We start from the raw sequence: 257,763 nt of genomic DNA, 5'->3' as shown, positions 1-257,763 counted from the left end.
GTAGATCCTTGAGACAGACAGGCGACGGCATATCTTTGATAGCCCTGACTTTATCTGGGTCGGGGGACACTCCATTTTTGAAAATATATGTCCTAAATATTTGACTTGTGTATGACCAAATTTACACTTACTTTTATTAAACTTTAGGTTGACTTCTTGAGCTTTTTTAAACACTCTTTGTAGATTTTCATCATGTTCTTGACGATCCTTGCCATAGACTAAAATATCATCAGCATACACCATGACTCCAGGTAGTACACCAAATGTTTCTGTCATAATTCTATGAAATATTTCAGGGGCACAGTTGATACCAAAAGGTAATCTCTAAACCTGTACCGGCCAAATGGGGTGTTGAATGTACACAACATTGAACTTTCTAAATCAAGACAGATAACCCAAAATCCACTGCTAGCATCCAGCGTAGAAAAATATGATGCTCCATGTAGCTTGGATCGCACAATATCAATAGTAGGTATTGGATAATGTGATCTACATATCGCTTCGTTCAAATTTCTTGGGTCAAGACAGACTCTAAGTGACCATTTTTCTTTTCGACTAAAATAAGTGAACTCACCCATGACGTTGGCTCGGTAACCTTGGTGATGACATCCAGACTTTCCATATGGTCCAATTCCTTCTTCAGTCTATCATGTAATGAGAATGGAACTTTCCGTGGTGGATCAATTTTGGGACGGACATCTTTATTGACAGTAATGTGACACTCACCAGGTAGACAGCCCAATCCATCGAATACAGATTTATACTTAGACAAAAGACTCTGTAAATCATTATTATTATTAATATAATATGACTGTAAATGTGACTGAACATGACAATTATTTTATAATGTGACTGTGACTGACAATTATTATTGTTAACTTGACAATTATGAGACTCGGACAGAGTTTGACTATCACTTGTGACTGGATTTGACTCATAGTTCTGACATACACTTGACAATGACTTGTGACTGGGTTTGACTCATAATTCTGACATACACTTTGACAATCATCTGACTTGGCTATATTAAAGACTCTTTTAATAAGACCTAACTCTGTACATGTACTTTTACCAATGACAGTTGGAGACGACACATTTGCTATAATAAAATTAATTGTTTTTGACTGAGATTGACTATTTATATGATAGGTACATTCAAGCTTTTGTTGACCTAATATTGGAATACTATTTCCACAATAAGACGTTACTTTGGCATGACAAGGTGACAAATTCTCAATGACATTTAATGACTGAAACAAATTATATGACATGACATTAGCATCACTTCCTGTATCTAAAATACACTGTACATTTATGTTATTAATTAAAAAATTAACACTCCAATCTGCATTTGTAGATAGACTTGAATTTAAATGCCCGACAAATAAACAGTTTGACTCATTACCTTCATATGTATCATTATCCTCTTGTTGTACATATTTCACTTGTTTAGACTTACAAAATGCTGCATAATGACCTAAAAATGAACACTTTTTGCACCTTGGATTGCGGCTGGTACCATTAAATCGATTGAACTTTGCCACACCGAGTACATATATTCCGATTTTTGAGACTGTGATCTAATGTCTTTGACTGAGCCAGTGATTCTGTGACTGCGACCGGGTTGCTCTTGACTGTGAACTAGACTGACTGAGTGACTGACGTTGGAAGAACACATTAGTAGATTCCTTGAATTCGGCTGCATGAGACTTTGCGACACTATAGTTTTTGACAGATTCCTTGCCCGTTCTAGGGTCAAATCCTTTCGAGGTAAAAGTTTTTCTCCCGAACATGTTTGATAATTTTCATGCATGTTAGTGATATAAATATCCTTTATCATTCTTCTTGTAACTCTCGAATTCGTCAGGACTTACTTTGTTTATTAAACGTGTTAAGGAAGTCTTCCAGACTTTCACCTACATTTTGTGTTTGTTGTAAAAAACTTGTAGCATTCATAGGTTCTGTTTCTTTTCGGCACAAAATATTCTTCAAATTTCTTTATTAGTTGACTGTACGTAATTTCTTCTATGTCTAGACTGAAAGTGTTGAATATTTCCAGGCATTTTCACTGCCTATTAAAATGTAAAAACTACTGCGACTTTTCTTGCATCACGATTCCTCGGAAAGGCCACTTCTGGCCTTCTAAAAATATGCCAAATGCTTGTTGCCACTTCTTCCAATTAACTGCCAATTGCCCTCCAGGAGCTCATAGGCTTAACGTGTTCACGACTATATTGAGCCTTTTTGATGTGACTTCGGTGACATTGTTTGTCCTTCCGTGCTGTCTCTCAACTTTTGTGTCCGGCATGTTTGTTTCCCACGGACACTTCTGACACCATGTATAATTTATAATGCTTTATTATAAATAATGTAACAATAAAATAGCCTGCATCAAGTGTATAGAAAATATATTATAATTTAATAATCACAAATCACAAGATGACTTTTTCTAACTAAGACTAATGACTAATGACACCGACCTCTTGTATCAAGATTGACACAGACTATGTATACTCATAACAATGACTTGCATAGCCATAAATAAGGAGTTGATTTTTCAATCGCCGAATAAACTCCGGTGTTTAATAGTCAAATCAGTTCTACCTTATTGCTGAGGGTCGTGACTCCTTTCCATTAATCTCTATGTATAAAAAATAATCGCTAAATGTGTTTCTGATCGCAAATCTCGAGAACAGCTGAACCGATTGCGCTAATTCTTTTTATATAATATTCCTTGAGTAGGAGGATGGTTCTTACGGAGAGAAAAATTAAAAAAAAATGCCTGAAAAAGAATCGACTGTTAGGCGGTACGAAGTTCGCCGGGACAGCTAGCATACCTAATTATAATACTATAATTCATCACTTTCGGCCGCATACCGTACGAACATTTACGAACGCGTTACATCATGACACGGTAATGTTATCTATACAGTATTGTAACTCGGCCGTATCTTTAAATAAATACCTACCGCCGCGCGGTACGTAAACATGCGATAGGGCTGCCCGCCTCCGGCATTTTAATTACATTTGCCTACTTTGTGTTTAAATATGTACTTGTCATTTGCCTACTTTGTGTTTAAATATGTACTTGTCATATTAAATATGTAGGTACTTGAACTTATTTTTAGTGAAAATATCGCGCGGTTATTATAAAAACAAAACACCGTCCGTTCGTCACTGCGGCACAGTCGCGACTGGCTGCACCGCGAGCGCACCGCAAGATCGAGGCGCGTAGGTATCGTTCGCGTTTCGCCCGTTTGTATGAAGTTGGAATACTGTATAGATAACATTACCGTGATCATGATGTGTGTCAATAAGTTATGCGCGGTCAAGTAACCTTTCCTTACCACCTCTACATAGAAAACAACAGCTTTCTTTGGAAAGTACAATGCGAAACAAAAGTGCATTACATAAATATTAATTAACCTTTGTAGGATTCCGTATGTAGGTACAGAGAAAAAACCGGTAAAATGCGATTCAGACTCGCGCACCGAGGTACTACAGTTCTATTTTTTCAAAATTTTGCACGATAAATCAAAAACTATTGGGCATAAAAATAAATAAAAATTGTTTTAGAATGTAAAGCATTGCTTTCTTTATCGCCCGCTGAGTGACTATGGGCTTACTTATGGGGCCTATAGTTAGCAACCATCGCAAAACCGATTGACGTTGGGGTCGCAAGGCGCTAGAACGGTGACCTTGTGCAAGTGTAGCGTTTGAAGACCCCCTCACTAGGTGGATTGAATACGCGAGTCATAGAAAGCCGCTAGATTCAGGTGACGCAAAACTGCGAGCGGCGAGTGGATGTACCTTTTTTTCCGCTGGTAAAAATGCTATTAGGCTTGCCGCACAAGGGCGGGTATGTGGGACTAACTCGCTGTTTTTTAACCGCCATCAGCATACCCACTAAAAAACCCAGCGGTGCCGTCCGCGTCAAGTATAAGACGTCTCAGGATCCCGGATATCGGATGCGACTGAGACGTCCTGGCGTTGGACCGGCACAAGTTTACTCCCAATGCCTGGGCAGGAGAAGGTGAGCATACTGCCTCCTTCTCCTCCCCTGTCCACTGCGGAGCGGGTGGGCGTCGGCGTCCAGCTCTCGTTCCCGCTCCGCGGCCTCCTTCAGTGTACACTACAAGAAACTTATGTCAGTCTATCAGTTGATGAATATTGGACAGTAAGATACTACCTATTCGTAAAAGCCGTACGAGAAACACGAATCTATTCGTGGACTTTAACAATATTAAATATAACAAGTGTTTATTTAAACTCGTATGTACTTGACTGTACGGATTTGCGAGATGCGCTCGCGCATAATATTAAAGTGTTTTTGTACAGTCGGCAAAACAAATCGATTGTCATTACCATCGTTTCTCTGAACCGCGGACATAGACTTGTCACGATGATATTATCATAACTTTTGAAGTAGGTATAGTACGCGAGATATAGTAGGCGAGATGGCAATCGGGGTATAAGGCGGGGGGAGGGGGAGGGGGGGGGGTCACATTGCATCGTAGGTCGGGCGCGACTATTTACCTGCTGGGAACTGTAGATATAGAAAGTTCAATCCACGAAGACGCACCCCACTATTTTTGGTGCGGGGAAACCAAGGTTGCGGGGAGGGATTTCTAGATAATTTATCTTCTTGTGCGTATGCCCACATCGTTATGACTTACGATAAAACTCACAGTCTCAGCACATAGCATATTTTGCATTGTAACTGATTGGGACAAAAACTGGGGCGCGTCATCGTGGATTGAACTATCTATCTATACACCTGCAGGGTTAGCATGGGCGGGGATATAATTTTCTCCCCGGGGAAAGGGTAAAATCTTTATCCCCTCCGACAGCTTTATCCACTCTCCGAGCATGGGCTCACGGGTGGATATAATTATCCACAGTGAATAAAACGGGGGACTTTTCGGTTTTTGGATCTTTTCCTTTACCTTTATTGGGTTAATGGTAATTGGTATTTGGGACCTATGTTGGGTTAACCTAACCCAACCATATTCCAAACATAACCCAAACACAACCCAAACATAACACAAACATAACCCAAACATAACCCAAACACAACCCAAACATAACCTAAACCCAACAGGTACCGCGAGACATGTTTTGATTTTTTAAGTTCTATGAGAATTGAGAATAAACTTAAACCCACGTCTAATGTCGAGGATAAAATTGTCCCCGAATTAGGGATAAACTTCTCCTCTCCCCTGTTGCCGTGCTTTGAGAGGTGGACAAGTAAATTTTATCCCTCGTCAGTGGATATAATTGGGGGATAAAATTTTTGTCTCCTGCCCATGCTAGGGGGGCTGCATTGATTTACATCGTGGACGTGGACGCTCCCGCCTCCCGCGTTCATGACGCGCAGGTGTGGCCGTAGCTTTAGTCCGGCCTATAAGTGTTCAGTTTTCGCAAGGTACATATTTACAAGGAAATGACGTTCTTCTTTACAGTTTCTGTTTTCCGTCACACTTTCTAAAGTTTCTACAGTTTAAATAATAATTACTTTTACCTGAGTAAGCTGTGGTAGCCTAGTGGTTAGAACGTCCGCCTTCCAATCGGAGGTCGGGGATTCGATCCCGGGTACGCACCTCTAACTTTTCGGAGTGATGTGCCTTTAATATCACTTGCTTTAACGGTGAAGGAAAACTTCGTGAGGAAACGTGCATGCCTGAGAGTTCTCCATAATGTTCTCAAAGGTGTGTGAAGTCTACCAATCCGCACATGGCCGGCGTGGTAGACTATGGCTATCTCACTCTGAGAGGAGATCCGTGCTCTGTAGTGAGCCGGTGCGGCGATGGGTTGATCATGATGATGACTTACTTAAATAGCACATAACTCCGAAAAGATAGAAGTTTTGAACCCCCGACCACCGAATAGAAGGATAGAGGTGCATGCCCGGGATTGAACCCCCGACCTCCGAATAGTAGACGGACGTCTTAACCTATCACAGGTTTCTATAGGTATAGAAAGATAGAAAGATAGATAGAAATACTTTATTGCACACAAAAAATATTACATAACTATTACAGAAACAGCAGAAAGCTGTGATAGGTAATTCAAATAGGTACCTATAGAAAGTACATGAGTAATAATAACCATTACATACAAAATAGTAAACACTTAGATTATATACAAGATATACAACATAATGTGACTTGATCAACGGTTAACGAGAGAAAACGGCTCAAGTCAATGCCTTCGAATTTCTATAGAGAAATCATCTGCCATAATCACTTAGTCACCATCTACAGCGGACTATAAGTCCCTCGGAGGCCTGGGGCGATATTCACTTTAATGAGGCCCCCGTTCAATACGGTATTTGATTATGATCAACCCATCGCCGGCTCACTACAGAGGACGGGTTTCCTCTGACACAATATGACAGTTTGTTCCGGCGCTTCTTTTGCTTGTTCTCAGGTGGAAGAAGCGCCGGAATAACCAGCTCTTAGCTTTAAATTGTCATGTGTGGCACAATTGCATAAATAAACGTCTTTTCTTTCTTTCTTTCTTTTCCTCTACTCATATAAGTAGAGCTGCTCTTAGTAATCATTTAGGTATCGAATAAGTTCTTGTAGACTGTAGGATCTCTAGAAAAAGCATTAAGGAACCAACGCAGGTAATCATCATCATCATCACCATCATGATCCATCGCCGGCTCACTACAGAGCACGGGTCTCCTCTCTTAGTGAGAAACGTTTTGGCCATAGTCTACCACGCTGGCCATGTGCGGATTGGTAGACTTCACACACCTTTGAGAACATTATGGAGAACTCTCAGGCATGCAGATTTCCTTACGATGTTTTCCTCTACCGTCAAAGCAAGTGATAATTTTTTATAAAGAATTTGTAATTATGACTAATATTCCCCTTTCCCCTCCAATTAAGCGTAAAGCAGAAAGCTTGTGCTAGGAGTGGGTACGACAATAGTGCAACGGGTGGGGTTTGAACCGCCGACCTTTCGGAATTCAGTCCGCTCCTTGACCGTTAAGCTATTGAGGCTGAGGCTCTGAATATTTCATTTCTTAAAACGCTCATAACTCCGAAAAGTTAGAGCTGCGTCACGGCTGCGTGCCCGGGATCGAACCCCCGACCTCTCGAATAGGAGGCGGACGTCTTAAGCCACTAGGCTATCACTAGGTATAAGTCCCGCAAATTTCTAATCGACGTCAGCACTAGACTGAAGTTTCGAGCTGGATGGTATATTTTTATTTCGGCTGACGTCAAATTCAATTCGATGTTAATGAGATATGGTTCCAGCGCAATAGCTATTTGCGGGACTTACATCTTATTTGCTTTTCATAGCTATTCGAAATCTTCTCGTCTTGAAGGCGGGCTAACAGTTACAACTTACAAACTTACAAGTTACAACTGCCAGTTTGTTGTGAAACGTTATTGTATACGGTCGTGAATCGTGACTCGTGACTCGTGTGGAATAATAAAGAATTACTTAGCTGGAATAATAAATAATTACTTAGCTAGTTTTTTTTATAATTATTTAAAACACGTGGTCTTCATTAAAGGTAAGTTATTTTTTTTTATTCAATTAAACTTTTACAAGTACTTTTGGATCGTCAAATGCATCTACCACTGGTTCGGAATGCCTTTCCTACCGAGAAGAACCAGCAAGAACCACTCGTCGGTGGCTCTTGTCAAAGATTTGATGTACAATTATGATTTAATTTCATATCATAGGAATACCTACCTACCTATTTAGATTCTAGACAGGTCATAGACTAGCACTAAACCTACCTATGCATAGAGATCCTATGCGTTTATTTATACGTTCTGTCTGTCCGTCTGTCTGTCTGTCAACAAACCTACAGGGTACTTCCCGTTGACCTAGAATCATTAATTTTGGCAGGTAGGTAGCTCTTATAGCTGACATTCGGGGAAAAATCTGAAAACCGTGAATTTGTGGTTACATCACACAAAAAAATTAAATTGTGTTCATTCATGAACTATAATAATTAGTATTTTCAATTATAAAAGTAAGATAATCACATTATATCAAGTGGGGTATCATATGAAAGGGCTTCACTTGTGGATTCTAAAACAGATTTTTATTTATTTTTATGAATCATAGTTTTTGATTTATCATGCAAAATGTCGAAAAAATACGACAACGGCGGCGGCCAAGTCCGAGTCAGGCTCGCGTAACGAGGGTTCCGTACATCAGTCCTTTCATATGATACCCCATTTGATATAGTTATCTTACTTCGAAAATTGAAAATACTAATTAATCTGATGTAACCACAAATTCACGGATTTCAGATTTTTCCCCGAATGTCTGCTATAAGACCTACCTACCTGCCAAATTTCATGATTCTAGGTCAACGGGAAGTACCCTGTAGGTTTCTTGACAGACCGACAGACAGACAACCAAGTGATGTAAAGGTTCCGTTTTTCCATTTGAGGTACGGAACCGTAAAAAAAGAGAGTGCTCTCTCGAGCATTACGATACGACTACGATTCAACTTTTAAAATGTAGGTACGTCATTAGTTTTGATGTTTCGACAATAAGCGCTGACTTTCTTTGACTAGGTATTAGATAACATAAACAACTTTTCATTTACACCTAAGTAAGCACAGTCGCTAGTCACTTTCTTTCGTTCCTAATCGAGACAACAATAAAAGATGAATTCAGTTATAAGTCCCGCAAATTGCTAATGTGCGTGGCCGCCATTTTATTGACGTCAGCACTAGACTGAAGTTTCGAGCTGATGGTATATTTTTATTTCGGTTGACGTCAAAATGACGTCATTTCGTTGTTAATTAGATATGGTCCCAGCGCAATAGCAATTTGCGGGACGTATACGTATAGTGTAATAAGCTGTGATAGCCTAGTGGTTAGGACGTCCGCCTTCTAATCGCAGGTCGGGGATTCGAACCCGTGGCCCTACCGCGGTTGTTTGACAGCTACAATGTCACGATCGCAATCATCTCTGATTGGTTAATGCTCGCGCACTATTGGCTACAATGCATTGTTGCAACAAGAATCGCACAAATTCAGCCAATCAGAACAATTGAGATTGTAATAATGATTGATGCAGGTTTTAGACAATCGCCCTACCGGGCACGCACCTCTAACTTTTCACAGTTATGTGCGTTTTATTTATTTTATTTTTATTTTATTTTTATTTATTTTATATCTTATTAGAACGGCAGTGCCACTTACACTAACTAGATGATTAATAATAAATTTAAATACAAATAAAGGTACAAGAAAAAAGACATAAAATGCAAAACGATAAATGATCAAAGATATTTATGTTAAGTACCCTTATCAGCAGTACACTTATTATGAATGCGAAAGTGTGTTTATTTGTTGGTTTGTTGATTGGTCCTTCAATCACGTCGCAACGATAAAACGGATTGACGTGATTTTTTGCATGGGTATAGATAAAGACCTGGAGAGTGACATAGGCAACTTTTTATCCTGGGAAATCTAAAAGTTCCCACGGGATTTTAAAAACCGAATTCCACGCGAACGAAGTCGCGAGCATCATCTAGTTAGGTACTAGATTCTAGTAATATATATTTTTTCGCGTGTACTATTATACTAAGTTCGAAACACAAAGGAAAACATATTTTTCCAAGAAAACGGTATCTTCTTTACCTACACAGTAATTAGTTTGTAAAAGACGAACTACGAAGATACTAGTGATGTTAGGAATGTTATAGATTGGGGATTCGCGCATGCGAATGCGAATAATCAGTTTTTGTTTAAATTTGGCGCCATTTGTCTACGGCTTGGTGACCTTGGCGGCAGTCCCGTTACCAAATAATAATTTTTTATTTTTTTTTATTCAGATACAAGTTAGCCCTTGACTGCAATCTCACCTGGTGGTAAGTGATGATGCAGTCTAAGATGATAGCGGGCTAACCTGGAAGGGGTATGGCAGTTTTTTTTATTAAACCCATACCCCTTTGGTTTCTACACGGCATCGTACCGGAACGCTAAATCGCTTGGCGGCACGGCTTTGCCGGTAGGGTGGTAACTAGCCACGGCCGAAGTCTCCCACCAGACCAGACCAGAAATTTAGAAATTATAAAATTCCAAACCCCTGCCAGGAATCGAACCCGGGACCTCCCACTATTAAGACCACAGCGCTCACCACTGCGCCAGGGAGGTCGTCATATAGTCGATATCGTCATAAGAAGACTGATAATGTGATTACGAGGTTAAGTTACTTGTATTACATTAAAAAACATAAGAAATTAATGGATTTGGTTTTATTAACCAACTAGAGGATGCCCGCGACTTCGTCCGCGTGGATTTAGGTATTTAAAAATCCCGTGGGAACTCTTTGATTTTCCGGGATAAAAAGTAGCCTATGTCCTTCCCCGGGATGCAAGCTATCGCTGTATAAAGTTTCGTCAAAATCGGTTGAACGGATGGGCTGTGAAAGGCTAGCAGACAGACAGACAGACAAACTTTCGCATTTATAATATTAGTATGGATTATTACTTACATCAAAAAAAAAATATGTTCACAAAACATTCGCAGTAATTTCGCGGAATGCGAATGCGAATATGCAAAAATATGCGAATATCCGCGAATGTGAATGCGAATATTCGTTACATCACTATTACGTACTCAAGTCTCATCTCACAGAGTCATCGTCTCTTATAGCAAAGAAACAAGCTGAATTCTTAAACATGAGGATGTTTACGTGACGACAATTTAAATCATAATATCCGTGTAGTAGGTAGGTAGAGGCTGGGAGGCCCTAGATTTCATTTAAAGATTAAAAGTTCTGTGTACAAAGTTAGGTAGTATCATCATCATCATCATCAACCGATAGACGTCTCCTGCTGGACATAGGTCTCTTGTAGGGACTTCCACACGCCACGGTCTTGCGCCCCCGCAATCCAGAGGCTCCCTGCGACTCGTCTGATGTCGTCCGTCTACCTAGTGGGGGGTCTTTCAGTGCGAGGTCGCTGGCTGGCTGGCTGGCTGGCTGACTGACTGACTGACTGACTGGCTGGCTGGCTGGCTTTTCCCAGCGATAAAAAACAAAGGTAGTTACTATCGAATACTGTGCTATAACTCTGCTCTATCAGGACTAGCTGATGCCCGCGACTTCGTCCGCGTGGAATTAGGTTTATAAAAATCCCGTGGGAACACTTTGATTTTCGGGATAAAAAGTAGCCTATGTCACTCCAGGTCTTTATCTATACCCATGCAAGAAATCACGTACATCCATTGCACCGTTGCGACGTGATTGAAGGACAAACCAACAAACCAACAAACAAACACTTTCGCATTTATAATAAGGGTACTGAAGTAACCAGAATGCTGTATGCTACCAGAATGCTATCAAACCCAGGACCTTGAGGGACTCCGCACAGTAAAAGAGGTCATCATCAATGCCTAACAATGTCACAAATAACAATACCACACAATAGGTATACCTACTAACTAGTACTACCGAATGCTCAAAGTTGCTTAACTTGATAATAACAATGGATCGAATTTCTATAAAAATAGGACGTTATATATTCAGTTACCTAATGTATCGAGTTACAATTTTATTAACACAAAAAAGTAAAAACTTTTGTTTTGGAATGCGATATTGTGGCTAACTCCGTTGTACCACAATTCGCTAATCAAAATTAAAATGACAAGTCTAAATCTATTGCTATCCCTTTCAAAATGTTGCTTGCGGAAAAGCATAGTACTAGATTTCAATTACAATCTCAATTGTTGTGATTGGCTGAATTTGTGCTATTCTTGTTGCAACAATGCATTGTAGCCAATAGTGAGTGATCGTCAACCAATCAGAGGTGATTGCGATCGTGACATTGTAGCTGTCATTCTTCCGCAATCGCACAGCTATTTAGTTAAAAATAGTTTAGAGTTGTGTACAAATATTGACCTAGCGAGTAAGCCGTGATAGCCTAGTGGTTAAGACGTCCGCCTTCTTTTCGGGAAGTCGGAGGTTCGATCCCGGGCATGCACCACTAACTTTTCGGGGTTATGTGCGCTTTTAAAACAATTAAATATCACTTGCTGTAACGGCGGATGCCTACGTCATAATAGCTATCTGGCATGCCAAATTTCAGCCCGATCTGTCCAGTAGTTTGAGCTGTGTGTTGATAGATCAGTCAGTCAGTCAGTCAAACAGTCAGTCACCTTTTCCTTTTCAGGCTTCCGTACATCAAAAGGAAAAACGGAACCCTTATAGGATCACTTTGTTGTCTGTCTGTCTGTCTGTCGGTCTGTCAAGAAACCTACAGGGTACTTCCCGTTGACCTTAGAATCATGAAATTTGGCAGGTAGGCAGGTAGGTCTTATAGCAGACATTCGAGGAAAAATCTGAAAACCCTGAATTTGTGATTACATAAAAAAAAAATTCTTTTCAATTTTGGAATTATCGTGCAAAATGTCGAAAAAATACGACTGTAGTACGGAACCCTCGTTGCGGGAGTCTGACTCGCACTTGGCCGGGTTTTTATAATATTTAGATTTAAGATTTAAGACTACGAATATTGGTGCTAATAGGTTTGTAAGCGAAACTTACGTAATTTCGTCACATGAGTGTTATTTCGTCCTTCTCATAATGGTCCCTGCGGAAAAGGATAGCATTAATGTAAATCCATTTAATTTAGATTTTAGGTTAATTTGTTGTGTCATTTGTATCAGCATCTTATTATAAAGTTGATAGCATATTACACCACGCACCGCATGTTTTTATCCGACAACTGCAAAGCGGTAGGGCGATTGTCTAAAACCTGCATCAATCATTATTACAAATCTCAATTGTTCTGATTGGCTGAATTTGTGCGATTTTTGTTGCAACAGTGCATTGTGGCCAATAGTGAGCGAGCATTAACCAATCAGAGATGATTGCGATCGTGACATTGTAGCTGTCAAACAACCGCGGTAGAGCCACAGGGTTATGATTTTAGCAGTCTAGGTATGTAGTTCCTTACGCCATTTTTACTGTACAAATCTTATGCCTACACACTCGAAACTATATAAAATATTTATTTTTTCCAACCTACTCCTATCCATATACATTGGCCCGGGACCGAAAGAGACAAAACTGCAATCATAGAAAAACTCATTAGGAAGAAGTTTAGTCGAACCTTGACTTACGCCGCCGCTAATCGCTCGCATTAAATAAATTAATTACTTATGGTGGAACGAGTGTTAAAATCAGCGACCAGTGAAGTGTACCTATCGAAGGAATAATTGATATAACACCCAGGTGAGTCCCGTTGGGCCCTCCTTTTCACTCAAAGATTTCCACCATATTTTTGGTCCTTCTCCCTCGAATACTAACCCTTTATTCCCGCTTTTCCCGCTATATAAGTAGGTACAATATTATCCCGCTATCCATTTTGATCCATAATTTCATAAATTACTATGTATGTATGTATTACTATGTATGTTTGTATTTGTGTATGTTCCATCGTAGTGCCTAAACTACTAAGCCGATTTGATGAATGGGGTTTTTCAATCGATTCGTTACTATAGTCCGAATGACATATATGTATGTCACGCTATGTGCTTGTGTGAAAAACAGAGTTACCACCTGTTTTACGGCAAATTACCCTAAACACATCGAATAATAAATCCCTGCTTTAATAAGCCTTATAGACCTTTAGAAAGAGTTTCGTAGAGCGCTGTCTCTGTCGTTGAGACCGACAAAACGTCACATACCTACCTACCCACGTATGTTTTCATAAATAGTGCCAGGAGCCGTAGTCTTAGAGCTCTGTAGCACAGAGTAGTCTGTAGTCTCAGAACAAGGACTATTAGAAGTAGCCCTATTGTGACACTTACTGTCAGAGCGAGATAGCTAAATGCATTTAAGCTTTTATTAGAACGTGACAAAATGATTAAGTTTTGTCCTTATCACCGTGGCCACTTTTTTTTGTTTGCCAAAATGTATTTGTACGTGAGATTTTGGCAAACAACGTAAAGTGAGGTTATGTTGACTCAAGCATTGTAAATAAATAATTGATTCGTTTTGTTGTTTTTTGTTTTTGAAGTTATTGTGCAATGGTGGGTTGCAGTATACTAGGCAACAATAGCCGAAGCGAACGTAAAATAGACGGAATAACATTTCACAAGTAAATACCTCTGCTTGAGCGAGAGGGACTGAGGGGGCCACGCTAGTTGCATATCTGGACATATCTGTGTCCATTCTGTGTCTGTAGTCTTTACTCTAGTCTATACCAGCCGACAGAGTAATAAAGACTTTATTACTCTGTCTGTGCTCTGTCTACAATACGACCTCTATACTCTACTAAGATGTAAAAGTTTTCAACGTGCTATGCTAGATGACGCCACTTTAATTTTGTGGCGCGCTAAAGCTTAGATCTATTCAGCATGTAAAGCAACCGTAGCATCGTAACACGCTAGGATTTTTCGCAACAAAAACAGCTCAAACTGTCTAGAAACTGAAATTTTGCAATTTTTTTGTAGATCGCATTCTCTTATCGAGAATAAGTCGGTCTTAGACCAGTTATCATAGTAAAGATATGTATTATGTAAGATATTTGGGTTTGGCACATGCGAGACGCGAGTAGATATTACAAATTACAATATAATTATAATTACACTAGCTGATCCGCCCGGGCTTCATCATCATCATCATGATCAACCCATCACCGGCTCACTACAGAGCGCGGGTCTCCTCTCAGAGTGAGAAGGGTTTTGACCATAGTCTACCACGCTGGCCATGTGCGGATTGGTAGACTTCACACACCTTTGAGAACATTATGGAGAACTCTCAGGCATGCAGGTTTCCTCACGATGTTTTCCTTCACCGTTAAAGCAAGTGATATTTAATTAATTAAAACGCACATAACTCCGAAAAGTTAGAGGTGCGTGCCCGGGATCGAACCCCCGACCTCCGATTAGAAGGCGGACGTCCTAACCACTAGGCTATCACTGCTTATCACTGCGCCCGGGCTTCACTCGGGTGGAATTTATAAAATCAGCGTGGGGGTGGAATATCCAAAAATCCTGAAACACGTATTTCTTCATTTGCAACCGGCAACCCATTTGGGTTTCCCCAATTTTCATTAAACTAACCAACTTGCTAGGTAGGTGGCGCTAGATTTTGTCAAAAATAAATACCTACCTATTTTTATTTTCACACGACATAGGTGTTGGGTGTAAACTGTAAAGCGCAACGCGAAAAGAGTTCGGACTGTTCGGTACCTAGAGTTCATGAATTTATATTATACTAGCTTATGCTCGCGACTTCGTCCGCGTGGACTACACAAATTTCAAACCCCTATTTCACCCCTTCAGGGGTTGAATTTTCGAAAATCCTTTCTTCGCGGATGCCTACGTCATAATAGCTATCTGCATGCCAAATTTCAGCCTGATCCGTCCAGTAGTTTGACCTCTGCGTTGATAGATCAGTCAGTCAGTCAGTCACCTTTTCCTTTTATATATTTAGATTATACTCGTTCCATTCGTACTCTAGCTATGCTAAACGCATGGACCGATATCTTACGAGTGCTACTTAATAAAGATATTAAAATCGGGTATTTGACTACATCAAAAATTAATTATTACTCAGTGATTATTAAATAGAGGGTCTTCCAAAATACGTAAAATCCACTTCCTTTGTTGGTTTTAAGTGAAATAACCATTTTAAATTATCGATTAAACTAAAAAAGCACGTCAAATGATTGTGACGTCACACACCGGTATTTCATAGAATCTCGCATACTAAGCGCGCGTTTTGACGTTTGATAAAAAGTTACTGATTTGACTAGTTGTCAAATACCGTATTATAAGTCACTCTAAATCCGTGGCCGTGACCACCGTTGAAATGCGTGCGGCGCATGTTGTAATATGCGATTAGCTTAACAATAAAATAAAACCGCTGCGGTTATTTGTTCTAGACATGATTGTAGCTGAGGCTTGGAAGTCGAACTACCTTTACTGGCTACTCCCCGCCGTGTTACTCATCGGTCTACTCGCCATACTTGGTCTACTCCTGCTATTCTTTCTACTCCGCCTCTACGCCAAGCTAACCTGTGGAAGGTACAGGGAAGAGACCAGGATGGATGGGAAGACGGTGATTGTGACGGGCTGTACCAGTGGGATAGGGAAGGAAACTGCTAAGGAGTTGGCCAAGCGAGGCGCCAAGGTCATCATGGCTTGCCGGAGCTTGGATAAAGCGGAGAAAGTCAAAGGTAAGGTCTCATTTTTTTAAATACTTTATTGCACACAACAACAACACAAATAAACATAGTTAAAACATACAAGGATCTTAATCTAATAGCCGTAGCATGCAAAGGCGGCCTTATCGCTAAAGCGATGTCTTCCAGGCAACCTTTGACGAAAGGAATCACGAAAGCACGGGTTGGTGCGGCAGCCGAAAATGGCCCATTATCATCATCAAAATAGGTCTTTTCTAGGTACTTCCACACGCCACGGTCTTGCGCCGCTGCCAACCAGTGTGGTTCCTTTGATGTCGGCTGCCCACCTAGCGGGGGGTCTTCCAACGCTGCGTTTTCCGGTGCGAGGTCGCCCTTCTAGCACCTTATGGGACCCCAAACATAACAGGGGCTTGGAAGTCGAACTACCTTTACTGGCTATTCCTCGCCGTTCTGCTCATCCTACTGTTACTTATTAACATACCTACCTAACCTACCTATAGTCACAGAATATATAACCTACGCGACATGGTGACAGGTCGAGAATCGAGATGACAATCGGGATGGGAACGCCCTGCACACCCGCACAGCCGTCCGCACAGGTGTGCGGGGCGTCCCCCCGCCTCTTACCCCGCCTGCCATCTTTATCTGTCGCGTACTATAGGTAAACGGCAAAAAAATTGGCTAACTTAGGAGCTAATAAGATTATTATGGCCTCGAGTTTGGATAAGGTTGAGAAAGTCAAAGGCATGTCAAAGGTGAGCTATTGTTCAGTTGTTGTGACAGCTGACAGGTATATGGTATATGCGTCACGAATTACGGCCGTTACGCACTCATTTTGCACGATAAATAAAAAATAGTTATGCATAAAAATAAATAAAAATCTGTTTTAGACTGTACAGGTAAAACCCTCTCATGTGATACCCAACATGGTATAGTAATCTTACATTGAAAGTTGAAAATACTAATTATTATTTGTTCATGAACACATTTTAATTATTTTTTGTGATGGAACCACCACACATTCACGGTTTTCGTATTTATTCCTTTACTTGTGCTATAAGACCTATCTACCTACCAATGATTCTCGGTCAACGGGAAGTACCGTATAGGTTTTCATGACAGACACGACGGACACGGACAGACAGACAACGAAGTGATCCCATAAAGGTTCCTTTTTTCTTTTTGAGGTACTTACTTACGGAAAAAAATCTATTCATATTATTTTAACAAACTCTTTCTCATTCTTAGAAGAGATCTGTGATCATAGCGATGTATTGATGATAATTGATCTAACTAATGACAATTAATTTCCTTCCAGACGAAATCATCGAAGCGACAAAAAACAGCAATATCCTCATCAAAAAACTGGACCTAAGTTCTTTCGCGTCCATACGATCCTTCGCTCAAGACATCAACAAAACCGAAAAATCCCTAGACGTATTAATTCACAACGCTGGGTACGCAGAATCCTTCAAGAAGGCCAAATCGGAAGACGGCATAGAGTTAACTATGGTCACGAATCATTATGGACCATTTCTATTAACCCATCTCCTTATAGATTTGTTGAAAAAGAATGCCCCGTCAAGAATAGTTGTCGTTGCATCCTCCTTGTATCGACTGGCATCCGTAAATTTGGACAATCCGAATCCTTTAACAGTAAATCCCGCGTATTTGTACTACGTGTCAAAGGAGGCAAACATTTTGTTCACCCGGGAATTGGCGAGGAGATTGGAAGGTACGGGAGTGACAGCTAATTGTCTGCACCCTGGTTTAATAGACAGTGGGATTTGGAGGAACGTCCCAGCACCGTTGAGTTGGGGATTGTCTTTGATTAAGTATTGTTTCTTCAAAACCCCAGTCGAAGGTTGTCAGACGTCTGTCATGTTGACGGTAGATGAAAATCTAACAAAGGTTAGTGGCAAGTACTTTTCGGATTGCCACGAGAGTTCGCTGTCCAGTTCGGCAAGTGATATGGGCAGAGCTCGGAAGCTATGGGAAATTTCTGAGAAGATGGTCAAATTAGAAGAGGGTGAGCCTAAGTTATAAAGCGCAACGCACACTGGAAGAGTGGAGTATGACTGTATGTTTGTGTTGGATGCAATGGCCAGTATTTTTATGTTTATAAAATAATTCGTTCAATGCCATCAATTTCTAAAATTAATAACTAAGTTTAATTATTTGACACAATTAACTACTTTAATCCATTGAAGGTTCACAACGAAAAACTATTTTAATATCACTCAAAGAAGCAGCAATGTAGGTAACGCATCCTTAACTACCTGTCATGCAACTAAACTTTATTTAATTTAAAATACTATCGATCCTACCTACCTACATGAAAATTATGTTGTTTAAGTATGAATAAGTTAATTAAAACTGTATTTTAGCACAAGTACTCACCTATATCAAATATTATTACCAGCTTACTTGTAATTGTTTAATTTAACAATAATAATATATTGCCGTGCTTAGAAAGATACTAATTGATTTAATGATTTTTGTATTATTGATCTTTTGCTTTTTAGTTAATAAAATAATAATAAATTGAAATTACTTTTATTTAAATACCTACTACTACACTACTACTACATCATACGCGACTACATCCACGTTTTTTTTTTTTATTCAGATACAAGTTAGCCCTTGACTGCAATCTCACCTGATGGTAAGTGATGATGCAGTCTAAGATGATAGCGGGCTAACGTGGATTTAGGTTTACATCCCGTGGCGCGGGCATCACCTAGTAGTATAAAGAGCAACCGCCGAGTTTCTTGCTGGTTCTTCTCGGTAGGAAAGGCATTCCGAACCAGGGGTAGATGCATCCGACTATTCGTAAGTACTTGTAAAAGTTTATAGTTTATACGAATAAAAAAGATTTTTTTTTTAGTATAGACTATAGTGTGTTATCTAATATCTATGGTACCTGATAACGCCTTCAGCTACGCAAGTTGCGTACAAGGCGTTCTGAAAAATTAATGGTAATATAACCCTACCACTAGGTGAAGGAAAACTTAATCGTGATAAACAAATACTCAAACCTCTTGGCTTATGTGATTTCTAGGTTAACAAATAAACGCGCGACCAAATGAACTCTAAGCGCCATCTAGTTCCATGAGCAAACACTTATTATAGACTGAGCCAGGGTCCTATCCAGCCTATGCATCCAGCTATAGACCGGCGCGGGCGGTGCCACAGTTGACAGTAAGAACTTCTAACAAAACGTAGAGGCTTCACCTACCCTGGCAGGCATTAAATGCGACGCTATGAAACGACGCATTGATGTAGGAAGTAATAATCCGGTATTTGACGACTAATCAAATCAGCATCTTTTTATCAAACGTCAAAACACGCGCTTAGTATGCGTGCTGCTATGAAATACTGGCATGTGACGTCACAATCATTTGACGTACTTATTAGTTTAATCGATAATTTAAAATGGTTATTACTATTAACACTAACAAAGCACGTGGATTTTACGTATTTTGGAAGACTCTATTTAAGAATCACTGATTTATTTTTGACATAGGCAAATACAAATCATTTCTTAGAAATTACTAAATAGAGGGTCTTCCGAAAATCGTAAAATCCAAGACCGCCCTTAATTTTAAGTTTGTTAACCATTTAAAATTATCGATTTAACTACTAAAAAAGTACATCAAATTACGTCAAATGTGTATGACGTCACAACTGTGAATTTCATACAAGCTCCCATACTAAGCAATCGTTTTGACGTTTGATAAAAAGTCGCTCATTTGACTAGTAGTCATCAACACCATCTATACTTATAATAAAACTGTAACAGGACGATTTCTGCACATTACATTGCAGGGTACTTACTTTTGATCCCAGAAAATCAGTTTCCACAGGATTTTTAAAAACCCAAATCCACGCGGACGAAGTCGCGGGTATCAGCTTGTATTAGAAATAAGTTAGTTTAGAAATATGTAAAATCTTGTAGTTTCATTTGTAATCTTGTACAGTACACGGCAGAAAGTAATGTACATCGGCTATTAGAATGACATTTCGGCTTTGTAGAGCGTTCTCTGTCATCCATACCTAGATGACGTTTTGTCGGTCTCAACGACAGAGTCAACGCTCTACAAATTTGCTATCTCCTTCTAAAGTTCGATGTACATTACTTTGAGCCGCGTACTGAACCTCCTATTAGCGACTAACATCTTATTGTAAAAATGAAACGTCTGAATAAATGCATATTTATTTTATTTTTATTATATTATTATTTGTACATGCATGTTTGTTATAAAATCAGAAGTTTTTTAATAATAAATACTTTAATAATACTTATAGAGGGAGAGCCAGCGCGTGCCAGACCTTCGTTATTTAATAAAAGCTAAAAGTTTATCTATGTATTGTTCCCAACACTGGGAGGAACGGAGGAACGTTTGTTTGGATCATGGTGGCTTTGGGTGTAACAGGTAATAAAGGTGTAAAAATCTTAGGCCAAAGTATTGGGCCGGGACAAATTTTAAAAGCATATAAATTCACTAGTGGCAGAAAATTGATTTTCACTAAACGACCACTTGTGGCTTGCATTAGTCACTCAGATCAAATTGGTCTAAAAAGGTATGGTCTACGCCCATCATAGTCCCCAAACTGACCCTAGGTCCCCTATCAATTACTTCATCTGTATCCGAACCCCATACGTCCACATTGTTACCACTGTTGGACCTCCTATCTGAACTGTAACTCGGACTCAAAAGGTCCGGTAGTAAATTTCTATTTATTAAATTGTTTGTATGAAAATTTTCATTTTCTTCTCTAACAGGTATGACCTTAGCTCGTACTTGCTTAAAACGATTGATAATTTTCTCTAAAGAACTAGTCTTTTTTATAAGGGCTTCATTTGGTTTTGGCGTGTGAGTTTCTTGTATTGGTGACGTAGAGACTCTTGGTGTAACAGTTTTCGACGAATGACTTTCTTGCAAATTTCTCACAGTCATGGTTTTAAACGAGTGAGCTTCTTGCTCATTCAACGGTGACAAGAAAATTCCTGGCAATTCCATTGTAGTGGTTATTTTAGATAAATGAGATTCTTGTAAGTCTCTTGTTGTGTCAGTTCTCAATGAATGATGACTTTCTTGCAAATCACTCACTGTCAAGGATTTGAATGAGTGAGCTTCTTGCTCATTTAACGGTGACAGAAAAATTACTGGCAATTCCATTGTAGTGGTTATTTTAGATAAATAAGATTCTTGTAACTCTTTTGTTGTCAATGAATGATGACTTTCTTGCGAATCCCTCACAGTCATGATTTTGATTGAGCGAGCTTCTTGCTCAGTTAACGGATTAGACGTCTTTTTAGATAAATGAGATTCTTGTAATTCTCTTGCTGTATCGGATTTAGAAAAGGGCATTGTTACAGTAGTTAAGTCTCTTGTATGAGTTTTAGCAAAATTCATTTTTTTGTCCACTTGTGGTGCAGTACAAGCAATCTGTGGTATTTTTAAGTCTCTTACTGTATCAGTTTTAGCAAAGTTCAGTTTTTGTTCCTCTGATGGAGCAGTAGTAATAATCCTTGGTATCTTGCTTGCAGTTACCATTTTAGCGTGACTTTCTCGCTCTAAAATCGGGGAGACCATATTTTCTAATTCTCTTTGAACATTATCCATTTGTTCCTTGGCTTCATCGTTTATTTTTGGAAAACTTATCATATTTCCAGAACTTTCTGCATTGGGTGTACCAAAGTTGTTATCTAAGCGAGCAACACCAGACACATTGAACGAAGGTGGACTATCTTCTTCCATAATAGATAATTTCCTCCCTCTAATATTCAATAAAGGTCTTTTATCGTTGTTGCCAAGCAAGTTCGGTGAGGAAAAGCTCCTGAATAACCCCTGATTTGAAGCCACCGATTCGTTGAATAAAGCCCCTTTTATGAATTTAACATTATCGTGACTTTCCGTTGCTTTCTTATGCTTTTTAATGCTGCTTTTCTTCGTCGATAGTAATCTCGCTACTTGCTCTTTCGTGAACCCGGTTGAACATCCTGCTATTGTTTCGTTAACTTTCATGTTTGATTTAACGGATGTATTCCTGCTTTGGTTTATATTTTCACGATCAAAGACTCGGCTTGATAGTAAAGTTTTTAGGAAATCATCTTTCGGAGCATGATACGTTGGTGGTACTGGTCTGGGCGGAGGCTTAGAGAACACCTCTCCTCTTCTACACAGGTTAAACTGGTGTTTGGAGTGATTTAGTGGTGTGAAAGTATCAAAATTGAAGTTGTATTGGTTTTGCTTCATCTTGAGGCCAGAGAGGTCTGGTAGAGGAGGTATTTGCCAGTGATCTTCTATGGTTATTGATTGAATGTCGATTTCAGGCATCGCCTGGAAACAAACAAAATATACCTATTTTAATCCGTACTTCCAAAATAAAATTACAAATCAATTTCGAAATTGCTGAAAGGGCTGAAAGGGAAACGCCCATTCTTTTTTTTTCTCATTTATTAGGATCACCAACAGCTAATCATCTACATTAAACACAAAATTAAAAATACAAAAGTTCTTAGATAAAATGACGAGCTAATTAAAGGTAATCACCGCATGCGAATAAAGTGTCAGGTAATTTTACTACTAAAATAAGTTACTTAATTAAATTACATAAATAAACTCTAAACTAATAAACAAATGTAGGTAAGCAGCATTCTTGGCCAAAATTCATCCATTAATGTTATGAATACTAAAAAAACTTATTTAATGACTGAAATATTGCTCGTAACAGTTTGTGCGTAACACTCCAGCGTAATTAAAACACGCTCAACTAATTCCGCTCGTAATGACAATCTAGGCAATGTAGGTTTTGCAATACTTCTTACCGAGAAAACAAATAACAAAAAGGTTTATAAAAGTTCCTCCGAGTTATATGTCCAAAATAGTGCCTTTAATTAATATCATTGATGGACGCACTTTGGCCAAAAATTCTTTGACGAATGGGGGTTTCCCTTTGGCATATAGATAGCTATTATGATGTAGACAATTGCTAAGAATTTTTAAAAATTCAACCCTAAGGGGGGTAAAGTAAGGGGGATGAAATTTGTGTAGTACACGCGGATTAAGTCACAAGTCTAGGGTACTATAAGATACTAGCTGATGCCCGCGACTTCGTACGCGTGGATTTAGGTTTTAAAAAATCCTGTGGGAACTCTAATTTTCCAGGATAAAAAGTACCCTATGTCCTTCCCCGGGTTGCAAACTACCTCTGTACCAAATTTCGTCAAAATCGGTTGAACGGTTGAGCCGTGAAAAGCTAGCAGACAGACACACTTTCGCATTTATAATATTACTATGGATTATTATGCAAGAAGGTTCGCTTCTGTAAGACATCCAACATTAAACTCCATGGCTTTTTAACTTTTTACCTGTTTAATTTATTTACCTGTAATCTCTTCTCGTTTCTCTCCACTCTCTCTAATAAAGCTTGAAAAGCATGACGAACTCCACCTAACTCCTCCCGGTAAGCCCTCACACGTTCATTGATGTATACCACATTCTCAAAGTTGTTGTCTTTCAAAATGTAAGACATACTTATAAGAAATGCTTGTATAAGGTTGGGGAAATTCAGTCTTCCGTTCTGTTCTATGTTCTGCAATATATACTTCTGACTGCTGTTGACCTGTTGGCAATGAAAGATACTAAATAACGTCCACTGCTGGACATAGGTCTCTTGTAGGGACTTCCACATGCCACAGCCTTGCGCCGCCTGAATCCAGCAGCTCCCTGCGACTCGTCTGATGTCGTCCGTCCACCTTGTGAGGTACGGAACCCTAAAAACAGAACCCTTATTATAGGATCACTTTGTTGTCTGTCTGTCGGTCTGTCAAGAAACCTACAGGGTACTTCCCATTGACCTAGAATCATGAAATTTGGCAGGTAGGTAGGTCTTATAGCTGACATTTGGGGGAAAATCTGAACACCGTGGATTGGTGGTTACATCACACAAAAAAAAGTAAATTGTGGTCATGAACTAATAATTAGTATTTTTAATTTCGAAGTAAGATAACTATACCAAGTGGGGGTATCATATGAAAGGTCTTCATCCGTACATTCCAAAACAGATTTTTATTTATTTTTATGCATCATAGTTTTTGAATTATCGTGGAAAATATCGAAAAAATACGACTGTAGTATGGAACCCTCGTTGCGCGAGCCTGACTCGCACTTGGCCGGTTTTTTTACTTTTGAAGTATGGAACCCTAAAAACAATAAATAATAAGAGTTTTTTTTCTCTTTACCTCACTTTGCAATTCATCTGTACAAATCGCATCAGCTTGGATCATACTGTTAACATGTAACAACTCTTATCTATTTGACCTGTCTCTCTTTTAACCAGCTCTTCTGACGAATTACGCATGTGCCGACAATTATTTAAAAGTGGCAACACTTTGGCGTCCCAGGTGCCTTCCATATTATCCACTTCTCTATCTAGTTCCTTCAACCATTCCTCAAAAATTGGAGCTGGTTTCTTGATATTTTTAATTTTCAATATTTCATCTTTTAATGATTCATCCACTAACTCATAATTAAAACCATCTACTAAATTATTAATGTATGTCTGGGCGTTTAAAGTAGCCAATTTCTGTTTGTTTTCTGTTATTTTTGTGCGCAACTTATCAGCTATTTGTTCATAATATTGTTTTTTTTCTAAAAACCTATCCAACATATTCAAAACTTTACCTTCATAGTTTAAACTCTTCATATATTCACAAAAACTTTTATCATCTTCCCTTTTGTTGAATTTTTCTGTTACCTCATCAAATAACTTCTGTTTTTCCGTTCCCTTAATTCTTGTGGTAAGCAACTGCTTTACAGCTAGGGTGGAAAGTTGGTACATCAGTAGTGTAACTTTTTGGCAACTAGGATGGACTAAATATGATGACCTTACATCGGTTAATAGTCCTTTAGCGGCATAATTACTTATAAATCCAGATAATTCGCTTCTAAATGCCCTTTCTAGTCTTGTATCATAAAGAGGGCATGTCATAGAAGAGTGGAATTTAGGATCGATTAAACCCAATAAGTAATAAACTAAGTTGTTGAACAAGCTCTGTGTTGGCTTCTCTAAACCTTTCTTTTCAAACACTGCTTGCGCTATATTAGAGGGCATAGGCTGAATCATGTGTAGCACATTCAAATTTGCCTTTAATTGTTTCCTGGAATTACTGTGAGACATCTTGGTGTTTTACTTCTATTTCCTTATTAGCACGAGATCGAAATGAGTGATTCGTGCTATGCTTTATCTCTTAACGGCAGCCGGCACTCACCTAGCAGAAAAGATTGAAAACAAACGAATAAAAGAAGCAAGATATAAATTAAACAGAAATTAAATCACAATAATATGATGCGCCAAAGGCTAACGGTCACCATATTTAAAATTCAGTGTTGCCAGGTACTTTGACTTGAGTCAAAACTAGGCGAAACCTCGAAAGTTGTACAGTGCAACCGCTTAGAGTCGTAATTAAATATTTAGGAACTAAAATGTTTTAACTATACAGAGCAAGTTTTAAATTAACTAGTTAATATCAGTGCCGTCAATTTTTTTTGTGGATTTAGGTGAGTTTTAACAATTTCCTAGTTTACTTGTACGAAAAGTACCAAATAACAGCCACATTACCAAAAAGACGATTCTCAAAAGTGCTCATGAAGTGAATTTACCAAGTTATAATACGCTTTTTAGCCAAATATCAAGCCCACGCGTTAGTTAACGGTAATGACATTATATAAGTATTTTTAAATGTAGCCGTAGTAGGTATCACTCCAAAAATTAATGAATAGTGCATTTTAATCATAACTATTTCACTATCCGTAATAGGTATTTCATTTCAATATATTGTAATACTGCGATCAGTGCAATTGATACTTTTTTTTGCTGAAAAATCTTAGTATCTACCTAGAAAGTGTCATTTAAAATGAAAAATGTTACAATAGCCATGCAATTCACCAGTGCATATCAGTGTAATGTTATGGAATAGGAGTTTTAAGCAATTTGATAGTTTACTCGAGGTGTATTATAAATTTATTATTATTACGATATAGGTTCTCCAGTGTTTTAATCATTTAATAAATACCAAAATATATCCGTATGGTGTTACCACAACGATGATAGTGGCGCCCTCATTTAATTGAACTCTTTTCGGTCGATCTCTAAGTTAATCACGTTGATATATAGGAGTAGAAATTGAACACATTTGATGTGATTTTTACACATTGTAACCCTGATAAAATGTCAGATCTGCTGAAGAGTCTGTGCATGTGGTGCATAGTAATGTGTTTCAGTTTCACGCAAGATTTACATGATTTATAATTTATCTAAAACTTAGTAGATACATATTTTTTCTTCTGCGTGTTGAGTTTAATGGAGAAAACTTTTCCTTTGACAAGGTGGTAAAACGAAAAAACAAAATAATTTTGCGACGGTTTTTAAAAGCACAGTCCATAAAATAATTCGATGTTATAATTAACATGACAATTACAAGAAAAATGTGAATTGGAACGTCATAACCTCAATTTTAAAACTGAAAACAACGCTTGACGATCGGGTACAATCGCGTATCGCGTTTTATCAGTGTCCAAAATAAACACGTGTTTATGAAACATATAAAGAAAATTTTGAATTTAACAATGAAAATGAGATAGAAACACCAAAAATGGTAAGTTGCACAGTTGTGTAAGCGGTGGAGGTGCCGGGATAATCTAACTTTGTGTAAAACCAGTGATGTAAATGTTTTTCTTTCTATATTTTTTTTAGAGTAAACTATTCGTTCTCTACGAGCACAGCGCAGGCTTCGCCCTGTTCCGTGTGACGGAGTTTGAGGAGCTGGCAGCGTTCCTGCCACAAGTAGAAGAGTCGGTGACAGACTTGCAGCGATTCAACTCTGTCGTCACTTTGATCGCGTTCCAGCCTTTCAAGTCTGCCATACTCGCTTTGGAGAACATCAATGCTATTTCAGAAGGTAATAATAGGAGAAGAAGTTTAAACAACTGACTGCTAACCTACAGTAATGGAGAAGCACTTGAAGAAGAAGAAGAATATAATCTCCTTCATTGTCCTTGCCTTAGTTTAAGATTTAACATTTCCCAACGTTGATAGAAGATACAACGTTGATAGCATAGATATATTTTTAGGGTGGTGTACCTGAAAAGGAAAAGAAACCCTTATAAGATATGATACCCTTATAGAGATGTTCATGGGCGGCGGTAATCACTTAACATCAGGTGACCCGCCTGCTCGTTTGCTCGCTATATCTATTAAAAAAAAAAAAAAAAAAAAAAAAAAAAAAAATAAGATCACTTTGTTGTCTGTCTGTCCATAGTGTCTGTCAAGAATACCTATAGGGTACTCTTCCTGTTCACCTAGAATCATGAAATTTGGTAGAAACCGTGAATTTGTGATTACATCACAAAAAAAATTTGTTCATGAACAAATAATTAGTATTTTTAATTCTCAAAGTAGATAACTATACTAAGTGGAATATCATATGACGACTTTACCTGTAAATTCTAAAACAGATTTTTATTTATTATTTATGTATAATCGTTTTTGATTTATCGCACAAAATGTCGAAAAAATACGACTAGTATACAGAACCCTCAGTATGCGAGTCTGACACGCACTTGGCCGGATTTTTTAATGTCAGGCCAGTCATTCCCAAGTTATGGAGTAACCAAGGGAAATAGGGATTCATTTTTATAAATAAGACTTTCAAACCCCTGTTTAAGTTAGGTGTATGTTGATAGATCGATCAGTCAGTCAGTCAGCTTTTCCTTTTATATATATAGATTTAGCGTCAAAGTCAGAAGAGCCTTGGCCATATATTATTTAAAAAAACTTTTTTATTCCTCAGGTATCCTACCAGAAGATCTGAACCTCTTTCTAGAAGGAGCCCTGCCAAAACGCAAGAAACGTAGCAAGTGTACCCTGGGAGTATCCGACCCTAAACTGGGAGCAGCCATCAGTGAAGCCCTGGAGATACCATGCTCACATACTGGCGCAGTTCCAGAGGTGCTCAGAGGTAAGAATTATGCATGTTAAGCATCAATAGCTCAACGGTTGGAGAGAGGATTAAATTCCGAAAGGTTGGAGGGGAAAGGGGAATATTACTACATATAAATATAATCCATACTAAAATTATAATTGCGAAAGTTTGTCTGTCTGTTCGTCTGTCTGTCTGTCTGTTTGCTAGCCTGCTAGCCTTTCACGGCCCATCCGTTCAACCGATTTTAAGTAAATTTGGTACAGCAAATAGCAATAGCTTGTATTTCGGGGAAGATCATAGGGTTATTTTTATCCCGGAAAATTAAAGAGTTCCCACGGGATTTTTAAAAACCTGATTCCACGCGGACGAAGTCGCGGACATCAGCTAGTATAATAATAAATATAAATCTTTATTGATAAAAATTTACAAGGTAAACATATCTGCGCACATCGCTGGAATGCGCTTCCCCGCAGATCGCCCATTTCCGCCTTCCAGTACCGTTGGCGAAGCAAGCGCGTTGCATGACGTCATTAAGGCAGGTTCGCAGATATTTCCGACGGGTTGTATGCAACAAAATGTTGTAAAATAAAGTGTTGTATACAAATTGGTCTTTTGACTTTACTACTCAAGTATTAGAGGCGCCGGGATAACCTATTCAGGTCTAACTGGTAATGTGTGGTACAGCTTTAAAAAATAAACGTTTTTCTTTCTTTCTTTTCTTTCAATATGTTATGCACAAATTGATCTATTGCAAGTTTTATGTAGCTTGTGGTAATAAAATTGTGCTATATAAAGAGCAATAGTTTACACCAGACTATCAATTAATGATATGTTTAGGATTTGCTGATGCAACATTTACATTTAAATAACTGCAGGCATACAGGATGTAACCAGACGCTATAGTCGACGCATTTTAAACTGAGCCATTGAGTTATCTGTCTGTTTCGGTCGCACTTACCTACGACCTGTATGTGCGAGCGACAGATAACTCGACAACTCAGTTTAAAATGCGTCAACTATAACAAAAACTTAACGTTAACGTTATTGTTATACTACCTAAACACAATCCAATACCAATAACCATTTGCCTCATTTTGTAGTTTTAGTAATTTAGTATTTTTCAAACCTGCAATGTATAGCATGCAAAACTCGGGTCAATGCCCTGCCTACGACGCGGCATTGACTTCGAGTGGCCTAGTTCGTTGACCTCTAGAGTAAGTCAGATGTTTTATTTGCAATACATCGTGAACTTTTACAAAATGTAGCATTTTTTAATATATTTTTTCGCGTTCTTTTTTGTGATCATATCAGTAATCATCAGTACTATCACCTGTTTTCGTTTTTGCTACCGTTCTGGTTACACCCTGTATAGTCTGTGAGCTATATACAGGGATATAGGTCCCGCAAATTGCTATTGCGCTGGAACCGTGTCTCATTAACATCGAAATGACGTCATTTTGACGTCAGCCGAAATAAAAATTTACCATTAGCTCGAAACTTCAGTCTAGTGCTGACATCACTAAAATGGCGGCCACGCGCATTAGCAATTTGCGGGACTTATACACGATTTTTTTTTAATTTGCCATCAGGTATAAGACACCATTTCCATGCCCTGATCAAAGGCCTGACCCTCAAAGCCTGCAGTGTGGCTCAACTTGGCCTAGGCCACTCCTACTCGCGGGCCAGAGTCAAGTTCAATGTCCATCGCGTTGACAACATGATCATACAGTCCATCGCGCTGCTGGACCAACTTGACAAGGATATCAACACGTTCTCTATGAGAATCAGGTGAGTGGTAACATTTGACTGTTGACACTAAGGTTAGGTTAGGTTAGTTGGATTCTAAAATCCTGAACTCTTTGATTTTCCAGGATATAAACTAGCCTATGTCACTCTCCAAGTCTAACAACAAAAAACCCATGCAAAAAATCACGTCAATCGGTTGCTCCGTTGCGACGTGATTGAAGGACAAACCAATAAACCAACTCTTACGCATTTATAATATGGATACTCTTTCGCATTTATAATATGGATACTCATTGTAACTATAATATGATGTATACTTAAAGATTTACCTAAAATTCCATATGTTACAGGGAATGGTACTCCTACCACTTCCCAGAGCTCGTGAGCATCGTCCCGGACAACCATCTCTACGCCAAGTGTGCGGAACACATCAAAGACCGCAAGTCCCTCTCTGAAGAGTCTCTCGAGCCCTTGACAGAGCTCCTCGGTGATTCAGAGAAGGCACAGGCAATATTGGACGCGGCCAAGATGTCCATGGGGATGGACATATCGCCCGTTGACTTGATCAATATACAGATGTTCGCTGTTAGAGTCGTTGCGCTCGTTAACTACAGGTTAGTGGGAATATTAGATTTGTTTTCTTCTTTTTGTTCACGTTTTTTTCTATATATTTCTCGAAATTTTCCCACTATTATCACATTTTTCCCACGCTTATCATATATTTACCACTTTTAACACATTTTTCCCACGTTTGAGTAATTTTTCAAACGTCACCACAATTTTTTTCACGCTTATATTTCCCATATTTCTGTAGCTCGCGAAGAATATCCAAAAAACTTTCTTAACAGACGTCTACATCAGCGGAGCTACCTGTATACATACTGCGTAATTATAGCGCAATAGAATAGGTTTTTTTAAATTATCAACATAGAGAATGTTTATCAAGTCCGCTTTAGACACAGCAAAAAAAACCACGTAGGTTCACGTAGGTAAGCTAAGTTAGGGACTTATTTCTAGTAAGTTCCTTTTAAAAGTTACTGAAGCTCTGAGATCCTCGTTGTTAGTGATGTTGCAGTCATTAACCACGTGTAGTGGGTATTTTTATGCATTTTTTCCTCGTTTATCACATGCTTCCTGCTTTAATCACATTTTCCCATGTTTATCAAAGTTTTCCCACTTTAGTCACATTTTTCCCACACTAGTTTTTTTTTACAGGAAGCAAATATCGGAGTACTTGCACACTAAGATGAACTCCGTCGCGCCAAACCTGACCACTCTAGTGGGTGACCAAGTGGGTGCCCGGCTGATCTCCAAGGCCGGCTCCCTGACCAGCCTGGCCAAGTATCCCGCCTCCACGGTACAGATTCTTGGTAAGGAAAAAGAAGACAGCTGCCGATCGTCTCGCGACAGTTCTTGCTGATCTTCACTACAGCCGAGTTACATTATCATTGTTGTATCATGTTTACAGGTGCTGAAAAAGCCCTGTTCCGTGCTTTAAAGACGCGTTCCAAGACACCCAAGTATGGTCTCCTCTACCACTCCACCTTCATCGGGCGTGCGGGAGTGAAGAACAAGGGCAGGATCAGCCGCTACTTGGCCAACAAGTGCAGCATTGCTTCCAGGATTGACTGCTTCTCTGGTAAGTTTGTGGCGGTTGGCCACAGTTAAAACTAGATGGCGCTATTCAATCGATAACATTTCATGACGTAGTCCCGAACAAATGTACCGCCGACAATACTCGCACTTACGGAGTTTTCTGCAATCTGGACTATGTTAAGAAGTTTCTGCTGCAAATTTCATGGGCGACGGTAATTACTTAACATCAGGTGACCTGCTCGTTTGCTCGCTATCTCTATTTTTTTTTAAATACTTCAACAGAAACCCAAACGACAATATACGGCGAGAAACTCCGTCAGCAAGTCGAAGACCGACTGAAGTTCTACGAGACGGGAGACATTCCCGCCAAGAACATCGACGTGATGAAGCAGGCCATGCAGGAAGTGGCGCTGATGCAGGACGAGACCCCAGCTGCCGAGGAGCCCAAGAAGAAGAAGAAAAAGAAGAAGGACAAACAGAACAAGCAAGAAGTTGAGGCCATGGAAGAGTAGACTAGAGAGTGAACTGTTGACCTTGTTTCGTATATTCACTTTTTTTTTGAACAATTACATATTATTATTGTACTTTGATTTATGTCTAATAATAATTAAAAATATTTTCTAACTAAACCGAGGTGTTTTCATTTTTACTATCTTTATTTTCTAAATATATAAAAGGAAAAGGTGACTGACTGACTGATCTGTCAACGAGTTTCTTGCTGGTTCTTCTCGGTAGGAACGGCATTTCGAACCAGTGGTAAATTAAAACTACCTGACTATTCATAAGCACTTGTAAAAAGTTTACATGAATAAAACATATTCTATTCTAACGCACAGCTCAAACTACTGTCATGCGTATAGCTGACGTAGGCATCCGCTAAGAAAGGATTTTTGAAAATACACTGCCTAAGGGGTGAAATAGGGGTTTGAAGTTTGTGTAGTCCACGCGGACGAAGTCGCGAGCATAAGCTAGTTAAAGAATAAAAACGTAGTTACTATGAGAATTTCGAATAAAATACACCTGTTCGGTGTATTTTATTTAACGAAATCTAAGTTTCGACATCAATATAATATTGTTTAATTAAATTCGACATCAATATAATATTGTTTAATTAAATTCGACATCAATATAATATTGTTTAATTAAAGATGCTCAATAATTACATGTTTGCACTCGACTACGAATTACTATCTCACATACAACCTGACGGAAATATCTGCCCACCTCACTGGAATGCGCTTCCCCTCGCGCATTCCCGCAGCTCGCCTGTTTTCGCATATCCAGAACCCAAAGAGTATATAAACACTATGTTCTATTCTACCAGTATTTTTGCCAACGCAAACACGTTGCATAACGTCATTAAGCTAGGTTCGTAGACATTTCCGACGGGTTGTACGTCATCATCATCAACCAATAGACTCCACTGGTGGACATAGGTTCGTAGATATTTCCGACGGGTTGTACGTCATCATCATCATCATCATCATCAACAACCAATAGACGTCCACTGCTGGACATAGGTCTCTTGTAGGGACTTCCACACGCCACGGTCTTGCGCCGCCTGGATCCAGCGGTTCCCTGCGACTCGTCTGATGTCGTCCGTCCACCTAGTGGGGGGTCTTCCAACGCTGCGTCTTCCGGTGCGGGTTGTACTTATTATCACATATAAATGTGTGTCTGTCACATAATATTAGAGGACCACACGCAAGCAGGTCGCCGTCTCCAGTCCGCTGTTATAGGCCCAAGAGTGCCGCAGTGTACGCAAATTATTACTCAAGAGGAAAAATTTGCGCAGATTTATTGCGTTGAAAATAAGCATGTTACTATCATGTGCCTCGTCGTCGGTGTCAAGTTATGTGTACCTGAATGACCTCGTAATACAGTTTTTGACCCATTTACGGTCTAAGATAAATTATCATCTAAATCTTATGAAGTCAGCCCTGGTAAGCCAGCGCAAGCGAAGCGAGCGAACATGTTTTTGTAAATTAAACAACATTCTTAGTTAATATTTATTTATCATAATATTCTTAGTTACATAATATATAAATTCACTTTAACAACTGTTGATTTACAAATTGCTGGTGCAGTTTATCTTCACATTGATGTTGACGGACGCGAGCTCCGTGACGAATATGTATGATGAGTGCCGCACTTTGCGCAGATTATTACTCGGGAAAATGCGCAGATTATTGCTTTGATAACAACTATATGTTACTATCATGTGCCTCGTCAGGCCGTTGTACCTGAATGACCTTGTTGCGATAGTTTATTCAACCGTTTCCAGTCTAAGATAAAATAACCCTTATAATCAACAAAAATTTAATATGAAGGCAGCCAGCGGAAGCGAAGCGAGCGAACATTATTTTGTAAATTAAACACGTAAGTTTAATATTCTTAGTCAATATTTATTTATTATAATATTCTTAGTTACATAATATACAAATTCACATTAACAACTGTTGATTGACAAATTTGTGGTGCAGTTGATCTTCACATTGATGTTGACGGACGCGAGCTCTGTGACGAAGAACTTGAAGATGTAGGGGATGACCACACGCTGCAGGTCGCCGACGCCGCACAGTCTGCACGTGGCCTCATTGTCCGTGTCCATGCTGCCTGTGATCGGTCCGAGCAGCGTGCCGCATTTTGCGCAGATTATTGCCTGAAAGAAAAAGCGCAGATTATTGTCTGAAAGGAAAAGCGCAGAATATTGCCTGAAAGAAAATTTGAAAAAATAGTGCATATAACCTTTATCTTTACGCGCGGTTAAAATAAAACAACACGCACAGATTTTTTTAGAAAATTAGTCAACTAAAGGTTGTTTGTCATTTTTTATTTATTTATTTTATTTATTTTATATCTAATTAGAACGGCAGTGCCACTTACACTAACTAGATGATTAATAATAAATTTAAATACAAATAAAGGTACAAGAAAAAAGACGTAAAATACAAAACGATAAAAGATAAAAGAATTTTGAATTATGTCATAATATCATATAACAAAATAAGTTTATCTTAGGACCATTTAGTTGTCTGTCTGTCTGTCAAGACCCGTCAAGGGAACCGTCAAACCTTATAGCGTACTTCCCGTTGACCTAGAATAATGAAATTTGGCAGGTTATAGCACAAGTAAAGAAATAATCCGAAAATCGTGAATTTGTGGTTACATCACAAAAAAATTAAATGTTTCTTGATATACCTACATTATGTTTACTAAATCATATCAAGATGGCGCTGTCCGTCCTTTACTTGCAAATTTTTACCATACCTACTGATTTGACATTTCTTGTACGATGGTACGGAACCCTTCGCGTGCAAATCCGATTCGCTCTTGGCCGGTTTTTTTTTATTACCTCGCTCTTATCAGAACAGTGGAACAATCTATCCCGCTCCATCTCCTAGTCTCACTATTCCGCGACATCTCTCTCACTCACCTCGCTCTTATCAGAACAGTGAAACAATCTATCCTGCAGCAGGAAGGCGGTGCCGTGCGATATCAGGGCGTCTCGCTCCATCTCTCCCAGTCTCACACCTCCTCCGCGACGTCTCCCTTTCACAGGCTGACGGGTGAGCGCGTCCACTGCGCCAGTTGTACGCACCTGGAACGTTATTGTGATTATTAATAACGTTATCGAAGTGGTATCGGCACGGAACGATATTAACGGTAACGATAACGGTATTTTTTAAAATGACTGCGTGAAACCTTTAGGCGCGGTTTAAAGTAAAATATCTTTGATGTTGTGACAGATATTACGATTAAATCCATACTTATATTATAAATGCGAATATATAGCTTGATTCCGGAGAGAACATAGTCTATTTTTATCCCCGAAAATCAAAGAGTTCCCACGAGATTTTCCAAAAAACGTAACCCACGCGAACCCCTGTGTTTGCGCAGTATGTAATTCTGTTGGTCGTGTGTCTGATCTCTCCGGTCGTGTTTGATTGCCGTCCCATCGGATGGACAGCGTGAGTGAATAGAGTGTTCCTTTGTATGCACTATTATATCTCCTGCGTAGTTGGCTAGTCGCCGTTGATTGGTCGCCGTGGCCGAAATTCGGCCAGCAGAACTTAACCTCACCTGCCACTTGTCGGACACCATGTGCCGCAGCCTCTGGTAATGGACGAGCCCAAAGAAGATGTCGGCCGTCATCTCCCGGCCGTCCACGCCGCTGTACATCCTCTCCGTGCCGTAGTAGTTGTAGCCGCCCGCTTCTAGAAGACGCCCGAAGTAGTTAATGGCAGTGTCTTTTTCGTTGAACCGGAAGGGGGTTGCGTCGTGGACCTATGACAAAGATTACAAGGTAAGTATTAGATATCGTTTCGGCAAGCTGAGGTTAGGACCGATATTATAAATAAAAATAAATCTTCTAAATATATAAAAGGAAAAGGTGACTGACTGACTGACTGACTGATCTATCAACGCACAGCTCAAACTACTGGACGGATCGGGCTGAAATTTGGCATGCAGATAGCTATTATGACGTAGGCGTCCGCTAAGAAAGGATTTTTGAAAATTCAACTCCTAAGGGGGTGAAATAGGGGTTTGAAATTTGTGTAGTCCACGCGGACGAAGTCGCGAGCATAAGCTAGTAAAAAATAAAAAAGCCTTTTATTCCTTACATTTTTACAATAGTTTAAATTATCTATGTTTTGTTAGTTGGTTAGTTGAACTTATAATTTAGTTGTTAGTATTGTTAGGATTATTATTACTATTCATGTAAGGACCCGAGGTTGGGTAAAGGCCTCCTCCAAAGATGTCCATTTATCTCGGTCCTGCGCTATACGATCTCATTTCGGGCCAGCTGTTCTTAAGATTTCATCTTCCCATCTTGTCAGTGGTCTCCCCCTGCTCCTTTTGCCACGAGGGCCTCTCCACAGAGTTACTTTTGTTGTCCACCTCTGGTCTTTAAGGACCGATATTATACCGATATTAAATACCGGTAAAATGTTCGTAACGTTTACCGGTACTGGTTTACTGGTGGAATAGACTGCACGGACACGTGAGTATACTCACGTCTCCGTGCTGGCCCGCAGCCTTGCTCGCCATGAGATTGATCAGGAGTAAGGACAGCATCAGAAGTGGGATTATTTTATAAAATGTCCGGTATCAGGTCTTCGTCCGTGAATTTGGTAATGTTATCAAGCCATGGTGTTGGGGTACCTATAGTCCGCGACAGGTCGAGATGGCAATCGGGGTATTCGGCGGGGGGACGCCCCGCACACCCACACGTCACTCACGCTGGCCCGCACCGAGTTTTTTTTTTTTTTTTTTTTGTATGTTTCGCTGGCAATCCTCCGACATGGTTATCGGAGACTTTGTATAGCTTAACACGGCATTTTTTTTTTTAACCTTTTTCTTTTATATTGTCATGAAACAGGTTCTTTTTTTTTGTACTGTGATCATGATTTTTAAGCTAATAATAGCCTTACGTTTTTTAACTTATTCTATTCAGACTTATATTTATATGCATATGTAACATATTATTCCAATAATATATTATATACATCATTTCTTACATTTTCTATTTATATATCTTATTTTAAATTAACTTTAATTATGGCTTCAAATATTAATTAGCTACTATCTTGATTTATTTCTATCTAATGTTTTATTTACTACACATGTACAAAATTTTAAAAACCTTTTTCTTATTTCACTCCCGCACCGAGTTAGCGCGGGGGATGTGCGGGTGTGCGGGTCGTTTCCTCCCTGATTGCCCGACCTGCCTATATACTTACATGTCCGTGCAGGCACGCGGCTTTGCCTGCCATGATCTCTATCATCATGGCGATGGTCATACGCGAGGGGAAGCCGTGCGGGTTGAACAGGATGTCCGGGATCAGGCCCGACTCCGTGAACGGCAGGTCCTCAGCTGGCCACTTTTGTGAGCAGATGCCCTTCTGTCCAGCTCGGGAAGCGAACTTGTCGCCCACTGTTGGGTTACGCTGTGAAAATTATTTATTTATTTTTATTATTCTTTTTGTACATGTCGGAGAACAAGGGGATGGCCGACATCAGAAGGTAGTAATTTCAATTACAATCATTGTAATACTCACTTATCACACGTGAAAACCACTAGCGTAACGGAACGTAGGTAAACCGAACCCTACCTAGCGACCGGCTCCACCATGTCCCCATACCGGTCCCAGACCAACCAGCTAACCTAGCACACCACAATTAGTTCAATTAACATCAACTACAACAATCACGTTTGTCTAATACAAATTGGAACGATACAAAAGGACTGACCCGATAAACAACCTGTCTAGATCGCCAAAACACACTCACAGCAACCTTTCACAACCTAGTAGTATAACCTCAAACAACTGAAACCACATTAGGTCACAACGACAATGATAATAATAAAACCTACAGTACGACACACATAGTATCCACTGAGAAGCGACTCTGGCCAAAGCCAAACGAATAATGTGTCGAGACACACTGCGCATCTCATTTTATAATCTCACAATGACGGTGGGGACGATGACGCGATGTTCAATGAGCAAAGTGTTTACAATTAAATGGCGGCGAGCCTACATACATAATACTAGTTCAACATCATTTTTAACCGACTTCTTTATTTATTTATTCAGATATAAGTTAGCCCTTGACTGCAATCCTACCTGGTGGTAAGTGATGATGCAATCTAAGATGGAAGCGGGTTAACCTAAAAGGAGTATGGCAGGTTTTATTGAACTCATACCCCCTTTGGTTTTCACACAGCATCAATCTGGAAAGCCAAATCGCTTGGTGGCACGGCTTTGGCGGTAGGGTGGTAACTAGCCACGGCCAAAGCCTCCCATCAGACCAGAAATTAAGAAATTATAAAATTCCAAACGTCTGCCGGGAATCGAACCCAGGACCTCCCACCAATAAGACAGCGCTTACCACTGCACCAGGGAGGTCGTCAAAATGATCATCAAAGTCAAAAGTCAAAGTCAAAGTCAAATGATTTATTCAAAATAGGTAATAAATTACTCTTATTGATGGTCTGGTATGGTGTTAGATTTGTAAGATATAGTGGTGATAATTATAACGCAAACTTAAAACTAAAGCTACATCATGGTCATTCATTCCGGCTCACTACTGAGCATGGGTCTTCAGAATGAGAAGGGTTTGGTTAATAGCTACCACGCTGGCTCAGTGCGGATTGGCAGAATTCATACACCTTTGAAAACATTACTTGAAACGTTTAAAGCAAGTGACATTTAATTTGCTTAAAACGCATATAACTCCATCATTATGATGATGATGATGATGATGACGACTAACCTGTATCCGCACCATGACGCACGCTTTCCGCAACGCTTTGGGCGAGAAGTCCCCGCACAGCCGCACGCTGTCTACAAACACTTCTTCTTTGCCGTGGTATTTCTGCACTACGAAATCACTCTTTTCTCCGTCGTAGAAGCTGTCGAACGAAAAAATAAAATAAATCCTCCATACTAATATTATAAATGCGAAAGTGTGTCTGTCTGTCTGCTAGCTTTTCACGGCCCAACGGTCTTCTTCTTCTTCTTCTTCTTCTTCATTCTGGGCTGGTTTCCGCACTTAAACGTTTCCGTCTGTTGTGCGTGCATCGCCCCTCCCCGCCGAAGTACGGCCCAACGGTTTAACCGATTTTGATGAAATTTGGTACAGAGTTAGCTTACATCCCGGGGAAGGACATAGGCTTTTTATCCCGGAAAATTACAGAGTTCCCACAGGATTTTTAAAAGCCTAAATCCACGCGGACGAAGTCGCGGGCATCCTCTAGTATTTAATAAATACAAGAAACCAAAAGCTTAATCAGTACCCTTAATATAAATGCGAAAGTGTGTTTGTTTGTTGGTTTGTCCTTCAATCACGTCGCAACGGTGCAACGGATTGACGTGATTTTTTGCAAGGGCATAGATAAAGACCTAGAGAGTGACATAGGCATACTGTTTATCGCGGAAAATCAAAGAGTTCCCCGGGATTTTTAAAAACCCTAATTCCACGCGGACGAAGTCGCGAGCATCGGCTAGTTTGCTATATTCCGCTGAAAGGGCCAAGCTAAGGTTTGTTTTGGTGACGGCAGAAGTACTTCGACTTGTTCATAGAATTATTTTAACGTCAGTTCAAGACACACGGCTAGTGAAGCGAGCCAAGTTCTATTAAAGGGGTTTCTAGAAGGGATCCTTACCAACGGCCGGTAGTCCATCCTCATCAATATTCGGCGCCAGCTTCGGCTTGTTGGGGTCGCGGCGGAAGTACCTACGAGGACGCGTGGTTGAGCTCCTCGTTTAGGTCGTCAATTTAGGGTGCCAGTTTAGGTTGTTATTTAATGTCAGTTCAAGACACACGGCTAGTGAAGCGAGCCAAGTTCTATTAAAGGGGTTTCTAGAAGGGATCCTTACCAACGGCCGGTAGTCCATCCTCATCAATATTCGGCGCCAGCTTCGGCTTGTTGGGGTCGCGGCGGAAGTACCTACGAGGACGCGTGGTTGAGCTCCTCGTTTAGGTCGTCAATTTAGGGTGCCAGTTTAGGTTGTTATTTAATGTCAGTTCAAGACACACGGCTAGTGTGTCGTCTAGTTTGTTATATTCCGCTGAAAGTGCCAAGCTAAGGTTTGTTTGGTGACGGCAGAAGTACTTCGACTTGTTCATGGAATTATTTTAACGTCAGTTCAAGACACACGGCTAGTGAAGCGAGCAAAGTTCTATTAAAGGGGTTTCTAGAAGGGATCCTTACCAACGACCGGTAGTCTATACTCGTCAATATGCGGCGCCAGCTACGGCTTGTTGGGGTCGAGGTCGCGGCAGAAGTACTTCGACTTGTTCATGGAATTATTTTAACGTCAGTTCAAGACACACGGCTAGTGTCGAGCCAAGTTCTGATACAGGGTTTTCTAGAAGGGATCCTTACCAGTAGAAGGGATCCTCGGGCTGCACCCTGGCTCCAACGGCCGGTAGTCCATCCTCATCAATGTGCGGCGCCAGCTCCGGCTTGTTGGGGTCGCGGCAGAAGTACGAGGACGCGTGCTTGAGCTCCACAAAGTTGGACTTGTACACGATGCCGGCCGCGAAGCCGCGCTCGTAGGCAGATTTGTTGATTATCATGGCGTCTTCCATGTCGTAGCCCTACGGATAAAGATGACATCATTTATGTATTGGCATACAATAGTCCGCCATTATACATTTATGTACATGGTACATACTAGCTGATGGCCGCGACTTCGTCCGCGTGGAATTAGATTTTTTTAAAAATCCTGTCGGAACTCTTTGATTTTCGTGGATAAAAAGTAGCCTATGTCACTCTCCAAATCTTTATCTATAGGTACCCATGCAAAAATCACTTCAATCCTTTGCACCGTTGCGACGTGATTGAAGGGACAAACCAACAAACAAACACACTTTCGCATTTATAATAAGGGTACTGATTGGCATACAAACCGTTATACATTTATGTATTGGCATACAATAATCCGCCATTATACAATTATGTATTCGCATACATTAGTCCGCCATTATACATTTATGTATTGGCATACAACAGTCCGCCATTATACTTTTTATCCAAAATAGCGGCCACACATTTTTTTTTTTTTTAATTTATTTATTCATAATAATTTTACAAAGTTTCCTACATATCTATCTCGCCAAACTGGTGGGCCAGTTTGTTGGCGAGGTGGCGCTCTTAATACTAAGTACATAACTTACTACTATATTTCCTTAACGCTATTCATACACCTATATCTATTCTTATAATAAAAACTGTACTACATACTAATTGAAACCTACCTACTTCACTAAAAGATAAACTAACACAATTGAGTATACTAACAACTTACTAATAAATAACCAAAGAAAACACAAAAACACAAATAAATAATTAAGAAGCATGATAGACATAAAACCTATATTAATCAATAGCTGGCATCAGTACAACCTAGGGTCTAGCAAAATTTGTTCCAGCCTGGAGTCACCATTACAGCACCGTAGGACCCTATCGTGTATCACTTACCGTATACGAAATAACAGCCAGTATAGCATTCGTGCCGGCGGGGTAGTCGTCCAGCCACAAGTTGTCATACTGCAGCGGTCTGAACAACGGAGTTGCTCCGGTCACCAGCCGGTACAACTTGGTCTCTGCATTCGTTATCCATGTATGGATCGGTGTACCCATCGTTTGTTTACCCATCTGACATTGGTACATGTTACTGGAAAGATCGAAAGACAAGTCCCAATTAGAAAATTAAAAAACTTAGACCGCCCTGCCAAAAAACAAATTGAAAAGTTAAAAAAATCCCATTTGAAAATGGCACCATACAGCCGCCACATTGAATTTTTTTTTTTTCAAAATATTTACCACTTAATATAAAGCATTTTAAAAGGAAAATATTAATAAAATTAATAGGTATAAAAATCAAAAATAAGTAATAAATTTTACTATTGTTGCTAGGTTTATAAATTACTAGCTTATGCTCGCGACTTCGTCCGCGTGGACTACACACATTTCAAACCCCTATTTCACCCCCTTAGGGGTTGAATTTTCAAAAATCCTTTCTTAGCGGATGCCTACGTCATAATAGGTATCTGCATGCCAAATTTCAGCCCGATTCGTCCAGTAGTTTCAGCTGTGCGTTGATAGACCAGTCAGTCAGTCAGTCAGTCAGTCACCTTTCCTTTTATATATATAGAAGATTATAATTATTCTAAAAGAATTCTTTTTGCCGACGGTACATTTTTATTTTGGCTGACGTCACGCCGATATTAATGTGACATGGTTCCAGCGCAATAGCAATTTGCGGGACTTATAGCCAGTGTCACTCATACATCGGCATTTAGGATTTAAACCACTTTAACTGTCTACCACGCAATTACATTTTTTTACTATTCTAGACTGCATCATCACTTACCACCAGGTGAGATTGCAGTTAGGGGCTTACTTGTAAAGGAATTTTAAAAAATCACTTACCGCGGAGACTGGTTACAGTCAGGCATAGGAACAAGCTGCGCCAGGTTGCTCATAAATGCCGATTTGGAAAGTTCCAAATGTGTTGTTTTACCTGGAAGAAACAATAATCATTTTTTATGTAAACTAGCTGCCCCGACGAACTTCGTACCGCCTAACAGTCGACTTTTGTTCAGGCAATTTTTTAATTTTTCTCTCCGTAACAAGTATATTTTATTTTGTTTTTAACTACGACATGGAAATCCTTATTTTATTTTATCTGATTGAGTAATGTTTAAATTTTTGATTTCGTAAATGTAATGAACTAGAATCATTTTAATGTAATTGTAATATTATTTTATTTTGTTTTTAACTACGACATGGAAATCCTTATTTTATTTTATCTGATTGAGTAATGTTTAAATTTTTGATTTCGTAAATGTAATGAACTAGAATAATTTTAATGTAATTGTAATATTCTTTAACCATTTGCACACCAGGATCTGGTAGAATGTGTCAGGCAACTCAACTGATGTTACACCTACAACCTACATGTACCCACATTCCAGCGAATAAACGTTTATTTATTTATTTATTATTTATTTACCATTCTCGTACTTCAAGGAATATTATAAAAAAAGAATTAGCGAAATTGGTTCAGCTGTTCTCGAGATTTGCGATCAGCAACACATTTAGCGATTCATTTTTATACATAGACTAGCTTATGCCCGCGACTTCGTCCGCGTGGACTACACAAATTTCAAACCCCTATTTCAACCCCTTAGGGATTGAATATTCAAAAATCCTTTCTTAGCGGATGCCTACGTCATAATAGCTATCTGCATGCCAAATTTCAGCCCGATCCGTCCAGTAGTTTGGGCTGTGCGTTGATAGATCAGTCAGTCAGTCAGTCAGTCAGTCAGTCAGTCAGTCAGTCAGTCAGTCAGTCAGTCACCTTTTCATTTTATATATTTAGATTATTTATTATTTATTTACCATTCTCGTACTTCAAGGAATATTATAAGAAAAGAATTAGCGAAATTGGTCCAGCAGTTCTCGAGATTTGCGATCAGCAACACATTTAGCGATTCATTTTTATACATAGATTGATTAAGTAAAAACCCAGTCAAGTGCGAGTCAGACTCGCACACCGAGGGTACCGTACTATAGAAGATGCAAAACGGTAAGAATCCCTTTTGCTAACGAACCGCAAAACTAACTTTGTTTGTAGAGGTTTATTGTTATAACACAAAAACTGAAAACACTCGTTTGTGATTCTACAACAATATACTACGTTGCATAATTTCAGTTCTCTATAATTGTACCTTGTATAATTGCACCTTGTATAATTTAAGTTCTCTATAATTGTACCTTGTATAATTGCACCTTGTATAATTTCAGTTCTCTATAATTGTACCTTGTATAATTTCAGTTCTCTATAATTGTACCTTGTATAATTGCACTTTGTATAAGTACCTTGTATAATTTCAGTGTTAGTGACCGCAACGTCCAGGTACATCTGCTCCATAGTGCCGATCAGTTCCAGCTGGCCGGTCGCTAGGTTGATGACGGGTCGCATCATACGAGCTTCTGACGTGAAGAGAAACATGCCCGCATACTGCGCACATATCTGTTGACAGTGAATAATACTAATGTAAGCAGTGGCGTGCACAGGTTTGAAGCCAGGGTAGGCACTAGTTAGCTAGGAACCTGTTTATTGGCAGGTCAAAATGAAAAATATGCATTGAGCTATTACAACTGGGGTAAGCAGTGCATTTAAGCCTCTATGACCTGCACGCCCCTGAATGTAAGTTATTGCTATATACAGTACGCGGCAGAAAGTAATGTACATCGACCTTTAGAAGAGATGACAGATTTGTAGAGCATTGTCTCTGTCAGACCGACAAAACATATAGGTACGACAGACACAACGTTCTACAAAGCGGAAATGTCATTCTAAAGACCGATGTACATTACTTTCTGCCGCGTACTGTAGTTTAGTGTGATACATACAGGGTGTAACCAGAACGCTGGCAAAAACGAAAAAACGAGATAGTACTGATGATTACTAATATGATACCACAAAAAAACGCGAAAAAATCCTATAACGTAAAAGTTTACGATATATTGCAAATAAAACATCTAATTGACGTCAGAGACATTTAGGTTATTAGCTTTAAATAATAAAAATCTGTATAGGTCAATTTGGGAAATTCCTCCCTTAAGGGTGGTAAAATAGAGGGGAAAAGTTTTATAGAAAAGTTTTAACTGTTGTTATTTTTACTTGAAATTTGAAATGCAGGTTCTTTCTAGGGTGTAGGTTAAAGGTATCAGATAAGAAAGGATCTAACTAAATTCTCCCCCTAAGGTGGTGAAATGGGGGTTGAAAAGTTATATGAAAATCCTATGTTTTTGAAGTTAGAGATATGAAAATTGGCATTTAGGTATTCAGGGTTCCGTGCCTTAAGGTGAGACTGAGTGAGTAGGTAAGTGAGGCCTTTTGCAGCGGGAAAATTTCAGATCGCATGAGAAACAAGAAATTTTACGCGGACGAAGTCGCGGGCAACTGCTAGTCCTATATAAAGCGAGCACATGAATTTTTTGACACAAAGACACTTAACTAACCTGTTTCTTGGGTATGAGGACGATCTCGGTGGATATGGGGATGTCCTCACCCTTGACCTTTAGTGTCCTCAGGTAGGCGGTGGACTTGACCGCCGTGTCCTCGGACAGGTAGCCCACGAGCCGCCCGTCGATAAACACCGGGTACTTGTACACGTCGAGACTAAAATGAGTGTCTCTACGCGAAGCAATCGGATATGAGGAGATCCGTAGAGTTGGACTGACATAGCTCTACGAGTCGCGTAGCTGAAGTGACTTGGTCGAGCACTTAGTTCAAAAAACCGATACATGTTGGGGTCCTAAGATGATGGAATACCAACCCTGATAATAAGCGCAGCGTCAGCAAACCCTCCGCTAGACGGCATCAAAGAAATCGCAGCGAGACTCTAAATATTGGAGGCTCTAGACTGTGTGCGTGAGTGCGTGTGAGTGGGTGCGTGTATGTGGGTGCGTGTATGTGGGTGCGTGTATGTGGGTGCGTGTATGTGGGTGCGTGTATGTGGGTGCGTGTATGTGGGTGCGTGTATGTGGGTGCGTGAAAATCCCTACAAGAGTTATACGTCGTTCAAGTGCAAAATTTTGCGTTATACATAGCAAGTACATACAATTTTTTTAATCGACATTTAACTAACCTGTTTCTTGGGTATGAGGACGATCTCGGTGGATATGGGGATGTCCTCACCCTTGACCTTTAGTGTCCTCAGGTAGGCGGTGGACTTGACCGCCGTGTCCTCGGACAGGTAGCCCACGAGCCGCCCGTCGACGAACACGGGGTACTTGTATACGTCGCGGGACAGCGGGGTCTCCGATACTGAGCTTATGGGCTCCATACCTGGGTTTATTTAAATAAAAGTAAATAAAAGTAAATCTGATTGGTCTACTAGTCTAGTCACATCCCCCCCCCCCCCCCACCCCACCCCATCTTCGCTTAGCTGATACCGAGCCTAAGTTTGAACTTTGAGTTGTCATAAAATAATTATTAGTTCATGACCACATAAATTATTATTTTTTGTGTGATGTAACAACAAATTTACGGTTTTCAGATTTTTCCCCTAATGTCTGCTATAAGACCTACCTCCCTGTCAAATTTCATGATTCTAGCTCAACAGGAAGTACCCTATAGGTTTTGATTTAACGGGTCTTGACAGTTAGACAATGTTCCTATAAGTAGGTTTCTTGACAGACCGACAGACAACAAAGTGATCGTATAAGGGTTCCGTTTTTCCTTTTGAGGTACGGAACCCTAAAAAAAACGCTGCGTCGCGTCGGCTCCATTTCATTCTGCAGGTTAGACTTCATCATCACGATCATCATGATCGAACCCATCACCGGCTCACTACAGAGCACGGGTATCCTCTCAGAGTGAGAAGGGTTTTGGCCATAGTCTACCACGCTGGCCATGTGCGGATTGGTAGACAGGTTTAGACTTCTCGAAGAATTGGACAGTTATTCAATGACACTTACCACATTTCTCGAGGACGAACGGTAGTGACGCCACTTGCTTTGCATCGGCTGGTTGAGTGACCTACATGACAAATAATGTTGGTTCATTTTGATAAAGTCACAGTTAAGGTCCTAACGCTGCAAATGCGTTCAGACCTTTAGGTATATGTGCCTACGACAGCGCATTTCAGTCACTGAAAAGGACCTATACAAGTACGCTGGAAGAAGTTTGCCATATGAAATGACCGTTATTTTTGTGTCAATTTGAAGCGCCCCACCGAGCGTACTGGGAATTAAAATTGACGCGTTGTATCTAATGATCTTCGTGGTAACACTATGTTGACAGATAACATTTAGTTCAAATTACGCTCACATGACGCTCGCTACTGCTATCAGCGCCAAAATGGTCAAAGTCAAGTTGCTTCAAAAACATATCGACAATCGCAAGGCCAGCGTACTTGTAATAGAACGAGCTCAGTGGGCTTATATGAATTGGGTATTTGACTCCAATTTTTTTATTACTTTATTATAAACTAGGATAAAAATAATGACGTTAACTGAAAAAACTAATTAAATCGATCAAATAATAAAAAAGTTATAAGCATTTAAATATTTCTGATTAAACAGAGATAGCGATATAGAATTATGACGTCATTTTGACTAATGCCACAGTAGCTTTGTGCGGTTTCATACAAATTTTGCGAGAAAGGGATAGAAGACATCCCCACTCCAAAATTAAAATACCTGTAACTTTGTAAATCTTTGTTGGATTTTAATATTTTTTCAGCGCACGTCATTATTTTTATCCTAGATTATAATAAAGTAATAATATTTATCAAATTCAAAAGTAGGAAAATACCCAATTCTGCGCATTCAAGGTCTTGTCTTTCCTTTCTTGCTAATTCCTATAACTGCCTAGCTTCTGAAGTTAAACTGTAAGATACCTGTGCAGATGCGGTGAGATGGTTGAGCAGGCCGCACGGGGCGCCGTCCGGAGTGTGCACGGGGCACACGAAGCCCCACGCATCAGGTAATAGCTGCCTGGCCTCTGTCGTACGCATTTCCATGAAGAACGAACCTCTGTGGATTGCCCTGAAAATGAGGATAGACTATACAATATATAAAACCACAAATTCACGGTTTTCGGATTTCTCCCTTTACTTGTGCTATAAGACCTACCTACCTGCCAAATTTCATGATTCTAGCTCAACGGGAAGTACCCTATAGGTTTTCTTGACAGACACGATAGATGGCAGACGGCCAGACAGATAGACAACAAAATTTTGTTCTTTTTTTTTTTAAATTCAGATACAAGTTAGCCCTTGACTGCAATCTCACCTGATGGTAAGTGATGATGCAGTCTAAGATGATAGCGGGCTAACCTGGAAGGGGTATGGCAGTTTTTATTAAACCCATACCCCTTGGTTTTCTACACGGCATCGTACCGGAACGCTAAATCGCTTGGCGGCACGGCTTTGCCGGTAGGGTGGTAACTAGCCACGGCCGAAGCCTCCCACCAGACCAGACCAGAAATTTAGAAATTATAAAATTCCAAACCCCTGCCTGGAATCGAACCCGGGACCTCCCACTATTTAGACCACAGCGCTCACCACTGCGCCAGGGAGGTCGTCGACCTTGTGCTATAAGACCTACCTACCTTCCAAATTTCATGATTCTAGCTCAACGGGAAGCACCCTATAGGTTTTGTTAACAGACACGATAGATGGACAGACGGACAGACAGATAGACAACAAAATTTTGTTCCTTTTTTTCCTTTTGAGGTACGGAACCCTAATAGTTTGTTTGACCCTTAAAATAAGGACTAAAATCGTACTTTTGACATGACAATTGACACATTGAGCAAATATAGCAAGTCCTTTCTCAAAATGTATGCACTGTAAGGTCAGTTTTGCTGTAACGCTGAAATGTATCAACAGGAGCATACCTGATTACTCCCAAAAACAAACTGACACACTTTACCTCTTTATACATTAGTAGATAAAGTCTATTTTGCTGTAAAGCTGAAATGTATCGACAGTAGCATACCTGACTCCCCCAAAAAACAAACTTACATACTTTACCTCTTTAAAAAAAAAAAAAAAACATTAGCAGATAAGGTCTATTTTGCTGTAACGCTGAAATGTATCGAGGGTAGAATGTCTTCAACGTCGGTGAGATGTCGCTATAGTTCTTGCAGTTCACGAAGGCGAGTGGACTTTACTTGTGGTTACGTGATACGTCGGAAACACGGGCATCGCGTATGTGTGCGTGCATGTCGGACCAATCAGTCTCGAGCAAGCGCTCGCAAACGCACACATTCAGTGTACCTTAATTATCTAATCTAATCTAAATCTAATCTAAATCAGCCTGTGCTGTCCCACGTCTGGGCAAAGGCCTCCCTCCGATCCTTCCACAATTTTCTATTTCGTGCCTCTTCAGGCCACGTAACTGTAAATTTATCTAATTCATCACGCCAACGTCGCGCTCGGCCGACCACGCTGGCGTTGATGATTCTGGGGCGTCCAAAAAGAAGCAGATTTTGCCCATAACTCATCTGGCACACGGCACACATGACCTGCCCAGTCCCATTTGAGTACCTTAATTATACCGAAACGATTTTAGACGACCTCCCTGGCGCAGTGGTGAGCGCTGTGGTCTTAATAGTGGGAGGTCCCGGGTTCGATTCCTGGCAGGGGTTTGGAATTTTATCATTTCTAAATTTCTGGTCTGGCCTGGTGGGAGGCTTCGGCCGTGGCTAGTTACCACCCTACCGGCAAAGCCGTGCCGCCAAGCGATTTAGCGTTCCGGTACGATGCCGTGTAGAAACCAAAGGGGTATGGGTTTAATAAAAACTACCATATCCCTTCCAGGTTAGCCCGCTATCATCTTAGACTGCATCATCACTTACCACCAGGTGAGATTGCAGTCAAGGGCAATATTGTATCTGAATTTAAAAAAAAAAAAAATTAAACACAAGCATGAGCCAGTCGCCTTCGTGAATTGCAAGAACCCACTGAAGGTACTCACTTGAAGTGCGACATATACCGCATCCTGTTGATGTTTTCCGCCACTATGGTCAGACCCTTGTATTGGGTCAGGTTCACGTTGCTGGAGGGCGCGTTCCCGGTGGACAGGAACGTCTCCATCTTCTGCTCGAGGCTGCCCGCCGCGCGAATGATTTGTTGTATGTCTCTCTGTTTTTCAAAAATCCATTTTTAGGGTTCCATACTTTAAAAGGAAAAATGGAACCCTCGCTGTGACATATTTGCTGACAAATGGGCTGACCTCATGGGTCAGATCTTGCACTTTTGTGAAAATTTATAATTTTGCTTTTTAAAATTTATAATTTTAACAATTTTTGTAAGTATGTTTATGTTAGTTTGTACTCGTAGTTTAATTAGTGTAATTGGCTTTATGGCCGTTCTAATTAAATAATAAATAAATAATAATAATAATAGGATCACTTTGTTGTCTGTCTGTCTGTCCGTCTGTCAAGAAACCTACAGGGTACTTCCCGTTGACCTAGAATCATGAAATTTGCCCGGTAGGTAGGTCTTATAGCAGATATTCGAGGAAAACTCTGAAAACCGTGAATTTGTGCTTATAACACAAAAAAAAATTAAATTGTGGTCATGAACTAATAATTAGTATTTTCAATTTTCGAAGTAAGATAATTATAATATCAAGTGGGGTATCATATGAAACAGCTTTACATGTGCATTCTAAAACAGATTTTTATTTATTTTTATGCATCATAGTTTTTGAATTATCGTGCAAAATATCGAAAAAATACGACTGTAGTACGGAACTCTCGTTGCGCGAGCCTGACTCGCACTTGGCCGGTTTTTATTATCTAGTGCTTTGGTCTAAAAGTGTTTTGTAAAATGTTCACTTTTCATTAAGTCGAAAAAAAAACCTGAAACCGACATTATTATGAACTAGCTTATCCCCGCGACTTTGTCTGCGTGGACTGCACAAATTTCAAACTCCTATTTCACCCCCTTAGGGGTTGAATTTTCAAAAATCCTTTTTTAGCGGATGCCTACATCATAATATCTATCTGCATGCCAATTTTCAACCCGATCCGTCCAGTAGTTTGAGCTGTGCGTTGATAGATCAGTCAGTCAGTCAGTCAGTCAGTCAGTCAGTCACCTTTTCCTTTTATATATTTAGAAGATGAATAGATGAATGAATGAAGCAATGCTTACCGAATTAACAGGGCACGCTTTGTTCAGCTTAGACCTCTTGATCAGCGTCGCTTTGATGATGGAGAGTATGGTCTGTAGACGCTCCTTCAGCACCTGCAGGTACAGGTGACCTCCCACTTGCAACTCCTGCGCCATCACAGCGTCTGCGCCTTCCACCTACAGAATAAAAAAAATAAAAATAAAAAAAAAACATAAGAATGCTTTCTTCGGCAGCACCAGGGTGCACGTGAGGGCATGCTATTTCATAATTGGTACCATTATAGACCAAAGTCATAGACCAGCACGTCTTAGTGAAAAAAGTCACATGGCGCAACATTTTAACTTTTAGCCTTGACACTATCAATAACAAAAAAAATATTAAAAAAACCGACTTCCAAAACCACTACAAAGTAAAAAATAACTTTTGTTTCTACACCTGTATGTATGTTGAAGTCGAGCGAGAGGTTTTTAGTTTCTTTTACTATGCGAATCGGTCCAGAAACCTCGAAAAAATCGGTGTACATAAAAGAAAAAGAAAAAGGGCCTTGTTGAGAACCACCTCCTTTTTGGAAGTAGTCGGTTAAAAATCGGTCAAGTCGGACTCGCATTCGCACGATTTTTCTTAATTTACTCGTACTACTCACCTTACACTTGTTCTGCGCCACGTCATACAGCTTCTGCGCCATGTACACCAGAGTGTGGAACTTGTCCGTGTAGTTGTGCAGGTGTATCATGACGCAGCGCTGCAGCAGGAAGTCTGCAGCCTCCAGGTCGGTGGCCCAGGGCGGAAGTTCGTACAGTTTAGGGCGGAACATGCGGCCGAGGTAGGCGCGACACTCGTCTGACGTGTGGAGGCCCTCTTCGTGTAACTCGCGTAGCATGTTTTGGATGCAACTGCGTACAAAAATGTGCATTCTCAGTACAGTTCCCGGCAGTCAAATTGTCACGATACGAGTGCGAGCTCGCGCAGGTATTGTTTCCACGCGCTCGTGTACTGTGTACGGATGTAACACTCACACTAATGCAGATGGTGAACACAATAAAGTACCAGGAGAGCATAGTAACACAGGAGGAGGCCAAGAAGATGTTTGGTGTTTAGTATGACCAGTTTTACTCAATAAGCTATACTCACTTGACATAATACAGATCATTCTTCTTCCCATGCAACAGCAGTCTGTATATGTAGTGGTCCTGATAGTCTACTAGACACTTCATGATGAGAATCAATGGTGCGTAGTACATCACTTTACGGTGCGAGAACATCAGCTTACATGTGCCGTTCTGGAGGAAGTGTAGAACGTTGTTCTGAAAAAATAGAAGCAGTAGAAAAATTGTAGAAATCGCGATCGTGTTGTTATGACGTCATGATCCACGGTGTTACCTAAAAGTATTGTGCATCCAATGTACTATATTGATCCAATATCCTGATGCCTGGAGCCTGATGTATCAACTCATAGCTCAAACTTCTGGACGGGCTGTAACGTATGACATAGACAACCGCTAAAAAGGATTTTTGAAAATTCAGCTAATCTATAAAAAATCCTGTGGGGGCTCTTTGATTTTCCAGGATAAAAAGCAGCCTATGTCACTCTCCAGGTCTTTCACTATACCCATCCAAAAAAATCACGTTGATCCGTTGCGACGTGAGTGAAGGACAAACAAACAACCCAACTCACTTTCGCATTTATAGGGTAGATTTATTAAAAAATTAGTTCATGTTTAGCTTAAAAATGAATACTTACAGTACTAGTCTGATCGACTTTGACGCACCGTACCAGGACACCATACTCTGAGAACAGGTTGCCTCGCATCCTCCAGCTGGAACGTTTGATCGACACGGGATAGTTGCGTCGAGTCACTAGCAGCATGCGCGCTAAGCGTTCGTGGCCCTGTGGAAAAAACCGGCCAAGTGCGAGTAAGGCTCGCGCAACGGGGGTTCCGTACCACAGTCGTATTTTTCGACATTGTGCACGATAATTCAAAAACTATGATGCATAAAAATAAATAAAAATCTGTTTTAGAATACACAGGTGAAGACCTTTCATATGATACACTTGACAATGCTAATTATTAGTTTATGACCACAATTTAAATTTTTTTGTGCGATGTAACCACAAATTCACAGTTTTCAGATTTTTCCCCTAATGCCAGCTATAAGACCCACCTATTTGCCAAATTTCATGATTCTAGGTCAACGGAAATTACCCCATAGGTTTCTTCACAGACATGACAGACAGACAGATTGATTAAAGATCTTTCTAAAAATTACCTTAACAATAAAGTAGCCACCCCACTCATCAGAATGTTCATTGTTCTTCACAAGTTCTTCTGGTGACAGGTCCGCCAAGTGACACATTTTTGACTGAAAACAGAACCACAAGTCAAAATCTAAGAATCTATGATCTTCTTCTTATACTTTGAGGCTATGCAAGTTCCTGAATGCCTGTATCACTACGACCGTCTCCAATCTATTGTGTTTGCCTCCACTTCACACTTCCTTGTCAAATCCTATCGCCGGCAGATACAGCAGCACTTTTTTGACTGGAATTAACATCCTCAGGGTAGAAGCTATGATAGCTTAGTAGTTAGGACGTCCGCCTCTAAATCTGAGGTTTGGGGTTCAATCCCCAGCATGCACCTATAATTTATTGCGTTTTAATCAATTAAATATCACTTGCTTTATGTGAGAAAATCTGCACACCTGATAGTTTCTCCATAATGTTCTCAAAGGTGTATGAAGTCTGCCAATTTGCACTGAGCCAGCGTGGCAGACTATGGCCTAAGCCCTTCTCAATGTGAGAGGAGACCCATGCTCAGTAGTGAGCAGGCGATGGGTTGACCATGATCTAAATATATAAAACGAAAAGGTGACTGACTGACTGATCTATCAACGCACAGCTCAAACTACTGGATGGATTGGGCTGAAATTTGGCATGCAGATAGCTATTATGACATAGACATCCGCTTAGAAAGGATTTTTGAAAATTCAACTCCTAAAGAGTGTAAAGTCGCAGCATAAGCTAGTAATAAAATATTATAAATAGTGCTGTTAAATTTGGCTACACAATAGTACTTAATTAAAAAATTGTAAAAAATTAATATGTCTGACCTTCAGCATAATGGGCAAATATCCTAAAGATCTATCAATACAAGTAACTTTCCCATCAACATTGAAAGACAGTCGTATTCTAAACTCCCCTTTGTATGTGGACGCCCTTTGTCTGCACTCGGTTGGCAAAACTTTGTGGTTTTTCACCCCAACCGTCTCTATAGGGACGCCTGGTTTGAGAAACATTCCTTCCAATATAGTAATTTTGATCTTTTCACCGCTGGGCATTTCAAATTCTGCGGGTATTAAATCTGCTATGGCTGCCTTTAGACCGTCTTGTAGCATGTAGTTGAATGAATCGATGTGCGGTGTACCTAAGCATTGTAGATGCTAAAAAATAGATAAATATTACAGTTACTTACTTATTCTCAGTATTTATCACTATGAAATGTAAACTGAGTTTATTTATATTAAGACAGGGTTTAAACTATTTCTCACCACTAAAAACCTTTACAAATAAGACTTAATATGCTTAGTAAAAGTAAGAACATGACCATAAAACTCAAGTTATAGTAAAAAAAAACCAACCTTAAAAACATAGGGATATTGAAATGAAAAAAGTTGTATTTTTATGTTTTAAACATAAGAGTTTTGAGTAAAAAATGTATCTATATAGTAGGTTTAATTAAATGTGTTTCGTCAATTGGGAGCTATAAAATACAGCTGTTATACGTAAAAAATTAAAAATATAAGATGATAAACAACGCTTACCGGGTTAGGAGTCTTCGGAGGTTTACTGTAGTTTGGATTACTTGTATACGCCAAAGATGGCTCTTGCAATATTTTTTTGCGATTCATAATGTTATTTAGTCTGAATAACGCAACATAACCGAAACAAAATTACAAATAAAACTATTTTTTAACAATTTTAAAACACGACACACGTGCCGGGCCAAAACGTCAAACATGCGTCAAACTCAAAATATAATGACATTGACAGTTGACACTGACATTTAACAGCCTAATATCAGCCGTTAACGTTCCGTTCAGTATTTATCATTCACAAGTCTTTAACTAAATACTTAATTTTTTCGTTTAGAATCAACTTTACAAACTTCCATTCAATGCGAAAAATCATTTTCAATCAATCAATCCGCAATCCGTGTTCCTACCTAGTACCTTCCCTACAGGCTCTGCTAGTTGCTGGCATCAGCATAATTTTCAATGTATTAATTTTGTTTGTGTCAGTACGATCACTTTACATAATTTTGGGTTTTTTTCCCAATTACCTACCTAATAAATAACTATTAAAAGTGGGTGTAGGTTAGGTATGTACTATGTAGGCACCTAAAGTAGGTAGGTCTTTTTCATTGTACCTACACAGTTCTACCTACATTTGTAAAATCCTCAGAGAATTCTTCATTCAATAATAATTATTCTTTTGTTTTAATCATAATGATGAGTCGAATAGGGGTCGATTTACATTTCATAACATTGACAAGGATAGTTTTACAAGGTTTAAAGTAGGTCTGAGGCTAAAACACGTGCATACCTACTTCCATACAAATATGTAAAAGACAGATGCTGTCTGTTACCTTTTCCAGGGCCCATCCGTTATGCATCAGTTTAACTGATTTGACGAGATAAGCATCCTTTTTGCATCCCGGAGACGGACCCTAGTAGGTAGGTACCTACTCGGAAAACCAACGAGATTCTACGGGGTTTTGCGGACGAAGTCGTGACTCGCGGCTCAGAAATCAAAATCCTACACTCTACAGTCGTGGGCTATATTTTTTCCTATGGCCCAGCGAGTCAGACTCATCAAGAGGATTCCGTACTTAGTCAATGCCTTGAAAGGAAAAGTTTAAAGTCCGTTATAAAAGTGCCTAGATTTTTTATGATTTATGATTTTACCCGTGTGTATTACTTACGTGATGTGTAAACAGAAAGAATAATTATGGGTGTGTCAATAAGGTAAAGGGTGTAATAAATATTCGAGGAACTAAGTACCTACCTATGTTTAACATTTAATGACGTAGATAATACTAGATGGTGCCCGCAACTTCGTCCGCGTGGATTTAAATTTTTAAATTAATATCGTGATAATTTTTCGTGACAAAAGTAACCAACGTTAGGATGGAAGCTCAAGCAAAACCAAATTTCATCTAAGTCGGTTAGTGGATTGCTGTGAATCACAAACAGACGGACAGATGGATTGGAGGGATCAATAAAATAAGTTCTTAAAGAACCCGAAAAAAGGAAACTCGGTGCGCAAGAGTGTATCGCGATTTGCGTAGTTTTAATCATAGAGTAAAGTAATACACTGGTTTTAATGTAAAAATACCTTAGACAAAAAGGAGAAATCCCCTTCAACCATAGAACAAATACAGCTTCGAGGACACCACGACAGCTTCAGCGAGAAAGAAGCATTCTCCCGCAGTTCGATTTCGTAAAACCTGCATCAATCATTATTACAATCTCAATTGTTGTGATTGGCTGAATTTGTGCTATTCTTGTTGCAACAATGCATTGTAGCCAATAGTGAGCGAGCGTCAACCAATCGGAGGCGATTGCGATCGTGACATTGTAGCTGTCATTCTACCGCAATCGAGGCCTCGAAGTATCAGCAACCACTCCCTGTACCAAATTTTTCAGTAGGTAGTTTTCGTGTGATGCTTACAGACAGGCAAAATTTTAATAAAATGTTTTGGGTTTTAATGTTTTCTCCAATTAAAATTTTCAAAATATATTAAATAATGTACAAAAAACGTCCATTTACAGTTTTATTATAAGTATAGATTATGTACAATCATGCTACGGTCATATACCCACATAAAGGGTTTTTACCTGCTTGTAGGTATTTCCATGTGGCAGAGATGTTTCATACAAATCTGCGCGATTGCGGTAGCGTGACAGCTACAATGTCACGATCGCAATCACCTCCGATTGGTTGACGCTCGCGGCTCGCTCACTATTGGCTACAATGCATTGTTGTAACAAGAATAGTACAAATTCAGTTAATGACAGCAATTGAGATTGTTTTAATGATTGATGCAGGTTTTACGAAATCGCCCTACCGTAGAAAAAGCAGCTGCGCGATTGCGGTAGAATGACAGCTAATGTCACGATCGCAATCACGTCCGATTGGTTGACGCTCGCGGCTTGCTCACTATTGGCTACAATGCCTTGTTGCAACAAGAATTGCACAAATTCAGCCACTCACAAGTCACAACAATTGAGATTGTAATAATGATTGATGCAGGTTTTACGAAATCGCCCTACCGCAGAAGAACCACTGCGCGATTGCGATAGAATGACAGCTACAATGTCCCGCAGGGCGATTGTCTAAAACCTGCATCAATCATTATTACAATCTCAATTGTTCTGATTGGCTGAATTTGTGCGATTCTTGTTGCAACAATGCATTGTGGCCAATAGTGAGCGAGCATTAACCAATCAGAGATGATTGCGATCGTGACATTGTAGCTGTCAAACAACCGCGGTAGGGCCACCGATCGCAATCACCTCCGATTGGTTGACGCTCGCTCACTATTGGCTACAATGCATTGTTGCAACAAGAATAGTACAAATTCAGCCACTCACAACAATTGAGATTGTAATAATGACTGAATGCAGGTTTTACGAAATCGCCCTACCGCAGAAGAACCACTGCGCGATTGCGATAGAATGACAGCTACAATGTCCCGATCGCGAAATAGCACTGCAGAGTAACAGACATAGTTGAACGGGCTACGAAGCTAAAGTGGCAATGAGCGGGGCACACAATTTGAAGAACTGACGTTGGATTCGCTGGTTGCTGGAATGGCGACCTCGCACTGGAAAACGCAGCGTTGGCAAACCTCCCACTAGGCTATGTGGATAACATCAAACGAGTCAATGTTTTCATGGAAATAACTTGAAAAAATCTTTTGAAAAACTTGAAATAATTTGAAGGTCATAGTCCATCACATATGAAGTCGCGGGCATTAAAGTACATAATATGTCGTCTAAAAATGACTATTTCACGGCCAAGTCCACGATCCACATGCAGTCTATTTTTGTTTACTTTAACGCAACCCTAATGTTATTGTTATGCGCTAACATTTTACAGAAATAAATATTTCTCTCCACAGCTCGAACGTTAGCCAAGTTCGCGACTGACAAAATAAACTTTGGAACTGGATTTTGGAGATTAATAAATCAGTTTAAATGAAGCAAAATCCGAGAAAATTATTTAAGTGGACCAAGTGAACCGACTGCCCTTTTGATGAAGTTGGTATAAATCAATGAATAAGTAATGTAGGATCAATTTTATTATTAATACGATTATATACCTACAGAATGACGATGTTGACTGATCTTTGACCTTTAAAGGCCTTTGCCAGAACACAGCAAATTAAAAAAAAACAAATTTTTAAAGAAAAGAAAAATTTGAATTATATGATGTGCGCTTAAAAAGGTAACTTGTTTAGTAAATATTTTCTATCTCTATATATAAAAATAAATCGCTGAATGTGTTGCCGATCGCAAATCTTGAGAACACTGAAATCTGAACCGATTTCGCTAATTCTTTTTTTATAATATTCCTTGAAGTACCTACGAGAATGGTTCTTACCTGTGGTCACTGTGGTTCTTACGGAGAGACAAATTTAAAAAAAAATTAAAGAGTCGACTGTAGGCGGTACGAAGTTCGCCGGGTCAGCTAGAAAATTTAAAAATCGAATGCAGCCAATGACGCCGGCCGTTCCATGGTTCAGGCGTGTTTGAAATTATTTGGCCAGTGTTCCCAAAACCGGCGCGTACGTCCACCGCGTCCACTATACTCCCACGCTGCGGTTGTTCGTATTACGTAATTTGAAGAAAAAAAACAGTTAAATGACTTTTCAATTTATTTAAACTGTGTATTTAAAAGGCGACGTGCATTTATTTAATTTATTTATTGCTAACATACTGCAATATTTTTTTTGGTAAGTGAATTTTTGTTTTTTTTTACCGTTTATATTTTAGATTTAAATAATTGATTATTAAGTAGTATTCAAATGTGATTTATCGTTATCGAGTAAGTAAATTGTTAGTATTACGTCTTTAAATATTATAATAATAGTTATAAGATCATATCTATACAAATCGAAGATCTACAGATATTTCGCGTGATAATTATCACGGACCTACCCTCATTTTATTACATAATTAATTTTGCGTATTTTAATCACTGAATTTAAAATATAATCTCGATCATTACAATCTTAATCGATATTTTTGTAATTTTAATTACCAGATGCGGTAGATTGTAGTAAATAGATTGCTAAAGATAAGATAAAATGTATCTTAAGCTAACAAGCTTTTTGGAAAACACATGGTGAGGTATAGATTGTTTAAAAATTGGATTTCATAGAAAACTAGCTTATGCTCGCGACTTCGTCCGCTGGAACTACAGAAATTTCAAACCCCTATTTCACCCCATTAGGGGTTGAATTTTTCAAAAATCCTTTCTTAGCAGATGCCTACGTCATAATAGCTATCGGAATGTCAAATTTCAGCCCGATCCGTCCAGTAGTTTGACCTGTGCGTTGATAGATCAGCAGTCAGTCAGTCAGTCAGTCAGTCACCTTTTCCTTTTATATATTCAGACTCTGTAGATGTCTGCATACCTGGGAAGTGATTATGAAGCCCTACGTTATATATTATAATACATACCTACATCCAAAGTTATAATTTTTAATGACTAGGATGACTAGGTTTGGTATGTGGTTTGGGACTAAGTATGCGGAGGGAACTGGGAAACTACCTACTGAACCCAAGAAAACTCTAATCATTATAATGATAAACGGAAAGGAGTCACGACTCTCAGCAATGAGGAATACGATATGGAGATTAAACAAATTAAAAAAAAAAAAGAGGTTTAACCTAGACCCTAGAGTATGATTGCAGTGTCACGACGACCTCTCTGGCGCAGTAGTAAGCGCTGTGGTCTAATTAGTGGGAGGTGGGAGGTCCCGGGTTAAATTCCCGGTAGGGGTTTGGAATTTTATAATTTCTAAATTTCTGGTCTGGTCTGGTGGGAGGCTTCGGCCGTGGCTAGTTACCACCCTATCGGAAAAGCTGTGCCGGCAAGCGATCTAGCGTTCCCGTATGATGCCGTGTAGAAATCAAATGTGTATGGGTTAAGTAAATAAAAACTGCCATACCCTTCCAGGTTAGCCCGCTTCTATCTTAGACTGCATCGTCACTACCACCAGGTGAGATTGCAGTCAAGAGTTAACTTGTATCGAAAAAAACCTGATCGGAAGATTTTTTTATTCAAAACTAGCTGCCCCGGCGAACTTCGTACCTACCGCCTAACAGTCGATTCTTTTTCAGGATTTTTTTTAAATTTTTCTCTCCGTAAGAACCATCCTCGTAGTGCAAGGAATGTTATCGGTCTGTCAAGAAACCTACAGGGTACTTCCCGTTACCCTAGAATCATGAAATTTGGAAACCGTGAATTTGTGGTTACATCACACAAAAAAAATTAAATTGTGGTTTATGACCAATTATCGAAGTAAGATAACTAAATCAAGTGGGGTATCATATGAAAGGTCTTCACCTGTACATTCTAAAACAGATTATTATTTATTTTTATGCATCATAGTTTTTGAATTATCGTGCAAAATGTCGAAAAAATACGACTGTATTCCGGAACCCTCGCTGCGCGAGCCTGACTCGCACTTGGCAGGTTTATATATATATATAGAAGAAGATAACTTTTAAAAGTGCTTTTGAATCGTCAAAAGGATCTACCACTAGTTGGGAATGCCCTTCCTACCGGGAATAACCAGATAGAAACTTGGTATTTGAAATTGATGATAAGTGACTGTGCCAGTCTAAGATATTTTTTTTAAAGAATATTAGCCATGTTAAATGACTAATATTCCCCTTTCCTCTCCAACTAAGCGTCAGGCTTGTGCTAGGAGTAGGTACGACAATAGTGCAACGGGCGGGGTTTGAACCGTCGACCTTTCGGTTTTCAGTCCACTCCTATACCGGTTGAGCTATTGAGGCTTAAGATGGAATCGTGTTAACTTGGAAAGGTTACGGTATTTCATTAGACACCTACTTCTAATTGGTTTGTATACGACATCGCACTAGAGTGCTAAACACTTGGCGAATGGCGATATGGCTATACCAGTACCTATCTTACCTAAGTCCATATTCACTTCTTGGAAAATTAATCATACCCCTATTATAAATACGAAAGTGTGTTTGTTTGTTGGTTTGTCCTTCAATCACGTCGCAACAGTGCAACGGATTAACGTGATTTTTTGCATGGGCATAGATAAAGAACCTGGAGAGTGGCATAGGCTATATTTTTATCGGACCCGGAAAATCTAAGAGTTCCTACAGAATTTTTAAAAACCTAATTCCACGCGGACGAAGTCGCGGGCATCAGCTAGTTTACAATAAAGAGAAAAAGAGAGTACAATTGGAGTGGAATTTAGGTAGAAATTAAGCTATTAGTATATTACATATTAATTGCAATCATCATCATCATCATCATAATCAACCCATCGCCGGCTCACTACAGAGCACGGGTCTCCTCTGCTCTCTTCAGAATGAGAAGGGTTTTGGCCATAGTCTACCACGCTGGCCATGTGCGGATTGGTAGACTTCACACACCTTTGAAAACATTATGGAGAACTCTCAGGCATGCAGGTTTCCTCACGATGTTTTCCTTCACCGTTAAAGCAAGTGATATTTAATTAAGTAATTAAAACGCACATAACTCCGAAAAGTCAAATGTGCGTGCCCGGGATTGAACCGCCGACCTCCGATTAGAAGGCGGACGTCCTAACCACTAGGCTATCACAGCTTCAATAATTGCAATCATAAAATAATAATTATCACTTTCGTAGAACCAACTTATTAACTTAACATAAACAAAAGATATCCCAGATGTCGACGACTTTGAACTTTGCATTTAAAGACAGATAATCTTGTAGTTATGAGCGTATACTTACAAATATTATATTAAGTACTAGCCCGCGACTTCGTCCGCGTGGATTTAGGTTTTTAGAAATCCCGTGAAAACTCTTTGGTTTTCCGGGATAAAAGTAGCCTATGTCCAGTGGGGTGATTCGTTTTGTAATCCGTTGAAGGTTTTCTACGAAAAATATTTTAATATCACCCAGTGAAGCAGCAATGTAAAACCAACCAACGTATGTGGCTATCATTTTACACACTGAGTTAGCGAATCACCTAGCAGGTCTTAAACTATACCCATGCAAAAAATCACGTCAATCCGTTGTACTGTTGCGACGTGATTGAAGGACAAGCCAACAAACAAACACACTTTCACATTTATAATAGAGGGTAGTGATAAGAAAATTTACTTTGTTACCAACTTGTTTACTAGAATAGAATTGATAATTATTTATTTTAAAAATTTAATAAAAATCATGAATTTTAAATTATTCCCTTTAATAATGAATTCTAGCCCCATAAATAGAGGATTCGATCCCGGTCGATTTTTCTAATCCCGGGATTTCGGGATTATCTACAGTTAATCTCGGGATCCCGGGATAGTCCCGGGATTGTAATGGTAATGGAAAGTGGTAAAAAAAGACAGTAAAACATACTAAAATCAATTTTTTATTTATCTTTTAGTTTTGTGAGGACATATACTTCTTAAACCTAAACAAAAATGCAAAAAAACATTTAGGTCTATGTACGACATTAATATAACCTCTTAAAGCTACAGAAAATAACACTTGTTGTTTTTCATCTATATATTTTACTCAGACACATTAATGCATTGTTGCTTTTAATAATTTCATTGATTATCACAAATAAACAAAAAAAAATATCAATACTACACGATGTGAAGCGAGAATTTTTACACACTTTTACACAATATAATGTCGTTAGCAAAAACAAATCAAATCAGCTGTGTAAACAAGATGGCTGTCAAAATGTCAAATCAAGGTAAGTACGTTTCGTTTCACGCAAATGTTTATTAACTTATTTAAAAAATGCATCAATCCCGAAAAACCCGGGATTCATTAAATTTGATCCCGAAAACTTCGGGACTAAAATATGACCGGCATCCCGGGATCCCGGGATCGAATCCTCTACCCATAAACTACCGCTATACAAAAATCATTTTATTACTACAATCCAAGACCCCATTCAAGATGAAGTCGCGGTCATCAGGTAGTAATAATTAATAATTAATCAATATTAATAAAGAAAACTAAATTGTTTTAAATCAAGGTTAAACAATATTGCACTATAAGCTATAAATACTTAGTATGCTAATATTATCTACTCTGGTCTTGTGAATGTATTAGAATTTATTAAATATCTAGGTCTAGACGTAAATGTTATTCGTAGGAATTGGGTATTTGACTCCAATTTTTTTATTACTTTATAACAAACTAGAATAAAAATAATGACGTAAACTGAAAAAAACTAATTAAATCGATCAAATAACAAAAAAGTTATAAGTATTTAAATATTTCTGATTAGACAGAGATAGCGATACAGCAGTTTGACGTCACACATACTAATGCCATAGTAGCTTCGTGCGGTTTCATACAAATTTTCGTTTTGCGAGAAAGGGATAGAAGACCCTCCCACTCCAAAATTAAAATGCCTGTAACTTTGTAAATCTTTGTTGGATTTTAATATTTTTTTCAGCGTACGTCATTATTTTTATTCTAGTTTAAATAATAAATTAATAATATTTATCAAATTCAAAAGTAGGCAAATACCCAATTATCCTATTTTTATCGATCGTGAGCTTCTATAGGTACCTACCTATATCGAATTCACTTAAATATCGGTAAAAATAAAGCCATAGTTTCCCAACCTGTTGATTTAATTAACCCCACACAAGGTCAAGATGTACAACCTGTCAAAAAAATGTAAGTAGGAACATGTAAATGAAAGACATATTTCTACGCTATTTTATTCAGCTATAAATTCATTTATTAAGAAAAAATAAATAAAGAAAAACCATGTATTATATTATTATATATTATGAAAAAATATACAATTATTAACATATTTTCATCTAATAATTGTAAAAATTATTTATTTGCAAAACAATACACGTTATCGATTTTTGGGGATATTGACCCTTAGTTCAAACAAACTAGATAAACTAGATACTTAGTTACTGTAAGTAAATAGTAATCATCATTTTTGGGATTTTTTATTTACCGTGACTCATTTGGCACTACCTATTATAAGCCAAAGAGCAAAATTAGTTCAAGAATAATTGCCTTGCACAGGGGATAATTTATGCGATGTCTTTCTAATTAAAGTTTTTTACACTTTTGCACAGTTTATCAAATTACCTATTACCTACTAAACCGCAAGAGTCAAGACTGTAAGCTGTGTATCAAATACGTATTACATTCTATATCTATCCTGCCAACCACAAAATATTGATTTCCAACTGGAATTCTAGATCCTTAGTAAAGTACTAAATTATTTTATTTCATGGTGAGCGCAATTGTAATGTCCTCGCCAACACTTGAGGCCGCTAGGTACCTACTTTCTTAACTGGAATTAGAGTACCTCCTAAGGGAAATACGGAGTTATATATTATGTGTGTCCCTAGATGGATGCCACACTTAATACATGCGTGCAAAAATATGTTGGATATGATTGCTCGTAATATATGACGACATGATCAGGTGATCACATACCAGTAAAATTCATAGGCCCCCTTAATCAAATCAGCCAAATATCAATTATGTGGACTTCGTCAACATGTCGTAACAAGCTACGAAGGTTAGATGCTGAGTATATTATATAAGACACACTAAGATTAGACGAGAAATAGTCTAATTCTATGAACACAATTTCTAAATAAAATTGGCTGGTTTATTCTAAATATATAAAAAGAAAAGGTGACTGACACTGGTCACATGGCCTGCCCATTGTACTGCCACTGCAGCTTGCCAATCCGTTGGGTTATGTTAAAAAATTGGGTTATGTCCGTCACTTTGGCTCTGCTACAGGTTTTGTCATTCAATGAGACATCCAACATAGGCAGTTTCATAGCCCGTTGAGTGACTTTGAATTTATGGACGAGCACAACTGTCAATGTGCACGTTTCAGCTACATACAACACAGATAGCTTTTCGTCTTTAGGCTTTGATATATCAATGAATTGAAGACTAATTGACGAATTCAAATACATCTATACCTATTCGAAATTCTGTACACACATACCTATCAGCCAAATTCAAGGTCCCATTAATCAAATCAACCAAATATCAATTCAATGGTTTTTTTCAGCATACCGTAACGAGCTACGAAGGTTACGAAGTAAATAGCCACTAAAAGGTATGAGTTAGAATAATGAAGATGATCTAATTCATTTAAATTTTTATTATTCTGTTTTTATCCTATTGAATGAATTATCTCTGTATTGAAAAGCAGGAAAGCTGTGATTGTTACATTGTGATAATTGCAACGATGAATGGAATGGCGAGCTCGCACTGGAAAGCGTAGTGTTGGCAGACCCCTTACTAGGTAGACAGACGAAATCGATAGAGTCGCTAGGAGCCTCTGGATCCAGGGGGCACATGAATGCGGCGTGTAGCAGTTCCTGCAGGAGATTTATATCCAGCAGTGGATGTCTATCGGTTAATCACAACGACGACGACAACGACGTTGTTATTGACTGGATTTAGAATGCTATAAATAGTATTCTTGCTGCAATTGTTTTTCTAGTGAATAATATGAGAGTGTCAGTTGTAGTTTCACTGTAGCCGTAACTTGTGTTATTCCTAAACTTAACACAGGAAATATGCGTAAAATTCATAAATGATAGACACAATATAATTAAGTAGGTGCCTACCTACAATTCAGCGGAATTATCAATACCTAGCAATCATCACTGCGAGCAATCCTTTCCAGGCAACCAATAAATAGTTATTTTTCCAATTTCCTCTCCAAATTTTTTTGATTTGTGTATAAACAAACTATTGTACGGAGTATACACAATTTGTGACGTAAAGCTCTGGCATCGCTCCAGTAAACAGGAAACTTAATTAATATAACAAATATTGTATCAACGTTATCGGCCAATGGATATATTTAGATTAACACATTATACTTTTTATAGGGCTTACTAGTAGCTCATAGGCTCACGTGCTTTCATAATAACAATTCGGTTCATAAAAATTTCGGTTCATCTATTGATACTTGAAGTTTATATTTTCAACTTTGAGATCTACTTAAGTATATAAAATTCAAACAGCCCGAATGTGCTAAAACCTATTTAATTTATGCCAAACTAATAATAAATCATGCAAGTGCAAATTAAATTACTTAAATAATAAGTACTTAGCATTATTGACATTTACTTACATAAATAGTTTGTCATCCCAACTGGTTTGACTAATAATATTATGATGTGTCTCAGCACACGTCTTTAGTGAACAAAATAGGGAAAACCATCGTACTAGGATAACCCCTAACTACTTATATTGTTAGCAAAAATACGCCTTTGCAATGGTTTTACCGGAATGGGAATCGATTTAGAAACTTTTAAATGCTTACAACTTACATTTTCGTCACTTTGTATTTTGTGGCGCGTCATTCGCATTCATTAAAACCTTCTTCTTCTTTCTTACCTTATCCCACGCTACTTGGGGTCGGCACAACATGTATTTTTTTTCAACTCATTTCTGTCATCCACCCCTTTTACACGCATATCCTCTTTCACGCAATCGATCCACTTTTTCTTTAGTCGTCCTCTCCTCTTTTTTTCCTTCCACATGCATATTTAACATTCTTCTAGTGACATGTTTTTAATTTTAATTCATTACAATCATAAAACTATTTTTTTCGCCATTATCATACAAAAACCACATATAGTGTTTCCAGTCAAAATTCTACACTTACAGGGTTACTGTCTGAGACAGGGTGCAAAGTTTAAATCACTTAAAGTTAAAAGTCACATTTTTAACTTAATTCTTTATAATCATTTAAATTAATAAAATGAACTTTTTAATATTTATACGCTTTTAAAATAATAAGTCACCTTAAAATAAAAATGTAGATAAATTGACCAACCCCAATCGCAAGGTTGAGAAGCTATGGCCAAAAATCGTTTATTTTTAACCCGTCTACGGCATTCTACGGGAAAGCCAAAAAGAGGGTTATGTGTTTGACCTGTATGTATAGATGTACCTATATATGTATGTAACATGTAGGTGTATGTATGTCCGTTCCTATGTCCGCTCGTAACTACTAAAAGGGTCAAGCGATTTTGATAAATGATACGTCATTAGATTCGTTTTGACTCTTGATGGCGCGAGTGACACTGGGTACAAATAATTTACGCGCTTTAATAGATGACTATGGGGCCTCTTTTTAATTTTGTTTTTAAAGAATATTAGCTATGGCCCTTGACTAACATTCAACATTCAGGAGTAGGTACGACAATAGTGCAACGGGTGGGGTTTGAACTGGTGACCTTTCGGATTTCAGTCCGCACCTTTAACCGTCGAGCTATTGAGGCTCTCAAAGTAACCTTTACCTAAGTACTGGTATATTCATAGCGATAAAATATAATTTTTAGAGTTTTGTGCTAAAAATTATCAACCGACAGACGTCCACAAATTGAAATTGAAATCTCTGGAACATATTTTATTGAAATATATTTTATTTTCAAAAAAATTAGAGACCCTACGAAAATTGAAATAAGCTACCCGTGCGAACCCGGGGCGGGCCGCTAGTAGATGTAATATTAAAAAAAAAAAACAAAGTTTCATGTCTGACTTGAGTGGACTCTTTGGTTCTTGAGATTAATAAAATGCCTACTTACTTTATCTAATCTCAGGAAATCTCCGCGCTTGTTTAAACTTTAAATCCAAATTGACTTATTTTGGTATAGATTAGATTAGTCTTCTTATTACGATCAGATAGATAAATCACCTATAAACTGAACACTTTAGCAGGTGTTGATAAAACAGATTTTATTAGATAGGTATTTACCTAACTACTTACCTAACTTCGTCGCAAACTTTTTTTGGTTTTTCTAAACCAGTCAGTCTGTCTGTCTGCCCGTTTGTCCGTCGTGTCTGTCCGTCTGTCCGTCGTGTCTGTCAAGAAAACATATAGAGTACTTTCCTGTTGACCTAGAATCATGAAATTGGGTAGTTAGGTAGGTCTTATAGCACAAGTAGGTATTAAATGAATGAATCCGAAAATCGTGAATTTGTAATTACATCACAAAAAAATTAAAATGTGTTCATGAAAAAATAATTAGTTTTTCAATTTTCACAGTAAGATAACTATACCAAGTGGGGTATCATACGAAAGTGCTTTACCTGAAAATTCTAAAACAGATTTTTATTTATTTTTATGCACAATAGTTTTCGATTTATCGTGCAAAATGTCGAAAAAATACGACTGTAGCACGGAACCCTCGGTGCGCGAGCCGGAGTCGCACTTGGCCGGGTTTTTTTTTGCGAAAACTCAATAGGTACATATTTAGTTAGAAATAGGACAGTAGTTATAGTGAAAATAATCATGCGATGGAGGGTCACAATTAAACAAAACCGTGTTATCTCTTGTATTGTGTTATGTGTATTTGATAAGGTTGGTCCAGCATTATTCTACTAGTACTTACTCAGTACTGTACCCGTAGTACAAGATTTTACGTCTCACCACACCAAACCAAATTCGAGAGTCGATATACTTCCGCGTTACAGTAAACTGGATCTTAAACGCCTTGTTTTAAAGCTCAAGTTTGTCTACACTTCTACAGCCAGCGCTCCAAGCGGAAACATTGCGAAATTAAAATCAGTGGCATTGAATATTTGACTTCAATTCAATGCTGTGTAGGTCCATTTTACTGTAACGCGGAAGTATTTCGACTCTCGAATTTAGTTTGGTTTGGTGAGACGTAAAATCTTGTACTACGGGTACAGATACCTATAGTATAAGTAATATATAACCGCCAGTGATACCTACTATACTATACTATACTTAACTAGCGACCCGCCCCGGTTTCGCATGGGTGCAATGTAGACACTAATGTGGTGTCAGTGAGGAGTGGTTAATAATCCATACTTCTAATACTAATATTATAAATGCGACCACCGCCGCTTCCGTCTCGTTTTGTTACGAGTAATAAGTACATTTGTTAATTTTCGATAGAATAGTTTGATTTTATATATATCGTCATATTTCAACAAATTAACAAAAACCAATATTAAACTATACCTATAAACCTTCCTCTTGAATCACTCTATCTATTGGTGAAAACTGCATTAAAATCCCTTGCGTAGTTTAAAAGATCTACGCGTTCATCATGCATACAATATAAAGACAGCGGGAAGCGACTTTATTTTACCTATACTAGGTATGTAGAGATGTTGAAAAAATCCTTCTTTCCTTAGGGTTATTAAACTTTCTTCGGGGCGAAGGTTGTTGTGGTGAATGGGCAATGCGTTACCTACTTTCTATGGGGCAGTGGCGATAGCCGATTAATCGGTTTCGGCTTCGACTTCGGCCAGAAATCGATAACATATTCCGAATATCATAGGTAGGTACCTAGTTAGGTATCTTCAGCTTATGACGTACATAATGTTACGAGAGGGTGACGAGAGGGTATCTGAATAGTTTGACGTAACATAAAAAATCTAGGAGGTAAGGTTGCATCATTGATAAGAACTGATTAGGTTTACACAAGGTTTACATAACAATTTATTAATTTTATTGATAACTAGCTGATGCCCCCGACATCGTCCGCGTGGATTTAGGTTTATTAAAATCCTGTGGGAATTCTTTAATTTTCTGGGATAAAAAGTAGCCTATGTCGTTTCTTCAGGTCTTTTACAGTATATACAAGCATAAAATCACGTCGATCCGTTTGAAGTTTTGAAGAGAAGAGTTTGAAAAAAACATCCACAAACTAACAAAGCAACAAACAAACACACTTTTGTATTTAAGTAGGTACATATACAAATACTCGTTTAAATATTCATTCAATCTAATGATAAGTAACTTAGCAACTATAGATACAATTTTCGACAATAATAACAACTTATTGCTAAGCAGCGAACGATAAGACATAGAAGCATTCCGTACGCTCCATTATGGCGTAACGAAAACTCTACTGTGGTGGATGGGTGCATCAATACACTACCGCACGTGTCTACAATTCGATTGTAAAATAACTCCGTAACTGCCACTTTGAATCGGCCAATCACGGCAACGGCCATTGTCGCACGACACACAAGAACCTATTATATCGAGCCTTTTGCGATTACAGTGCCACAAACTTATCAGATCAGGTGACAGCGTCGCAAGCGGAGAATTTGGCTTTGCCATTTTTAAGAAAAAATAGAATAATAATTCTTTCAATATAGCGAGGATTCAATATACTTAGCAATAGGCCTGCAACGTCGTCCGCGTGGATTTTGAATTAATGGTGGCTGACGCGGTTCTAGTCAGATACCTTGGTGGTACTGTAACGTATAACAGACGTGAGTTTATGGTCTTTATTTTCAAATGAAAATATTAGAAAGGCGTCTTCTATGTTTTATCCTTCACTGTTGCTAATATTTTAATTGTATTTTAGCAAACTGACCCTACCGACCGACCTTAAACTTGTTGCCCATGTTGATTTACTAGGTCCATGATTGACCTATCTACATTCCTGCCTAATTAATTCTGGAAGCTTGTCTGTCATCTTGTACTAGCTCTTAATTGGTGGGCCAATTTTTAATTGAGGAAGTACAGTAATTTTGTGCTATTGATGGCGTTGTAGAAACAAACAGACTATTTGATAATTAACTATTGTACTGATAGCCAAATTTTCCATTGGTACAATATACCCACATCAAAGTTCAATAGTCAATTCAATAGTTCGTACGTTACGTTACGAATACGTTCTTTAGAGTTCCCGGAGCCTCTCAATAACGCGCTGAGGAGGGCCACCAAGAGCGTTATAATGCGTAGAAATCCCACATAACCCCATTGGGTATCTTCTGAAGATTTCCCCCAAGAAGAAAAAAAGAAAAGAAGATTTCAATAGTAAGGACGTCGGTACCGTCAGTTCAAAGTCAAGCATAGACTTAATTATTGAACTTCGGTTCCCAACTCCTCAATCCTGATGCTGCAAGGTACTGAACTCCTAAGCTGTGGGGATTCGGGAATATCTAATGGTGAATATTACACTCTAAGTCCGAACTCCTCAAACCTGATGATGCAGGACTCCTAAGGACGTAGGTACCGTCAGTTCAAAGTCAAATCATTTATTCAAAACTAGCTGACCCGGCGAACTAACAGTCGATTCTTTTTTTTTCTCTCATAGATTGTCCGATAGAGTGTGAGCTAGAGCTTTTGCAATTGCTGTCTATCTTCTTCTTCTTCTTATTTTGCTTTGTGGCTGTTGCTGTCTCTCTGTAGCCGCTGCGCGCTGTTACGTGTGACGTTTGACAGCAATGACCAGGTGAGATTGCAGTCAAGGGCTAACTTGTATCTGAATAAAAAATAAAAAAAATAAAAAAAATAAAAATGATCGCGAAATACGCCTACGTCTGTCGTAAGCCTGTCGCGAGCAAAGAAATTTTATGTACTACTTCGTAGTCGCGAGATTCATAACTAGGTACCCCGCGGACTGCCATCTCGACCTGTCGCGGACTATACGTAGGTAACTAATGACTCTGGAAAGACTCTAGGTATCAACTTGTTTTCAATTGCTAGGCCCCGGCCAATATTAAAATGAGCCTCAATAGCTCAACGGGTACAAGAGTGCACTGAAAACCGAAAGGTCGTCGGTTCAAACCCCGCCCGTTGCACTATTGTCGTACCTACTCCTAGCACAAGCTTTACGCTTAGTTGGAGAGGGAAGGGGAATATTAGTCATAGCTAATATTCTTTTTAATAAAAAAAAAAAAAAAAAAAAAAAAAAAAAAACAATTTTGGCAATCACAACGTTGATCGATGATGATGTAAAATTGTTGCTTGACAATTTGATAACACTATTATCAGTAAAATACGACTGTAGTACGGAACCCTCGGTGCGCGAGCCTGACTCGGCCGGATTTTTAATCGGATACAAGTTAGCCCTTGACTGCAATGCAGTCTAAGATGAAACCGCAGCCCGCTTAACCTGGAAAGGGTTTTTATTATGTATTATGACTAGTATGGACTATGGATTACTTCGTGGTAGCCGTGCGAAGCCGGGGCGGATGGCATGGCTAGTGTGGTATAATACTAACCGTTCAAGTGCGAGTCGGACTCGCACACGATGGGTTCCGTACATGTTCCGTAGTAAGTACCATCGTACAATACATAAAACTTTTATGTAGAACACTGCAAGTTAATGACGGACTACGCCATTTCTATATGTGACTAGCTTATGCTCGCGACTTCGTCCGCGTGGACTACACAAATTTCAAACCCCTATTTCACCCCCTTAGGGGTTGAATTTTCAAAAATCCTTTCTTAGCGGATGCCTACGTCATAATAGCTATCTGCATGCCAAATTTCAGCCCGATCCGTCCAGTAGTTTGAGCTGTGCGTTGATAGATCAGTCAGTCAGTCAGTCAGTCAGTCAGTCACCTTTTCCTTTTATATATTTAGATTAAAGTAAATTAATTCTTTCGTAAACACCATTTAATTTTTTTTGTGATGTAATAACCACAAATTCACGGTTATCGAATTTTTTCTTTTACTTTTGCTATAAGACCTACCTACCCTCTATACATTTCATGATTCTAGGTCAACGGGAAGTACCCTACAGGTTTTCTTGAGAGATACAACGGACAGACAGAGAGCAAAGTGGTCCTATAAGGGTTCCTTTTTTCCTTTTGAGGTACGGAACCCTAATAATAATAGCGAAGGTCAAGTGGCACTCCGCGCTATCACTTATCAGCTGTGTGAGATTTGGCGTTGACGGTTATCACTTCAGTCCTTCGAGGAAACACTACTATTCCTGAAAATTAGTGCGTAGTGCGTAGTACGCACGTTACGTACCTAGCCTAGCTGAATAATGTAGCTACCTACCTATCTATAGAATCTTCACTATCCACCCAAAAAAACTTCACTGGCTTAATGAAAGGTTAAAACTATGTAATATGTTGAGCTGTTTGTTTTCCTAAATAAAAAATAAACCACACAACCACCACCGGTTTTGGGCACAATGCCCATAAATGACCATTTGGGCGGCGTATATTTATTGTAAATATAAATTTTTTAGTGATAAGTTTTTCTGTATGTATATTCTATATATAGTTTTTTTTTTTGTATTGACCTGTAAATTAATAGTATAAGAGTATCTATAAATGGAAAAAAAAAAAAAAAATCTTTTACCTAAATATATAAAAGAAAAAGCTGACTGACTGATCTATCAACCCACAGCTCAAATTATTGGATGGATTGGGCTGAAATCTGGTATGCAGCTAGCTATTAATATGACCTAGACATCCGCTTAGTAAGGATTTTTGAAAATTCAACCCCTAAGGGGGTAAAAAGGGGTTTGAGATTTGAGTAGTCCACGTGAACGAACTCGCAGGCAGTGCCTGAGTACTAAAATTATAAATTATGCGAAATACATAATAATATATCTGTCTGTTACCTCAAAAGTCAAAATTTTTTACAAAAAAAATAAAAACCGACTTCGTTACACAAACACTAAAAATTGAAAAATAATTTAATTTATTACCGAATATATTATATATACAAGAGTTAATATAGTTCCATAATAATACTTTTTGGTGCCGGTGCCAATTAGCTTTAGCTGCGCAAATCGTCTAGACTTCATATTTTTATGGGACTCCACATTGGCACCGACCCCAAAAAATATTATTATGGACCTATATTAACTCTTGTATATATAATATATTCGGTAATAAATTAAATTATTTTTCAATTTTTAGTGTTTGTGTAACGAAGTCGGTTTTTTTTTTTTTTTGTAAAAATTTTTTATTTCACAATTCTTAGTGGCCCCATGGAATTATGCTATGACTGGTTAAAAATCTACTGTTTACTAAGCTATTACACTGATCGCGAGCAATTTACTCTTATCCGTTGAGGAGTTCCAGTATATATCTTCGAAGATGTTCATCAGATCTTCACCAAATTAAAATGGGACCAACTTTGAAGAATACCCTTTCAAACAAAAAAGAATTTTCAAAATCGGTCCAGGCGTTTTCGAGTAATCAAGGAACATACATTAAAAAAAACTCCTTTTTTTGAAGTCGGTTAAAAACTCAAAACGGCGTATAGTTTAAAACCAAGGACCCATTAATCCGCTTAAAAGGTTAACCGGGTAGACGTACCTATAACCCCTTTGTTTAATTAACCGTTACACGGATTAATCCGTATTACTATAAAGGTTAATCTTTAAGACCGTCTATTGCAGATTAGTTTTACTTTTAAGTTTTTAACTTTTAACTTTAAAACTAATCTGCACTACAACTAGACGGTCTTCAAATACCTAAGTAGTTTGAAGTTATACAAATAATTATTATAATCATCAACCGATAGACGTCTACTGCTGAACATAGGTACGTCTCTTGTAGGGACTTCCAAGCAGTGGCGTAGCTAGGTAACCAAGGGCCCTGGGGCAAATTAAAAATGGGGCCCCACTGCTATCTAAACTGGTTAGGTTTTATCAAGTAAAAATAATACATTCACAGAAAGAATTTACGGGAATTCCCAAGTAACTTTCGAATTATAATATTTATTTTAGCGTTTAAACTACCGTGAGTGATTTCCATTATAAATACTATCTGTCCCGGCTTACTCACGTGTGTAGTCGACGTTAGCCCGACTAGTTTCGAACCCATCCGGGGTCCTCACCCCACCCCACCCTCACAACGGGCTCTACGGGCAGCGGCACGTGCGTCCCGCAGTCAAAACCGCGGCGCGTGCGCGGACGGACTCCCTTGAAAAAGGACCCCGGATGGGTTCGAAACTAGTCGGGCTAACGTCGACTACACACGTGAGTAAGCCGGGACAGATAGTATTTATAATATAATATTTATTTTGAAAATGGGAGAAATTTTCAAAAATTTAGTTCGATCGAGGATTTCTGGTAAGGATTCGAGGGCCCCCTGAGCTATAGGGCCCCGGGGCACTGTCCCGCCTAGCCCCTAGGTAGCTACGCCACTGCTTCCAAGTTCCACACGCCACGATCTTGCAGTTGTTGTTGCAGCCCAAAGACATTTTCTGGCATTTTGTAAAATTATTACACTATTATTAGGTAGGATAATAGTCAACCAATCTGCACTTGACCTGCGTGGTCGACTATGTCCTAAACCCTTCACATTATTTATTATTATTATTATTATTCTGAGAAGAGACCCGTCCTCAGTAGTGAGCCGGTGATGGGTAGATCATGATGTAGTGATAATATTTGATATAATTTCAAAACAACGATACACCTGACCTCACCTCTAAAGGTCACGCAAACAGCATGAGTCGAACGTTGCCTCGTTTGAGTCCATTGCAACTCATTAACACGAGTCCAATGCAATGTTGACCCGCATTATAACTGCAGTTTGTGTTGCAGCCCAACCACATTTTCAGGCATTTTGTGAAATTACTACACTATTATATTAGTAGGTAGGATATTAGCATAGTCAACCAATCCGTATTTGGCCAGCGTAGCAGGCTATGGCCTAAACCCTTCTCATTCTGAGAGGAGACCCGCGCCCAGTAGTCGACCGGCGATAGGTTGTTCATAATGATGATAATTCATCATCATCATCATGATCAACCCATCGCCGGCTCACTACAGAGCACGGGTCTCCTATCAGAGTGAGAAGGGCTTTGGCCATAGTCTACCACGCTGGCCATGTGCGGATTGGCAAACTTCACACACCTTTGAGAACATTATGGAGAACTCTCAGGCATGCAGGTTTCCTCACGATGTTTGCCTTCACCGTTAAAGCAAGTGATATTTTGATTACTTAAAAACCGGCCAAGTGCGAGTCAGGCTCGCGCAATGAGGGTTCCGTACTACAGTCGTATTTTTTCGACATTTTGCACGATAATTCAAAAACAATGATGCATAAAAATAAATAAAAATCTGTTTTAGAATGTATAGGTGAAGACCTTTTATATGATGATACCCCACTTAATATAGTCACTCACTTCGAAAGTAGAAAATACTAATTATTAGTTCATGACCACAATTTAATTTGTTTTGTGTGATCTAACCCTAAATTCACAGTTTTCAGATTTTTCCCCAAATGTCAGCTATAAGACCCACCTTCCTGCCAAATTTCATGATTCTAGGTCAACGGGAAGTACCCTACAGGTTTTCTTGAGAGATACAACGGACAGACAGACAGCAAAGTGGTCCTATAAGGGTTCCTTTTTTCCTTTTGAGGTACGGAAACCTAAAAACGCACATAACTCCGAAAAGTTAGAGGTGATGATAATTAGGTATAATCAATTTTTCCTTGACTGACTTAAAAGGTAAACAATTAGTAGTTTCTCGCTGAAATGCGTAAGAGGAGCACTATATAATATGCTCACCGGCTTGATACCGCGAACTGACAATGAAAGTGTTATTGATGGACAACATACAGGGTGTAACCAGAACGCTAGCAAAAACTTAGCGCTATTGTTATACTACCTAAACACAATCCAATACCAATAACCATTTGCCCCAGTTTTTAGTTTTAGTGATTTAGTATTTTTCAAACCCGCAATGTATAGCGTGTAAAACTCTGGCTAATGACCCGCCTACGACGCGGCATTGACTCCGAGTGGCCTACTTACGCAACGTTCGTTGACCTCTAGCGTCAGTCTGATGTTTTATTTGCAATATATCGTAAACTTGTACAAAATTATAGAATTTTTTTAATTTTACTTTTTCGCGTTTTTTTTTTGTGGTATCATATCAGTAATCATCAGTACTGTCACCGGTCTTCGTTTTTGCCAGCGTTATGATTACACCCTGTATGTAATACGTATCGTTTTCGTAATGTAGAATTCCAGGACTTTTGCTTTATCACTGGTTTTGATAAATAACTGCCACACTTAATAATATTACACCTTACACCTCTATAATAAAATGGAACTGCTCAATCAAGCTCAATTTAATCAAGAAACTGCAACATCCTATTTAAACCCATCGCCGGCCCACTACTGAGAACGGGTATCTAAGAACTACGGAACCATAAAAAGGTGTACTTGGCCAACTAGCTTAGGTTTCACATCTCCGAAAGTGTAATATAATATGTAATAGGTAACTAATAACAAGATACAAGGACAAAAACCGTTCAAGTGCAAGTCGGACTCGCACACGAAAGGTTCTGTACTATCGTACAAGGAATAACACTTTTTGTGATGTAACCACAAATTCACGGTTTACGGATTTTCCCCTTTACTTGTACTATAAGACAATGGGACCGATTCTCTTGCACACAATCTCCAAACTAAACTAAAATAACTGTAGGGCGATTGTCTAAAACCTGCATCAATCATTATTACAATCTCAATTGTTCTGATTGGCTGAATTTGTGTGATTCTTGTTGCAACAATGCATTGTAGCCAATAGTGAGCGAGCGTCAACCAATCAGAGATGATTGCGATCGTGACATTGTAGCTGTCAAGTCAAACAACCGCGGTAGGGCCACAGGTCCTAAATCAAGTGCTATCCTTTTGCGCAAGCAACATTATGAAAGGGATAGCAATAGATTTAGACGTGGCATTTTAGGTTAGTTTTGAGATTGTGTACAACGGAATTAGCCACAATGCCTTTGATGACTCTAGAGTCAGCGGGAAGTTCCCTATAAGTTTTGATTACCTTGACAGGTCTTGACAGGCTTGTCACATGACATACAGGCAGAAAGACAACAAAGTGATCCTATAACAGCGATCACAAGGCGATCACACACTGATCCGATCCGATCCGTCAAACTACGGATATAAAAAATATCTACAATATACACGACATAATATGTCATAATCTGTCACATTGTATGGTTCAGAATGTTGGGCGGTAAAAGGGACGGATGAAAGGAGAGTACATGCGACTGAAATGCGAATGTTGAGATGGATGTGTGGTGTGACAAGGATGGATAAGATAAGGAATGAATATATAAGGGGTAGTTTGAAAGTAGCGCCAGTGGTAGAAAAGATGAGGGGTAATAGGCTGGCATGGTATGGACATATTATAATGCGGAGAGAAGAAAGCCATGTCACTAGAAGAATGTTAAGTATGCATGTGGAAGGAAAAAAGAGGAGAGGACGACCAAAGAAAAGGTGGATGGATTGCGTGAAAGAGGATATGCGTGAAAAAGAGGTGGATAATACGTTGACGAATGACAGGAATGAGTGGAAGAAGAAGACATGTTGTGCCGACCCCACGTAGCGTGGGATAAGGTAAGGAAGAAGAAGAAGACACGACATAATATGTCATAAGCTACCATACAAAACAAAAAGGAACGTATTTTCTCGGACTCGGATCGGATGAGTGCGTAACCGCACTAAGGGTTCCTTTTTAGGGTTCCGTACCTCAAAAGGAAAAACGGAACCCTTATAGGATCACTTTGTTGTCTGTCTGTCTGTCTGTCTGTCTGTCCGTCTGTCTGTCAAGAAACCTACAGGGTACTTCCCGTTGACCTAGAATCATGAAATTTGGCAGGAAGGTGGGTCTTATATCTGACATTTGGGGAAAAATCTGAAAACCGTGAATTTAGGGTTAGATCACACAAAAAAAAATTAAATTGTGGTCATGAACTAATAATTAGTATTTTAAACTTTCGAAGTGAGTGACTATATCAAGTGGGGTATCATATGAAAGGTCTTTTATTTATTTTTATGCATCATAGTTTTTGAATTATCGTGCAAAATGTCGAAAAAAAATCGACTGTAGTACGGAACCCTCATTGCGCGAGCCTGACTCGCACTTGGCCGGTTTTCTCTGGAAATACGGAACCCTTAAACCAATGCAATAATCTCACATAATCACCTATATCATTCCATTCCAAGATAGTTCTGTATGGCTAACCGATAGTACTTAGGTATGTATGCAAATGTAATACTTATGTACTAATAGTGCTAATATCTTCGAACAGGTAGTTCTAGTCTAGACTAGGTACAACAGTACAGGTAATAATTATGACCCTACGGGCAGTAGATATAATCACTACCCATATTATAAATGCGAAAGTGTGTTTGTTTGTTGGTTTGTCCTTCAACCAAATGCAGCCAGTATTCTTGGCACCATTTCACGTGGGCATGTTTTGTATAAGTAAATAGTGAGATAAGGCTAGCTTTAAATTTAATTGTAATACTAGCTTATGCTCGCGACTTCATCCGCGTGGACTACACAAATTACAAACCCCTATTTCACCCCCTTAGGGGTTGAATTTTCAAAAATCCTTTCTTAGCGGATACCTACGTCATAATAGCTATCTGCATGCCAAATTTCAGCTCGATCCGTCCAGTAGTTTGAGCTGTGCGTTGATAGATCAGTGGCCCTACCGCGGTTGTTTGACAGCTACAATGTCACGATCGCAATCATCTCTGATTGGTTAATGCTCGCTCACTATTGGCCACAATGCATTGTTGCAACAAGAATCGCACAAATTCAGCCAATCAGAACAATTGAGATTGTAATATACCTATACCTATCTAATATTTATCAAAACTTTAAAACGAGGCCCTGGTATCGACGCCTTATTGAAAACTAAAGCTGCGTGGGTTTCAAACGAGGCCCTGGTATCGACGCCTTATTGAAAACTAAAGCTGCGTGGGTTTCAAACGAGGCCCTGGTGTCGACGCCTTATTGAAAACTAAAGCTGCGTGGGTTTCAAACGAGGCCCTGGTATCGACGCCTTATTGAAAACTCGATATTTTTGTTGCAGGATGTCTTAGCTAGCAAGAAACCATGGAGAAGCCAACCATGCACATGCTGTCCGTCCAGGAAAAGGGCGGACAGACCAAACGGACCAACCAGTACATAGCTGCCGTTGCAGGTGTGTATGGAAACGTTTTTCTCACATCCATGTTATACCTGCGCAGTGGGGGATTTCTTCTTCTTCGCTCTGGGCTGGTTTCCGCACTTAAACGTTTCCGTCTGTTGTGCGTGCATCGCCCCTCCCCGCCGAAGTCTTCACTCCAGCCAACCAAGCTCGCTCCAGAAGCCGACTAGACCGCCCAGGTTGCCGAGGGCTTCGTAGAGTGAGGTCAGGGAACTCAAATGGCGTTCGCGTTGTTCTGCTACGCCCGTGCACTCTAGGAGCTCGTGCGTCGGCGTTTCATCGATCTCCATACAGACGCAGTGGGGGATTTATTTATCGATCTAATTTGGTCATTGGTGGTCTAAAGTGTGCGTCGATAGAGAGCACATATTATATTTAATGCCAGCCAGCTATCTTTTTTCTCTAAAGTCGGTCACCCATCCAGTTCAATCGATTGATATGCGTGGTCACATCTAGGTCAAAGGTCTTTGTCTGGTGGGAGGCATCGGCCGTGGCTAGTTACCACCCTACCGGCAAAACCGTGCCGCCAAGCGATTTAGTGTTCCAGTACGATGCCGTGTAGAAACCAAAGGGGTATGGGTTTAATAAAAACTGCCATACTCCTTCCAGGTTAGCCCGCTTCCATCATCACTTACTACCAGGTGAGATTGCAGTCAAGGGATAAATTGTATCTGAATAAATAAAAAAAGGTCTGATAGACGGACCGACAACAGACGATAATTTCGAAGACTTCACTTTGCTCAGTCAAATAATGGCGAGTGCGTTTGACATCTAGGTAAGTACCTAACTACCTAGTGCCTACAGTATTACAGTCATGTTTCCGACAAAACATATCGATCGCTTGGACGAGGATGTGTTATTTATAGCCAGCCACCATGCCAAATGCTTACGAGTTTATGTTCAGGCTATTTTCAGCATTTCATTCAGCGAAAATTACGAAACATTGAAGCAGTCAATAGGGATACACTCTCTGATTGGTTGAATTACTCGTACTCTTACACTATTTTCTAAAACCAGTTGCAGCAAGACTGCTATATTGATTCAGCCAATAGTAAAACTGAAAAGTGATAGGTAGCTAGTATTGCAATGATGGCAATGCGACGGTCATGAGATTCGTAATACAGATGTAATGAGTTGATTAATATAATAAATTACAGGTCGATAGAAAAGAGATTTATAATGTAGAATAGATTAGTTTCATCAACACCAAATTTCGATCATGACATTATCAAGTCATGGGCAATTCGGGTTTTCCCTTTAAATGTATTATTTTAATATGACAGTAAGATAAAACTCAATAAAAAACAGGAACAGGGGAGGGGGGGGGGGGGGGGGGGGAGTTTGAACTTCCAAACCCCAAAGAAGAGAAACTTTTGAGGTACCTATTGCTTTTTATGTAAAAAGTTTAAACGAACATCGACGTCAAACACACCTAAAATCGCGATTCACTCTTGACTTGAAGTTTGAAGTAAAGAGTGAATAGGTATCTTCTAGGCAAGCGCGTTCCAGCTTAGGCTGCATTTTCAGTCACTTGCCACCACACCTCTAGTCTATTAAAAAAAAAAAAAAACTACGTGAATTACTCGTATAAATATGAGCGTAATAGTCTTCTTAGCTGAGGCTAAAATTGTCAAACAATCATTATCGTTTCCAGCTGCGATCGGTGCAGTGGCAGCAGGCACCATCCTGGCGTGGTCCTCGCCGGCCTTACCCCAGATCCAGCCGCCAGAGAAGAAGAATGCTAACGCCACCGAAGAACCCCGGCCATACGACCCCTTCGAGGTTTACAACAACGCCACAAACGCGACCAATATCACGGCCGTGCTGTACAACCAGCTGGGGCAGCCTGCTGACTTCCTGCTAAGTACCCAGGAAAGTAAGTATCTACCCTTTATCATTTCTAGCTGCAATCGACGCGGTGGTAGCAGGGGTGGGGTTAAAATGAATCACACTCAATCTGTCATACTATGACTCGTTGGGAAGTGGGAACTCATTGAAATTTTTTTCCCATCGAGTCACAAGTTGCAACCTTTTTTTTCATCAAAATTCCCACCGAGTCACACTATTACACGATTGGATTTGACTCATTGGGAAGCCACCGTAGCAAGTGGTAGCAGGTACCATCCTCGCGTGGTCCTTGCCGGCCTTACCCCAGATCCAGCCGCCGGAGAAGAAGAATGGTAACGCCACCGAAGAACCCCTGCCATACGAGCCCTTCGAGGTTTACAACAACGCCACAAACGCGACCAATATCACGGCCGTGCTGTAGAATAGAATAGAATAGAATAGAAGTACATTTATTGGTTGATCCGACACATGATAAACACAAACACAAATATTTACAAAAAAAAAACATTCCTTAAAATCTAATAGGTACCTATTATCTAAAATGTGTCGTGCCAACGAAAAGGCCCGAACTCAGCTGAATGTTGTGGTTACACGATGTAACCACAACGCTGGTTTTCTGTTCGAGCCCAAACGAGGGAAGTCCTCGTTAGTAGCATCATTATTTATTTGTACTTAAAATAAAATAATAAAAATAGGTCAAAATTGTGTTCTTTATTTTTATGTTACTGCTATTATAGATTAATCTAGGGGTTAATTTAGGGGTGATGTTGTTGTTTGGACTGCCACAAACTAGCTTACCGACTTTACAACCAGCTGGGCCAGCCTGCTGACTTCCTGCTAAGTACCCAGGAAAGTAAGTACCTACCCTTTATCATTTCTAGCTGCAAACGGCGCGCTGGAAGCAGGGGTGGGTTCCCAACGAGTTACACTCAATCGTGTCACACTGTGACTTGTTGGGAACTCATTGAAAATTTTTCCTCATCGAGTCACACTGGTACTATTTGCAACCTTTTTATTCATTAGAATTCCCAAAGAGTCACACGATTGGGGGTGACCAATGGCGCATTGGCCAATATCCCTAATGACTAAACCATCACTATTCACTACCCATATTATAAATGCAAAAGTGTGTTTGTTTGTTGGTTTGTCGGTTTGTTGGCTTGTTCTCCAACGGATCGACGTGATGTTTTGCATGGGTATAGTTTTTCCAGCAAACCCCCTCATATTTCAGGGTCCTTAAGTGGTAAATTTACATGGGTATATGTTAAAGACCTGGAGAGTGACATAGGTTACTTTTTAGGGTTCCGTACCTCAAAAGGAAAAACGGAACCCTTATAGGATCACTTTGTTGTCTGTCTGTCTGTCTGTCTGTTAAGAAACCTACAGGGTACTTCCCGTTGACCTAGAGTCATGAAATTTGGTAGGTAAGTGGGTCTAGTGGGGGAAAAATCTGAAAACCGTGAATTTGTGGTTACATCACACCAAAAAAAATTAAATTGTGGTCATAAACTGAAATTAGTATTTTCCATTTTCGAAGTAAGATATAACTATATCAAGTGGGGTATCATATGAAAGGAATTCACCTGTACATTCTAAAACAGATTTTTATTTATTTTGATGCATCATAGTTTTTGAATAATCGTGCAAAATGTCGAAAAAATACGACTGTAGTACGGAACCCTCGTTGCGCGAGCCTGACTCGCACTTGGCCGGTTTTTATCTGGGAAAATCAAAGGTTTTTTAAAACCTAAATCCACGTTGTGGAAGCCGCGGGCATCAGCTAGTTCGATAAAGTATCATGACAGTATTTGCCTTATCAATTACTACTTTTTGCTATCACCCTTTTGTGTTGTTGCAACTTGTGTAGATAAGGCTTCCTGTGATTTTCACTCTTATCATTAAAAATATTAAATATCTGACATGTGGATAGTTATCACGATAATATTCAACAACTTTTTCGTAATGGGTATCGATGGGTAAGTACCTATCTCTGATTGATTCGACATGGGTAGGGCACTCAATTCTAAAAACCGGCCAAGTGCGAGTCAGGCTCGCGCAATGAGGGTTCCGTACTACAGTCGTATTTTTTCGACATTTTGCACGATAATTCAAAAACTATGATGCTTAAAAATAAATAAAAATCTGTTTTAGAATGTACAGGTGAAGACCTTTCATATGATACCCCACTTGATATAGTCACTCACTTCGAAAGCAGAAAATACTAATTATTAGTTCATGACCCCCAATTTAATTTTTTTTGTGTGATCTAACCCTAAATTCACGGTTTTTAGATTTTTCCCCAAATGTCAGATATAAGACCCACCTTCATGCCAAATTTCATAATTCTAGGTCAACGGGAAGTACCCTGTAGGTTTCTTGACAGACAGACGGACAGACAGACAGACAGACAGACAGACAGACAGACAACAAAGTGATCCTATAAGGGGTTTCCGATTTTCCTTTTGAGGTACGGAACCCTAAAAACCGATAGACGTTGGGGTCATAAAGCCTCCCAAGGGTCCCGTTGGCGGGTACGGAACCCTAAGAAACTATAACCCGGATAACCCATTACCATTAGGTACTTACCCACCTGTCAAAAAACTAAACTCAGCAAATCGCCAAGAAAATAGAAAATCAATCAGTACGATTGTTAGAGCAACTCCCACGCAAATAGTTCTAGCTTTCAGCTTAAGAGCATTAGCGCATAGCTATATGATATACTAGCAGTTGCCCGCGACTTCGTCCGCGTAAAATTTTTGGTGTCTCATGAGATCAGAAATTTTCCCGCTGCAAAAGGCCTCACTTACCTACTCACTCAGTCTCATCTTACAACCCCCTTAGGGGGGTAATTTCGTTAGATCCTTTCATATCTGATACCTTCCCCATAGAAAGAACCTACGTTTCAAATTTCAAGTTTAAAATAATAATATTTAAAACATTTCTATAAAAACTTTTCCCTCCTATTTTACCACCCTTAAGGGGGTAATTTCCCAAACTGACTTATACAGATTTTTATTATTTTAACGTATTAACCTAAATGGCGATTTTCACATCTCTAACTTCAAAAACATAGGACTTTCATATAACTTTCCACCCCCCATTTCACCGGGATGTTCTCAAAACCGTTTCTTAGCTGACACCTACGTCCTAGAAGGAACCTACCTTCTAAATTCCAAGTTTGTAGGCTTTATAGTTCCTGAGATTTCGTGATTAGTCAGCGAGTGAGTGGTATTTCGCTTTTATATATTTAGAGAAGAAGATACCACACTCTCCTTACTCTGTAGCATGTCTTGGCAATAGACACTTAATGTAGGCTTGCCAGGTTATCAAGTGTTTGTGGACAGTCCTAAAATTTTCTGTGATAGCCTAGTGGTTAAGACGTTGACCTCGTATTCGGGGGATCCAACGTTTGATTCCGGGCACGCACCATCTTGCTTAGTTAACTCGGAATTATGTGCTTTTTAAGCAAATAAATATTACCAACGTTTGATACATACCTACATTTAAATTGGTATACCTACTAAGTTCGTTATTAGTATTTAGTTATTGATATAGGTACAGCACGCGATAGGTCGAGATGGCAATCGGGGTATGAGGCAGGGGGACGCCCCGTCCGTCTGCACGTCACACACGCTATCCCGCACCGGTTTAGCGCGGTGGGTATGCGGGTGTGCGGGGCGTACCCACCAGGATTGCCATCTGGTGATTATTTCTTGGTGAGATTCAATGGACCGTCGCGCGCTGCCACCGTTATACCAACTTAAATAAATGGTTTTTGATGTTATTGAAAATAGAAAAAAGAGAGGCCTCAGGTGTATTCTACTCTGCGGTTATGACGGTTGGGACAACTAGGCACGTGGCACTTCTATAAATCTAAAATAGAAGACACACCCACAAACGTGCCTCCAAATTCCGCTACTTCAACTCGAAACACGTAATCGAAGGTCAACCACATCATTATTCAATATCACATGATATTTCGTATTTCTTTCTGTTCATATTCCACTTGAAATGCTAAAAATTATCATGAAATACTCATAAATTGTAATCACATGATTTTCTAGTTGAGATATTTTTTTGCGATACTTTAAAATAATTATTTTCTTTAGAGATGTGCCAAAAGTAATGATATACCCATCTACTCATGCATCAAGGTGAAGGCCAAAGCACAGACGATACTTTTAGCATCGGCAATCGGCGATTTACTCGCTTTTAAGAAGCTAATTCTTTTTTGCTCAAAGAAAAATATAACAAAAACGGCAGAACTCCAGATAGGCAAAGCTTATAGATTCGTTAAAAAAATCGTATGCGTAAATGCGGTAAATAGAAGCTTAATAATAACACTTTAGAAAATATAAAATATAAATTAAATTATAACATCTCCATGATCAACCCAAGGGTTCATATAGTGAGTGAGGTGGGTCTCCTCTCACAATGAGAAGGGTTTGGCCAAGTCAATCACACTAGTCAAATGTGGACTGGCAGACTTTTGAAAACATTATGGACAACTTTCAGGCATGTAAGTTTTCTCACGACGTTTTTCTTCACCTGTAATGCAAGTGATATTAAAATTGCTTGGAACGCATATATAACTCCGAAAAGCTAGAAGTGCGTGCATGGTATCGAAACCCCGACCTCACGAATAGTTGACGTAATAGCTGACGTTTTAACCAGTAATCTATTACCGCTTTCACCGCCTAAGCTTTATTATAAATTTACATTTGTCTTCTATTTTCCCCAGGTTCTCTTGTATCATCAATCCTGGCGATCGGTGCAGCGATCAGCGCCCTCCCAGTGGGGGTGATTGCGGACAAGGTTGGGAGACGACCGACTATTTTGATGCTGTCAGTACCGTTTATGCTCAACTGGTTGATCACAATCTTTGCAAACGGAGCTGGGATGCTCATCGCTGCCAGGTTCTTCGCGGGATTGAGTACTGGTACGTGTTCTTCTTCTTCTTTGTCCTAGGCTCAAGCCTGTTTGCGTCCACTGCAGGAGGAAGCGCGCCATTACACACGATCCTTCAGTTTGCACATCCTCTCACGTCCCACTTCCTTGTCAAGGTTGAGGCCGTCAGTCTAGTGGGTTGCAAGTCGTCCCACACTGGGCTTGATTATATCAATGCGGTATTAGACTATGTCAAAAATAAATTATTTCTCAGTGATTATTAAATAGAGGGTCTTCTAAAATACTTAAAATCCACATCCTTTGTTAGTTTTAAGTGTAGTAGTAATAACCATTTTAAGTTATCGATTAAACTAAAAAGCACGTCAAATTATTGTGACGTCACATGCCGGTATTTCATAGAAGCTCGCACACTGAGTGCGTGTTTACTGATTTGAGTAGTTGTCAAATAACAGATTATTGTTGAATTTGTAAGATAATGATAATTACATAAACTTAAAACTAAAGCTACGATTTTTTTTCAAGCATTTTATCAAGTGCACTCTTTGAAATTCCAGGTGGCATATGCGTAGCAGCCCCAATGTACATTGGCGAAATAGCGGAGACCTCAATCCGAGGGTCTCTGGGAGCCTTTTTCCAGCTGTTCCTGACCGTGGGCATCCTCTTCACCTTCGTGGTTGGAGCTTGGACGCATTGGAGGACACTGTCCATCGTATCTGCTATCTTCCCTGTCCTACTGGTTGCCGTGTTTTGGTAAGACCATATTTACTTAATGTCAATTCTTAAACGAAGGTTCTTTTTTAAGGCTTGCTGAGGTTACTGACTGTGGGCATCATTTTTACTTTTGTGATTGGTTATCTGATCTGAGCACTAAGTTACTTAGATCTCAATCGAGGGTCGCTGAGGTCTTCTTTCCGCTGTTTCTAGCCATGGACACCCTCTTTGCCTTCGTTGTTGTAACTTAGAAGATGTTGTAACTCCTCGTCACCTTTGTTTTGATGAGAAAAGTTATAAATGTAGCAATATGTATTCAACACATAATATATCTTTTAAAATTGTGATATGAATGTAATTGCAGGTGGATGCCAGAAACCCCACAATACCTGCTGGCTAAGAACAAGCGCCGTGACGCTGAGAAAGCGCTACGATGGCTCCGCGGCCCTGATGCAGACCTCAGTGGCGAATTGGAAGACATGCAGAAAGATGTGAGTTTTTTGCTATTATATAGCACCACACAAAAACTATAAAATTCTCAAATACTCTTAGAAATAGAAAGCATGTGAAACAGAGAGATAAAAATATCAACATGACATAATATGCTCCACTTGATCTAGTAACCAAACAATTTCAACACTCCCTCCCCCCTCCCCTATTTAAACAGCTGTGATGGACGGATAAACAAACTGAGTCACTCTATTGCGTTATTTTTTACCATTTTGGTATCAAACCGTAAAAAAGGGAGCTCTTCAGAACTAGCAATAATTTAAACTTTTATTTATTTTTTCAGGTGGACAATTCATCCCGTCAACAAGGTGGCATAGTCAGGATGCTGACCCACCGAGCGCCCCTCATGGCTCTCATCTGTTCCCTTGGCCTCATGTTCTTCCAGCAGTTCAGTGGCATCAACGCCGTCATCTTCTACACGGTCGACATCTTCAAATCCGCAGGCTCCAACATTGAACCTGCCATCGCGACTATCATTGTAGGAGTCGTCCAAACTCTAGCCACATACGCTTCCTCCCTGCTAATAGAAAAAGCAGGCAGACGAATTCTTCTACTCCAGAGTTGTATCATTATGGGCATCTGTTTGATCGTACTCGGTACATACTTCAAGCTTAAGGAAAGTGGTTCAAACGTTACCGCAGTTGGTTGGCTTCCTTTACTTTGTTTAGTCCTTTTCATTATTTCCTTCTCAATGGGTTTCGGTCCAATACCTTGGATGATGATGTCTGAATTGTTTGCTGCTGAATTCCGTGGCACCGCATCAGGGATCACGGTTGTTACCAACTGGTGTTTAGTATTTATTGTCACTTTATGCTTCCCAATAATGAAGGTGTCAATCGGTATTTACAGTTGCTTCTGGTTCTTCAGTGGATTCATGATTGCTTGTGTTTTCTTCGTCTTCTTCTTAATACCTGAAACTAAGGGCAAGACTTTGTCACAGATTCAAACAATACTCGGCGGCAAGTAGTAAGGCTTGCTTTTGTACAAATTTTTGAATACTCAGTGTATATTTTAAAGCATATCATGATGTATACTTTTGTTTTGGGAACGCTTAAATAGATCATAAGTAAGTCAAAACATTTGTGGTCTTCCAGTAAGGACTTGTGTCATTGATGTGTGTAACCAGTTTAAAGTTATCGATTGCTTTACAAAAGTTGTGTTCATTGTTTTTTGTATAATCAGCGTCAGATATAATATAACCAAAATATTTAGGTATTTTACAACCAAAGATTAAAATATACCAAATACAGATTAAATAAAAAAATTATAGCATAAGTCCAAAAATAAACCTAATAATAATAGTGTTTTGGCTGAATTCATATTTAGTAGATTAATGGTACAATATTGAAACGTTTTTTTATCAATATTTGTTTGATTTTTGACATAATGTCATCCATACAAAAAAAAAATCAAAACTGTGCGCGTGTGATTTGAAATTTTCAGTATTCAACCGATAAATGCTATTTTTTTTAACAAAAATTCATTTACCAACTCATAAATACTAATTTTATATTATGGACAGATCTTTGTATGGACACTTGAGTGAGAAAAGAAAGCACTCTTATGTAAGTGAAAAAGTATTTATAATAAGTAAGTACTACTTGTAATATTTATCTGACGCTGACTGTACAAAATAAACTGCTTTTAAATTAAATGACTTCTTATTTTTATGGATGAAATATTGATAGTTATTAAGACAATATTAGGTTTTTGAGATTTTGTACTTGTTGGTTTTATTTATTTTGTGATTAACTAAGAACATAATATTAGATATTAAAATAAATATTTTAGCTTTAGGTAAGTAGGTAGGTACTTATTTTATTATTGTAAGAGAGGAAAAATGTGCCAAAAATCAAATACGTAACTATAATAATTTAAAAGTTGTGCAATAAATACTTAGGTGTTTAACTTATATAAAATAGCCAAACTAGGCTAGTTTATGTTTTAAGCTCGATTAGTTAAGTATTGATTTTACTTAACAATAGGTAAATTTAAGGGCGATTCTTAAATATATTTTGGAATTTAAAGTCCTAATAATTGTTAATAGAACACATACGTACACATACATCCTATGTTGTTGGCGTATGCCCGACTATTTTTAAACCCATCCGGTTGATCTTCCGCTAGAAAATCGAATCGCAACGTATTGTTGTTGAGTGAGTTCATCACTATAGATAAGCAGTTCTTAAAACTTCGACCCTTATTGGAGATGTTACTTTGAAACTAGTCGGACGTACACCAACAAAGAAGAAAAAATGTCATTTTTTATATAGGTACTTAGTTCATTTAAAATAAATTTAAATCACATCGATCCAATGAAATCACTATATTTTTAATACTTTACCTTAACTTATCACCTAAGTAACGTTTGTGGAGCTCGAGCTTTAGAACAATAATATTAAATAGTTTAGTAATTCAAGTAATATTAAAATGTCATAAATAAATATTTTTTAATAAATTAAGACTGTAATTCAATCAAAATCAGTCCATAGGGACTGATTTTCATTGAATTACATTCCTTAATAGTAAGGAAACCATGGTCACTCTAGTTCTTTTTGCATCTCTTTCGAAACTCAGAAATAGAACGAGACGCAAATAGTTGTCGCCATTTTGAACAGTTTAGTGGCGCGAGTTTGTAAAATAAGAATAATTTGAATGTTGAGATTCGAAATTCAAATAATTGAAACATATTAATTAATTTTCAGATAAATTATTTCTATTATTGGTTTTATAATGTCGATAATTATTATTTTATCATTAACTAGAAGTTAAAAATGTGAATATATATATATATGAATGTATTCACTGTGCGCTTTAAGATACAATTTTGTAACCCACTTTTTAATAGCCTGTAAGTTCCATGTAAGTGGAAATTTCTTTATGGAACAATAAATGTCTTAAACCAGAATACAATAAAAGTTAATGTTTATAGAAAAGTTTCGTTTCTTTTCAATTATTTAATTTCAGCATCGTTTCAGGGGTGGCTCACACATCGTTGGTTTCACCTCAACCGTGACCCTATTTCTAGTTTGAGCATCATCATCATCCTTATGTCCTTATTAAGTCATCATCCTTTCCAGGCGGTGTCACAGATAACCTTATTTAAAAAAAATTGGCAGTCAGTGGTAACTGCTGACATGCGACGGTGAAAAATACAGGGTGTAACCAGAACGGTGGCAAAAACGAAGACAGGTGATAGTATTGATGATTACTGATATGGCACCACAGAAAAAAAAACGCAAACAAGGTCACTCGGAGTCTTTGCCACGGTAGGGCGTTGACCCGAGTTTTGCACGCCATTCATTGCGGGTTTAAATAATACTAAGTAAATCACTAAAAACTACAAAATGAGGCAAATGGGTATTGGTATTGGATTGTGTTTATATAACAATAACGCTTTTGTTTAATTAAGTTTTTGCTAGCGTTCTGGTTACATCCTGCATACTTTTTTTTTGGGTCCAAAGTTGCAATATTGCGGTTTGCGCAGGTCATGACTAAAGATTAAACAGTAAAAACTAAAAAAAACAAGGCCGGCTGTTTTGTACAACGCGTAGTCATACGCCATACGATACGATTGTACAACTTATTTAGCGCGCAATATATCAGGGTTAATAAAACAGGCATTTTCAGTAAAATTGTGTGTTTATTTGATATTGGAGAACACAGAGGACGAAAGTGAGGGGCACTCCTTGATTATGGTCCTCTTCTCGATGTCGTCGACGCGGGCCGACAGCTCTGCGATCTGCCTCTCGACCGCCTTCACGTCACTCCTGAATCCTGATATCTACACAGAAATAGAAAGATTCTTTATTATTATTATTATAAAACCCTATTTCACCCCCTAATTGGTTGAATTTTCAAAAATCCTTTTGTAGTGGATGCCTACGTCATAATAGCTACCTGCATGCAAAATTTCAGCCCGATCCGTTCAGTAGTTTGAGCTGTGCGTTGATAGATTAGCCAGTCAGTCACCTTTTCCTTTTATATATTTAGATTCAAAAGCACAATCTGAGCTTTCTTATGAGGTACACCTCATAAGAAAGCTCAGATATACCTGTGTGTCATTACTTAATTAGTGTTATCTTTAATTACTTATCTATGTAGCACTAGTTGGCAGCAGTTAGTCGTAGATAGGTGGATCTACTTGAAAAAAGATAATGACAGGCGCCCGCGCCATTTACATGGAAAATACATTTGTTGGCAATACCATAGCCTTTACGTAATTTGATAAGTTCTGAGAGTTCAATCATCAATGCTTGGTTTTGACCAATGTGTCCTAAAACAAATAACCAAGTTTCATTCCACAAACAAATTCTGGCAAAATTATTAATCATTTTATCATCGTTATAAAACTTTTGGTTCTGTACAAATAATTCACTCGAGAAAACAAATTACTATTAGACAAATAGTCATTTCATAAAATACCATTTCACAAACAGCTGTTCATTTCTTAATCGTGTTAATTAGTAAAATAGGAAATAGCATAATTATTATTTTTAATAAAATGCTCTGTCCGCATAAATTAAGTTTATGATATTATAGGATAGGAAAAACAGGCACTCGACTCGGATGGGTTAGGTTAGAAGAGGATCTAACAGTCTAACAGACCCCGCCATCCTCTTCGTAGTTATTTCTTTTTAAACCATCCAGAAAAAGGAGCCTTTTGGGGGATTCTCTTCCCTACCCCTCCACTCACTCCCCCATAAATGAAGTTTATGATAAATGAAAATACAGTCACAGAGAACTTATGATGCAAGAGCGAGCAAAGCGAGCCGGACTCGGGTCACCCTGACTCGGATGGGTTAGGTTAGAAGGGTTCGTGGTTATTTCTTTTTAAACCACCCAGAAAAAGTTTCTTCCCTCCCCCCACTTCATGTTCGCGATTTTATAAAATCGCAAATTTGGAAAACGAAAAATATATGATACTTATTTTAAATATTCAGCACTTTTGGAAAGTAAAACGTTTGTCAAATGTTTTTTTTTTTTGTAAAATGATAAGTTTGCGGAATACGACGTTTGTGATTTGATTGGTTTTTGAAACCTTTTTGGTGAAATGATCATCTAAATCTAAATACCTATATAAAAGGAAAAGGTGACTGACTGACTGACTGATCTATCAACGTACAGCTCAAACTACTGGACGGATCGGGCTGAAATTTGGCATGCAGATAGCTATTATGACGTAGGCATCCGCTAAGAAAGGATTTTTGAAAATTCATCCCCTAAATGGGTGAAATAGCGGTTTGAAATTTGTGTAGTCCACGCGAACGAAGTCGCGAGTATAAGCTAGTTTATTATATAAGTATGATGAATTGATTAAACTGATTTTTCACATTACGTAGATAGATAATACAGGCAAGAGTAAGTAATAATTACTTATTATTTTATAGATATCAATTGTTATTTCTTTATTTGCCGCTGGCCGGTACGGTGCAGTGTTCCAAATTACCATGTGAGTGTTTTTTTTTATTTTTTATTTCTACTTGCTGTCTTTATAGTACCTGCCTACTGAGATGAACTTTACGATTTATAAAATTTAGTCTTATCGAAAGCTTTTTTTTACAGTCAGTGTATATTTTGGTATTGGTAATTTTAATGAATAGGTAAGTATATTAATTTTAATCACAATCTTTTTAGGAGTGTTTTAGGGGTATATTTTGTATATAATTTTTACTAAGTAGTTAGGTACCTATATTATATTTTAATAACGTTTTATTAACATATTTTTTTAAGTAGGTAGGTGCCTACTAAGTACTAACCTATGCAATAAAATGGTTCCGAAAAATAAATTAATTTTGCTATAATGCTATAGGTACCATTACCTGTTAAAAATAATTCTTTGTAAGTATACCTATCCATCGATTCCTAACTGTAGACTTATATCGGTGAATCACATTCCAAGAATCCTATATCGAAAAATAGAGCAAATTACGTTATTTTATCAGTTGGCATTGTATTTAGTTGTCGGTCCGTCCGTCTAGGTCAATCATGTCTTATCGTTCGATTCGCATTCACGCCCGTCAAAGCGTGTATTTGTAAAAAAAGTTAGTAGTTTTTTATATTTACTTAATTTTTTTATTTAAGTAAGTAATTAATTAAAAAAAAATTCCTCCTAGTCTTTTCTTCGCTGACACCTAACCTCAAGAAAAAACCTATTTTCTAAATTTCAAGTTAATAATATCAATACTTAAAACTTTCCCATACAATCTTTCATCCCCTATTTTACCACCCTTATGGGCAAATTTTCCAAAAACCCTGAAACACTTATTTCTTCATTTGTAACCGAAAACCCAAATACCAATTTTCATGCAAAGAACTTGAAAAATGAGCGACTTTCATACAAACTTCCGTCCCCCATTTAACCCACTTAGGGATGGAATTTCGAAAAATGCTTTCTTACTGGATAGCTACTCTTTACAAAGAATAGACCCTTCAAATTTCATGTCTTTAGGACCAGCGGTTTAGGCTGTGCGTTGATTTCACATACAAACTTACATCCCCTATTTTACTACCCTTATGGGCAAATTTTCCAAAAATCCTGAAACACGTATTTCTTCATTTGTGACCGCAAACCCAAATACCAATTTTCATGCAAATAACTTGAAAAACCACCGACTTTCATAAAAACTTTCATCCCCCATTTAACCAACTTTTCTTAGTGGACACCTACTCTTCACAAAGAATAGACCCTCCAAATTTCATGTCTTTAGGACCAGCGGTTTAGGCTGTGCGTTGATTTCACATACAAACTTACATCCCCTATTTTACCACCCTTATGGGCAAATTTTCCAAAAATCCTGAAACACGTATTTCTTCATTTGTGACCGAAAACCCAAATACCAATTTTCATGCAAATAACTTGAAAAATGACCGACTTTCATACAATCTTTCATCCCCCATTTAACCAACTTAGGGGTGGAATTTCGAAAAATCCTTTCTTAGTGGATACCTACTCTTCACAAAGAATAGACCCTCCAAATTTCATGTCTTTAGGACCAGCGGTTTAGGCTGTGCGTTGATATCTATGTCAGTCAGTCAGTCAGGACTTTGAATTTTATATATTAAGATTAAAACTGTCCCATACAAACTTTCATCCCCTATTTTACCACCCTTATGGGCGAATTTTCCAAAAATCCTGAAACACGTATTTCTTCATTTGTAACCGAAAACCCAAATACCAGTTTTCATGCAAATAACTTGAAAATTGACGGACTTTCATACAAATTTCCATCCTCCATTTAACGCACTTAGGGGTGGAATTTCGAAAAATCCTTTCTTAGTGGATACCTACTCTTTACGAAGAATAGACCCTCCAAATTTCATGTCTTTAGGACCAGCGGTTTAGGCTGTGCGTTGATATATATGTCAGTCAGTCAGTCAGTCAGTCAGTCAGTCAGTCAGTCAGTCAGTCAGTTAGTCAGTCAGCCAGTCAGTCAGTCATGACTTTGAATTTTATATATATAGATTTGTTATTGAAGTCATTATTATAGATAAAATATTATATCTGTAACAATGCGAAAACATATTATTAAAAGTATTACAAACCACATTTTATATTTTAATTATGTAAGTACCTAGTATATTGATTTTGGAAAATGATTATAAAAAATATACGTAGATGCCTGTGATTGCGTATTTTATTATACCTACCTAGGTATATTAGGTATTTTTATCTTTTCGCATGCAATAAGCTAAATTATAGTGAAGCATATTATAATCAAAATATCTTTGATTATGAAAATAAATTTCTGGCATAATGAAGGTGAGAAGCAAGAATATGCCAAAAAATTGACTTTGGTGGTGACTTCATATATTTACTGGCATATTCTTCCTTCCCTTCCCAGAAAATAATGTACATCGACCTTTACAAAGAGATAGCGGTTTCGTAGAGCATTGTTTCTGTGTTTGAGACCAACAAAACATCACATAGGTATGAGTGACAGAGACAACGCCGAACTCTACAAAGCCGAAATCTCATTCTAAAAGTCGATGTACCTACAATATTTCTTGCCAGATTTCACTCTTTACTTAGCTTTGCTTGCAAGAATAGTTATGAAAATTATATATAAATTATGCGAAATACATAATAATATATCTGTTTGCTACCTCAAAGTCAAAACGGCGTATAGTTTAAAACCAAGGACCCATTAATCCGCTTAAAAGGTTAACCGGTTAGACGTACCTATAACGCCTTTGTTTGATTAACCGTTACACGGATTAACCCGTATTACTATAAAGATTTATCTTTAAGACCGTCTATTGCAGATTAGTTTTACTTTTAAGTTTTTAACTTTTAACTTTAAAACTAATCTGCACTACAACTAGACGGTCTTCAAATACCCATCTTTTGCGATCTTTCAAAGGCCTTCGATTGCGTAAACCACGAAATTCTAATCCGAAAGCTGAGGTTCTATGGAGTTACTGATGAGGCCCTAAAACTTATTTCATCATACTTAACTAACCGAGAAATGAGAGTATATGTCAATAAGGGAACATCTGTGGGAACAAAAGTGAAATTAGGAGTGCCGCAAGGATCAATTCTCGGTCCATTTTTGTTTCTAGCCTATATTAACGATCTTCCTAATATAGTAAAAGAACTAGCAGATATCGTATTATTTGCAGATGACACTTCTCTCTTGTTTAAAGTTAATAGGAAAGACTGCGATTTGAGCAACCTTAATAAAGCACTCACCAAGCTTTCGCAGTGGTTTTCGGTCAATAACTTAGCATTAAATAGTAAAAAAAACGAAATGTGTATATTTTGCTTCATCCAATTTTCGTGGTGAAAGAAATGTTGAGATATTTCTCAACAATGAAAAATTAGACATTGTGGACAAGGTTCTATTCCTTGGACTAACTATTGATTCTACATTACAATGGGGACCGCACATTAATAATCTGGCAAGTAAACTAAGTTCAGCGGTATTTGCAATTCGTAAAATAAGGCAACTAACAGATGTTAAAACTGCTAAAATAGTATACTTTGCATATTGTCAAAGCTTGATGTCTTATGGAATTTTGTTGTGGGGTTCTGCTGCTGACTGGAAAACAATTTTTATACTCCAAAAAAGAGCTATTCGCGCCATTTATAAGATGAAGCCCAGGGATTCTCTAAGACATTTTTTTCAAGATATCGGCATTCTGACTATGCCTTCACTTTATATATTTGAGAATATTATGTACGTTAGAAAACATCTACCATCATAATTGGACGTCCAATTTTATTCAAATTTTACAGGAAAACACTAAGTGACTTATAAATAGATAGTGGATAATTTTATTATATATGTAGTTCGATGGATTAGTTATATAGATAGGTAAAAAGATAAATAGATAGTTAAGTAGTTAGATAGAAAGACATATTAGATATAAATGTAAAATATTCAATAGAATAGATTAAATAGATAGAGATCTGATTCGTTAAAGCCTAGATATATGTACTGGGTTGGAATTGCTTTACCTACTACCAAAAGAGCACCAGCAAGTAACTCGGCATGTGTCAATATAAAATAGGCACGGGATGTTCGCTCCCGATCGGCCCGTGATATCACTGGGGGCCATGCCCGAAAATCAGCGCTGCAGTCGACCGACTGTAGCAATAAGCTGAGGCAGCGCCCCGTTCGGCCAAGATAGACACTAAGCTAGTTTTAAGAAGTGGGTGCCTGGGTCTTGGGGAACCAGGGAGCATGGACACTGGTCAGCTCCTTGGTTCCCCAGGGACTACGGCACCCTACCTGTTTGTACCTATTTGTAAATTTGGCTGAATAAAAGGTTTTTATTTATTTATTTATAAGAAAAACTCGGATCCTCATCACTTTAATACACGAAACAAACATAAGTTAACTGGGCAGGCATTCAGGTTGTCTAAAACGAGTAAATCATTTATGGGCAGTTCGATACGCTTTTACAACGGGATTCCAAAGGATATAACTGACCTTTCTGATAGGCAATTTAAAAATAAAATAAAATAAATTTTAATTAAAAAAAGTTATTACAAAATTTATGATTATATTGATGATAAAAACGCATGGAAAATATAGCACTGCACACGCTATTCAACGAGCTAGGATAATAAATATGTACTTGTGTACTTGTAATATAACATTTGATTACATTTTATGTTTAATATATAGGTCTTTCAGTATTTAAATTTACAGGTCAATACAACAAAAAAAAACATACAGAAAAACTTATCACTAAAAAATTTATATTTACAAAAAATATGCGCCGTCCAAATGGTCATTTATGGGCATTGTGCCCAAAACACTTGCGCTATTACCTCGCTGAACGGCAAGGCTCAACCGTTGAGCGAAATAAGCACCAGCTCTTGGGTCACGAGACGCGTGAATCAGCTTTTGGGACACGACGTTTATAAAAGCTTTCGTGTCCGATGACCATGGGCCCAGAGTCTCAAACGCAAGCGCCGCAAATACATAGTCCTTACTAATGACTGAGTATTTACGGCGCTAAGCTCTTGAGCTGACTCGGCTGCTGCAGCCGCTTTTTGGCACGTGCCCGATAAATGGGACGCTGCCAACGTGTCGACGCAGGTCGCATCCCACACCAGCGCACGCCCCATCGACCATGGTACTATAGTATGGTACTGAACAAGCCGGAAGGTTCTAGCTGAGCTGGGATGGAGGCAGTGGCCAGAGCGCGACGTACTATATCATTAATAGCACCATGTCGATATAAGCGGCCTGCACTCCGAATACAACTGAGTCCATGGTGATCAAACCGATCCACGTGGCTGCCGCAAGGGCAATAATGAGGCTCACATACCTTGATTCGCAAACAGTCACACGAAGCGCTGACTGGTCGAGAATCGTCCCCAAGCTATGAGATGGCAGAGCGTGTAGCCAGTGACCCGACTCCTTTTCGGATACCGCCAAAATTCGGGCTTTATCCGTAGCCGAGGTACACTGCGCTACTAGGTCCGCGTGTGACAAGATAACACGCGGTTTGTCCCAAAGGCCCTGACATTCCACAGCAATAGGATAATCTTTACCAGGACAAGACGCACTCCAAGCCAACTTGACCTCCGCAAGACTCTCCACCACAACATCAGTCGGACTGGTCAGATTAAGGATCTGACTGATGAGAGTGATAGAGCCAGAAGCAGAAGATAAGAAAGCCGGAAGCGCAATACTTGAAATGGACCGTATGCCTAGGCCCCCGTATTTCACAGGTAGGCTCGCTTGGGTCCAGGTGCGGTCATGGAATTGTAAATTTAGAATTTTGCCAAGAGTGTCATTAAGTGACACGTCTAGGACCGAAATCAAAGAAGGGTATTTCCAAAAGGGACTGCACCGCAATAAATACATGAATTTAGGAGCAAATAAACATAAACGTAAAATATACAAGGCCATGTGTGGGTTTATATCTAAAAGACGATGCGAAAATTTATTAAAATTATCTAATTTAGAATTTAAGAGAGGAGAAAATGCGTCGTCAAATATAGGGGCACCAAGAAGCGTTAAATCCTTTTTTGAAATGGTAGAGATGTTAGGTATTAAAGAATTTAAGCTGTTTATTAAAATGGTCTTTTCATTACATTTTATTATTATGTTGACATGAAGATTATGTACTTGCTTGAGTACCTATCTTTTTCCTTTTTTATAGTGCATTTATGACATTTTATTACAAAATACGACAAGGTGCTTGAGTAACTTAATAATTTTTATGCCATCTTTAACTAGTATTATCTAGATTATAATATGCCATATTTTGTACAATCATTTTATTATTGTATTGTTCTATGCCGATCTGACTTTCGTAAGCGCTTGTAATGAGTCTAAATCGAAATAAATACAAAATACAATACAATACAAAGACGTCTACTGCTGGACATAGGTACGTCTCTTGTAGGGACTTCCAAGCAGTGGCGTAGCTAGGGTAACCAAGGGCCCTGGGGCAAATTAAAAATGGGGCCCCACTGCTATCTAAACTGGTTAGGTTTTATCAAGTAAAAATAATACATTCACAGAAAGAATTTACGGGAATTCCCAAGTAACTTTCGAATTATAATATTTATTTTGAAAATGGGCGTAATTTTCAAAAATTTAGGATTAAAGGATTCGAGGGCCCCCTGAGCTTTAGGGCCCCGGGGCACTGTCCCGCCTAGCCCCTAGGTAGCTACGCCACTGCTTCCAAGTTCCACACGCCACAATCTTGCAGTTGTTGTTTGCAGTTTTTGTTGCAGCCCAACCACATTTTCTGGCATTTTGTAAAATCATTACACTATTATTAGGTAGGTTAGTATAGTCAACCAATCCGCACTTGACCTGCGTGGTCGACTATGTCCTAAACCCTTCACATGCTGAGAAGAGACCCGTCCTCAGCAGTGAGCCGGTGATGGGTAGATCATGATGTAGTTATAATATCTATATATATAAAAGGAAAAGGTGACTGACTGACTGACTGACTGACTGAATGACTGACTGACTGACTGACTGATCTATCAACGCACAGCTCAAACTACTGGACGGATCGGGCTGAAATTTGGCATGCAGATAGCTATTATGACGTAGGCATCCGCTAAGAAAGGATTTTTGAAAATTCAACTCCTAAGGGGGTGAAATAGGGTTTTGAAATTTTGTAGTCCACGCGGACGAAGTCGCGAGCATAAGCTAGTATGATATAATTTCAAAACAACGATACACCTGACCTCACCTCTAAAGGTCACGCAAACAGCATGAGTCGAACGTTGCCTCGTTTGAGTCCATTGCAACTCATTAACACGAGTCCAATGCAATGTTGACCCGCATTATAACTGCAGTTTGTGTTGCAGCCCAACCATATTTTCAGGCATACTGTGAAATTACTACACTATTATATTAGTAGGTAGGATATTAATATAGTCAACCATTACGTATTTGGCCCGCGCCCAGTAGTGGACCGGCGATAGGTTGTTTATAATGATGATGATTAGGTATAATCAATTTTTCCTTGACTGACTTAAAAGGTAAACAATTGGTAGTTTCTCGCTGAAATGCGTAAGAGGAACACTGTATGCGGCTCACCGGCTTGTTACCGCGAACTGACAATGAAATCATGATATTGTTATTGATGGACAACATACAGGGTGTAACCAGAACGCTAGCAAAAACTTAGCGCTATTGTTATATTACCTAAACACAATCCCAATAACCATTTGCCCCATTTTTTAGTTTTAGTGATTTAGTATTTTTCAAACCAGCAATGTATAGCGTGCAAAACTCTGGTCAATGCCCCGCCTAAGACGCGGTATTGACTCCGAGTGGCCTACTTACGCAACATTCGTTGACCTCTAGTGTCAGTCTGATGTTTTATTTGCAATATATCGTAAACTTGTACAAAATTATAGAATTTATTGAATTCTTCTCGCGTTTTTTTTTGTAGTATCATATCAGTAATCATCAGTACTATCACCTGTCTTCGTTTATGCCAGCGTTATGGTTACACCCTGTATGTAATACGTATCGTTTTCGTAATGTAGAATTCCAGGACTTTTGCTTTATCACTGGTTTTGATAAATAACTGCCACACTTAATAAAATTACACCTTACACCTCTTTAATAAAATGGAACTGCTCAATCAAGCTCAATATAATCAAGAAACTGCAACATCCTATTTAAACCCATCGCCGGCCCACTACTGAGAACGAGTATCTAAGAACTACGGAAATATAAAAAGGTGTACTTGGCCAACTAGCTTAGGTTTCATAACTCCGAAAGCGTAACATAATAAGTAATAGGTAACTAATAACAAGATACATGGACAAAAACCGTTCAAGTGCGAGTCGGACTCGCACACGAAAGGTTCCGTACTATCGCACAAGAAATAACACTTTTTGTGATGTAACCACAAATTCACGGTTTTCGGATTTTCCCCTTTACTTGTACTATAAGACAGTGCCTTTGATGACTCTAGAGTCAGCGGGAAGTTTCCTATAAGCTCAGAATAAATACCTGTAGAAGTAGCCCTATTGTGACTCTTACTGTTAGAGCGAGATAGCTAAATGCATTTAAGCTCTTATTAGAACGTGACAAAATGATTGTTTTTTGTCCTTATCACCATGGCCACTTTTTTTTTGCCTAAATGTATTTGTACGTGAGTATTTGGCAACAACGTGAAATGAGATTATGTTGACTCAAGTATTTTAAAGAAATAATTGTTATTTTTTGTTATTGAAGTTATTGTGCAATGGTGGGTTGCAGTATACTAGGCTACAATAGCCGAAGCGAACGTAAAATAGAAGGAACATCATTTTACAAGTAAGTAAATCTACTTGAGCGAGAGGGACTGAGGGGGCCACGCTAGTTGCCCCTGTGTGTATCTGTGTCTATAAGTTTTGAATTTTGATAACCTTGACAGATTCTGACAGGCACGTCACACGGCAGACAGACAGAAAGGCAACAAATTGATCCTATAAAGCTATAAAGGTTTCTTTTTCTCGGCAGGAAATACGGAACCCTAAAACCAATATGCAATAATCCCACATAATCCCCTATATCATTCCATTCCAAGATAATTCTGTATGGCTAACGGATAGTATGTATGCAAATGTTATACTTAGTTGTGCTAATAGTGCTAATATCTTCGAACAGGTACCTAGTTCTAGTCTAGACTAGGTACAGTAACAATTATGACGCTATGGCAATAGATATAATCACTACCCATATTATCTTAATATTTTAAAAAAAGATTCCGACGAATTGAGAACCTCCTCCTTTTTTGAAGTCGGTTGAAAAGGAAAAGGTGACTAACTGACTGACTGACTAATCTATCAAAGCACAGCTCAAACTACTGGACGGATCGGGCTGAAATTTGGCATGCAGGCAGCTATTATGACGTAGGCGTCCGCTAAGAAAGGATTTTTGAAATAGGGGTTTGAAATTTGTATAGTCCACGCAGACGAAGTCGCGAGTATAAACCAGTCACTTCCCCTATTATCACTACCCCTCTACCCCTATTATAAATGCGAAAATGTGTTTGTTTATTGGTTTGTCAGTTTGTCCTTCAAACACGTCACAACAGCAACAGATCGACCTGATTTTTCGCATGGGTATAGTTTAAGAGGTCTTAAACTATACCCATGCGAAAAATCTGGTCGATCCGTTGCTCCAGCTGGTGGAGAATGACGTAAGTTACTTTTATCCCGGAAAATCAAAGAGTTCCCACGGGATTTTTATAAACGCGTACGAATTCGTGGGCATCAGCTAGTTAATTTATATACCTAGGTCCGTAATAGGATAGGTCGTATCACGAAATTCACAGACCAGGACGTATAGAATCGGCGTTATAATTTTAAGTAGGTATAGAATCCTGGACGTAAAAGAGCGGTGTTATGATAGCCTAGTGGTTAGTACCTACTTCGACCTCCTGAAAAATCTTAATTTAATTTTTTACATAAAATCACAATCACAAGTAATCTGGCAAAAAGTGATTTTGAAATCACAATAGGGTCTTGTACTGTAGTAATAAAATGACGTTTGTATAGCGGTATAGTTTATGAGGCTAGAATTCATTATTAAAGATAATAATTTAAGAAAATCATTATTTTTATTCATTCAGGGTTTGAAACGAGGCTCTGGTATCGACGCCTTATTGAAAACTCGATATTTTTGTTGCAGGATGTCATAGCTAAGAAGAAACCATGGAGAAGCCAACCATGCACATGCTGTCCGTCCAGGAAAAGGGCGGACAGACCAAACGGACCAACCAGTACATAGCTGCCGTTGCAGGTGACAGGTTTCTTTGACATAAATGTTGTACCTGCGCAGTGGGGTATTTATTGATCTTATTAGGTCATTGGTGGCCTAAAGTATGCATCGATATAGAGCAGATACAGGTTGTACCAGAACGCTGGCAAAAACGAAGACAGGTGATAGTACTGATGATTACTGATATGATAGGTACAATAAAAGAACCGGCCAAGTGCGAAACTAGGTTCGCCTACCTACCTGCCAAATTTCATGATTCTAGGTCAACGGGAAGTACCCTGTAGGTTTCTTGACAGACCGACAGACAGACAGAACCCTAAAAACAATATTAAAAATCCTATAATTTTGTAAAAGTTTACGTTGTGTTGCAAATAAAACATCTGACGCTGCAGGCCAACGAACGTTGCGTAAGTAGGTCACTCGGAGTCAATGCCGTGTCGTAGGCAGGGCATTGACCTGAGTTTGAACTCCCAAAACCCCAAAGAAGAGAAACTTTTGAGGTACCTATTGCTTTTTATGTTTTAAAGTTAAAACGAACATCGACGTCAAACACACCTAAAATCGCGATTCACTCTTAACTTGATAGGTATCTTCTAGGCAAGCGCACTCCACTTAGGCTGCATTTTCAGTCACTTGCCACCACACCGCTAGTCTATTAGAAAAAAAAAAAAACTACGTGAATTACTCGTATGAATGTGAGCGTAATAGTCTTCTTAGCTGAAGCTAAAATTGTTAAACAATCATTATCGTTTCCAGCTGCAATCGGTGCAGTGGCAGCAGGCACCATCCTGGCGTTGTCCTCTCCCGCCTTACCCCAGATCGAGCCGCCAGAGAAGAAGAATGCTAACGCCACCGAAGAACCCCGGCCATACGACCCCTTCGAGGTTTACAACAACGCCACAAACGCGACCAATATCACGGCCGTGCTGTACAACCAGCTGGGGCAGCCTGCTGACTTCCTGCTAAGTACCCAGGAAAGTAAGTACCTACCCTTTATCATTTCTAGCTGCAATCGGCGCAGGTAGCAAGGGTGGGTTCAAAATGAATCGCACTCAATCGTGTCATACTATGACTCGTTGGGAAGTGGGACCTCATTAAAAAAATCCCATCGAGTCACACTTTTAATACTAGTTGCAACCTTTTTATTCATTAGAATTCCCAAAGAGTCACACGATTGGGGGTGGCCAATGGCGCATTCGCCAATATCCCTTAATGACTAAACCACCACTATTCACTACCCATATTATAAATGCAAAAGTGTGGTTGTTTGTTGGTTTGTCGGTTTGTTGGCTTGTTCACCAACGGATTGACGTGATGTTTTGCATGGGTATAGTTTTTCCAGCAAACCCCCTCATATTTCAGGGTCCTTAAGTGGCGGTTGCATGGGTATAGTTAAAGACCTGGAGAGTGACATAGGTTACTTTTTATCTGGGAAAATCAAAGATTTTTGAAAACCTAAATCCGCGTGGACGAAGTCGCGGGCTTCAGCTAGTTCGATAAAGTATCAAGACAGTATTGCCTTATCAATTACTACTTTTTAGTTTTTACTATCACTCTTTTGTGTTGTTGCAACTTGTATAGATAAGGCTTCCTGTGATTTTCACTCTTATCATTAAAAATATTAAATATCTGACATGTGGATAGTTATCATGATAATATTCAACAACTTTTTCGTAATGGGTACCGATGGGTAAGTACCTATCTCTGATTGATTCGACATGGATAGGGCACATAATTCTAAAAACCGATAGACGTTGGGGTCCTAAAGCCTTCCCCCTAGAAAGAACCTACGTTTCAAATTCCAAGTTAAAATAATAATATTTAAAACTTTTCTACAAAAACTTTTCCCTCCTATTTTACCACCCTTTCCCAAACTGAATTATACAGATTTTTATTATTTTAACGTATTAACCTAAATGTCGATTTTCACATCTCTAACTTCAAAAACATGGGATTTTCATATAACCTTCCACCCTCCATTTCACCGGGATGTTCTCAAAACCATTTCTTAGCTGACACCTACGTCCTAGAAGGAACCTACCTTCCAAATTCCAAGTTTATAGGCTTTATAGTTCCTGAGATTTTGTGATTAATCAGTGAGTGAGTGGTATTTCGCTTTTATATATTTAGAGAAGAAGATACCACACTCTCCTTACTCTGTAGCATGTCTTGGCAATAGACACTTAATGTAGGCTTGCCATGTTATCAAGTGTTTGTGGACAGTCCTAAAATTTTCTGTGATAGCCTAGTGGTTAAGACGTTGACCTCGTATTCGGGGGATCCAACGTTTGATTCCGGGCACGCACCTCTTGCTTAGTTAACTCGGAATTATGTGCGTTTTAAGCAATTAAACATTACTTGCTTTAATTCGTACTTACGTTTTATACATACTTACATTTAAATTGGTATACCTACTAAGTTCGTTATTAGTATTTAATTTTAGTTGGTTTTAGTTGAGTGGTGGTTTAGTTATTGGTATGGTAGATGGCAATCGGGGTATGAGGCGGGGGACGTCCCGCCCACCTGCACGTCACGCGCTATCCCGCACCGGGTTAGCGTGGTTGCTATGCGGGTGTAGCCACCACGATTGCCATCTCGATTTGTCGCGTACTATACCTACCTATACATGAATAATTGGTAATTATTCATTGGTGAGATTAAAAAGACCGTCGCGCGCGGCCACCGTTAGGTACACCAACTTAAATATTGTTTTTATTATTGAAAATAGAGAAAAGAGAGGCCTCAGCTGTAGGTTGGGACGACTAGGCACTTGGCACTCCTAACTAAAATCTAATCTAAAATAGAAGACACACCCACAAACGTGCCTCCAAATTCCGCTTCGTCAACTCGAGAGACGTCATCGAAGGTCAACCACATAATTATTCAATATCACATGATATTTCGTATTTCTTTCTGTTCATATTCCACTTGAAATGCCAAAAATTATGATGAAATACTCATAAGTTGTAATCACATGATTTTCTAGTTGAGATATTTTTTCGCGATGCTTTCAAATAATTATTTTCTTTAGAGATGTGCCAAAAGTAATGATATACCCATCTACTCATATATCAAGGTGAGGGCCAAAGCACAGACGATACTTTTAGCATCGGCAATCGGCGCTTTAATAACTTTTAGAAGCTAACACTTTTTTGCTCTAAGTAAAATATAACAAAAACTCCCGAACTCCAGATAGGCAAAGCTTATAGATTCGTTAAAAAAATCGTATGCGTAAATGCAGTAAATAGAAGCTTAATAATAACTCTTTAGAACCCAATAAAAATTAAATTATAACATCTCCATGATCAACCCAAGGGTTCACTATCAGTATAATGAGTGAGGTGGGTCTCCTCTCAGAATGAGAAGGGTTTGGCCAAGTCAATCACACTAGCCAAATGTGGACTGGCAGACTTTTGAAAACATTATGGACAACTTTCGGCATGTAAGTTTTCTCACGATGTTTTTCTTCACCGTTAATGCAAATGATATTAAAATTTCTTGGAACGCATGCCGAAAAGCTAGAAGTGCGTGCATGGTATCGAAACCCCGATCTCACGAATAGGAGGCTGATGTTTTAACCAGTAATCTATTACCGCTTTCACCGCCCAGGCTTTATTATAAATTAACATTTGTCTTCTATTTTCCCCAGGTTCTCTTGTATCATCAATCATGGCGATCGGTGCAGCGATCAGCGCCCTCCCGGTGGGGGTGATTGCGGACAAGGTTGGGAGACGACCGACCATCCTGATGCTGTCAGTACCGTTTATGCTCAACTGGTTGATCACAATCTTTGCAAATGGAGCCGGGATGCTCATCGCTGCCAGGTTCTTCGCTGGATTGAGTACTGGTACGTGTTCTTCTTCTTCTTTGTCCTAGGCTCAAGCCTGTTTGCGTCCACTGCAGGAGGAAGCGCGCCATTACACACGATCCTTCAGTTTGCACATCCTCTCACGTCCCACTTCCTTGTCAAGGTTGAGGCCGTCAGTCTAGTGGGTTGCAAGTCGTCCCACACTGGGCTTGATTATATCAATGCGGTATTAGACTATGTCAAAAATAAATTATTTCTCAGTGATTATTAAATAGAGGGTCTTCTAAAATACTTAAAATCCACGTCCGTTGTTAGTTTTAAGTGTAGTAGTAATAACCATTTTAAGTTATCTATTAAACTAAAAAGCACGTCAAATTATTGTGACGTCACATGCCGGTATTTCATAGAAGCTCGCATACTGAGTGTGTGAGATTTAGATAAAGAGAGAAGTTAAGACAGTGGGCTTTAATAGTGATGATAAATTAAATCCAATGATTACTAATGAAAGTTATCATTTATCAATTATTGAAATGTAGGTAGTTGTACTTTTGTCAGGTAAGGCCACATACTAAGTAATTAAAATTAAAGCAAAGCATCTGCTGTATTATTTCAAAGTAAGAATCCTAATCATCTAAACAGGCTTCTATAATAATTAGAAGCTAACAACCTAGTGTTTACTTTTATCACAATGTATAAAATAAATAGCACAAGAGGGTAGGTGATAAATACAGAAGTAAAACCAACCAAGTCCAATAATAATTGAATTGTATTGTTCAGCATTGATCTATTTATATTAAAATGAATCTACCACCCATTTCGCTAAGGTGTTTAGTCATGGAGAAGAAAGGGCAAAGAAACTCCATAACACACATCTTTTAAAACATTAGAACGTTGAGTAAAGTAGTAGGTACATATTTGGTACACAGTTACAACAGGTAACCTATAAAAGGCAAATGATTACATTACATTATAATACAATATAAGAATACTTAACTTCAGTAAGGTCCGCTGTGTTTGCTCTGAGCTGTCGATACAAGACTGTCCCCTCTCTGTCGAGGTAGGGTACTTTTATAACACTGCCATCGCAAACAAGGCGGATATCGACTATCACATGATCTTAATATTAATCATTATTTATTTTAGGTTTGTTGACAAAAGGTATGTTGACACACCCAATTTACAATAATAAAATCAGTGACATTGATGGTCTACGTATTAATAATTTACAATAATAATAAGCGACTTAAATTGTCAGTTTACACAACATTATTATTTCACATAATAGCTATTGCCAACTGTATGTTGACAATAGCTTAATATAATGTCACTCTTAGTATATTGACAATATTTAATTTACAATGAATAATTAGTGACATGTATTGATAATTTATATAATATTATTTTTCATATTTTCATATTCCTAGATACCAAATTAAACAAGAATAAACAATAATAGTTTTACACTATTGTATTGTATGATGACAGTAAGAAACTAGGAACATTGACATTGTATCCGGAAACGGAATAACGATTCTGTTTTAAACATCACAACAAACATTTACTTCAGACTCCCAAGTTTATGATTAGATGAATTTTAGCATAATAATTATGTATCCAATTTTATCGTAATATAACACGGCCATACTGACAAGTACTTCGCTCCCGAAGTACATAGGGAAATACGGAGAGAAAGGAAAAAAAATCCTTATGTTTTGTTTTTTTTTTTTTTTTTTTAATACCATTCGGCAATAATAACATTTGTCCCTTTTAGGATTAAAAACTCTTGTCCCGTTTGGGAATCTCAACGTTTGTCTCATTCGGGAATCTCAAAATATTTATTTTTATTATTTATTACCGTTATAAATTTACTATAATATGTATTTATTATTACATTTACCATATTTATTTATTTTATTTTTAATTTATTTACTTTTATTATTATCAATATTTGTTCCATTCGGAAATCTCAAGCTCGTCCCATTCGGGAATCTCGATATTTAGTTCCATTCGGAAATCTCAAGCTCGTCCCATTCGGGAATCTCGATATTTAGTTCCATTCGGAAATCTCAAGCTCGTCCCATTCGGGAATCTCGATATTTAGTTCCATTCGGAAATCTCAAGCTCGTCCCATTCGGGAATCTCGATATTTAGTTCCATTCGGAAATCTCAAGCTCGTCCCATTCGGGAATCTCGATATGTGTTCCTTTCGGAAATCTCTCAGTTCGTTCCTTTCGGAAATCTCTCAAGTTTTGTTTTTTTTTTTTGTTTTTTTTTTTTGTCCCATTGGGAGTCTTAACATTTTGTCCCATTGGGAGTCTTAACATTTTGTCACATAGTGAGTCTTAACATTTTGTCACATAGTGAGTCTTAACATTTTGTCCCATTGGGAGTCTTAACATTTTGTCACAATATAGTGAGTCGTAACATTTTGTCCCATTGAACTTTTTGTCACATGGTGAGTCTTAACATTTTGTCCCATTGGGAGTCTTAACATTTTGCCACATAGTAAGTCTTAACATTTTGTAAATTTTTTTTTTTTTTTTTTTTTCTTTTTCTTTTTTTTTTCTTTTCCCTTTCCTTCCTCTCCGTTCTCCTTCTGTCATTTAGCATAAATTATTAGTATGTTTTATTATAATTCGGCCATCTTGATAAGTACTTCGTTCCCGAAGTACATAGGAAAATAGAAAACTGCAGCCCGTGAAATTAAATCAACTACGGCAACAAAAGCACCGACACAAAAAAAAATAAGATTGTGCCATTCGCAAAACAAAATTCAATGATTCAATGTCAATGTTACTGTCATAAAAACTAGGATAGACGTCAGACCGAAATTAGAGTAGAAGAGAATATGTTTTCTTTGTTGATTATGTCTTATAAACAAGTGTAGTGTATGCAAACCAACTCAAAACAAGAATAAATTGATAACACGTAACGTAGGTATTTATAAAATTAAAATGTTCTGATAGCATTACTGAACAGAAAAAACTTGAGCAGGTAATCTGCCTTACGTTGCTAAAAAAAGTAATTTAGTTAAATAATAAAAGTTACTTGAATGGACCATCTCTTTTGTGTTGTTTTAAGAGAAGATAAATGGTAGAGTTATTTTAAGAAGCAAAATAAATAAATAAATATAGTTTATGTTTAAGTTACATAAATCAGAATAAGGTAATTTCTTCAAGTTTCGAGTTGTAAGTACGATGCAATTTCTCAAAATTGCAAACCTACTGATTTGATTATTATTATTGTTTCGGTATATCATAACTTTCTAAATGATTTCACATTGTTATATACTTTATCAAAAACCGTTCGGCCAATCTGACCTCTAACTAGACTTATTCTTATCCAAATAAATTATACCACAAACACGTGGTTTAAACTTAAAAGTTGCACCAAGTTCACTTCGAAGCAGCACATAAATACACTTCACTTAACTTTCAAAATTGAAGCGACGTTCCAACAAAAGGTGCCACACGAGCACCAAGTGCCGATGACAAAAGCGCTGCAGGGTGCTTTGGGATCATCGGACACGAACACCACGTGCCGCCGACGACAGGTGGCAGCCTGTCGCTTCGAGGAGAGGCCACATCCACGATTACTGAAAGCATTTGAAAAGTATTAGTATTGCGACAAGAAAAGAATTATCGTATCCCACTTCTGATGTGAGATTTTTATAAAGAGAAGAGTTAAGACAGTGGGCTTTAATAGTGATGATAAATTAAATCCAATGATTACTAATGAAAGTTATCATTTATCAATTATTGAAATGTAGGTAGTTGTACTTTTGTCAGGTAAGGCCACATACTAAGTAATTAAAATTAAAGCAAAGCATCTGCTGTATTATTTCAAAGTAAGAATCCTAATCATCTAAACAGGCTTCTATAATAATTAGAAGCTAACAACCTAGTGTTTACTTTTATCACAATGTATAAAATAAATAGCACAAGAGGGTAGGTGATAAATACAGAAGTAAAACCAACCAAGTCCAATAATAATTGAATTGTATTGTTCAGCATTGATCTATTTATATTAAAATGAATCTACCACCCATTTCGCTAAGGTGTTTAGTCATGGAGAAGAAAGGGCAAAGAAACTCCATAACACACATCTTTTAAAACATTAGAACGTTGAGTAAAGTAGTAGGTACATATTTGGTACACAGTTACAACAGGTAACCTATAAAAGGCAAATGATTACATTACATTATAATACAATATAAGAATACTTAACTTCAGTAAGGTCCGCTGTGTTTGCTCTGAGCTGTCGATACAAGACTGTCCCCTCTCTGTCGAGGTAGGGTACTTTTATAACACTGCCATCGCAAACAAGGCGGATATCGACTATCACATGATCTTAATATTAATCATTATTTATTTTAGGTTTGTTGACAAAAGGTATGTTGACACACCCAATTTACAATAATAAAATCAGTGACATTGATGGTCTACGTATTAATAATTTACAATAATAATAAGCGACTTAAATTGTCAGTTTACACAACATTATTATTTCACATAATAGCTATTGCCAACTGTATGTTGACAATAGCTTAATATAATGTCACTCTTAGTATATTGACAATATTTAATTTACAATGAATAATTAGTGACATGTATTGATAATTTATATAATATTATTTTTCATATTTTCATATTCCTAGATACCAAATTAAACAAGAATAAACAATAATAGTTTTACACTATTGTATTGTATGATGACAGTAAGAAACTAGGAACATTGACATTGTATCCGGAAACGGAATAACGATTCTGTTTTAAACATCACAACAAACATTTACTTCAGACTCCCAAGTTTATGATTAGATGAATTTTAGCATAATAATTATGTATCCAATTTTATCGTAATATAACAAGTGCGTGTTTACTGATTTGACTAGTTGTCAAATAACAGATTATTGTTGTAAGATAATGATAATTACATAAACTTAAAACTAAAGCTAAGAATTTTTTTCAAGCATTTTATCAAGTGCACTCTTTGAAATTCCAGGTGGCATATGCGTAGCAGCCCCAATGTACATCGGCGAAATAGTGGAGACCTCAATTCGAGGGTCTCTGGGAGCCTTCTTTCAGCTATTCCTGACCGTGGGCATCCTCTTCACCTTCGTGGTTGGAGCTTGGACGCATTGGAGGACACTGTCCATCGTATCTGCTATCTTCCCTGTCCTACTGGTTGCCGTGTTTTGGTAAGACCATATTTACTTAATGTCAATTCTTAAACGAAGGTTCTTTTTTAAGGCTTGCTGAGGTTACTGACTGTGGGCATCATTTTTACTTTTGTGATTGGTTATCTGATCTGAGCACTAAGTTACTTAGATCTCAATCGAGGGTCGCTGAGGTCTTTTTTCCGCTGTTTCTAGCCATGGATACCCTCTTTGCCTTCGTTGTTGTAACTTGAATGATGTTGTAACTCCTCGTCACCTTTGTTTTGATGAGAAAAGTTATAAATGAAGCAATATGTATTCAACACATAATATATCTTTTAAAATTGTAATATTAATGTAATTGCAGGTGGATGCCAGAAACCCCACAATACCTGCTGGCCAAGAACAAGCGCCGTGACGCTGAGAAGGCGCTGCGATGGCTCCGCGGCCCTGATGCAGACCTCAGTGGCGAATTGGAAGACATGCAAAAAGATGTGAGTGTTTTGCTAAGCACCATACGAAACTATAAAATTCTCAAATATTCTTAGAAAAAGAAAGCATGTGAAACGAGAGACAGACTATCAACATGACATATTTATTTTAGAATGTGCAAATAAAACCCGTTTATACTAATGATGCTCCACTTGATCTCGTAACCAAACAATTTCAACACTCCCTCCCCCCTCCCCAATTTGAACAGCTGTGATGGACGGATAAACAAACTGAGTCACTCTATTGCGTTGTTTTTTACCATTTTGGTACCAAACCGTAAAAAGGGGAGCTCTTCAGAACTAACAGTAATTTAAACTTTCTTTTTCAGGTGGACAATTCATCCCGTCAACAAGGTGGCATTGTCAGGATGCTGACCCACCGAGCGCCCCTCATGGCTCTCATCTGTTCCCTGGGCCTCATGTTCTTCCAGCAGTTCAGTGGCATCGACGCCGTCATCTTCTACACAGTCGACATCTTCAAATCCGCAGGCTCCAACATTGAACCTGCCATCGCGACTATCATTGTAGGAGTCGTCCAAACTCTAGCCACATATGCTTCTTCCCTGCTAATAGAAAAAGCAGGCAGACGAATTCTTCTACTCCAGAGTTGTATTATTATGGGCATCTGTTTGATCGTACTCGGTACGTACTTCAAGCTTAAGGAAAGTGGTTCAAACGTTACCGCAGTTGGTTGGCTGCCTTTACTTTGTTTAGTCCTTTACATTATTTCCTTCTCAATGGGTTTTGGTCCAATACCTTGGATAATGATGTCTGAATTGTTTGCTGCTGAATTCCGTGGAACCGCATCAGGGATCACGGTTGTTACCATCTGGTGTTTAGTATTTATTGTCACTTTATGCTTCCCAATAATGAAGGTGTCGATCGGAATTTACAGTTGCTTCTGGTTCTTCGGCGGATTCATGATTGCTTGTGTTTTCTTCGTCTTCTTCTTAATACCTGAAACTAAGGGCAAGACTTTGTCACAGATTCAAACAATACTCGGCGGCAAGTAGTAAGGCTTGCTTTTGTACAAATTTTTGAGTACTCAGTGTAATATTTTAAAGCATATCGTGATGTATACTTTTCTTTTGGGAACGCCTAAATAGATCATAAGTCAAAACATTTGTGGTCTTCCAGTAAGGACTTGTCTTTGATGTGTGTAACCAGTTTAAATTTATCGACTGCTTTACAAAAGTTGTGTTCATTGTTTTCGTGCATAACCAAAATATTTAGGTATTTTACAACCAAAGATTAAAATATACCAAATACAGATTAAATAAAAAAATTATAGCATAAGTCCAAAAATAAACTTAATAATAATAGTTTTTTGGCTGAATTTATATTTAGTAGATTAATGGTACAATATTGAAACGTCTTCTTTATCAATATTTGTTTGATTTTTGACATATCATCCATACAAAAAATATCAAAACTGTGCGCGTGTGATTTGAAATTTTCAGTATTCAAACGATAAATGCTATTTTTTTATCAAAAATCCATTTACCAACGCATAAATACTAATTTTCTATTATGGACAGGTCTTTGTATGGACACTTGAGTGAGAAAAGAAAGCACTCTTATGTAAGTAAAAAAGTATTTATAATAAGTAAGTACTACTTGTAATATTTATCTGACGCTGACTGTACAAAATAAACTGCTTTTAAATTAAATGACTTCTTATTTTTATGGATGAAATATTGATAGTTATTAAGACAATATTAGGTTTTTTGAGATTTTGTACTTGTTGATTTTATTTATTTTGTGATTAACTAAGAACACAATATTAGATATTTAAATAAATATTTTAGCTTTAGGTAAGTAGGTACTTATTTTATTATTGTAAGAGAGGATGTGTGATATGTGCCAAAAATCAAATACGTAACTATAATAATTTAAAAGTTGTGCAATAAATACTTAGGTGTTTAACTTATATAAAATAGCCAAACTAGGCTAGTTTATGTTTTAAGCTCGATTAGTTAAGTATTGATTTTACTTAACAATAGGTAAATTTAAGGGCGATAAAATATATTTTGTAATTTAAAGTCCTAATAATTGTCATTAGAACACATACATACTCACATCCTATGTTGTTGGCGTATGCCCGACTATTTTCAAACCCATCCGGTTGATCTTCCGCTAGAAGTTCGAATCGGAACGTATTGTTCCAATGAGTTCATCACTGTAGATAAACAGTTCTTAAAACTTCGACCCTTTCTGGAGATGTTACTTTGAAACTAGTCGGACGTACAGCAACAAACAAAAAAATTTACATATATTTGTATATACCTATTACCTACTTAGTTCATTTACAATAATTGTAAATCATATCGATCAAATAAAATCATCACACAAATATTTTTAATACTTTAACTTAACTTATCACCTAAGTAACGTTTATGGAGCTCGAGCTTTAGAACAATAATAATAAATAGTTTATTAATTTAAGTAATAGCTTTTAAAATGTAATAAATAAATATTTTTTCATAAATTAATTCAATGAAAATCAGTCCCCATTAAGGAAACTTATGGTCACTCTAGTTCTTTTTGCATCTCTTTCGAAACACAGAAATAGAACGAGACGCAAATAGTTGTCGCCATTTTGAATAGTTTATTTCTCCCCTGTGGTTTAATGGCGCGAGTTTGTAAAATAAGAATTATTTGAATGTTGAGATTCGAAATTCAAATAATTGAAACATTTAAATTAATTTTCAGATAAATTATTTTATTGTTGGTTATATTATAATGTCGATAATTGTTATTTTATCATTAGCTGGAAGTTAAAAATGTGAATACAATAAAAATTAATGTTTATAGAAAAGTTTCGTTTCTTTTCAATTATTTATTATCTTTACACTTTCACCTATTTCACCATCATTTCAGGGGTAGCTCAGCCATCAGTGGTTTCACCTCAACCATGACCCTATTTCTAGCTCTTTTGAGCATCCTCATCACCCTTTACGGGCGGTGTCACAGATAACCTTATTAAAAAAAACCGGCCAAGTGCGAGTCAGACTCGCGCACTGAGGGTTCCGTACTACTACAGTCCTATTTTTCGACATTTTGTACGATAAATCAAAAACGGTTATGCATAAAATAAAAATAAAATCTGAATGTTATAATTATGATATTCATATGATACACCGCTTCGTAGTTACTAATATTATCTTACTTTGAAATTTTAAAATATGTACTAACTGGAGAATGACCGCGACTTCGTCCGCGTGGATTTAGTTTTTAAAAATCCCGTGGGAACTCTTTGTTTTCTCGGGATAAAAAGTAGCCTATGTCCTTCCCCGGGATGCAAGCTATCTCTGTACCAAATTTCGTCAAAATCGGTTGAACGGTTGAGCCGTGAAAAGCTAGCAGACAGACAGACAAACAGACAGACACACTTTCGCATTTATAATATTAAGTATGGATTATTTGTTTACATTTTTTTTTGTGTTGTAATCACAATTTCACGGTTTTCGGATTTTTCCCCTTAAGTGTGCTCTAAGACCTACCTCCCTAGCAAATTTCACGATTCTAGGTCAACGGGAAGTACCCTATAGGTTTCTTGACAGACACGACAGATAGACAGACAAACAACAACGTGATCCTATAAGGGTTCCTTTTTTTCCTTTTGAGGTACGGATTTAGTAACATTTCGCTTATTACCTACCGACCTACATTTTACCTACCAATATTATTAAGATCGCATCGATTTCATCAGTTTTGATTTGTAATTATCTAGTTTAGTTTAGTTTTATAAGAGGAATGTGCAACATCCATACAAACTCAACAGAGTTTTAGGATGTCAAGCGTAAAATTGTATAATTATTATTTGGCTGAATATAGAATATAAAATAAATATAAAATAAAAAAACAAGCCCGTCTGTTTTTGTACAACGCGCAGTCATACGCCTCGTGTTCAGATTGGACGACTGTATCTAGTATACCTAATATACCTACCCACTTAAACGTATATCAGGGTTAATAAAACAGGCTTTTTCAGTAAAATAGTGTGTTTATTTGATGTTGGAGAACACAGAGGACGAGAGTGAGGGGCACTCCTTGATTATGGTCCTCTTCTCGATGTCGTCGACGCGGGCCGACAGCTCTGCGATCTGCCTCTCGACTGCCTTGACGTCACTCCTGAATCCTGATACCTACAAAGAAATAGAAAGATTTTTTATTCAAATACAGTAGAAACTCGATTTCCGGCCCTCAGTTATACGGATTCGCGATTATTCGGATTACCAACCGAAAATTGTTCGGCCAAGTGCGACTCAGACTCGCGCACCGAGGGTTCCATACTCGGGTATTTTTTCCGCCATTAATCCGCCATAAATCAAAAACTATTAGGCATAAAAATTAATAAAAATCTGTTTTAGAATGTACAGGCAAAGCCCTTTCATATGATATCCCCCTTAGGGGTTGAATTTTCAAAAATCCTTTCGTAGCGGATGCCTGCGTCATAATAGCTATCTGTATACAAAATTTCAGCCCGATCCGTTCAGTAGTTTGAGCTGTGCGTTGATAGATCAGTCAGTCAGTCACCTTTTCCTTTTATATATTTAGATTCAAAAGCACTATGTACCGCATAAGAAAGCCCAGAGTCACTCAGCGGACGATGGAGAAAGGTATGCACTATGCATGGAGTTTCTCTACGTGATCCAATCAGAAATGAGGAGATCCGTAGGAGAACCAGAGTAACCGACATAGCTCAACGGATTACGAAGTTGAAGTGGCAATGGACAGGGCACATAGTTCGAAAAACAGATAAACGTTGGGATCCCAAGATGCTAGAATGGCGACCTCCCACCGAAAAGCGCAGCATTGGAAGACCCCTAGGTAGACAGATGATATCAAACGAGTCGCAAGGAGCCGCTGGATTTAGATGGCACAAGACCGCGGCCGGTACCGTATGGAAATCCCTACTAGAGACCTATATCCAGCAGTGGACGTCTATCGGTTGGTAATGATGATGATGAAGCAAAGGGCTCATAGGCTGACTATAAGGTTTTATAGGTACTTACAGTCCTGGGCCGAAAATAATATACATCGGTCTTTAAAATGACATTTCGGCTTTGTAGAGCGTTGTCTCTGTAGGCCGTTTTGTCGGTCTTAACGACAGGGACAATGCGATACAAACCCGCTATCTCCTTCTTAAGGTCAATGTACATTACTTTCTACCGCGTACCGTTGCGTCCAACTCCCCCAAGTACTGTATCTTATTGCACAACTCATCATACTTCTGAGATATGTACTCCCTCGTGTTCTTCGAATCCCCAACCTCTTTATCAATTTTACTCAAAATCTCGTACTTTAACTCGTCGAATTTAGCTTCTAAAGATGGACCAAGTAAATGAGCCCCTCGGATCGCTAGCTCCTCTTCCGGCCTTAACTTTAAAGGGAATAATTTATTTACGGCCATCTTAACAACTCAATTATTAGTTCTTTTGTAAATTAATGAACACACGGAAAAGATTTAGATCGCCGTATCTAGTGTGCATCGTTAATTTTAATTCACTGATAATTTACAGGATTTGTGAAATATAAAAAGTTTAATCCGAAATCAAAACCGATTGCCGGATTAGTATCAAATTAATGTTTTGATTAGAAGTCAAATTAATGTCACTGTGATTTTTTTCAATCAATTTAAGGAATATCAATTTTGAAAGGAAGTTTTATTTGCATTATTACTAGATGATGCCCGCGACTTCGTACGCGTGGATTTAGGTATTTAAAAATCCCGTGGGAACTCTTTGATTTCCCGGGATAAAAAGTAGCCTATGTCCTTCACCCCTATCTTTGTACTCAAAATCGTTTGAACGGATGGGCCATGAAAGGCTAGCAGACAGACAGACAGACACACTGTCGCATTTATAATATCAGTATGGATAAAGTCGCCGTTGTGGCCGAAAGGTCGATAGGATTTTTTTAGGGTTCCGTCCATTCTATATCTATTTATGGTTCCGTCAGAGTGAACTAGAAAACTGTCGGTTTTGATCTTAAATTGACATCAACGCACAGCTCAAACTACTGGACGGATCGGGCTGAAATTTGGCATGCAGATAGCTATTATGACGTAGACATCCGCTAAGAAATGATTTTTGCAAATTCAATCCCCAAAGGAGTAAAACCAGATGTTTGAAATTCGTGTAGTCCACGAGGACGAAGTCGCGGGCATAAGCTAGTTTAAAAAAAATGTTATTTCTTATACGATGGCACGGAACCCTTTGTGTGCGAGTCTATTGCACTTGGCCAATTTTTTTTCATTTCATTATCAGCACAGTAAGAAATCTACAGAATGACGACACTTAATATCAGCGTGATTACCCACCGTATTATTACAGTTAGTCAGTCAGTACCTGAGTGGTTATGTAAAGTGCATATTTAAAAGATAACCACATAGAATAGCACTTGTAGGCAATCTAAGTGATAACATCGAGAGGATGTAGAAGATGTTAAAGTAATTTTCCAATACCAAGGAAATACCAATTACCCAACAGCGGTAATAGCCTAGTGGTTAAGACGTCAGCCTCTTATTCGGGGGGGGGGGGGGGGGTTTGAATCCGGCGGTGGGGTTGCTGTCAAACGTCCGGCTAGAGAGAGACAGAAAAGTTGCAGCAGCGACAGCAGTAGCAATCCGACAGTTCATTTGCTGTCTCTCTTCCTCTTCTTCTTATTTTTCTTTGTGGCTATTGCTGTCTCTCTCTAGCCGGACGTTTGACAGCAATGATCGCGAGATTTACGTCTGTCGCAAGCCTGTCGCGAGATATAACGTACCTAATAACCCCGCGCGAAAAGCGGAGTCTTAGGCCGAGATCTATAGAGCGCACTCTGACTTAGCTTAGACTTAAGACAGAGTTAAAACGAGACAGACCTATTTCTCTCACATAAATCTGTCTCGTTTTAACTCAATCTTAACTCTGAGCAAAGTCAAAGTGCACTCTATAGATCTCAGCCTATGTAATAGGGTCCCGTTTTACCCTTTGGGTACGGAATCTTAGAAACTAAATTCTCGCGGCCGAAGTCGTGGGCATCATCTAAGTAAGTACTACAGTACGCGGCAGAAAGTAATGTACAGCGGCCTTTAGAATGTCATTTTGGCTTTTTAGAGCCGAATCGAACCAAATAAAAGTAAATAAGTACACTATAGTGATTTTACGATATTATTATATACCTGTGTGTCATTACTTAATTAGTATTATCTTAAATTACTTATCTATGTAGCACTAGTTGGCAGCAGTTAGTCGTAGATAGGTAGATCTACTTGAAAAAAGATAATAACGGGCGCCCGCGCCATTTACATGGAAAATACATTTGTTGGCAATACCATAGCCTTTACGTAATTTGATAAGTTCTGAGAGTTCAATCATCAATGCTTGGGTGACTCGGATGGGTTAGGTTAGAAGAGGATGGCATCCTCTTCGTGGTTATTTCTTTTTAAACCACCCAGAAAAACGAGCCTTTTGGGGGATTCTCTTCCCTACCCCTCCACTCACTCCCCCATAAATGAAGTTTATGATAAATGAAAATACAGTCATAGAGAACTTATGATGCAAGAGCGAACAAAGCTGGACTCGGGTCACCCTGACTCGGATGGGTTAGGTTAGAAGGGTTCGTGGTTACTTCTTTTTAAACCACCCAGAAAAAGTGTCTTCCCTCCCCCCACTTCAAGTTCCAAGTAACTCCAAATTTGCGATTTTGTAAAATCGCAAATTTGGAAAACGAAAAATATAAATGATATTTTAATATTCAGCACTTTTGCAAAGTAAAACATATTTTGTTAATAGAATGTTTATCAAATGTTTTTTTTGTAAAATGATAAGTTTGCGGAATACGACGTTTGTGATTTGATTAGTTTTTGAAACCTTTTTGGTGAAATGATCATCTAAATACCTATATAAAAGGAAAAGGTGACTGACTGACTGACTGACTGATCTATCAACGCAAAGCTCAAACTATTGGACGGATCGGGCTGAAATTTGGCACGCAGATAGCTATTATGACGTAGGCCTCCGCTAAGAAAGGATTTTTGAAAATTCATTGCCTAAAGGGGTGAAATAGGGGTTTGAAATTTGTGTAGTCCACGCGAACGAAGTCGCGAGCATAAGCTAGTTTATTATATAAGTATGAATTGATTAAACTGATTTTTCACGTTACGTAGGTAGATAATACAGGCAAGAGCAAGTAATAATTACTTATTATTTTATAGATATCAATTGTTATTTCTTTATTTGCCGCTGGCCGGTACGGTGCAGTGTTCCAAATCACCATGTGAGTGTTTATTTTTTATTTTATTTCTACTTATTACTGTCTTTAGTACTGAGATGAACTTCACGATTTATTAAATTTAGTCTTACCCAAAGCTTTTTTTTACAGTCAGTGTATATTTTGGGTTTTGGTAATTTTAATGAACAGGTAAGTAAATTAATTAATCCCATTGTAAACGCAACGATTTTTTTAGGAGTGTTTTAGGGGTGTATTTTGTATATAATTTTTACTAAGTATATGTTTTTAGTAACATTTTATTAACATAATTTTTTAGTAGGTAGGTACCTATGTAATAAAACTAGGTATCAATTTAAAATAAATTAATTTTGCTATAATTCTAAATGAAATGAAATGAAAATCTTTTTTATTCGTATAAACTTTTACAAGTGCTTACGAATAGTCGGATGCATCTACCACTGGTTCGAAATGCCTTTCCTGGCGAGAAGAACCAGCAAGAAACTCGGCGGTTGCTCTTTTCAAATATTTGATATAGGTACAAAATTATGCCATAAAGGTAGGTACCTGCTAGAAATGATTCTTGTATACCTATCCATCGATTCCTAACTGTACACTTATATCAGTGAATCACATTCCAAGAGTCCTATATCGAAAAATAGAGCAAATTATACGTTATTTTATCAGTTGGCATTGTATTTAGTTGTCGGTCCGTCCGTCTAGGTCAATCATACCTTATCGTTCGATTCGCATTCACGCCCGTCAAAGCGTGTATTTGTAAAAAAAGTTTGTAGTTTTTTATATTACTTAATTTTTTTATTAAAGTAAGTAATTAATTAAAAAAGAAGTATTTAAGAGTTGAGTTAATCATTTTTCTGCTCCTGTGGAAAAAGTAAGTTATGTTTTTTAACTCACGGCTCTACTTAATTATCTTAATTTTTTTCTATTTGTAAATTTTATATTATTTTAATATCAGTAATTTACATAAAACATTATAACAGGCCAAGTGCGAGTCAGACTCGCGCACCGAGGGTTCCGTACTACAGTCGTATTTTATCCTCATTTTGCACAATAAATCAAATACTATTATGCATACAAATAAATAAAACTCTGTTTTAGAATACAATAAGTTCCTTATACGCATGGCTAGGGTCTGGAATACCTACTCTTCCGAGATCAGTGTTTTCTGCCAATTATAATCCGGGTATCTTTAAAACAAGAGTGAATAGGTACCTTCTAGGCAAACGCGTCCCATCTTAGGCCACATCATCACTTCCCATCAGGTGTGATCATGGTCAAGCGTGCGCCTATAATGAATAAAAAAAAAGTAAAGCCCTTTCATATGATACCCCACTTGGTATAGTAATCTTACTTAACAAGTTGAAAACACTCTGTGTGTCTACTAATGTCTGCTATAAGACCTACCTACGTGCCAAATTTCATGATTCTAGGTCAACGGGAAGTACCCTGTAGGTTTCTTGACAGACAGACAGACAACAAAGTGATCCTATAAGGGTTCCGTTTTACCTTTCGAGGTACGGAACCCTAAAAATATTATTACGTAAAATATTACATACAAAATAGTTACATGGTACCTACCTACTCTTTATAATATACCTAAGTAGTTATGCAATATAAGCAAATACCTACGCACCTACCTAATAATATTCATGACTAGCTTCTACTCGCGGCTTCGCCCGCGTGGCCTACAGGAAACAAATGGCATTTTGTTTTCTTAGCTGACACCTCAAGAAAAAACCTACTTTCCAAATTTCAAGTTAATAATATCAATAATTCAAACTGTCCCATACAAACTTTCATCCCCTATTTTACCACCCTTATGGGCGAATTTTCCAAAAATCCTGAAACACGTATTTCTTCATTTGTAACCGAAAACCCAAATACCAATTTTCATGCAAATAACTTGAAAAATGACGGACTTTCATACAAATTTCCATCCCCCATTTAACCCACTTAGGGGTGGAATTTCGAAAAATCCTTTCTTAGTGGATACCTACTCTTTACAAAGAATAGACCCTCCAAATTTCATGTCTTTAGGACCAGCGGTTTAGGCTGTGCGTTGATATATATGTCGGTCAGTCAGTCAGTCAGTCAGTCAGGACTTTGAATTTTATATATATAGATTTGTTATTGAAGTCATTATTATATCTGTAACAATGCGAAAACATATTATTAAATGTATTACAAACCATATTTTATCTTTTAATTAGGTAAGTATATTGATTTTGGAAAATGATTATAAAAATATACGTAGATGCCTGTGATTGCGTATTTTATTATACCTACCTAGGTATATTAGGTATTTTTATTTTTTCGCATGCAATAAGCTAAATTATAGTGAAGCATATTATAATCAAAATATCTTTGATTATGAAAATAATTTTTTGGCATAATGAAGGTAAGAAGCAAGAATATGCCAAAAAATTGACTTTGGTGGTGACTTCATTATATCTACTGGCATATTCTTCCTTCCCTTCCCAGAAAATAATGTACATCGACCTTTACAAAGAGATAGCAGTTTCGTAGAGCATTGTTTCTGTGTTTGAGACCAACAAAACCATCACATAGGTATGAGTGACAGAGACAACGCTCTACAAAGCCGAAATCTCATTCTAAAAGTCGATGTACCTACAATATTTCTTGCCAGATTTCACTCTTTACTTAGCTTTGCTTGCAAGAATAGTTATGAAGAATAATAGTATCTAATTTCAATAGTGATTGTGATTATATATTTTAATGTAGATAACGGGTACATAACATGATTAATTTGGCGATTTTTATTTGTCGATATTTCAACCCAATTGCACGGGTCGTGGTCACGACGGGACTGCGGTGCTGTGAGTTCGAACTGTCAAGGGCAATAGCGAACTACCCTCTTTCTTGTTTTTTTTCGCTTGAACTTCACGAGCTGTCCATCTACATCTCCATCGTCATGTGTTATCTATATCTATATATATAAAAGGAAAAGGTGACTGACTGACTGACTGACTGACTGACTGACTGACTGACTGACTGACTGACTGATCTATCAACGCACAGCTCAAACTACTGGACGGATCGGGCTGAAATTTGGCATGCAGATAGCTATTATGACGTAGGCATCCGCTAAGAAAGGATTTTTGAAAATTCAACTCCTAAGGGGCTGAAATAGGGGTTTGAAAATCTTGTAGTCCACGCGGACGAAGTCGCGAGCATAAGCTAGTAATATATAAAATTCAAAGTCCTGACTGACTGACTGAGATATCAACGCACAGCCTAAACCGCTGGTCCTAGAGACATAAAATTTTGAGGGTGTGTTCTTTGCAAAGAGTAGGTGTCCACTTGAAATTCTACCCCTAAGTGGGTTAAATCGGGGACGGAAGTTTGTATGAAAGTCCGTAATTTTTCCAGTTATTTGCATGAAAATTGGTATTTGGGCTTTCAGTAACAAATGAAGAAATATGCATTTTAGGATTGTTGAAAATTCAACCCTCACCTCGATTTTCTAAATTCCACCCGTGCGAAGCCGGGGCGGGTTAGCTAGTCTACATTAAAATATGTCATTAAACCACGGAATAAGCTTAAAATCATTAGTGATTGTGATTACGATTGTGTTGTGCAATAGGTAGCAGGTACACCCCAGGTAGCAATTGAAGTTGTTTTCAAGAAGCCTTATCAATCAGATATTCATATAGGAATCTTTCGCTACTATAGGATTAGATAGGCTTGCGTGTGATAAGTATCTATTAAGTTGAAGAGTTTTATTTTGATTTTATTACCTGACTAGCTTATTTATGCTCGCGATTTCGTCCGCGTGGACTACACAAATTTCAAACCCCAATTTCACCCTCTTAGGGGTTGAGTTTTGGAAAATCCTTTCTTAGTGGATGCCTACGTCATAATAGCTATGTGCATGCCAAATTTAATTTCGATCCGTCCAGTAGTTTGACCTGTGCATTGATAGCAGTCTGTCAGTCAGTCACCTTTTCCTTTTATATATTTAGATTAAGTTCTGAAAAGTTTTGATTTTAGCATTCTGTCTTTTTAGGGTTCCGTACCTCAAAAGGAAAAACGGAACCCTTATAGGATCACTTTGTTGTCTGTCTGTCTGTCTGTCTGTCTGTCTGTCGGTCTGTCAAGAAACCTACAGAGTACATCCCGTTGACCTAGAATCATGAAATTTGGCAGGTAGGTAGGTCTTATAGCAGACATTAGGGGAAAAATTTGAAAACCGTGAATTTGTGGTTAAATCAAACAAAAAAATTAAATTGTGGTCATGAACTAATAATTAGTATTTTCAATTTTCAAAGTAAGATAACTATATCATGTGGGGTATCATATGAAAGGGCTTCACCTGTGCATTCTAAAACAAATTTTTATTTATTTTTATGCATCATAGTTTTTGATTATCCGTGCGAAATGTCGAAAAAAAACTGAAGTACGGAACCCTCGGTGGGCGAACCTGACTCGCACTTTTTACTCGGTTTTTTACCACGGAACCCTAAAAACTAAGTAGTTATTATTGCAGCTAAGTATATTGTTTCAACATTTGCTTATCTGTGCTCGAGTCTTCTATGTCGAGTGTACCTATATTGGTTTAAGGATATGTTTTGCATTAGTTATACAAATATGTTATATTATACCATTTAAATTTACATACAAAGTAAAATAATTTTAAATAGGTACCTATCAGGAGTTCTCCATAATGTTCTCAAAGGTGTGTGAAGTCTACCAATCCGTACATGGCCAGCTTGGTAGACTATGGACTAAGTCATGGTTCCAGCGCAATAGCAATTTGTGGGACTTGTAGGTTAAAGCATTATTTAATTTAGGTACGCGCAACTCGCAAGTCTAAAACTTGAAGCTTTTAAAACGATGTATGCACAAACTTGCTGGAAGGCGTGTGCTGTATACTTACATACCATTATTTTGCCCAACCATTCAAGAATGACGCACGGACATAAATCAGGAGTACTTTCTTCAATTGACTCTACTCGACCCAACCCAATGGCGCCACGCCTAGGTAGCGGTACTTGCAATTGCTCGTGCAGTAATGTTTGCTCGTATAAAATAGAAGGCATATAAATATCCTATATAATATATTTAATATATTATATAAAATATAAAAATATATAATATATAAATGAAGGCATATATATATATATATATATATATATATAATAGGCATGTAATAATATGTTGTTGCTGTTGGACATTGCTATGATTCTATGCCAATGATTCTAGGTCAACGGGAAGTAGGTACCTTTAGGTTTTGATTCCCTTGACGGGCTTCGACAGACACGAATCACGATAGACTGACAGCTGACAACTAAGTGATCCTATAAGGGTTCCTTTTTGCTCTTTAGGTACGGAGCCCTAATAACAAATAGGTAATAATCTATAATATAAAGATGAATCGCTAAATGTGTTGCTCATCGCAAATCTCGACAACAGCTGAACCGATTTCGCTAATTATTTTTTTATAGTATTCCTTGAAGTACGGGGATGGTTCTTACGGAGGGAAAAATTTAAAAAATTTGAATCGACTGTTAGGCGGAACGAAGTTCGCAAGGGCAGTTAGTATCGAATAATTTATAAAAAAATAGTAAATACTTACGACTGAAATTAAGATCTGTACTAGGTACCGAACCTAACCTAACCTAACTTATGATATCGGCGTAGCCTTGGGGTCATGCTTATACTTTTCTAAGGGCCGATTCACACTGGAGCGGCAGAAGCCGGCAACGATGACGGCCTCTCGTCTGACGCCTAGCTAGGCGTGTGGTGTCCTCTTGACCAGTTTAGTTTATACATTCGACAAGGAAATTCGTGTATTAAAATGATGGAATTGGTTAATATAGCACTTATTTCAAAACAAAGGAAAAAAAGAAAAAGGGATATTATGTCGGCCAATGACATATTGAAGCAATGGACGATTGTCCGGAGAGTTTCAATTCAAACATTTTGTACAGGGAATTGCGATTTTTCAAGCGATACTGGTACTGATTCTGAACACAACTTAATTTTAGAGAGTATACGCATCCTGTTCTTATGTAATAATATGAAAAGGACAGACACAGTTAGACAGCTTTAAGTTTAATTTAGAGACGTCAAACCTTGTGACTTTACCTGCCAGTCGCGAGCCTACTGTTTAAATTCTTTAAAAGTAAAATTAGTGTTCTGTCCTTTTTTAGCAATATTAAAAAGAAAACGATGCAGATACTGTAAATTTAGTTTAGAGAAAGACAACGGAATCGGCGCCAATGGTCTCTTAATTATGTAGATAAAGTTTAAAATGAGTTCACACTGAAAGTGCTCGCCGCGCCGCTGCCGGCCGCTGCTATCCCGGTGTGAATCGGCCCTAATAGGTAGTAGGTAATAAGGTAGGTAATCTCGCCATGATAGAATCATGCAATTACGCAAGCTTATACCCATTGCGATAATTCCTATATATTGATAACCGCTGATAAATTAATTACTTAGTAATACCTATGTTGACAAAATCAAGATGAATATACAAGAATGCAAAGTTAAAAAATAATAATTTTTAAAAATCCAATAATTAAATCTTAATAACCACTTTCTATTTATCACCATCACCACTTTTTTGGTGTAAGAGTCTTCTACAAAAAACCGGGCAAGTGCGAGTCAGACTCGCGCACCGAGGGTTCCGTACTTGGATATTTTTAACATTTTGCACGATAAATCAAAAACTATTACGCATAAAAATAAAAATAAATTGTTTAAGAATGTACAGGTCCCTTTCATATTATGATACCCCACTTGGATCTTACTTTGAAAATCGAAAATAAGTACTAATTATTTGTTCTTAATTTTTTTGTGATGGAACCAAAAATTCACGGTTTTCGGATTTATTCCTTAATATAATAAAAATATTCTTATTGGTTTCAGTTCATACTTAGTAAATAAAAATTAATAACGTAACAAATCTTAAGTAAAAAGATGCGAAAAAACAACTTGCGAAATAATTATAATACTTATTATGTCGAGCTACCTAAGTACTTACTGGTTTAATTACACCTACCTACGTAATGTAGGGAAAAACTCCATTTGTATGCACATGGGAAAACTTAATGCACTTCAAGACTGCAACAGCATGCATTTTCTGCAATAACTTTGCCTCTCTATATAGTATATACTTACCTATTCGTTAGTTACTTAACCGATTAACATATAAAATGCACTATCTTTTATTCATGGAATTTTCTTGATTGCAACTTATGTGTGACATTTAAACCATCTATTAAGTAATAAATAAAAGATAAATTAATAAAACTGATGATTTATAAGTAAGAAATAATTGAAATAACATAATTATATTGAACATAACTAATTAACTGTGAGAAAAAAGTCCATACTAATCTTAAATATATTAAAAGGAAAAAAATTTTTTACTGACTGACTGATCTATCAACGCACAGCTCAAACTAATGGATGGATCGGGCTGAAATTTGGCATGCGGGTAGCTATTATGACGTAGGCATCCGCTACGAAAGAATTTCCAACCCCTAAGGGGGTGAAATAATAGTTAAAAATTTGTGTAATCCACGCGGACGAAGTCGCGAGCATGCTAGCGTACTTATAAATGCATTTGTATGTTATATCTGTTATCTCGTTTCACGGCCATTTTGACGGGTACTTACAAAACAATTTGCATCCCGGAGACGTTATAGACTGCTTTTTATTCCGGAAATCAAAAGACCACACCGCACACGAGATTATTAAAAAACATAGATCAACGCGCACATGGTCGCGGGCATCAACTATAGTATTATACTGTAGTCTCAATATTTTTGAAACGATTTTGTTTTGCTTGCTTTAAAAATACGTTTTGCACCGTCCGTCCGCCCGCCCGCCCTATAAGTACCTACATTACATATTCGTTTGTCGTTTCCCAACAATTTCACCTTACTTTCACTTTTACCCGAGCAAAAAATCAAAACTAAGTAGATTAGATAACAAAAACTACCTGATTAATAATTTTCTACTACTGTAAACGAAAAGTTAGAGTTATTTCTATTAAATATATCTACGTTTTGATACCTAATGAATGAATGATGATATAAAATGAATTATCATTTTATATCTTTGAACCGTGACTAAACCTACTGAATTTTTTTATTACACATTTTTTACATAAGGTGGCTTAGAGAAAATGTAAAAAATTGGTGCTTGATATTTGGAAAGCCCATAAGGGATAAAAAACGTTTCATTATCCGAATATTGAACTTTTAAGGGTTTATTACATTTTCGTGAGATATTAAGAGTAAGAGACTTTACTTTTAAATTTCCTAAGCTCGTGCAAAAGCACACATAAAAACTAAAACTAAAATTTGTCTAATTCCGTCCACCTGTTACAGATTTGGAGGCGCCGCACGTGCCAACCACGACGTGACGTTGACGTGACGTGACGAATGGCCGAGAGAAGCTACGCCTACGAGATGGTGGCAACGGGAACCGGCGCAGTCGACGATCAGCCTTACAGGCAGGAGTCGGGGCAACTGTGGCGACAGTACTTGATCGGGGCCGTCGGTACGTTTTTTTGACTAATATTATAGTTTTCCCACTAAACGTCTATTTTTCTTTCTAACGTCTCATTGAAAGCAAAAAGTTGCGACATTCTTGTTGCAATTTTTTGCTAATTTTACTAATTTATGTAAGTATGTCAAATAAAAAAAATTGTGCGGGATTTTTACTAAAAATTTTGTTCCTTGTTTGTCACATTATAAACTTGGTAGTAAGGTTGGTATATTTTTCATGTGCCATCAAAAAGACTTTTCTGTAAAAAAAACTATTAAATAGGCCTCAAAATTGTCATAATACGGTAAAATTAGAAATTTAAGTGCGATTTTGCCTATTTCTTCGTTCGTTAAACGTACAGTTTCATCGGCCTTTCTATATCCATATTGGCACGTGCGTACGTTTTTAGACTAAAATCATGGAATTTTTAAACAAAATTTAGTCTTTTTTCTAACGCCACGGTAACAGCTGCAAAATGATGACAAGAAGCTTAATTATTGAATTGTGTGCGTCATAATATAATATAGTAGGATAAAAAAACAATAAAACTTATTAAAAGTTGCCACAAAAAATCAATAAAATAAAAGAAAAATGTGGCAATACTTATTTGGCAACACATTGAAATAAGTATAAATCGGAAACCTGTGCTAGCTATTTTTCTACAATTTTCTTCCTGTTGCACGGGAGAACAGCTTCGCCTGTCGTCGGCCTAAATGTATTCATATTCGTTTATTTGGCACACTAGATTCTGTATCGATGAGCACGCACGTGCGTTATAAAATGACGTAGCACGTGACGTAGCGGCTGATAGACGTAGAGGCTGCGGTCGCGAGTCGTAGCCCGCGCAGTCGGTGATTAGCTTTACAGGATGGAGGCGGGGCAACTGTGGAGACAGTACTTGATCGGGGCCGTCGGTATGTCCAATTAGTTTTCTAACTAAAATTCGGAGCTTTTTTCACTAAAATCACAGAGAAAGTAAATAAGTGTTAGCAACAAGAAGCCATGTTACGGAATTTATTAAATTGTGCGCGAAAATTCAAAGAAAGTGATTTGTTTACTTTTCAGTTTAATTTTGGTTGACTATATAATATTATATGAAATAAGTATACTTAGGTGTGCGCCAAAACATGTGAAAGTATTTCGGAATAAGTACGTGATATTTCTGTTTCTGAATATCGATATAAAATATTAGTTAACAAGTACTTTACATGTAAGTACCTAATTCTTATTTGAAAAATTGTGCGTATGGGTAATTTATTTTCTTAAGGTAGATCGTCTGCGTTTTAAATTTTTAAATTAATTGGAAATCAAATCATTAATTTAAGAAAGAATGATGAACCAAAACGGCGGGACATTGAACTTTTAGTATACTTGAGTATTTTTCGTTCTTTGTGCATAATTATTATGATGATGAACTAGGGCTCCTAAAACTGTTTCGAATGATCGTAAAGTAAAATACATACTAGTAAAGCAAAATTAGAAAATTCTTTAATTGTTTTTCGCATTATTTAAAAACAGATTAGAAATCGTGACAGAAATCCTAACTTTAATAACCAAAACGTGAACCAAATCTTAATTAACGAATTATAGAGTGCATCTTAGTTTCTAACTCTAACTGAAAAGTTCTTCATTATCTCAACCAATCTGCGCCAACCCACTACCGAGTACAGCCTACTGATTCAGTTAACTCAGTGTCCTACGATGAATGATAGCCACCGAGCTCGTTTGACATTGATTGGTTCTACAAACAACAATGTTGCTTCACTGAGTGACATTAAATTGATTTTTCGTAGAAAACCTTCAATGGATTAAAAATAAATCTATGTCACTCTCCAGGTCTTTATTTATACACATGCAAAAAATCACGTCAATCCGTTGCACCGTTACGACGTGATTGAAGAACAAACCAACAAACAAACAAACACACTTTTGAATTTATAGTAAGGGTACCTAATGATAATGGAGAACTCCCAGGTATGCAGGCACACGAGAAGATGCAGGTCGTCTAGCGATGTTTTGTTTCACTGAAAATTAATCAAAAGTAAATGGATGTCTATTTGGTGATATTCGTGCTCTACCAAACTCTACAAATTGTCACCAAAATCGCTTTAAATACTTACGAAGTAGATGAAATAAGGAAAAATTAATTCAATATTATGCCAAATCATTAAAGATTACTGCATGAAACAAAACATACTTACAATTGTAATCAAAAATAACTAAGTAAAGTACCTACCTCATCATCATGATCAACTACTCACTACAGAGCACGGGTTGTGTGAGAAGGGTTTGGCCATAATCTACCACGCTGGTCATGTGCGCATTGGTAGACTTCACACACATTTGAGAACATTATAGAGAACTTTCAGGCATGCAGGTTTCCTCACGATGTTTTCCTTCACCGTTAAAGCAAGTGATATTTTAATTACTTAAAAACGCACATAACTCCGAAAAGTTCGAAGTGCGTGCCCGGGATCGAACCTCCGACTTCCGATTGAATTCGGATGTCCTAACCACTAGGCTACCACAGCTAAGTACCTACCTACGACAAACATAATGTGTTGTTTTGTAAAAGATACATGTGGCCATTAACATCTGGTAAAGTTATTGTGTTACAAGATTATAATAATTAAGTACATTGAATATTATTACCTACCTACTGGCGCCGATTCTGTTGTCTTTCTCTAAACTTAATTTAGAGTATCTGCATCTTTTTCTTTTTAATATTCCTAAAAAAGTATGGAACATGAATTTCACATTTAAAGACTCTAAATTTTAGTGCACGCTACAAATTTAAACAATAGACTCGCGACTGGCAGCTAAACCTAAAGTCACGAGGTTAAACAGCTCTACATTAAATTTAAAACTGTCAAACTGTGTCTGCCCTTTTCATATTATATTAGTAAGAATAGGATGCAAATACTCTAAAATTTAGTTGTGCTCAGAATCAGTACCACTGCAGTATGCCTACTACGACATTGGCACTGATTCTGAGCACAACCTAATTTCAGAGTATTCGCATGCTCTTCTTACTAATGTAATATGAAAAGGACAGACACAGTTTGACAGTTCTAAATTTAATTTTTAGATGGTAAAACCCGTGATTTTAGCGCGCAGTCGCGAACCTACTGTTGAAATTTCAATTGTGCACTAAAATTTAGAGTCTTTAAATGTGAAAGTCATGTTCCGATCCTTTTTTAGCATTCGTAAAAAGAAAAGGATGCAGATACTCTAAATTTAGTTTAGAGAGAGACTAGAGAATCGGGGCCAATTTTTATGCCAAACTATTTTTGTCACTATTATGCCATGTGTGTTCGCACAAAATAGATTAAATGAGTACTAGACAGTAAGTAATAACTTCTAAAGTAAATTAAATAAAAAAGATTTAAGTATTTATGTAATCTCAGAACACGGCTTATCATTATTACATCCGTCCAAATTTTTTTATCTTTGGATAGCTGTGATTAGTATTACTGAATCTGCACAAATATCTCTAGCTGGTAAATACGATGAATTTCAGAATAATTGTATTAAGTAAATAAATAATATACCTACTACGTAAACTCACTACTAAGTACCTACATACACTAAAACTAAATATTATTATGATACTTGTATACTTGTCTAAAACTCTAAAACTAAGTTTAGTATGTAGGTATGTTGTATTCACTAAAAGTAAAATTAGCTTTTCACGAAAAATAAATTAAATAGTACTTTACTGAGAATTACAAACGTCTCTTTCAAAATCTATATCACATTTTAAAAATTTAAACTTTGAATATTATTATTATTGACAAATAGTGCACCTATTTGTCAATAATAATAATAGGTAAACAGTTGACAACAAATAATTACTTGCCGAGTTTCTTGCTGGTTCTTCTCGGTAGGAACGGCATTCCGAACCAGTGGTAAATTAAACTAGTTAACGATTCAAAAGCACTTGTAATAAGTCTACTTGAATAAAAATATATTCTATTATATTCTTTATCTAGGCATAATATGATCGTACCTAGCATTAAGTAATAGGTAAGTAGGTACATGAATTATAACATTTATGCATTATATTATAATAAATGGCCTTATGTATCGTGGATAATATATTAATTATTATTGTTTTTACAAGATAGGAGAGCAATAATTTTATTGAAGCGGGGTTACGATTCTTGTAGATTCACTTGGTAGAGTAGGGTGACCATGCTATTGAATCTAAAAGTAGGAAGAATTAATTAATATTCATATTATTTAAATAATATTATTGTATGCTCAGTAAATTCTGGATTTGGAATGGATTTTTAATCGTACCTAATTTAATTATTACTTTTGTGATATTGTAAGGCACTGGAGTAACAAGAAATCAATATATGGAATACTTATACCTATACTAGTCTAGATATTATTTGAGATGAATTAACATTTTATAATCTAAAATTTGCAATATTTACAGTAAAGTTTTCTATTTGAATATCAAGTCCATTTTAAGAACTAATTATAGCATAGAACAGTTTTTCAGTTTTTTTGGTTTTACTAGTTTTTGATCGAATAAATTTTGAAAATTTGAAGTAAATATTTTGTGTGTAGTAGAGAAATACACAGGCACCTATTCCGTATTAAGTAGTTAAACAAATAATATTATAATGATTTTAAGCTTATTTCGTGGTTTAACGACATATTTTATTGTATAAAACGGGTACATACCACGATTTATTGGGCGATTTCTAACTGCCGATATTTCGACTCAGTTGCATGAGTCGTAGTCATAACGGGACTGCAAGAGGTGAAGTTCGATTTGTAGTTTTTCTCGATGTTTGATTTAAGACCTTATAAATATATCATTAGTGTTAACTCTACTTTCAATAATTATTATTGTATTCCAAAGATAAATACGTTATAACAGTCGTAATATTCGACCTACAATAACATAACATAAAATTATCGTGATAAATTTTGTGACAAAAATAACAGATGCTATGATTTGTCCTTGATAACTTTATACCTACATTTTATATTACAGTTAGCTAAACCTACGTGTCCGTTACAAAAATATTTATATGCTACAGAGTAAGAATAATTTTTAGGGTTCCGTACTTCAAAATGAAAAAAGATCACTTTGTTGTCTGTCTGTTTGGGTGTCAGTCTGTCTGACAAGAAAACCTATACGGTAGTACCTAAAGGTGACCTATAGTCATAAAATTTGACAGGTAGGTAGGTCTTATAGTACAAGTAGGTAAAGGAAAAGTCTGAAAACCGTGAATTTACGGAGTTCGGTACGGAACCCTTCGTGTGCTAATCCGATTTGTACTTGACTGTTTTTTTCCTCGATTTACGCTATAAAGTATTGATATTAGATGCCTTTATATTTATTTATTTTTGCCTACTCAAAGATATACCTACTGATTTAGTTATCGAATTGCGTTAGGTAGGTACTTGCCAAAAAGCGAATTGCATTATAAAGAAAATATATTTATTTTCATTTATATAGCTTGACATGTAATCTTATTTTCATTAAATGTATAATGTAATTCGAATTGTAATTTATTTATCTTTTCGCAAAACTGAACCGGGTCACATGTAATAATGTGTGAAATTCGCGTGTTTAATGCAAACAAAAATGAAATAAATATGAATAATGAAAATAGTAAACTCTAAATCATTTATGAAATTCGGTTGAAGTTATTTATATCTCGGATCCTAGTGCGGATTTGTTAAAATTGAAGCCGTTTAAATAGTCTAAACTACAGTAATTTGCGTAACATTGCGAACTTTTTACTTAAAAATAAAAATAATGATGTTTATGCATCACAAATACTAATTAAACAATAAACATAAGTAACTTATACACACAATTTTATCTTCTAATCTCCTAATCTTAATCAGTTCTGTAGTTTTTACTTGATGTGCTCACGAACAATGTTTGTAAGTATTACAATTTTATAATATAGAGATTTAACTAACTGAGCACACCCAGGTTACTGAGTTTCCAAATTATAAGACTACCAGGACCAGCGTCATTATCTAGGTACAATCAAGCAAGAAGTCAAGCGGAAAATCATCGATATCAAGATTTCTTTTTTTAATGAAAATATTACAATAAAACTTAAAGCTAGCCTTATCTAATTACTATACAAACTATACCCGAGTGAAATGGTTCCAATAATACGGGCTGCATTTCCGCACTGGACAGCCAGGCTGATCCGTTGCGCAAAAAATGAGCCAAACCTTCAGTCACTAGATGAGGCTATTAATCGCGGTGAAATTTCGTCAAAAAAAATTTTTAACACTAAGACTTCATGGCCCCAGGGAGAAAATTATATAATTTATTATCTTTTATCTTATTATTATTATCTCGGTCAATTACCTACTTTAATACCAATCGATATTATGACGTTTTATCCAACACGTAATCATTGCCAAAGTTTTGGCTTATCGGCAGTATCAGCTGTGTTAGTATGAGATAAATTTTATTACTATTTATGCAGAAAAGAGGGCTAAAGCCTAAAGGGAAAATGTTAGAAAAACCTGTGTGAATAGTATTTAAATCAGTGCCATTGGACTGCTAGCTTTACACCACTGGTCTGGGCAGCATTGGTCGAGTTTGCATAAAAATTACTTAGCTAGTGTCGAGCCAGCTTAATTTCACAAATAATTATTTAATAAAAGAATCATTCTGCCACTGGCGAAGATAATAGGTTTCTTAACGGAAACCGATAATTTTTAATGAAAGTTCCTAGTATGCTAGTTATCGCTTAGTAAAAAATCCGGGTATCTTTAAAACAAGAGTGAATAGGCACCTTCTAGGCAAACGCGTCCCATCTTAGGCCATATCATCACTTTCCATCAGGTGTGATCGTGGTCAAGCGTGCGCCTATAACGAATAAAAAAAAAAAAAAAAAAAAAAAGTGATAAGTATCCTAAATTAAGAAAAATAATGATATTCTACCGCAAGTTTAACACAGACTAATTTAAATGAGCTATGCTAGAATACTCGCACCGTTGTCCAACATCCCTTCATTCAGCTTACCTTCTCGACCTTCATTTCGTTACGGAATTAACTAGCTCATTTCTAACTCGCCTCTATAAATTTTTGAATTTAAAAAGTAATCTATGTTACTTTTCAGGCCTAACTATAATAATATGCATTCAAAAAATAATTAAGTTGATCCATTGCTCGGTTGTGACATGATTGAAGGACAATCTAAAAAACAAACTCACTTTCGAACGTTTATAATATGGGAAGTGATTTTACCGTTTTGACATTTGTATCATAATCTCACGTTGTTAGAATATAAGACAGTCTTATATCTATCTAATCTACATAAACAGATATATTACTATTATCTAACTCTATGCACGCACGTTTTCATACGTGATAAAATCGATTTACTTACCTAAATATAAAAACTAGATGATGCCCGCGACTTTGTCCGCGTGGATTTAGGTTTTTTAAATCCTGTGGGAACTCTTCAATTTTCCGGGAATAAAAGTAGCCTATATCCTTCCCCGGGATGTAAGCTATATCTGTACTAAATTTCGTCAAAATCGGTTGAACGGTTGAGCCGTGAAAAGCTAGCAGACAGACAGACAGACACACTTTCGCATTTATAATATTAAGTATGGATAATTACATACCTAGTTGATAAGCAATAGATTTAATATAACTTATCTAGTTATAAATCAATTAATAGTAAAAAAAAGTTTGAAAAGCTTTGCTTTATACTAAATTCCGCTGATCCATCCAGTTACCAATATTAGTCAACGTTGATTATCCAAATTAAGACTTGTAATTAAAAAAAACATATTTATAAATAGGTACGATATTTAACTTGTTTATTAAATATCGTATGTTAATTATATTAAAACACAATAGATACCAAACTTGTGTGAACACAATACATATATCTACACATTTCCTGCGTAGGTACACTGACATAGCATCACATAATATATAGTTATATTGATGCTTGATAATTGAATTTGCATAGTAATATTATGTACCTACCTAATCACAAAATGCAAGATAAATATCATTTATAATAGCATAGTTGCAATTTGAAGTAAACAAAGACATACAGATAGCTAGATTATATTATTGAGTTTTAGTTACATTTTAGAGGAAACAAAATTATGTACTAAAACCTGACTTCAATTTCAGGTACTTACTCGAGAATTTTTTTAAATCACGCACGACCTTCGGTCCAAAAGTATTATGCATAAATCAGTGTACTTACATATTTATCTACTTAGAAAAAATAAATAAATAGGTAAGTAGTTGTCAAATTTATAAAGTCGATTAAATAAATCCGCTAACTCTTCCCTTAAATATTGCCGTGTGACAAAATTCGATACAAATTCTGTGGGCCAACCGCCACATGGCGATACTATCGCGGCGATAGTTTGTAACGAATTTTGTCACACAGCGACACTATCGCCGCGATTTTCTCGTCCGTGGATATGGCCGCCTAACAAAGTAAATAATGAGCTATTCGATATAGAAAAGTTCTAACCAGGTTTGAAAAAAAATTAAATCCATGTAAACGAAGTCCGGGAAAAGTGAGTAAAAATAATACTTCCAAGCACTTAGTCTACAATCACGATAATATTATGAACAGGAAAAATGTTTTTTTTTACATCCTGTAATTATATAGATGAGTGCGTCAAATATTAGATATGGTAGCGTTACTTGAAGAGCATTAGACTGAACAATAGAGTAATAAATATATAATTATTGGTATTGTCATCGCTATTTGTTTTGTTTGAAGTCATTTTATGACATCAAATAGCTTAAAGTATAGTTTACTACTCGTATGTTAGTTGTTACCTACTTATGTCATAAAACTAAGTTTTTAACATACAATCTTAGTACCTAGGTAATTTTAGGAGTACCTGAGTAAGTACTTTACTTTCTAGAGTCTAAATAAACTGATGATTAGATATTTTTTGCCCAAAAAAAGTTTATTTGAAAAAAAACTTAATATCCCATTTTATTTATGATTCAAGGACACCCTACCCAAGAAACGATTTATTTATTCCTCAAATGATTATAGGTACCTAATAGGGACTTTAATTTTCCAAAATATTGTTTTATTTGTCCCACTTTATTTATCTGATTATTGGACACCCAATTTAATGAGCGACAAAAATATTGGGCTTCCTTTAGATGTAAAGGTGAATGTACAAACATGTTTCCAAAAGGCGCATAAAATGTAGATTATGCACTGAAAATACGAATGACGTAGGTATGCATAAAGAGACAGCCGCATCGGGCGTGTCAGCAAATCAACCCCTGGCGCCATCTAAATTTTATCGGTATCTAGTCTACTTGTAGGTGTTACAAGATTTAATATGCATTACCTGGTAAAACGTATAAGTCAGTAATTTAAAAAAAAATCATAAAACCCTTCCAAAAACCATCTTTTTCAGCCTGCAAATATTAGACAATTTTATGTACCCCGTGACTTGCGCCTTCAAGACGAATCTACCGACGTATCATTTATCGAATTCGGCTAGCCGTTACGACTTTACAAGGACGACATAGGAACGGACATACATAGATACAGGTCAAACACATAACTCTCCCTTGGGATTCACCGCAGTCCGCAATCGGCTAAAAAACTCGATTTCGTTCACGAATAAGTAACTAAACAACCATTAAGAACTTATGTAGGTACTGAAAATGCGTTGCTAAACTCATCTCGTGGGTCAGTCACCTTTAGTTATACATAATCAATGAATATGTATACCTACTTAAAGTCTATTCACTAACATAGTGTCACTAGCCAACTTGTGTTTAGTATTTAAGTATATTGGTATTTTATTATATTGGTATAAAATTCGGAACGAGGAAATTCGCAGAAGAACAAAAGTGACCGACATAGCTCAAAGGATTAGCAAGCTGAAGTGGCAATGGGCAGGTCATGTCTGCCGCAGAACCGACGGCCGATGGGCCAGACGTGTTCTGGAGTGGAGACCGCGTACCGGTAAGCCCAGTGTGGGACAACCTCCAGCCCGCTGGACCGATGACCTGAAGAAGGTGGTGGGGAGCGGGTGGATGAGGAAGGCGGAGGACCGTGTTTGGTGGCGTGCTCTTGGAAAGGCCTATGTCCAGCTGTGGACGCAAACAGGCTGATGGATTGGATTGGATTGGTATTTTATTATAATAACTCTTTAGAATAATATAGGTAAGTAAGTAGTATTCTATTTCATTCTTAGAATAGAAAACATCACAGTGAAAAATAATATAATGAAAGCAAAATAATAAGTGCGACTACGGGTGTAGCGACACTATGTTAGTGAACAGACTTTACATAGGTTCTTAATAATAATTATTAATAAAATTAACACGTCTATAAACAATAATAGGAATTGCGTCATAAGCATTTGCGTTGCGTAAACACGTGTGAACTGACAGTAGTCAAATAAAATAACAGCGTAACGGATGGGCAAGGTTTCTTCTCTTATTAGTGATGGATTTTTCGTCAATGACAAGATATACTATAGTTAGATATACTATACCATAGTATAGCCAAGTTGTGATAGCCTAGTGGTTAGGACGCCCGCCTTGTAATCGGAGGTCGGGGGTTCGATTCCGCACCTCTAACTTTTCTGAACTCGTTTTAAGAAATTGAGTATCACGCTTTAACGGTGAAGGAAAACATCGTGAGGAAACCTGCATGCCTGAGAGTGCTCCATAATGTTCTCAAAGGTGTGTGAAGTCTGCCAATCCGCCAAGTGGCCAGCGCGCGTGATGGCCATAGGCCAAACCCTTCTCAAGTTCTCATACTGACAGACCTGTGCTCTGTAGTGAGCCGGATATGGGTTGATCATGATGATGCGTTTGGACTAAGAAATCTTGTAGTCGTAAACATGGAGTGGTACAAAAATAGTCTACACTCTACAGTGGTAAAGTAGTGTCTATTTTAGTACAGAGCAGGATACGCCTTGATGACAGAGCAACTTGAACACAATGGGCTAATAGGTAATAAGTACGACCATTTAGAAATTGCTCAGTGAGATGCCTGTGATCATTATATCCATCTGTACCTTAAGTAATTAACTAGCTGATGCCTGCGACTTCGTCCGCGTGGAATTAAGTTTTTAAAAATCCCGTGGGAACTCTTTGATTTTCGGGAATAAAAGTAGCCTATGTCACTCTCCAGGTCTTTATCTATACGCATACAAAAAATCACGTCAATCCGTTGCACCGTTGCGACGTGATTGAAGGACAAACCAACAAACAAACACACTTTCGCATTTATAGTAAGGGTACTTACTGATGACGTTACTATTAGACACATTGCGAGGTCGCCATTCCAGCACCTTGGGACCCCAACGTCTTTCGGTTTTTCGAACTATGTGCCCTGCCCATTGCCACTTGAGCTTCGCAACCCGTTGACTGCAGTGGCGTGCAGGTCATAGAGGCATAAATGCACTGCTTACCCCAGTTGTAATAGCTCAATGCATATTTTTCACATGCACATAATGACCTGCCAGTAAACAGGTTCCTACCTAACTAATGCCTACCCTGGTTTCAAACCCTGTGCACGCCACTGCCGTTGAGCTATGTTGGTTAATCTAGTTTTCCTACGGATCAACATTTCTGATTTGATCACGTAGAGAAACTCGCCAATAAACTCTCTCCATCGCCCGCTGAGTGACTCTGACCTTTCTTATTAGGAGGTATGAGGGTAGTTATGTACCTACCTTTAATTTTGTTTTTTTCTACAGCGAACATCGCGATCCTCTGTACTGGGTACAGTATGGGATGGACGGCTCCAGTCAACATCAAGCTGACCTCCAACGACACGTCGCAGTCACCCCTCGACCAGAAGGCCACCAGCGATGAGATCGCGTGGATGGGTTCCGTGCTCAACATTGGTGCTATTATTGGTAAGAAATTTCATCTTGGCACCATTTCTTTCATCTTTTTCGGTCTAGGCTACGTACCTATTTCAATGTTCATCAATAAACTATAGCAGTCCACTACTGGACTAAAACCAACGGGAGGGTTTGCACATAATCACCACGCTGGGCAGACGGGCTGGTGATTGCAGTAGATGGTAGTACAGCGGGGTGATTCGCTAACTCTGGGCCTAACGAAAGCCACCGAGGTCATTTGACATTGATTGGTTCATTGCTGCTTCACCGAGTGACATTAAAATAATTTTTGCCAAAACCCTTCTCACTCTGAGAGGGAACCCGTGCTCTGTAGTGAGTCGGCGATGGGTGATGATGATGATGATAGTTTTGAATATTGTTTTCAGGTCCTTTCATTGGCGGATTCGCCGCGTCGAGCATCGGTAGAAAATGGGGTCTTATGTCTTCGGCGATACCCTTGTTCGTCGGCTGGATCCTAGTGGCCGCTGCGACCAACATGGCGTTTCTGTACGCCGGCAGAATATTCTGGGGTATCGCCGTGGGCATGCTCTTCACTATATCCCCCATGTACTGCGCGGAGATCGCTACGGTTGGTACAACAAAAAATTAAAAGTATTCAAAGCTTTTTTTTAAATCTGACTCAACATCACAGTTCAAGAATTTATAATACTTAATAACAAATTCTAGGATACTTGTTTTTTATGCCTGGCATAAGTGGCATATACGACTCGCTCCCTACCTGTTTATTGTACCTACAGTTAAAAACCTTCACATTAACAGCTGTAATTTCAACTCAATCAGATGAATAATCGCGAACGCATAGAAAAGAAAGTACTTAGGCGATAAACACAGACTTAAAAACATTATTTTTATTAAATAAGACTTGTTTTTAAAGTGGATCAACACTCAATCGTCATTGCATTCAAAATACGGGCCGCCGCGCCGCGCCCGGGCGCCCGAGACACGGATAGGTTATCTCGACCTATTTCGACAAAAGGTCACACGACGTGTTTTTAAACAGGATACATGATATTATACACTACAATAGATCGGCCAATCCTAACGTGGTCAATGTCAACGAACTCTCATGGCCGCTTCATATCATTTCATTCGTTGGGTTCAGTACCAAAGTTTAAAAGTATTCTACAGTTTTGAACTGAAATAAATAGTTGGTGTTGGTTACACACCATTATAACGCTCTCCTTGGCGCAATGATGAGTGCTGTGGTTTTATAAGTGGGAGGTCCCGGGTTCGATTTCCGGCAAGGACAATTTGGGAATTTATAATTTCTAAATTGTCTCTGGTCTAGTCGCCAGACGTACTTAGCTTCAGGGACGCCATGGTTGCGGTCGTAGCTATAGGGATTTAGCTTTCCAGTAGGAGTTACCACAGTTGACAGTTAGGGTATTTCTAACAAAACGTCAAAGCTTCGACGTCACTGGCAAGCGTCAAATGTCATTTGACATTTGACGCAGGTAGCCCAATGTAGCCATGTAGCGTCAGAATAATGTAGCCTTCAATGAATTTTCATGTACCTACTACTTCGGATGTAATAAGGATTATTACCTCCTATGTCGATGGTAGCCCTATTTTTCTATGATTTCATATCATTACAGCCTAATATTTGACATATCGTCGATATGTGGCCCTACCGCGGATGTTTGACAGCTACAATGTCACGATCGCAATCATCTCTGATTGGCTCGCTCACTATTGGCCACAATGCATTGTTGCAACAAGAATCGCACATATTCAGCCAATCAGATCAATTATGTTTGAAACAGATATTATTGAAGTAATAATGATTGATGCACGATGCCGTGTGTAGGAACTGAAAAGAGGTAAAACTGCTATGCCCCTTCCAAGTTAGCCTGCTTCCATCTAGTCTTCAAACTAAGATCTTTATATGTATACACGCGTGACGCGGGTTCGATTCCTACCGGTTCGCAATTTTTGATGTGTATTTAAAATTATATAAAACTTATACTCGCAACTACACAAATTTCAAATCCCTATTTCACCCCCTTAGGGGTTGAATTTTCAAAAATCCTTTCTTAGCGGATGCCTACCTACGTCATAATAGCTATCTGCAATCTGCATGCCAAATTTCAGCCCGCCGTCAGTAGTTTGAGCTGTGCGTTGATAGATCAGTCAGTCAGTCACTTTTTCCTTTTATACTTATATTTAGATTATTAATATTTTTATCGTATTCTTTTGTACACAGGTTGAGTCCCGAGGCGCGCTGGGCTCGTTCCTGCAGTCGTTCATCACGGTGGGCTTCCTGCTGGTGTACGGCGCAGGCCCGTTCATATCGTACCACGCGGTGGCCTACCTCGGCGTGGCGGTGGTGGCGCTGTTCGCGGTCTCCTTCTTCTTCATGCCGGAATCACCAACATACTATCTACTAAAAGGTAAGTCCTCTTTTTTAGTTTGAAAATCACTACCGCTATTATAAGCGCGAAAGTGTGTTTGTTTGTTGGTTTGTCCTTCAATCACGTCGCAACAGAGCAACGGATCGACGTGAATTTTTGCATGGGTAAAGTTTAAGGAGAGTGACATAGGCTACTTTTTATGCCGGAAAATCAAACAGTTCCCAAGGGATTTTTAAAAACCTAAAATCCACGCGTACGAAGTCGCGAGCATCAGCTAGTATTACAATAAAGCTTAACTTATTACTGTTCCCGTTAAATCATACTCGCGTGATGTGGTGCCAAGAATAGGTACTGATTGCATTTCCGAGCTGAACAGCCAGGCTGATCCTTTGCGTAACAAACAGTTCTCTTTGGTCTGAGGCTGATGATATAATTTTGATGATAAATTGAAAAGTATTTGGATTGATTTTATGACAATGGCACACGAGGCGCAGTGGTTCGATCTTCGGTGCGATCAGGTACGGTAAAGCACCACGACCGACCTAAAACACCCTAGCATAAGAAACACCGGAACAAATTGTGTTATGTGTGGCACAACTTGAAAAAAGATCCCATCTCGGCATTATGCTGTATGCCTTTACAAAAACAAGATTGTACAGGAGAAATTGCTGGATTTCAACATGAGGTTATTCAAGTGGCGGATCAACAAATTCCTGGAAACGCATTGGCGGTTCCTCTGGTGCTGCAAATGTTCTTTTGCTGGCTATTTATATATTTGGAAAAAATTGCGTCATACTGAGCCGTTTTGAATACACCGTTGATCTTGTTCCACATAACCCGTATCCTGACAACGGCGTTATAACTGTAGGCCGACAAGGTTGTTTAGCCAACTTTCTCCTCTTCTGATCGTTCCAATCGATAGTATATAGCTATTTTATTGGATGCCATTCGCAAAGGTTCACATTAAAACGGTAGATTGTCTCAAAAATTACGCTCACATTTTTATTTGCCGTAGGCGTAATATCCGCTTTACTTTTTACAGACAGAAACGAAGACGCAGCGCAATGCCTGATGACACTCCGCGGCAGATCCCGACAGGGAGTGGCAGCCGAACTCGCTCTGCTAAAGGTTGACGTCACAGCCTCCATGCAGAAAACTGCTACGGTGAGCACTGGACACCATCATCAACCGATAGACTTCCACTGCTGGACATAGGTCTCTCATCAACCGATAGACTTCTACTGCTGGACATAGGTCTATTGTAGGGACTTCCATATGCCATGGTCTTGCGACGCCTGAATCATGGCTCCATGCGATTGATTTGATGTCCGATTTCCACAAGTGTGGGGGTCTTCAAACGCTGGGCTTACTGGTGCTAGTTAGCCATTCCAGCAGTCTTGGGACCCTAATCCCAAGACTCCCATCAGTTTTTGTGCCCTGCCTATTACTTCAGCTTCGCAACCCACTGAGCTATGTCGGTTACCCTGGTTCCAATCACACGAACCGGCGCAGATAAAAAAAAACCTGAAAAGCCGGCAGTGCCTTAAGATTTTCTCTGGGGAAAATGATAACCGAGGGATTAATGTATAGGTACCACTTTCAGTACATTTTATATTGCATTTCATGTTGGTACATGTACATTTAAAACCTGTAATCTGTAACCAGAACCCATAAAAAGGATGAAGGAGAACACCATACTAAAACATATCTCTTTCTCTCTCTCCATATTCAGATAAAAGACGTGTTCCACGGCAGCAACTTCAAGGCGTTCTACATCTCCTGCGCGCTGGTGTTCTTCCAGCAGTTCAGTGGAATCAACGCTGTTCTGTTCTACATGACAGATATCTTCAAAGCTTCAGGCACTGACCTGGATCCATCTATCGCTACAATCATCATTGGTGCTGTACAGGTAAGACACATTTCTACTTGATTTTCAGGTGGAGAGATTGGGATCTTAGAGACTCCTACTAACTAAATTAACTGCAGCGTTTCAAGAATGCAACTGTATTACAAAAGGCTAAGCAAAGATCTTGAAATCCTAAATACCGTCAAAATGCAGGAGTTGGAGTGCTTTGGCCATATCTATTATGAGAAACAGCAAATAAAATCAGCTTATAATTCAGGGGAAATTAGCCGGCAGAAGACCGCATGTGACCTGGCCGAAGAAGTAGCTCAAGAATTTACACCAATGGTACGGGAATAGTACCTGATCTTTATTACTCCGCAAAGCGGCGTCTAAGGCGCAGATGGTCGCGCCCTAATGGTTGCCAACTTCCGATAGGAGACTAAATTCTCTGTTATGGCCATTCTTAGTGCGTACTGGCCAAGTTCTGGAATATCCTAAGAACGCAGTATTGCCTTCCTTACGTTACATCTGTTATGCTCATGCCTGGCGAAATAGCCTTTCCAGTCCAAACAGACTTGAGCTCGAAGATTTCAAAAGGCTGGTCAAAGGTCAAGGCAACCCTATAAAGTTTGTGCCATCGAGTTGCTTTCATAAGAAGTTTAAGACATATTTTATTCGTTAACAGCTGGTCGCGTCTTTCATCACCCCGTTCGTAGTGGACCGACTGGGCAGACGCATCCTGCTTCTTGTATCTTCATGCGGCACTGCCATTGGAAGTGTGAGTATATTGATAACATCTAGTATATACTCCTCGTAGCTTGTTATTTAACTGATGATTATACCACTGTATCCATCGTTACAAATTGTCAACATTTTTAAAAGGTCTTCTTGACATAAAATTGGAGGGATAAAATAACTTTATCAGTTCCTCCATTTTTTTTTGTTCTAAAACTATGAATCATGATGTTATTATTATTTTATGGTATCAGGAAGACAAGTTTTTTAAGTTGATTTTATACCTACTAGATACAAGTACCTTGCCGAATCGGCCGTACGCTTCTGGTGTCCGAATGAGCGCACCAGAAACTTTTCTGGCAGTTTAATTCTAAAATCCGATCGGCCTGATATATTATATCATGACAAAATTTATGTATTTCTCCCAGACTCTTCTCGGCATGTTCTTCCTGCTGTCTTACACTGGCAATCCAGTAGCGGAGAAGATCAGCTTCCTGCCCATTCTGGCCCTGGTGCTCTTCATCGTCACATACTGCTGGGGGCTGGGTCCACTGCCGTGGGCGGTGATGGGCGAGCTGTTCCCCATCGAGGTGAAGGCGGCCGCTGCACCCATAGCCACCGCCTTCTGCTGGATCCTGTCCTTCCTCGTCACCAAGTGAGTTACTAAGTCCTCTTCTAGGAACACTTCATTGCCCGTTATATCAAAACCTATAGGGTACTTCCCGTTGATCTAGGATCATGAAATTTAGCAGGTAGCAGTCTTAGAGCACAAAAGAGAAAATACAAAAACCGTAAAGTGGTTACATAAAAAAAAAATATTTCTTGTACGGTGTTACTGGACCCTTCGTGTGGTAGTACGACTCGCACTTGACCAGTTTTTGAAATCTTTATCCTTTGAGGCCTAGCATAAGTAGGTACTTACCCATAGTTCGATCGTGTTTCCAGGTTCTTCCCGTCCATCTCGGAGTCGATCGGCATGCACGTGGGCTTCTTCATCTTCGGCGCGTGCTGCGTGGCCGCCTTCTTCTTCACGCTCTTCGTAGTTCCCGAGACAAAGGGCAAGAGCTTCCAGGAGATTCAGGCGATGCTGGGCGCAGAGTGAGTATACCAAACAATCTATAGAACCTATCATCACCTACAAATAAGGCTTACTTATCTGTAAGTGTATATAAAATTCAAAGTCCTGACTGACTGACTGACATATATATCAACGCACAGCCTAAGCTGCTGGTCCTAGAGACATGAAATTTGGAGGGTGTGTTCTTTGTAAAGAGCAGGTATCCACTAAGAAAGGATTTTTTCCACCCCTAAGTGGGTTAAATGGGGGATGGAAGTTTATATGAAAGTCCGTCATTTTTGAAGTTACATCGCTGAAAATTGGTATTTATGCTTTCGGTTAAAAATAAAAAATACATATTTCACGATTTTTGGAAATTCTACTACCAAGGGGGTTGAATAGGGGATGAAAGTTTGTATGAAAGTCCGTCATTTTTCAAGTTATTTGCATGAAAATTGGTATTTGGGTTTTCGGCAACAAATGAAGAAATATATATTTCAGGGTTAAGAATATTAGCCATGTTAAATGACTTATATTCCCCTTTCCTCTCAAACTATTGAGTTGAGAGTTGAAACGGTTGAGCTATTGAGGCTAATGTTCAACCCCCACCTCGATTTTTTAAATTCCACCCGAGCGAAGCCGGGGCGGGTCAGCTAGTCTAAATATATAATGGAAAAGCTGACTGATCTATCAACGCAACGCTGAAAGGCATGCAGATAACTACTATAACGTAGATATCCACAAGCTACGATTATCTCTGTATCAAATTTCGTTAAAATCGGTTGTACAGATGGGCCGTGAAAAACTAGCAGACAAACAGACCGACACACTTTCGTATTTCTAAGTAATATTATTATATGGATATAGTATGGATTAACTTATTAATTTTCTTTTTCCAGGAACCCAGAGCCCGAAAAGGCGTGAGATCTTATCCAGTGCAGAGAATACAACGAATTCAAATAATTATAAGTTAAAAACATCCGTAAAATGTTAAGTTACATTTTAATTAGTACTTGTTAAGATTAGTTTACTACTAATTAAAACATACTTATTTTAACGAATGATCAAAAATGGGACCAAAATAATGAAATTGTTTTGAACAAAGTGACATGATGCTGTAATATGGATGGCTCCATTATCGGCAAAGGGCAAATGATTCGAGTTCGGATGAATAGTGTGCCCAGTGTTTTGGCAAACCACTGGCCACACTATTCGACATATATCGCGAATCATTTGCGAATTTGATTTTGGAAACGCGATTAGAAACGTACTATGTATCTTTTCTATTTTTATACGTACGTAGGTAAATTTACTTATTTTATGGAAAATGAGGGTAGCAACATTTTTTTAATGTTTAAGTTTTTAACTAAAAATACGTAACAAATTAGTTGATAGACAAAATGTCGGTTACTTTGGAGTAATGTGTTCTAGTCTCATAATACAAGTTATTTTACCAAGTGTAGTACCTAAGAATTCGGTAATTTTTAGCGATCCTATTATAATAACCAACCAAATTAAAGGTACCCACAGTAGCCGGCAAGAAATATTGTACATCTACCTTTAGAATGAGATTTCGGCTTTATAGAGCGTTGTCTTTGTCACTCGGCGTACCTAGGTATGTGACGCTTTCTCGGCCTCAATGACAGTGACAACGCTCTACGAAACCACTATCTCTTTCTAAAGGTCGATGTAAAATATTACCTGCCGGGCACTGTAATTATAACTTTATCTTATTTAATGAAAGACATAAGTAATAAACATTCCTAATAATTTATCATGGTTATTATAAGATGTTTTCATGGGCTGGTTCCACATAGTTACAATTTTACCCCATTTCCTATAATATAGGGGTAAATAGATAATAGTTATTAGAAAAGTGCTACTTATTAGTCTATTTAGGGTCGACATTTTTTAATACTTGCCTATCCAAATACGAATGAGGTTTTTAGGGTTTGATAGTTAAATATATTGGATATGTGTCAAAAATCAGACCTTGGCCTTATAGATACGTACAGACTACAGTACATTATGTGGCAGAAAGTAATGTACATACATAGACCTTTAGAATGAGATTTCGGCTTTATAGAGCGTTGTCTCTGTCACTCATACCTATGTGACGTTTTGGTGGTGAGACAGAGACAATGCTCTACAAAACCGCTATCCCTTTCTAAAGATCGATGTACATTATTTTCTGCCGCGTAGTATAATTAGTGGCGTGTACAGGATTCGAACTTCGAAGCTGAGCATGTCATAATAAAGAATGAGCTTCGAACTATTTCCACTAGAGTAAGCAGTGCTTTTATGCCTCTATGACTTGCGCGCCACCGTATATCTGTCTATAGTAATTTGTATAGTACATACCAAAGTACAAAACTTAGGCATCGCTAGGTATTTACTACAGGAGCCGTCGCGAAAGTTGAAAGACTGTTTATTTCGACCCGTTTATGTGAAAATCAATTTTTCCTTAATCCCATAATTTGAAAACTATAAATACAAATGGTTATAATATTGCGCTTTTTGTACTGATGAAAATTCGTCGTGAAATAGAAAATAATAGAATAGAATAAAGAACAAAGAAAAATAGAACAAAGAGCCTCGATAGCTCAATGGTTAGAGCGGGCTGAAAACCGAAAGGTCGCCGCGCCGCGTTCAAATCCCACCCAAGTGGATGGAATATACACATTTCCAACATTCGTGACGCGACTTGAACCTTGTTGTGATAGTTATTTAATGATTTTATAATATTACTAGATGATGCCCGGGACTTCGTCCGCCTGGATTTGGCTTTTTAAAAATCCTGTGGGACCTCTTCAATGTTCCGGGATAAAATGTAGCCTATGTCCTTCCCCGGGATGTAAGCTATCTCTGTACCAAATTTCGTCAAAATCGGTTGTACGGTTAAGCCGTGAAAAGCTGACAGACGGACAGACAGACAGACACACTTTCGCATTTATAATATTAGTATGGAAGTATGGATATTACATCATACACTTTCGTAAATACAATATAACATAACATTATTTTAAACATATTTTTGTTATAGACTTTGGAATAAATAAATGATATTTTAAAAGTAGTTTTATTTATACATAGGTCCAGTTGCATGACACGTAGTTAAAGTTACATTACAATTATTCTTAAACTTTAACCGTCAATAAAACCATACAAATGGGTTGCACCAAGGTCAAGGTTATTAACGTGACCCCATTTTTTTAAAATATGCATACTGATTTGTGTACACTTTGTTTTTTTTATTTGTGGTTAAAGTTTAACGATAACCGTAACTTTAACGGCCTGTCATAAACTTAACCGAAGTATGAAGATATCAAATTACAACGATTTCACCATAGAGGTACAGTACTCGTCCAAAAGTGATGAACATCGGCCTTTAGAATGACATTTTGGCTTTGTAGAAATGTCATTCTAAAGGCGTTGTCTCTGTCACTCATACCTATATGACGTTTTGTCGATCTCAACGACAGAGACAGTGCTCTACAAATTTGCTATCTCTTTCTAAAGGTCGATGTACACTATTTTTGGTTGCGTACTGTACATAGTATTCATCTGTGGATTTCTTTCATTTCCGAATTAAATGACAGGTTTGCGCACAATTATTTACATTAACTAAAAGTTATTGTCTACGGATATGGTAAACAAAAAAAAAAACAATTTATACTTAGAATAAATATTTACTTTATTACTTTTTGTATACAACATTTAAATTATTTAAAAATACTTCTATCTACCTATATAATACATAAGAATTCCATTTTGAGAAAATGGTTTAGTTTATTCAGTGAGATTGCAAAAAGGCTATGTTCAATGACAATGATAAAAGAGAGTGGACTGCGAAGAGCCACAGAATTCAGATCAGGGATCGAAACGTAGTAAAAGAGTACCCAAAAGATCATTGAAAAGTGATTAAAAAAAGATGAATGTCAAAAAAAATTAAGCTGGTGTTAAGTCTATGGTGTTAATTATTGTATTGTATTGTATGTTTATTGTATCTATGTAGATTATAACATGGGGTTATTCAAGGGGCGGACCAACAAATTCCTAAAAGGCTGGCAACGCATCGGCGCGGCGGCTCCTCTGGTGCTGCAAATGTTCATGGGCGGCGGTAATCACTTAACATCAGGTGACCCGCCTGCTCGTTTGCTCGCTATATCTATTTAAAAAAAAAAACTTTGATTTTCGGTAGTAAAAAGTAGCCTATGTTATGTCACTCTCCAAGTCTTTATCTATACACGCCAATCCGTTGCACCGTGATTGAAGGACAAACAAACACACTTTCGCATTTATAACAAGGGTACTGATAGAAATCACAGATATCAGATATCACAGATATAACACAAACATGTTAAAAAAAACCATTCGGAATTCAATAATTCGAAAACATAGTTCCGTTTGTGATTTGGATTTGGTTGGTGACTCAAAATGGTTAACGCCCACTGAGATTTTCGTCTCTGTCATTTGTATGGCCTTACGTAACAGAGAGATCTAACTAACTTTTTCCCCTGGATTGAGAATAGGTTTTGAATTTTGATTGTTTTTTTTTACTATAACATTTTAAATAACTTTTGCTTATTCAAAATCCTTACTAATCCCATCCATGGCCACCAAAACATCACAGATACTAGACGCGTACAGACGGACATCCTCATTTTTTCTTATCTTCAAACTGGCGCAGTATAGTTTCTTATACATATCCGTTATTTTCTCATAGTCTTTGTTAGATTTCGATCTGCAATACTGTATTATGTTTCTTAGGATATAATGCAGGCGGTTTTCGTATAGAGATAAAAGACTGTGTTCGTTTTTCAAAGTTTTTTCGTCTCCCTCTTCAGGTTTGGGCGTCTCTTTCTGTTCGTCTGGGTCTCTGTCCTTCAGCACCTTCATGATGGACTGACACTGACGCAAAAGTTCGATCGCGTTTTGGAGGGACTTTAGTTTCACGTTCGGTGATACTGTAACAAAATTGGTTTAGATTAGCGTGACTTTTAACCGCTTTAAAAACCGGCCAAGTGCGAATCAGCCTCGCGCACTGAGGGTTCCGTAGTACAATCGTATTTTATCGACATTTTGCACGATAAATCAAAAACTACTTACCAATTTTCGGTGGAAGTTTGCATGTTAATGTAAATCGTATATTTTTTTTAGTTTTATCATTCTCTTATTTTAGAAGTTACAGGGTGGGGGGTGGGGGGGGGGGGGGGGGGGGGGTTGGACACATTTTACCACTTTGGAAGTGTCTCTCGCGCAAACTATTAAGTTTAGAAAAAATTGATATTTAAATAGAAATGGTTAATTTATTTTTATTTAATTTTATGATATAGATTTTTGAAGACCTATCCGTAGATACCCCTGGGGAGACAGCTGCAGATCGTCTCCCGACAGTTCTTGCTTGCCAATGCGCGGCGCGCAGTCTCAACCGCGACGCGTGCGCGAACTGACTCCTTTGAAAAAGGACCCCGGACGGGTTCGAAACTAGTCGGGCTAACGTCGGCTAAACACGTGAGTATAGCCGGGTGTGAGATATGTATAGTATGTGTGAGGAATATTGCGGCACTCACCGGCAGCGTGCGCCTCCAACGCAGCAACGTGTTCTAGCCGCACTGTGAGGAACATGGCGGCGTCCTCCAACGCAGCGAACTGTAGTGCCGCCTTCTCGTACTGACTGCACGTCGCGTTGAGCATGCTGCGGCGTCGCGGGCCCTCCTCCGTCGTCATCCTACGCAATATCAAAGATATTACAGAAAATGAGCCCATGAGGTGCAGACCTTAGTCTAAATATATAAAAGGATTAAATGACTGACTGATCTATCAACGCACAGCTCAAACTACTGGACGGATCGAGCTGAAAGGAGATTGCCCATTTTCTTAGGAGCTCTGGGCCACCCCTAATATAATAGCTATGTCACCATGGTTTTAATTTTATTTTGTAGACAAATAATTACATTTTTATATTCTGCAAACGATTTCCATTTATTCACCCTGGTTATAAAGAAATTTTATTTTTTATGTTGCTCATATTGAGCTTATATTTAATTAATACTTCTTCAAAATAAATGGATATTTACGATTCTAACTGTAATTGTGGATATTCTCAATAATAGAGTGAAAGAAAAGTAATAAATCATATAATCGTACAAAAATAATACATTTTTTTAAAATCTAATTTAAGTTTTGACACGACACGCCACAAAAGAGGGCCCGTTCACGGGCGATCTCTTTTGGCATGCAGATAGCTATTATGACGTAGGCATCCGTTAAGAAAGGATTTTTAAAAATTCAAATCTCTACATCGCCCGCTGAGTGACTCTGAGCTTTCTTATGAGGCCCATAGTTAGCGACCATGTCTCGGATCCATATGTCATGACTGGGAACACGCACTGTTCGAAGACTTGGGTCTTCAAGCACTGAGGAATTTTGGACAAGAAGACATCTCGAACGATACGAGGAACGGCAGTTCGAACCAGTGGTAAATTAAAACTACCTGACTATTCATAAGCACTTTTACATGAATAAAAAAACATTCTATTCTATTCGATAGTCCCGTCGACCGTCGTTCCGTATACCTGTATTGCGCGTGGTAGAGCGAGCCGAGGCGATGGTAGATCATAGCAGCTCGGAACTGGTAGAGATACTGTCGCGGGCCCGGACTCAGCAGGCAGTGCTTGAGCGCGTGCTTGAACGCTTCTGCCACCTCTGCGACTTCCTAGGACAACGGGAACTACCCTATAGGTTGGTTCGAGTCTTGATAGACACGACAGACAGACAGTCAGTCTTTAACTAGTATTATCTATTTTAGCGTTTAAACTACCGTGAGTGATTTCCATTATAAATACTATCTGTCCCGGCTTACTCACGTGTGTAGTCGACGTTAGCCCGACTAGTTTCGAACCCATCCGGGGTCCTTTTTCAAGGGAGTCCGTCCGCGCACGCGCCGCGGTTTTGACTGCGGGACGCACGTGCCGCTGCCCGTAGAGCCCGTTGTGAGGGTGGCTGGGACTCCCTTGAAAAAGGACCCCGGATGGGTTCGAAACTAGTCGGACTAACGTCGACTACACACGTGAGTAAGCCGGGACGGATAGTATTTATAATAGTATTATGTAGATTATAATATGACATATTTTGTACAATCCTTTTATTATTGTATTGTTCTATGCCGATCTGACTTTCGTAAGCGCTTGTAATGAGTCTAAATCGAAATAAATACAAAAAATACAAATACAGACAGAAAACGAAGTGATCCTATAAGGGTTCCTTTTTTTTCTCTGGAGATAAAGAACCCTAAAAATCGGATAAAATAAGTTAAAAGTATTTTTTTTTATTAAAAAATTTTTAAATGTTAGTATTTAAAAAATTACCATTGTAACTTTTGAAGTCTTTTTTGTGTTTCATTTAGAAATCTTTATATGTATGTAAAGTATGATTTTATTTGACAAATTTAACTTTTCGGAGTTACGCGTATAAAGCAATTAAATATTACTTTATCAGTACCCAGTAGAGAAAAACATCGTGAGGAAATCTGCATGCCTATATATTGTCTGTGGCGCAACGGTGTCTTGTTTACTCCGTAAAATAATGCAAATAATAATTAAATAACAGCAAATTTTTCGTGTCTATTTACAAACATTAAGCAGTTTAACTTGTGATTAGTGCGTGTAAATGTTATTTAAGCGAAGTGCTACGTGAAACTGCAATTAATCACCATTTCATTGTTGCTCCCATGGTGACAATTTTTCCAAATTACACGATTGACTGCAAACAAAATCGATTAAATACGTGCTTAAATTGTCTATTCAAAATGATTAAGTTGTGATATTTATGTTAAACACTAAAGACTTTGAATATAGACTTGGTTTTTGGCCTAAAATAGTTACTTGCCATAACCTACAAGTTCAACAAAAAGTGACGGTGTGCAAATGAGCTATACAATCGCAGCCCGGGTGGCACGGCGTTAAAGTGCTTATCCAAAACACACTATTATAATTATAATAACTGTTCGACCAAGAGACGTAATTATAAATTAGAGCATAATACGGCAGAGCAAAATGTCTGACCAGAGTACTTGGGGTTGTTGTGATAACAATACTGATTGCAACGATGAGGACTGTGTTAAATGTTATGCTTGTAGCACACTTTATCATGTACTCTGCCTGCAGCCTACTAATTCTAGGGAAGCCGCCTTATTAAGAACCAACAGTAACAATTGGAAATGTCCATTGTGTTCTGGAGTTAAAACGGGAAGAAATGATGACACTCCTGTTCGTTCGGATACAAGTAAAAATCTCACTAGTCGATCCAAGAAACGCATGGCTGTATCTTCTCCTCCTCAGCCTGTAGAATCAGGGATTACGGGTGATGAAATACGAGATATAATACGGGAGGAATTAAAATCTATGATGGAAGAAGGTTTGTCGCGTATGAATAAAACTATGCACAATATAATAAACAGTGAGCTGAAAGATATTAAGAGCGAAATGCAATGCCTGAAGGATTCGATAGAATTTTTAAGTGGCCAATATGAGGATGTCACTAAAGAATTTAAGTTGGCTACAGAGACTATTGCGGAACTGAAGCAGCAAAATGAAAAATCTCAATCAACTATAAAAGAAATTTCACAAAAAATAAATATTCTTGAACAAAATGCGAGAGCTAGCAACATTGAAATACAATGTTTGCCAGAGAACAGAAGTGAAAATCTCTTAGAAGTGGTCCAAAAATTAATTAAGGTAGTTGGTATTGATGTTAAGGAAGAACATGTATTGCACTGCACTCGAATTGCAAAAAAAAATCGGGAAAACCCAAGACCTAGATCTGCTATTGTGCAATTCAATTCCCCGTTGACACGTGATAAAGTTTTAGCTGCTGTGACAAAATTTAATAAGTCTAAGAAACCGTCTGAAAAACTTAACTCCTCTCATGTCGGTTATTCTGGCGAGCAAAAGCCCATATATATAATGGAACATTTATCAGCCTTTAATAAAGAACTACACGCAGCTGCTCGCATAAAGGCTAAAGAGAAGGGTTATACATTTACGTGGATCCGAAATGGGAGAATATTTGTTAGAAAAAATGCCAATTCAGAGTACCGACTAATACGGGATTTCGATTCTCTTAATAATATTGTTTAGTTATTTTAAGATTTTTTAGCATGTATTGGTCATAAAATCATTAACATACGATTCATTAGGTATTTATTATCAAAATGTCCGAGGATTACGTACCAAAACGCTGGATTTTTATAAGGCCTTATGTTGTTCAAGTTTTGATATAATTGTACTTTCTGAAACTTGGCTTAAGGACTACATTTTAAGTACGGAGCTTTTTGATGATAGATATTCAGTTTATAGACGAGATAGAAGTGATACAGGAAGTCTTAAAAAAGATGGAGGTGGTGTGCTTGTAGCGGTTAAAAAATCTATTAAGTCTAAGCGGCTCAAGCAATTTGAAAGTGATAAGGAAGATCTTTGGGTATCTTTAGAATTCAGGAATAAAAAATCTGTAATCCATATTAATTTATGTGCAATTTATCTACCTCCACCTTTTGATAAGAAATGTTTGGAGGCTTTTATGGACAGGTATAACAATTTTAAAGATAGGTTAGACGGATACACTTGCATTGTCGGTGATTTTAATATGAACTTTCTTGATTGGGATTCTCAGAACAAATTGGTAAGAAACAGTAATTCTTTGCCTGCGCAAGCATTTAGTGACTTTCTATGTGTAAATCACCTCCGACAGTGCAATATCATCCCTAATCACAAAGGAAAGTTTCTTGACCTTGTCCTATCTGATATACCGGAATGTTTAGTATTAGAATCAGATACTCCATTATGCAATATTGACAATTATCACCCTCCCCTAGAAATCTCTATTGTTATTAGCGATCTTAAAACGTTACCATATAATCCTAATTTAAAGAAATATGACTTTCGAAGAGCGAATTACCAAATAATTAATGATTTCTTTAACAATGTCGACTGGGGAGAGGCTTTTATCAGGTGCGAAGATGTAAATGATATGGTAAAGGAATTTAATGATATACTTAAAAATGCTTTACAAAAATTTGTTCCACTATACAAACCTAAAAATAGGCGTTTTCCGTTTTGGTATAGTCGTAGTCTTATAAAAATGCTTAAGGAAAAAAATAAAATTAGAATTAAATTTAAGAAGTATAAAAACCCCAGAGATGAAATAGAATTACTTATTTTAAAGGAACGTAGTATAATTTTGACTAAAACATGTTACCAATTGTATCTAACTAATATGGAGGATCTAATCGCGAAGAATTCGTCTCACTTCTTTTCCTATATAAAGCGAAAAAGAGGCGTAGGTAGTTCATATCCTGCTACAATGTCTAACGGAGCCGTTACAACATCGGACGGGATAGAGATATGTAATATGTTTGCCAATTATTTCTTCTCTGTGTATAAAGATGAAGTTAACTATGATTCCTCAAGTCAATGTGCTATAAGTAAAGACTATTTTAACTCAATTAGCATAAATGGTGACTCCTTTTCGACTTTAAGCGTCGGGGAAAAAGATGTCCTAAAGATGCTACAAAATATAAATCCCTCAAAGGGCACTGGACCTGATATTGTTTCCCCGTTGTTCATATTTAAGTGTGCTCGTAGTTTAGCAAAGCCTCTAACAGTAATATATAATAGATCACTTGACACTGGTGTCTTTCCTACTTCATGGAAAGTTGCTAAGGTGGTTCCGATTTTCAAAAATGAAAGCGACACAATGATCTCCAACTACAGACCTATATCATTGCTTTCGACTTTCGCAAAAGTGTTTGAAGCATTATTGTGTCCCTACCTTCAGAGCTATTTTTGGAAATACCTTAGTGATTGCCAACACGGCTTTGCTAAATTCAGATCAACAACCACTAATTTAGTTACATTTGTAGAAAAACTATCAGAGGCAATTGACAAAAATAAACAGGTTGATGCTGTTTATACTGATTTCAGTAAGGCATTTGATTCAGTTTCTCACAGTATATTGTTACATAAATTAGCAATGTATGGCATATGTGGTTCATTACTGCGGTGGTTTCAATCTTACTTAGTCAACCGTTCTTTTTTTGTGGTTGTGGGTGGGTATAAATCTGGTCATAAATCAATAAAATCAGGGGTTCCTCAGGGCTCCCATTTAGGCCCCATTCTTTTTAACATATTTATTAATGATATCACTAATTGTTTTTTGAACTCCACACCTTTTTTGTATGCGGATGACTTAAAGATTATCAGAATAGTAAATAGCCCCGATGATACGAAGCTTTTGCAAAGTGATGTTAATAGACTGGTGCAGTGGTGCACGGACAATAACTTAGAGATGAATATTAAAAAATGTATGCATATAAAGTTTACACGGAAATTTAATGTCATACCGTCCACATATTCGTTTGGTAATAATTTTCTTTGTGAAGTTAATCTTGTTAGGGATCTGGGAGTAACTATAGATCGTAATTTAACTTTTATACCTCATATAGATATAACAATTAAACGGGCATCTAAAATGTTGGGATTCATTATACGAAATGGGAAAGAATTTACTAAGATTAGCACAAAAATATTACTATATAAGGCGTTAGTACTTAGCACTTTAGAATATTGCAGTGTTGTTTGGCGGCCTCACTATGCTACACATATGCTTAGGATTGAGCGAGTGCAAAAGCGCTTTCTTTGGCATCTTACGTTTGCGGCTGGAAAAGTAAAAAACCTAAGAAGTTATAATAGCAGACTAAATTTCTTTAATATGGAATCCTTAGAAACTCGTAGAACAAAACTCGATCTCATATTTTTATTTAAGATTTTCAACAACAAAATAGATTGTTCTTCTCTTTCAAATAGCTTTAAATTAAGGGTTCCTTCGAAATATCCTAGAAAACCTTTAAATTCTTCTTTATCTTTTCCTCGACGCTCAACAGTTATGGGTGCTAACTCGCCAATCCCTAGAATAAGTCAACTTTATAATAAGCTCAATGTGCTAGACATACACGCGGACTCACTGGTTAAATTCCGGAATTCAGTTCATATGGCATTAAGTGAATTGCCATAGTAATTTACTTGATGCCATGTGAACTGCTTACCTACATTTGTTTATTGGTTTATTATTTATTTATATTATTTTTTAATTAAGTAACTTTTTTTTTTAGTAGTAAAATTACCTGACACATTCGCATGCGGTGATTACTTTTAATTAGCTCGTCATATTATCTTAAAACTTTTGTATTGTTAAATTTGTATTTGATGTATATGATTAGCTGTTAGTGATCCAAATAAATGAAGAAAAAAAAAAAAAAAAAAATGCCTGCGTGATCTATGATGTTCTCAAAGGTGTGTGAAGTCTGCCGATCCGCACTTGGCCGCATACACCCTTCTGATTCAGAGAAGAGGTCCATACTCAGTAGTGAGCCGGCGATGGCTTGAGATGATAATAATAATAATATATCTTTATTTGCAAAAAAGATTTGACACATAAGACTTTGACCACTGGCTCCCAAAGAAGTAGAAACTGTGTCATAGGAGCCAGTGCCTTCCCTGTTACATAAGCTTTTTTAATTTACAAAACAATTATTGAGTATCTAACTATTACTTAATAATAAAATCTAAATAAAACAATAAAATAAGATAAATAAGTAAAATAAAATAGAATAAAATAAAAATTAAAAATTCACATGGCATGTGTATATGCGTATGTGTGTGGGTGTATGGTTGTGTGGGTTTGTGTGTGTGTGTGTGTGTGTGTGTGTGTGTGTGTGTGTGTGTGTGTGTGTGTGTGTGTGTGTGTATAAGTAAGTGTGTATATTATTTTTACGTAGAAATGTGGTGTGCGCTTAAAAGTTCTTCAATACTCACATAACTAACATAACTGATGATGATGATGATGATGACTTACATTGGCATACACCCCTGGACAATCCTGCATCAGCACGGCCCTGGTGTACAAGTGGCAGGAGAGCTCCCAGGATACCAGGTCCCATACTGATGCCGCCCCGCAGGACTCCCTGGGCCCTAGCAGCTTAAGTGCTGATGTGTAGAGGTCTTCGGCTTGACTGTAAAGGCTTCTTTTTTCAGAGCTGTGGAAAAAAAATTACATGTGAGAAAATGGAGTTTTATTATCTATCTATCTGTCCCGGCTTACTCACGTGTGTAGTCGACGTTAGCCCGACTAGTTTCGAACCCATCCGGGGTCCTTTTTCAAGGGAGTCCGTCCGTTATTTATTTATTTATTTTTATTTTTCATGTACCAAAATTGTAGTTACAAAGTAATAATAAATATTCAGTTACATTGGACTATTCTCTTCTTCAAAATATATAAAAGGAAAAGGTGACTAATTGAATGACTGACTGACTGATCTATCAACGCACAACTCAAACTACTGGACGGATCGGGCTGAAATTTGGCATGCAGATAGCTATTATGACGTAGGCATCCGCTAAGGATTTTTGTAAATTCCTAAGGGGATATTATTCCTAAATAGGGGTTTGAATTTCGTGTAGTCCACGCGGACGAAGTCGCGAGTATAAGCTAGTTTGAATTATATAATAACTTAGCACCTAGGATTTGAATAATGTATTTTTTTTTTAATTATTTTATTGGTGGTTCAATAAAAAAATAAAAAGCCTTATAGTCTTGTCATCGGTAAAATAAGAGCTACTTTACGAGTGAATGTATTGTAAATAGTATTGTACAGGTAATGTATTGTAAACTCGCTCGTTTACTCGCTATTTTTAGGATTCCGTACCTCAAAAGGAAAAACGGAACCCTTATAGGATCACTTTGTTGTCTGTCTGTCTGTCGGTCTGTCAAGAAACCTACAGGGTACTTCCCGTTGACCTAGAATCATGAAGTTTGGCTTGTAGGTAGGTCTTATAGCAGACATTTGGGGAAAAATCTGAAAACCGTGAATTTGTGGTTACATCACACACAAAAAAAATTGATTATGGTCATAAACTAATAATTAGGATTTTCAATTTTCAAAGTAAGATAAATATATGGAATGGGGTAACATAGGAAAGGTCTTCACCTGTGCATTCTAAAACAGATTTTTATTTATTTTTATGCATCATAGTTTTTGAATTATCGTGCAAAATGTCGAAAAAAATACGACTGTAGTACGGAACTCTCGTTGCGCGAGCCTGACTCGCACTTGGCCGTTTTTTTTTAACTCACTTGAAGCCTCCCTGTATGCAGTGCGCCCTGAACCTCATATAGCGCGCCTTGTTGCAGTACAGAAGCGCCAGGTTTGGCACGTCGTTAACCTGCGGCAAATTAAAGGGTTAGTGTTCCCTCACATTATATTCTATATATATATAAAAGGAAAAGGTGACTGACTGACTGACTGACTGACTGATCTATCACCGCACAGCTCAAACTACTGGACGGATCGCGCTTAAATTCGGCATGCAGATAGCTATTATAACGTAGGCGTCCGCTAAGAAAGGATTTTTCAAAATTCAACCCCTAAAGGGGTAAAATAGGGGTTTGAAATCTGTGTAGTCCACGCGGACGAAGTCGCGAGCATAAGCTAGTTATGACATATAACTATAGTTTGATTTTAATTTAGTTTGTAAAGAGCTTCCGAGACGGTCAAGCAGTTTGATGTCGAGCTAGGTCTAACTCATAGGTCTCATAGGTCATAGCCCATAGGCGAAGACTCTCCGTTACTGGCGAAACTTCAAAGTCTTGATCACCGCCGCAAGGTTGCCGGCTTATCGGTGTTTTATAAGATATAGCTGATCCCCGCTGCTTCGCCCGCGTATATTTAGGTTTTTAAAGATCCCGTATAGCCTATGGCACTCAGGAATAATGTAGCTTTCTACTGGTGAAAGAATTTTTAAAATCGGTTCAGTAGTTCCAAAGATTACCCTCTACAAACAAACTTAACGACATTACCTATTTATATAATTGGTTGTGCAATGAGAAACCTGGAAATTATTACGCAGAATATTATTTAATACACTTATTACAAGAAAGAATCAATGTACCGTTTTCTTTAGCTAATTCATTCATAGCTCCCTAGATGACGCTATATAGGTGTTGCATCGCGGCAAATCGCGCGCACACACGCTCCCGTCATTGGAGCACCTGTCAACTTCGCCATATGTAAAAACGCAGTCTGAAAAACGACACGCTAACATCCGCTCGCGCGCAGGCCACCTATGGCCTTGCATTGGTACCAGCACGAAAATCTAGAAACGCTCTCACGCATCCCTAAGGCTGATTCAAGGAGTCCTGGAGAATTGCATAAGAACAGGTCAGTGATTTCTTCCTTGTATATATCTGTTTTAGGCATTATTTTGTTGTTTTTTCTAGGTTTTTTGTTGCAAATACCATCGCCGCTAATTCCATACTATTGCAGTATAATTATTATAATTAATTTCGCACACGCACCCAGGGTCAGTGACTATTTACAAGTCGCCGATCCAATAATAGTATAGATACTATCTGATGCCCGCGACTTCGCACACACACACACACACACGTTCGCAAAAATTACCTGCGTGAAGATGGTCGTGGCCTCGTCCAAACACTCAGCGGAGCGGCGCGACAGAGAGCTGAACTGCTTGTATACAAGTTTGGCGTTGCCGTCCTTTTGCTCGGCCTCTTCCACGTATTTCACGTACATCTCTGTACGAGAGAGAAACACCAATTATTTGAAGTGAAAGTTAAAAGTAAAATATTTTTTATTGTCCCTCACTACCCATAATATTATAAATGCGAAAGTGTTTGTTTGTTGGTTTGTCCTTCAATCATGTCGAAAAGGAGCAACGGATCGACGTGATTTTTTACATGGGTATAGTTTATAGGAGAGTGACATATGCTACTTTTTATCCCGGAAAATCAAAGAGTTCCCACGGGATTTATAAAGAACCTAAATCCACGCGTATGAGGTCGCGGGCATTAGCTAGTATGTTTATAAATGGTATGGAAAAATTTATTTTTTAAATCCACGAAAAAAGACAGTTTCCCGCGGGACGCGTACGAAGTCGCAAGCAAACAGCTAGTAGAAAATAAATAAGAAATTATAATAAGATAGTACAATAGGCGGCATTTTTAGCTTGATGTCGCGGGTCATTTTTTTTGTTTTTAGGTAAATCATAAATTACGCTCTCATTCATATATCAACACATACTCACGTTTTTTAGCGTTTAAACTATCGTGAGTGATTTCCATATTATACATATCTTACACCCGGCTGTACTCACGTGTTTAGTCGACGTTAGCCCGACTAGTTTCGAACCCATCCGGGGTCCAGTTCGCGTACACGTCGCGGTTGAACTGCACGCCGCTGCTCGAACAGCCCGTTGTGAGGGCGGCTGAGTTGACATACTCACGTTGCGCATCGTTCATGTATCGGACAGCGAGTTCGTTGCACACGGAGGCCCTCCGACGTAACAACTCGTCCCGTTTGTGCGTCTCGTCGTCCGACACCAGTCCCGCCTTGCGGTAGAACTCGCACGACGACAGCATCGCTTCCGTCTCGCTCTTTGGCAGGGCTATTTCTGAACATTAAGCTCCATTTGAGCATCATAATCCATTTAGAGCAATGCCAAAAACAAAAAATGCCAAAATGAAAATGTTTGGAAATACCAACACCAAAATTTCGAAGTTTTAGCGTGGGGGCTGTGCGGGTGTGCGGGGCGTTCCGCCCCCAATGCCCGTCAAAACGCGCGTTTAGTATGCGAGATTGTATGAAATACTGGAATGTGACGTCACATCATAATGACGTACTTTTTAATCGATAATTTAAAATGGATATTACGCTTAAAACTAACAAAGGATGTCGATTTTACGTATTTTGGAAGATATATACTATTTAATAATAATCACTGAGAAATAATTTATTTTTGATGTAGTCAAATACTCAATTGCTATCTCGACCTGTCGCGTACTATACCCATCTTTTAAATTTTAGAGACTCTAGTTCCTATATTTTAGTTTTTTTTAATAGCGATTTTGCATTTCTTGGCGGCTTTAGCGCATTCTTTACCACCGCTTCCACTTCACCACCTAATATGGTCCAATGTAAGAAAAGGACGAAAACTTACCCAATTCGAATGCATCACCAATTTCGCCATCCAATTCCTCAGCCATATCATTTTCTATTTCAAGTTTTATTTGACCGTCAATTTCGTGGTCCGTCTCAAACTGTTTCCTGAATTGCTCTAAACTGTTCCAATGTTTGCTCAATTGAAAAAAATTGTCACCAACACGGCCAATAAGGCAACTGGCATCTACAACCCTACTCTTTATGATCATATTGCTCAACAACCTTTGGCATTTATTGGCCATATCTATATACTTGAGAGAAAACCCGTACTGTTCATGAGAGTAACTATATTCAGCCAAAGTTGCGTATGCAAGGCATATTTTTTCATACAATAAAGTTTTCAAATGTAATTTCCAAGCAAAATTGTCATCTCTATTAGGTTCGTGTAGATTTGGGATGGTATTTTTTTCTTTTCGGACTAGAATCGCGTTTTTATCGATCGCGGATTTAGTTTCGATTAAAAAGTTGCCGGATTTATCGGTTTTTTTCTCGCGCTTGCGTCGTCTGCTCCTAGAGACGTGTTCTTTTTGGTCTTTGTTGTCTTTGGTGCGTTTGAGCGGTTCGTAGTTCATTTTTATTGGTTCGTACGGGTTCGCCATTTTCGGATGCTGCTCTTCTATTATGATCTGTTGTTTGAGACGTTCCCGTTCTTCCTATTAATATTATATAATATTCTATCAATAGATATTTTAATTAAGTTTGTTTTGTTTGTATATTTATTAGTCACCACATCTTACACCTCACATTTAATAACTAGAGCCGCCGAGTTTTGCTGGTTCTTCTCGAAAGTATAGGAAAGGCATTCTGAACCCGTGGTAGGTTTTTTTGACGATACAAAAGCACTTGTAAAAGTTTTATATGCATAAAATATCTTTCTAGTTCTCTATACCTATATAGATAAGGCCTGCGACTGCATCCGCGTGGATTTCGGATTAAAAATCCCGAGCAAACTCTTCGATTTTCCGGGACAAAAAGTAACTTTTGCGGCGTGAACGAAAGACGAATATACAAACAAACACTTTTTCGCATTTATAATATGGATATTGGATAGTGATACAGATTGCACATCAGACAAATATTAAACAATTCAAAAAGTGGATAAATGTACACTAATCACTAGTTACTACATCACGTAACGAATATTAGCATTACCATCCGCGGATATTCGCATATTTTGCATATTCGCATTCGCATTCCGCGAAATTACTGCGAATGTTTCGCGGTGCATTTCGCATGCTGCATGTTATAGCAAATTAAGCTTTTAGTTCATTATATATCTGGAAAGTGTAAAAAAAAAGTTTGAACATGAAAAAATAACTTTTAATTTAGTATCTAATTGTGAAAACCTTTTATTTGCTTGTAGTTACTTAAGTTTAAGATTATAATAGATTAATGTAAGCTGTACCCGTAGTACAAGATTTTACGTCTCACCAAACGAAACCAAATTCGAGAGTCGAAATACTTCCGCGTTACAGTAAAATGGACCTAAACAGCCTTGAATTGAAGTCAAATATTCAATGCCACTGATTTTAATTTCGCAATGTTTCCGCTTGGAGCGCTGGCTGTAGAAGTGTAGACAAACTTGAGCTTTAAAACAAGGCATTTAAGATCCAGTTTACTGTAACGCGGAAGTATTTCGACTCTCGAATTTGGTTTGGTTTGGTGAGACGTAAAATCTTGTACTACGGGTACTGTTGGTTCTAATAAAAAAATAAAAAAGTATTGAATGTACCTTTGATTTATTGATAGTAAGATGGTGCAAAGCCTTTAGTCCTTTCAGAGCATGTCGCAAGGCGCGTCCGCAGCGGGTTGCGGGTTCAATCCCGAGACCTTTACCCGGATCTGTCTTGGCTTTCTCGTCCTGTAATTAATTTTGTGTATTTCAACTTTCAAAGTATCTTGTGTAGGTAATAGTTATATGCAATATCTGTCACCTCGAAGCACCGCAGCTCGAAGTCTCAACCACGACGCGTGCGCGAACTGACTCCCTTGAAAAAGGACCCCGGATGGGTTCGAAACTAGTCGGGCTAACGTCGACTAAACACGTGAGTACAGCCGGTGACAGATATTGTATATGTGAGAGCTACTCTATATAAATAACACATGAGAGTGTTACGGATACAACTATCCTTACCTATCTAGTATTACTAGTATTATTAGTAGTAGTAGTAGTATTACTAATCTACTCCATTTCTATATTACTGTAATAAATATCTAAATCCGGAGGTGGGCGCTAATAGCTGTAACACAGTTTTTTTTTTAACTAACACAGCTATTACCGTTTCCCTAGTGTTTATGTTCATATGTAAATTTGAAGAATAAATAATTTTTATTTTTTTTATTTTTTTTTATCTATATAAAACCCAGGCATCGCCGGGGGAGCTAACATGTCGTCTAGCAGTCCAGCTACGTGTAGAAATTTGCCATCTCATCACGTTCCGGCACATGGAATCATCAAGGTCTGCAGCCACCAATGTACGTGATCTCTGGTGCTAACCGACCACAGAACGGTAGAGGGGAAATCGATATAAAATCGATAGAGTTAGTTTTAAGGCGGCATTAATCTAGCATAAGTAGTATTGTAATTTAGATAAAGTAAGGGCCTTCGTGTCCCAACGTCGACACGAATGGCCAAATAAAATCATATTTGACGACCTCCCTGGCGCAGTGGTAAGCGCTGTGGTTTTAATAGTGGGAGGTCCCGGGTTCGATTCCTGGCAGGGGTTTGGAATTTTATAATTTCTAAATTTCTGGTCTGGTCTGGTGGGAGGCTTCGGCCGTGGCTAGTTACCACCCTACCGGCAAAGCCGTGCCGCCAAGCGATTTAGCGTTCCGGTACGATGCCGCGTAGAAACCAAAGGGGTATGGGTTTAATAAAAACTGCCATACCCCTTCCAGGTTAGCCCGCTATCATCTTAGACTGCATCATCACTTACCACCAGGTGAAATTGCAGTCAAGGGCTAACTTGTATCTGAATAAAAAAAAAAAAAAAAAAAAAAATCACAACCAAAAGGGAGTCTATTTCCAACCCCGCTCCAGGTAAGCCGCCCTTACGTAACTTGCGCGAGAGCTTATTTTGCTCTAAACTTTTTCACTTTATTGGCAGCGCGGTTCAAGTGGACCTACCTACTATTCAGTATTCACGTTACGTCTAGTTACTATTGTTTCTCACACTTTCGAGTTGTCGATTTTTTTTTTAATTATTGGCTTGGGCAGAATTATCGTTGAAAATGAACTGGACAGGTAAGAAATTCTAAAAAGAACAATGACTTATACACAATGTTTTAACTGATATCCAAAACGATACCGTCTATGCGACGATTCGTTTGTGCAACACTGCAGGTCTCGTACGCGTAGCGTCGTAACGATACGCTTACGATACGACTACGCTTACGACCCGTGTGCGATTTGCGAAGGAGCTTAGGTGTTAACTTACGGTATGGTGTGAAGAATTTCTATGGCCAATGTCTCTGAGAGCGAGTCCACGCACTTGTAAGGCAAGCTCCGTACTTTCACTGCTGCTCTCTCGCTCGCACACACCTGGCTCACTGTGGTCATCTCCCTCGCACTTCTCGTCCTGGAGCAAAATGTATTGTGTTTATGTATTTACATATCCAAATGCTACAGGTATAACATACCTGACATCGCTACACAAAAAAAGTTTGCCGAACCTAAAGTTAATTCAAAGTTATTTCGTCTGTCCACCTAGTGGGGGGGGGTCTTCCAATGCTGCGTCTTCCGGTGCGAGGTGGCCATTCCAGCACCTTGGGACCCCAACGTCTATCGATTGTACGAACTATGTGCCCTGCCCATTGCCACTTCAGCTTCGCAACCCGTTGAGCTATATCGGTTACTCTAGTTCTCCTACGGATCTCCTCATTTCTGATTTGATCATGTAGAGAAACTACGAGCATAGCTCTCTCCATCGCCCGCTGAGTGACTCTTAGTTTTCTTATGAGGCCCATAGTTAGCGACCATGTCTCGGATCCATATGCCATAAAATAAGTGAATGATGAATAAATGTGTGTGATTTTATTTTCTTAGATCTACCCGTAACATCTCTCTTCTGCCTTTACCTTCGATTCCGGTTCCGGTTTCGATATAACCAATTTAACAAGTCCGTTTCCTATATAACCACTTCCGTAACATCCCTGGTCCATACTAATCCATACTGATATTTCATGAATAAGTCTGACATTGATATGTTCTTTTTAGTTGAAATGTGTAATTACCTTGTCTGTGGTGTCGCTCATAATCTCGACTTTATCGCTCGCTTCGTCCTTGTCCGTTATGTTGCTGTCTCTTTCGCACCCACTGTCAACATCAGAAGGGGGATGCCCAGGAAACTCCGCATAGTTCCCGAAATCTGACTCCTCTTCCGAATCCGAGCTTTCGTCTGCAAATAGAATATATAATTTCATACAATATGATCAGTTCCCCAAAAAATAAATATAGTGTGTCTTTTAAATCTTCTCTTCCGTCGAAGTAAATGCGCGCGCCATTACTTTTTTCAAAATAAGTCGCCAAAAGTTTTTTGTTATCATGTCATTTAGTTGGTAAGAAATAGCTTGGTACAACCTCGGTACAAGATGGCGGCTTTAAGATAGCCATTCTGTTTGGCTATTTTCGAAAAAAATCTGTGTTATTTTCACGCAATCTCCCAAGTCAAATAGAAAAGTGGACATACAGATGAAGAAACAACAAAGTCATTGTTAAAAAGCCTTTTCAAGATATCAAAAAATTTTGTGTTCTTACCATTGACTTAGGTATATATTACTTCGTATGGTCAGGGCCATTGAACAAACAAAATGGCACCGACTCATTGGTGCTTTAGCACCAATGCAACCTCAGTGACGTCTGGATTTCAAACGGGTCGTTCATTAGTATCCAAGCGGTGGCGCTGATTTTTTGATTGCAAAACCGTGAAAAGTTTTGTTCGCGTGGGCATATCTTGTCTTCTTGATGGTTATGGTTATGGTTATGATGGTTCTTACCTTTGAAGTTCGGACAAGCTGGGTTTGTGGTAGCAGGAACATATAGATCCGACAACATATAGTGGGAAGACGCCACAATCTGGGGGTACCTCTCAACCTTCAATAACTCCACAACATGTTCCAACAATTGCCGGACATGTCTGGACCTGTTCATCAATTGCATATTCCTTGCCACTCTATACAATAACATTGCAACTGGTATTGTAAACGCATTGCCCATAGTCTTTGGAAATTTTTGGACATTAAATAGTTAAGTGGAGAGACAGACGGACGGACAACAAAAGTGACCTTTGAAAATCACTTTAAGTACATCAAAAAAATCTGTGCTTACCTTTGAAGTTCGGGCAAGCTGGATTTGTCGTAGCGGGAACATACAAATCTGATAACATATAGTGGGAAGACGCCACGATCTGGGGGTACCTCTCAACCTTCAATAACTCCACAACATGTTCCAACAATTGCCGGACATGTTTGGACCTGTTCATCAATCGCATATTCCTTGCCACTCTATATAATAACATTGCTACGGGCGTTGTAAACGGATTGTCCATAGTATCCGGACATAGAGACGTCAAATCGTAGAGCTTCACCACATCATCATGCGGACCTTTGAACAACCAATACGTATGGCCCGCTTTCGTCGCGTTAGATTTCAAAAAGGATAGGATATTTTGAGCAACATTCCTTATGACTTTCGGTGAGAATCTACTGTTCTCCATATTGGGTAAGTCCTCAGTTTTCATCGGCTCGTACTTTTGGACTATTCCATCTAAATGGTAGCACATTAATACTTCTGGGACATTGCACATTAAGTTGTCCAACCAATAGTCGATGCCTGTTAGTACGTTGATGGCTTCTCTGGCGTCTCGCAAACGTAAGCTGACGCAAGGTCGGTCCTTGTCGCCGAAGATAGGAAGGTTGCTGCCTATTAACATATGGATGTCTTCGAAAGTCCAGAGGACATTGCGGTTGAAGTTTTGCTCTTTCGCTGGTTCGGCTTCTGGACGGGTTTCGGGTTCTGGGAGAAATGGTCCTAGAAACAGAAATTTCAAAATAACTGACTATGTTTTTTTAAATAATCTAAATTACTCAATCATTCATCAATCAATCATCAGGAGATAGTTTAAGCGAAACTAGATTAAAAATTATTACACCAAAACTGGTACATCACTACCACTTTTATAATTCATCATCATCATCATCAGCCTGTGGACGTCCACTGCTGGACAAAGGTCTTATAGAAAAGAAAAGAGCGCCACTACACCCCAATCCTCAGCCTTTCTCATCCAGCCACTTTCCGCCAGCCTCTTTATATCGTCGGTCCATCGTACTGGAGGGCGTCCCACACTACGCTTGCTTAAACGCGGTCTCCACTCAAGGACTTCCCGGCTCCAACGGCCATCGCCTCTACGACAGGCATGAGGCATGCCACTGCCACTTTTATAAGTCGCATCAGCAAAATTATGAAATGAACTGATAAAATAGTCCAATTGTGTCTATTTATCTTAGACAGATGTAAGGGGAGGAAATGGAAGCTATTGCTTGTTTGGTTGTAGGTAAAGTGTATATTCACCGGGTAAGCACATGGGCGGGTGCGGAGTCTCGGCAGGTAACGGCTGCGGGCGCTCCGCCACACTGTGCGATAGGAACTTATGAGTCAGCTGTAACGCTGAACTGGGGCTAGGCGCCAGCGTCAGCGACATGCGCTCCTGTATAAAACAGTCATATACCATTTGAGGAGCTGGCAAACAGAACAGGACTTATGGATGACTTCCCTGGCACAGTGGTGACCGCTGTGTTCTTATAAGTTGAGGTTCCGGGTTCAATTGGGTATAACACATAAAACTAACAAACGACGTGGATTTTAGGTATTTAATAAATTATTCTCTGTAATTATTAAATCACCAGCTGCCCCGGCGAACTTCGTACCGCCTAACAGTCGATTCTTTAATTTTTTTAATACCATAACTTTTTCTCTCCGTATGAACCATCCTCGTACTTCAAGGAATATTACAAAAAAAGAATTAGCGAAATCGGTTTAGCTGTTCTCGAGATTTGCGATCAATAACACATTCAGCGATTCATTTTTATATATAGAAGAAGATTAGATCATCATTTCATAATCAATTTTAATTCAATAATTCACCTCCACTGTTTTAAAGAGAAAGTTTATTTTATATTTTTGCTGTTGCTTGTAAAACAACGATTAAATTCAACAAATCTATTCTATCGTCCTTACCTTTTCGGACATAGTTTTCAATATGTTCTCATAGAAGAAGTCCTTCAGCCAGGACCATTCTGACTTCATGAGATACTCGTACACGTCAAAATCATCCAACAGCAGTGTATTCTCCACTCTGTGTACCATCATGCTTACCTAGAAATAAGGTGCTATTTTATTAACTTCAACAGTTAGAGTACGCGGCCGAAAGTAATGTACATTGACCTTTAGAAGGAGATAGCAGATTTGTGGAGCACCGTCTCCCTCGTTTTTTTTTTTTAAAAAAAAAAAGGAAAATTAGGTACTCAATTGTATTACGATCTAGCCTAACTCATGACTTATAAATAATTTTATTTTAACCTAAACTTATAAATTATCTTATATACTAAGATATCTCTCTCGTTGAGACCGACAAAATGTCATATAGGTATGAGTGACAGAGATAATGCTCTACAAAGTCGAAATGTCATTCTAAGGGCCGATGTACATTACTTTCGGCACTGTAGTTTTGGATTAAATATTTTGAATTCCTCTGTGATCCCTCAAATCTGTAAAAAAAAACAACCTACCTACACATTTTTGCATTTCAAAAAAAAAAAAAAATTTAATACAAAACAGAACATTTTAAAAAGTTTTTGTGACCATTTCAATTGTATTATTAGGTAATACTTACAGTACCATTAGGCTGGTAAGGCAGTTTGAGAAGTTTTTTAATACACTCTGCATCTGATATCACATCTACCTCACCAACACAGTCTGGGAACATGTGCGCCATTCTAAAGCTATAATGATATAAGATAACTAATTAATTCATTAATTTAATTTTAAATACATATCAAAATATAACTATTAATTTAAAAGAATACAAATCACGTCGCAATGGTTGCGCAAATTGCGACGCGCATTTTTTGCATAGGTATAGTTGAGGACCTAGAGTGACATAGGCTTCTTATTATCCTGGGCAATCAAAGAGTTCCCACAGGATTTTTAAAAAACCTAAATCTATGCGTAAGAAGTTGCGGGCATCAGCTAGTCATCTAAATATATAAAAGAAAAATGTACTGACTGACCTATCAACGCACAGTTCAAACTACTGGACCAATTGGGTTGAAATTTGGCATGCAGACATCCAATAAAAAAGGATTTTTGAAAATTCAACCCCTAAGGGGGTGAAATTTGTGTAGTCCATGCGAACGAAGTCTCGGGCATGAGCTAGTATACCTGGATAGGCCGCTATCTCTCGTCAGTATCTGCTTCAGGCCATATGAGTCTATCCCACCCCAGTTGGAGGGTGGTAGGTTGAGATCTGTGTTACATTGCAGGCGCGCATATCCCACAGGGCTCTGAAATGCTGTGTACTTCACCACAGCTGTTGACTTCACACCAGGAGACGGACTGCGATCCTGTAAAAATAAATAATGTGGTTAATTTTGTTTTTATTAATGTAAGCTGATTAGTTGGTACTCCAATGGAGTTGCGAGCCGAATAGTCCTTGAGTGGAGACCACGTTTAAGCAAGCATAGTGTGGGAAGCCCTCCAGCACGATGGACCGACGATATAAAGAGGCTGGCAGGAAGTGGCTGGATGAGGAAGGCTGAGGACCAGGTGTGGTGGCGCTTTTAGGGAAAGCCTATGTCCAGCAGTGGACGTCCACAGGCTGATGAGGATGAAGCTGATTAGAACACTGGTCAAATCCTTCAACAGGAAGGTACCCTCTGAGTCACTGTGGTCTATACAGGCACATGTACAACCTTAAGCTCCAGGGCTCGGACATCTGCAGACTGTGCCACGAGTCTGGTTTGTTGGTTTGCCCTTCAATTACGTCGCAACAGATCAACGTGATTTTTTGAATGGGTATAGTTTAAGACCTGGAGAATAACATAGGCTACTTTTTATCCTGGAAAATCAAATATTACTCACAGGATTTTTAAAAATCTAAATCCACGCGTACGAAGTCGAGGGCACTAGATAGTACTCAATAGTTATTTAAAAGTTCTTGCACCCACATGAACAAGATAAAAAGACCCCGGCTCAGCATTTATGCTGCAGGTTTTAAAAAATAAAACCTGAGCGCTCGTATTCTGCCGAATATATTATATATTTAAACCGTTACTTTTATAGAAATCAAAATGTACAGCCAAACTGTTCCTCTTAAATAAATCTAAAAAACTTATCACTAGTACGTAATTTATTTAGGCGGATGAATAATAAAAATAATAAACTTACAGGCCTCATCTTAAAAATAAAATTGCAGAGTAATGTTACCAATGGCTTTGGCATATATTTGCAATGTCAGGTGAATCATATGGACCTCTGAAGGTATTCCAGAAAATATAAAATATCAAGGTAAGAGTGGATAAGGTCAACGGTAAGTTTATAAACAAATTTTGAGGTTACCTTATTGCGATTGCAATCACTTTCGCTCTCGCAATCATCCATGGTTGAATTTCCTATTCAAGAATCCTTGTAAATTAATTAGGTACAACTTGTAACTTACTAATTATCCGTACGAGGAAATAATTGAATGCAAAAAAAGAAATTTAAAATTGTTTTTATCAAAAATGTCTTTCTCTTTCTGTCACTTTAACACTCGTCTTCTTCTTCTTTTTTGACACTGACAATGACGCACGGTGAACATTCCTATTAATTGTGCATTTCCTTCTTTAGCATTTAGTTTAAGAAACTATAGGTTTATGTAACTTTTTCAAAGCGATTGTTACATAAAATAAATTAAATTTTATATTTCTAAGTTTATAAATATACTTTAATACATAATTTGTTAAAGATTTATACCGATTTTACAATCTACTTTCAATAAAAATAAATAACATTTTTTTTACAATCAATGTGCCATATGCGAAAAATTGAAATGTAAAATTCTTATGGGGATTCGAATTCGAAGATCAGCCAAATAATTAAATTATCGATATTAGTCAGAAAATTATCAAGCAACTATATTATTTATGTACTCATTAGATTTTACAAAGTTTACATACCTATAGAATAGAAACCCGAATGATCCCTCAAGGATTTCGTCAGAAGAACTTTTGCAGTTGTAAATCAAGTTTACTTGTAAATATCAAATGTATAGCAAAAGTATTCTTGGCACCATTCCACGCGGTCATGATTTATATAGTAATTAGATAAGGCTAGCTTTAAGTTTTATTGTATTAAAAAAAAAAAAAAAAAAAAAAAAAAATACATAAAATAGTTTACTTGACCGTTGATAGATACATCGATATCGACTTTTTTGACAAGCTAAATTATTCAAACTCTAGGCCGGTATTTTTCCGATCTTAAAATTTCTCTTTTTCTATTAGGTCAAGTTATTTTTGTGCTAAAAATAGATAATTCATGAGGAATCTATAAATAAAACATACTGAGGAGTGCCAAAAGTGTCCACATTAAATGAAATACACACATAATTTGGAACATATTTTATAACCTCTACTCTAAGTACTTTTGGTTGGAGTAGAATAAATGAAAATGCGTTTGTCCGTGCGATTGCTTTCGTCTGTTGTGCAAAAAAGGCCGTTCTACATCACAACACCGATATTTTACGTGAATGCTGGTAAACCAATTATGATATTTTATGAATAAACCAATCTACCTATTGCAAGTACTGAATAGTTAGTGCAGGCCTCGTAGACTTTCACATTATTGTATATTTAACATTTCCAGCTCCTCACTTAGGTCACTTATACTCGGCAGTGGTAGCAGATGCCATACAGAGATTTGAGAAGCTGGTAAATCCAGACTGCAATGTTATATTTAGCACAGGTATGTGATTATTGTTTCCTTTGTGATTGGTTGGTTAGCTAATGCTATATATAACCCCTATTTTATCCTCTTAGGGGTTGAATTTTTAAAATTATATATCATTAGCTATCTGCATGTCAAATTTCTAATCCTGCCAGTAGTTTGAGCTGGGCGTTGATAGATCAGTCAGTCACTTAGCTTTTCCTTTTATATGTATAGAAGAAGATTATGTAGCAGAGAGAGCCTTATACTAACTTTGCTCTGTAGATAGAGTATACTGTATAATCACACAAGTCATTAATTGTCAAAAAACCGGTGGTAGATGCATCTGAATATTCAAAAATACTTGTTGAAAGTTTAATTGAATAATTTTGTTTAAAGTCGTACAGGTATTGTGCCGTATGCCAGATGAGTTATGGGCAAAATCTGCTTCTTTTTGGACGCCCCAGAATCATCAACGCCAGAGTGGTCGGCCGAGGCGACGTTGGCGTGATGAATTAGATAACTTTACAGTTACGTGGCCTGAAGAGGCACGAAATAGGAAATGGTGGAAGGATCGGAGGGAGGCCTTTGCCCAGACGTGGGACAGCACAGGCTGATTTAGATTAGATTTAGATTAGAAGTCGTACAAGGCGTTTGTTTTTACAGGCACCGACGAACATGGTACAAAGGTACAACAAGCGGCAGCCAAAGCCAACCTGCCTCTACAGGAGTACTGTAACAACATATCACAGGAGTACAGAGATCTGTTCAGGGAGTTTGAGGTGGACCACACCGACTATGTCAGAACTACTGAGGAAACACATAAAAAAGCTGTGCGACATTTCTGGGTATGAACACAAAACTATCTCTTTTTCGGATGTCCATTAAAAACATTATTACTATCCATCCATACTCGCTAATATTATAAATGCGAAAATGTGTCTGTCTGTCTGTCTGCTAGCTTTTCACTGCCCAACCGTTTAACCGATTTTGATGAAATTTGATACAGAGTTAGCTTACACCCCAGGGAAGGACATAGGACTTTTTGTCCCGGAAAATCAAAGAGTTCCCACGGTTCACATTTTTAAAACCTAACTCCACGCGGACAAAGTCACGGGCATCATCTAATACTTAATATTATAAACTAGCTGATGCCTAGGATTTATTTATTATATATATATATTGGTTAGGACATGCAGTATTCAATCTGGCCACCGCATGCACCTTTAACTTTCAGAGTTATGTGCGTTTTAAACTATGAAATATCATTTTATTAACAGTGAAGAAATACATCGTGAGGAAACCGGCATGCCTGAGAGTTCTCTATTATGTTGTCAATGGTATGTGAAGTTTGCCAACCTGCACTTAGCCAGCACAGAGGGCTATGGGCAAACCCTTTTCATTCTGCGAAGAGACCCATGCAGAGTTGATGTTGATGATTGTCATATTCTATTATTCCAGAGAAAGCTAGTGAAAAACGACTATATCTACAAGGCAAAATACTCAGGATGGTACAGTGTTAATGATGAAGCATTTGTACCAGAAACACATACTAGAGATGAAATTACAGAAGACGGGAAGGTAACTAATCATTATCATCATCATCATCACCAACCGATAGACGTCCACTGCTGGACATAGATGAGAGAGAGACCTATGTCCAGCAGTGGACGTCTACTGTTGATAATGATGATGATTGTAATGTTCTATTATTTTTAGGTTAAAGTATCGATAGAATCTGGTCATCGCGTTGAATGGACAGAAGAAACTAACTATATGTTCAGACTGAGCGCCTTCAAAACACATCTGCAAGAGTGGCTTAAAACAGGTAAATATTTGACTATAAAATAAGAAGACAAATATTTGACAAAACTGATTGAAAAGACGAAAATCCGATGACAATGTCTGATGAAGCAAAGTGAATGAGTCGCCAGAAATATCTGATGGAATAGTGACTGACCGACGACACTATAACTTATCAGATGATAAATGACAAAAAATTGCTAAATACTTTAAAGGTAAATTGATAAAGAACAGTACAGTTACTGTCGAATAAGTGACTGACTGATGTGATGATTAACTACAGTAGTTTACAATGAATCAAAGCGCGAACCATGAAGCGGATTATAGCACATTAAGCTTTTGGTTCATTGTATATCCAGGATTTCCGCAAAATAACATCTGCTTGAATACAATAAATACAGTAGTTTAGTAATAAATAAACAATTTAAAGGTGTCTGACAAAATATAATAGAAAGTTAAATAACAAGTGGGACAGTTAATATCATCATCATTTTATGATCAGGTTGAAAAAGTGATGAAAAAATTTTGACGTCGACGTTATATTTGCTACAGATGGTGTGATCCAACCAAACAAGTTTCAGAAGCAGCTACAAGAATTCTTATCGAGTAGCGCTTACTTCCCTGATATTTCCGTTAGCAGGCCTTCCTCGAGAGTGCATTGGGCTATAAGAGTAAGAATCTTTTAGTTTAACTTCGAAAAGTTTGCTTTAATAGCCTCCTTGGTGCCTGGTGAGCGCTTAGATCTTATATTATGTGTGAGATCTTTCGATTCCCGGGCAGATGCAATTTTGGGAATCTATAATTTCTATATTGGTATTAGCCCATCAGCTTGACATCATTTAACCAAGAGATATAATTATCTCTAAGTATTTAATAATGAAGTTGTCTACATAAATGCGAAAGTGTGTCAGTCTGTCTGTTTGCTAGCTTTTCACGACCCATTTATTTAATTGATTTCGATGTTTGGTACAGAAATGTTCGCATCACGGAGACACGGCTACTTTTTATCTCGAAAAATTAAAGAGACACGACAAAATCTAAATCCACGCAGATGATGTCGCGGACATCATGTCAATTTATTGCCAAATGTCACAAGATACCAATGTGGGGTAGAAAATCTTAAAATGCCTTTTCATTTTTTCACCAGGTGCCTCTATTTTTATTTCATCTTCTCACCAGGTGCCTGATGACGAAGAGCAGAGTGTGTACGTGTGGCTGGACGCTCTGGTCAACTATCTGACGGTAACTGGCTACCCTGATGATGACCTGATGAAGACGAGACGTGCTTGGCCGCCTGATGTCCATGTTGTTGGCAAAGATATACTCAAGTACGTTTGTTATATTCCCATTCACTTTCAATATAAGTACCTCCAAATTAAGAGTGAATAGACATCTTCTAGGCAACCGCGCTCCATCTTATACTGTATCATCACTAGCCAGCAGGTTTGATTGCAGCCAAGCGCTGGTATATAAACTTTAAAAAATAATTGTTTGTCAAAAATGTTGACAGTGTAAACTTTTTATCTCAATCCATCGCTGGCCTACTAAACACGGGTCTTCTTTTAGAATGAGAAAGGTATAGGCTTTAGACCACCATCCTAGCCAAGTGTGGATTGGCAGACTTCACACACCTTTATCGAAAACTTGGGCATATGAGTTTCCTTTACCGTGAAAGCTAAAGAAGTGAATTTAAATTGCACACAACTCTAAAAAGTTAGAGAATCGAATCATTGATCTATTCCCATTAAAAATTATTATTCTAGATTCCACGGCATCTACTGGCCAGCTTTCCTGATGGCCGCCAAATGGCACCCGCCGCGAAGAATCGTGTGCCACTCTCACTGGACGGTGGACGGCACCAAGATGTCCAAGTCTCTGGGCAACGTGGTGTCGCCGGGCGCCGTGTCCGCTGCCTCCGCCCTGCGGTACATGCTGCTGAGGGAGGCTACTATGGCTGATGACGCTAGTGAGTATGTTTGATGGTTCGCCCTCCACGGGTTTTTGGGTATCTGGGCGTTTTAGAAGATTTTATTAACATACTACCCGGTACAGACGAGGTCTTATTCGGCCTTAATGCATTCTGCAGTCAGCCGTTAATTGCCCAGAAGATGATATTATGTAATAAAGTCAGTTGCAAAAAAAACTGAGCGTAAATACTTCGTCAGCGTGATTGAGTTTCGCGCAGCGCCATCCAGTTTACAACGCAGAAGTTAATAGGTTGTAGTGCAGCGTTAGTTTGGTACTACTTACCACAACTTACTTACTTAGACAAGTTTAGACAAAGATGCCACGGCGTCCATTGGCTAGTTTTACTAATCGCCGCCAAATGGCAACCGCCTCGAAGAATCGTGTGTCACACTCTCACTGGACAGTGGATGGCACCAAGATGTCCAAGTCCCTGGGCAACGTGGTTTCTGGCTGTTTTAGAAGATTTTAGCGATACACTTCCAAAAAAAGGCGAATGCAGTTTTGCTCTTAATGGATCCTGCAGCCAGTCATTTACTTCTCAAAGGACAAAGTCCCAACAAGAGCGGAGCTAAATACCTCGTTAGCGTGATTTAGCTCCGCGCAGTGCCATCTAGTATACATTGTGGCTAATTCCGTTGTACACAATCTCTAAACTAAACTAAAATGATTATGTCTAAATCTATTGCTATCCCTTTCATAATGTTGCTTGCAGAAAAGGATAGCACTAGATTTAAACCTATTAATTTAGTTTAGGTTTAGAAATTGTGTACAGGAGAATTGGCCCCAATGTAGAAGTTACTGAACTAACTAAGTCTAACTGCAATTGGAATGCAATTGACATAACTGCATCGTCTAGTCTAGGTCTCTTATAGGAACTTCCACGGTACACGGCACACGGATAGTAATACGTATATTATGTATTTATTTATAGATTACAGTGAAACAAAGCTGATCAACATAGCAAACTCCGAGCTAGCAGACACACTGGGCAACCTCGCGTCGCGCGCCACCGGCGCCGCGCTCAACCCGCGCGGGGAGTTCCCGGCGCTGCACACGCACGAGCTGACCAAGTGCATGAGCAAACACGTCACGGCTGACTTGGTGGACCGGCTCGACAGACTGCCTGGTGAGTTGACACATAGCGGCTGCCTGGTGAAATGACACATGGTGACCGCCTGGTGAATTAACACATAGTGGTTACCTGGTGAGTTAACACATAATGACTACCTGGTGAGTTAACGCATAGTGACTGCCTGGTGAATTGACGCAAAGTCACCACTTGGTGAGTTGACATATTGACTGCCTGGTGTGTTGACACATAGTGGTTACCTGGTGAGTTAACATATAGGGACTACCTGGTGAGTTAACACATAGTGACTGCCTCGTGAGTTGACACATAGTGGCTACCTGGTGAGTTGACACAGTCACTGCCTGGCGAATTGAAACAGTGACTGCCGAGTGAGTTGGCAACTTAGTGACTAGACCAGACCTGCTAATTCTGGTCTAATCTAGTTCAGTGAAAATGACTTGAACCGAAAAAAACGTAGAAGCTTTTGTCGGACATCCCCTGGACCCCAATGCCCAAAGTATATCGTTATTTAATTAAAGTGTTTTGTTTTAATTCAAGTATTTCGTTATTTTCCAGACATTTGCCACCAACACTACACTAACTACCAATTCTACAAAGTGGTAGACTCAGTCATACACGTGCTACACCTAACCAACCTGTTCTTCGAAACCATGAAACCATGGGATCTTAAGAAGAAGTCAGAGTGCCAGAAAGAGTTAGACATTATCCTCCACATCACCTTAGAAACTCTAAGAATTTGCTCAATCATCCTACAGCCGATAATACCCAGTATGACGAATAGGTTGCTAGACAAATTACAGATACCGAAAGATTCGAGATACTGGCAACACTGTGAGAAGCCATCTTGGAGAGTCGAAGGCGCCATTTTCGAAACGAAAAACATTCAAAGTGGGAAATTCGTACTTTTCCAAAGGATATACGCGGACAAAAAGAAAATGCAAAAGAAAACCGCTAGTGGATAGAAAAAAATTCAATGTGGACTACAGACAGAATCATCATCATGATGATAATCCAGCACCGGCTCACTACAGAGCACGGGTCTTGGTCATAGTCTACCATGCTAGCCAAGTGCGGATTGGCGGACAGAAAGATCTTAAAGTCTAGAGTGAATCGGCATCTTCTAAGCAAGCGCGCTTCATCTTAGGCTGCATCATTACTTGCTACCAGGTCTGATTGCAGCCAAGCGCTGGTCAATAAATTAAAAAAAACCGGTTCGCGCAACGAGGATTCCGTACTACAGTCTTATTTTTTCAACATTTTGCACGATAAATTCAAAACTATGATGCATAAAAATAAATAAAAATCTGTTTTAGAATGTACAAGTAAAGCCCTTTCATATGATACCCCACTTGATATAGTTATCTTGCTTCGAAAATTGAAAATACAAATTTTTAGTTCATGACCACAATTAAATTTTTTTATGTGATATAACCACAAATTCACGGTTTCAGATTTTTCCCCTAATGTCTGCTATAGACCTACCTACCTGCCAAATTTCATGAGTCTAGGTCAACGGGAAGTTGACAGACAGTCCGACAGAGACAACAAAGTGATCCTATAAGGGTTCCGTTTTCCTTTTGAGGTAGGGAACCCTAAAAAAAGTGAAACTTAAAACTATAAAAAAATTACTTAGAAGTTGTAAAAAAATGTAAATAAACTTACGACTTTTTAGAAAATTGTGTTAAACACTTCGATACTCGGAAATATAATATGATAGAGATCTCTTATAGAGATAAGTGCTTCCCTGTCCACTTTTACTTTAATTTTTGGTACAAATAAATTTAAAAAAGACGGTACTTTACATATTACTTACATGTTACTTTGGTCAGACTTAAGATTGAGTTAACTTGAGACGATTTATGTGAGAGATATAGCGCTGTCTAAGTCTAAGCTAAGTCAGAGTGCGCTCTATAGATCGCACCCTTATTATTGTGTTAACAACAATTCTGTTAAAAAGTTGTAACTTGTAAATGAATCTTAAATGCAACTTTAAAAGGTGCATTTCTCAGTAAGTAGTTAGTTTTTCAGACTGATTTCCTTTACATAATTACATAATATGAATATTGTTGAATAAATGCGTTTAATTTTATATTATCTTTTTATTTACCTACTGACCCTTTTGCCTCATTTGATTTACGTTTTTTAGGACTCCTTACCCAAATGGTGCCAAAGGGAACCCTATTACTAAGCCTCAGTCTGCCCGTGAGTCTGTCTGTAAATAATAAAAAATTCAAATTTGCCGCCATGAAAATTAGAATTTATTGTACGATGGTACGAAACCGTTCGACGAGTCCAACTCACACTTGACCAATTTTTTGTTTTAAGTCGACTGAAGGGTTAGTATGGGTTTGAACATCTTGACAACCAACGTTGATTTCGAGAATCGAAACACTAGACGTCAAAGTAAAATGAACCTAAACGACCTTGTTATCGCCCATTCATCTAAAGGGGAGTCCTAAGAGCAATTCATAAGTGAAAATAGCTAGTACTGATATTATGTTTAGGTCGAGGTATTTTACTTTGACGTTTTGGTGTTTCAATTTTTTAAAGAAAATCCCTTTTTGTTGAACTCTGGAGTTTTATGAATGATTTCCCAATGTTTTTGTTTTTGTAAAAACCGTAGGATTGGGTAAGTATAGGACAAAAATCAAACAAGGCATACTATATCGGAGTCAATTTATTTATGAATACGCTTATTAAATAATAATTAATATTTGCATCAAAATACTGCAATAACGACTAACAGTACCAAGAAAGCTAAGTTTATACTAACACTATCCTACAGCCTGCGGTGTTGGTGTTTATTCATACAAGTCACATACAAAAATTTACTTTTGTACTTATTATTTTGCTTAATGGTTTTTAGTAGTAATTATCTTTGTAATAGATAGCTTTAGGATTTCATTTTATAATCTAGTAAGATTCCGACGGTTTTTTAATTTTTTATACGTCTTTTTCACTGCTTGACTGAGATGGCTCATGAAGTAGGGTACTGCAGGAGAGGGACAGCGATATTGAATTTCTTGATTTTTAAGACAACTGTCACCCTTCCGCAACCCACACCTTACCTCATGAGAGACTCAACGAAACGGTATACCTATATAAGCATATTTAAAAATGTTTGTATTTAAAATAAACCCTGTGTAAAAATCCTGAAAAAAAATTATATTAATTATGAATAAACACCACACGTTTTTCCAAATCTTTACCTTGAGAAGTCCTTACCAAGTACAGTATATAAATATAAAATACAAAATAATATCTCGATACAATAATTTATCATTACAAATTACAATACAAGTAAGCCCGAAGCTCTAATGTAATTTTTCAAAAGTGTGGCTAATTTTGTTGTACCTATACCATCTCTAAACTATATGCCTAACTGTCTAAATATAATGACATCCCCGTATCCCTTTCGTGCGTAAAATAATAGCATTAGATTTAGAACTGTTAATCGAGTTTCATTGAATCTGTTATTTAGTATGGACCGGGAAACGTAATTTGACAGCTCTATACTTTGGCAGAATGCAGATTTACTTAGCTATCACGTTTTAACTTGAAAAGTTATACTAGAGCCTCAGGGCTTTAGTCGAAATGCATCCGTGAGTATGATTCAGGTTATGATTCAAGAATAAAGTGTAATTTGATTTGTGGAACTTTATACAATATACTTTTAACTACTCTGCTTGAAAAAAAAAAGTATTTTAGATTTTTTAAGCTTCCTAAGCTGTCAGGTCTGTTTTACCACAAAAAATTTAGACTGTTTAAACAGTTGTTACACTCGGTTACCCTAAACAACGCATGTGTTTAACGACAATTTAAACCACATAAATTTTTTGTGCTAAGTCCGTGAGTGTTAAAAAGTTTAATTAATGTTTTTTTTTTCGATTTTTAAATCTTTCGGATGTGTAAAAACAACATATTTCTATTATTGGTTATTTATAAAACATTAGAATTACCCGAATAGGTAATAAAGATTGGTTGAAAAATAATACTCTTTAATTATTTTTACATAATAATATTATTATTTAACCAATAGTATTTCAGCCTACAGCGTTGCCTGTGGCACGGACCATTTCCAGGCTTTTAGAATCCACTTACATCAAATTCACCTTTAAATTAATATTATACAATACATCTATACAAAAAACGCTCTCAATTTCCGACTCTTAAAATAATGTAGGTATATATCAGTAGAACTACTATGAGTTTCAAAATTTTTACTCTCAAAATATATTTTAATATCTTTATAACCGTGCTAATTTGGATGTACCTTAACATACTCTAAACTAAATTTATAGATTCAAAATAACGCTATACTTATCACAATATACTGTGCGGAAAAGGATAGGATACTTTTGAATCTGTCAAGTTAGTTCCCCGCGTAAACAAACACTGGAGGCGTTGAACAGTTTGTCACGTACTTACTAATACTTTAGACGCCATCGAGTAACGATTTTAAAACTCATACTAATCCTTCAAATGCTCGATATTAAAAAAACAGTTCTCGATATGAATTGACTTTGTTTAACACTAAAATTGCAATTGTTTGTGCGAAAAGTTGACGAGTTTTAAGACAGAGATAGCAATGCTCAAATTGTTGTCTCCGTCTAAAATTGTTAAGGTTTCATGTTTAGGGCGCTTTTAGTGTCACGCGGATTTGCTCACGCACGCGGGATTGGACCGCATGCGTAGCATCCGCAAAGAACAATTTCATATAGGTATCTATTGTAAAGCGTGATAAACGCACGCGGGACGCGGGGCGCTGTGCGGGGCGTCACCCCGGTGCGGGGTATCCGCATGCGTAAGCGCTGCCTACAACTTCAGTGCCCATTTTAGAGTCGAGCGGGGCGCACGCGCCGTATTGTACTACCGAAATGAAAATCGATACAGAACGAGTAATCATTGAAGTTCATCTGCGGCCCGTTTTGTGGGATAAACGCAATGAATTATACAAAAACAGGGACGCGAGGGAGGCTGCATGGAGAGATATTTTGAAGGAATTGGCACCTAACTACGAAAATTTGAGCGAAGAGGAAAGAAAAGAGGCGGGTATGTGTTTGGTTCATTATTTTATTTATACAAGCATCATTACTTTATTAATATAAGCATAATTATTTAATTCACAAATAACATCAAAAACCTTCTAAAACCTTTTGAGTTTAGTTAATTAATTATATATCGGTGTTGCCAGGAGACTTTTCCTTCATTGATAAAGTAATCTGCAAATATATCTCTGATATTACTTGCCGACGTATTACTACTTTCAGTCTGCTGCCTGGGTAGTGGTCCCGTAAAACCATTTGTGACAAATGTATGGCTGACCTTGTAGCCATCCCGTTTCCTTATGAAATTGTGAAGTACACATGCCGTCTTGACTATTAATTGTGCTAGATCTAACTTGACATTCATGGATCTGTGAAATATTCTAAATTTATTTGACATAATTCCAAAAGTGCATTCTATGTACCTTCTAGCTCTGGACAGACGGTAATTAAATATTTTCTTTTTGTAAGGTAAATTATCACGAGCATAAGGCCGCATCACATGTGATGATAAACCAAATGCCTCGTCTCCCACTATCACGAACGGCAACTTTGCTCTTACACTAGATGGATAAGCTACTTCGGGGCAAATAATAGGCAACTCTTGCGGGTCAGGGATACCCAACGTGTTACTTTCCAGTTTCGTATACAATTGACTCCTTCTAAAGATGGTTGAATCGGCGTTGCTTCCACTGGTACCGACATTAATATATGTAAAATTATAATCAGCATCACACATTGCGAGGAGCACTACAGAATAATATTTCTTATAATTAAAATATAGTGATCCACTGTGCGGCGGCCGAATCACTCTTATATGTTTTCCATCAATTGCACCCAAGCAATTAGGAAAATTTGTATATGTGAGAAATCCCTCTGCGATTTCTTTCCATTTGATCCCATTAAGCTGTGGAATACATTCAGACTTTAGTTCAATCCATATTATGTAACAAACTTGTCTTACTATTTCGCTAATTGTTGCAATTCCAATCACATAGGAATAGTGTAGATCAGTGAATGTATTACCAGTTGCCAAATATCTGAAAACAAAAACAATATATTAATAATATGATAACATAATATATTAATAATGCTGACATCAGACATAAGACAGCATGCACCGCTCGAATTTTACTTCAGAAGAAAAATAAATACCCTTAAGGTGAAAGGGCACGGAAGTAGCTAGCGCTAGAAGTTTTTAATTCGTTTTAACTACAGTACTATAGCTACGTTAGATTTCTATGATTTGCCGAAAATTTTATCATAGGGGGGTATTTATGCAGTTATGATTTCATATGAAAAGTTCGAAGTATAGTTATGTATCTCATATCTGCTAAAAGTGGCCACTTTTAGCAGATTTGAGACACATAACTATGCTGTAAATATTTTATAAGAAATCTTCTCTGTATAAATTAACCCCTATGGTAAAATTTCCGGCAAATGAAAGGAATCTAATAAATATATATAATATAATATAATGAAATATCGTTTATTTCAGGCAATATTTACATTACAAGATGTCCTCCTTCATGAAGGTTGACAGATGCAAATAAAGCAAATTTTTGTTAAAACAAATTAAAAACTTACAGCGCTAGTGACTTCCGGAAGTTTTCACCTTAATTTTGATGATGGCAAATTTTACTGTAACTAATTATTTTTGTAAAAAATGAATTATTTCGTCGATGTCTGCGCCGCGCCGCCCCGGCCGCGCCGTCTGCGTCTAGTATAAGATTCACTTTGCGCTATCGTTCGCGGCGAAATTGACCGGCCTGCGCCGGCCCGCCGTTTGCGTTGCGCCTAAGGGTACTTTTCCTTCAACTGCGGCCTTATTTTTCCACTCTGTATAGGTATATATATATATATTGCTTGATTTATCTAATGCTTCATGAGACAGTGTAAAGTTGACAACATGTGTGAATTAAGGAGGGCCTTTAATCGAATGCAGTTAAATTTCCAACTAATATCAGATTTGTACACACGGCCACAGATCAAGCTTCCCAAAACCAGTATAAACAGGACTCATGCGTTGTTTATTATCGTAGACGACTCGGCGCCCGGCGAGGCCCTAGCAAGTTCCGTTTATTGGTACTGGTTTTGGGTAACTTGATCTGAAACTGTGTGTACTTTTGCCACTTACTTATTATATTTTGTCATTTCAGACAAGAAAATACAACAACGCTGGCGAACAGCAAGGGACACTTACCAGAAAGACAAGATATCTGAAAAAAATCAGCCATCCGGCTCTGAGAGTAAGAAGAAGAAGAAGAAATATTCTTACTATGACATTTTGACTTTCTTAGACAGTACAACGGAAACTGCTGGAGAAGAGTCACTCTGTGAAGAAATGTCTGAACAAAGTAATTTAGAAACACCTAATGAGTCCACGCAACCAGATACTTCACGTCAAGAAAGTTCTCACCCAACATCAAAACAAAAACAAGTAAAATCTAAAAAGCAAGCACCATCTGAATTTGAGGCACAGTTATTAGAATGCTTAAAGTCTAATCAACAGGAGCTAGAAAGTGAGGATTTGGCTTTCTTTCAGTCTCTGCAGCCTTCATTAAAAAGATTCACTAGATATCAAAAACTAATGTTCAGAACAAAAGTGTTAAATATAGTTATGGAAATGGAAAGTCAAACACAACCTGCATACTACAGTCCCATACCTACAACAAGTTCTAGTGCTTTTACTGAGCTTGACAGTTTGTCACCGATAAATCAAGATTACCAAACCAATAGTATAATCCAGGATACTTCGAGTCTTAACGACAATGCTATTAGTTCTGCTGCAGTGAATGACAATGAAACTCTTATTTCGACTGAAAGCGGCCTGTTTAATATCACGTCTTATGACGTAATTTATACCCCAGCAACAACATCATCTACAGGCGAAAGTAATGTCAACGCTCAGGATACAAATTTACAAAGAAATGAATGATGTAAAATTTGATTTTTTAATTTATGAATAAAACTCTTTTTATTAAAATGAGTACGATTAACTTTTTTTCTCCAGTTTCTCTCTAATTGTTTGTTTAGTCATATGAGTGCGGTTGTACACACGGCACAGATCAAGTTACTCAAATCCAGTATAAGCGGGACTCCGACGGGTTACCTAAGTATGATAATACGCAAGGCGCGAGTTCCATTTATGCTGGTTTTGGGTAACTTGATCTGTGGCCATGTGTACTTTATCAGATAAAAAAAAGGATTGTGTATGTAGGTTGAACGTACCAATCCCAAACCAATTAAGGACTTTTTTTGACTTTAAATTACTGTCATGTACAAACCTATAACTTTTATCTATATTATAATAAGTAGCGTGTGATGAAAGGTAGGAATGATTCCACTTTAATGGCGACATTTTATGAGTGAAATAATCTTATTTAATGAAATTTCAACATGAAATTGAATGAAATTATGAACAATGAAATTTCAGAGTACATGACAAATTTTTTTTTGCACATGTAAATTTACACATGACAGTAATTTGAAGTCAAAAAACGTTTATCCTACCTGTTCAAATCCCTTTCCACTAAATCATAGCAGGAAATTAAATATTTAAAATTTAAAACTTACCTTAATGTAATAGCGAGCCTCTCAATCGGTTGTATTGTAATCCTTCGTAAACTGCTTTTTTGTAGCTTATTCTCAATTTTACACAACAGTTCATCAAAAGAACGAATGGACATTCGAAAGTAATTTTTAAATTTACGTTCATTATTTTGTAGTTTTCCAAAGCGTGTAACAAACGCCCCAGCAAGAAGCCTATTTTCAAGAAAGGGATCAACATGTACTCTTGTCTTCTTGTTTCGTCGTTTGTAAAGTATGTAAGCGACACATATTCTTCTGACATTGATCATTTTTGAACACGTCTATACCGTTACGCAGCCCGTAGAAAACTGAAACTCATGCTGCGTATGATCCGCAGCGTGAAATTTTACGCATGCGGTCCAATCCCGCGTGCGTGAGCAAATCCGCGTGACACTAAAAGCGCCCTTACAGGCCATTTAACAAAAATAGTATTGCATTGAAATTGTACAGACGCAGATATAATGCGTATAAAATGAGATCTCACTCTCCATTTTAACTTCATGTGTCAACTGTCACGTCAAAAGTACGATTTTAGTCCTTGTTTCTTGCTTAGTGACTTTTGGTTGTGCCATCACGGCACAATTTACTTCGCCAATGTCGCGTAGCTTGAGGAAAACACGAAGGAGGTGAGCAACCTCCGTTTCAGGATCCTACCATTAAATTTTTTTTCCAAATTTTAGTCCTTATTTTAATTCAATTCAATTTTGCTTTATGGCGTGCGGCTGCACCAGACGGGCGCAATTTACTTCGCCAATGACGTGTGGAATTGGACAGACACGTTTAAAGCTTAAAGCAAGGCTTAGACTGGCAAGAACTTCTTGCAAGTTATTCCGCAAGTAGGTACTTGCAGAATTGTTTACACTACGAGCAATTTTGTACATGTACATACATTTGTGACTTGCGGTAGTCAACTTCTGCAAGTTTTGTTGCTAATCTAAACCTCGCTTAAGAATGGTTGGGTGAATTGTACTTTTGACATGACAGTTATCACATAGAGTTAAAAATGGCGAGTGAGATCTCATTTTGTACGGCAAATACTCTCTGTAAACATGAGGCCATAACGACTAATACTATAACAAAGATTGAGCGCTCGGAACATTACCTAGGAACTCAAAATCACTGCGACATCCTTCCGTCTACGGCGCTATCTATTTACACAGTTTCGCAATCATACAGTAGGACTAAAATGATAGGCTGTCAAAACCGAATCTATCGATACACATTTGCATACAGTCTACTGATTCGCTAACTCAGTGTCTAACACTGAATGATAGCCACCAAGCTCATTTGACATTTTTTTTTTTTTTTTTTTGTTTATTTGAAAGTAATCAACAGCGTAAATACATAATTATTATTTAAATTTAAATCTAGGTATAACAGAAGGCCAAAAGAGATTACTTTAAATTATAATTAAACTATTTTAACAGAATAGAGTTAGAATAAATGTAGGTATATACAATAATAAAATAAAATTACAACAGTGTGTGTATGATTGTATGTGTGTGTGTATGCGTGTGTGAGTGTGTGCTTATGAGTATGTGTGAGCGTGTGTGCATGTGTGTGTGTGTGTAAATGGGAGTGTATGATTGCATGCATATTTAGATGTTAGTTACTTTTTTTTTTTTTGTTTTACGATGATAGTTTCTTAATTCCTTTTTAAATTTATTGTTTGATAGGTAAAATAAGTCAAACTCAGCGAACTGATTGTTATAAGTACGTACCAAGCGTGGAATTATAGAATTAAAATTTTAATCCATAATCCTATGAAAAAATAATTTAAGTCCCTCAATGAAGCAGCAAAGTAGACCCAACCAATGTCAAAGGAGCTCGGTGGTTATCATTCAGTGTTAGACACTGAGTTAGCGAGCTCTTTCCTCGACAGGAGTGAGCGAACATACATAGCGAAGAAAATATATGTCAACAATCAATAGGATTGCGGCATTGTTCATTGGTAGTTATGCTTTATTGTTTGAACCATTTTATACCACATGTAAGGAATACTATCAAAATGAAGCTATGCGGTGTGCAGCGCTACACATAGCGTAATAAAGCTTCAAAATATTGTATAAATTATTTCGTATGGTGCATGTCGCACTAGAACAGCGCTGCACGTCGCGGCATACAGACCGTTCACTATAACTTGTCCCCTGCTGTCATGTTGGCACCATTGCTTTGTTTGCTTTATTTCTTAGAACTTAGGGTTTATTAATGTGTGATTTGCGATGGTGCCAATATTACGTCAGAACACAAGTTATAATAATTGCCTACAAGAAAATATTTTGACGTGAAGACACACCGCGCAGCGCCGCTGTAATGCGGTCCGGCCTTAATGGAAAGGTAATCTGATTTCCACATACATTCTATAGCGAAGCAGATGGATAACAGATGGGTATATTTAATTCGCAGCGGCACTAGCCTAGATTCAAGGTTACCCTACTGTATGATAGCTAAACTGTGACGTTAACATTTTTTATTCGAAACATTAAATTAAAAAGTTTAAAGAACCCCCAAAAAATGGCATCCCAAGATGAACCGATTTTGTTTTTTTTTGTGTAAAACAATGTATATTTTTACGTCAAAATAATAATTGTAGTCACACATACACAGACTCACACGTGTTATGCTCAAGGCATATTGCGGGAGAGACGAAGCGATAGGACGCGTATATCATGTTTGCACTCACTTCCAAAGAGTCAGGAACCGCTCGCAATCCCCTCGTGAACACACGTCCACAATGTGGCTGATTCCGTTGTACGCAATCTCTTAACTAAACTAAAATGACACGTCTAAATCTATTGCTATCTCTTTCAAAATCTTGCTCACGGAAAAGGATAGCACTAGATTTAGACCTGTTAATTTAGTTTAGTATAGAGATTGTGTACAAGAGAATCTGCCCCATTATGTCCTTATAAATTATAATGCGCGTACGCAGATGTGGATCGGAATTTATAGAAATGACGCGTCACTCCGCCTCTACCACAATGTGCCTTGAGCAATAGAACGGAGCTTTCGAACAAGGAAGATTGCATTAAAATCGATCCATCCGTTTATGAGGATTCCACAAATAAACGAACGCGTCAAACACACAACCCCCGTGTTATCGTGTCAGAGGTAAAATAGTACAATATAAAAGTACATACACATCAAAATGCATTTAATACTTACACCCTAATACAATATTGGAAGTATTTTCTTACTGGCAATGTACATTATGGCGTAATAGTCAAAAATATCTCCGAATTTGTGCATTTTTTTTACATTATTCATTTATTAAATTTATTAATGAGATATAAATCATTTTGCAACTTCTGGAGAGTTTCAAAGGACTCCTGCTTTTTTAGGTCAACGTGTTAGATAAATCCATAGAAAATTAGCGCTGCATCCTAATGATTTTAAGTTTATTTCGTGGTTTAACGACATATTTTAATGTAAATAACGGGTAGATACCACGATTAATTTGATGTTTTTATTAGTCGATATTTCAACCCAATTGCACGGGTCTCACGACCAGACTGCATACTGTATGAAGCAACGGAACTGCGGTGCTACGAGAGATGAAGTTCGAGCTGTCAAGGGCTGTAGCAAACTACCCTCTTTCTTGTTATAAAATCATCAAATTAAACGTGGTCTGTACCCGTTGTCTAACAGTACAATATAGCGCTGTATGCTTTCGCAGGGCATACGTCTACAGCATCACGCTGAGTTGGGACCTTTTGTTCGGGTTGTGCCACACATGACGTAGTTTATTCCGGCGCTTTCTTCTGCTTGAGGCATTTGCCTTTAAATGCATCAGAGACGCCGGGATAACCAAACAACGTTTTCTTTTTCTTTCTTTCAAGACGAAGTACTAGTAGAGTAGAATTATTATTTCCTACATCCATGCCATGGATCATATAACATGAGAAATGAGGTAGGTATGTGGTACCAAATCACAAAGTTACAGTGCGACAAGGCTCTTTTGGCACTTGAATGACATTGACAGGGGGGCGCTGTTTTAGAACAAAGGCTTAAATTATTCAAACAAGAACAAAGGGGACACTTGACGGTAACGTTAGTTCCGATTTTCGCCACGCCCCAAGATAGCCTTGTCGCACCGTAGGGTCATAGATTTTTTCGTTGTTTCTGATACTAGACAAACGTTCAAACATTCCTTCAAGTTCGCAGAATATTATATTTTCAGGGTTCCATACCCGAAAGGTGCCAACGGGACCGTATTACTAAGCCTCCGCTGTCCGTCTGTCAGCTGTATCTCACTAACCGTAATTGGTAGAAATTAGAAATTTCCACAGAATGTTCCACAGAATGGTCTCAACGACAGAGGCAACGCTCTACAAATCTGCTATCTCCTTCTAAAGGTCGATGTACATAACTTTCTGCCGCGTACTGTATTTCTATTGCCGCTATAACATCAAATAATAAAAATTTCAAAATGGCTGCCATTTAAATAAATAAAAAATTAAAGTGTTATTATCTTGTACGATACGGAACCCTTCGTATGCGAGTCCGACACGCACTTGACCGATTTTTTTACTTAAGTTGCAAAACGATCATGGACTTATCCGAGAACACCATGATAACATTTTTTTAATTAATAGACTAGTATTTAACTACCCAAGTGATGTTAATTTAAAAAAATATAAACAAATAAATTCGAAACCAACCAACAAATTAAAATAAATTGTTCCAATACATTTTTTTGAGACGCATGTTCCTCTCATATTTTTGCCTACACTACAAAAGCATCTGTTATCAAGTACTCCTAGCACTAGATAATTATAACATAGACAGTAAAGCTACATTTACGCCAGAGCAACACTTTGCGACATTGCGGCGTGCCACAGGGCTGCATCATCATCATAATTAAACCCATCGCCGGTTCACTACTGAGAAAAATTCCTCTCAAAATGTGAAAAGTAAACATCACGATGGCTAAGTGTGGATCGGCAAACTTCACACACCTTCGAGAACCTACATGCCTTTTCAGGCATGCAGGTTTCCTCGCGATGTTTTCCTTTACCATTAAAGCAAAGTTAAGACAAAAATTAGTGGTGCGTGCCCGGAATCGAACCCCAGGTAAGGAGGCCGACGTCTAACCACTAGGCTATCACCACTCTTTTGCTGCCGCATGCCGCATTTAAAATGTAGCAAGAATCGTGTGCAGACTGCACGCGTCGCATGCTGGTTAAGGCCGAAAGATCAATGTTTTTATTTATAGCATGCCAAATTGTTTAATTTAGTTGCCCCGGTGTAAAACAGCCTTAAGACTCAAACTTATGGCAGCTCAGAAGTTAGTAACAAGTCGCATCGCAAGACATAATATTTTGTATCACAGATATATTTTCAGCGAAATCTGAAAATATCTTCGTACTGTACGGACGGATCCGCTCTTGCTCACTTCTCAGTCGCCAAAAAGATTGAATCGAACTATATACCCATAAGGATGCCTGTCCACTAAAGCGGGGCGGAGCGGATGAGGATGTGTTCAGCAAACCAATCACATTTTGATACATGAGACAGCGTCATACTATTTACGTCATATATTAATAATTTGATTGGTATGCTGAATACATAATATCCGCTCCGCTCCGCCAAACAGATTTTCTTCAAAATAGAACTGTCATTATATCAAATATTAAAAATGCACATTATCACACATACGTCCGTGTACTCTGCCATCTCTATCTCTCATACGTATAACCATATATTATCTCTCTCTCATACAAATACGTATATTTAAAAACACGAATAAGCTATTATCAAATATTCAGCTCTTAAAAATGTACAGTTTTTTTTTAATTTATAATAAATAATAGTAATAATATCAACGCAAGACACGTACAATGTGGCTAATTCCGTTGTACACAATCTCTAAACTAAACTAAAATGGCACGTCTAAATCTATTGCTATACCTTTCATAATGTTGCTTGCGGAAAAGGATAGCACTAGACCTGTTAATTTAGTTTAATTTAGGGATTGTGTTCAAGAGAATCGGCCCCAGTACCTACCATTTTTATAAGTCGCATCCACGAAACTTAGAAAAGCGCAACCTAACGCCGACTAAAACCGAAGGTACCCCAATGAAATACATAGATACCTTACTTATTGCTTGACGTTAAGATTTTACACACAAGAACAACAGACTCGTGCTATCTCGCTCATAATTCGCGCGTACAAAACATAGCGCGTAGGCGGCGTAGGCAACAACCAATAGCGGACGGACACTCGCAGAGATATTTTCGGGCCATTTAAAAATAAGATTTCTGCGCAGGTACATCGGCGTAACTTATAAAAGTGGTAGTACTGTACCAAATTAAATGGTAGCCCCCCGACGGATAGCTAGCGTAACTAAAAAGTTGGTGCTTTTTAAGTTTTTAACACAATTTCTAAACTTTTATTGGACGAGTCTAAAAATTGGCTATCGTTTTCACAATCTTTGCTGTGGAAAAGGGCATATGTATATATGGAAAAGGATAACTTTTAGATCTGAAAATTTAGTAATGATTTTAAGCTTGTTTCGTGGTTTATTTCGATATATTTTAATGTGGATAACGGTTACATGCCACAATTAATTTGATGTTTTTATTTGTCGATATTTCAACCCAATTACACGGGTCGTGGTCACGACCTTTAAACTGAGAAAAAGAAATCCTGTCCTAACTACATAATTAATATATTTAGATTTAATATTATATTTTTCTTTATTACAAAATTCATTGAAAATATATTAAATAAAAATATATTTCTAGCTATGACGTCGCAACATGGCAGAAACGATTTTCCTTTGTTAGTTCCGACGCGTGTTTAACATAAAGTTTAAAAAAATATTTTGTCTAATATTATTCACCAAAACTCGCTAAAGCCGACATAGACATAAAAAAGTATTTTTAGTCCAAAACTCAATAATTAGTATTTTTTAATTTAAAAAATGGCAATGCTTGGCGCACATTAACCCATGATCATTATATATTTTAAATACCGCATAAAAGATAAAATAAAAAATCAAACGTCAAAAACGCTACCGTCGTCGGGGAGTAGTGATTTGAACAATTAATTATAATTAATTGCAATACAAAACATGATATTTTTGTTATTCAATACTTGAGATAAATAATATTAAGAAAAACATCAGTCGAAAGAACAAAAAATACAAAAGAATCAATGAAATGTAGACTTTAAGACCAAATCGATAAAGTCTATTTTTCATTGAAAGGATTTCAAATTGCAAGATATTTATAATACGTATATAAAAGGTTGTTCTTAAGCTAAATTTGTTCATGATTTGTTTTTGAAACGCTCTTTTCAGAGCCACTATTTTAATATCTAGCAACTAAATTAGATATCTGTTAACAATTTCTCATTATAAGCCCCGCATTTTGACGTCATTTGACGTATATTTAAGTAAAAATATACCATCAACTCGAAACTTCAGTCTAGTGCTGACGTCACTAAAATGGCGGCCACACGCATTAGCAATTTGCGGGACTTAGAACACGTTTACGAAAAAAAAAACGATTTTAATGTAAATCACAACAAGTATTAACTCTTGATTTGGTAGATTCAAAAAAATATACTAAAAAGTCAACTTTAAAAATACATAAAAGGCTGAACACATTTTTATTACATTTCATTTTCAAACAATTAACAGTGAAGTAAAGGTTATTGCACATCTGTTATTTTTCCGATAATACACAATTTTACTCTTTACAAACAACAATCTGTGTTATATATTATATCTGTCCCGGCTTTACTCACGTGTTTAGTCGACGTTAGCCCGACTAAACACGTGAGTAAAGCCGGGACAGATATTATATAATATAATGGAAATTATATATCTATTTGTGTGCAAAATATTTCAAAATAAAAAATATTAAAAATGTGTAATTGTATTTTACATATATTTTTTTTCGGTTTTTACTTATGGTAATTCGCAATGCGTGCTAGTCGTTACATGTATCTAATTTAGTCACACTAAAGACATACACAGGCCGCCCTCCGGCAGGTACCGTTAAAATGCATTGTATTTCCTACGTATACAGTTAATTTGTTGTCTACCCTCATAATATACAACAATTCGGAGTAAAAAAATAAATACTAATTTATCGGTAGGGTTAGTACGAGTTTGCACGTTGTCGAGTATTGAAACACTATAAGGTCAAATCAAAATGGACCTAAATTCAATTGTTTTAAAGTCCAAGCGGAAATATTGTAAAACAAAAATCGAAAGTACTGAAAAATCGACTTTAAAACGATCCATTTACGTCCATTTTATTCTGATATAGTGGTTCGTGTTCTATAAAAGTTAGCGCGTGGTTCAAAGTCGTACTAACCCTACAGGTACTAAGCAAGCCAAAATTTATTTCTATAACATAATAGTTCAGGAGTCCACAGTAACATTTCTGTAGGTGCTTGATTCACTGGATAGTTTGAAAATATAACACTTGAAAATTGAATGCGGAAAACTTTAGGAGCCCCACCGCATTATTAAACAAACAATTACCATTATTGATTAATATACTCCCCCCAATTGTGTAAAAATAACCATTTCATGGCTATCGCAATCGTCAAGAAATTCTGCCCTTTGATTGGTTGATTGGCTGTTTACATTTTTTCACAGCCAATCAAAGGGCAGAATTTCTTGACGATTGCGATAGCCATGAAATGGTTATTCTTACACAATTGGGCGGCTGGTTACGGCCCGAAGCAATGAATATTACGTCGCACAGAACACTTATATTCAAAATATACTATGCACTTTAACAAGCTCATTTGAATCTATATAAGATTAGTAATTAATCTACTACTGATTTATATAAATGCAATTGTCGAGTAGAAATAATAAATGCACTGATAAAAATTTAATACTGCTGTAAAAAAAGTTTGAACTCTCTTTTCATCAAATTTTTTCTAGGTAAAATCAACATTCCGGTGTTAGACTAATTACTAATTGATAGACAGACATTAAAGAATTCAGATCTTGTAAAATCTACACTTATGAATTGGTATGATATTTTGATAAAAAAACAATATGTTCGTTATGAATATTTTTTATTATTATTGACTTTTCAATTCGGTGCTTTTGTGTTTAAACGCTGTTTAAGTGCTGGATCAGTGAATAGTTAAACCAAACTTCAACCATTTATCAAGCACTTGTAGAAATGTTACCGTGAGCTCCTAGACTAGAAAGTCCTATCCACCGTACATAATAAAACATACAAAATTCATTATGATAATGTAAAGAAAGGTGCACATTAGCGCTCAATAGCTATTAATAAGTCAATTGATTAAATTGCTTCCTCTTTGACACTTGCGCGGGTAAGTGGAAATAAATACAGATGAGGAGGTATGTTTTGGGAGATTCTGGTCATATTTTGAAATCAATTCTATGAATTAACGTTTAAAACATGGCGATATGAAAATGAGAAGTCTTTCTACTTTCCGTTTGTTTTAACCGGATGAATCCGGTTTGGGAAAAACAGACATCTATGAATCCCGTTAAGTTGTGACAAGCAAACTTACTTGTGTATGTAATATGTATATAGTCGACGCATTTTAAACTGATTCGTCAAGTTATGTCTGTTTCGCTCGCACTTGCAGGTCGTAGGTAAGTGCGAGCGAAACAGACAAATAACTCGACGACTATAATATTAATTATCAATTTTTTCTTTATTTTGGGGAAAATAAATGTATAGTGGGTAAATGGCGAAAACGAGGGGGAGGAATGTTTTATACAAATGAATTGGAAAAAAATGTACGAGCGGAGCGAGCGCGAAATTTTTAACATTTAAACATTTTAGCAGACTATAATAGTAGAATTATGTCAAAAAAATGATCCAAATCTCACAAAACCACCCTATAGTGCACTCGCCATATCTATATCCCTATCCATCTCTCTAAGTGTTAACTGTCATGTGAAAAGTACGAATTTAGTCCAATTTAAGGGTACACTTTACTTACGACATGACAGTTGACAATAAGAGCAAATATGGCATTAAATTTTAGTGTAGAAAACAGGTACATACTATGATTAATTGTGTTTTTTTTTAGTACCGTCGTGACTACGACTCATACAAATGAATCGAAATATCGGCAGATAAAAAGCACCAAATTAATCGCGGTAAAGTACGTACAAAATGACTCCTTACTCGCCATTTTAACTCTATGGATCAACTGTCATGTCAAATGTAAGGTGTACGCTTAAATTAAGGACTAAATTCGTACTTTTGACATGACAGTTGGCACTTAAAATAAGGCCTAAAATGTACTTATGACGCGAAATTTCAGAAAAAGTTAAAATGGCGCGTGCGGAGTTAAATTTTACGCGTAATATGTACCCGTTTTCTACAATACAATATGGCGAGTGTGTTCTCAAATGTGTGCATCATACCAACGTTTTCAACATTCCACGTTACCCATCGTGGTTAGTAGTGTGCGCGTTGTCGCCGTCGTGGATACAGCCGAGGATACCGTGCTGTGCGCGTTGTCGGCGGGCGAGCTTGGTCAGCTGGCGGGCGCGGCGGCGGGCGGCGCGCAGGGCGGGGCGGGGAGCGAGGGCGGCGCGGCGGGCGAGGGCGGCGCGGGGGAAGACGGCCGGAGTAAGTGGTCCGGCACATGTACTGGCCGGAGCCGCGCGGGGATTTTCTTCTGGGGGCAGAGCACCTGCGGAAACGACAACAATAAAAAAACCGGCCAAGTGCGAGTCAGACTCGCGCACCGAGGGTTCTGTACTCATATACTTCATGTTTACGGCTAACCTACCCTGCGATTATCTAAAGTTATTCATCTGATCGTTATCGTATTCGATGACATTAGCGTCAAAATAAAATAAACCATACAAGCATTGCATAAGAGCTCAATTTCGTATACACATTCTTATACGTTTCCGTATCTACGATACGCTCCTTAAGGGGGCTCAGTTCAGTGCTTTCTTCATACAAACGTAGGAGGGAAATTACAACAATATTCGATATTGTACGCACAAAACTAAGAATTATATCGATTTATCTCGTCATTATCTAGGTTTATTGATATATACAATATTGAAAAAAATATTGATTTAAAAGTTACGAGGCTCAAACGATTCCTATTTTATCACTAAATTAATGACAACTTTGGGCGTAAATAAATAAGATTAGGGATATGAAAATTCTAAAACAATTTATCATTAGACGTAATTTATTTATTCATTAGTTGAAATAACTTTACTTTGCAAACATAAATTCAGCAGTTTTTCCTCAAAAATACTTTTCCTAAACCCTTTTCGCGCGCTTGAGTTCAGTGAAAATCATCGTGCCTCTCAACTTTCTCATACAATGTCAAGTGAAAAGCAAACATGTTACCCACGTGCGCTGCCAATTTCGGTCGAGCGTCCTGCGTCACCTTAATGTTCCATATTAAAATTCGTTATACTGAATTTGTGACTTTATATCAATACATACTAGCAACCCGCCCCGGCTTTGCACGGGTAGCTTATTACAATTTTCGTAGGGATCTCTATTTTTTTGTAAATAAAATATAGCCTATGGCACTCGGGTACAATGTAGCTTTCTACTGGTGAAAGAATTTTCAAAACCGGTTTAATAGTTCCAGAGATTACCCCAAGCAAACTAACTTACAAACTTTACCTCTTCATAATATGAGTATAGATTACCAAGGATTATTTTACTTTGACGCTGTCACGACGAATGTCATCGAATACTATAACGATCAATGGAATAACTTTTAGACAATTAGGGGGATGGTTTAGTTGAGTTGTATGCATCTCTATAAATCTCCAAACTTTACCTCTTCATAATATGAGTATAGATTACCAAGGATTATTTTACTTTGACGCTGTCACGACGAATGTCATCGAATACTATAACGATCAATGGAATAACTTTTAGACAATTAGGGGGATGGTTTAGTTGAGTTGTATGCATCTCTATAAATCTCCAAACTTTACCTCTTCATAATATGAGTATAGATTACCAAGGATTATTTTACTTTGACGCTGTCACGACGAATGTCATCGAATACTATAACGATCAATGGAATAACTTTTAGACAATTAGGGGGATGGTTTAGTTGAGTTGTATGCATCTCTATAAATCTCCAAACTTTACCTCTTCATAATATGAGTATAGATTACCAAGGATTATTTTACTTTGACGCTGTCACGACGAATGTCATCGAATACTATAACGATCAATGGAATAACTTTTAGACAATTAGGGGGATGGTTTAGTTGAGTTGTATGCATCTCTATAAATCTCCAAACTTTACCTCTTCATAATATGAGTATAGATTACCAAGGATTATTTTACTTTGACGCTGTCACGACGAATGTCATCGAATACTATAACGATCAATGGAATAACTTTTAGACAATTAGGGGGAAGGTTTAGTTGAGCTGTATGCATCTCTATAAATCTCCAAACTTTACCTCTTCATAATATGAGTATAGATTACCAAGGATTATTTTACTTTGACGCTGTCACGACGAATGTCATCGAATACTATAACGATCAATGGAATAACTTTTAGACAATTAGGGGGAAGGTTTAGTTGAGCTGTATGCATCTCTATAAATCTCCAAACTTTACCTCTTCATAATATGAGTATAGATTACCAAGGATTATTTTACTTTGACGCTGTCACGACGAATGTCATCGAATACTATAACGATCAATGGAATAACTTTTAGACAATTAGGGGGAAGGTTTAGTTGAGTTGTATGCATCTCTATAAATCTCCAAATAAATCCCTCACCCGTCTCGCGAACATACAGCAGCCCGTCTCCTCCTCTTGCACCTCACTGGTGGGCACCAGCTGCAGGTCTGCTGTCATACTCTCTTTGCCTTCCTCATCTGAAGACAACAAAAATATTACTTTTAACACACTTGCTCATAAAGTGGCTCTAATTTCACCGCAATTAGGCACATAATGACACCTATAATCAAACTGTGACTTTTTCACTGCTATTATTCACAAGTGAGTTATAGTTTTTTATTTTATTTTATTGGTTGAGTTAAGTTGGCTATCTTAAGACCCTTACCTAACGGCTGGAGTCTCAATGGCGCCTCAGCGGTAATCACCAACGTTACACACTTATACCATAATATACTGTTTTCATACATTTGTTTATAATTTATACCACTTTCAAAACTAATATAAATACTTTAAAATATTTTTTTCTAACTGAAAATGTTACCAAGAGTGGTACCATCCAAAAGTGAACGATTGAGTAGAATAGAATAGAATGTTTTTTTATTCATGTAAACTTTTTAAAAGTGCTTATGAATAGTCAGGTAGTTTTAATTAACCACTGGTTCGGAATGCCGTTCCTACCGAGAAGAACCAGCAAGAAACTCGGCGGTTGCTCTTTTTAATTTTTCAATTTACAATGTTATTATACCGTACTATACAAGCCATTGCAGCCCCGTGCATTGCTGGAGCGAGTCAAATCCAAGCTTTTTATCGTTTACATAGTCTGCGACTGTATAATATGCTTTTTTTAGGAGCATACTTTTAACACATTTTTTAAACTTGTGTAAAGGCAAGTCAAAAATTGCTTGTGGAATTTTATTATAAAATATTACACTCATTCCCACAAATGACTTTCCCACCTTCCAGAGGCGGAGCGCAGGAGTAGCTAGCTTATTTTTGTTTCTAGTTTGCCTATCATGGAGATCACTGATTAGTCTTAAGAAGAAGCTCACCTATGACGAAGAGGTTCAGCTCAGTGTAGCAGCCAGTCTCGATCATCTCCCGCTGCCAGGGGATGCTGACGGAGCCGGTGCTGAATTTCCCGTAGAAGGTGTCATCTCCCGCGTCCAGGTTGACGCCCTTGACGGTTGAGAACTGTTCGATGTCTAGTACGTCTTTCGCGTACACTGCGTGCGGCTGGAAGTAACACAATATGGGTAGCTATTAACTTGCTATGCTTGGAGTTTCTTTACGTGATCAAATCAGAAATGAGGAGATCCGTAGGAGAACTAGAGTAACCGACATAGCTCAACGGGTTGCGAAGCTGAAGTGGCAATGGGCAGGGCACATAGTTCGTACAACCGATAGACGTTGGGGTCCCAAGGTGCTAGAATGGCGACCTCGCACCGGAAGACGCAGCGTTGGAAAACCCCCCACTAGGTAGACTGACGACATCGGACGAGTCGCAGGCGGCGCAAGACCGTGGCGTGTGGAAGTCCCTACAAGAGACCTATGTCCAGCAGTGGACGTCTATTGGTTGATGATGATGATTAACTTATTTCGTTGCTTTTTATATAAATTTAGTCATTGATATGGTAAAATAAGCACTTAAAACCTCTGTCATTTGTTTTTTTCCAAATTTAGTTTTTTTCAAATTTTCGGAAACATGGCGTTAATATTTTCGAATTTTTTTGACTTTTTGTTTGAGTATTAGTTAAGTACGAAGTATCAGGTCTAGATGCTGAATATTATTGTTTTTCTTTGCAATGTTATAGAATGTTTCGGCAAAGAAATTCAGAAATACAATTTTTTTTTAAATTAAATTATTTATTATGTAAGTTGAATTGTATAAAAATACCAAACTTATTCTAGAACATAAAAATTACAAATCGAAAATATCATCTAAACCACCGCAACGAGGCAGGGTGCTGGGAACGCTGGCAGCGTTACCTCGTTGAATGGCCAGACTAATATGCTGACCGAGGTAACTGCCAGCCCTCCGGTCCCCCGTGGATTCCGCGAGACGGGATGACAGGTCCTTAAAAAAGGATCTAGCATCCTCGCCCCACGAACCCATGGTATCCACCCCAAAAGGCACAAATATGAAACTATTTTCTATATTCTCATATTTGCGCCTCTTGGCCCTTTCTGCCTTAGTAGCCGCCGCTCCGGCCGCCACGGAGATTTTTTTTTAGTTCACTAACATTTTATTCAGTTTCATTTTGTTTGTTTTTTTACGACGTAGTTTAAGAAAGTCAGAAAAACATTTTTATAGATTTTTTGAGTTTCTTTTTTAGTTTTTTTTTTGGGACCTAATGTTGTAAAAGTCACTCACGTCAGGCACAAAGGGCGCGGCGACCATGCCGGCTTCGAGCCTCGCCCAGTTGAGTCGCGCGAAGAAGCGATGCGCCTTAACATGGCCCGCCCCTCTCCGCCCCGCGCCGCCCGCCCCTAGCCTAGCCGCTGATGACTTCGCCAGTAACGCCGAGCATAATGCTCGCGCGCACTCGCTGAACTTGCTCGAGTATTTCTCTTGCTCGTGCTGTGAAAAGCAAAAATTACATAATATGCATGCTAACTAAACATCTAATATTATGGTCCTTCGAACCGGATCAAGGGCTTTTTGATTCGCTATAAAACTCAAATCGTAACCTCATCTTAAAAATTCAAATCTTAATCTTAAACCAAAGGAGATACAGAAGAACAGCCTTAAAAGAACTTTACTATTTTTTATGACAAACAACATAGACAAAACTTAATTTTTGGTCCAGCGTGTGTTTCCCATAAAAATTGATAATACAGTTAATTTGTTTATCATGTTTTTCTTACTGCAAGTAAGCTTAGGAGATACCGACTGTCCAAACAAAACAAACAAAAGTTGTAACAGAATGCGACAAACTGTGTCGTACGTACAAATAAAAATTAAAATACACTGTATACCCTCTAAACTAAACTTACGACTTACGCTAACTTTCTAGTAGCTTTCATGCTCTTATCTAGTGTTCATTCAGACCTAACTAGAAGTTTGGTACATCGGACCGGACTTTTACCTTGACCCTTTTTTACCGCTGGTAAGGTAAAAATGTTATTAGACATCCCGCACAAGGGCGGGTATGTGGGACTCACTGGCAATTTTTAACCGCAATTTTTAACGGCACCGCTGGGGTTTTTAGTTTTAGTTTGAAAACCCCAGTGGTGCCGTCCGCGTCAAGTATAAGGCGTCTCAGGATCCCGGATATCGGATGCGACTGAGGCGTCCTGACGTTGAACCGGCGCAGGTTTACACCCAATACCTAGAGCGGGAGGTGAGCATGATGTCTCCTTCTTGCCAGTCTGCGGAGCGGGTGGGCATCAGCATCCAGCTCTCTTTCCCGCTCAGCGGCCTCCTTCAGTGATATGACAGTTTCACAGAAGGAGGCCATATCTTACCTTGACCCTGCGATCCACCTCTTCCCGCTTGACCTTCTCTTTCCTCGCTCGGAAGGGCGCTCGCCCCTCGATCATCTCATACACGAGGCAGCCGAACGAGAACCAATCTGGACTGTAGGTGTATCGCTCGTTGTCTATGACCTGCATACATTAATAAATTTAACAATCTCAAAAAAAAAATCAGAGCCTCAATAACTCAATCGGTATAGGAGTGGACTGAAAACCGAAAGGTCGACGGTTCAAACCCCGCCCGTTGCACTATTGTCGTACCTACCCCTAGCACGAGCCCGACGCTTAGTTGGAGAGGAAAGGCGAATATTAGTCATTTAACCTGGCTAATATTCTTTAAAAAAAAAAATCACATCCATAGTCTATACTAATATTATAAAGAGGTAAAGTTTGTACTTTGCACTCGCCACCAGCAGGGTAAATCGCTAACTCAGTGTCTAACACTGAATGATAGCCACCTTTCTCATTTGACATGTTTTAAATCCATTGAAGATTTTCTACGAAAAATTATTTTAATGTCACTCAGTGAAGCATTAATGTACAGCCAACGAATGTCAAATGTGGTCTGTGGCTATCAGTCATCGTTAGACACTGAGTTAGCGAATCACCGCGCAGGTCTGATAGCAGCCTAACGCTAGTCTATAAATTAAAAAAAATAACCTCAGGCGCCATATAGCCGACAGTGCCAACTCTCCCGCGTACACTTCCCCCTTCCGGCACGTCCACGGCGAGCCCCAGATCCGATATCCGGACATGACCCGCGTCGTCTAGAAGGATGTTTTCTGGCTTGCAATCCCTGGAAACATACAGTAACACTTCATAGCTCTGATAACAGCATCCTCCGAGTGGTGGGCCTGGACCTACGTAGTCCAATGGTAGCACATTGGATCTTGACACATCGAAATGCGAATAGAAAATAGCTCAGCACACCTTTAGTGTGCAATTTTGACTGAAATAATATTATTTTATTTTACTTTATATACCTAATTAATTTGCAAAAAATTACTTTTGGCTATTTATTTTATTTTAATTTAATTTTATCTAAACGTTATTTTATTATATTGTATTACTCTGGATTTTTATCTGAAAATAAAGATTTATTATTATTATGGATATACATCTACTCTCACGCCCGCGTACAAAATAGATACATATAAAAGCCAAAAGAGTTATAATATACTTACATACATAAAAATAAATAAACCTACATAAACATTACATACATACATATTTGTACCGGGCGGAGGATTACACCCCGGCAGGGGAGACCAAACGGCCGGGGGTCAGGGCGACAGGTGAAGAAATCGGCGGACTATCCTAGCCGAGTCCAGCAAGACCGCTTTTTGCATCCTGGCTGCGAGCGAACTGCCACGGAAACCCAGTCGCCTCAGATGTTGAGTGAGGCTGACTGGGATCAACCCATTCGCATACCGAGCCCGGTCTGCCAGGTTTTGTTCCGTGACAGTTAAGTTCGGCTCGAGCAGCAGGAACTCGCGGTACATTGCCGCTCGGTAGCCAGTCCGTCCGGTTTCCCCTCCTGTCGCCCTGTAGTACGCACGCATGACATTCTCGTTCATGAGAGACGTCCATCTCATGCGGCGTACACCACCAGCGGCGGGCGCCGAAAATTGGGCCCTAGTGGACCCTGTCGGAGCCAAGCCCTCTGGTGGGGATGATGGGTTTGTCGGCCGGCTAGGTAGTGGAGGAGTAGTCCCCGAGGAGGCTGTTTCTGTGGCCAGCGTGCCAGATTTAGGGGAACTTAAATGATGCTAATCAGTTCCCCGTTATTATTATTACTGACATGACATAAAGAGGTATAGCTAAAAGGTGACATAAAAAGGTTAGTCGACATCACAGGAGAGCATAGAGCTGGCAGCTACCTCGGACAAAGAATTAACCTAGCTTTTCAAAGGGGGACCGCTGCCAGTATCTTCGGAACTTTGCCTAAAGGGAAGTGCCTACACACCTATAAACGATGCCCATTTTGTGCAGATGTTCCAGCCCGCAGGCGACCTGTGCCGCGTAGAACCGCGAACGTTCTAGACCCAGGCCCGTGTCCGCGCCGCACATGTTGTAGATGTGAAACTTGAGATCACCACCTGGAAACACCAATGACAAAATAATTACTATACTGTACTTTTTTTTACCTTCATACTAACTTTTATCCCCTATAAAATAAACTTCTCTTGAGTGTGGAGCCTCGAAAAATAGTATCTAAGGGACTAATTATATTCTTGGATTATAGGCGGTAGTCGCCTATAAAAAGCGAAGCGCGTCCAAGTATGGTCTCATTCTGACGCAGAAATTCATTGTGCATAGACGTGGTTTGTGACTCCGAGTTGGTTCGATATTTTTCTTTTTATAATTGTTTGTGCTAATTTTGTTCCAATCATTAAATATTTTGGACTTGTAAAAGTATTTGGTTCTGTTTTAATAAATTGTGATTTTTTTAAATTGAATTTCACTTCTGTACCTAAAAATATAGTATCGAGATGGCAATCGAGGCATAAGGCGGGGGGACGCCTCGCACACCCGCACGTCATCTACGTTTGCCCGCACCGGGTTAGCGCGTGGGCTGTGCGGTGAGCGTCGCGTATAGCGCTGTTGTGTGGAGTGGAGGAGGTACACACAGTGGCGTGCACAGGAGTTCAAGCCAGGGTATGCATTTAGGTATGAATTTATTTTACGGCAGGTTAAAATGAAAAATAAGCATTGATTTAATACAATGAGGGTAAGCAGTGCGTTTATGCCTCTATGAGCTGCACGCCACTGGGTACACACCATTCATAATAGTGAGCACGAGACACAAGGCGTCCTTGGTCTCGTAGGCGTAGGCCAGGTTGACGACGAAGCGCGAGTTGATCCGCTGCAGGATCTGCTTCTCGATCAGCACCATCGCTTCACCTTTGCGCTTCTTTATCCTCTTCTTCTCTAACTTCTTGCACGCGTACATTTTGCCCGTTGCGCGAACCTGGGAACATTATAAAAAATTCTTAAGCAACCCTTTAATGCCAAGTTTGTGTCTTAAATGGAAAATTAGAGAACACTGGGGCCGATTCTCTTCTCTTGTACACAATCTCTAAACTAAACTAAATTAACAGGTCTAAATCTAGTGCTATCCTTTTCCGCAAGCAACATAATGAAAATGATAGCAATAGATTTAGACGTGCCATTTTAGATTAGTTTAGAGATTGTGTACAACGGAATTAGCCACATTGAAGTTCTAAATTGGAGGACAGTATAGCAAGTCAAAGAAATTCGCAGAAGAACAAAAGCGACCGACATAGCTCAAAGCTAAAGTGGCAATGGGCAGGTCATGTCTGTCGCGGAACCGACGGCCGATGGGGCGGACGTGTTCTCGAGTGGAGACCGTATATCGGTAAGTGCAGTGGGACGGCCTTTAGCCCGCTGGACCGATGACCTGAAGAAGGTGGTGCGGAGCGGATGGATGAGGAAGGCTCTCTCGGAAAGGCCTATGTCCAGCAGTGGACGCAAACAGACTGACGGATTAGATTGGATTGATAGCAAGTCTGTATGCTAAGCTCTAAGTATGCCTTAGACTTAGAGCTTAGCTGGGGATTTAGCTTCAAATCTGCATCTCCATTGGTCAATGTCTGCCGGGCCCAGCCTTAAAGCGCGGACCTTGATTAGACTAGGTCACTAAAATTTCTTACCTTTGGAAGGAGCACTTACCTGACACGCGCAAACTTCTCCAAACCCGCCCTTGCCCAGCACTCGATACATGCGGAAGGTGTGCTGCGTCACCGGCTGCGCCTCCAGCCATTTCCACTGCAGGTACCGGTGGAAATACATCGACCGCTCGAACTCCGCGAACGGAATCCCCGCCAGAAAGCTCTTCACGCATCGTATGCACTCGCTGAATATGTCCTTGGAGCCGGCTGGAATCAAATACGATAAGAGTAAGTGAGTGAGTGAAGAGTTACTTCGGTCACATCGCAAGAAAAGACTCTCAACTCATGATCACTGGGAAGATCGAAGGAAAGAGACCACGCGGACGTAGCCCGAGACGTTGGTCAGACCAAATAAAAGAGGCGGAGGAAAATGGAAAAACATCGTAGCAAAGATTATATCAAAGGGGAGCCACGATCCTCAAAATTGAGGGAGCGACGCAGGAAGAAGTGAGTGAAAGTGTGATTTTCTGGAATAGAGATATTGGACAGGTAATTTTCTTCTGTTGTTGGCGGCTGTGCAGGGCTGTCCAGGCCCGCGCCGGTATCACGTTGAACATTGCCGATCTATTGTGATCGCCACCATTTCACAGTTCTTGTCCAATACTGATTGCCGCCAGGAAAAGCAGCTTCTTGGGCGAGATGATTTTCGCCTCCTCTTTCTTCACTCACTTCATCGCTTTTTGCAAGAGCATCCTACCTTCGAGCAGCTTGCCAGCGCGGCCACCACGTTTGAGGACATTGGTGACGAATTCCGTGTTCCGTGACCAGCCTTCAGGTACTGTCGGAACACCTCCCTCGCAAACCATTTTAGGATATATGGGCTCTCAGGAGTTTTTCCCCCCCCCCCCCCCCCCTCTTTTACCACCGAACCGCAAAAGTTACCATCCTTATGTCGTCGACATTCCATCTTCACCCACGAAGCGTTTTCCGTCATCATTCCTCATACGCATGGCTAAGGTTTGGAATACCTACTCTTATTTTAATTAAATGGTTTACTAATAAATACATAGATTTTTCTATCATGCACAACTATGTTAAACCATTTAAAACATTTCAGTAAACACTGCAGATCTGCGATCTGTTTCCTACAAATTATAATTCGGAGTCTCGTTCACTTCATCCCTCTCTGCTATGACCTACCTTCGAGCAGCCCGAGCGCAGTGCTGGCTCATCCCAGTTCGTCCTTCTCCGCTATAGAGTGACCTACCTTCGAGCAGCTTGCTAGCGTCGTCCACCACATCGGAGGAGACGAAATCAGTGACCGCCTCCGAGTCCTCTGTCTTCAGGTATTGCCCGAACACCTCGGTCGCGAGCGCGGTGCGCGTCTCCTCCACCTCGACCTCGTACCGTTCCACCTGGAATCCATCCAAGAACTACGTTTATTATGCAGAGTCTAGTACATTCGCACTACTTCAAAATCCCAAGCTTCATCCTTAGTCACAGAGGAAAGAAAATTATCATCATCATGATGATCAACACATCGCCGGCTCACTACAGAGCACGGGTCTCCTCTCAGTATGAGAATGGTTTGGATATAGTCCACCACGCTGGCCGAGGGCGGATTGGTAGACTTCACATACCTTTGAGAACATTATGGAGAACTCTCAGGTATGCAGGTTTCCTCGCGTTGTTTTCCTTTGACGCACAGAACTGCGAAAAGTGAGAGATGCGTGCCCGGGATCGAAACCCCGACCCCCCGAATAGGAGGCGGATGTCTAACCCATAGGTTATCATAAACAAGAAAGAAGAATATCCATACTAATATTGTAAATGCGAAAATGTGTCTGATTGTCTATCAATCTGCCTGTCTCCTGTCACTTCTTGTTGCCACAAAGAATGCTTGCATTGCATTCGGAAGTAGGCGTAGACTACTTAGTTATTTAATGCAGGAAAACAGATTTAGATCCTTAGACACGAATTCGCTGGACTGACTGGCATGCCAAAGTAGGTCAAACGGTCTGGATCCATAACCAGAGTGCCCGTATAGTACGCGACAGGTCGAGATAGCAATCGGGGAGGTAACGCCCCGCACTAACCCGGTGCGGGCGAGCGCGGCAGACGTGCGGGGGCGTGCAGAACGTCCTCCCGCTTCTTGCCCCTATTGTCATCTCAACCTGTCACGTACGTACCTACTATAGATGCTCTGTGTCGCAGAACCGCACTAAGAAAGGATTTTGAGTATTTTTAAGTGATTCCAGCAAGATCTTTAAAACCCAAGCTAAATCAATAATCTAAATATATAGGTATAAAACGAAAAGGTGACTGGCTGACTGACTGACTGATCTATCATACGCACAGCTCAAACTATACTGGACGGATCCGGCTGAAATTTGGCACGCAGAGAGCTATTATGGCGTAGGCATCCGCTAAGAAAGGATTTTTGAAAATTCAACCCCTATTGGGGTGAAATAGGGGTTTGAAATTTGTGTAGTCCACGCGTACGAAGTCGCAAGCATAAGCTAGCCATGTCTATGATAAGTCACTTTTCTGCTGTAACACTTTCACATTAGGATATATCAAGGGCATTATTATCCCAATAAGTATCATGTAACAAAAGCCACTCTGAGAAGCGTTGTGTTTAAATAATCATTACATAGATTAATGGAAGTCGGCACGGTTCATTAGCTCACATCATTGGATCGGGGTACCCCTTCTGCGCCGAGAGCTGGTGGACTGTTTTTTATTTTATTTTAAAAGAATGTTAGCCCCAATTCTCTAGTCTCTCTCTAAATTTAGAGTATCTGCATCCTTTTCTTTTTACTAATGCTAAAAAAGGAACGGAACATGACTTTCACATTTAAAGACTCTAAATTTTAGTGCACAATACAAATTTAAACAGTAGGTTCGCGACTGCGTGCTAAAATCACGGGTTTTACCATCTAAAAATTAAATTTAGAAATGTCAAACTACTTCTGTCCCTTTCATATTACAATAGTAAGAAGAGGGTGCGAATACTCTAAAATTAGGTTGTGCTTAGAATCGGTGCCATTAGCCATGTTAAATGACTTATATTCCCCTTTCCTCTCCAACTAAGCGTTAAGCTTGTGCTAGGAGTAGGTGCGACAATAGTGCAGCGGGCGGGATTTGAACCGTCGACCTTGCGGTTTTTAGTCCACTCCTTTACCGGTTGAGCTATTAAGGCTCTATTGGTTTAGAGGTTAAATTATTATTATCCCAGTCCTAATACTATAGCTAATACTAGCTTAGGCCCACGACTTCGTCCGCGTGGACTACACATATTTCGAACCCCTATTTCATCCTCTCAGGGGTTGTATTTTCAAAAATCATTTCATAGTGGATGTCTACGTCATAATAGCTATCTGCCAAATTTCAGCCCGATCAGTCCAGTAGTTTGAGCTGTGCGTTGATAGATCAGTCAGTCAGTCACCTTTTCATTTTATATACATATTTAGCCTTATTTTATATAATATGTACCCTTATTATAAATGCGAAAGTGTGTTTGTTTGTTGGTTTGTTGATTGGTCCTTCGATTTTATATTTATAATATCATTTAATCATGTAGATACTAGTTTAGTATCATACTACTGTAGTATTTATAACTTTATAAAGCATTGGACAAATCGTCCACTGTCTTTCAGACTATTCCTTTCCATTTCCCCCCACAGCCCTGCATCGATTCAAGGGGTCAACCTACACGTTTGACATTGAGGCGTTTCATGTTTATCACCTAAGGCGTTGCGCACAAAGGAGCTGAGGCGCGGCGGCTTTTGTTTCTTAGATTTTTTTCTTTGACATAACGACGCGGCCTTTGAGTCTCTTCCGTGTTATGTTTTCAATACTGTACGCGAGCGATGTGCAGGCTCGACCGTACCAAAGGGAGATCTCCCACCGAGCGGTTGGTTGCGCTCGGTAGCGCCAGCTGGGCCGACGGTTGTGTCTTGAAACTTCTATATATAGTCCAGATTGCAGAAAACTCCGTTAGTGCGAGTACTGGGACAACCCTCCACCTCCCATGGCCCCACCAACCTCTCGGTTATATGGGCCGAATTGCGGGAGGGCGCCCGTTCGGTACTTGCTCTTGGCATTTTCCCGGGGCGCCTTCTTGACTCCCTACAAATTATTTTGTCTCTTCCTTGGCCCTTATGCTCACTCTCCCCCCTTGGGGGCTAGACTTCACTAACACAGCTGTGATCTCCGCTGCTGCTCCTCCGTGGTGCCGGCCTGGCACCTGTACGCTCCGAGCTGCTTCGCCTCTTATGCCAATGGTGCGCGAATTCCCGTAGCCGGTTGTAGTTCCCCGCCGATGAGACGAGGTCCGTGTAGAAGACCGGCCCCGCTTCCCCGCGTATGATCCCATCCAACATCGTCACTCGCAAGTCCTCATATAGGGGACACTCCCACAGCACATGGTGCCTATCCTCGTCGCCAAAGCCGCACTCGCATGCCGGACTCTCGCACAACGTCATCCTATGCAGGCGCGCCCGGAAAGTGCGAGTACTGTCGACGCGACGGTACATTTTTTCGGGACTACGTCATGAAATGTTATCGATGAACAGCGCCATCTAGTTGCATCTGTGGCAATCGCCACAATACTAATACAGTATTTGACAACTAGTCAAATCAGTAACTATTTATCAAACGTCAAAACGTGCACTTAGTACGCGATATTCTATGAAATACTGGAATGTGACGTCACATCATAATGACGTACTTTTTGGTTTAATCGATAATTTAAAATGGTTGTTACACTTAAAACTAACAAAGGACGTGGATTTTGCGTATTTTGGAAGACCCTCTATTTAATAATCACTGAGAAATAATTTATTTGAGATGTAGTCAAATACCCAATTCCACCTATATGACCACCAAAGTACACAATACAAGCTAAGTTTAAGTTGTCAATAAAAAGACGCTACCACTCTGTCTGTATGCGGTGGCCCTAACAGTATTTGTTGTTATGTGCACTTTGATAATTAAATTTAAAATTCATTACTTTGTTTCAAATGGCATAAATTAAGTTTAAATGTCATTTGAAAGGGCGATTTGATTGGCAGACTTCACTACCAATCCACAATTGGCCAGCGTGGTAGACTATGGTCAAACCCTGCTCACTCTGACAGGAGACCCGTGCTCTGTAGTGAGCCGGCGATGGGTTGCTCATGATGATGTGATGTTTCGGATTGACTATGCTGCGTAGGCCTTACTGGCCGCTACAGCGTCACCGGGAAGCTCCGCCTGGGGGTGAGCCCTAGGGCTTGAAGAATTAATTTGAGAGGTCGGGGGGGGCAACGTCCTCCTAAGGGCGCCTCCTGTGAGGCTCGGACCACGGCTTAGGATGACGTTGGGTCATGATGATGATGAACGGAAGGACTTTATTTTAGCGCCGCTCGCCCTTTTCTCGCAGATTGCTCGGTAGGTGCCTAATAAAATGTTGGAAATCGTGTTTGACCCGCTTTCCCTTATCGAATTCTGCCGAAACCCGCGCCGCGTTTGTTGCTCCCAAAACGATGCAATATATTCTCAAGATGCCATTATCTTCTTTTTGTTAATTTATTCGAAGCAAAAAGTAACAGTAAAAAGAAAAGATAAGAAGTGTGCAGGACAGACATATGTATAAGAGAAATTTCCTTGAAGTGTTGGTAAAACACTATAAAAGTTATAAAATACTAGCTGATGCCCGCGACTACATCCGCGTGGATTTTCATTTTTCAAAATCCCGCGGGAACTCTTTGATTTTCCGGGATAAAAAGTAGCCTATATGTTAATCGAGGGTATAATGTATCTCCATTCCAAATTTCATCCAAATCCGTTCAACCGTTTTTGCGTGATTGAGTAACGGATCCGAACGTCCAAACATCCACACTTTCACATTTATCATATTATTACGATATTACGATCTCTATAAGAGGTTTTTACCAGTAGGTAACTCTTAGCGGTGGGAAAATTTTTAATGGAAGAAGAATAGATAAACCGGCTTTACTCACGTATTTAGTCGACGTTAGCCCGACTAGTTTCGAACCTATCTGGGGTCCTTTTTCACATGGACTCAGATCGCAACCGCGACGCGTTCGAGTACTAGTTTTCAACTCCTCACGCGCCATTTTACGTCAAAAGTACGATTTTTGTCCTTATTTAAAAGGTGACTTTTGACATGACAGTTGACCCATAGAGTTAAAATGGCGCGTAAGGAGTCATTTTGTACGGGCCATATGTCGACTCGAGTCTCGTGTAACTTTTTGCGAGATTAACTTCGGAGTTAACGAGCAGTCAGTGTTTTTTTGCGGGTCTTTTAAAAATCCGGTTCACTATACAAATTAACAGAAATTACAGTAACAAGTTAGTTCCAGAAAAACTTACACTAAAAATATCTTGTAATAAATCAAAGGAATCCCTTTTGAATTATTAGGAACGATTTGGGTGAATTATGTAAATATATGACAAATAGAGGAATGATTGTGATAGATGTGAGAATTTCAGAAAATACCCTAACGCCGATTCAATGGTGCGATAATTTTGATTTATTATCATCAAAAACTGATAATGATAAGTTGTCGCTGAGGCTTAAGGCCGGACCGCATTACAGTGTGGTGTTGAGTAGATATGGAACGACCTTTTGCCTGATAATTTAGAAGAAAGAAGATAGAAGCACGTTAATCTCGACGGGATAGGGCTCCTAGTCGGGTTCTATGCAGTATTAGTTCGGACAGCCATTGACTTAAATTATAAGATTTGGCGGGCCAAATATAATCAATGAGTTTCTGATGTTTGTTCGAAATAAGATGTGCTATAGGTAAATTGAGCGTTGTGTTTTTAAGCCGCTTAGTAGTACTTATTACTTTGCCTTTCTTACTAGGCCCAATCAATCAATCAATCAATCAGCCTATTTGCGTCCACTGCTAGACATAGGCCTTCCCGAGAGCACGCCACCACACACGATTCTCCGCCTTCCTCATCCACCCACTTCCCGCTATCTTCTTAAGGTCGTCAGTCCAGCGGGTTGGAGGTCGTCCCACACTGCGCTTGCTGATATGCGGTCTCCACTCCAGAACACGTCTGCCCCAGCGGCCATCGGTTCTGCGGCAGACGTGGCCTGCCCACTGCCACTTCAGCTGGCTAATTCGTAGGGCTATGTCGGTCACTCTGGTTCTTCTACGGATTTCCTCGTTACGGATTTTGTCCCTCAGAGAGATACCCAACATAGCCCGCTCCATAGCCCGCTGAGCGACTTTGAACTTGTGGACAAGGCCAACTGTCAGTGTCCACGTCTCAGCGCCATACGTCATCACAGGTAGGACACACTCATTAAAGACTTTCGTCTTTAGGCTTTGGGGTATCGACGAATTGAAGACTTGACGCAATTTACCAAATGCTGCCCAGCTCAGCTGTATTCTTCTGTCAGCTTCCTTGTCGAAGTTGTTCCTACCAAGTTGTATTACTTGTCCTAGGTAGTTGTATTCTTGAACAACTTCGATGCTGACATTTTCGACAGAGATGGATCTCGGGATAACGTACCCATTAAACATGACTTTCGTTTTGTCCACGTTCATCCCGAGACCCACTCGTCTGGCAGTAAAGTTTTGTCCACGTTCATCCCGAGACCCACTCGTCTGGCAGTAAAGTTTTGTCCACGTTCATCCCGAGACCCACTCGTCAGTAAAGTTTAATGACCGCAACATAAATCTTCCACTAAACAAAACTTATCCAATTTAGAAATTATTGATTCCCAAATTGATCACGCTCGGAATCAAGTCTAGCGGGGTGATTTGCTAACTCAGTGACCAACACTGATAGTCAGTGGCGTGCACAGTGTTTGAAGCCAGGGTAGGCATTAGTTAGGTAGGAACCTGTTTACTGGCAGGTCATAATGAAAAATATGCAATGAGCTATTACAACTGGGGTAAGCAGTGCATTTATGACTCTGCACGCTACTGCTGATAGTCACCAAACTCATTTGACATTTACTTTTCATTTATTGAATGTTTTCTACGAAAAATTATTTGAATATCCCTCAAGCAGCAATGTAGAACCAAACGATGTCAAATGAGTTTGATGGCTATTATTTAGTGTTTATCACTGAGTTAGCGAATCACCCCGCAAGTATGTCGAATGTTCAATGCCTCGTCCAAAATTTTTCAATGCCTCAAGACCAAAGTCTTCGATCAGTAATGAAATGCGGGTCCGAGGCATGGTCGCTAACAAGGTCTTATAAGAAAGCTTAGAGTCAATCAGACGTCGATAGAATAACCGACAGCTCAACTGGTGGCGAAGCTGAAATAACATGCTTCTGAGAACTGGAATTCGCTACGAGAGACCTATGTCCAGCTGTGGAAGTATATATCGGAAATTCTCTTACCGCATCTAAGAAGCTATTGTACTTGTGGTACTGAGGGCGGTTCCGCTCGCAGAACTGACGGAAGAGCAGCTTTCCGATCGGCTGTTGGTCCACCACATAATCGTAGTTTACTTCTGGAAACAAGGTAAAAAAGTTTTAGTTGTGCTGCAAGACGCCAGCGAGGGAGTGTAGGCTGTAGGATAGGGGGTGGGGGTATAGGTGTCACCGACAGTCCTCTGTGCAGAGCCTGCATGGAGGTCGATGAAACACCGACGCACGAGCTCCTAGAGTGCACGGGCGTAGCAGAACAACGCGAACGCCATTTGGGTTCCCCAACCTCACTTCATGAAGCCCTCGGCAACCTGGGCGGTCTAGTTGGCTTCTGGAGCGAGCTTGGTGGGCTGGAGTGAAGACTTCGGCGAGTAGGAGCGATGCACGCACAACAGACGGAAACGTTTAAGTGCGGAAACCAGCCCAGAGTGAAGAAAGAAAGAAAGAAGAAGGGGTGTAAATGGCCCCTCATACTATAATGGAAATCCATGACGACCTACCTGCACTGTGATCTTATTAGTGAGAGGTCCCGCCAAGCGATTTAGGGTTCCTGTATGATGCCGCGTAGAAACCAAAGGGGTATGGGTTTAATAAAAACTGCCATACCCCTTCCAGGTTAGCCCGCTTGCGCTTCCATCTTAGACTGCACCATCACTTACCACCAGGTGAGATTACAGTGAAGGGCTAACTTGTATCTGAATTTTAAAACATCAATCACGATAGCTTAAACGCCAACCAATACCAATCAGTACCCTTATTATAAATGCGAAAGTGTGTTTGTTTGTTGGTTTATTGATTTGTAGGTTTGTCGCTTTGTTGGTTTGTCCTTCAATCACGTCGCAACGGTGCAACGGATTGACGTGATTTTTTCATGAGTATAGATAAAGACCTGGAGAGTAACAGGCTACTTTTTATCCCAGAAAATAAAAGGATTTTTAAAAAACCTAATTCCACGCGGGAGAAGTCGCGGGCATCAGCTAGTCGTATCATAATGAACAGGTGTCAGTGTCTAGCTTATCGTAGGTATTTTTTTTTTTTTTTTTTTTTCATTTATTTGGATCACTAACAGCTAATCATATACATCAAATACAAATTTAACAATACAAAAGTTTTAAGATAATATGACGAGCTAATTAAAAGTAATCACCGCATGCGAATGTGTCAGGTAATTTTACTACTAAAAAAAAGTTACCTAATTAAAAAATAATAATAATATAAATAATATAAATAAATAAACTCTAAACTAATAAACAAATGTAGGTAAGCAGTTCACATGGCATCAAGTAAATTACTATGGCAATTAATTCACTTAATGCCATATGAACTGAATTCCGGAATTTAACCAGTGAGTCCGCGTGTATGTCTAGCACATTGAGCTTGTACGGGAGCGGTGTGCAGGCTCGACCGTACCAAAGGGGAGATCTCCCACCGAGCGGTTGGTTGTGCTCGGTAGCGCCAGCTGGGCCGACGGTTATGTCTTGAAACTTCTATATATAGTCCAGATTGCAGAAAACTCTGTTATTGCGAGTACTGTCGGCGGTACATTTGTTCGGGACTATGTCATCGATTGAACAGCGCCATCTAGTTTCTATTGTGGCAACCGCCACATCACTCCCCTCCGAGACGAACGCGTAGTGTGAAGCATTGAAGAGAGGTGGCGTTGTAGCGTGAAGGCGTGTGAAGGAAGGGCAATGGCTGCTAACCAACCAGAGAAGCGGTAGACCAGGACGCTTGTAGCTGGTGATGGAGTGCAGGGCCATTGTGCCCCGAAGCTGTGGCTACATCCGTCTTACAGGCCTCGATGTGCTTGCTGTTGCTGCTTGTAGACTTGGAGTTTGGAGGAGACGTCGGGCTTGCGGTGTGTGATCCAAAGGTGTTGCGATGTATGCGATCACCCTTGATCACGTATGCGCCAGTGCGGAGTGCGGCGGTGTGCGGTTTATCTTCGATGACGTCGGCTGTTGTAGTGTGCGACCATTCTTGATTTCGTCGGTTGTTGAGGTGTGCGACCATTCTTGATCACGTCGGGGTCACCAATGTACGGGAGCGGTGTGCAGGCTCGACCGTACCAAAGGGGAGATCTCCCACCGAGCGGTTGGTTGTGCTCGGTAGCGCCAGCTGGGCCGACGGTTATGTCTTGAAACTTCTATATATAGTCCAGATTGCAGAAAACTCTGTTATTGCGAGTACTGTCGGCGGTACATTTGTTCGGGACTATGTCATCGATTGAACAGCGCCATCTAGTTTCTATTGTGGCAACCGCCACAAGCTTATTATAAAGTTGACTTATTCTAGGGATTGGCGAGTTAGCACCCATAACTGTGTGCCGAGTGGGAGTTCCACAAAATTATTCGAATGACTTCACTACTGCGTTAATCGAGCTAACCTCAAACGCATCGAGAATCGCGAGCAAGCGAGTGTGAGTTACCACCGAAGCTAACCAGCCCATACGCGTGTACTCACCGTGAATGGCGTTTATTATTTTTGTAATGTTGGCGTCGTGATATAAACCAACCAAATTCAGAATGAAATTTCTATGAAGTGATTGTATGGAAGCAGCTGTCTATCAAAATTAAGGTGGTAATATCGTTTGTTTATGTTTACGCGGTCGGCGGTTGTGCGATTAAATTAGGTGTTGTTTTAAAATTATAAAAATAATAAATACCAGAAAAATGAAGACGAGTCCTTCGCAATTTGATTTGATGGTAACATTCATGGAGCAGTAAGTGGAATTAAAGTTATTTCTGTTTTTATTTTATAAGTGGGTGAACTTTGAAACGAGTTTATTGCTTTTTAGGCATGGAGACCTCAGCAAGCCGTCCTCCAATGCAAGAGGCAGAATCTCTACTCTTAGTAAGTGGGAGGAACTGGCTGTGCTACTGAATAGTGATGGCAGTGGTGACACTAAAACTCCTGAGAAATGGAAAAAAGTTAGTAAAATGTATATTTTATGTTCACCTATTTTGAGGTTGTGGTCACTAATTTATAAAATGTTTGCTTCTTTATGCTTGATTAAGGTGTGGAGTGATTTCAAAAATAATACCAAGAAAAAAGCTGCTCGTCTGCATAGATCAGCTACTGGTACTGGTGGTGGTGCTGCTACTTACTGCAAACTAACAGATTTAGAACAAAGAGTTCTAAATCTGATCGGTGTGCAAGTAGCGACGGGCTTGGCAGTGGAAGAGGCTGGGTTGTCACAGGTTTAAATTTCTTTACTTATACTAATCGCTGGTATATTATTAGGGTTCCGTACTACAAAAGTAAAAAGCACCTTTATAGGATCACTTTGTTGTCCGCCTGTCCATCTGTCTGCCTTGTCTGTCAAGAAACCTATAGGGTACTTCCCGTTTACCTAGAATCATGAAATTTAGCAGGTAGGTATGTTCTATAGCAAAATTAAAGGAAAAAATCTAAAAAAAATTGTGTTTACATCATTAAAAAAGCGTTCTTGAACAATAATTAGTATTTTCAACTTTCAAAACAAGATTACTATACCAAATTGTATATAAATATGTACGATTCTTAAACAGATTTTTATTTGTTTTGACGCTTTAATGTCTCAAATTGTATTTTCTTACAGGGGATTCATAATGAGCCAGACTCTATGATGGTTGAGCAAGGCACTCCATCTTTGCTCTCACAATTCGTAGAAAGTAAGTTGTGGTTGTGGAATTTCAGCATATCAGTAATAAACAGTATCGTCATATTGTGTTTATTTTATTTTATTTTGCAGTTCCACTTACACCAGAGGTATTAATTACTAATATTGCCTCACCAGAGCTACCATCACAGAGAAGAGCTATGTGTTCTCCGCCTCTGGGCTTTATAGAGGAAGAAGTTCATGGTGAGACATCCATACTTATATTATAAATGCGAAAGTGTGTGTCCGTATGTCTGTCTATCTTACAGTTCATCCGTTAAACCAATTTTAATAAAATTTGGTACAGAGATAGCTTGCATCACGTGGCCTTTGCCGGACTAAGGCTTATTTGTTATCCCAGAAAATCAAAGAGTGCCCACAGGATTTTTTAAAAATTTAAATCAACGTGGACGTAGTTGCGGGTATCGTCTAGTATTTTTCTATATAAATAATAGAAATCACTACCATAAATTAAAAATAAGTCATTATCACAAATTACATGTTATAATATATTGTTTGTTATTATATTATACCACCATTTGTAACTGTACTCAAGCAAAGAAAGGATATGATTATGATTATACATTTTAGGATCTCAACCTTGGAATGAGACTGCAGGGCCATCAACATCCTACACTGCCCCAGCTGCAGCGGTACCACCTCAGACAAGGCCTGCAACTCCGCTTTTTACATTTGCGGAGTCACAAGTGGAAGGTGAAATAGATTGGATCTTTAAAGATACGTGAATATATAAATTTTTTAATAATTTCATTACTATAATGACTTTTATAACATATTTTTGCAGATCCGGGCATGCGCACTCCAACTAGGCCCTCAACTGCTCGGCGACTCGAGCCTGCTCTATCCGGGCAAACTACACCTCGCCGAGGAAGACCAACACAAGCTCGAGGATCGCAACGAAAAAGAGTGAGGCCAGCACACACACAGCAGGCAGCCGAACATTTCCTCCAAGCAGAAGAATTTTGGAGAAAATTTAAAATAGAACAGCATAGGGACTACATGGACTTGAGAAGAGAGCAAAATAGGATCAGGGAGATGGAAGTGCAGGTTCAGACGCAGTGGCAAGCAGTAGGATTAAGAGCTCTAGACATATTAGATAAGATAGCAACTAAGTATTGTAAAGATTAGTTTAGATTAGTTATTTAATTTATAAGATTAATTAGTTTGTTAGATTAGATTAGCATGGGTAATGTGGTATTTAACAGTGTCATAGAAAATTATATACGTTTCACATGATTTATTTACATGTTTGTATACTCTTTGGCTTTATATAGCATGCATTCATAGACAGAATATGTAATTTTGCTATTAAATCAGCCAAAAAATGCCATGCTAGCAATGCTATGTGAAAAAGACTATATTTTCAATTAGTTAAATAGGCAGTTAAAGCACCTGGTTTGTAATACAATTTAAGAATTATTATTTAATAAAAGAACGGTTTTATCTAATTTAAATCAATTTTATTTATTAACATATTAAAATACTTAACAATAAAATTATTTACATTTATACAATAAAATAAATCAGTACATAAGTGGAAGGTAGGTATAAGGTAGCTAATGGTAATCTATACAATACTATACATAAAAAGACTTGTCTGGCTGACTATCTATCAACGCACATTCTAGGCACCGCCGTCAAGTCTATGTTTCCAATATGTGAAGATCTTTATGTCAGAAATAAAAATTTATTCACTATTGCAACCTTCTAACTAATTGGTCTCTCAATATTCTACCTCTAATTAAGTCAGAAGTAGCTTCTCTTTCCAAGTAACTAATTGGGCCAGATACATCTTCCATGTTTTGAAGTTCCTGACCTAGAAATAATTCATAAATTTATTAAATTTGTTCCTTAATGAAAATTGCAAATTGATAAGATTCAATCTAATAATAGGTACTATAAAGAGGAAAGCTTCATTTGGTTCTAATCGATGAACTGAACCGATTATAATAATTTTACTCTCATCATTACAAAGGTAATTTATCCAGTATTATTATTGTATGTATATTATAACTAAATGATGCCCGCGACTTTATCCGCGTGGATTTAAAAATTCCATGGAAACTTTAATTTTTCGGGATAAAGAGTAGCCTATGTCCTACCCCGGGATGTAAGCTAACTCAGTAATAAATTTCATCCGTCGGTTAAACTGTTGGACCGTGAAAAGTTAGCAGACAGACGGACACACTTTCACATTTATAATTTTAGTATGGATTATTGTCTTAAAATTACAACACCTACCCGTGTCTTCCTCTGTGTCCTCAATGCCAAAATTAATCATTAAATTATGTAATACAGAACACGCCAGAATAATGCGTGAACATTTTAGTGGCCTGTAATGGAGAGTTCTGTCCTTGTGAAGATAACGCCACCGATTTTTAAGTCTTGAAAATGTGTTTTCGATGACTACCCGGGCTCTCATATGCTTCTCATTATAGTAGGCTTCTGGTGAACCCTGGGTAGCATCTAAAATCGGTGTCATCAGCCACGGGCGTTGAGGATATCCAGAGTCTCCTAGAATGAAAAATGTACCTATGTTAGATAATGCTACTGATATAATATAAATGTACCTAGGTACTGAAATCTTTTAAAGTTTACTTGTGGATACCATACCTAATAGCCAGACCACTTCTCCATTCTGGTGCAGAGATTGAATGTAAGTGTTCAAATCACTGTTTTCCCATATGAAGGAATCGTGATTTGCACCTCCAAACTTGGGATTAACGCTTAAAATTCGGTATTCATCATCACATACCTGAAAACACAACATTTAAATTGTTTAATTGTTCATCTATGAATAATAATATAACAAATATCTCCATAATATTATAATTACCATCTGAACGTTTAAAGAATGATAGTGTTTGCGGCTATAATACCAATGTTCCTCTTCTTTTGGAGGAACAACTATTTTGAAATGACTGCCATCTATACAGCCCACCACTCCCGGTATTCCATACTTTCTGTAGAACCTAAGTAGAAAAATAATAAAATTATATTAATTTACTGAATTGAATTCATGCTTATACTTATACCTATTATAAATGTGAAAGTGTGTCTGACTGTCTGCTAAATCCACGTAGACTAAGTTGAGAGCATCATCTGCTTGATACAGACTGTTTGCATCTTGGAGACAGACATAGATTACTTTTTATCCCGAAAAATCAGAGTTCCCACGGGATTTTTAAAAACCTTACGTGGATGAAGTGGCGGGCATCATCTAGTACCTACCTACTATAATATAATTTGATTTAGGTTGATCATAAATATTAGGTATTCTTACCGTTGGCTAACTGCCTGTCTGGCAGCTGGAGTACCGGGAAACCGAATATATTTTGCAATAATATTTTTATGTGTTAACGCCTGGGTAACTTCTTCTACGTACACACTGCACATTTTCTGAGATATATGTTTCGCAACCCCAGACGGCCTTTGATATGTTCCAGTTGCAAAATGAAACAAAGCAGTGAGGACCTGCAAATAAAAAGGAAAGAAATGTACTTAGCTACCTACCTACTTACGTGTAAATACTTTCCATATAATTTTGATATAAGTAGGTATGGGTAATATGGCAAAATTAACCTAAATAGGTATAATAATATTGATACATACTTTATGTTCCAAGGAAACGCGTTGGGAGGACCTTAAATCTGTCAGTCTCCTTAGCTCGTTGCATAAGAACTTGAAAACTTTCTTGGAGAGGCGATACCTATCTTTAAACTGCCTCTCCGTTAGGTCTAACAATGGGTTAAAAGATGCACGAGCCATTGCTTCCTCGCTAGCGGTATAGTTGCGGTCATCTTGAGCCTTAGCGGCCGCAAACATCCTCCAGGTGAAAAAATACCGGCCTGCCATAATTTTTCTGGTTCAAATTTAACTTAAAATTGAAAATGAATTTCACTTTCACTGCAAAATTCTAAGTGACAAACTTTTCGATCGCGTTAGCGTCGTGATTACTCGGTTTACTTCTCGAATTGTCAAAATCTCAAACTCACACTCACTTAATGCTTGAATCGACCAATCACGTGCGCTCACGTTGTCACTTTCGAATGCGAGTCGGTAAACAATAGTCGGTCCCGAGGACGTAAACAACTTGCACTCCCTAATTATGTTTCCCCTACTTGACACTAGATGGCGCTGTTTCAATTCTATACAAATCGTTGTTAACTTTTACGCGATCGAATAGGTAGGAAATCTCCCACTAGGCACTCTGTTGAGCGTGCTAACTCGCCAATCCCTAGAATAAGGTATTAGTCAAGGCACAGCCGCCAGGGAAAGCTGCTAGAATTTAAAGTAATTAATTTCTAATTGCTGTCAATTGCTCGCGGAACTGGGTCAATTAACACTCACCAGACCCCTTGCTGTTTAAAAGCTGTGATAGCCTAGTGGTTAGGACGTCCGCCTTCTAATCTGAGGTCGGGGGTTCGAACCCCGGGCACGCACCTCTAACTTTTCGGAGTTATGTGCGTTTTAAATAATTAAATGTCCCTTGTTTTAACGGTGAAGGAAAACATCGTGAGGAAACCTGCACGCCTGAGAGTTCTCTATAATGTTCTCAAAGGTGTGTGAAGTCTACCAATCCGCAGATGGCCAGCGTGGTAGATGCGGCTATGTTCAAAACCCTTATCAGTCTGAGAGGAGACCCGTGCTCTGTAGTGAGCCGGCGATGGGTTGATCATGATGAGACCCCTTGCTGTTAAACAGGAATTCAATTAGAAACTTAATATTCTTACCAACGGTAATTTTATTAACAACTTAAGTAAAGGGGTGGATGTTGTTAATTGACGAAAGGTAGGTTTGAATACAAATCGTCTATTTTTAGGGTTCCGTACCTCAAAAGGAAAAACGGAACCCTTATAGGATCACTTTGTTGTCTGTCTGTCTGTCTGTCTGTCTGTCTGTCTGTCTGTCCGTCTGTCTGTCAAGAAACCTACAGGGTACTTCCCGTTGACCTAGAATCATGAAATTTGGCAGGTAGGTAGATCTTATAGCTGACATTTGGGGAAAAATCTGAAAACCGTGAATTTAGGGTTAGATCACACGAAAAACAGATTTTTATTTATTTTTATGCATCATAGTTTTTGAATTATCGTGCAAAATGTCGAAAAAATACGACTGTAGTACGGAACCATCATTGCGCGAGCCTGACTCACACTTAGCCGGTTTTTTATTTATACTTAGGGCGACTGTGCAGTGATCCGTATTCGTTTCAACTCTTCGTTTCGGTCAACTAGTGATTTTATAGAATGAAAGTAAATACTATGCAAATCAACCAATATTCCAAGCAAAAAAGCTACCATTAAATTCCTCCTAATTCCATGGCGCATTAAACGGAGGTACTCTATATTTAGCACGAGTAAAGTCCTTGAGGAGATCTCGTAAAACTGAACCTCCGTCCCAACTTGGGAATTAAACCCAACACTTGGATCCCATTACCATAGATAATCAAGTCCATGCCACAGGTGAAAGCGTCAGCGGGTATTACAAGCGTTTTCCCTTTCTTTATAATTTTAAAATGTTTCCATACACGATAGATACATTAGGCAGCGTAAGACTGCAGCGTGTAGAAGTCCCTTAAGAGAAACCTATGTCCAACAGTGAAGCTCTATTGATTGACGATAACGAAATAAGCAGAATTAACTAAGATTCCAAGACATAAAATTCCTCCTAATTCCATGGCGCATGGAGCGTACTCCATAATTCAGCACGCGTAAAGTCCTCGAGGATCTCGTAAAACTGAGCCTCCTCCCAACTTGGGAATTAAACCCAACACTTGGATCCCATTACCATAAATAATCAAGTCCATGCCACAGGTGAAAGCGTCGGCTGATATTACAAGCGTTTTCCCCTTCCTTATAATTTTAAAATGTTTCCATACAACATAGATACATAAGGCAGCGTAAGACTGCGGCGTGTAAAAGTCCCTAAGAGAGACCTATGTCGAACAGTGAAGCTCTATTGATTGACGATAACGAAATAAGCAGAATTAACTAAGATTCCAAGACATAAAATTCCTCCTAATTCCATGGCGCATGGAGCGTACTCCATAATTCAGCACGCGTAAAGTCCTCGAGGATCTCGTAAAACTGAGCCTCCTCCCAACTTGGGAATTAAACCCAACACTTGGATCCCATTACCATAAATAATCAAGTCCATGCCACAGGTGAAAGCGTCAGCGGATATTACAAGCGTTTTCCCCTTCTTTATAATTTTAAAATATTTCCTTACATGATAGGTACATTAGGCAGCGTAAGACTGCCGCGTGTAGACGTCCCTAAGAGAGACCTATGACCAACAGTGAAGCTCTATTTTTTTAAATAATAAATAAATAAAATCATTTTATTTCAGGTCAGGGACCCATATAAAAACATATTGATTGACGATGAAAAAAAAAAGCAGAATTAACTAAAACCCATGGATTTATTTTCGTAGGCTAAAAACGAAAAAAAGATGTCCAAGCGAAATTCATCGTCGCTCCGTTACTACGTGATTGAAAGACACGCCAATACACTTTCAGCCTGCGGCCCAGGTGGAAGTGGGTGCGTCCCCTATTTCTCAATATTTACAAGTAATTGTAAGGAAGACGGCAGACGCGCGGACGTGTCCTAATCGAGAGCGGGACTGCCGAGCGGCATCAAATGTACGGCATCGCGCCCGCTGCCCGCCCCGCAGGACGCAACCGTTCCCACGTGGGCCGCAGGCTCATATTAAGATTTAGTAGCGATTTTCCCAATCTCATTTCCGCTCTCGCTTGTACTTTGGGCTACTTTAAGGCAATAAAAGAGGGACTTTCTATTAGTCGGAGTATTCTGGTTATTCAGAAATGACGCGACGGTATCCCGAATTTCTTTAAGTATACCCGTTAGATAACGAAAGGGTTTAAAACAAAGGAAAGTTGGGATAATTGAGTAAAAAGGCAGAATTGTCTTCAATGCAATTTAGATCTGCCTGTTGGATTAGGAAAGTTAGATTTCCAAGTTAGGTTCTGAATATTCCCCAAAGAGTATTATTTTAAACCAGTTTTAAACCGACTTCAAAATGTACTAAATCGTCTACACAAATGTATCTTTTGAGTTTCGTACCGGAGGGGTGCCAAAGGGACCCTATTACTGAGCATTCACTGTGTTCGTCCGTCAGTCTGTCTGTCTGTCAATGGGATGTATCTCATGAGCCGATAGTGTCGCCGATTTTTAGGTTAATGAATCATATCTCTAGATATGAAGCAACGTTTACACCCGATGCTTCACATCCTTTTTTAGGTTTCCGTACCTCAAAAGGAAAAACGGAACCCTTATAGGATCACTTTGTTGTCTGTCTGTCTGTCTGTCAGTCTGTCAAGAAACATACAGTGTACTTCCCGTTGACCTAGAATAATAATTTGGCAGGTAGGTAGATCTTATAGCTGACATTTGGGGAAAAATCTGAAAACCGTGAATTTGTGGTTACATCACACAAAAAAATTAAATTGTGGTCATGAACTAATAATAATTAGTATTTTCAATTATCTAAGTAAGATAACTATATCAAGTGGGGTATCATATGAAAGGTCTTCTTCACCTGTGCATTCTAAAACAGATTTTTATTTATTTTTATATACTTATCATAGTTTTTGAATTATCCTGCAAAATGTCGAAAAAATACGACTGTAGTACGGAACTCTCATTGCGCGAGCCTGACTCGCACTTGGCCGGTTTATTTTTACATTGTGAGGAAATCTGCTTGCCTGACAGTTCCTCATAATGTTCTCAAGGGTGTGTGAAGTCTAAATCTATATTGCTGCTTCACTGCTGCTATACTTATATAATTTATCGTAGAAAACCTTCAGAATAGAATAGAATAGAATAGAATGTTTTTTTAATCATGTAAACTTTTTAAAAGTGCTTATGAATAGTCAGGTAGTTTTAATTTACCAATTTATTTTCAATGGATTGAAAATCTCTCGGTGGCTAACATTCAGTGTTAGACACTGGTTAAGTGGATACTATTTTTATCCCGGAAAATCAAAGAGTTCCCACATGATTTTCAAAAACCTAAATCAACGCGGACAAAGTACCTTATAGTACGCGACAGGTTGAGAGGGCAATCGAGGAGGGAACGCCCCGCACACACACACCTCCCCCGCGCTAACCCGGTGCGGGAGAGCGCGGGTGACGCGCAGGTGTGCGGGGCGTCCCCCTGCCTCATACCCGATGCTTCGATTTTCCGGGCTAAAAAGCCCTATCCTTCCCCGGGATGTAAGCTAACTCTGTACCAAATTTCGTCAAAATCGGTTGAAAGGATGGGCCCTGAAAGGCTAGCAGACAGACAGACACACTTTCGCATTTATAATATCAGTATGGTATTTTTTTTTAAGAATATTAGCCATGTTAAAATGATTAATATTCCCCTTTCCTCTCCAATTAAGCGTCAGGCTTGTGCTAGGAGTAGGTACGACAATAGTGCAACGGGCGGGGTTTGAACCGTCGACCTTTCGGTTTTCAGTCCACTCCTTTACCGGTTGAGCTATTAGGCTCTAAATTTTTATTTTTATTTTATATTTTTTATATTTTTATTTAGACAAAACGAAAAGTGAACAATTTACACCACACTTTTAGACCAAAGCACTAGATAAAAAGCCGAGACTGGTGTTGGCAGTTTGCAGCCCAAATAGACCGTAGTCTGTGCTAGGGCTGACAAAGTTCATCGACCTCATTCATACTATATTATATTATATTATATACTATACTATATTTATACTATACTATATATATATTCATACATTACTAAAACTATATTTTATTTGGTGCAACAGTGTTAATGCATACGGAGTTTAAATATTAAGTATTATTATTAAATATTAAGTATGGATATTAAGTATGGATAAAATACATACATTATTGCCTATAGGTAGGTAACAGTAATTCGCGTGCCCCATATTCCCTAGAAACTTCATAGTTTGATGATAATTATGTGTGTCACGGCTGTAGCGATTACAACTATCAATTATTGCAATTAACATATTGCAACCGGCATGTTTCAGAGCGCAGCTGTTAGCTTACTCACTAAGCACAAGGTCCCGGGTTCGATTCCCTTTGAATTGGTATTGAATCTATATAATATATAAAAATGGCTAATTCTTAAAAAAATCACTTTTTATTTATTTTTATTTTCATGGCAGCCATTTTGAAATTTTATTATTTGATGTTATAGTAACAACAAAAATACACTGAAAATTTCATACTCTCTCCTCATAACAGTTCATGAGATACAGCCCACTGAAAGAGAGACAGACGGATGGATAGCGGAGGCTTCATAATAAGGTCCCGTTGGCACCCACCCTTCGGGTACGGGATTCTTTTTTTTAATAGAGATAGCGAGCAAACGAGCAGGCGGGTCATCTGATATTAAGTGATTACCGCCGCCCATGAACATTTGCAGCACCAGAGGAACCGCCGATGCGTTGCCGGCCTTTTGGGAATTTGTTGGTCCGCCCCTTGAATAACCCCATGTTGTAATCTAAAGCGAACACCGCCGATGGGAGTTGATTTCACAGTTTGCATGTGCGTGGAAAAAAGGATCTGGCACAACGGATGGTCGAAACTCTATAAAGTATGTTATCATCATCATGATCAACCCATCACCGGCTCACTACAGAGCACGGGTCTCCTCTCAGAGTGAGAAGGGTTTTGCCCATAGTCTACCACGCTGGCCATGTGCGGATTGGTAGACTTCACACACCTTTGAGAACATTATGGAGAACTCTCAGGCATGCAGGTTTCCTCACGATGTTTTCCTTCACCGTTAAAGCAAGTAATATTTAATTAATAAAAACGCAGATAACTCTGAAAAGTTAGAGGTGCGTGCCCGGGATCGAACCCCCGACCTCCGATTAGAATTCGGACGTCCTATCCACTAGGCTATCACATAGCTTGATAAAGTAAAGTTAAAGTATGTAGTGGTATATATTTTATACGATGCTACGGAACCCTTCGTGTGCGAGTCCGACTCACACTCGACCGGTTTTTTTTACGCACACGAGGTCACAGCCACTTCGTCGAGTAGATAACATCTCCAGTCGAAACATGCGAGCCGCGTACAAAATATTTTCATAATAATGAGGTAAACAGCAAATATGTAAGGTTAATTGTGTTTGAGGTATATTTGAAATGACGTGTGCGCACGTTTGTGACGTCAATCGGCTATTATTGGTGGAGTGAAGGCCCTATGGGTAGGTACATAGAGTAGTAGGTAGCAGTGGCGTGCATAGGGTTTAAAGCCAGTAGTTAGGTGCTGGCAACTGGCAAGTCATAAAGGATAATGAGCATTGAGCTATTTCAACTAGAGTAATTTATTGGGTAAGCAATGCTTTTACGCCTCTATAAGCTGCCCGCCACTGGTAGGTAGCAAGTACTAAACCTTGAAGTTGGAAATTGGAAATAACATAAAATACCCGGTAGGAAATATTGTACATCGAACTATTGTACGTCGTTGTAACCGAGAAAACATCACATAAGCACGAGTGACAGAGACAACTACAAAGACGAAATCTCTTTCTAAACTTCAATGTAAAATATTTGTTGCCGGATAGGTACTGTTCCAATTTCCAACTTCAAGTTTAGTACGGACTACCTACTATTCCATGAATCCATAGGGGAGTGTAGACCGCGTATCAGCAAATGACCCCCAACCCGCTGGACTGACGACCTTAAGATGACGGGAAGTGGGTGGATGAGGAAGGCGGAGGACCGTGTGTGGTGGCGCAATCTCAGGAAGCCTAATCAGACAGACAACGATAGTGATCCTATAAGGGTTCCTTTTGTCTCTGGGCATACGGAACCTTAAAAAGGTACTAAAATCTAATCACGGTCTGGTTGGTCTGGTGGCAGGCTACGGCCGTGGCTAGTTGCCACCCTATCGGGGAAGCCGTGCCGCCAATCGATTTAGCGTTCCGGTACAATGCCGTGTAGAAAGTAGAAACCAAATCGGTATGGGTACTGCCACACCCCAGGTTAGCCCGCTTCCATCTTAGACTGCATCATCACTTACTACCAAGTGAGATTGCAGTCAAGGGCTAACTTGTAAGTTGTATCTAAATAAAAAAAGAAATAAAAAAATGGACGATCAATATAGGAGCCCGACTTCAGACAATTTATTAATTTACAGACAGACCAAATACTAAATTCTGTCGCCATTGTCCTTCGGCAGACCTTATGGACTAAGAGCCAGCGCGTGCCAGACCTTCATTACTTTATTAAAGCTGAAAGTTTCTCATCGTATTGTCCCCAACACAGGGAGGAACGATCAGCGACTATGAAGTTAGGATCATGGTGGCTTTAACCATTTAAAGTTTAAGAGTCCCCGCAGACCACAAACTTTTTATCGGCCGATATATTGTGTGGTTTGGTCGGTTTCTTAACCAGTATGAAGATGTATGTAAAGTGCGCAAATTATACATTACATATCTTCATACTGATTAAGAAACCGACCAAACTATCGGCCGATAAAAAGTTTGTGGTCTCCGGAGACTCTTAGGGTGTCTGGTCCGCAGAGCAACTTTCAGCTTTTATAAAACAACGAAGGTTCGGCACGAGCTGGCTCTCTCTATTAGTCAAAAGATATAATAATATATATTGTGTTTTCATGTATCGAGCACAAAAGACGTTGACATAAAATATTGGCCAATCCACTCAGTATTCAAATTGTAGACTTTTCTTATTATACTAAAACTGGTTATTACGTATGATACTCTTTGCTTACATACACAGTCTAGTTTTTTGTACCCATATCACAGCCAAGTAGGCTATTTTCATTCTTTGGAAATGTAAATGAAAAATATTTATTTCATACTAGCTAATAGCCGCGACTTCTTCCGCGTGGATTTACATTTTACAAAATCCCGCGGGAACACTTTGATTTTCCGGGATAAAAGCCTATGTCACTCTCCGGGTCTTTATCTATACCCATGCAAAAAATCACGTCAATCCGTTGCACCGTTGCGACGTTATTGAAGGACAAACCAACACACTTTCGCATTTATAATAAGGGTACTGATAGGCAAACTTTTGGCGGGTAATGACATGTCAAGATTCTACACCGGTTCGGAAAGCAGATTCTCTGAGGCGCAGTGGTGAACGCTGTGGTCTTATCAGAAGGAGGTGCCGGGTTCGAGTCCCGGCAGGGGGACTAAATTTCGTCTGATTTTATAATTTATAAATTTTGTCTGGTCTGGTGGAAGGCTTTGGCCGTAGCTTGTTACCACTTTACCGCCAAAACCGTGCTGCGAAGTGATTTAGCGTCCCGGTACGATGCCGTGCAGAAACCAAAGGGTGACATACCCCTTCTAGAATAGCCCATGATATCTTCAAACTGTATCACCACTAACCACTAGGTGAAATTGCAGTCAAGGGCTAACTCTGAATTAAAAAAACAAAAACTCCCAAGCCAGAGGAATCTCGCCCGGCAATAAGTCTTCACGGAGACACAAACAGACAACTCGAAACGCTTATTTACAACGCGTTGCTATTCAAGGCGCGAAGGATCCTGTGGGGTACAAGTTACAAGCGATAGTAGATCTACTTTTACACAGCAGCTAATGGGGCCGATTCTATTGTAGACAATCTCTATACTAAACTAAATTAACAGGTCTAAATCTAGTGCTATCCTTTTCCGCAAGCAACATTATGTAAAGGACAGCAATAGATTTAGACGTGCCATTTTTAGTTTAGAGATTGTGTACAAGTAGCCACATTGTCAAAATAATATTTATCTGTGCAGAGATGGCGTTCGCGTTCGTATTAGGCACACTGCAGCCTTCCTCTCATTATTTCATGAATCCTCATTCTTTTCTCTTTATCTTACTTCCGCTTTCATTCTCTAGACATCATTCCTCTCTCGCTCTCTCTTTCTTTTCCACCTAGACAGAGAGGTATATTAACAAAAAACAAGCAATGCGCTCTATTCAAGCACGCCATGAGGAATCTCGCTCAGCAATAAGTCGTCACGAACACATAAATAGACAACTCGAATCGCTTATTTACAACGCGTAGCTATTCAAGGCGCGAGGCGCCTCCTAAGCGAGCACGTATGGTGCAAGTTACAAGCGATAGTAGATCAATAGACCAGCTAATATTTTCAACGTCACACAAACAGACAACTCGAATCGCTTATTTACAACGCGTAGCTATTCAGGCCCGAGGCGTCTGCAAAGCGACCCCTTGTGGTATAAGCTACAAGCGATGGAGTCTCCATAGAGCAGCTAATTCCAACATATCCGTATGATGAGATTCAACATGGAGTTTTCCTATAAGACGGACATTTATGTTTTTTACAGCACAATTATTCTGCATCCTTCTCAGGATTTCATGAATCCTCATTCCTTTCTCTTTAGACATCTTAATTCCACTTTCTATCGCTAGACATCAGGTCTCACTCTCTCTTTCTCTCTATTTTACTAAAGAAAGAGGTATATTAACAAAAGACAAGCAACACGCTCTATTCAAGCACGCCGTGAGGAATCTCGCTCGGCAATAAGTCGTCACGAACACATAACTAGACAACTCGAATCGCTTATTTACAACGCGTAGCTATTCAAGGCGCGAGGCGCTTCTGATCAAGCAGGTGTGGTGCAAGTAACAAGCGATAGTAGATCAATAGACCAGCTAATATTTTCAACGTAAGTGTAAAGTAATATATACTCCAATGACGAGAAAACAGCCTCTGTTGGCATCGAAGGCGTTTTTTATTTGAGTATGCGTTTCTCACAGCACGGTTTTCTCTCAGTATATCAGTAACCCTATTATTCTCTCTCTAGATACCTCCCATACCTCTCTTGCTCTCTAGGTCGCCTTGAAACCTGTCTAGATACCTATCTATTGTGCAATGTACCAGGCATACAGAATTATACTGAGCTGGAACCTTTTTTCGAGTTGTGTCACACATAACACAGTTTATTCCGGCGCTTCTTCTGCTTGAGGCATTCTGGTTTTAATGCTCAAGTGGAGGAAGCGCCGGGATAAACAGCCATTTGGTATTAAGTGACGTGTGGCACAACATACAAAATACGCGTTTTTCTTTCTTTCTTTTCTATCTAAAGAGACCTATGTTAACAAACGACATGCATCGCGCTTACGAGGAATCTCGCTCGGCTATAAATCGTCTCACGAATAGACAACTCAAATCGCTTATTTACAACGCGTAGCTATTCAAGGCGCGAGGCGCTTACTAAAACAGTTCCTGTGGCATAAGTTACAAGAGATTTTCTTTCTAAAATTAAGTACAGTTTCTTGATGACGATTTAAAAACTCGTAAACCCACTTCGGTCTAGTTGGCAAGTTAGTTTGCCATGTACAGGAAGATGAATCGCATGAAAAGTGAAAACATTTCAGCTTTTATCAAGCAATTCTATATTAAATCTTCTAAAAGAATAATATCACCTGAAAGGGGTACGATAAAACTCCTACTTTATTTTATTAAATTAAAAAAATACAGATAGGTGAAATAAAGAAATTTACATATTACCCTGAAAATATTTTTTGGCAGTATTGTAACAAAAGCTAGTGAAGTTTCTCTCACGAATAGTGTTAATTCAATAAATACTAATTCAGCAATTAATGACACTACATAATATTATGAAGACAAACAGATTCTTGTATCGTGAAAGACAAGCTTTCTACCGGCATCAGCTTGCCGGCCGATTTATTTTTACAAAAACCGCTGGTTCCTTAGCCTTGGGCCATTATATCGTGCACGATAACTTTTATTGAGTCGAAGGCTTCAGCAATGTACGGCACGAACTTTGCTCATATAAACAAATGGGCGATATTTTTCGCGTGCCACACTGGAACTGGCTATAAATGCTATAATACAGTTAATTTGCCGTCGAACTTTCTGCGACGCGATGAGAAAAGGGACGATCGTATGAGGGGGATATTAGGGATTTATTGAAAGCATTTTTTTCTGAATCGGGGCTATATTTTACTATCTAATATGAAAAATAATAGTGTATCTAACATGTATCTAGGTAAATTACCAGATTATCTAGACAAGTATCGTATTTGCGTGCCACACTGTGGGACTAGCTATAAATGCAATAAATACAGTTAATTTGCTGTCGAACTTTCTGCGACGCGATGAGAAAAAGGGACGATCGTATGAGGGGGATATTAGGGATTTATTGGAAGCTATTTTTTCTGAATCGGGTCTATATTTCGCTATCTAATATGAAAAAGAATAGCGTACCTAGCGTGTATCTAGGCAAATTATCAGATTATCTAGACAAGTATCGTTTTTCGCGTGCCACACTGGGGGACTAGCTATAAATGCTATAATAAAGTTAATTTGCTGTCAAACTTTCTGCGACGCGATGAGAAAAGGGACGATCTTATGAGGGGATATTATTAGGGATTTATTGAAAGCAATTTTTTCTGAATCAGGACAATTCGTACTATTTAATGAGAAGAAGAATAGTGTACCTAACTTGTATTTAGATCAAAGCAGACCAGCCCACCAATTGTGTAAGAATAACGAGTTCATCGTTATCGTAATCGTCAACAAATTCTGCCCTTTGATTGGTTGATTCGCTGTTTACATTTTTCCACGGCCAATCAAAGGGCAGAATTTGTTGACGATTACGATAACGATGAAATCGTTATTCTAACACAATTGGGGGGCAGATTATTATCCAAACATACCCCTTCCAGGTTAGCCCGCTTCCATCTTAGACTGCATCATCACTTGCCACCAGGTGAGATTGCTAACTTGTATCTGAATAAATAAATAAATAATAAACAAGCTGGTAATTGCGCACATCAATTAATACGGTTTTTACGCCATTCTCGTGTTTTATGGGCATTATGTTTCATTTGTCCGCATGGTAATGGAGCAGACGCTGATATGCGTTAATGCATTGTGCATCTAAAGCCGGGTACAGACTGCTGTAACGTAACATGAAAGGAGCATTTCATAAGTGTGGACGCAGCGTGCGCACGACCTGAGCACGTACGTACTCGCATCTTTGTGCGCGCTGCGCGCCCCTTTGTGTTCGGCGAAAAACCGACAAATGGCGGATCGCGGCGCGCACGAGTTGAAATGCTCTGTTCGTGCGCGTACTGTGCACGGTTCGTGCGCGCAAGGCGTCCACACTATGGGAATTTTGTTACATTGCATGATACATTGCGACAATGTGGACGGTAAATTCTTTCATTGCGTGTTACATTGCATGTTACGTTACAGCGATCTGTACCCGCCATTACGAGCACTCACGTATAGCCAGGTATACGTTACGTTATGTATACAGTATAGGTAACTGACAATGCTATTTATATCATTTTATTGTCCTTAGCGGCATCCTATACACTTTAATTAAAGTAGATCGGTGGAGCTACATATACCTATGTAATAGGTGTCTCTATACCTACCTACTACCCATATTATAAATGCGAAAGTGTGTTTGTTTGTTTGTTGGTTTGTCCTTCAATCACGTCGCAACGGAGCAATGGATTGACGTGATTTTGGCATGGGTATACCGTATAGACCTTGACAGTGACATGGCTTCTTTTTATCCTGGAAAATCAAAGAGTTCTGCACGCTTTTTTTCTGCAACATCTGTGAACTATAGAACTACATAGAAGCGCACGCACTGCGCTATTAATTCCGCACCGGATTTTGATAGATTTAAATTCAAATTTACGGATTATATAACGCACCGCAACTCGCCGCACCGCGTGCGTGCTAGCTCTTCTCTACATATAGTACTTTCCTCACGTGTTTCGTCGACGAAACACGTGAGGAAAGCAGGTGGTATGATATATTATATCTCTATAATATAAAAATGAATCACTAAATGTGTTGGTCATCGCAAATCTCGAGAACAGCTGAACCGATTTCGCTAATTTTTAGTATATTCTTATTATAATTTTTTTTATAATATTCCTTGAAGTACGAGGATGGTTCTTACGGAGAGAAAAATTTTAAAAATTTGAATCGACTGTTAGGCGGAACGAAGTTCGCCAGGGCAGCTAGTGTATAATAGAAATTACTCACGATAGTTTAAACGCTTAAGTATTTAGGATTATTTAGAAATTCTCCACAAGAGATTATCTATAGGTTGATGATGATAAACAACAATATAATTGTCATATTTTGAGTCATCACTGTAAAAAAATCACGAAAATCAAGCCTGTGTGAGGTCAAAGACTGAAGTATGAGGCCGCGTCCACACTAATTACATTAAATCATTTGGAAGAAAAAAACATGCGCAGGCGTGACTCAGTGCCCCATATTAAATACAATCACCAACACGCCTGAGGAGTGGACATATACAGGACTAGCTGATGCCCGCGACTTCGTCCGCGTGGATTTAGGCTTTTAAAAATCCCATGAGAACTCTTTGATGTTTCGGGATAAAAAGTAGCCTTTGTCACTCTCCACTATACTTCCCTAATAAACGAGTTTTATCGAACTAATAGCTCATGCTCGCGACTTCGTCCGCGTGAACTACACAAATTTCAAACCCCTATTTCACCCCCTTAGGGGATAAATTTTCAAAAATCCTTTCTTAGCGGATGCCTACGTCATAATAGCTATTTGCATGCCTTAGCCCGATCCGTCCAGTAGTTTGAGCTGTGCGTTGATAGATCAGTCAGTCAGTCAGTCAGGTTATTTAAAAATCCCATGGGAACTCTTTGATTTTCCGGGATAAAAAGTAGCATAATATAACTCTCCAAGTCTTTATCTATACCCATGCAAAAAATCACGTCTAGCATAATCCGAAACTGTTTGGATGTGTAGCGTTCTCCTGATACAATTTCGTCCACGACTGACGACATCGAAGGCAACGGCATCTAGTATTTTTTACCTAATAAGTTACTTAACAAATTTTCAGCATAAATCCCATCCCCCACGGTGGCCAGGGAAGTGGGATATGGATAGAAAGTTTGTTAAAGACAATGGCAACAATAGTCAACGGCCAAACCCAATGCCAATTTTCTAAATACGGCCAGTTAATGAGAATTTCTTGTCAGATAAACCCTACAACTTTTTGGCCCAGTGCCCATAAGCAGGTCATTTAAAAAATCGGTGATACAATCATACAGCACCCAGTGTGTTAAAGCGGCTACAATATGCAATTACAATTGTCAGTTTCAATTTCACCTAAGTTGTTTGTGCAGGCCGTTGGACAAAGAAGTTTTTTAGACCAACTGGTCCGGTAATTAGGCGGAGGTAATATTTCTCATCTCGCCTCCCTCGAAAGGCGGGGCCACGTTGTTTCCAGCTCAATGCCCCATATTTAACACTTATCGCCGAATGGGATCAGTGTAATTGATCTTGTGAACTCGTCTCGAGTTCCACTAAGCGATTTCGAACCTTATTTGTATATAGTTAAGGGGTATAATTGGTATGTAAGAGAGGGTTGGTGACAAATGCATGGAGCTGGTATGTCGCAATGGGTGAAGATACATGTATGGTGCTGGTGATTGAGCGGTAACGTATTAAAGCACAGATTCTTTGAGATCAAGTGGTATTGGTCAGTACCATAGATACGATACTTAATACTAGACAGTAGACAGTCAGTCCTCACCTATGGTGCTGAAACGTGGACACTGACAAACGGCCTTGTTCACAAATTCAAAGTCGCTCAGCGAGCTATGGAGAGGGCTATGTAAGGATTTTTCCTGAGGGATAAGATCCGAAATGAGGAGATCCGCAGGAGAACCTTCATCAATCATTATTATTGGCTGAATTTATAGTATTTTTGTTGCAACTTGTAGCCAATAGTGAGCGAGCGTCAACCAATCAGAGGTGATTGCGATTGTGACATCGTAGGTGTCATTCTACCGCAATTGGGCCTCTAATTTCGTTGTACATTGATAATAAATAAATAAATAAATAAAAAACCTTTTATTCAGCCAAATTTACAAATAGGTAGAAACAGGTAGGGTGCCGTAGTCCCTGGGGAACCAAGGAGCCGACCAGTGTGCATGCTCCCTGGTTCCCCAAGACCCAGGCACCCACTTCGTAAAACTAGCTTACTGTCTATCTTGGCCGAACGGGGCGCTGCCTCAGCTTATTGCTGCAGCCGGTCGACTGCAGCGCTGATTTTCAGGCATGGCCCCCAGTGATATCACGGGCCGATCGGGAGCGCGAACATCCCGTGCCTATTTTATATTGACACATGCCTAATACATAACATAATAATATGCTGTGTACTTAGGTATCAGGTATGCGTATTTCAGCGAAGCACAGACACTCGACAAAATAAACGCTAGTGTAAACGGGGCCTATAAGAGAGCTGTCACCGCATGTCGCATATTAATTAGACACGCTATATCTACCTGTACCTATCGTGTGCCGTTTCGCTATCAATAAAAGTAAAATTAAACTTCGCGAAGCGATCGCGTGGGTGTCTTTCAATTTTACGTTCTACGCTCACTTGTTAGTAGGGTTGACAACTGTTTTCGAGGTTCTAAATAGTTTAACCACACGAGTAGATATAGAGGGGAAGCTTCACACTAGCTCACGCACACCACGACGTATCACGGACGCTCCGTGCGCCCAGTTTGGCGGCAAACGGAGCGTCCGTGACAAGTCGTGGTGTGCGTGAGCTGCGCTAGAGTGAGTGAACCTACAGCCAGCCGCTAGTATGAAGCTTCCCCTCTGGTCTGGTAAATTAACCTCTTGATAAGAGTGCTTAAATCATTGTCATATTTTAGTATGGACTAGCTTATGCTCGCGACTTTGTCTGCGTAGATTACACAAATTTCACCCCCCTATTTCACCCCATTCGAGGTTGAATTTTCAAAAATCCTTTTTTACCGGATGCCTACCTCATAATAGCTATCTGCATGCCAAATTTCAGCCCGTTCCGTCCAGTAGTTTGGCCTGTGCGTTGTTAGGTCAGTCAGTCTCAATCATCTTTTCCTTATATATATAATTAGATTTTGACTGTATATATTATACAAAACCTATTTTATAGTAAGTACGAGTTACAACCCTACTTGTCACCGGCACTAACAACACGGGCTGTGGGCGAAAAATTTAATTATTCTTCCCCATTGACATCATAGAAGCTTTCCAATAACATAAGCACAAACAACGTATGTATTACAAACCGACAGGCTACATTAAGTAAGTGCTGTATCATCATCATCATCAACCGATAGACGTCCACTGCTGGACATAGGTCTCTTGTGGGGACTTCCACACGCCACGGTCTTGCGCCGCCTGCTGTATATTTCGAGTTATATATCTAACTAACTGATGCCTGCGACTTCGTCCGCGTTTATTTAGGTTTTTAAAAATCCCATGAGAATTCCTTGATTTTTTGGGATAAAAAGTAGCCTATGTCACTCTCCACTATACTTCCCTAATAAACGAGTTTTATCGAACTAATAGCTCATGCTCGCGACTTCGTCCGCGTGGACTACACAAATTTCAAACCCCTATTTCACCCCCTTAGGGGATAAATTTTCAAAAATCCTTTCTTAGCGGATGCCAACGTCATAATAGCTATTTGCGTGCCTCAGCCCGATCCGTCCAGTAGTTTGAGCTGTGCGTTGATAGATCAGTCAGTCAGTCAGTCACCTTTTTCTTTTTGTATATTTAGATTACGTAACAGAGAGAGCCCTATACTAACTTCTCTCCGTGGATAGAGTATAGACATCAGCCTAAACCTAGTTGGGCAGCTACAATGTCATTCGCCTAAGTCTGCAACAGTATCATAGAGGCGGTCGCGAATAATCTCAAGTAGTAAATTGTATAATGACTCCATCTCATAGCTATCCGGTCACTTACGACTTTGTTTATGAGTTTTATTTATAGTTATTTCATCCACTAAGCAACCATATCAGAAGACTAGCTTATGCTCGCGACTTCGTTCGCGTGGACTACACAAATTTCAAACCCTTATTTAACCCCCTTAGGGTTCGAATTTTCAAAAATCCTTTCTTAGCGGATGCCTACGTCATAATAGCTATCTGCATGTCAAATTTCAGCCCGATCCGTCCAGTAGTTTGAGCTGTGCGTTGATAGATCAGTCAGTCAGTCAGTCACCTTTTCCTTTTATATATTTAGATATTGATACTAGGAATGGCTCTTTCGATTTAGGAGCATCCTAACCCCCCTCGAAGGGTACTCTCGGAAACGTGAGGATGGATAAACAAACTCACGTTTTCGAGTATACAACCTAGGGTAGGGCTGCCATTTACGTCTCGGTACACCGGGACAAGTCCCGGTCTGAAGCGTTGTGTCCCAGCGTCCCGGTCAGTACGTTAGTTGTCCCGGTTTGGCAGGGAGGCTCCGAAATCCAAAAGACAAAAGAAATTATTTTAGAAATGGATATACTAGTTCTTGAATTAACAAATTTTTTGTTTATATATCAAAAATTTCGCGCTCGCTTCGCTCGCGTTTTATTCTGTATTGGTTAATGCCTGCTCGCAATCTTGACCGCATAGATTTAAGTTTTCAGAAATCCCGTAGCAACTTTGTCCACATGGATTTAACTATTTTAAAAATCATGTGGGAACTCTTTAATATTCCGGGATAAAAAGCCGTTTCTAAGTGCAGACGGACAGACTGACACTTTCGAAATTTACAGAATCAGTATGCATATGGATGGATGTCCCGGTCGTCAGTGGCGTGCACAGGGTTCAAAGCCAGGGTAAGCAGTAGTTTAGGAAGGTACCTACTTACATTGAGCATTAAGCTATTTCAACTAGGGTAACTATTTCTTGGGTAAGCAGTGCTTGTATGCCGCTAAGAGCTGCACGCCACTGCCGGTCGTCCTTTCAGCAATTATGGCAGCTCTAACCTAGGGTGGCTGTTTTAGAGTGGATAATCGGAAAAAACCGTATCTAACAACAAAACTACCATTAAAGCACGTGTCTTAACCACTTGGCTATCACCACTTCTGCTTTCACTCAAGAACGCTTATTTCTAGCTTTCATTAGGCTCAAAAAGGCTAGCGCCCAGAGCCGTAAAGCCATTTAAAAAACACTTGAGTACGCTTATTTCGGGCTTTCACTAGGCTCAAAAAGGCTAGAAGCCAGAGCCGTAAAGCCAGTTTTAAAAAACTCTGGAGGACGCTTATTTCGAGCTGTCATTAGACTCAAAAAGGCTAAAACCCAGAGCCATAAAGCCAGTTGAAAATACTCAAGAACGCTTATTTCGAGCTTTCATTAGACTCAAAAGGGCCAGAACCCAGAGCCAGTAAGCCAGAAACAAAAAAGCTTATTTCCAGCAATATTAGAATTTTTTAAGTCTGTCCGTAACAATCCCCCACAGTTGCCATAACAAGACGTGTCGTTAGATCTCCGTGATTCATTGCGGTACGCTTTTGGAATCCGATGTTTATTTATCCTTTTTCTCCGCGAGGGGAGGGACAGAGACGGAGCGATCCTTTAAATAGTAAACAGGGGATAACGTTCTATTAGTTTTGGCCTGAAACGCTTCCTAAAAGCTAACTGCATAATCGACTTTCATCGCTGAGTTTTTTGTTCCGTACCCAAAGGCTGCCAACGGGACCCTATTACTGAGGCTGAGATCTATAGAGCGCACTCTGACTTTGCTTAGACTTAAGACAGAGTTAAAACAAGACGTATATCTTTCACGTTCTGTCTGGCGTTTCAAATCTCGTCTCGTTTTAACGCAATCTTAAGTCTGAGCAAAGTCAAAGTGCGCTCAATAGATCTCAGCCTAAAGATCAGCGCATTTTCGGCAAAATGCGATGTATTTGATAACACGATGCGATGTTGCACCGTGTTATCAAACTTCTAGACCTAACAGGCTACAGTTAGCATAAACAATATCATATAATTTTCCCGCCCGCCCTAAGGGAATATAAATGATGTGATTTCCTCGCGCCCTACAGAATATAATATTAGAACCTTTAGTTCGGCATACAAATTGAGCATCAACGCAAACTCTGGAGACTGAGTGAATTTTGTTTACCAAAACTTGTGCTTATATACCAGAGTGAACCACAGTGAGGGAACTCTCGGTTTGACCGTGAATCGACGATAATATCAAACTAGAGGATGCCCGCGACTTCGTCCGCGTGGACTTAGGTTTTTAAAAATCCCGTGGGAATTCGGGTTTTCCGGTATAAAAAGTAGCCTTTATCGTTCCCCGGGATCGAAAAGCTATCGCTGTAACAAATTTCGTCAAAATCGGTTGAACAGATGGGCCGTGAAAGGCTAGCAGACAGACGGACGCACACTTTCACATTTCTAATATTAGTATGGAAGTATAAATTGCTTAAAACGCATATAACTCCGGAAAGTGCCTGGGATCGAACACTCTACCTCCCGAAAGGAGGCTATAACAGCTTCGAAAAAACTTGAAGATATGTAACTATATTTTATTAAGTAAATCAATCAATGAGCTTGTTTGTGTCCACTGCTGGACATAGGCCTTCCCTAGAGCGCGCCACTACACACGATCCTCTGCCTTCCTCATCCACTTACTTCCCACTACCTTCTTAAGGTCGTTAGTCCAGCAGGTTGGAGGTCGTCCCACATTGCGCTTGCTGATACGCGGTCTCCACTCCAGAACACGTCTGCCCCTAGCGGACATCGGTTCTGCGGCAGACGTGGCCTGCCCACTGCCACTTCAGCTGGCTAATTCGTTGAGCTATGTCAGTCACTTTGGTTCTCTGACGGATTTCCTCGTTGCGGATTTTGTCCCTCAGAGAGACACCCACAGATAAGGGAATATTCTAGTCCGTGGAGACACCCAACATAGCTCGCTCCATAGCACGCTGAGCGACTTTGAACTTGTGGACAAGACCAACTGTCTGTGTCCACGTCTTATTTTATTAAGTTCCTAGATAATTTTAATAGATGTTTGCATATTATGTAAGATAAGATAAGATTTATTTATTTGCTTTCATGTACATTTACATTAATTGATGGTGGGTGCTTAAAGCTAAATATAAGCAGTACATGAGACCCTGTCAGGGTATTGCAAATACAGTTTTAGGTACTTACAATAAAATGATAAATATTAAAGATACAATAAAAGGTTACAATTTAGAATACAATAAGAATAGGATTAAAATTATAAAAAAAAAAATTACAAAAAAAATAAAAACCGACTTCGATACACAAACACTAAAAATTGAAAAATAATTTAATTTATTACCGAATATATTATGTATACAAGAGTTAATATAGTTCCATAATAATACTTTTTGGTGCCGGTGCCAATTAGCTTTAGCTGCGCGAATCGTCTAGACTTCATATTTTTATGAGACTCCACAATGGCACCTCATTGGCACCGACCCCAAAAAATATTATTATGGAACTATATTAACTCTTGTATACATAATAATATATTCGGTAATAAATTAAATTATTTTTCAATTTTTAGTGTTTGTGTATCGAAGTCGGTTTTTATTTTTTTTGTAAAAAAATTTATTTCACAATTTTTAGTGGCCCCATGGAATTATGCTATGACTGGTTAAAAATCTACTGGTTACTAAGCTATTACACTGGTCGTGAGCAATTTACTCTTATCCGTTGAGGAGTTCCAGTATCTATCTTCGAAGATGTTCATCAGATCTTCACCAAATTTAAATGGGACCAACTATGAAGTATACCCTTTCAAACAAAAAAAGAGTTTTCAAAATCAGTCCAGGCGTCTTCGAATAATCGGGGAACATACATAAAAAAATAAAAAAAAAGATTCCGGCGAATTGAGAACCTCCTCCTTTTTTTGAAGTCGGTTAATTATTGTAGTAAAGTAGGTACCAAACAACCAACCTTAAGAGTAGGCTAAGTCAATAAAAATAAATTGTTTAGTAACAAACATTATTTCCTTTAACAATAATATGCATTGAGGTAGATAGATATTCCCTGAGCAATACCTCGGAGCTTCCTCAGAGTTAAGGAAAATATGCAAATATAATATACTTAGTACTTACCTACTTGATTTATATGCAGTAAGTAATTAGCAATAACTTAGGTATATTAGTACTTCTATTAATCCATATCTACTAATATTATAAATGCGAAAGTGTGTCTGTCTGTCTGTCTGCTAGCTTTTCACGGCTCAACCGTTCAACCGATTTTGACGAAATTTGGTACAGAGACAGCTTACATCCCGGAGGACATAAGCTACTTTTTATCCCGGAAAATTGTTGAGTTCCCACATGATTTTTAAAAAACTAAATCCACGCGGACGAAGTCTTATTGGGTCTTATTAGTGGGAAGTCTCGGGTTCGATTCCCGGCAGGGCCTTGGAATTTCATAGTTTCTAAATGTCTGGTCTTGTCTGGTGGGAGGCTTCGGCCGTGGCTAGTTACCACCCTACCAGCAAAGCCGTGCCGCCAAGCGATTTAGCGTTCCGGTACGATGCCGTGTAGAAACCAAAGGTATATAGGTTTAATAAGAAATGCCATACTCCTTCCAGGTTAGCCCGCTTCCATCTTAGACTGTATCATCACTTACCACCAGGTGAAATTGCAGTCAAGCGCTAACTTGTATCGGAATTAAAGTTGTAGTGTATCAACAAAATTTCCATTCAAATTAAAATCAAACTTCGTTCGTATGGAGGGCGCTCCGAATACACTTCTCTTGGTAAACCATATGCAGTGGCGTGCAGGTCATAGAGGCATAAATGCACTGCTTACCCCAGTTGAATAGCTCAATGTATATTTTTCATAATGACCTGCCAGTAAACAGGCTCTTACTTAACTAGTGCCTACCCTGGCCTCAAACCCTGTGCACGCCACTGACCATATGGCCCTATGCAAATGCTTGACACCTTGTGCTAACTTCAATGCTGGTAACTAACATAATAATGGGTGAAGTTAGCACTCTAAGAGCGGTTACGCACTCATCCGATCCGAATCCGTGAAAATACGAATATAGATATAAAACTCGGACCGAATTCGCACCGCACTAATCTCTCCGTTGCGTGGCGAACGAACATTTTATATGAAACAGTTATGCCACACGGTGAAGCATGAACTGCTTCATATAAAACGTTCGTGATGTTTTACTCGAACGTGTCGCAGCCCGCAGCCGCCACGTGCTGGCATAAACCATCCCTTGTTATTCGGTCAGCTAGCCTAACATGCGCACCACGAGAAAATTTTGTCTACGCATTTACTCGTCTTATTTGTATGAAAAAACACGAGATTGCGTAGACAAAATTTTCTCGCGGGGCGCATGTTAGGCCCTCTGGAGAACATTATTATTATTATGTACAAGTAGGTACTCACCTATTTTTGTTTTTATATCTAAGCATTGCGATATGTGAGGGAACTGTAGGATCTTGCGCCACTTCTTGCTCTTGCCCTTGTTGCTATCGGAACCGCCTGAGGACAACATAATTAACGTTAACTGTAAATTTTATATATTTTTCCTTCGCTGGATTAAGTGTTAAACAAATCGTAGATTTTATTTCTTCAGAATTGTAAAGGTAAAAAAAACTAAGAATGGATTTTTGAAAATTCAATTACTATTAAGTACTTCAAAATGTAAGCTGTGATAGCCTAGTGGTTAGGACGTCCGTCTTCTAATCGGAGGTCGGGGGTTCGATCCCGGTAACTTAGGTAAGCACCTCTAACTTTTCGGAGTTATGTGCGTTTTAATTATTAATTAAATATCACTTGCTTTACCGGTGAAGGAAAACATCGTGAGGAAACCTGCATGCCTGAGAGTTCTCCATAATGTTCTCAAAGGTGTGTGAAGTCTACCAATCCGCACATGGCCAGCGTGGTAGACTATGGCCATAACCCTTCTCGGTCTGAGAGGAGACCCGTTCTCTGTAGTGAGCCGGCGATGGGTTGATCATGATGATGATCATGATGACTTCAAAAGGGGAAAAAATTAACCCTTATAGGAACACTTTGTTGTGTACAGGGTCCCGTTGACCTATAGTACGCAACAAGTCGAGATGGTAGTCGGATAGCGAACGCCCCGCACGCCCGCACAGCCCCCACGCTAACCTGGTGCGAGCAAGCGCGGGTGACTTGCGGGTGCCCGGGACGTTCCCCGCCTCATAAGTCATACCCCGGTTGCCAACTCAACGTGCCGCGGACTATAGAATCATGTTTGGCAGGTAGGGTAGGTCTTATAGCAGACATTAGGGGAAAAATCTGAAAATCGTGAATTTGTAGGTAGTTACAAAAAAAATTAATGTGTTCATGAACAAATAATTAGTATTTTCAATTTTCAAAGTAAGATAACTATATCAAGTCGAGTATCATATAAAAGGTCTTTATTTGTGGATTCTAAAACAGATTTTTATTTACTTTTATTTATGCATTTAATAGATTTTGATTTGTCGTGCAAAATGTTGAAAAAATACGATTGTAGTACGGAACCCTCGGTGAGCTAGTCTGGCTCGCACTTGGCCGGTTTTTAGGGTTCCGTACCTCAAAAGGAAAAACGGAACCCTTATAGGATCACTTTGTTGTCTGTCTGTCTGTCTGTTTGTCTTTGAATTATCGTTCAAATTGTCGAATAATACGACTATAGTACGGAACCCTCGTTGCGTGAGCCTGACTCGCACTTGGCCGGTTTTAGTAGAGCCTGTCTAAACTGATTTTCAAACGATATTTGACGCAAGGCGACCGATTGCGCAATGGCAGGCGATTTATAATTGAAATAAATCTCAATATAAACTGGATCGTGCAGTACTGACTAGATCGCAATTAAAAGCTCAATCCAATTAGGGCGTTTCACACGACACGTCGAGTGACATGAAGATATTTGCTAAGTGTCGTAACAGACAGGCTAAGGCGCAAACAGACCATGGGACGTGTCCGTAGGCGTAAGGGCGCGTTCCCACTCTATCGTGGCGATAAATAGTCGTGCAATTTACAGCGTCATGGTTTGTATAATATTTGAATGGAGGTGTTTACACATACACAGCAGTAGCAATGCGACAGTTCATTTGCTGTCTCTCTTCTACTTCTTCTTATTTTGGTTTGTGGCTATTGCTGTCTCTCTGTAGCCGCTGTTCCGTGTGACGTTTGACAGCAATGATCGCGAGATTTACGCCTGTCGCGAGATACGTAATTTAGAGCCTCAATGGCACCGATTCTATGCACAACCTAATTTTAGAGTATTCGCACCCTCTTCTTACTATTGTAATATGAAAAGGACAGAAGCAGTTTGACATTTCTAAATTTAATTTTTAGATGGTAAAACCCGTGATTTTAGCACGCACTCGCGAACCTACTGTTTAAATTTGTATTGTGCACTAAAATTTAGAGTCTTTAAATGTGAAAGTCATGTTCCGTTCCTTTTTTAGCATTAGTAAAAAGAAAAGGATGCAGATATTTTAAATTTAGTTTAGAGAGAGACTAGAGAATCGCGGCCAGCAGCTCAACCGGTATAGGAGTGGACTGAAAACCGAAAGGTCGACGGTTCAAATCCCGCCCGTTGCACTATTGTCGTACCTACTCCTAGCACAAGCCTGACGCTTAATTATTGGAGAGGAAAGGGGAATATTAGTCATTTAATATGGCTAATATTCTTTTAAAAAAAAAACACTCCGCGGATTTTGCGTTTACGCCTGCTCAACTCCCCTCTGGCCGCGGTCCTACGCGCTTTGGTCTTTGAACAGCGGATATTTTGTCGCAACGAACTTCTTCAGTTGCGTGTGAAAGCACCTTTATGGGTATTGAGACTTTAGTGGGCGACACGGGCGGAGTGTAAATAACATTTTAGAGCCATATAAGGCCTTAATGCAGTAATTAAAGTTCCATAAGTGTCCAACCGCATCAAATCACACTGTTTTCTTTATTCTATCAGGTAAGTGCAAGCCAGTGCAAGCCTATAAGATGGTTTTTTTATTTATTTATAGACTAGCGCTTGGCTGCAATCAGACGTGGCAAGTGATGATGCAGCCTAAGGTGGAGCGCGCTTGTCTATATGGTCATCTATCACTACTTTAAAATTCAAATATTACAAATATTATGTATGTTCATTTGTTGGTTAATTGGTTAGTCCTTCAATCACGTCACAATGGAGCAACGGATCAACGCGATTTTTTGCAAGGTTAAGTTATTTTTTTTCCAGAATACCCCCTGATATTTAAATTTCATGGTCCTTGAGTGTCGAAAAATTTAATTATCCGCGCTATCCCTCACCGGGTTAGTGCGGAGACTGTGCGGGTGTGCGAGGCGTCCTCACCCCCATTGCCATCTCGACCTGTCGCGTACTATAGGTCGGCTACTTTATATTCAGGAGAATCAAAGAGTTCTCACGCTTTTTTACGTAGTTTGTATTTTTTGGTAGAAGTAACAAAGCTAGTTAGGTACGCCTTTTTAAAAATATTAACACCTATCCTAGTACCTAAGGTATTTAGCCTCCTGGCCCAGTCTCCTGTATGATGAGATATGTATTTACTTATTGACGAAATTGGACACATACATATATTTACGTTTACTTAGTTATTTAGTTGCGAAAAACACTTTATCATAATACCTTTTGTTGAGTTACTAAGTTACTTACTCGTGGTAAAAATCTAACAATAGGTTGTTTTTCTATTTCGACATTTTTACAAAACTTAGCATTGATACAGAGATTTCTCTATTTTTACCTAACTTTGGCCACATTTTATAGGTTTTATGGCACAGCAGCAAAGCGACTCATATTATAAAGCGTATACTTCACCTCCCTGGTACAGTGGAGAGCGGCAGGGAGGTGAAGGTTCGATTCCCGGCAGGGGCAATTTGGGAATTTATAATTTCCAAAATAAACACAAATGAATATATTATGGTGTTTGCCAAGGCTCGCCAAAGGTAACAAAACCTATAGGGTACCTACTTCCCGTTGACCTAGAATCATAGAATTCGGCAGGTAGGTAGCAATATTGTCATAATGCACAAGTAAAGGAAAAAATCCGAAACCCGGGATTTTGTGGTAACATCAAACAAATTAAAAAAGTGTATTTGTTGTACGAAAGTACGGAACCCTTCTTGTGCGAGACTGACTCGCACTGGACAGGTTTTTTGCAATGCCATTGGATATAATGGAGAGAGACACAGACTTTTTATCCCGGAAAATCAAAGAGTCCCCACGGGATTTCAAACAGCTAAATCCACGCTGACCAAGTCGATGTAAAAGCTGACTGACTGACTGACGATCAATCATCGCACAGCTCTAACTACTGGGAGGGATTGGGCTGAAATTTGGCATGTAGATACCTAGCTATTATTACAATAGAGATCCGCGAAGAAAGGATTTTTGAAAATTCGGCTCCTAGGGGGTAAAATAGGGGTTTGTAATTTGTGTGGTCCACGCGAATGAAGGCGCGGGCATCATCTAGTTCAAAATAAAAAGAATTCAATGAATAACCCCGTTAGTGAAATCGTCGAAACGTGTGCGCACGCGTTGATTAGTTTATAATAGTTTAGTTAGTTTAGGCGCGATGGGTGACGTCACAGATAATAATGTAAACAAACACGGTACAGTTTTAAACTAGTTTTACGAGTACACTAAATAGGGTGCCGCCATAGTGTTCAGAATAATAAGTGCCTCGTTGGTACAGTCAGTAACACAGTAGTGGCTAGCGGTAGATTATGAGGTCCTGGGTTCAAACCAACATGTCTATTACTAGCGGATGCCCGCGACTTCGTCCGCGAGCACTACACACATTTCAAACCCCTATTTCACCTCCTTAGTGGTTGGTTGAATTTTTAAAAATCCTTTCTTAGCGGATGCCTACGTCATTATAGCTTACTGCATGCCAAATTTCAGCCAGATCCGTCCAGTAGTTTGAGCTGGGTGTTGGTGATCAGTCGGTGGATGCCCACGACTTCGTCCGCGTGGAATTAGGTTTTTAAAAATCCCGTGGGAACTCGTTGATTTTCTAGAGTAAAAAGTAGCCTATGTCATTCTCCAGGTCTTTGACTATACCTACCCATGCAAAAAACCACGTCGATCCGTTGCTCCGTTGCGACGTGATTGAAGGACAAACCAACAAACCAATAAACCAACAAATAAACACACTTTCGCATTTATAATAAGGGTACTTGATTTTAACATAATATAGATTCCGTTGTCTTTCTCTAAACTAAATTTAGAGTATCTGCATCCTTTTCTTTTTTACTAATGCTAAAAAAGGAACGGAACATGACTTTCACATTTAAAGACTCTAAATTTTAGTGCACAATACAATTAATTTAAACATTAGGTTCGCGACTGCGCGCTAAAATCACGGGTTTTAACATCTAAAAATTAAATTTAAAACTGTCAAACTGTGTCTGTCCTTTTCATATTACATTAGTAAGAGCATGCGAATACTCTAAAATTAGGTTGGGCTCAGAATCAGTACATTGTATAGGTATTAAACGTATTGAAATTGAAGTGATTTTGCATCCATAATGTGCACAAATAACCTCACTAACTGGCAACAACAGATAATTTAATTTGTGAGCTGATAAGCTAATCTAAATATTTCTGATTCTGCTGGCAACTAAGCAACAGAAAAACCGGCCAAGTGCGAGTCAGACTCGCGCACTGAGGGTTCCGTACTACAATCGTATTTTATCGACATTTTGCAGGATAAATCAAAAACTATTATGCCTAAAAATAAATAAAAATCTGTATTAGAATGTACAAGTAAAGCCCTATCATATGATACACCACTTAGTATAGTAATCTTACTTTGAAAGTTGAAAATAGCAATATTTGTTAATGACCACAATTCAATTTTTTTTGCGTGATGATGTAACCACAAATTCACGGTTTTTAGATTTTTCCCCGAATGTCTGCTATAAGACCTACCTACCTGCCAAATTTCATGATTCTAGGTCTACGGGAAGTACCCTGTAGGTTTCTTGACAGACCGACAGACAGACAGACAACAAAGTGATCCTATAAGGGTTCCGTTTTTCCTTTTGAGGTACGGAACCCTAAAAAAGAAAAACGTCAGAATTGACGCTATTAGGTATACAGTAAGCAGTCTATACTTAAGCAGCAGTACGTAAGCGGTAAAAAAGCTGTGGTAACCTAGTGGTTAGGACGTCCGCCTTCCAATCGGAGGTCGGGGATCGATCCCGGGCACGCACCTCTAACTTTTCAGAGTTATGTGCGTTTTTAAGTAATTAAAATATCACTTGCTTTAACGGTGTAGGAAAACATCGTGAGGAAACCTGCATGCCTGAGAGTTCTCCATAATGTTCTCAAAGGTGTGTGAAGTCTGCCAATCCGCACTTGGCCAGTGTGGTAGACTATGGCCAAAACCCTTCTCACTCTGAGAGGAGACCCGTGCTCTGTAGTGAGCCGGCGATGGGTTGATCATGATGATGATGATGATGATGATGAAGCAGTACTTTGATTCTTTATAAAAGCATGAAATGATGATTTGTCAGAGTCAGGATATTGAACTTATCAAATACATAGTTACATTTTTATCTTAAGTGTCTTACATAAGCACCAACATCAGAAAGATAAGGAGTACATAGTAAGGAAATGCAACTTAGTAAACATAGAGCTATGCTTGGAGTTTCTCTACGTGATCAAATCAGAAATGAGGAGATCTGTAGGAGAACTAGAGTAACTGACAGCTCAACGGGTTGCGAAGCTGAAGTGGCAATGGGCAGGGCTCATAGTTCGTAAAACCGATAGACGTTGGAGTCTCAAGGTGCTGGAATGGCGACCTCGCACCCGAAGACGCAGCTTTGTTATACCCACCCACTAGGTGGACAACATCAGACGAGTCGCAGGGAGCCACTGGATTCAGGCGGCGCAAGACCGTGGCGTGTGGAAGTCCCTACAATAGACCTATGTCCAGCAGTGGAAGTCTATCGGTTGATGATGATGAATGAAGTAGAATTATAACAAATGATGCTTTTAGACAGATTGTTCTCCTTCTTATGCTGTCTCCTATCGTAGGTTGGCAACCATTAGGGCTATCTGCACCTTGGCCGCTGTTGCGCGGAATAAACAACGGGTACTCTTCCCGTACCACTGGCGTAAATTCCTGAGCTACGATATTAGACAGATCATCCCTGTATTTTATAAAAATTTAAATATTATGAACACTTTTTGATAAGATAAAAAGGTCAATGAATGTTTACACCAAAACAAGTTCTACGCACGACCAGGCACAACTGCCAAGTGCCAACCATTTTCGAAATTTGAATATAGTATCCAGTTTTGAATATAGAATTATTCCCATTATCATAAATTCGCGATACGAAAAATTTAAATTGCAAATGATCGATCATACCCTCTCTGGCTTTCAAGTAGACAGTGTTGGCCACGATATTTTCTAATTCCATCAGTTCCAGGTTGACGGATTTTAATTTGAACTCTCCGAGAAGCTGTGACCCGCCGATGCGGCCTCTCTGCCGCCGTAACAACGTGCGTACGGCCCATCAATGTACTACGAGAAATCTTACACTAAACTCAACACTGCACACCATCTAAATGACACTGGGTAACAAACACTACGCAAATGAACAGACGCCACTACTATAAACTATAGTTACACGAAAAAATAGACGCACGAAACACAACTCACAAGACACAAGTTCACTCAAAAGTTCACGATCTCCAAAGGGCGTGTGACGGGTTCATGAAACTCGCATTTCAGTTCTATCACTCGCAAATTGATAATAACGTCTGCGTATCTTATATTAGCGAGATTAAATGCAGAGTTTATTTCAATTTTGAAATGTAGAACACGCCCTGAGATCGTAGTTATTGACGACGGCGACGGGGTGGCGAAACGCTACAAATCTACAAATGCCACAAATGCTTGCTACAAATGACGACAAGAAGTCAGAAGACAAGTAAATAGTAGTACGGCTACGTATGGTACAAGCACGACAAGTGATTACATACTCTTTGGTTGGTACGTCGGTATGATACCACAGACTGTAATCCGGTACTACAGTAGATTGGATTTTTAGGCTGCCACACTTTAAGTTTAATTTCTACTATTTTTTTTTAAATGACCGCCCAATTTCAGCGCGTAAAATCGTAGATAGAATAATAGGTAGATGGAAGTACTGTGTAACCGCGTATGAGATAGCGATGGCACGACGTAACGATGAATAACACGACAATTATTACCATTGTTTAGTAGTCAATATTTGTATTAACCGATCAACAGTATTTGTATTAAACGTTTTTTATGTGTAAACAAGTAAATAACTCATGAGAAATACAATTACGCCACGAATTCTCAAAGTTTGTTTCGCAACTAAAGTTGCATGCCTTGTGTGGAAGTTGCATGTATTCTTGAAAAAAACCAGTTACACGATAAGGGAAAAAAAATAGGTTAGCTGCGTCTCTGTTTATCACATTAGTAACTTTATCTGTGCTCTCTTTTTAGTGTGAATGAGAAAGCAAACGTTCCTGCATCTACCTTTATTACTCTATCTACGAGTACGATCTACGTATAACTGGTAAAACTCGCACGGGTGCTGTGTCGGTACTGTACGGTGTACCTATCTACTACTTTATCTATATTGAAAAAAATATGAACAGCGCTACTGGCGTGTGTGAGTGTAAAGAGTTCCCGAGATGGTCAAGCGGCTTGACACCAAGCACGTAGATTTGTTTTGCTTGATCAAGCTGCTTGATACGAGCTTGATGCGCCCCTCAAGCGGCTTGATCAAGCAAACGGCACTTTCCTCATATTTCGAACACAGCTTGAACGTCGCGTCAAAAATCTACGTGCTTGGCGTCAATCCGCTTGGCCGTCTCAGAAGCTCTTAATGGGTTTTAACAGGCATGGCGGGAATATGGCGTGATTTTATATTTTTGCTTGACGCGACGCTACGTTTGGTTCGGATAGTGCTCGAGATATAAAAAGTGCCGTTTGCTTGATCAAGCCGCTTGACGGGCGCATCAAGCAGCAAAAATAGGCATTTAATTCAGATTTCGGAACGGCTACGTCCACAGATGTGACATATCAACAGGCTCGTTTTTGGCGTCTCGGTGCACAATCATGCTCAATGTATTGTAGCACGTCTATGACTACGTCAAGAACTAAAAGTAGTAGTTTTTAACTACCATTCAAAATACGTTTTTGTGAACTGGCAATGAAATGTACGCACATTTGTACCAACATTATTTTTATTTTATCAATAACACCAATATTTAATCTTAAAACACTTCCGTTCAAGAATTATTCTCAACTTTTTATTAAAATTAATTAATGATTAAACGAACTTACCTGTACGTGAAGTTCTATCATAATTATACGAAGTGCTACGTCCGAAGAATCAGTAACGTCTAGATATTATTGAACACAATGTAGTACGCATAAGGAGTCACCACTTCAGCACTGTAGTTTAGAGTTTTTTATTTTTTATTTTTTTTTATTACCCCCCGATTGGACAACCTCACTCGCCTCACGGCCGTCGCACCGCCGCTTTTCATTTAGTTTAGATGATTGCGATGTTTCCGCAACATTCTGGGTTATCAGGGCGGGCGGGTGTTACTGATTCTTCGGACGTAGCACTTCGTATAATTATGATAGAACTTCACGTACAGGTAAGTTCGTTTAATCATTAATTATACTCGTGCTACGTCCTCGAATCAGTAACGTCTAGATATTATTGAACACAATGTAGATGTTGAGAGTACGTGGAGGGAACGTCGCAATAAAAATAATATGAATGATGTAGGAAACTTTTGCTCATTCATTACAGTAACAAAAGAGTATTACGTACAAAGAGTAATCGTCTTCAAAAATTGCAATATTATTTATAAATGTCATTAATTTTAATCAAAGCGAACATATCGTTCCTACTAAGGGCAAGTTATCTAGGCTACTAAGGTAGTTTATTAATAACGAGTTATTGACTACCAGCCTGTTGTAAAACTTGGCAAAGGTAGTGGAACTGCCGCTACACCCAGCGGTCTATCTTATTATATCTAGATTGACCCCAAGCTTGAACGCCATAGATGTTGAGGCGTGTCGGGTGCTGTGGGAAGAAAACATGAAAACGTCAATTCCACTATCTTTCCAGGTGGACTTAATCCACTGGCTTATCGTTTGAGGTGAAACACAATAGTCGGTCAGACTTTCGTAAGTTTTTGGTTCTGGCCATGTATATAATACCTAAGCGTTTTTGCAGGGTATATTTCTGGGAGTTCCTTGAAGGAAGGCAGGTAGTTACAAAATAGGATTGTTTTGTACCCACTTTGGACGTTTTAATAAATTCCATGATTTTTATAATTTATTGATCATTTGAAATAATTACTTTGTCAATTTTAACTTTAGACAGCGTTCGCACTGTGTGCTGTCACAAGAGCAAATAAAGTCATGCCACAGATTAATAGGGATACTACATGCATTTCTTTGGAAGCTGTTCTACAGGGTCATACTTTCAATAGGAAACAAAGAATCTATCTTATTTGAACTATGTTTGTATACCACGTGGTTATTATGTGGTGGTCTTAGCTTGTAAGTAAACACTTTTACAAAATCTTGTAATCCTATCGTCCTGTGTTATATTTCCAATTACTTATTAGATAGAGAGCAACTCTGTGACTATTGATAGTTCTATATTGATCACCAATATTAATTATCTTAATGAGGAACTCTATGACGATTGGAATGGATGGATCGTAAATGTTTAAACAATATAATCTATACAAAAGGTATAGGTATCAACGTTTGAGGCAAATGTTGTGTTTTATTATTAGAGTGTTAGTCGACCATGAAACCATCATGATTGATGATGATCAGGTAGGAATGGAAGGGATGGGCACACGTCGCTATAGCAGTACGGTCCGGACAATACCCCGGCAACCAGGGCAATGTTTGCTGGGGCAAGGTATTAGAACATCGTTAAAATTTAACTTGACGTCTGATTTGAGCAGATGCATAAATAATGGGTACCATGGTTGATTGGGTCAATAAGTAACAAACATTATACCTACAGCTTTGTCTGTTCTCTGCAAAGTTTTTAGTATAACAGCGCTAGGTATAAATACATAAATTAAAGCTTGAGACCAGTCTAATGTGAAAGCGTCGATTTCAAAAGCATCAGGGTCCCTATGCTATGCCATGAGACGAATTTATC

The 257,763-nt window shown here is 38.6% G+C and overlaps 15 protein-coding genes across 26 annotated transcripts; 8 read left to right on the top strand and 7 right to left on the bottom strand.

Annotated features, from left to right (window-relative positions):
- The first annotated feature begins 7,372 nt into the window (after positions 1-7,372).
- Positions 7,373-18,382, top strand: LOC117993716 (retinol dehydrogenase 14). The gene is made up of 3 exons (XM_034981527.2): positions 7,373-7,531; positions 15,885-16,178; positions 17,464-18,382. The coding sequence occupies exons 2-3, from the start codon at positions 15,887-15,889 to the stop codon at positions 18,189-18,191; spliced, it is 1,020 nt and encodes a 339-aa protein (XP_034837418.1). The 5' UTR covers positions 7,373-7,531; positions 15,885-15,886; the 3' UTR covers positions 18,192-18,382.
- Positions 18,383-20,345: 1,963 nt separating this feature from the next.
- On the bottom strand, positions 20,346-25,518 carry LOC117993384 (uncharacterized). The gene is given in 4 exon segments (XM_069506768.1): positions 20,346-22,492; positions 23,541-23,777; positions 24,397-24,434; positions 24,437-25,518. Coding segments are annotated over 4 exon segments (2,967 nt in total). The 5' UTR covers positions 25,335-25,518; the 3' UTR covers positions 20,346-20,698.
- A 1,135-nt stretch (positions 25,519-26,653) lies between these two features.
- On the top strand, positions 26,654-32,108 carry Nop56 (Nop56 ribonucleoprotein). The gene is made up of 8 exons (XM_034981175.2): positions 26,654-26,811; positions 26,910-27,114; positions 28,006-28,173; positions 29,727-29,925; positions 30,234-30,497; positions 31,099-31,253; positions 31,352-31,522; positions 31,762-32,108. The coding sequence occupies exons 1-8, from the start codon at positions 26,809-26,811 to the stop codon at positions 31,989-31,991; spliced, it is 1,395 nt and encodes a 464-aa protein (XP_034837066.1). The 5' UTR covers positions 26,654-26,808; the 3' UTR covers positions 31,992-32,108.
- A 1,755-nt stretch (positions 32,109-33,863) lies between these two features.
- On the bottom strand, positions 33,864-54,669 carry Polr1B (RNA polymerase I subunit Rpl135). Its single transcript, XM_034981524.2, has 20 exons — positions 54,476-54,669; positions 53,765-54,094; positions 52,925-53,017; positions 52,398-52,544; positions 51,788-51,960; positions 51,300-51,549; positions 50,677-50,832; positions 49,496-49,662; positions 47,413-47,560; positions 46,490-46,550; positions 45,658-45,857; positions 43,880-44,033; positions 42,428-42,518; positions 41,474-41,669; positions 40,376-40,590; positions 38,761-38,899; positions 37,224-37,430; positions 35,563-35,766; positions 34,916-35,080; positions 33,864-34,141 (listed from the first exon to the last, which is right to left on the bottom strand). The coding sequence occupies exons 1-20, from the start codon at positions 54,560-54,562 to the stop codon at positions 33,929-33,931; spliced, it is 3,396 nt and encodes a 1,131-aa protein (XP_034837415.1). The 5' UTR covers positions 54,563-54,669; the 3' UTR covers positions 33,864-33,928.
- A 3,796-nt stretch (positions 54,670-58,465) lies between these two features.
- On the top strand, positions 58,466-89,992 carry LOC117993722 (facilitated trehalose transporter Tret1-like). The gene is made up of 7 exons (XM_034981533.2): positions 58,466-58,671; positions 79,546-79,656; positions 81,317-81,538; positions 86,252-86,449; positions 86,973-87,168; positions 87,494-87,620; positions 87,923-89,992. The coding sequence occupies exons 2-7, from the start codon at positions 79,569-79,571 to the stop codon at positions 88,604-88,606; spliced, it is 1,515 nt and encodes a 504-aa protein (XP_034837424.1). The 5' UTR covers positions 58,466-58,671; positions 79,546-79,568; the 3' UTR covers positions 88,607-89,992.
- A 1,290-nt stretch (positions 89,993-91,282) lies between these two features.
- LOC117993726 (uncharacterized) lies at positions 91,283-118,496 on the bottom strand. 2 transcript variants are annotated; one of them, XR_011238156.1, is made up of 2 exons: positions 117,983-118,496; positions 91,283-91,423 (listed from the first exon to the last, which is right to left on the bottom strand). XR_011238156.1 is itself a non-coding variant. In XM_034981538.2 (2 exons), exons 1-2 carry the CDS (start codon positions 118,214-118,216, stop codon positions 116,808-116,810), a joined length of 375 nt encoding a protein of 124 aa, XP_034837429.1. In that variant the 5' UTR covers positions 118,217-118,398; the 3' UTR covers positions 116,793-116,807. The 2 variants fall into 2 exon arrangements, 1 of the variants encoding a protein (XP_034837429.1); XM_034981538.2 differs by lacking the exon at positions 91,283-91,423 and adding an exon at positions 116,793-116,948 and having other exon boundaries at positions 117,983-118,398.
- Positions 93,011-150,515, top strand: LOC117993725 (facilitated trehalose transporter Tret1). Of its 3 annotated transcripts, none has more exons than XM_034981536.2 (11): positions 93,011-93,091; positions 129,399-129,570; positions 141,280-141,441; positions 141,816-142,018; positions 143,654-143,840; positions 144,844-144,965; positions 145,534-145,710; positions 146,333-146,425; positions 146,811-147,037; positions 147,328-147,480; positions 148,339-150,515. In XM_034981536.2, exons 2-11 carry the CDS (start codon positions 129,453-129,455, stop codon positions 148,361-148,363), a joined length of 1,467 nt encoding a protein of 488 aa, XP_034837427.1. In that variant the 5' UTR covers positions 93,011-93,091; positions 129,399-129,452; the 3' UTR covers positions 148,364-150,515. The 3 variants fall into 3 exon arrangements, with proteins under 3 accessions (XP_034837427.1, XP_069363047.1, XP_034837428.1); XM_069506946.1 differs by lacking the exon at positions 93,011-93,091 and adding an exon at positions 121,758-121,909; XM_034981537.2 differs by lacking the exons at positions 93,011-93,091; positions 129,399-129,570 and adding an exon at positions 130,319-130,472.
- On the top strand, positions 103,247-122,487 carry LOC117993723 (facilitated trehalose transporter Tret1-like). Of its 3 annotated transcripts, XR_011238146.1 has the most exons (8): positions 103,247-103,364; positions 104,100-104,321; positions 106,993-107,190; positions 112,156-112,351; positions 112,677-112,803; positions 113,130-115,438; positions 116,214-116,329; positions 122,469-122,487. XR_011238146.1 is itself a non-coding variant. In XM_034981534.2 (6 exons), exons 1-6 carry the CDS (start codon positions 103,277-103,279, stop codon positions 113,811-113,813), a joined length of 1,515 nt encoding a protein of 504 aa, XP_034837425.1. In that variant the 5' UTR covers positions 103,247-103,276; the 3' UTR covers positions 113,814-115,588. The 3 variants fall into 3 exon arrangements, 1 of the variants encoding a protein (XP_034837425.1); XR_011238145.1 differs by lacking the exon at positions 122,469-122,487 and having other exon boundaries at positions 116,214-116,721; XM_034981534.2 differs by lacking the exons at positions 116,214-116,329; positions 122,469-122,487 and having other exon boundaries at positions 113,130-115,588.
- A 593-nt stretch (positions 150,516-151,108) lies between the features above and the next one.
- On the bottom strand, positions 151,109-174,788 carry LOC117993721 (erythroid differentiation-related factor 1). 3 transcript variants are annotated; one of them, XM_069506825.1, is made up of 17 exons: positions 174,723-174,788; positions 172,948-173,129; positions 172,400-172,508; positions 171,745-171,882; positions 171,079-171,214; positions 169,837-170,538; positions 168,744-168,907; positions 167,948-168,088; positions 166,242-166,371; positions 164,509-165,165; positions 163,795-163,962; positions 162,957-163,087; positions 161,630-161,718; positions 160,352-160,532; positions 154,018-154,157; positions 153,013-153,170; positions 151,109-152,406 (listed from the first exon to the last, which is right to left on the bottom strand). In XM_069506825.1, the coding sequence occupies exons 3-17, from the start codon at positions 172,499-172,501 to the stop codon at positions 152,024-152,026; spliced, it is 3,420 nt and encodes a 1,139-aa protein (XP_069362926.1). In that variant the 5' UTR covers positions 172,502-172,508; positions 172,948-173,129; positions 174,723-174,788; the 3' UTR covers positions 151,109-152,023. The 3 variants fall into 3 exon arrangements, with proteins under 3 accessions (XP_069362926.1, XP_034837423.1, XP_069362924.1); XM_034981532.2 differs by lacking the exon at positions 174,723-174,788 and adding an exon at positions 174,124-174,359; XM_069506823.1 differs by lacking the exon at positions 174,723-174,788 and adding an exon at positions 173,953-174,078.
- A 153-nt stretch (positions 174,789-174,941) lies between these two features.
- On the top strand, positions 174,942-182,417 carry MetRS-m (Methionyl-tRNA synthetase, mitochondrial). The gene is made up of 10 exons (XM_034981471.2): positions 174,942-175,297; positions 175,408-175,506; positions 176,134-176,315; positions 176,929-177,048; positions 177,187-177,295; positions 177,823-177,941; positions 178,450-178,598; positions 179,034-179,236; positions 180,170-180,364; positions 180,884-182,417. Exons 1-10 carry the CDS (start codon positions 175,207-175,209, stop codon positions 181,288-181,290), a joined length of 1,674 nt encoding a protein of 557 aa, XP_034837362.1. The 5' UTR covers positions 174,942-175,206; the 3' UTR covers positions 181,291-182,417.
- Positions 182,418-184,760: 2,343 nt separating this feature from the next.
- Positions 184,761-188,363, top strand: LOC117993673 (myb-like protein X). The gene is made up of 2 exons (XM_034981475.2): positions 184,761-185,380; positions 187,533-188,363. Exons 1-2 carry the CDS (start codon positions 185,206-185,208, stop codon positions 188,309-188,311), a joined length of 954 nt encoding a protein of 317 aa, XP_034837366.1. The 5' UTR covers positions 184,761-185,205; the 3' UTR covers positions 188,312-188,363.
- LOC117993671 (uncharacterized) lies at positions 185,384-189,384 on the bottom strand. Of its 2 annotated transcripts, none has more exons than XM_034981472.2 (2): positions 188,950-189,384; positions 185,384-186,413 (listed from the first exon to the last, which is right to left on the bottom strand). In XM_034981472.2, the coding sequence occupies exons 1-2, from the start codon at positions 189,231-189,233 to the stop codon at positions 185,495-185,497; spliced, it is 1,203 nt and encodes a 400-aa protein (XP_034837363.1). In that variant the 5' UTR covers positions 189,234-189,384; the 3' UTR covers positions 185,384-185,494. The 2 variants fall into 2 exon arrangements, 1 of the variants encoding a protein (XP_034837363.1); XR_004675242.2 differs by having other exon boundaries at positions 186,330-187,014; positions 188,950-189,055.
- Positions 189,385-197,594: 8,210 nt separating this feature from the next.
- On the bottom strand, positions 197,595-254,466 carry Gprk2 (G protein-coupled receptor kinase 2). Of its 2 annotated transcripts, none has more exons than XM_069506888.1 (13): positions 253,950-254,466; positions 246,982-247,077; positions 217,094-217,206; positions 209,987-210,152; positions 208,781-208,986; positions 207,869-208,058; positions 207,054-207,186; positions 205,748-205,883; positions 205,079-205,219; positions 203,985-204,191; positions 202,663-202,846; positions 201,713-201,810; positions 197,595-199,621 (listed from the first exon to the last, which is right to left on the bottom strand). In XM_069506888.1, exons 1-13 carry the CDS (start codon positions 253,999-254,001, stop codon positions 199,463-199,465), a joined length of 1,881 nt encoding a protein of 626 aa, XP_069362989.1. In that variant the 5' UTR covers positions 254,002-254,466; the 3' UTR covers positions 197,595-199,462. The 2 variants fall into 2 exon arrangements, with proteins under 2 accessions (XP_069362989.1, XP_034837065.1); XM_034981174.2 differs by having other exon boundaries at positions 209,987-210,134.
- On the top strand, positions 219,448-222,232 carry LOC117993675 (uncharacterized). Of its 3 annotated transcripts, XM_069506781.1 has the most exons (7): positions 219,448-219,845; positions 219,921-220,053; positions 220,141-220,323; positions 220,704-220,776; positions 220,857-220,967; positions 221,355-221,477; positions 221,569-222,232. In XM_069506781.1, the coding sequence occupies exons 1-7, from the start codon at positions 219,796-219,798 to the stop codon at positions 221,910-221,912; spliced, it is 1,017 nt and encodes a 338-aa protein (XP_069362882.1). In that variant the 5' UTR covers positions 219,448-219,795; the 3' UTR covers positions 221,913-222,232. The 3 variants fall into 3 exon arrangements, with proteins under 3 accessions (XP_069362882.1, XP_069362883.1, XP_034837369.2); XM_069506782.1 differs by lacking the exon at positions 220,141-220,323; XM_034981478.2 differs by lacking the exon at positions 221,355-221,477.
- On the bottom strand, positions 222,251-224,835 carry LOC138404035 (putative nuclease HARBI1). Its single transcript, XM_069506780.1, has 6 exons — positions 224,397-224,835; positions 224,068-224,258; positions 223,621-223,756; positions 223,398-223,539; positions 223,026-223,298; positions 222,251-222,600 (listed from the first exon to the last, which is right to left on the bottom strand). The coding sequence occupies exons 1-6, from the start codon at positions 224,637-224,639 to the stop codon at positions 222,479-222,481; spliced, it is 1,107 nt and encodes a 368-aa protein (XP_069362881.1). The 5' UTR covers positions 224,640-224,835; the 3' UTR covers positions 222,251-222,478.
- Positions 254,467-257,763: the final 3,297 nt, after the last annotated feature.

The sequence above is a fragment of the Maniola hyperantus genome, chromosome 24 (genome assembly GCF_902806685.2).
Source record: "Maniola hyperantus chromosome 24, iAphHyp1.2, whole genome shotgun sequence".
In the NCBI taxonomy this organism is placed as follows: Eukaryota; Metazoa; Arthropoda; class Insecta; order Lepidoptera; family Nymphalidae; genus Maniola; species Maniola hyperantus.
The sequence above is the reverse complement of the archived record's forward strand: the minus strand, read 5'-3'. Positions and strand labels throughout refer to the sequence as shown.

Coding starts and splice junctions, on each gene's coding strand:
- LOC117993716 (XM_034981527.2), top strand. CDS start 15,887: ATGATTGTAGCTGAGGCTTGGAAGTCGAACTACCTTTACTGGCTACTC. Junction 16,179..17,463: donor TAAAGCGGAGAAAGTCAAAG/GTAAGGTCTCAT, acceptor ATTTCCTTCCAG/ACGAAATCATCGAAGCGACA.
- Nop56 (XM_034981175.2), top strand. Junction 28,174..29,726: donor AGTTCCAGAGGTGCTCAGAG/GTAAGAATTATG, acceptor ATTTGCCATCAG/GTATAAGACACCATTTCCAT. Junction 30,498..31,098: donor GTTGCGCTCGTTAACTACAG/GTTAGTGGGAAT, acceptor TTTTTTTTACAG/GAAGCAAATATCGGAGTACT.
- Polr1B (XM_034981524.2), bottom strand. CDS start 54,562: ATGAATCGCAAAAAAATATTGCAAGAGCCATCTTTGGCGTATACAAGT. Junction 41,670..42,427: donor GACTGTAACCAGTCTCCGCG/GTAAGTGATTTT, acceptor CGATCTTTCCAG/TAACATGTACCAATGTCAGA. Junction 37,431..38,760: donor GCGTCATGGTGCGGATACAG/GTTAGTCGTCAT, acceptor TAATTTTCACAG/CGTAACCCAACAGTGGGCGA.
- LOC117993722 (XM_034981533.2), top strand. CDS start 79,569: ATGGAGAAGCCAACCATGCACATGCTGTCCGTCCAGGAAAAGGGCGGA. Junction 81,539..86,251: donor CCTGCTAAGTACCCAGGAAA/GTAAGTATCTAC, acceptor TATTTTCCCCAG/GTTCTCTTGTATCATCAATC. Junction 87,169..87,493: donor CTACTGGTTGCCGTGTTTTG/GTAAGACCATAT, acceptor ATGTAATTGCAG/GTGGATGCCAGAAACCCCAC.
- LOC117993723 (XM_034981534.2), top strand. CDS start 103,277: ATGGAGAAGCCAACCATGCACATGCTGTCCGTCCAGGAAAAGGGCGGA. Junction 112,352..112,676: donor CTACTGGTTGCCGTGTTTTG/GTAAGACCATAT, acceptor ATGTAATTGCAG/GTGGATGCCAGAAACCCCAC. Junction 112,804..113,129: donor TGGAAGACATGCAAAAAGAT/GTGAGTGTTTTG, acceptor TTTCTTTTTCAG/GTGGACAATTCATCCCGTCA.
- LOC117993726 (XM_034981538.2), bottom strand. CDS start 118,216: ATGGCCGTAAATAAATTATTCCCTTTAAAGTTAAGGCCGGAAGAGGAG. Junction 116,949..117,982: donor TGGGGGAGTTGGACGCAACG/GTACGCGGTAGA, acceptor ATTTCTTTGTAG/GTATCAGGATTCAGGAGTGA.
- LOC117993725 (XM_034981536.2), top strand. CDS start 129,453: ATGGCCGAGAGAAGCTACGCCTACGAGATGGTGGCAACGGGAACCGGC. Junction 143,841..144,843: donor AACATACTATCTACTAAAAG/GTAAGTCCTCTT, acceptor TACTTTTTACAG/ACAGAAACGAAGACGCAGCG. Junction 144,966..145,533: donor CCATGCAGAAAACTGCTACG/GTGAGCACTGGA, acceptor CTCCATATTCAG/ATAAAAGACGTGTTCCACGG.
- LOC117993721 (XM_069506823.1), bottom strand. CDS start 174,006: ATGCCAAAGCCATTGGTAACATTACTCTGCAATTTTATTTTTAAGATG. Junction 166,372..167,947: donor GAAATTCTTCACACCATACC/GTAAGTTAACAC, acceptor AATTAATTACAG/GACGAGAAAGCCAAGACAGA. Junction 161,719..162,956: donor CCACGACCATCTTCACGCAG/GTAATTTTTGCG, acceptor AATTTGCCGCAG/GTTAACGACGTGCCAAACCT.
- MetRS-m (XM_034981471.2), top strand. CDS start 175,207: ATGAAAATGCGTTTGTCCGTGCGATTGCTTTCGTCTGTTGTGCAAAAA. Junction 177,296..177,822: donor GCAAGAGTGGCTTAAAACAG/GTAAATATTTGA, acceptor TATTTGCTACAG/ATGGTGTGATCCAACCAAAC. Junction 179,237..180,169: donor TACTATGGCTGATGACGCTA/GTGAGTATGTTT, acceptor ATTTATTTATAG/ATTACAGTGAAACAAAGCTG.
- LOC117993673 (XM_034981475.2), top strand. CDS start 185,206: ATGAAAATCGATACAGAACGAGTAATCATTGAAGTTCATCTGCGGCCC. Junction 185,381..187,532: donor AGAGGAAAGAAAAGAGGCGG/GTATGTGTTTGG, acceptor TTGTCATTTCAG/ACAAGAAAATACAACAACGC.
- LOC117993671 (XM_034981472.2), bottom strand. CDS start 189,233: ATGATCAATGTCAGAAGAATATGTGTCGCTTACATACTTTACAAACGA. Junction 186,414..188,949: donor AGGCTCGCTATTACATTAAG/GTAAGTTTTAAA, acceptor TTTTGTTTTCAG/ATATTTGGCAACTGGTAATA.
- LOC117993675 (XM_069506781.1), top strand. CDS start 219,796: ATGAAGACGAGTCCTTCGCAATTTGATTTGATGGTAACATTCATGGAG. Junction 220,054..220,140: donor CTCCTGAGAAATGGAAAAAA/GTTAGTAAAATG, acceptor TGCTTGATTAAG/GTGTGGAGTGATTTCAAAAA. Junction 221,478..221,568: donor TGCGGAGTCACAAGTGGAAG/GTGAAATAGATT, acceptor ATATTTTTGCAG/ATCCGGGCATGCGCACTCCA.
- LOC138404035 (XM_069506780.1), bottom strand. CDS start 224,639: ATGGCAGGCCGGTATTTTTTCACCTGGAGGATGTTTGCGGCCGCTAAG. Junction 224,259..224,396: donor GCGTTTCCTTGGAACATAAA/GTATGTATCAAT, acceptor TTTTATTTGCAG/GTCCTCACTGCTTTGTTTCA. Junction 223,540..223,620: donor ATTCTTTAAACGTTCAGATG/GTAATTATAATA, acceptor TTGTGTTTTCAG/GTATGTGATGATGAATACCG.
- Gprk2 (XM_069506888.1), bottom strand. CDS start 254,001: ATGGAATTAGAAAATATCGTGGCCAACACTGTCTACTTGAAAGCCAGA. Junction 217,207..246,981: donor AGATATAAAAACAAAAATAG/GTGAGTACCTAC, acceptor CCTTGTTTCCAG/AAGTAAACTACGATTATGTG. Junction 208,987..209,986: donor CGCTAGCAAGCTGCTCGAAG/GTAGGTCACTCT, acceptor ATTTGATTCCAG/CCGGCTCCAAGGACATATTC.